Source organism: Panulirus ornatus, chromosome 16 (genome assembly GCF_036320965.1).
Source record: "Panulirus ornatus isolate Po-2019 chromosome 16, ASM3632096v1, whole genome shotgun sequence".
NCBI lineage: Eukaryota > Metazoa > Arthropoda > Malacostraca > Decapoda > Palinuridae > Panulirus > Panulirus ornatus.
In genome coordinates, this window is record NC_092239.1 from 6,439,237 (window position 1) to 6,727,594 (window position 288,358).

The following is a 288,358-nucleotide window of genomic DNA, read 5'->3' on the forward strand; positions in this document are numbered from 1 at the left end:
CACGTCTGGTACTGTTCCTGCTCATTTCTTTTAGGCCCGTTTTAGGGAAACCCTTGTGATTCGTCAGGCAAAGAGTCTACTGGATTCTTTATGGTAAACTGCGTATTGTCGGCCGTATGTATATCACTTACATATCTCCCTGAGCATTTCTTTGTTCGTGTCTCTGAAGACAGTTTTCACGTTGACCAAAATACTCTTTGCCTCCGTCACGATCCTCCCCCCCCCCCCTTCCCTTTTTTTTTTGTACGTGATGTTCTGGTGACAAGTTTTGGCATGATGTCAACCCCCCCTACTTTCGTCCTCCCCTCACGACTCATGTCATCTGTCTCCCCAAATTTGGTAGTCACGGTCTGGTGTGATTGTACTCACCTTTTCCTATCTCAGCGACTTTATGTTCCCTTCCGGTGAATTTCATTATCCCAAAGTCCGATTATTACCGCTCTTTGTCTAGGTCCCATTGAACATTTTGCAGTCCCTGTTGCTTTTGCACTTCTCCCATAACATGGGCATCATCAGCAAACATATTCAGATAGGAGTCTACCTCGTTTGGCAAATCATTTCGATGAATCAGAGAGAATAGTGGCCCATGCACTGAGCCCCTCGCCCAGCCTGAGGAGGTTCCTCTGACATGTTCTCTCTGTTCTCCTCGAGCTCTCAGTTCGTATACGTAGCCCCCGTATGACGTCAGCCTGAATGTTCAACATCATCATCAGTCTCTGACGGGAGATAGCCCCGAAAACCTTCCGGTAGTCCATGCATGTCGGATCCACTCGTCCAATCCCCCGCTTTTTTTTCTAAGGTGTTGCTGATTATTTCAACACAAATCCAACAGATTTGTCAGGCTGGATCTTTGCTTACTGAATCAGTGATGTCTTCCACTTGTGTGTGTGTGTGTGTGTGTGTGTGTGTGTGTCTGTGTCTCTCTGTGTGTGTATAAGTGTTTGTGAGTTTGGTAAACAGTTCTCGTATGGCTGAGCCCCAGTGACGGTCGAACCTTCCACCCTCTTCATGTTTGCCAAGGACGTTTCTCCTCGGGAAATTTTTTTCTACAGGTTATTTAATGACATGGAAACCCCTATTGCATCGTGTGAAACTGTAGACATTATTCAATGGTCCATTTTTTTCATAGGGGAAACATGAATCCTTATCAGAAACTTGATATACCGACTCGTATTCCGCAGACGTGTTATTAAGCATTTGAGGACGTGTTTTCTCCTCACCATGACGCGATATATTAACACAATACAAATTGATACAAAGGCATTCAAACAGCAACAGCAGCTGTGTATGATAGTGGAAGAGAAGAGAGACTCATAGATTAGTGTGGTAGGAGCAGAAAGACCAACAGATATTTTTATTTGAAAGACAGGAAAAAAAAAGAGAGTCTTTAGAATTGCTTCGGACTGAAGCGTCGTGTGTGACGCGGAACTTTGGAGTTTAGACTAAGCTTCGGAGATCTCGTGCGAGCATACCAGGGTGAGGAATCCAGCGCGTTGATCACTGGTTGTATATTCCATGATTCACCGCTGGTGTGGCCTGCCCTGCTTTGAATCCCTCAACACCCATCGGATTACCACTGAGGTCTGCTTCTCCCCCCGCCAGTCATGGCCCCTTTAGGACAATAGGCCTGCCACCACAGTCCCGACAGACAGAAGACCCCACTACAGCCCGACAGGCAGAAGACCCTACCACAGCCTGACAGGCAGAAAACCCCCGCCACAGCTCGATAGACAGAAAACCCTCACCACAACCCGACAGACAGAAGACCCCCCACCACAGCCTGACAGACAAAAGCCCCGCCACAGCCCGACAGACAGAAGACCCACCGTGTCCCGACAGACAGAAGAGCCAACCGCTGTCCAACAGACAGTAGACCACCCCCTAAGGACCAGCGGTAGGGATGTAGGTAGTAATAGCAGTAGAAGACCCAAGCAAAACACACGGTGGCAAGCAAACGCCTCTAAGGACGCCGTGATGTGGTGACTGCCTGCTTGGTGGTCATGAGGGAGACGCTGCCGTGGTGAGGAGCAGCATTCGCCCAAGAGACACGCTTCTTCAAATTTTTTCCTTTTTTTTTTCTCTCTCTCTAATTCGACTATTTTGGTGTTGGATGGCGGCCACATACATGACGAGTGACAAACGACGGCTTCTTCTTCTTCTTCTTCTTCTTCCTTCTTCTTCTTCTTCTTCTTCTTCTTCTTCTTCTTCCTTCTTCTTCTTCTTCCTTCTTCTTCTTCTTCTTCTTCTTCTTCTTCTTCTTCTTCTTCTTCTTCTTCTTCTTCCTTCTTTCTTCTTCTTCTTCTTCTTCTTTCTTCTTGTTCTTCTTCATCTTCCTTCTTCTTCTTCTTCTTCTTCTTCTTCTACTACTTCTTCATCTTCTTCTTCTTCTTCTTCTTCTTCTTCTTCTTCTTCTTCTTCTTCTTCTTCTTCTTCTTCCTTCTTTCTTCTTCTTCTTCTTCTTCTTTCTTCTTCTTCTTCTTCATCTTCCTTCTTCTTCTTCTTCTTCTTCTACTACTTCTTCATCTTCTTCTTCTTCTTCCTTCTTCTTCATCTTCTTCTTCTTCTTCTTCTTCTTCTTCTTCTTCTTCTTCTTCTTCTACTACTTCTTCATCTTCTTTACCCCCCCCCCGTCGTATGTGATGTATTTTTGTGCTTCGCGCCCCCTTCCCCCCCTGCCTTGGCTCAGTTATCGTGGGAAATTCCTCTGCAAATATTCCCCAGCGTCGCACATCTTGGTCTGCTGCAGCGACGCGTTCACTGGGATGGGTAGCAACCGAAATATCTGCGAAAAGGATTATATACTTGCTCCACACTCGTTGATGCTAGGATCGGCGCATCTGGTATAATGCTAGGATCGGCGCATCTGTAGTATAATGCTAGGAAAGATGCATTTCTTTTTTTTAATGTTAGTTGAGACAGCACGGATTGCTGAGGTCCTGATCAAGGCCATCCCATTAACGCTATATATATATATATATATATATATATATATATATATATATATATATATATATATATATACATATATGTATATATATCCCCTTTTAGTCGCCTTTTGTGACACGCAGGGAATACGTGGGAAGTATTCTTTCTCCCATATCCCCAGGGATAATATATATATATATATATATATATATATATATATATATATATATATATGTATATATATATATATATATATATATATAAGGTACCCATTTTATCGACCAACCTCTAGGGGTAGATGAACAGCTAAGTTTACTGTGGACCGACTGCCGCAACTAGGATTCGAACGTATGCGCTCGACCCCTGCGGCCGCCCGTGAATGCGTCACGGTCAGTGAATGCTAACCGCCACACCACCACGGGAGACCAAAATGCATGGAAACGTTGCCTCTAATGTAAGGAGGTGGATGTGTTAAATTATTTAGGGTGTTAGTCACAGCTTTGAACACCTTTGTATCGTGGGATTGAACGAGAAATCTTAGTCCGCTGTATCAGTCAAATTACTGATGGATCCCGTCCGCTGATAGTGTTACCACAGAGCGCGGTGGTGGCGCCGCTTCCCCCAAGCGCATCGCAGAGCCACTCCTCATCTGCTTACTACAGAGCGCTGTGGCGCCGCTTCCCCCCCAGCGCATCGCACAGCTACTCCTCATCTGCTTACTACAGAGCGCTGTGGCGCAGCTTCCCCCCCAGCGCATCGCAAGAGCCACTCCTCATCTGCTTACTACAGAGCGCTGTGGCGGAGCCGCTTCCCCCCCAGCGCATCGCAGAGCCACTCCTCATCTGCTTACTACAGAGCGCTGTGGCGCAGCTTCCCCCCCCAGCGCATCGCAGAGCCACTCCTCATCTGCTTACTACAGAGCGCTGTGGCGGAGCCGCTTCCCCCCCAGCGCATCGCAGAGCCACTCCTCATCAGCTTACTACAGAGCGCGGTGGCGCAGCTTCCCCCCCAGCGCATCGCAGAGCCACTCCTCATCTGCTTACTACAGAGCGCTGTGGCGCAGCTTCCCCCCCAGCACATCGCAAAGCCACTCCTCATCTGCTTACTACAGAGCGCTGTGGCGGAGCCGCTTCCCCCAGCGCATCGCAGAGCCACTCCTCATCTGCTTACACTTGCGCCCTAATTCACCACGTTAGACTTATTTACTAGAACGTCTCCACTACAGGAATAGGTCAGGTTGGCGACAGTGGCCAGGTTAGGTGGCTCTCTTGTTTCTTGACGTACTTTACAAGCGCAGATTTTTGGGTGTGAAGTGTTCCGCATACTTTCTGTACTTTTTGATTTCGTGAATATTTATCAGATGCACACAACACAGTGCACCTCGCTAGCCTCCCTCTCCCCACCACCACACTTCGCTGATCCTAACCTCCTCCACGTTTGAGGGGTGTATTCTGTAATCTCATATTTTCTCATCAGCCCCCTCCATTTCTCAATCATAGTGGGAAGCTTCGAGGGCGATATGTGGGGTCGATCGGTTTTAACTAAGATGTAAGGTAGTTTGAGAGGTGAGGGGGGGGGCATAGCGTCTGCATACAACGCCCCATATCGACAGCTCGTGTCCACAGCCTCCGAGTGGAGAGACACCCACAGAGAATGAGGTGAAGGTTTGTGAGGCATGTGAGGTTGTAGTGAGGGAGGGAGGGAGGGATGGGAAGAGAGAGAGAGAGAGAGAGAGAGAGAGAGAGAGAGAGAGAGAGAGAGAGAGAGAGAGAGATGTAGGTCATCCGCCAAAAATATATATATAGAGAGAGAGAGAGTCGGGGGGGAACAGGAGTGAACTTTGAAAGTGATGGATGTTAGGGATGAAAAGAAAGGAAAAATCGAGATCAAACGAATTATAACGGAGAGAGAGAGAGAGAGAGAGAGAGAGAGAGAGAGAGAGAGAGAGAGAGAGAGAGAGAGAGAGAGAGAGAGTAGAGAGGGGAGTCACTGGAGCCTGGCAGGTGTGGGCGAGGGCAGCCGCCGCCAAACCTGCTCCCGCGGGGCACGGCTCACTTGCCAAAGCTCTCAGTGTCAAGGGAAAAATCCCGAGTGTCGAGGGACGGGGAGCTGGCGACACTGGATGTAGGAAGTCTCTATTAATGCACGAGGAGAGAGAGAGAGAGAGAGAGAGAGAGAGAGAGAGAGAGAGAGAGAGAGAGAGAGAGAGAGAGATGATCACTGGCCCCAGACTGAGGACGAGGCAAGACCGTAGAGATGTGAGGGAAGGTTTATGGAGGTTGTATTTTCAGGTTGATGCTGGTGTTATGAGGAACGGTATTTACGGACTAGTTGTTTCGCTAGGTGAAATGAAAGGGAACGTATGTCGTCCGTCTGGTACAGATAATGAACTGGTTATCGTCCAGTTGGGACAGAGAAGAGATTGGTTAGCGTCCAACTGGTACAGATAATGAATTGGTTATCGTCCAACTGGTACAGAGAAGAGATTGGTTAGCGTCCAACTGGTACAGAGAAGGGATTGGTTAGCGTCCAACTGGTACAGAGAAGGGATTGGTTATCGTCTAGTTGGTACGGAGAAGGGGGAGCGCTTGTCGATCAGCCGGTACTTAGAAAGGAATTAGTAAATGGTCCAGCTGGTATAGAGAACGGAATGGATGTCTTTGAGCTAGTTCAGAGAAGGAACTGCCCGTTGTTGTTCAGCTGGTAAAAGGGAAAAGACTTTTAGTTACTCATCTGGTAGGAGAGAGGGGACTAGGTGTTGTCCAACTAGTGCAAAGAATTGGTTGTCGTCCAGATGAAACAAAGAAGGGACCAGTTGTCGACCAGGTGGAACAAAGGAGGGACCAGTTGTCCACCAGGTGGGAAAAAGAAAGGGACCACCTGTCGACCAGCTTGGATAAGTGAGTTACCACCTGTCGTCCAGCTTGGACAAGGGAAGGACTGCCTGGCGACCAGATAAAATGAGAAAAGGACCATCTGTCGACCACTTTGGATAAGGGAAGGAACATAAGGGGATGAAGGTTAGTAGAAGGACGGAGGACTCCATCCCAACCCAAATGAACTTCGCTATGTGGTCAGCACAGCTGGAGACACCCTGGCCAGCGAAGCAGTGCTGGCCTTAAGGAAAATCAGTGTGAAAACTATGCAGGCTATGCAAGGAAGTCCTGTTAATCCTTCCAAAGTGCCAAAGATGGCGTTTCGAGAGGAAACTAGGAGATGGACATTCCCAGTTTGAAAGGGCAGAGAGAGAAAGAGAGGAAAAAAAAAAGGTTTAACGCTCCATAGGGGATAGAAATAGTGTATCTATGGCCGGAGGGTTGAGGAAAAATAGGAGGTTCAAGTGTGCTTGAAGGGCGGTTTTGCGACGGTCAGGAACCGGTTTTAAGGTTATGATCAAGTCCTCTGTCATTGAGGAAGAGGATATATATACATATAAGGCCTCGCATACACTAGGATCCTCCCATGTTGAGCCAAGCCAATCTTTCGGGGACATAGTCCCGGCTCTGCCACCAGTTGTGAGACGCTGGGACGCACATAGTCCCCGCCTCACTATCTCTTGTCAGATGTTGGAATATATGCCTTCAGCCCCGTGCAGCAGGTGTCAGGTGCTCAGATATATACACCGGGCCCCAGCACCACGTCTTGCGGTACACCAGTTCCAGTACCAGTTTGTCACTGCCGGGACATACCTTGTTATCCCCAGTACCAGCTGCTACAGCTGGGACATACCTCCTTATCCCCAGTACCAGCTGTCAGTGTTGGGATGTCCCTCTTGATCCCCAGTACCGGTTGTCACTGTTGGGACATACCTCCCTCCGTGTCCCCAGCACCAGTTGTCAGTGTACAGGTTGTGGTGTCTGGTGCTGGGATACCCCCTCTGGGCCACACCACCAGTTGCCAAGTGGTTCGGGGGCCGTACCCTCCTCCCAAATACCAGTTGCCAGGTTTTGGAAGGTATGATCTCCCAGGTCCACCGCTCCTTTTAGTTCTGTTTTTTTCTTTTTCAGGTGTGTTTCGGTCACTTTTCGGCAACCTTCATCTATTTTTCATTCAGTGGCTGTGTCGCGCGCGCGTGTGTGTGTGTGCGCGTGTGTGTGTGTGTGTGTGTGTGTGTGTGTGGGGAGGGGAGGTTGGTGTCGGTGCCGGCGGCCGGTGCTGCTGGTTGACGAGGCTGGCTAATTGGGCGGCGGTGCGCGCGAGATAAAGTGTATCAGCAACAAACCTTCCTCCGTCGTAACTCACTACCGCACGACTTTCCCCGGGAAAATACTGAGTCTGGATGTTTCTTGCCCTGCCGTTGCCTCGGATGCTCCTCCGTTATAACCTGGATATATATATATATATATATATATATATATATATATATATATATATATATATATATATATATATATATATTCCTGTGAGTCCACGGGAAAAATGAAACACGAAAAGTTCCCAAGTGCACTTTCGTGTAATAATCACATCATCAGGGGAGACACAAGAGAGAAATATAAGTCAGTTGATATACATCGAAGAGACGAAGCTAGGACGCCATTTGGTAAACACACACACACACACACATACAGGCAGAAGGAGGGGTTGCCGGACTGCGCTGGGTTGTGGCTACGCCGCGAGTGAATGATTGCTTTCGGCAGTAGACGGGGACAATTACAGTCTTCTAAAGGACCTTTTCGCTTCAAATGGGTCCAATTTTCCCCCGCTCCTGAGTGGAATGGAGCCCCGTAAAATGGGTGTCGGAGTTGCATGATACTATTATTGTTATTTATTATTATTATTATTATTATTATTATTATTGTTATTATTATTATTATTATTATTATTATTATTATTATTATTATTATTATGCAGTCGCAGGACCCTCTTATCTTGGGACTTATACAGCTTCAAGGGTGCGCTCCACACAGTAGCAGGTACAGGATAGGCTGCTTTGAAGCATATATATATATATATATATATATATATATATATGTGTGTGTGTGTGTGTATATTATTTTTTTCCCTGTAGCCTCGTCAACTGATGATGATACAGCCTCGCCAAAGTGACTTTTTAGTGACTGTGTAACGTCGAGTAGGCGAAATCCGGCAACACACACACACACACACACACACACACACACACACACACACACACACACACACACATATGTATATGTATTTCAAGCATATCCATTCGAGATTAGGTGCGCTTTGATACTGCATTGCATGGGATGTTAATCTTGTCCACTGTTGAACATGAGCTGTGGTGTGATGCCGTGGTGGCGTCGTGTAGAAGAAGAGCATATTTATACCAGCAGGAGGAGGAGGAGGAGGAGGAGGAGGAGGTAGCACCGGGGGCCTGGCTGCTGGCGGGGCTTGGCACGGTGGCACCCCTGGCAGGATAAGGTGTAGCTCTCCCACCCACCCCGTCCTGACAGGCCATTCCCCCACCCCGTGCACTCCCCTTTGCTACTCTCTTTATACTGGCTTGTCAGCCACCTGCCGCACGCCCCCTTTCCCCACCCTGCTGCCACCCACCTCCCTAATAGTCAGACTCCGGAGGAGAACATCATGGTTATGTGACACCGTGGGCCGCTGTATCCATCGTCCGGAGATACGAGGGGTGGCCAGATGGTTTTCCAGAAAGTGTACGAAGGACTCGAGTGAACTCGATCCCTTTGCCCTTCAGGCTCGTCCGACTGCTGATGAAGCCAGGCTTCCGAAGCTCCGGACCATCGTCAGGGCGAAACCTTGCATGTAGCAGACATATATGACGGTCACTTAGGGGACTGGAGTGGGCTTTGGAAGGACAGTGGTTGTGTTGCTCAATAGCACGGACAGGGATAAAACGCGTGTCGTACGGGACTTGTGGACTGGCTCATTGTCACGGAGCAGAAACGCATCTTTGGTCAACATTCCTCACCTCCTCTCCATGATGGGCGTAGCAGAAGTTTCGAATCAGGCCCAGAATGATAGCCGCCCATGGTCGCTGTTTTACACACTACGTACTCAATCAGTAGAATCTCCTTGACGTCCCTGGAAACCGAGGCGTTGATTATACTGGCCAAGGGATGCGTTCGTAGAGCCTCGAGGACCAGAGAGGTGTCTGGATTCCAGCTTGGAGTTGAGGTCCCCGGTGATGGCTCCAGGTTTCATTCCCCCCCGCAACTAGACGAGAAGGAAAGCTGGCCAGACAGGATCCGCACTGTATGAACAACTCGCATCTCGAGACAACCCTCTGGTGTCGATCCTGAGCGCTGAGGTTTCTAGGCACCCATCTGGTCCAAGCTGTAGAAACAGCCAATTTCTTATGGACGACGCAAGTCTCAACAATGCTGCTTTTAACGATTTTGATGCACCGATCAAAACGCAATAAACAAGCCCTCGTTGTGGGCCACAATCGCCTCATCTGTGGCACCAGGAGGCCGACCTGGCTTCGGGTTATTGTCAAGACTCACACGATCGCAGCAAGGGTCGGGGTGCCACTCTGGCCCATCTTGTTACTGTGGTGTGTAAAAGGGACGACATCGCTACACACGACCAGCAGAAGTTGATGGATATCCGTCACACAGACACACACACACCTTCTGCCGATACAAACATAACCCAGCCACATTGTTTTGTACACTTACTGAAGTTTTTGTTATCCTTATCGAGAATACTCCATGTTTGTTGTCACTATTTGTGCATTACAGGTCGAGAATCTTAACGACAGAGCGCTCGCGTACTCGAGGTAACCCCGCGAAGGAAATGTCACCTTTGGCGAAGCTTTATGATCGGAAGTACAGTGTCGTCAGAGAGCTAGTGTGAGGTGAGGTGGAGTGAGGCAAGTTGTTGGTGTTGTGGTAAGGCGCGAGCGGGAGGGATGGTGGGGGATGCTGCTGCGGACCCGTTAGCATTAGGAGGGCGGTAGACTCGCCTCGTCTGGTTTAAGACGGAAAACAGAATATAAAGTAAGGTGGAGTCACAGGTGTTTTACGATAAAAGCAAACACCACCGGAGCAAAGTGCAGGTTAGAGTAAACACTTGGTGGTCTGGAGGGAAGGGCCGGGTTGGTGGAGAGGCGCCGTCACCCTATAGGAACGGGTTGGAGAGAGCTCTATTACCCCATATACTGTGGAGCGTCTCGTGTGTAGTTGTCCCATTCCCCCGGCCCCAACGTTGACCTTCTACCGGACACCTCCCGCGCGACACCATTGCAGCCCAGGATCCCAACACCTCCCGCCCGACACCATTGCAGCCCAGGATCCCAACACCTCCCGCCTTGCACCACACACCCAACACCTTTCCATCCATTCCGCCACAGGTCTCTCGCCTGCTCCTGCATGCCTCCCCACAGGCCAGCTTGGCACCGCGTTCACCGTCGCAACCGACCATCGCACCGCGGCCGTTGTTCTCACGGGCCACAGTCGACAAACATGAGGTTCCCTTGAAGGCGGTTGACTGAGGTACTAACGTTGACCCTGAGGGTCGTCAAGTGCTCGGAATGAGAGGATTCAAGGGTCTGTGTGGCCATCAAATATTCATTTTACGGATTACGTGGTTGGTCTCGCTGCCTGGACGAACCGAGCGTGTGGTGGAAGAGGATGGCGGTCAGGGAGATTGTATAAGTCAGATGTTGTGTTTGATGGTGCCTGTGTATGATGTGGTACACTGGGAACCGTGTGTGCCAGCCAACCCGTCCTGCTTATGGGAGGTATGGCCATTGATTTACATAGTGAATGAACTGACCCTTCTATACCGCGTGGGTGTTGGTTGCTGGAGGACGCTGGCTTGGTTGAAGCTACTTCGCCAGATTCTTCTCGGCTCACAGCTTTATACGAGAGCGTGTCCTTCCGAATCTACGTGTATCGTAGGGTTACGTACGTACGTGTGTGTGTGTGTGTGTGTGTCGTTCGCCAGGGATGTGGCATACTTTTCCCCTGAGATTTGGGGGAGGGGACCACCTGAGTTTTAAAAGTTGCTGTCGTAAATTTCGGTAAGGAAGCTAACGTTTTTCACCAGTGGCACGTCGCTTGTTTTTACCCTAATAAACCAGCCTCCGCTCCTCGCTGCCCTCTTAACCAGAGGGAGAGGGACGAGCGAGGAAACCTTTACTCCTCTCCGTCTCGCTCTCTTGTGAATGAGAATGAATGGAGCCATCCGAACAAACACGAGAGAGATGGTTGGGGACAGAGCTGGAGACGAGACGACACATGTCCCAGAATGAGTCACAAGAACAGATAAAGACATGAGAGGAAGGCGAAGGAGAAACGTGGGTGAAATATGTAGTAGCTGTTGATAACATCGACTGCATTTTTGTTGAAATGAAATATATGCTGCGTAAGAAAATGACATTAAGGCTAGTTTATTGGCCTCCCGCACCGACATCAGAGGTAGGCGAAGGATTTAATAATCAGTAAGTAGAAATATGTGCTGAACGGGATTTAATCGTAGTGGAAGATTTTAACATAATGGGATCTAAGTACGGGGGAATCCCTCTCCTGTAGCTCCGGGTGCTGACCAAATCCTGAGTTTGATAATGTCCAAAAGTAATTAGTCGTGAAACCTACTCGCATCGTGAACGTATTAGATATGGCTCTAGCCACAAACGAGGATTCTTTTAGAGTCTAAGAAAAGTTTGGAACGTGTGATCACTGACAAATTCATTTTGAAAGCAACTTTGAGCGTCGCATGTAACGTTGGTTAACATGAAAGCCGAAAAAGAATACTAGATTTTAAGCTAGCAAATGCTGATGATTTTCGCATTTGATCTTGACAGGCAAATCTGGGATGATATCAGTGAGAACGATGTGGACTTGGCGTGGAAGCGCTTCAGTAAAACTTTCAAAGCAGAAGGGGGAACATGTCTGTAATTGCGTATTAAACGGTCTTTTTCTCCAAAGCGAAGCCAAAATGGCAGAACGACGAAACTAAAGAAATGGCAATTTTCAAGAAAGCAACACAGAAGAAACTTAAACACACCAATATTCATGACTTAAAAAATTATGTAGATTTACCGCACTTTTAACACCACAGGTTTACCTGCCCCACAGTAACACAGCACCACCACTGGCCCTCCTGCCCCACAGTAGCAGAGCACCACCCCAGATCCTCCTGCCCTACTGTAACACAGCAGCAACCCAGGTCCTCCTGCCCTACAATAACACAGCAGCAACCCAGGTCCTCCTGCCCTACAATAACACAGCAGCAACCCAGGTCCTCCTGCCCTACAATAACACAGCAGCAACCCAGGTCCTCCTGCCCTACAATAACACAGCAGCAACCCAGGTCCTCCTGCCCTACAATAACACAGCAGCAACCCAGGTCCTCCTGCCCTACAATAACACAGCAGCAACCCAGGTCCTCCTGCCCTACAATAACACAGCACCACCCCAGGTCCTCCCGCCCTACTGTAACACAGCAGCAACCCAGGTCCTCCTGCCCTACAATAACACAGCACCACCCCAGGTCCTCCCGCCCTACTGTAACACAGCAGCAACCCAGGTCCTCCTGCCCTACAATAACACAGCAGCACCCAGGCTTCCCTACAATATCACCGGACATTCCTACCTCGGAAGGAGATGCAAGTCATCTCCTCCATAAAGACTGTCCAATTAGATAAGTGTCCCGAGAGTGTGTATGGCTGCCACGCTGAACTGCCAAATCACCTTAAGTTAGACTCACCTGTGACCGTCGGAATCTCACAGTTTAATACCTGTGTCCTTACAATGACTCCGTCGTGAACGTGAGGTTTTATTTCTGTCCGTCTTGTTATACTGTCATGGTGTGTGGGAACGCGTCCACGGGCTAGGAGCCTTCACACCGATTCAACGCCAAGGCCGAGTGTCTCTCTCTCTCTCTCTCTCTCTCTCTCTCTCTCTCTCTCTCTCTCTCTCTCTCTCTCTCTCTCTCTCTCTCCCCAGGAATTACTTAAAGGCATTAGTACCCTCTCCGGAGAGAATCAGCGAATCTTCAACCACAGGCGGAGCGGTGCGGCTTCGAATGGAGTGAGTCAATGGAGCTTCACCGTAGCCCAACCTCTCAGGCTTCGAACAGAAGCATAGCCTCTGAAGATTCACCATAGGCTGAGTTTGAAGCTTCGAACGAATTGAACCGCCGAGGCTTCAACATGGACCGAGTCTGAGGACCCGGGAGTGAGTGAACCGAACCAAGGCTCATCATCGGCTAATTGCCAAGGCTTCGAAGTAAGTGCAACAGCGAGGCTTATCACGGGCTTGAGTGCTTGAGGCTTCGAAATGAGTGACCCAGCGAGGCTTCGACACGTCTGGCCCACCATAACACAGCCCAGCAGTGTACAAAAGCTTGGCTTCACTAGACTCGTCGACACCTCGGTGGCCTTAGCAACACGACCCCTTCCTTCTGTATGTAGCATTCCTGGGCATTAATGAACGGCGGACGCCTCTGGCAAGGTCGCTTGATAGGGTGTAAAAATCTTGGGCCGTGTGTCTTGGACGGGGCCGGGGAGAGGGGAAGTGGGAGTGGAGGAGGAGGGTGCTGTCCGCTCCCTAGTGGGGTGGCGGGGCAGATATTCACCTCCCGGGTATTTCTGTTCCCCCGCCCCCCTTCCACACACACACACACACACACACACACACACACACACAGAACATCTATATTGCTCATGCTTTGGCATCTGGTCTGTCTCCCTTTCCTCTGTCTCAGTGTGTGTGTGTGTGTGTGTGTGTGTGTGTGTGTGTGTGTGTGTGTGTGTGTGTCCCCCTGCTCCCTCTTTGCATGATTCCTTGTCTGGGATCCCCATCTTAGCTTACCTACACCACACACACACACACACACCCACCCAAACCAGAATCTCTCTCTCTCTCTCTCTCTCTCTCTCTCTCTCTCTCTCTCTCTCTCTCTCTCTCTCTCTCTCTCTCTCTGACACACATGATATTGGATCCACCACCACTCAGACCTAACGTTCGTAATATAAGATTTGAAGACATTCAGACCAGGAAAGCATACCCTCAAGTATACTGCCGTTTAGCCTAGTCTTGGCCAGCATACCCTCCATCTCCCTCTGGGTATGTCCGGCCTCCTCGATTATAGTCGTCATACTCGACATACCACATCAGACTCTCTCCATACCGCCATGATACCTGCTCAGGGTCGTAAAACTTGTATCTTCTCTCGGCGTACTCTCTCTCTCTGGGCCTGCATCCTACGTAAAGCCTTCTACAGCGCTCCTTCAGTTATACTCGGGGGGGCGCGCGCCTCTCTCTCTCTCTCTCTCTCAGCATACTTCCAGCATGCAGCCTCCAACAGCATCCAAACCTATAGCTTTACTACCTTCGTCATGCTGTCAGCATTCTCCCATAACCTCTTGAGTGAGGTTTGAGCGTCCTACCAGCATACCACTGACTCCTCAGCATACATCCAGCCCACTGCTTGCCTCAGGTACTGACCTCCCACATCATCAGTGTGTCCCACCACACCCACTTATATTCATCCATCCCTTAGTCTACAGTCGTTGTCATTAAGTCGTCCGTGGAACCGTGCGTTGGATATTTGTTCGCTCAGCGTTCGCCACCGAGACACACTGGTCGCTCGATTTGTGTTTGACGTGTATATATATAAATTCTCAACAGAAATTTCGTTCTAACGTTTCAGTGATTTTGACAGCTTAAGTGTCATTTAAAGTCGAGGTTATTGCTCCTACATCATCTGCAAAACCTGCAGGCACTCACGCTGGTCATATACTCAAGTGTTGTGGATGGGGTACCAGTGTTCATTGTATAGTGTACACTCGGTGAGTTTCGTAGATGGGGTACTAGTGTACACTCGGTGAGTTTCGTAGGTGGGGTACTAGTGTACACTCGGTGAGTTTCGTAGATGGGGTACTAGTGTACACTCGGTGAGTTTCGTAGATGGGGTACTAGTGTACACTCGGTGAGTTTCGTAGATGGGGTACTAGTGTACACTCGGTGAGTTTCGTAGTTGGGGTACTAGTGTACACTCGGTGAGTTTCGTAGATGGGGTACTAGTGTAAACTGGATCAGATTCGTAAAACAAAAAAAAAAAAAAACGTGATTAATCTCTCCAGATCCATACATGTCCTCTTCAAAGTTATGGTCACTTATATTAACCGAAATGATCATTAATAATTTTAAAGGTGATTATCTTTTCATTATCGTGATGACGTAAATCAGAAGATAATGCTTCGTTTGAGGGATGTGGTCAGACTATTAGGTAGTCGTGGCTTGTGACACCAGTGGTGTAGGGTGGAGCGGGCAGGAAGGCAGCACAGTGGGAGGTGAGCTGGTGGGAGGTGGGATGACTTTCTGTACAACCATCAAGGGAAGAATTAGGAGAAATGGAGAAGAAAGAAGGGATTTTAGGACGTGTGTGTGTGTGTGTGTGTGTGTGTGTGTGTGTGTGTGTGTGTGTGTGTGGCGTTGGACAACGGTGCTGGATGACTCCGTGGCGTTGGACAACGATGCTGGATGACTCCGTGGCGTTGGACAACGGTGCCTGATGACTCCGTGGCGTTGGACAACGGTGCCTGATGACTCCGTGGCGTTGGACAACGGTGCTGGATGACTCCGTGGCGTTGGACAACGATGCTGGATGACTCCGTGGCGTTGGACAACGGTGCCTGATGACTCCGTGGCGTTGAACAACGGTGCTGGATGACTCCGTGGCGTTGGACAACGGTGCCTAATAACTCCGTGGGTCATGACTGTGTTGTACGGACGGTGTGATAAAGAAGAGGAGGATGGCATCACATGGTGGAGGAGATGAATTAATATCATACGTACAAGTCTGGAGGTTTGCCATCTTGCTTTGTACGCAGATGATGCAGTGCTGTTTGCTGAAGGTGAACAGATGTGGCAGAAAATGGATGGTGGAGAATATGACACTTGAAAGCGACTGAGGGAGGGAAAATTATGGTGATGGGTTGTTTTTCGGAGGAAAAGAGTATGACGAGATGAATCAGTATAAACAAAATGGAAAACGGGGTGAGTATTGTAAAATGAAAATAGAGGAGGTGTTAGAAGAAGTAGAAAAATAATTGGGGACAATGTGGTACGGTTGAAGTGGATATTGGTGAATAGGGTGATTGAGAATCCGAGTTTGAAAGAAATGAAAGACTTAAGGAACAGTGTCATCCTGGTCACATTGGCGCAGGGCAGTGAGTGAGCTGTGGGACGACGCGGATGGGTGTCTGTGTGTGTGTGTGTGTGTGTGTGTGTAAGGCACGAGCAGTGCGAGGTTGCCGTATTTGAGAGAGAGAGAGAGAGAGGTCTCAAGCATAGTAACTATTACGGGCAGAGAGAGAGAGAGAGAGAGAGAGAGAGAGAGAGAGAGAGAGAGAGAGAGAGAGAGAGAGAGAGAGATTCGAGGAGTTCGAGTGGTTGTGGGAAGGCAGTGTGGTGGAGCGGGTCGGGACGTGGGAGTTGGCTGTGTGAGCGAGTGTGGGCGAAATGAGTGTGTATCGTCGTAATACAGAACGTGTGTCTCCTATAGGTGTACATCTCTCACGTAATGTGTCCAGTATTACTGAATGTCTGGGTATATGTATATGCTTCCCTCAGTCTGTCTACCTACCTATCTATTTACCTATCTATCTATCTGTCTGTCTATCTATCTATCTATCCGTCTGGGATGGAGTGAGGTGAGCATCCCTGAAGTATTCATTCCTGGTTTATGTCCATCAAAGATCTGACCTCTGGCATGTATATAAAATACAATCTCTCTACCACGGTGGAGCTTCGCCCGCGCGCGCCTGTGTGTGTGCGTGTGTGTGTGTGTGTGTGTGTGTGTGTGTGTGCGAAGCTTTATCATGGGCAGGAGATATTTTATATACATACCTGGAGTCAGATCTTTGATGGACATAAGCCAGGGACGAATACCTCAGTGATGCTTAAGCTGAAGGAGCGTAGAGCCATAAGTAAGGCCAGGGAGGGGTTACTGACTGACTGACTGCCTGCCTCGCAGACTGTGGCCAGGGAGGGGTTACTGACTGACTGACTGCCTGCCTCGCAGACTGTGGCCGGGAAGGGGTTACTGATTGACTGACTGCCTCGCAGACTGTGGCCAGGGAGGGGTTACTGACTGACTGACTGCCTCGCAGACTGTGGCCAGGAAGGGGTTACTGACTGAGTGCCTCGCAGACTGTGGCCAGGGAGTGGTTACTGACTGACTGCCTCATAATGGACTGAGGCCAGGGAGGAGCCTCATACCCGTCCTCACATTGAACCACTAACCCTCCTCTCTGCCTACGAGCACACAAGTCTTTCTCTCTCCTGATAAGATACGCCTTGTTTGGATGGTAAACTGAAAGCCGTTATGATGGTAAACTGATAGTGGTTTGGATAGGAAAGTGATGGTGGTTTTATTGGGAAATTGAGAGTAATTTCATTTACCATGGTTCCTCTAGCACCGCCAGTGCGAGAGGTGGTGCCCTAACCCTCCTCCTTCCTTCTGCAGCATGACAGCGACGTGGGGAAGAGCCAGCGATACCGTGGACGTATCTCTTGGCCTTGAACTCCTTACGCGCGACTGCACGACCTCTTGGTATATAACCTTGACCCTTTAACTTGCGCCGTCCAGAGCCATGTCAGAGGGCCGGCCCGCCCAGGTCGCCGTCGCCTTACGCGGGGAGTCGCACCGGCGCGTCGTGCCTCAGGGGTCGTACACGCTCGCACTCGAGGTGTTGAGGTCACCTTGCTAAGTAGGAAGTAGCTGGCGCTTCTCTCTCTCTCTCTCTCTCTCTCTCTCTCTCTCTCTCTCTCTCTCTCTCTCTCTCTCTCTCTCTCTCTCTCTCTCTCTCTCTCGCCCCTACCCCGCGGCCGCCGACGCTAATTTAAATGTCGTATGACTAAAATTATAGCTTGAGTCATCTTTCAGCTGGAGTAGGGGGGGCGTCCTGGGGTTGAGGTGAGGGGGGGTTAAAATAAAAAAGAAGAAGAAAATAACGTCATTGCTTCAGGGTGTTATGGCCACGACACCTTCATAAATACCGGTCACCAAACATATCTCGTTAATGACCAGTTGTAAACAAATCACTCGTAATGATTTATAAATGATTAGAATAACAAGCCACTGACAAGGCCCGTAGGGGAGCTTCAGGAGATTTTTATTTAGAGAGCAAAGCAGAGCAGGGCAGGTTGGGAGGAGGTAGGGAGCAGAGCAGAGCGGGTTGGGAGGAGGTAGGGAGCAGGGCAGAGCGGGTTGGGAGGAGGTAGGGAGCAGGGCAGAGTGGGTTGGGAGGAGGTAGGGAGCAGGGCAGAGTGGGTTGGGAGGAGGTAGGGAGCAGGGCAGAGAGGGTTGGGAGGAGGTAGGGAGCAGGGCAGAGCGGATGGGAGGAGGTAGGGAGCAAAGCAGAGTAGTTGGGAGGAGATAAGGAGCAGCGCAGAGCAGTTGGGAGGAGATAGGGAGCAGGGCAGAGGACTTTGGGGATAGATAGAGAGCAGAGCAGGATAGAACGGGTTGAGGATAGTGGGGAGAGTATTACGGGCTGGGGACATATCCCCAGCTGCACGGGAACCTCCGCTACATATCGGCAACAACAGGACTTCCATCCTCGTTATTGGTCAACCCACTGAGCACGCAGGAACCCGCGGCACGTTCTTCTTGAAATACGAAGAGGAATGGCGGTGGTCCGTGAGCCTCCCTTATGGTCAGAAGGGAATTTTTTCTTTTTTTCTTGTATTTTTTGGGCCGTCCAGAAACGCAGGATAAGGCCCAGGATTAGTAAGAGGTGCGTCTAGGGTGGGGGAAATACCAGGCATTCATGGTGGTTTTAGAGGTGTAGGAGGAGGAGGAGGAGGAGGAGGAGGAGGAGGGAGAACCAAAAAGAGTTGCCATATCAAAGGGAGAGACAGCTATAGTGTAGTCCCAGTGGAAGAGCGAAACGAGAGGAGGTTCTTAAGAGGTGCTTTTGGCCGGCCAGAGAGCAAGAGACATCTCGTAGTGGAGGAATGAAGAAGGATTCTCTCGCTGCCTTTGGATCCAGGAGCGCTTTTTTTTAAGCCACATGAATGACATGTCAGAATTAATTCCTTTTTTGTCGAAGGGAGAATTCGATTTTTTCCTCGTCAGATGAATGCTTCAAGTCCCTTGCCCGGTGGCCTCAGAGCGGGTATGAATGAACGCTAGTTTCAAAGAGGAGATAACTTTTGGAAAGAGGGGGAGACAGGCCTCCATTCCTGGAAAGGATTAACCTCAGCTTTACTTACACTCAGCATCGCCGGAGGAGAGGCAGTAAACTTGCCGAGGTAAAGGAATTTTCATGGATTAATCCAGTCAGCCATATCAGCGGAGGTGCGGTGAGTGAAGGGGGACGTGAGGTCAGATGAACCAACTGCTGGTGGCGGCATTGTGAAGCAGTAAGCGCAAAGGATTCGAAGCGAGACACAAGAATTTGATGTGAGTATCTTAGCAGCGACTCCCTCCCTGTGGTGTACGGTCGCATCTCGTGAAGCAGAGGAGGAAAGGATGTCAAGGCCTCTTTTTAAGGGATATAGATGCCTGAAGAATGCTATTTACAGAGTTAGGAGGGCAGTAGGTGACAGAGAGAAACATTTTACCCGTTGCTCAGACAAATCTTCGGCCAGAAGACGTAAAATGTTTTGTGAGTCAAGGTCTCTGAGGTGGGCAACAGGTGCATTGCTTTTGGAGGTCTGATCGTGAGTGAAGGTTTATAGCTCCGGGCGTGAAGATGATTAAAGAAAACATCATCAGATCCTTAGGGTTTCCAAGGGTAGATATGTGGATGGTGCTGCGCAGAAGAAAGGGTGGTAGAGGGAAACGTGTGAATCTTTGGTGGAATCACTGGTGAAGAGAATGAGTCAGAGGGGCAAGAGACTTGGGAAGTGGCCGGGTCCTGCTAGTGCCCGAGTCCTCCCTCTCATTGGCAGCAGAGACAGGCAAGGTTTCGGGAGATTCTTCGCACCCCAAGATGCCTGGGCCTGGAGTCCATAGGTTTGTTAGACTCTCCTACGTTCGTAGTTTGTGGCATCAGTAAAGGAAAGGGAGGAGAAATAATGTAGAAGCAGAACGAGAAAGAAACAATGGAGAGTTGAACGGGTACCTGGAGGGAGAAGATGGTGAGACTTGTCTGGTAAGTTTGTTTTTATTAAGGTGAAAAGTATGACAAGCGGTCTTGACCCGGAGGGTGTCAAACGGCTCCAGACATCACTTCAACTCACCTAAGTCAGGAGGGTTGTACTTCCCTGGTCGGCCTATGACTACAGCCCGCTGACACGGAGGTTGTAAAATGGTTCTAGGCATCATTTCAACACCCATAATTCAGGGGGGTAAGTACTTACTTCCCTGGGCAGCTACTGTCTACAACCTACTTCAGCACTCTTAAGTCTGGAGGGTAAGTACTTCCCTGGGCAGCTACTGTCTGCAACCTACTTCAGCACTCCTATGTCAGGAGAGTAAGTACTTCCCTGGGCAGCTACTGTCTGCAACCTACTTTACCACTCCTATGTCAGGAGAGTAAGTACTTCCCTGGGCTGCGGCCGCTGCTGTCACCGTGGGCGTTTGCATTCGGCAACCCAACCCCCCCACATCCGACCTCCAACATTTGCTGGTACATTATGTCACCACACATTATTACACCGCTTCAAACACCAGCAAAGGACCCAGGGTCACACCTGGTGCCCTCGCTCTCAGCACCTGCCCTGTTTGTAGGGACACATTTATAGAGACTGTCGCCACCTGAGACCACACCTGCTGCTCCCACTCCCAGTACCAACCTGTCAGTGCACGGGACTCAGCCAGTTGGCCTCCCTTTGAGATTCTGCCAATACTAAAGGGATGACACGCGCCTGTCGCCCGTGCTAGCGACTACTGTCAACACACGGGGTTACACCTGTCTCTCTCTCTCTCTAGCTTCCCCTCCCAAACACTCGACAGGAGGACGCGTAGGTACGTCTGTCAGCAGTACCCGTATTCTGCATTACTGCACAATTACAAGGGGATTGAAGTCTAGGGAGAATTACCCTCACTCTTTAGAGTTCACTGGTGCGTCCCCATCTTGAACACTGGGTTCAGCTTTTGGTCATCCTGCTCGAGGAAGGACGTAACTCAGGATGGAGAGAGAGAGAGCACAGAGCGAGCTACGTTCATGATTCCCGCCCTGGGAAACGAATCGTCAAAAAAAAAACAAAAGCCGACCGAACATATGGGATTTATCTCGGTTAGAAAAGAGAGGGTTGAGAGATGATCTAAACACATAGGTATTCCAACCCCTTACAGGCTTTGGTGAACTCGATCTAACGAGGTACTTAAGGATAGATTCGTCGTCAGGTTACGTCCACAGTGATGGATATGAACTCGTGGGCAAACGTTTTACCTTGAATGAGGCAAAGTACTTTTTATTTTTTATCTTTTTTACAGGGTTGTTGACATGTGGAATGGTATACCAGTTGGAGTAGTTGGAAGCATTACCATAGACACGTTTAAGCATAGAGTCGATAAATGTTTCGCTTCAGATCCACGACTGATATTTGCGTCTCAGTTATATGAAAAGTACACACACACACACACACACACACACACACACACACACACACACACACACACTACAACCTTGTAATTACTCACTCTGCGGAGTCCGCTGAGCCGTCAAGTGAGACCCCTCTGTTACTCATCCACGATCCCCCTAGCCCTCACCGTGCAGCCAACTCGCCCTTCCCTGACCCCTCATTCTCTCTCTCTCTCTCTCTCTCTCTCTCTCTCTCTCTCTCTCTCTCTCTCTCTCTCTCTCTCTCTCTCTCTCTCTCTCTCCCTCTTCTTCAACCAAATCATCATACATATTCCCAATCTACCCCTTCCTCCTCCTCCTCCTCCTCCTCCTCCATATCAGCCATATACATCCATATCACACACGTATGAAATCATCAGTCGTATATTTTAATCAGAATTCATACAGTAATAATCATACAGTCTGAGAAGCTTCCCTCACTAATGTATATTCCTCAACACGTCTTTACACCACATTCGCTCTGTTTCGTTCTCATGTCTATCACACTACAGAAGTTATCTGTCCAGTGGAAACCTGTGTGTGTGTGTGTGTGTGTGTGTGTGTGTGTGTGTGTGTGTGTGTGTGTGTGCGTGTGCTGAGCGCTGCCCGCACCAGACATGGTGAGGGTATGTAGGATATGCCAAGTGGTGAGAATGGCAGCACTCGGTCCATCTCCCAGTGAATACGGGTGAGGGAATGTTTACGCTAAGGAGGAAGAAGAAGTCCTCCCTCTTTTAATGTGCCACTTGCGTAGAGATGCTTTTTCCTATTATATGGCTGGTGGCTTGACCTTTAGCCACCGTATATGTATATTAATACCACCGCCAGATAGTTGACATGGAAGGTCGCGCACCCCAAGCTGGTCCATTTATATGCCGAGTACACATTGACCACACCACCCACCACCCTCATAATGTATGCCCCTGTACGCCCCTTAGGGTACGTCAAGCACGACGCTCGAGCACGACAGTACGGCCTCGTGAAGTACGGTACCTCGGCCTTGGAACCTGACCCGTCGTGCTCAAGACGTAGGCAATTGAACTTGACAACGTCCTTTACCACAGCCGTGCGTGGTGAGGGGTTGTGGAATGGCCCTCTGTTAAGTTCGTCCAGCGATGCAGGTGTTGCCTCAAACCCACCCACCCACTCCCCCTCCTCTGTTCAGCGCAGGGCGTTTGATATCGACACTCCCGCGGACTCGCTAAGCCGGGAACTTCGATATATCAATCCCTCCCTACTCAACTCGCTAAGCGGAGAAGAACTGTTGATAGAACATTTTGCCACCCACGCGCTAAGACGAGGGGCTGTAACAGCGCACCCACCAGTGCGCTGAGTTAAAAGAGCGCAGTTAAACAAGGCTTGGGAACCGTCCGCTTCATATTGTATGCTGCCCAATTCACTCCCCGGCATAATTACTCGTTATAATCCGAGGTCACTGCCTCTGATCTGCGGCCCAGTGTATACACAACCTTACCAGAAGGAGGCCGCAAGGGCGTGTATGCTAACGGAACAGGAGGCCACAAGGGCGTGTATGCTAACCAACAAGAAGCCACAAGGGCGTGTATACTAACGGAACAGGAGGCTGCAAGGGCGTGTATATTGATCAACAGGAGGCCACAATGGTGTGTATACCAACCAACAGGAGGCCACAGGAGCGTGTATAGCAACCAACAGGAGGCCACAGTGGTGTTTATACCAACCGACAGGAGGCCACAGGAGCGTGTATACCAACCAAGGAGGCCACAAGATCGTGTATACCAACCAACAGGAAGCCACAGGAGCGTGTATACTAACCAACAGAAGGCCACAAGGGCGTGCGTATACTGATCAACAGGAGGCCACAGGAGCGTGTATACCATCCAACAGGAGGCTACAGGAGCGTGTATACTAACGAACATGAGGTCACAAGGGCGTATATACTGATCAGCAGGAGGACGCGGGGGGCTTGTATAATCAGTCTAATCCCCACATGAAAATAAGATTGAATTACAGTTTTCAAATCACCGCCAATTAATATCCCTCGTTATTTTCCTTTTTGACATAACCTCACCATTTTCATATATTTATTGTTTTGTTTTTTGTTTTTAGTGTCAACGGTAAACCTGGCTCGTTATCAGTTGTAAACCTGGCCTTGTGTCAGCAGTAAACCGTCGCACTCAAGGGGGTTGTACCGTCGCACTCAAGGGGGTTGTACCGTCGCACTCAAGGGGGTTGTACCGTCGCACTCAAGGGGGCTGTCCCGTCGTCCTCAAGGGGGCTGTCCCGTCGTCCTCAAGGGGGTTGTACCGTCGTCCTCAAGGGGGTTGTACCGTCGTACTCAAGGGGGTTGTACCGTCGTACTCAAGGGGGTTGTACCGTCGTACTCAAGGGGGTTGTATCGTCGTACTCAAGGGGGTTGTACCATCGCACTCAAGGGGGGCTGTCCCGTCGTACTCAAGGGGGTTGTATCGTCGTACTCAAGGGGGTTGTACCATCGCACTCAAGGGGGGTTGTACCGTCGTACTCAAGGACTGTACCGTCGCACTCAAGGGGGTTGTACCGTCGTACTCTAGGACTGTACCGTCGCATTCAAGGGGGCTGTACCGTCGCACTCAAGGGGGCTGTCCCGTCGCACTCAAGGGGGTTGTACCGTCGCACTCAAGGGGGTTGTACCGTCTTACTCTAGGACTGTACCGTCGCACTCAAGGGGGTTGTATCGTCGCACTCAAGGGGCTGTACCGTCGCACTCAAGGGGGCTGTCCCGTCGCACTCAAGGGGGGCTGTCCCGTCGTCCTCAAGGGGGTTGTACCGTCGTCCTCAAGGGGGTTGTACCGTCGTACTCAAGGGGGTTGTACCGTCGTACTCAAGGGGGTTGTATCGTCGTACTCAAGGGGGTTGTACCATCGCACTCAAGGGGGGTTGTACCGTCGTACTCAAGGACTGTACCGTCGCACTCAAGGGGGCTGTACCGTCGTACTCAAGGACTTTACCGTCGCACTCAAGGGGGTTGTATCGTCGCACTCAAGGGGGGGTGTACCGTCGCACTCAAGGGGGCTGTCCCGTCGCACTCAAGGGGGGCTGTACCGTCGCACTCAAGGGGGCTGTACCGTCGCACTCAAGGGGGTAGTACCGTCGTACTCAAGGGGGTTGTACCGTCGTCCTCAAGGGGGTTGTACCGTCGTACTCAAGGGGGTTGTACCGTCGTACTCAAGGGGGTTGTATCGTCGTACTCAAGGGGGTTGTACCATCGCACTCAAGGGGGGTTGTACCGTCGTACTCAAGGACTGTACCGTCGCACTCAAGGGGGACTGTCCCGTCGCACTCAAGGACTGTACCGTCGCACTCAAGGGGGGTTGTACCGTCGTGCTCAAGGACTGTACCATCGCACTCAAGGGGGCTGTCCCGTCGCACTCAAGGACTGTACCGTCGCACTCAAGGACTGTACCGTCGCCCGCATCATGCGGATGTTATCATCGTGCCCGAGTATTTATGAAGGGTGTTACCGCTGCCCTAAGCCCTGACAGGGGATCCAACCCACGTTCTCTCAAGTCTGGAAGTTGAAGGTGTATACACCGCCGTGCTGCTCCCACACCCGGCTCGTTCGTCATGTTCCTCACGTGTGGCAATGGAGAGGAGGAGGAGGAGGAGGGTCGCGGTGCCTCTGTGAATCTTACGTAACTTGGGGACTCGCCACACCTCAGGCGCCGGGATCATCTAGGGACAGACTATACCCCAGGCGCCGAGATCCCCTGGGGACAGACTATACCCCAGGCACCGGGATCCCCTGGGGGCAGACTATACCTCAGGCGCCGGGATCCCCTGGGGACAGACTATACCCCAGGCGCCGAGATCCCCTGGGGACAGACTATACCCCAGGCGCCGGGATCCCCTGGGGACAGACTATACCCCAGGCGCCGGGATCCCCTGGGGACAGACTATACCCCAGGCACCGGGATCCTCTGGGGACAGACTATACCCCAGGTTCCGGGGTTCAGTAGGGAGTCACTTCACTTCAAGTTCCGGGGTTCCCTTGAGACAGACTACACCCCAGGCTCCGGGGTCCCCTGGAGACATAGTACACCCCAGGCTGCGGGGTCCCCTGGAGACATAGTACACCCCAGGCTCCGGGGTCCCCTGGAGACATAGTACACCCCACGCTCCGGGGTCCCCTGGAGACATAGTACACCCCAGGCTCCGTGGTTCCCTGGAGACATAGTACACCCCACGCTCCGGGGTCCCCTGGAGACATAGTACACCCCACGCTCCGGGGTCCCCTGGAGACATAGTACACCCCAGGCTCCGGGGTCCCCTGGAGACATAGTACACCCCACGCTCCAGGGTTCCCCTGGGGACTCTAGGATCCTCTTCTGCTCTTCCTGTCCTGCCGTAGGGAGAGTGTCGGAGCTGTGTTCAGATCTGGACGACCTTACGATCCCTGGAACGTTACAGTATGAATCCCGAGAAACAGCGGTACGATCCCTCGAGCTTCACGGTACGATCCTTGAGTCCGACGGTACGATCCTTCGAGTCCGACGGTACGATCCTCGAGTCCGACGGTATGATCCTCGAGTCCGACGGTACGATCCTTCGAGCCCGACGGTACGATCCCTCGAGTACGACGATGCGATCCCTCGAGTACGACGATGCGATCCCTCGAGTCCGACGGTACAGTCCCTCGAGTCCGACGGTACGATACTGAAGCACGACGATACATGTTGCGCGTCAGTTAGAGGTTCCTGTGTGTTGCCATCTCGTGTCTAAACAGAACCCTCTGTTGGAGCTCTTCTGTGAAACTGAGTACGAGATGAGCACCAGGATCTCACGGTGTGTGTGTGTGTGTGTGTGTGGACACTGAAGGGCATTTAGCGTCGGCTTCCTCTTGCGTAGTGGTCACGTCCTCGACCCTCCTCTGACCTGTATTCCTCGCCATTGGAACTTGATCAAAGAGATGCACCTCTCTCACCCAAGCAGAACCTTTGGCCAGGAGGGTTTATTTTTTTCAGGCTAACTTGTCCCTTTTTTTCCGCTCATCTAGCGGGAAACAGGTGAAGCATTGCCAGTATTCCGTGCTTGACAAGGGAGGACATTCCAGTTTGTCGGGTCTTTTGTCCGTGCTCCTTTGATCATGTATGCCTCTGAAGACCTCCTCCATGCTGTCTCAGTGCCCTTGATTGACAAAGGGAGGTGGACGTCTGGCGCAGTGTCCTCGCCACGTCCTTTGATCGGCTGCGTCTGTTTGTGTGAGGATGTGTTTGATTTCTCTCTGTCAAGACGGGAGTGGGAGAGGATGAAGGACTAAAAATGGGTGTGGCATATTTGTGGATGTCCTCCAGTTATGGAGAAATTGATTGTACGAAGAGGTACAATAATCGTACGGAAATTGATAACTCACTCACATTGGGTAAAGATGATTGTAATTTGCGCTGTAGACAGTATATTTGTATTCAGAATTACGGAGTGAATCAATCACACTTATCATCTTTATCATCAAGGTTTGTAAAAGGAATGCTACTAGGGTTTCTGTAGTTCACGAGGGATATTATGTAAGTCAAAACTAGTTATAAAAGAGAAATGCACACCACTGGTTATGGAGGAATACCTCTGCTTTGCTAGGTCTGAAGAAACGCTCTTCTACGACAGGTAAGTGTGAAAATGACGAGGCGTTGTTTGGATAGGGTGATGGTGAATTCATAAATTTAACCGTTTAGTTAGCACCTGGACTAATTATAAAATTCAAATGCTAATTACTCGAGTAATTATTCGAATTTCTAGATTTTGACCACAGATTCATATTCAGCATACATAAAAGTAACTATGCTGAAAATTTCAAGAAAATCTATTTTTAAAAAAAAAAATCAAGAAAAATCCGAGCCTTACATTTTTTTTGCTCATTTTTTCAACTTCCTCAGATTTTAATGAAAATCTGTGTATAGATGTTATTTTATATGGTATTTAAGCATTTGGGGTCAAAAGACTGTAATTCATAAATTTAACCGTTTAATTAGCACCTGGACTAATTATGATAAAATTCAAATGCTAATTACTCGAGTAATTATTCGAATTTTTAGATTTTGATCAGATTCATATTCAGCATACATAAAAGTAACTATGCTGAAAATTTCAAAGAAATCTATTTTTTCAAAAAAATCAAGAAAACTCAGATTTTAATGAAAATCTGTGTATAGATGTTATTTTATATGGTATTTAAGCATTTAGGGTCAAAAGACCGTAATTCAAAAAATTTAACCGTTTAATTAGCACCTGGACTAATTGTGATAAAATTCAAATGTTAATTACTCTAGTAATTATTCGAATTTTTAGAGTTTGACCACAGATTCATATTCAGCATACATAAAAGTAACTATGCTGAAAATTTCAAGAAAATCTATTTTTTCAAAAACAAGAAAATCCAATATCGCCTTACATTTTTTTCCTCAGATTTTCAACTTCCACAGTTTTAATAAAAATCTGTGTATAGATGTTATTTTATATGGCATTTAAGTATTTGGAGTCAAAAGACTGTAATTCAAGAAAATTAACCGTTTAATTAGCACCTGGACTAATTATGATAAAATTCAAATGCTAATTACTCGAGTAATTTTTCGAATTTTTAGAGTTTGACCACAGATTCATATTCAGCATACATAAAAGTAACTATGCTGAAAATTTCAAGAAAATCTGTTTTTTCAAAAAAAAAAATCAAGAAAAATATATTTTTTTTCTCCTCAGATGTTCAACTTCCTCAGATTTTAATGAAAATCTGTGTATAGATGTTATTTTATATGGTATTTAAGCATTTGGGGTCAAAAGACTGTAATTCATAAATTTAACCGTTTAATTAGCACCTGGACTAATTATGATAAAATTAAAATGCTAATTACTCGAGTAATTATTCAAATGTTTAGGTTTTGACCACAGATTCATATTCAGCACACATAAAAGGAACTATGCTGAAGATTTCAAGAAAATCTATTTTTTCCAAAAAAATCAAGAAAAATCCAAGGCGATATAGCCTTACATTTTTTTTTTTTTTTTTGCTCAGATTTTCAACTTCCTCAGATTTTAATGAAAATCTGTGTATAGATGTTATTCTATATGGTATTTAAGCATTTGGGGTCAAAAGACTGTAATTCATAATTTTAACCGTTTAATTAGCACCTGGACTAATTATGATAAAATTCAAATGCTAATTACTCGAGTAATTATTCGAATTTTTAGATTTTGACCACAGATTTATATTCAGCATACATAAAAGTAACTGTGCTGAAAATTTCAAGAAAATCTATTTAAAAAAAAAAAATCAAGAACAATCCAAGGATTTTTCTTGATTTTTTGAGAAAATAGATTTTCTTGAAATTTTCAGCATAGTTACTTTTATGTATGCTGAATATGAATCTGCGGTCATAATCTAAAAATTCGAATAATTACTCGAGTAATTAGCATTTGAATTTTATCATAATTAGTCCAGGTGCTAATTAAACGGTTAAATTTTTTGAATTACACTCTTTTGACTCCAAATACTTAAGTACCATGTAAAATAACATCTATACACAGATTTTCATTAAAATCTGATGAAATTGAAAATCTGAGCAAAAAAAAATGTAAGGCCTTGGATTTTTCTTGAATTTTTTGAAAAAATAGTTTTTCTTGAAATTTTCAGAATAGTTACTTTTATGTATACTGAATATGAATCTGTGGTCAAAATCTAAAAATTCGAAAAATTACTCGAGTAATTAGCATTTGAATTTTATCATAATTATAATTAGTCCAGGTGCTAATTAAACGGTTAAATTTTTTGAATTACAGTTTTTTGACTCCAAATACTTAAATGCCATATAAAATAACATCTATACACAGATTTTCATTAAAATCTAAGAAAGTTGAAAATCTGAGGAAAAAAATGTAAGGCCTTGGATTTTTCTTGATTTTTTTGAAAAAATAGATTTTCTTGAAATTTTCAGCATAGTTACTTTTATGTATGCTGAATATGAATCTGTGGTGAAAATATAGAAATTCGAATAATTACTCGAGTAATTAGCATTTGAATTTTATCATAATTATAATTATTCCAGGTGCTAATTAAACGGGTAAATTTTTTGAATTACAGTTTTTTGACTCTAAATACTTAAATGCCATATAAAATAACATCTATACACAGATTTTCATTAAAATCTAAGAAAGTTGAAAATCTGAGCAAAAAAAAATGTAAGGCTATAGCCTTGGATTTTTCTTTTTTTTTTTTTTGGTCACGCTGTATATACCTTCCTTATCTCTCTTCATCTATCTATCGCTCGGAGTACCAGGCGTCCCTTCACCGTAGGGAATTCGGGATCGGCCTCTTCCATCATGCTGTCTACTGCCGTATGCTCCACACACGGCCTCTCTCACATCATAGCCTACAGAGCATTCCAGCTCCTCCTCCTCTCCTCCTCCTCCTCCTCCTCCTCCTCCTCCTCCTCCTCCTCCTCCTCCTCCTCCTCTTCTTCTTCTTCTTCTCCTCCTCCTCCTCCTCCTCCTCCTCCTCCTCCTCCTCCTCCTCTTCCTCCTCCTCTTCCTCCTCCTCTTCCTCCTCCTCCTCCGCTTCCTCTTCTTCATCCTCCTCCTCCTCCTCCTCCTCCTCCTCCTCCTCCTCCTCCTCCTCCTCCTCCTGCGCTTCTTCTTCTTCTTTATCCTTCTCCTCCTCGTCTCACAGTCTGGAGCATGTGTTTCAACAGCCATAAAGAAGCGTCTCAGTGCACTAATTGTGAAGTGGCCCTGGAAGCCTCTTGGGAGCTCTTATAGAAATTAGCTCGAGGCAAAACCTCCACTTAACTGTTTTTGTTCTTTCTCATAACGTTTGTGTGTGTGTGTGTGTGTGTGTGTGTTTATGTCTCATGTGTGTCCCTATGTTCATGCAATTACTTATTTTGAAATTACCCATTCATCCTGCACGGGGAAGGAGAGAGTTCTACACCCCCCTCTCTTGAACTGTATTTACCGTCATACAATTCTTATACATTTTCGTTCGCTGTCAACATTCACGTTCTCGTCACTTCCGTTTCCCCGGCCATTTCTGACAACGTAACAACACTTCCTTTACATCTCTTATGACACGTTTGTTGCGTATTTTTCCTCTCATGGCCTCTGATTGGTCTGTCCGTGTGAATCCCTACAGGAATTGGTCACTGCCGACATCATCTGACTGGTTTAAAACCCCGAGGGTTGTGATCAAGTCACCTCTTCCTCTCTCTCTCTCTCTCTTCCATGGTGGACAGATCTGCGGTGGATGTTTGGCTTGGTAGAACGTCGATGACACAACACAAGAAAGGAATCTGACCCGTTTTTAAGGCATTAGTTTATCCACACCTTTGAATATACAGTCCAGCTTTGGCTCTCAGACCACAAGAAGGATCAGGACCCCGAACTAGAACAAGTACATAGATGGTCGACAAAACTCATTCCACCCATGATAAATCGGACGTACGTATAGAAGTTAAAAAGATTATCTCTCCTCTTAAGAAGCAGTGGTCGAACAGATTTCAAAATCTTGAATTGATTTCGAGAACGGAAATCGTGAAAGATCTTTTTTTTTTTCCTTTGAAATACAAGAAATTACAGTTACACCACCAGTTTGGATGAAAAACTAAGGGGTAATATATGTCACGCTGATGTGGGACAAAGCCTTTATTTATTTATTTATTATTTATTTTTTTTTTTTTTTTGCAAATTAATGCATAAAACACTGACGTAAGTTTACGTCTTGCGTACGAACGTATGAACACCTTCTGAGACTGGTTAGGCAGACATGTCATCAGTTCTTATACGGTGGCCGTAGCGCGGGCGCTTACACACACACACACACACACACACACACACACACACACACACACACACACACCTCTGCGTCCGTCCTTGGATGTGTGTTTGCGTGTGCGATAGTTGCCGTGTATGTGTTGGAATGGTTCCCTTCCCCCCTTCTCTCTCTCTCTCTCTCTCTCTCTCTCTCTCTCTCTCTCTCAAGATTCTACAGTTGTGGTTGATGTCTGCGTCTTGGATGTCCTCCAAATTTATCTCCCCATGCTTTGCTAGCCGGCCAGGCCGCCAGAACCCGGCACCTGCATGACTGGTGGAGGTACCTGGCACCTGCATGACTGGTGGAGGTACCTGGCACCTGCATGACTGGAGGTACCCCTTAATATATATATATATATATATATATATATATATATATATATATATATATATATATATATATATATATATATATATATTCCTGGGGGTTAGGGGACAAAGAATACTTCCCACGTATTCCCAGAGTGTCAAAGAGGGCGACTGAAATGTGTGGGAGCGGGAGGGCTGGAAATCCCCCCCATCCTGTTTTATTTTTTCCAAAAGAAGGAACACAGAGTGGAGCCAAGTGAGGAGTTTTCTCTTTAAGGCTCAGTCATCTGTTCTTGAACGCTGCCTCGCTAACACGCGAAGTGGGGAATATGTATGAAAAAAGAAATATATATATATATATATATATATATATATATATATATATATATATATATGTCGGGTAGTCACTTGTTTACCAAATAGCATCCTAGATTCGTCTTCTCGTTGCGTATCAACTAACTGTTATATTTCTTTTTTTGTATCGTATCTCCCCTGATGATGTGATTACTACACGAAAGTACACTTGGGAACTGATCGTGTTCCATTTCCCCGTGGCACTCAAAGGAATATATATATATATCCCCGTTTTCTGAGAGTTTTTGTGAGGTGTTTTAATGCTTTGATAAATTCGGGTCATTTTTGAATGTATAAAGATGGCGTGCAGGAGAATTAGTCTGGTCGCCACATACAGACAGAGAGAGGGACGTCTGGCTCCCGGCCAGCCCCAGGCACGTGTGGCGTAGCTCTGCTTGTTGACCCGCAGCGCCCGAGGTCAAATACCTGTCCTCCTGCAGGTATAGAACTCTGGATTTGATAACTGATAAAAGTCGCTGCTCATAAACCCCGCGAGCGCTGGGGTTACTGAGGGTCAAGGAAATGTTTTTTGAAGCTTACCAGCGTGGCGAACTTAACCCAAACTGGGCAACTCCAACGTGCGTTCGTACGGACGTGGGGCAGTCAAATTTGCTAGCGGTTCAGTATGACGGGAGAACTTGTGGGAGATGTGGCTAATATAGTGTTAAACCTCTGGATACCAGCTTGAATTCATTTCACCGTTATGGTACGATGTCTTGTTTTGTACTGAGAACTTCAGTTTGGCAACCGCGAGACTTGTGGATAGTGACAGAGGTTATCCTCGCAGTGTTATGAAGTTCTCGTCCGCAGAAGTTGTCTTGTGTGTGACGGATATCCACCCAGCAGCGGCTGCTGGTCGTGTGGCGATGGCGTCCCTTCATACACCACAGTAACAGAGTGGACCCCTCCCCTCGCAGCGGCCGTGTGAGTCTTGACGTCAAGTTAATCCCAAGTCAGGAGGGCATCCTGGGTGCCGCAGATGAGGCTGCTGTGGCCCAAGACGAGGACTTTGTTCACTGCAGATTGGTACATCATAAAACCGACGAAAGTAACGGGAAAGTAGCGGTGAACAAGTAGGGATTTCTCACAGACGTCTTGTGCCTATCATCACCCATGGAGCATTCGTCCGAGACTTTAAAGTTTGGGCAGGATGGATACTGAGGATCAACTCCAGAGGGGGGTGTGTGTCTCCAGTCGCAAGGTACTGTGTGGAACCTTTGCTTGTCCAGCCGACTTTCCTCCTCGTCTGGTTACAGGGGCATGAGACCTACTGGATCTTCCTTACGACCTTGACTGACTTCAAGTTGGAAGCCAGGCAGTGGTGGATATTTAGCGGAACATCTCCAACTTCCTCGTGAAGTTGCGAGCGTAATCCTCGGCTGGCAAGATCATGACCTCATTTTTCGGGAAGGTCAAAGGGATTCTATTGATCGACCATATGCCACGTAATACAGCAATCACGGACGACTGTTTCGCGAGCGTGAGTTTCAAGAATGGCACAAGTAAATGACGGACGGAGGAGGAATGTAGATCCAGTGTGTAATACCGCTCCTTGACAACACGCCGGACCACAACGTCCGTGTTTTACAATCTGGCATTCGTGCCTGTGCTTTCAAGCAACGCAGTCACCCTCCTCGAAGCCCAGATCTGGCCCGAAGTGGATATTCTCCTCAGAAACCTGAAGTTCCCCTCCTCTCCTTGTAAGGTCGCAGCTCTTATTATAATATTAAGGAAGAGCTTACAGAGGCTACTTAACCCTGGTCTGATTAGCAGTGGAAAGCCTTCAGTCTCTCTGGCATCACCAGCTTCAAGGACGAGGATAGCAGGTGGATTGAGATCAGTGGAAAGCGAAGGATGAGTTATACATCTGCCTATTTATTTAATTGCTTGCCCTCCGACGGCTCCCCATAGTCGGGTCACCTCGTACTAACGCCTTACCGGCGTCTTTACGACTCTCTTTAGCCCGCTGCGCTCTACCGGTGGCTGGTGGCGTTGCCTGTCGCCTGTCCCACTCATCTCACGCCCTCACCGCCGAGCTGGGAGCATCCTTCCCCCGTCTTTTTGAGTTTGGAGGGGTGTCTTCGATTACGATTCTCGCGCAGTGCATGGAGAGAGGGATTCAGTCTCTTAGAAACAGTGGAGGTCGTTCTCTTGGTTTTGCTGAAGGCTTGATGTATGTGTTCGTGTGGTCGGTGGTGTCTGCTCATTCCTCATTTAGTTCACGATTTTCTTTATTCATGCAGTCCACGAGGAGTGCCTGGTCCTTGTCCATGCAGCCCAACAACGGTGTCCCCTCGACCCACGCAATCCATGAGAAGGCCTCCTTCCTCCTCCTCCTCCTCCTTCTTCCTCTTCTCCTTCTTCTTCTTCTTCTTCTTCTTTCTACTTCTTTTCTGATTCTTATTCTTTCTTCTTTTCCTTCTACTTCATTCATTTCACGAAGGTGTTTACTCTTCACTCGAGCATTTCACAATTTCAGTCAGTAGTCCACAACATCCCCTACAGTGCAGTTATTACAACCCATGACGGTCCTCATTGTACAGTTATACTGTTCATGTTGTGATCCTCAGCCTTGTACAAATAGACACAAGTCGGCAGCAATCCACATTGTGCAGGTGTACGGTCCACGACAATCCTGAGCGTACAGTCATGAGTCTGCGACGATCCTCAGTGTGCGAAATCGTAACTGTCCAGGACGATCCTTACTGCGTACATTGTACTCTTCGCTACGATCTCTATCGTACAGCTACACCGTCCACGACAGTCCGCACAGTGTAGCCATGACGGGTTATGGAAGGCTTTGGGGGGGATGCCTCACCTACGGAGAAGAAGGAGGAGGAGGAGGAGGCTGGGGTGTTGGTGTTAAGGTATGTGCTGAGTCTTAACCTTCACTGGTGTGCGTCCCGGGTGCCCCGTGCCAAGCGCAGGGCATCACCTGTGAGGCCCGCGGCCAGGACCGCGATACCGGAGAGGCCGCGGCAGGTGAATCTGGTGATTTTTTTTTCCTCCCCCCCAACTTCGTGTTTGTCAATGACCGCGCCCGAGGCTGCTTTGCATGTGGGGCATCGGGGAAGCGACGGGCGTGTCAGTCGCGGCGGTAGGACTTGGAGCAGGGAGCGTGGGGGCAGGTGGGCCGCCCTGATATGCTGGTAGTTAGGGGAGCGTGGAAAGATTGCCATAGAGGGAGAGAGAGTCGGGCAACACCGGCTCTTGGCAGAGCCCAAGCCGGCCCGCTGCCAGCACCTTCCGCCGCTAGAGGGCAGACCAGGCACCCAAGGTTTTAAAAAGAACAGGGGTAGGCTTAGAGTTCTCACTTGTTCCTGGGCGGGACAGGGCAAGGCGGGCGTTCCTTTTCCTTTTCTGTGTCTCTTTCCTGGGAGCCAGTCATTTGGGCCCAGGTGCGTGTCCTTAGGTAAGTGAACAGCAGGCAGGAGCAAGACGTGAGTGCCATTCTCATCCTTGTACCTCGAGTGTCTCTAGAAAGAAACAAAAAATAATAATAATAAGAAGAAGAATCAGTCTCATGTGTGAAATGTGAATTTAAACCGCTCGCAAAGGACGAGCCATCAGGACTTCATCATCGTAGACTGGGGGGGTGTCGTATCCCTCCCTCTCCCCCTCTCTCTCTCTCTCTCCCTCACGACACAGGACTAGTGCATTGCCGTGGTGAGGAGGAGCCTGTGTGAGCTTACCGGGCGCACACAGTGGGTGGCTGGTGCCTGCCCCCGTGCCCTACCTCCCTCAGCTCCTGCTACGCTCGGGCAGCAGCGCCAGTCGTGGACGCGGCCGCCCCCAACTGGATGGATATTAAGGATGTGATCAATACCCGGTGTGCTAGTCCGTCTTTGATCCCAAGTGAGACGGAAACGATCAGAGTCCTCTGCTGACGCTAGAGCAAAATGTTCTTGAGTGCGAAGGATTAAAGTGATGAAAATGACATCTGTGGCTTTTTCCCCCCTCCCCCGAGGCCTTGTGTGAGCGTGGGATGAGTGGATGGGAAGAGGCGAGTGAGTGCGTTCGAGGCACCGAGTGAGTGCGTGACAAAGGTGTCCAGTAAAAGGTGTGGCCGGTGTAGTCCGGGTCAGGCTATGGTTGCAACACACTGGGGAGGCTAGTTAATGTGGGGCAGGTCACTCCCAGCCAGAGTTAGTGTGGAACAACTCCCTCCCAGCCATAGAGTTAGTGTGGAGTAGGTCCCTCCTAGCCAGAGTTAGTTAGGTGTGGAGCAGGTAACCCCCTAGCCAGGGTTAGTGTGGCGTAGGTCACTCCTAGCTAGTGTTAGTTAGTGTGGAACAGGTCACTCCCAGCCAGAGTTAGTTAGTGTGGAGCAGGTCACCCCTTAGCCAGGGTTAGTGTAGCGTAGGTCACTCCTAGCTAGTGTTAGTTAGTATGGAACAGGTCACTCCCAGCCAGAGTCAGTGTGAAGCAGGTCACCTTCAGCCAAAGTTAGTGTGGAGCGGGTCACTCCCAGCCAGAGTTAGTGTGGAGCGGGTCACTCCCAGCCAGAGTTAGTGTGGAGCGGGTCACTCCCAGCCAGAGTTTGTGTGGAACAGGTCACCTTCAGCCAGAGTTAGTGTGAAGCAGGTCACCTTCAGCCAGAGTTAGTGTGGAGCGGGTCACTCCCAGCCAGAGTTAGTGTGCAGCTGGATAATACTTGTGTCTCATGTGGTGTGGAACAGGTCAATACTGGTGCCTCTTGTGGTGAGGAGCTGGTCAATACTGGCGCCTCATGTGGTGAGGAGCTGGTCAATACTGGTGCCTCATGTGGTGAGGAACAGGTCAATACTGGTGCCTCATGTGGTGAGGAGCTGGTCAATACTGGTGCCTCATGTGGTTAGGAACTGGTCAATACTGGTGCCTCATGTGGTGAGGAACAGGTCAATACTGGTGCCTCATGTGGTGAGGAGTTGGTCAATACTGGTGCCTCATGTGGTGAGGAACAGGTCAATACTGGTGCCTCATGTAGTGAGGAGCTGGTCAATACTGGTGCCTCATATGGTGAGGAGCTGGTCAATACTGGTGCCTCATGTGGTTAGGAACAAGTCAATACTGGTGCCTTATGTGGTAAGGAGCTGGTCAATGCTGGTGCCTCATGTGGTTAGGAACAGGTCAATACTAGTGCCTCATGTGGTGAGGAGCTGGTCAATATTGGTGCTTCATGTGGTGAGGAACAGGTCAATGCTGGTGCCTCATGTGGTGAGGAGCTGGTCAATATTGGTGCCTCATGTAGTGATGAGCTGGTCAATACTGGTGCTTCAAGTGATGTGGAACAGGTCAGTCATGGTGCGTCAAGTGGTGTGGAGCAGGTCAATACTGACTGCCTGAGGCAGTATGGAGCAGGTCAATACTGGCGCTACAACTGGTGTGGTTTGGGTCACTCATCCTCCAACGCCACAGGTGATCGAGAGAGAGAGAGAGAGAGAGAGAGAGAGAGAGAGAGAGAGAGAGAGAGAGAGAGAGAGAGAGAGAGAAGGGGGGTGGGGGAAGAATGTATTATCAATTTGTCCGGTCAGTTTTCATAACGAACAAGACTCTGGTCTATTAACTAATGGAAGGATCTTTGAGCAAGGTCCTTAGTGTCCATACGCACCTTCAATGTAGAGATAAGCGGCAGTCCTATAGCCGCTAAAGACTGAGCAAATAACAGGTCCCTAATGCCCATCTGATGTTCAGGGCGGCACGCGCGCTATACTGAAGGCACCAAGCGTATTCTAACCCTCCGAGGGAAGCAAGATCGAAACCCGTTCCAACCCTCTTCACAGGATGGATTCGGTCTTGCTATTGTTTCCCTCCCCATGAGCGAGGCATTCCCGCTCAGCGCTAGTCATCAGCTGCCATTGATGACGCCCTTACCCTTCGTCCACAACACGGCCTATCGCTGCTATCGGGGTAACGAGGACTTTGAACCTTCTCGCGTGGGTCCGGGGGAGTGGTGGGTGTGTGTTCTGGCCTCGAGATAACGGAAAGGCACCCAAACTTTATTTAGAACTTAGAGGACGTATGAGGCAGTTGGGTACAGTTTCAAGACATGATGATGTAAACTTTTTTTTTTTTTTACTTAATTTACAATGAAACGTGTATCCAATTAAATGGAAATTGGTATTACATGGCAATTTATATCATGAAAGAAATATGAGGTGTTCTTGTGCATGATTTGCATGAAATCAACGTATCAGTGACGTGTTTCTTACGTTTATTTTAGAAGTGCGCGAAAGAAATAGCAAATACTGCTCATTGTTCACTACATTTTTCCAGTAGTGTGAAATATTAAGAGAAAGTTGAATAATCCTCAGAGACTAGAGATGAATAATCTGTTGAAAAAATAATATAACCCACGGGACAACAACAGAATATGAATATTCAAAGCTTTTTTTTTAAACGAGTTATTTGAAGATCGCATTTTTTTTTCTGTATATTAGTTCAGTCCTCAGCTACATTGTTGTCACACTTTTCATTATTGTAGGAAATCGCGTTTTGTAGGTGGAATCGAATTTGAATTTTAGTAACTCCATATGAAAACAAGTCGCTATTCTTGGTTTTTATATTATCATCTTAAAAGCCACATATTATTCAGCCCATCAAAATATATCATTGTGATCTGTATGTGCTGGCACTTGTGCACTTATATATATATATATATATATATATATATATATATATATATATATATATATATATATATATATATATATATATCATACTGTATTTTAAAATGTATTCCTTCACAATCTTTGAACGATTTGCTAATGAGGAAAAATATATATATATATATATATATATATATATATACATTTTGCTAGTGTTCCATAAATAGATTCCAAGTCATATCATGTTACAGTGAGCCACTAGTGTGGTTGACTCACACACATTACGTAATGTGACGGTGTGTATATAAGCATGGCGTGCTGAATTTATATACGACAATGGTTCTTGACTTCTTCGTATTGTCAAGGTCGCCGCTGACTTTGGCAACTGGGAAGAAACCGCGCTGCTTGTTCGTTTAAGATATTTCTAAACACGCCGGCTATCCCAAGGTAGCTGGTACCATGTAGGCCAAAAATGAACTTCATTTGAACTTCGCGCACTGGGAAAGGGTTTATACTATTTTAAGCCCCCCGCGTGTGGACCAATGAGAGCTGCCTTGAGCATACGTCACACTCCACGAGCCAATCATAGCAATCCACATTGAGCATCACGTTTAAGCTGCTCGGCAACTCTGTAAAGCTTAATATACATGAATATTTACTGCAGTATTGTCTTACAGTTATCAGCTTGTGGTGTTTAATGTCCTTTTGCAGTTTGTATGTATAGTCACAGATAACTGCTCGCATGTTTTAGAGTCAACATACTGCCGAACATCCGGTATTTTGGTGAGCGAGGAATCAGCTGTAGCTGCGTCGTCTGCTTCTTGCATCATGAGTATTATTATATATTATCGGGAGAAGTGTGTGCGTTATCAGACACCTGGGTAGGATTAGGTTTCAATTGATTGCTTAGGAGTAGAATTGGAGACTTGTTTCTGCGGTTAGTTTCCCGTGGAGCACAGAATTGAGCGCACGGATCATAGTACGCAGCTCCTATTTCATCTGTTTTCCGTGGGACGCCCGTACGTGGCTGTAGTCCGCTCAGTGTTTTTCTTGAGGTTGTGGAGGGTGTGTCGCACGAACGTAAATGGAAAATCTCACTTGAGTAAAGTCGTGTGTCGATATTCAGTTGCGTCCGCCGCGTCAGATTGTCGTGGATATGGTGGTGCATTGTGTTAAAAACACTTTGACGTGCTAATTTTAGCCAAGGTATTAGTTGTTAAATAATTGTGTTTGTCGGGACGCTGTTAAGATCCAGTGCCGTTCCGTCATCATCAGCTGCGAGCCAGGAACTGCCCCAGCATCTGAGTCAGGTCTTTACCACTCAAGTGAGAATGATTGACATAGTTAATGAAAAGAGCAAATAAATATCGTCAGCTAATGACAAGGTAAGGGTGCTAAATCGGTACCTGACACGAATCCTACGGTAATTAATATTTCGAAGTTCGTATGTGTTAGAGCCATGTGTAGTATATATACTATAGTTAGTGCCATGTGTAGTATATATGCTATAAATAGAGGTATGTGTAGTAGATACTGTAGTTCGTAGTATATTAGAATAGTGTAACATTTGACATGTAAAGCTAAGTTAAGCGTATATTAAAAGAAAGGAAAGATAAAAGGGTTTTATTGAGTTTGATTTGGTGTTTATGATCATGCCTCTGTGAAGCATGTACGATTTATTCATATATATAAAAGATATATACACAGGTATCAAAACCAGTAAGAATGATATTTCCATATTTGTTACTTGTAAGAAAACCGTAATGACGTGGTTATATATATATATATATATATATATATATATATATATATATATATATATATATATATATATATACCATCAACTTTGTAAAAAAGTTATTTTTGTAAATTTTATGTTTATCTGTCAGCTTGAGAAGTGTATCAGTACTTTATATTTCGTAGATAATGATAAGATACTAATATTTTGTACAAAATTACTTGCAAAGAAAATAGAAGCGTCATTTAATGATTTGTACTAAGTTATTCTATGAGATAAAAACGGTGTATGCTTGCCATATTCTTGTTTTCCTCTTGGATATTAGTATTTCTACTTATATGAAGCATCATGGAGGAAAATGATGTTGGCATTATGAAAAGAGTAATTTGTTAGTTGATGAGCCAGACGTTTATCTTGGAGAGCAACCTTTGCTGCTCGCCAGGCAGCATAGTTTGACCTTGTTGAGGCAAAGTGTGGCAGTGTGCCATGTATGTTGTGTTTGACTGGTTGGTAAATGAGTCCTTCAGTGTCAACCAGTTGTGTGACTTCGTCCGAACTCTTGCCTTTATTCATCTCGTTTTGTAAATTAGGTTTTTCAAGGAGATAAGAAGTCGAATCACAAAGCGAAAGTTTGCAGTTTTAGTATATTATACAGCTGGTATGACTCATCCATTGATTAAACATTTTTAAGCTTCGCCCATAACGGATTCGATAAGTTTTCAGTAATTATTTTAATTGCTTTTAACAAATGTGAAAGTTAAGATGCTACATCATCAGAATGAGCAAGATCTCCATAGCTAAATGTAATTAATATACACTATTCATAAGGTACACGTAGAGACATCTTTTACGAGAGTTGTAACAAATGAGATACGATAAACATCTTTATATATATATATATATATATATATATATATATATATATATATATATATATATATATATATATATATATATAATTTACAGTATGTTTGTGCTTGTAAACGATCATATACAGCGTCTTACTTTGAAAGGGTAAAACTTCAACTTATTCCATGGTACAATGTTTATAGTGATAGTCTGTGGTATGGCTTCACCCAGAACCTCACCCATATGTTGAAACACAAACTTTATTTTTACAATTATGGTGATTTTAGTGATATAGAAAAACTTTAACCCCCTACTTCCTGTTGCGCCATAGAAATTATGGCTTTTCTTCAAGGATTGCTCAAAAATGATTAAGCTGAACCTTAGTCTGATGTGTTTCGCATTATTTGGATATTAAGAAATAAATCAGTTACTACTAAGGTTGTAATCAGAAGCCAAGCCACTAATGTTTATTATGTTTACACGTCACGTGCGATACGCCGTATCAGACAAGTCATTCAAATGACTTCCTCAACCACTTGGTGTTCATAGTAATGCCCCTTCATTGTACTTTGTACGTCTTCAAACCAGTGTTTTGCGCGAACCGGTGAGACTTCTCGTTAACGTGAAAGTCTGAAGAGACAGCCTCGTTAAGACTATGATGTTTGTATTGTTTTATCTCCCGAGAGATAGCACTACTAGGCCAAAGAGATCGGTGTAATGCGAGAGATAAGCAGAGCTACCCAGGTCGTTAAGATATGGAGTGTCCAGCGATGGAAGTACCTTGTACACGAATGATATTTAATCTTATTTTCGTTGATGACCAGCGCTCAGTTCGCTGAAGTATTAGGTGTTTTTGCCAGTAGGTGAATGACTTGATTTTTCTTTGTCTTGCAATGGCTCTCGAAGATCAAATTGATTATGAGTAATTTTATGTGGCTGAGCTTCTGCCATGTAGGAACGACGTAAGCTTCCATTTCTTCAAGTGCTTTATTCTTCTGTGATGATCCCATATATATTCGGTGTATGGAGGAGTTATGGTTTTGCTTATTGGTGACTGTACAGCGTGAGGGATCCATTCAGTGTCGTGATGATGTAAGAAGCGGATCATGTGATAAGATGGTAGACCAAAGCCAGCCTTCGCTTCATCCGTCAACCCACAATGTGACTTATAACAAAGGGAGAGGTCATCAGAAATTCATCCGTTGAGTTGAACACTTTTATTCAGTTTTGTTTTCTGAAGTCACTCGGTTCATTCCGCAAATATAGATGGCTAGGATAAAAAAAAAGAGAAGAAGGAAAGTTTGCTTTAATCGCGAGGGAGGAGGAAAACGAATGAGATGTGCGTGGGAGGAAGAGGTTGAGAAAAGACGCGAGGCACATTCTTTGGAAGAGGAAAATGTGTCGGCAGCGCAAGATATGGGTCAGAGGACAGGCGAAAATGGGGATGGAGACGAACAGGGAAAATTGAGCAATTGGAAATCGAGTTTTGAGGGAAAGTAGGTATGGGTTTGTCTAGTAGCAGGTGAGGGAAGTGTGGGAGGAAGAGGTTACTTGGGGGCCCCTCTACCTCCACAGCCGAGTTGGGTCCAAGGCTGCCAGGTTGAGTCGCTGATCGACCGAACTGTTGGACGCCGCGGCTCGCTGGTGTCGTACACACTCTGCTTGTATTTATCTAGGACCTTATACTTCTCCTTCTTACATCCCATGGTCTTCCTCATGATCGCAAGTTAATTTATTGAAGACTTGTACTCCTGATGTTTAAGGTGGTGTTTCTCTTTTTGTGCGGGATGGAAGGTACGTACACCGATCGTGTTGGCGTTGAGAGGTGGTTTGCCTTACGTAGAAGACTGTGACTGTTACCCTCGCATTTCGGTCTCTGACCTGCCTCCCCCATTCGATGGCTCGGTGTACCCGAATGACGGATGTCGCACCTCATGATTTTTTGTGCATGCCGTGCACCTGGTCTGGTCTGGAGCGACGTTTAAGAATGACTCCTACCTGGTTGGCAGGTGGAGGATGAGAGGGTTGTTAATGCTAATGTGAGGTCGGTAAACCTTGTTGTAGGCGGAGAGGGCTGGTATGTTGGTCTGGACGTGAAGTTTATAGTCTTTTTAGAAGTTATTTTAGTTTTCTTTCATGCGAATTGGTTGGCGTTTAAGATTTTCTTTTGTACTTGTGTGTGTGTTCTCTCGTGTACTCACGCACTTACCTGTGTACAAAAAATATGCTCAGTAAAACGCAAACACGGAACATATCAGTCACGTAGGGAGCACTGCAAGGATCAGTCCCAGACTCGCACCCCACACCGAGGTAATCCGGTGCTGGATTGACAGACTGGGAAGAACGTTTACGTTAGATCCTTAAGACGAGAGTTGATATTGGAAGTAAAATGAAAACCAGCGGAGTCTTCAGAGGTCCGCGCGTCGCGTTGACCTCACCAGCAATACGTGGAACCTCTTGAGAAGACCACTGGACTTCCTCAGAAATGATGTCTCCAATAAACAGACCTGTCAGGTCTGTTTATTGGAGGGAAGAGACGCAAGGCAGCAGCAGCAGCAGACGGCCAGTAGACCAGAAGGGCCTCACCTGCGGACCTTGTACACAGATGGAGCTGGGAGGGTAGCGGGTTGCATCCGAAATCAGCCTTGTATTCTTAAGCATATATGGTAGTATGGGTGGGCATGCACACGGCTGCTTTCCAAGTGTGTGTGTGTGTGTGTGTGTGTGTGTGTGTGTGTGTGTGTGTGTGTGTGTTGAAGGACATAGGTTACACAGATGCTAGCTAGGTGCTAGCTTCTTCAGCTGACCTTGAATCCATCTTGGATCATCTTACGGGGTCAGTTCAAAGGTCGCCCTCATTCACCACTCGTCTCCTCTGCGCCCTTATCTTTATTATACAACCTCATCTTCACTACGCATCATTCTACCCCTGAGTAAACAGAAGTAGCCAGTAAGAAGACATGAAAACATTTCCTTTGTTGGGAGAAAGATACACAAATCGTATACTCAATCAGTATATATATATATATATATATATATATATATATATATATATATATATATATATATATATATATATGCAGAGAATCACAACGAATACGTTACATCATAAATGCAGAATCACCACTAGGAAACGGTGACACAGACCCATCTTTGCCCATACAGACAGCGGCCAACTCTCCTTCCAACACACTCCTCAGTGATGTACCCAGGACCAGTGCCTCCTCCCTCACCCTGTGGTTCACTTCATCCTCCATGGTTCCATCCGCTGCCACTTCCACACTCACGGATATCTAGAGCGCCAAAACTTGCCTCTGGCTCTCCTCATTCAAACGCTCATTCTAACCAACCTGCCTCCCTCCCCCCGCCCACACACACACACACACACACACACACACCTCCTCATTACCTTACTTTTATTCACATAAACTATAAGGACTTCCTCCTCTCACGCTCTCACCCAGACTCGGACATCAGACCCTACAGTTGTCCATCAAGTCTTCCATCAGGGCCGTGTCATCTTCAAACAGCAACTGACGCTCCTTTCAGACGTCCCCACCCCATCTTGTTAAAGACCCCGCCCACTAGATCCTTGAACGCTGTCTCCTTGAATTCCTCCACAGTGTGGTTGTGTGTGATGTTTCTCATAGTAGAGGTAATGTTTTGAACATATTATTATTTTCTCATTGTTTATGACACTTTTTGATGTTCCTGGCGCTGTCTTGATAGTTTCATGTCGACGATATGGATAGACTGACCGTGACGCATTCACGGGTCGCCCAGGGTCGAGCGCGTAGGTTCGAATCCGGGTTGCGGCAGTCAATCCACAGTCAACCCAGCTGTTCATCCATCCCTAGGGGTTGGTTGATATATTGGGTACCCGGCTCAGGCTAAGTTATATATCTATAGCGTCAATGTGATGGCCTTGATTATGGCTTCAGCTGCCCGCGTCGTCTCAGCTAACATACGAAGAAACGGAGTTTTCAGTGCGTTTCTTGTACTTGTACGCCTGGATCTGCGCTTCAGGGAGGAGGTGAAGCGATTTCAGTCGTTCCCAGTAACCGTAGTTCCCACATCTCTGACGGGAGTCGTTGTGGGATGCGGTTCATGTAGCGTATTTTCGCCCTGATGGATAATATCTGCCACAACACTTGTAGTCTCGATATCGCAAAGAGTTGTGAAGACTCTCGTCACGGGGATTGCAGTTGCCTGGCTCGCGTGGAGGTCAACAGGAAGCTGACTGTCCACCACACTCCCGCCACACTCGCTGTCCACCACACTCCCGCCACACTCGCTCTCCACCACACTCCCACAACACTTGCTCTCCACCACACTCCCACAATACTCGCTCTCCACCACCTTGCACGACACTCGCTCTCCACCACACTCCCGCCACACCCGCTCTCCACCACACTCCCGTCGCACTCGCTGTCCACCGCACTCCCATTACATTCGCTCTCCACCGCACTCCCGCCACACTCGCTCTCCACCGCACTCCCACCACACTCCCACAACACTCGCTCTCCACCACACTTCCACAACACTCGCTTTCCACCACACTTCCACAACACTCGCTCTCCACCACACTTCCACAACACTCGCTCTCCTCCACACTCCCGCCACACTCGCTCTCCACCGCATTCCCGCCACACTCGCTCTCCACCGCACTCCCACCACACTCGCTCTCCACCACACTCGCTCTCCACCACACTCCCGCCACACTCGAGACTGCACAGATTTGCCTCGTTCCGTTGTCAGCCGACGGAAAGGTGAGCGCACACTACTAGATCTTCAGCTCGCAGACGTTATGTAATGACTTGTTTACGGACGTGTCCCGCACGGTCCAGGCGCGGAAATGTACTGAGCAGCGTTATTGAACCCATGATCTTCTTATGGGGTAATGGGGTGGTGGGATGGAGGTGGATTACATCAGTGATTATATGGATCTATCCTATGTCGGGAGGGAGTTCTAATGTGTGTGTGTGTGTGTGTGTGTGTGTGTGTGTGTGGCCAGCCTAGGTAGTAGCATGAGGGTTTACGCATAATATACGCTGTACAGGTATATCTACGCTACGCCGTGCTTAGGATCTTGATCGTGGTCTTCCTCCTCGCATGTTTACGCCTTTCGTCCAGGGCCCCGGGGATATCTCTAGGGCGACGCTGCCATTCCAGTCAACTTAAAAAACTCCTCCTTGGTAAACTGTCAAGTCTTTAAACGGATCCTAAACACGCCGCGCTCTCCCACCTCCACCCCAGTCAGGTTGAAACTCGTTATAACAAATTACAGGAGGACATTCGAGTGTATTTTTTTTTTTTTTTAACCCCGTTCAGATAATTACATCGCCAACACTCATTTTGCGGGCACAGGAATATATTATGGATATTTATAGTAACGGCCGTGACTACGGCAATATTCTTAGGGCTCCTGCCACTAGTGAGCACTATAGTGAGTTGATACAATCATAACGAAAGGCGAAATTTGTGAAAGATATAATTGTGCCTTATTGGTGAGGCCATGCGAAAAATAGCGACTAGGCTACGCTGGTTTCATTATATACCGTATGGTATGTGTGTGTATATATATATATATGTATGTATGTATGTATGTATTATGATATCGTGTATTTATGAATGTATGTGTATTGAATTAGATTACTAATATCGGTTCTTTCTGTTTGGGTTTCCAGAGTAGCAGATTGTGGAGGGAACAAGTGAGTGAATAGATCGCCCGCCATAACCTAGCCACCATGGAGGACGGACATTGCTTCCCCTACGAGGATGTGATCGCGAAGTTCGGGGTCAAGGCGGAGCATGGCCTTACCGACGCCCAGGTGAAGGAGTACCAAGAAAAATATGGCCCCAACGGTGAGTTGACTCTGGCCGGCTTAGGCCTGGGTGTGCCAACGTGTGGGTCTGGGTAGGATCACCCAGGACACTTGTGGGACGGTGTAGGAACAACCAGGGCACTCCTGGTACAGTGTAGGAACAACCAGGGCACTTGTCATACACTTATAGGAACATCCAGGACACTCCTGGTATAGTGTAGGAACAGCCAGGACACCCGTGGTACAGTGTAGGAACACCCAGGACACTTATGGTACTGTGTAGGAACACCCAGGACACTTCTGGTACAATGTAGGAACACCCAGGACACTTCTGGTCCAGTAGGAACACCCAGGACACTTCTGGTCCAGTAGGAACACCCAGGACACCCCTGGTACAGTGTAGGAACACCCAGGACACTTCTGGTACAATGTAAGAACGCACAGGACACCCCTGGTACAGTGTAGGAACACACAGGACACCCCTGGTACAGTGTAGGAACACCCAGGACACTTCTGGTACAGTGCCTATTAGGCAGAGACAGGGAGGTCTTAGGATTGTAGTGTCCACCTGGAATAGGAGGTCCTGACATTATTACAGGACGTAGACCCGAGAAAGTAGATTGGTCCTACGTGTCATGTGGGGATGTCTCTGACCCGGTAGTTCAGTATATGAAGGGGCACGCATGACGCCTGGGGGATGGGCTATATGATATACAGGAGGACCTGCATGACCCCTGGGGGAAGGACGTCGTAGGAGACCTGCATGACTCTGTGGGGACGGACGGTATACAGGGAACTGCTGCATGACACCTGGGGCAGCGACGGTGTAGAGGACCTGCATGACACCTGGGGGGACGGATAGTGTAGAGGGACCTGCATGACACGTGGGGGGGAACGGTCAGTTAGGACATCCAGAGCAACACTGTTCATAAGTGAAGATGGGTGAGGGGTGTCGTCATCACCGTGCCTCCATTTACAATATTGCCAGCAATGTTGGTCAGATGATACTGTAAAATGCCAGGACAGAAATACCGTAAAATGGGACCTGAAGGAGTCTTTTGTGTAAGTGGGACCTGAAAAGGTCTTTTGTGTAAATGGGATCTGAAAAGGTCTTGTGTACTTAGGATCTGAAAAGGCCTTTTGTGTAAATGGGACCTGAAAAGGCCTTTGTGTAAATGGGATCTGAAAAGGTCTTTTGTTGTAAATGGGATCTGAAAAGGTCTTTTGTGTAAATGGGATCTGAAAAGGCCTTTTGTTGTAAATGGGATCTGAAAAGGTCTTTTGTGTACATAGGACCTGAAAAGGCCTTTTGTGTAAATGGGACCTGAAAAGGCCTTTTGTGTAAATGGGATCTGAAAAGGTCTTTTGTGTAAATGGGATCTGAAAAGGCCTTTTGTGTAAATGGGATCTGAAAAAGTCCTGTGTAAATGGGACCTGAAAAGGTCTTTGTGTAAATGGGACCTGAAAAGGCCTTTTGTGTAAATGGGATCTGAAAAGGCCTTTTGTGTAAATGGGACCTGAAAAGGTCTTTTGTGTAAATGGGACCTGAAAAGGCCTTTTGTGTAAATGGGACCTGAAAAAGTCTTGTGTAAATGGGACCTGAAAAAGTCTTTGTGTAAATGGGCCTTAAAAAAGTCTCTGTGTATTATATACATACATAGTGTTTAGGTTAAGAGGTGCTAGTAGGTAAAGAAATAACAAAGATACTCGCGCAATCCAATTTGGCTAATGTGAATGGGAAAATGTTTGCTGAAAACGTGTGTGTTTGTGTGTGTTCATATGCATTTAGGGTTCATATTTTTTTTTCTTCATGAAATACAGCATAGTGCAATTATACGTATGTGTTTGGCCTGACAGACAGACAGTCTCTCTCTCTCTCTCTCTCTCTCTCTCTCTCTCTCTCTCTCTGACTACCAGTAGCCCGGGTTGATGACTGGAGGAGGAGCTGGGTGGGTTAAGGCGGGAGGGCGTGGTGATGTTCGACCCTCAAGATAGAGGAACCTGATCTTAGTAGCGTCCTTGGTGCCCGTCCGTAGATGATGCCACTAGGGAGGCGACTGTGCTATTTGGGCGGGAGGGCGTGGGCCGGGTCTTGGCCGGGGCACCACTGGCACTAGCATGCTGGGCACTCCACTCCTCCTCCTCACCCTTCCACCCTTTTCCCCCCTCCCCCCTTACTGCCGATGCTGGCCCCAGTATGGCGCGTTCCCCTCCACCCCTCCTTCCCTCCCTCTCGCCTCCACCACTCCCACAACCACCACCACCGCCACCACTCCTCTCCATTACCTTTAATTAGCCCCTTAAGTGAGAGGGTACGACGTTGGAGCAGAACGGTGTACATGATCCCCTAACACGACGGTACAGCCAAGGATCGCACCGTCGTACCCAAGGCTGGTATCGTGTGGCTCAAGGATCGCACCGTCGCACACACACACACACACACACACACACACACACACACACACACACACACATGTTATCAAGTATAATTCTTTATTTTCTTTCGTATCCCCCACCCCCCACACCCCGTCCAGTCAGCGCTGGAGATAATAATCTCTTCCTTCTTCATTCCTCCCACAGAATTACCGGCAGAGGAGGGAAAGTCTCTCCTGCAGCTGATCCTGGAACAGTTCGACGACTTGCTTGTGAAAATCCTGCTTCTGGCAGCCATCATTTCCTTCGTAAGTGTCTCAATTCTTGTGCCCTTTTTTAGCCTAAGTGTGGGATGGCAGCGGTCGTTTGGCTAAAACGCCCATTTGGGCTGTGGGTATAATCACATTTGCCCACTTAGATCTTATATATTTGTCAAGTTAATCAGGTTAAAAAGTGCCCCAGTTGGGGTTAATCTTGTATTTGTTAAGTTGATCATGTTAAGAGGTGCCCCTAGTTGGGGTTATACTAGATGACCGGGAGCAGTGTGTTTTGTCTCGCTGGCTTCGGGGTATCATTATGCCGTGCGTTGGTTTGTACGTGGCACTGGTGACGTCACGCTAATATGTTTTTTTTTTTTTGCACTTGGTCGGTCTCCGTGAGCGAGCGAGGCTCTGGCGTGAGTACCATCCGCGGAAGCTTTAGTAAGTCGTGTGACCGACGGAGGTGTGTGAGAGTGTATGCAGACCTAAGGCCTCAGCCCACCTCCCTCGTACAGCCTCCTGTCGTCAACATCACCGCAACTTGCCCCCACCCCCGGCGGGCAATGCCGACGGTGGAGGTGGCAGAGAGCTCTCATGCTAATATCGTCGTTCCATTTGTCCAGCAGGGAGTGGGAGGGGTTGGTTTTGGTGCATTGGGATGGGAACAACCTCATCCCCTGGCATTCCTCCGCACTGGGATGGCTCCCAGCTCATCCCTAGCACTGAGGGCTTGGGTTCGAACCTGAGGCCTGACGCTACAGATAAGTGTTCCTACGCTTTTTAACCCCTCACAGTCATCGTACATGCTGGGTCATAACAGCAATCGAACAGGCATCTCCGTCGTGAACGATTGCATCGAAAACCATACTGCGAATCGATGATTACATAATGGTTCTGTATATGATTTACAGCCTTGTCTCGAATGGTAATTTCCATACGGTAGACTACAGACGTCAAGCTAAATGTGAGAATGATTTCCGGATGGTGACTTCTTTCTTTTCTTGAATGTCGGTGTTGTGCCTTGGCAAACTACCAGTCCTAAGACCATCCCTGCAAGGAAAAAAACATGCAGGAAAAGGCAGTCAGGGGTTTAGATATATGTTATACCTCTCATTACTATCAAATAAACCTTGTCGGGGCCTGCCGTTTTATTTACTCTCATGCCGTATGATGTTAGTGGGATATCGTAGGCGTTTATGTTGCAGAAAATGCGGTCCTGTTAGCACTCGGGCTATACCTACATTATTTGTGAGATATTAGTGGTGGATATACTTGAAAAGAAAAAATATATATTTTATTGCTCCACCGCATTATGGTAACGGTACTCTGGCCATTCGCTTGTAACTGTACCATGGTTAACGGTACGGTGACCAATTGCTTGTTACTGCGCCATGGTAATGGCACGGTGACCATTTGCTTGTTAATGTACCATGGTAACGGTACGGTGACCAATTGCTTGTTACTGCGCCATGGTAATGGCATGGTGACCATTTGCTTGTTAATGTACCATGGTAACGGTACGGTGACCAGTTGCTTGTTACTGCGCCATGGTAATGGCACGGTGACCATTTGCTTGTTAATGTACCATGGTAACGGTACGGTGACCAATTGCTTGTTACGGCAACGGCACGGTTACCATTTAGCTCTTTCCCGGTACAGCCTTTCAGTGGCTGTTACGCTCACCATGGTAACGGTACGATGGCCTTGCAGGTGTCTTCTCTGCTAGTGACGTCGTACCCACGTAGGAGCCACATACAGTATATACTGGTATCACAGTCTACAGTGTATACTGGTATAAAAGCATCCCATGTGTATGCTGGTATAACGGTCTACATGTAATAACAATGTACATTGTTTCCTGGTATAGCAGTCTGCATCGTATATTGGTACAAGTCTACGGTGTATATATACTGGTATAACAGTCTGCAGTGTATGTAAGAGGTCTTCATAAAGTGATGATGATGTCATCACGAACAAGTCATACGTGTCTGGTGCAGATGGGGCTGGCCCTCTTATCTAGGGGGAGTCCCCCTCCGTTATCTTGCTGGTATGCCATTGATGACATACTTATCTTCCACACACAGCCTGATAAGGCCACTGGGGGGCGGCTGGAGTAGCAGTTAGTCACAGACCTAATTATGCCCTGAACGATTTGCAATGTGTCGAATGCATGTTGCACCTCCCTCAGGACGAGGCCAGGCAGTGTTAGGGCGTGCTGAAGGATGGTGGGTGGTGTGTTGTGAGAGCCTAACTTAAAACATGAGCTTTACGGGTCATGCGCGTCTTGGCGGGATGGCAGTACATGGGCGAAATTTTCAACGCACTGATTGTGTGTGTGTGTGTGTGTGTGCTGTACACGATGATTGGGTGTGGATGTACATAAGGCGTCAGGTGTTCCGTGTGTCAGGTGAAGGCCACACGCTGAGCCAGACACCTGTGCCACCACTGCGGGACCAAAGGGGACTTTGGAGTTTGATTATTCTTGACTGCCATCTCGCATCAGGCGTCCGGCGTCCTAGGCTCCGTTATGTTGGTGGGGTTACAATGTCATACTAGTCACCCAGCAGGAAGTTTGGATACTTCTTTTTTTTTTTACCGACACAAGGATAGCGAAGGGTTTGTAATATACACCCAGTACACCTTGGGAGTAATGACTCATATCCCTCACTGTATGCGAGCATCAGCCAGCAGACGACCACTGTGATCCTCGTCTTTAACGGTTACCAAAGGCTGTGGATGAAGCGGGTCTCGTCACTTCCATAACACCTGGTGTATAATAGTAAGATGAGGGTTATGAATGTCTGTTGGGTGGTTATAGGGGTATAGTTCTGACTCGTATATACAAACCGGAGATATACTGTTCTTTGTCGTACCGTTTGGGGGAAAAACGGATTTTTAATTCTTGTTTCCCGACACCGTTGTTGAGGTGGTGCGAGCGCGCGGGATATCGGTGGCGGAATTGAAAAATACATATATCACTTTTTGTCACAACGTGAGCAACAGACAAGCCGATGTTTATGACTAGGTTGGTGCAGAAAGCACTTGGCTCATTACACCCCCGCTATCTGTATTCTTGGCTGCTCCTCTGGAATACTTACGTTCGTTGAATCGGTTTCTTTGTCACGAAGTGCAATCCACGGAGCATGCGCCCACAAGCCCGCAATCTCTTAACCTCCTCAGCTTTTGAGGTACAGTCGATCATGGTAGACAAATAACACAGGGAGGATCCCTCACATGGACCTATGTGGGCTGAAATCCAGTGGCGTAGCGAGTGTTGTATGCACCACAGACCCGGTGCCTTAATTTGCATTTACTTCTCGTTTACATATGTGAATACGGACAACATATTGTTGTGTAATATATATATATATATATATATATATATATATATATATATATATATATATATATATATATATATATATGTGTGTGTGTGTGTGTGTGTGTGTGTAGGGGTGTGTATTGTATGCCTTCGTTTAAATCAAGCGTTAGTTTTTGTTTAGCGAAGACATGGATTACATGGTGATCCTACATACTCTTTGATGAATTTTATGTAAAGTTGAAGCACTAGGGGTAACAATCTTCAGTGTAACTTGCCGAGGTAAAGAGGCAGAAGAAACTGCGGTGGTTGAGTGTAGGGAAATGAAAGTCGTTGATTGCGTCGTTTAACGCGAGCGTTGCCAGATGTTGCCGGCTCATTGTACCGATTGGGTTATGAAAGTTTTCTCTAGCAACAAAAAAAAGAAAAAAGTTATGAATTGCGTCAAAGTTTAGATTAGAAAATGTAAGTGTTGCATGATCCAGTGATGGAGTACGGTTTTTCCCATTGACGAACATAGATTGTCGGGATCAAATCTCCAGTGGTGCTTCGTAGCGGGGGGGAAAAAAACTGACGTGGCGAGAGAGAGTCATCAGAATAGGAACTGACAAGCAGCATTGAGATTTTTTTTTTTTCCTGCTTGATACGGCCTTTGCTCCACTGTGTGTGTGTGTGTGTGAGTCGGCGCGTATGACGTCAGTAAGATATCTAGACGTGGCGGCGTGTCGCGCGAGCGGCCGAGTCCGGTGGGATTGGTCGGTACGGGGGAGGGGGATATGTTCTGGTTGGGCGGTAAGGTAGTGGGGAGGGAGGTGCTTGGTACACGTGGCGTGTGTGGGCCGCTCCACCACCCGGCTCCAGGCCCCGCCACGGTAGTACCTGGAACACTGGAAATGTCATACTTATTTCATTACTTCCAGTCTCATGACTCATGAGGAAGGTATTGATTTTTTTTCCTTTTTTTTTCGGCTTTCTGCGTTTGCCAGTATATCTCAGACCTAGCGAGTTTAGACGCTGGGATCAGAACGTTCACCTCCCGACGTCAAACCGTAGCATATGACGCAACAGTACTACTCGCTGAAGCCTCTAGATGATTGCACGGTACTGTACCGTCTTAACCGCAGAAGAACTCGCCATAGACTCATTGTTCCTCAGGCCCACTTGTCCCAGTGTGTTGGAAGGGTTCGGCCGTTGAGCCCAGCAGAGATCATTCCTCCATTCTTAAATGGTATGGCTCCTGCAGCTTTTTGAGCAACCCTAGCGTCCGTCACAGAATTTCCTTCTCTCGAAAATTGTTACAGCTTCGGAAATCTGGGGTTGGCTCTGACGTGTTGGTGGCGAAACAAGTGAGGTGTGTGTGCGTGTGTTAGCGCAGCGCTCTCTTAATCTGTTCGCGACGGTCCTACCCTTGGGTGTAATGGTGTGACCTCTGACCTGCCCTTTTACGGTCAGGTCACATTCAACGTCATCATACCCAGAGGTTCGGGGTTTTCGTGCTCAGGCCGCTCAAGTATCCTTGGCTTCGTAGACTCACGCGTGTCATGAGAGTAAACAAGGGTAGTATTTGGAAGGCACAAGTGCCTTGTATTGTTCCTGGGTTTGACGATGATGGCCCGTTGGCCTAGCCTCATTTCCATAATCGCCTCATATTAACCGGGACCGGTTCTCTTAAACTGACTACTTCTACTGTCATTCACAGACCGATTGTGTTCCGTGACCGGGACCAGTTTGTGCGAGCGAGTGGTTAGTGGTGACATGCAGCACGGAGGGAAGGTAGCATGGGGTTGGGCGGTGGGTGGCTGGTAGTGCACTGCAACTTTACCTCCCTCAAAGACCGCCACCAGACGTCGTGGGATAACCGGATCGACTTCCGAAGGAGAGGTGGGGCGAGAGGGGGAGGAGGAGGGAGGGAGGGAGGAGGGATATTGCTCTCACTGTACGGCTGTGGCATAGTAAGTGGCGGATGGAGGGGAGGGGGGAGGTGGTTGCTGCTGCTGCTGCTGCTCAGCCCAGAATGTCAATATGACCCCCGCCGCCCTCCCGGTACCTTCCAAACCACCCTTTTTCTCTTACATTCCTCCTCCCACCTGCCCGGGCCCTCAATTTCACTTGAAGGACCCCCGAGGGGAAGAATGTAATTTAGTGGGATTATTGGAGACCCCTTGAGTGAGGGAGGGAGGCAGTGGTGGTGGTGGTCGGGTGCTGGACTTGCCAGACGCTCTCGCCTGACGCTCCAGCGGTCCCGTTTCGTGGTTTTAATGGTCTTGTTGGCACGAGATGTAGTCGTAGTTCAGGGCCTGAGGATTATACCTAAGGGCCTGGTGATGTTTGGAGTTATGTTTCAGGTCGCTTATGCCTGGGTAAGGGGGCTATGGCCGTCCTGTACGGTCGGTTGATAACTAAATACGAGATCGCGTTGTTGGAAGAGGTTGATTGTTATGCATCAGGGAAGGGGGGGTCGTGTTCCTGCCTGAGGGTTGCTAGTTGCTTCACGGGGCTGTTGATACTCTTCCTGGACCTAAGGGGTGTTCCTCAGGGGCTAGAGGGGCTTTTTGTTACTTCATAGGCAATTGGTTGTTCCTTTAGATCAAAGTTAGTGCTATAGAGCTTGTGGTATCATCTAGGTAACTATATTTCGAGGGCCATTTGTTTTTGTTTTTTAGGGCCAGTGGTTAGTCATTATCTAGTCGTATTTCAGGGCTCGCAGCCCTGCACAGGCTTCCTGAACTGACCTTTAGGACGACCCAGATCTCAGACTAGGCATATTATACCCAGGGGTCGCTACCTTCGTGCTCAAGGCTCGTGCCATCCCATCCATGGGATTAAAAGTCAGCGGCCGGGGCTAGAAAGTAACAGTGTTGTTTCAAGAGACCAGGCAGTATCGTGGGTGTTACGAAGGGGGAGGATATGGTAGGTGCAGGGAGGATGGCTTACGCGCCCTGTGTGGTGGTGTGTCGGGGGTGAAGCAGAGCAAGTCAACACAGCTGGCTGGGGGCCCATCTGTGGACGGGTCCAGCTGCCGCACCAGGGAAGTCAGTGAGGGATGTCTTCCTCTTGGAAGGCCACTTGGTCGTGTGGAGTTTCCACGCTCTGTCATGGGTTGCCATGGGGAACTATGGGTAGATGACTCATCGCTAGGGTGCGCGTGTGTGTGATTAATATTTGGATGTTGCGGGGAGAGTTTTACACACACACACACACACACACACACACACACACACACACACACGAGGCTAAGCCAGGTACCCATTGATTGATCAGTGTCGATGGGAGGATGAAAAGCTGGGTATGTCTTTGGACTGACTCCCATGCCTAGGGATCGAACCCACGCCGGCCCTAACCCGGATGGGCTCGTGTTGATCACCGTCAGTTCACATCCTCAGCGCGGAGGAATGATTTGACTACCTGAAACAAACGTAGGCCCAGTTCGGGTGTTGGAGGGCTGTTCCAATAGCTGGTGCTCCTGCCTTGTCTTCAGCTGGTGCAGTCCTTCCCTTCAGCTGGTGCTCTGTCCCTCCCTTCAGCTGGTGCTCTGTCCCTCCCTTCAGCTGGTGCCCTGGCCGTGAAACCGCTAATACCTTTTGTTTATTGGAAATACAGAGTGGAAACTGAACATGCCCGCGTATCACGTGACGTGACGTCATTGTCTGACGTCAGCGTTTGCGTCATTCAAGGTTAGAGTGTAGCGCGATACCACACTTAAATGCAAGTTGCTGAGTGTGCTATTGGCGAGACTTTATTGTCGCTAGAGATGCGACACAGTTCCGTTCGTTTCGTCCAGTTACAGACCTGTTTTAATGACATAGATTGTGTGGGAACAGAGAGGGAGAGAATTCCCTGTTAACTGGTAAATCGGTTGTTGGTAACATCTAATGAGCAGCGTGACGAGGCAGATTGAATATGGACACCCGCGAGAGTCGCGCTCCCTTACCGTTTTCTGTTTCCTTAGGTTTATTAAGCCTAGTACAGTTATTATGATATTGGCAGATTGGTGTCTGGCACTGGGACCTCGTCTGAGGGCGGCCCGTTATCTGTGTGTGAGTGTGTAAGGAGTCGTGCGCTATCAGGGTGCAAGGTCGCATGTTGCTTTATCTGGTGCGCTGAGTGTGTGTGTGTGTAGAGCTGTGTGTGTACAGCGGGGGGGGGGGGGGGGCAGGGGTGAGGCGAGGCGGAGGCAGAGGCTGGTCGTCCCTGCTGGATATAGGGTATGGTGGGCCCGATATATCCTGTGTGTGTGTGTGTATTTCTTTGTATGGTGGGTGGGTACGCGCCTAGTGACTGCTGGCGTCCGAGTGCGTTTACAGAATAGTAATGCTGATGAGGGATGGATCGCTGACTTAAATGCGACCAAGGACTAGGCGTATACGTATGATATACAGAAATACATAGGGGGGTAGAGGGGGCTGAAAAAAGAGAGCGGGGCTGTTAAACAGTGAACAGAGGCAGGAAGAAGAGATGGTGGTTAACAGACAGTTAACTTGATTCGAGGTGATTTGGATGTGGCTGTCTCTATACCGGTCTGTAAGGGGTCGGTTGGGCTCGTTGTGGTGTCGAACTGCGGCTTTAGGAAGAGGGTTCTCGGGTGGCAGCAGGAGGTATCGGTGGCGGGAGTGGTGCAGAAGTAGTAGCAGCAGCAGCAGCCTCTTCCCGAACTTGTCGGATCAGGGTCCAGGTGGTGGTGGTCGGAGGCAGTCGGGAGGGACTGGTGTGTTTGGACATCTCTTGAGAAGATGGTGTAAGAGGACCATCTTGCACACCATTCTCAACGCCTTTCTCCGTCGATAAGCAGGATAGGAAGACCAATCGGGGGGAGTCACAGACGAGTTTAGTATGTATGAAAATTGCGTAGAGATTCTCGAGTCCATTTGCAGCGCGTATCAATGCCTTAGAGTCTATGAATGATGTAGAGACGATAGCCGGTGGGTGATGGTGCCGACGCGTTCCGTCCAGCTGTAGTTCATCTTCTAGAATGACACCCCCAGAAGCTTGGTGGACTGAGCAGCGTGGGAGTGGGCTGGGGGCCAAAGTGGAGACAGTAGGGTGTGGGACAGGGCTGGAGGAAAAGTAGATATGTATGATCACGGTCATAGAGTGGTTGTGTATGCGTGTACGTACCTCCCTGTCTAGACTTAAGGATTCAGTGAGGGGGGCTGGATAAGGGTTGTGTACCGTGTGTGTGTGTGTGTGTGTGTGTTTGATATTGGTGTGTTACGGGGAGAAGAGTTTTACACTAGTGTTGCTCCGTCTCTTAACCTTGTATATAAGTACAGCGTCTCATTGTCATATCCATGGTTATAGAAGCATATATCAGCGTGCACTAATTACCTGTTTATCGACCAAGCCCAAGGGGGAGGAACAGTGATGAACTAGTTTCCCTGTCGGAAACTCACACCAAGGCCCATTAGACAAGTAGGTCATAAAAAGCCTTCTAGTGTATTACGAAGGCTAGTGTGTGTGTGTGTGTGTGTGTGTGTGTGTGTGTGTGTGTGTGTGTGTGTGCGTGTTTATCGATCGTTACAGATTAACATTATGAATCTGTTTATCTTAACCTCATTGCCACCTCCGTGGTACAGATACATACGTAAAGTTACTTAAATCAATCGGGTACATACGTTCACCACCTGAAATCACTCACATCCGGTGCACTCACCTAGGCCCAGTGTGTTAAGTGGTCAAACGTTCATATCTTTAGGTATCCCGGCTGGACTAGCAAGGTAACTGGCAAGACTGGAGTGGTCTTGCACTTACCGTGTGTTTGTGTGTGTGTAACTAGGTGAGCACAGGTGTTGCGCTCAGGTGTTGGCACACTCGGCATGATGGACCCGCACCACCTTGCATTATTATACAGCAAGGCTGGTTGATGATGCCAGGGTCGTAATGGCACGGGTCTGGGACTCACGCTCCCGGCGTCTATACCCTCCTTAGACAGTATATATAGGTGTGGTCATCACCGTCACTTTGTCCCTTATCTCCAGACTCAAAAACATATATATATATATATATATATATATATATATATATATATATATATATATATATATATATAACAGTCAGTTGATATGCAACGAAGAGACGTAGCTAGGACGCCATTTGGTAAACAAGTTTCTTTCTTGTATCTCCCCTGATGATGTGAGTATTACACGAAAGTGCACCTGGAAACTTGTCGTGTTTCATTTTCCCATTGGACTCATAGGTGTTAACCTCGAGTAGGTGGAGTACGGTGACACCAGCGTATGAAATTATATATATATATATATATATATATATATATATATATATATATATATATATATATATATATATATATATATATACACACGTGTGTATGTGTGTATGTTTAATGAAATATTGATATCACTATATCGTGACAGAACTGGTATGTATGCATGCCAGTTGTGAATAGAACATGTCTTGCATCCCGACTAGGCTATAGTTCTCACTAGGTTAACTGGTTTATCGTATGCCAATGTAGTACCCTCTCATTCCTCGGATATTTACAGCCCCTGCCAAGCATCCAGCTGGGTCCGCCGTGTCCAGTGTGTTGGGATAACCCCAGGAGCAGGTTGTGCTCCCGTCTGTGTGAGGAGCGTTGTCCGTCCACCTCTCCGGTCATATCATTCTCATTATCCATTCAGCTTCCGTTTTCTTTCTAAGTAGAACGCGATTAATTGTTTCTCTTTTTCGTCTTCTTGCGCATCCCGGTGGTTTGTTATTGAATTGTAAGGCAGGGCGCCATCTTATTCATTTAAGTGAGCTAGTCTGTAATTAGGGTTATGGCGACGCTTCAAGGAGGTACAGGTCGTGGGATGTGTTTATTTGGTCGGACCTTCGTGCGCACAGGGTCGGTATTGTCGTGGTCGGGAGTTACACTGGCGTGCTCCAGGGTCGTACCTTCCTGCTTAGGAACGTACCGTCGTCTTGCAGGATCGTACCGTCTTGGTCGTCATGGGTCGCACCGTTCTAGTCAAGTGGTGAATGGCGTATGCAAAGGAACAGCACTGTAAATGTAAGTGGAAACGAGTGCCCGTTGTGGACGTAGAGGGAGGGAGGGAGTGCTGGGAGAGCCACAGGAAGCGGGAGGGTGGCACATTGTCAGGTTATCGGCGGGTATCTGGCGTGCATCCTTGCTGACGCCCTCTACTGCCATAACCTTTGGTCTATCACGCACCTGGTGAGCGTTATAGTGTCTTGTTTTTTCTTTTTTGCTGCACTTGCTGGCATACTGACAGAGCGTGTTTTACGATATATATATAAAAAAAACAAATCAGTTTATACCCCATACTCGAGCAGGGCTGAGATTAAACACTATTTTTTCTTGTGAGGAAGAAATTGGTGCCTGGGTTCGTTTTTTTTTTTTTTTTTCTTTCTTGGTTCCTCGGACGAATTTGGATATATTGATTCTTAGACACCTAAAGGGTTAGGGAAAGATGAGCCAGCAGATGTTAGATTTCATAGGAAATAAACGTGATTGTGGCTTATTCATCCAAAGTTTTAAACGACTATAGAAATAACGACGAGTTCGCACCCCGAACAGTTCTGTTGTACAGTGTTCAGTCAGGGCAGTTATTGCTTGCACCAGAGCCAATAGTGGTGGAGTGGTGGCTACTGAGTGTTTGACTAACGCGAGGCCGTGTGTGTGTGTGTGTGTGTGTGTGTGTGTGTGTGTGCACGCCACCACATATACAACCTCACCCTCCCATTCTCGTAGAAAATGAGAAACTCTTACTTTTTCTTCGGGGATACTATTGGAATTTAATTAGGCGTCTTCATCACTCTCGTAATTGTCTTGTGTTTTTTTTCTTTGTCTTTCCTCAGCGGCTCAGAACGTGCTGTTGTCTTTATGGTAGTTAAAGGCCCGAGATATCAACAAGTAGTTTTATACACTGACCGTGTTAGTATGGTGCTGCATGCAGCATCGGGGGGTAGGGGAGGGGATGAATTTATATGCAGTGATCGAGTGTATACCAGATGGTACAGTAAGATGATGCTGGAGTGTTATGTCCATAGCTTGGGGAAGGATTGATCCGTGGCATGGAAGAGACTAAAGCTGATATTGTCACTCACACACACTCACACTCCTACCCTCACGCGAACAAAGAACACATGCGGTTATTAATAATCCAAAAGTTGTTGTTCGTCGAAGTTGTTGCCACATCTGTGAAGGACAGATGTAGTTCGTTTGTGTGGATTCCAGCGGTCAGGAGGGTGCGTGTCGTGTGGACATTTGAACCTCTGGCTGGTAAACCGTGGAAGGTGTTTACAGAGGACTTATGGGCCGTATTAAATGTTAGGGGTGGAGGCTGCTGGAGGCGGGAAGGATCAACAGGTTGTTCGGTGTAGGTCAACGGTGGGAGACCGGGTGTTGAATGGCCGCCGACGATGTTTGATATAGATTTTTTTTTCTTTCGTATCGAAAGCAAGAGGTGCGTTCGTCACCTCCCGCGCTGCGCTTCCGTCGTTATGAGGACGGTGGTCTTGCCCCTAAGAGACCTGGATGCAGATTCTCAAGGCGCGCCACCTACTGCCCTAGTACCGACGAAGCTCTCACGATACGGTTGAAACGTCCTTCCGTGGCACGGTGGCCAACCCGGTATACTGTACGCCTCAGGTCCCGACTGATGCCACAAATCTCAAGTCTATCGTGTGACCCGGTTATGAGGAGGAAGTGTATCCTGGTGATGGTATAGGCAGCTGCCTCTCTCCAATAGACCATTCCCTTCTAGACATCCTCCCCTCCCCACTCGTAATCACTCTCTCTCTCTCTCTCTCTCTCTCTCTCTCTCTCTCTCTCTCTCTCTCTCTCTCTCTCTCTCTCCGGTTTGTATCCAGCTGGTAGATTCTTCTTTGGGTTATGAGGAACCATTAGTATAATTCTCGTCCTCCAGCCCCGTCCTTGCACAACTTGCCCCGCGCCAGCCAGCCAGCCCCTCCCTACCTCCAGGAAGTAGGCACCACCAGCAGGTGATGGGGGGGAGGGGGGAAAGTCTGCTTCATTGGAACGTCACGTCACCTTCCCCGACCCTCCTAGCTCGCCTCCTGTCACGAAGTTTCACTTTGACCGACCAAGGTCCCGCCTCGCTCATGTCTGCCCCCTCCTGGGCTCCCTTCCGCGTCCGACGTGTGTTAAAGTAACCTACGGAGGCGGGAAAATGCACACTCCAGGCGATTTCCAGTGGATGCTTCACTTTCGTCTGTTTCCAAAGAGGGGAGGATTTACTGATTGTGAGCACTGAGGTCTGTGCTCCTCCAGGCTTGAGGGTGGATGATGAATATCATAACTGGTACGTTGCTTTAAGGGTGGAGACAGTGAAGTGGTAGATTACAGTGGAGAGCTAAATAATTCGCGACGGGGGGAGGGGGTAACGAAGATAAACTCTTGAGCACAGAGGTACAGTCCTGGAGTTCTACGGTAGGTACGACCGTTGAACACGACGGTACGGCTCTGCTTTGTACTCGAGGAGTTAGTATATAGTGAATTTACCAAAGGCATGTATATATATATATATATATATATATATATATATATATATATATATATATATATATATATATATATATATATATATTCTGTGTGTGTAGTTTTATAAGACGGTCACATATTTTTCTACTCATGGCTAACCTGGCTTTGTCCCTGATCATCCACCAGGTCCTGGCTTGCTTTGAGGAGGGTGAGGAGACCGTCACCGCCTTCGTGGAGCCCTTCGTCATCTTGCTCATCCTGATCGCCAACGCCATCGTCGGTGTGTGGCAGGTAGGTTCTCTTGCCATGTAAAGTCTTCTTGTTTCCCCCTCACATTTAACCTGTTTAATGTTGATTATCGACCCGCGTCCTCCGTCGTTGGAGGACGCACTGCTACAGGCAGTGGACACAGTAGTGACTCTTCAGGAGTTACGACAGATGGTATACCTGGTGTAGACAAGGCTTGGAGACAGGAGACGTGCACAGTCGCCCGGTGCGGGTGTTGTTTGGAGAGGTGGGTAGGTGGGTTGATCGTCTGTCTTCTGGTGTAGTGGCAGCACACCTGGTGTAGTGGCAGCACACCTGGTGTAGTGCCAGCACACCTGGTGCAGTAGCAGCACACCTAGTGTAGTGGTACCACACCTTCCCTCCCCCTCTTGTGACTCGTCACAACATCTGACTTAACAGCCTTTTGCCACAGTACCTCCTCACCTGACCGACCACCTCCCCTCCCGCAGCTCTACCGCAGTACTTTCTCCCTCACCGTCGTCATCAAAAAACTGTACCTCACCAACTTGGAACATCGACATACACAACCACCACTAGAAATTTCCAGGTCGAATATTATTATTGCCTGGAAATGACAGTTAGACAAATAGTCTAACGATATTGATTATCAGGACATAATCGTGTTCCAAGAAGGGATGAATCATTTTTACTCATAATTTGACTATGAAACACATGTACGCTTCCTCGGTCACATTTACTATTACTGCTCAGCGCTGCCTTGTTCCCCAGAGATATCCCCACCAGCAATCCCTCCCTCCCTCCCTCTCACCACCACTGCTCCACCTCTCCCTCATTACTCTCCCCTCACGGCCTCCTCCGTACAGCTGTGTTCCCCCACCTTCCCACAGCTTTATCCACCACTTCCCCACCAACATCTGTTCTCCATCATGTGCCCCCCTTCCCCCAGAGCTGGACGCCTCCATTCCACCCACAGCTATGCCTGCTCCCCACACCATACACCACACACCGCTCCTGCCTCGCATCTTCACCTGGCTTTCGTAAGCTGCCGTTGCTCCATGGGGAACACAGCTTTCCACCTCCATTAATGCATCGTGATGTTAATCAGTCTCTCTGTAGGTCTTTCGAGACTAGCCGATGACGTGAATGTGTGTGTGTGGGTGTGGGTGTGTGTGTGTGAGGAGGGGTGGGTGCTGGAGAGCTCTTACGACGTAGGTCAGAGCGGTAGGCAATGGGAGCTCACAGAGTAGCGGGAGAACATGAGAATTGAATTATGAAACAGCGTCGTGAGAAGCCTTATGTATACCTCAGAATGTTGGGAAATGAGAGACGAAGGCCCCCCTCCATAAATGAAGAGGATGTGGTCCAAATTCATAACGTGACTCAAGATATATTTGTTATAGACTAATAGGCACCTCACCGTTCTGTGGTTGGGTCCATCACGTCTTTTCTCCTGTGAATAAACTTTTGGAATCTGAAATTGTAATAGGCCGGTGTACCGGACCAGCTGGTTTCACACAAGACACTGAAGTTTGTTAACTTTGATGGCAATAATGTTACACTGTGAAGGGAGTGATGAGGTTGTACCATGTTAAGGTAATGAGGTGACACCGTGATGGGGTGATATTGCACACTGTGAGGATGTAATGAGGTTCGGATTTTCAGGAGTTAATGAGGTTACACTGTCAGGAAGTGATGAGGTTACGCTGTAAAAAAAAAAAAAAAAGGGCAGAGGACGATTGGAGGTGATGCTCTGAGGAGGTGACATTACACTGTGAGTGGGCAGCGGACGTCGGCTGGTGTCTTGTTGTGTAGCAAGACCTTCCCTCTCACAGCCAGGTACAGGAGATATTGTCAAGGTGGACATATCTCCTTCCACGCAACAGACCTCCAACCATATTAGGTATCAAATGCGACACATGTGTGGCATTTACTCCCCGCGTCACACACACACACACACACACACACACACATCAACACAAAGGCCAGAAACAGACTGAACACCGCGAGAACACAATTGTCGGCACCAGCTTTGGGCACGTAAGAAAAGGTCCCTGAGCACCCTCCACAAATAGATCATCCACTCCACCCTAAACTACGCTGTAGCTGCCTGGTCATCCACCTAGTCGAAAGGAGAGACGGAACAGAACTGAAAAACCACAAAAAAAAAAAATATGACCATGGGAACAGTCGCTGGCTACCAAGCGACCACAGACTTTCAACACATGCTAACTGAAACAAAAGTACTTCCAGTACAGTCTCACTTCTATATGCTCGCCAACCAGTTCTCTGCAACTTTCCCTCTCACCCAAGCCACACCGCAACCAACCACCCACCCTCAAGAAGAAACAAAAAGAAGTTTACACCTGCTTCACAATTTAGAAATCTGTACGCACAAATTCCCCTCCCGCTATAAACACGACAGTGACGAAACACACACACACACACACAGGGTAATAACTTGACAGGCATTAAACAACTACCCTACCGACCCAGTCTGAATTCTGCCCCCCCCCACCAGACTTAAGCCTATCTGAAACGAAGTTCCCCAGGGATGTACGAGCGATACTTTCTCTCTTGCATCCTGGATACCATTGATATATACAACATTTGAGACCCCCAAAATCAACTTATAACAGGAGCCATCATGTGTAAGATATGAATTCCATCGTGAAGACACTGAGCATTTACTCCCTGACTTTACTGCGCTCTCCTCACACAGATAAACATACACCATCACCACACTTATTGACCCATCATGATCTCGACCGGCGGACGTAGCCAGCTCTCCATGCGCTGCGGGAGTATCCATAAAAGGGGGTTCCCTGAGGCGGGAAAGTACGTATGCAAGGTATTGTGTAGAGAAGGACCACGTTAGACAATGGACAAGATTGGAAAAGATTGAGGAGGAAAGCAATAAAGGCATGTTAGACAGGAGACGGATGAGGGAGCTTGAAGAACCTGGAGCAGCGAGGGCAGTGGGGTCACGCATGATGAGGGGCGTAGGGATGCAGTGAGCTGGCAGGTGAGGGAAGGAGGCATATGAGACGCGGGTAAAGACAAGGGACAGAGGATAGGCAAATGAATGGAAGGGAGTTCGGAGACGGCAAGAGAGAGGAAGGGAAATGGTAAAGGCTTAGACATGGGGAAAGCAGATGACGGGAATGTGCACGGTAGGGAAGGAGTCATTTGAAAAGCAGGTGAAGGGAGGAGGTAGAGAGTAGACGAGTGTGGGAGGAAAGGGGGGCATTGGGAAAGCAGGTGAGGAGATGAGGCGGGGAGGTTAAGGGAGGGGATGGGGGGTATTGGGCAGGTAGTTGAGGCGAGGGAGGGGAGGATGTTTGGAGTGGGTGGTGAGGTATGGTGTCAAGTGTGGCGGTGATGGAGAGACTCAAGGAGCTGTTCGCTCCAGTAGGGGCCCGCCATTTAACCTTCGATTTTATTTTGTAGAGGGTTTTGTCTTGTTACCCACGCCTGCTGCCGGAAGGATGCGATGCCCCGTGCACTTCCCCTGGCCGCACGGAGACGAATTTTATGCGATCATAAGTTTACGCATTTGAATCAGAATTAGCTCAGGCGGATTCCCAACGCGACTCATGATAAATACGCAAATGCGTCATAAAACATGACCATAATACGCTACTGTATTTGAAATACTCTCATGTATTACGGTGTACCTACACTGTCACTGATTTTAAAGTCTGTTTCTGCTTGACATGGTGATCAGGGGTTATTAGTTGTGACAGTAACGTGTTGTGAGGACGGAGGCTCCTCTCTTGCCTCCTAGGTAGCAGTGAGACTCGAAAGGGTTCGACCGAATCATAAAACCGAACCGGACGGGGGAGGTGTTGGGCCGTAGGCAGCGTGAGGGGGGTGTCATTCCTCTCTCGAGCGGCCCTTCACGAGATGTGTTTAGATTAGCCGCCTCGGAGGATGCGTTAGGGCAGCCGCTCTGCTGTAAAGGTAAAGGGGCAAATGGCCTCCTGAACCTGTGGTACAAGAGGTGCTCTCCTGAACCACTGGGGCAGGGGAGGGTATTCTCCTGAACCCGTAAGGCAATGGATTGCTCTTCTAAAACCACTGCAAGAAGAATGTTGTCCGTACCCCTTTTGTAGTGGACGTTTTCAAGGTCCTGGAACGTACTCTGGACTTCTGTCATGTTCGGTATGAAGCGAGGCTTCCATAACGCCAGAAATGCGACCCAGAAGACTGTAGGGCAGTCAGCACACAGCCCAGACGGGGGGATCTTGCACCCTAGAGGGATGAAACCCTATTATGAGCAGCTAACTTGGCGTTTGAGGGAAGTTGAGATATGATTGGAGGAGTAATTTGTTAGATAGGTTTTTGGAGGATCAAAGACGATAGTTGTAGTGAAGTCCAGTTCATTCCTGATATATATATATATATATATATATATATATATATATATATATATATATATATATATATATATCGGTGTTAATAGATGGCTTGGTGATGGTAGTAGTGGCGATAACGTGTGAGGAGGTTGATGATAGATGTGAGGATGGTGACTGCGGTGATGGAAGCAAATGAGATGCAGTGATGGGAATGGTAGCAGCAGCAGCAGCAGCGTAGGTGGTGGTGGAGTGGAGTGTGGTGTAAGGGGAGCCCCTCCGGGCTATTTCTAACCCATCCACCACACCAGCAACAAAAGCAACAAGAACAGTGCAATACTCCGGTGCCAGACTCCCACTCTAACCCACCACCACTCCGCCACCACCACCATCATATGTGGCACGACCTTTTGTCATGGGGGGGGCCTTGTTGGGGGTGGCACGACTTGGGGTGGTGAGCCCTTGCTGAGGTGGCACGACTTGTGGTGGTGAGCCCTTGCTGAGGTGGCACTATCTGTTGTGATGGGGGGGCCTTGCTGGGGGTAGCATCATTACCTGTTGTGGTGGGGGCCTTGTTAGTGTGGCACTACCTGTTGTGATGCGATGTTTCGGGTGGGGGAGGATGGGTGTGCCACACCCCAAACCCATTCACTCCTCCTCCTCCTCCTCCTCCTCCTCCTCCTCCTCCTCCTCAAGGAAGATATGAACGATCAATGATCCATACAGCATAGCAGAATATGACGTAGATATTCCCCCCTAAAACCAAAGTACAGACAAAACACCCTTAAATAGCGAACATAAAATGTGTACATCAGGCACAAAGAGTGAATCGGTATATGACTTCACAATATTTTTTTTCCTTTTTCTTTCTTGAAAAAACAAAATAGAGTTATCAACACTCCTGGGTTTCACATATAGTCCCTGGAGGAACAGGAACCCCAACTAGTTTTTATCTCTTGCTTTCGCAAGCACTTCGCCTGGTGCAGGCGATGAACGCCATTGTTACGATATCATTTGCTCGCTATTCCTTGTGTGTGTTGTGTGTGTGTGTGTGTGTGTGTGTGTGTGTGTGTGTGTATGTATGTGTGTGTGTGTGTGTGTGTGTGTGTGTGTGTGTGTGTGTTTTGAGAGTAACATCAACACTAGGCAGCTAACGTTCAGGTACGCAATCCAGCCCAATGTTGGAAATAGATAGAGGGAATAGAGTCGATCGGTTACTTCATCGTTAGTATGACAGTTTACTGATTACTGAGGATATGACAACCCCGCTACAGACATCCACCTTCTGACACTGTCGACCGTAATCGTCCCTTTGTATTGGCTGCGTCTGCCGCTTGTCATCTGGTCTCCTTAATCTGAAGAGAAAAAAAAGTGCACTTCTCTGCATCCTCGACTGGTGCTGTGCCCACCCGATGCGAGCTTGTTTTGACTCTTTCAGTTTCTCCCGTCATCTCTCACTACGTCACCACCAGCCACAGGTACTGGTGATCACGCCGGTGGCGGATGTCTTGATGGGTTGGGGGTTGTGGAGGGGAAGAAGAAGAAGAAGAAGAAGAAGAAGAAGAAGTCACTCGATCATCAGGTTAAGGACCACACACACACACACACACACACACACACACACACACACACACACACACTCGTCTTTAGCTCTCCCTAGGTCCCGCTAACTTGGTTCGGCTGCTTGAACTGTGACACGCACTCTCCATACATCATCATTTCGACTCGTCCGCTCTTTTTTTTTTTTTTTTGTATGTATTTTCAAACTGTTTTGAGAGGGAAATGATTAGGTCTCTTGGTGTTTTGTTTTGTTTTCGTATCATTTCAGTAGGTACTGCTTCGACACGGTACCCAAGAGGGTTGGACCGTTGGTTGACGAAGCCACGGCAAAAGGCAGGCTCGTGGACTTGGATGGATTGGGAGGAGAGGTTTGATGGTAGTGGACAGAACATGAGGAGAGTGAGGATAGCGGGTGGAGGTGGAGGTTGGGGGAGGAGGGATGTTGAGGTGAGGATAGGGAAGGGTAAGACCAGGCTGTGGTTGGTGGCGGGTGCACAGAACATGAGGACAGTGAGGAGGTGGAGGTTGGGGGAGGGATGTTGAGGTGAGGATAGGGAAGGGTAAGGCCAGACTGTGGTTGGTGGCGTGTGCACAGAACATGAGGAGAGTGAGGAGGTGGAGGTTGGGGGAGGGATGTTGAGGTGAGGATAGGGAAGGGTAAGGCCAGACTGTGGTTGGTGGCGGGTGGGTGTCTGGCTGATGTTCAAGAATCTGTTGACGATGGACCGTAGCTGTTCTGAAGCAAGTGTCAGGAATGGTACCACCCACCTTTCCCTCCACCCTCCTCCTCACTCTCCACCTACTCCTCTCTCTTCCCTGAGGAACTTGACAAATTGGTACTCGTGTTATCTGCCTTGTGGGGTGCCAACTATCCCCCAACCCCCCCATCTCACCCTCACGGCTAAACCTTCCACCCCTGGCGTGATGTTGCCTCCCCTGCAGCTCACCTCACTCCTCCTGCTTTACTCGCCTCACCTCACCTCACCTCACCTCGCCTCGCATCGCCTCGCCTCGTCTCCCATACGTGTCTTACCTGTGACTTGTTAAAGGGACAGCCTTGGCAGTTGAGCTGATGGGAATCACTATATCTAAAGAGATGAACGGTTTAATGTAAGGGAAGTGTGTGTGTGTGTGTGTGGTGGGGTTCAGTGTGGAAAGCTGGTGTATGGATGGTGAGTTCGTCGGTCAGAGGCGCTGCTGGTGTGTAGTGGTGGGTTGTGGAAAGACTCTGGGTGGGTGTGGGAAGATTTAGGAAGGAAGGAGATAATGGGTGGGTGTGGAAGAGATAAGGGTTAGGCAGTATGTATATATATATATATATGTATGTGTGTGTGTATATTTATGTATGTATGTATGTATATTATGAATGAACTGTGGCGGTGCTGTGGGCTTAATTAGAACGGAAGCGTCGGTGTTCATTCTCAACGGGAGCGCTGAGGCCACAGTGTGGTATAGACAGGCTGTGTACGTTGGCTGGTGGACGGTGGGGCAACGGAGCCAGACCCGCCTCGGCCGCCGCTCTAATTATAGTTCCGAGCGGATGACCCGACTGTGACCTGACCCACCCACCCATCGCATTGCCGTCCCCTGGTAGCCAGACAGTGAGTGGCCCACCTGCCCACCTCTGACTAGCAGTATCACTCAAACCCACCCCCACCAAGCAGTGTTTAGCGAGTAGAAGTCGTTTCTTTTTTTTTACCTCCGCGATGCTGGTGGTGAATGTCGTGGTGGATGGTGTCCGTCGTTGTGGCTAGGCTTCCACATCCCTGTGGTGGACTTTCAAACCGCTGTGAGAGCGGGCTTGCCAACCAGTGTTCCCTCCCGCGCCCCAAGCCGCGCAGCACTGCCACTGTTACCTTCCTGCGACTTCACCTCACACTGTCTAAAGGTCGTGTGCTACCTTACGCGAAAGTCTTATACTTTCCTACCCAGTCTTGTACTGCCTTAATCTAAGACCTTATACTTTCCTACCTAGTCTGAGGCCTTGTACTGCCTTAATCTAAGACCTTATACTTTCCTACATAGTCTGAGGCCGTGTACTACCTTAATCTAAGACCTTATACTTTCCTACCTAGTCTGAGGCCTTGTACTACCTTAATCTAAGACCTTATACTTTCCTACCTAGTCTGAGGCCTTGTACTACCTTAATCTAAGACCTTATGCTTTCCTACTTAGTCTGAGGCCTTGTACTACCTTAATCTAAGACCTTATACTTTCCTACCTAGTCTGAGGCCTTGTACTACCTTAATCTAAGACCTTATACTTTCCTACCTAGTCTGAGGCCTTGTACTACCTTAATCTAAGACCTTATACTTTCCTACCTAGTCTGAGGCCTTGTACTACCTTAATCTAAGACCTTATACTTTCCTACTTAGTCTGAGGCCTTGTACTACCTTAATCTAAGACCTTATACTTTCCTACCTAGTCTGAGGCCTTGTACTACCTTAATCTAAGACCTTATACTTTCCTACCTAGTCTGAGGCCTTGTACTACCTTAATCTAAGACCTTATACTTTCCTACCTAGTCTGAGGCCTTGTACTACCTTAATCTAAGACCTTATACTTTCCTACCTAGTCTGAGGCCTTGTGCTACCTTAATCTAAGACCTTATACTTTCCTACCTAGTCTGAGGCCTTGTACTACCTTAATCTAAGACCTTATACTTTCCTACTTAGTCTGAGGCCTTGTACTACCTTAATCTAAGACCTTATACTTTCCTACGTAGTTTGAGTCCTTATACTACCTTAATCTAAGGCCTTATGCCACCAGACACCTTTATATTTTTCAGCATTAACTTATATCGTACATTTCCTCAGCATGACGACCTTCCTGCAAAGTGAGGAAGAATATTGATTAAAGGCTCAAATGTGATAGAGGTGAAGGCTTTTGTTTCTGATACCAAAGTAGAATCTCGTAGAGCAAAAGGACTACGATGATATTTCATACGTTACCCGGAGAACTCATTGGTTTCCAGGCTTAATAAACTATACCAACCCGACGAAAGAGATGTACAGCGTAGTGGCATATAGCACTCCAGGCTGTATCACATTATGCTCCCCGTACGTCCCATGGCCCAGAAGAGCTACCAGGATTAGATTCTTTAGAATCCCTTCAGAGCTCGAGAGAGCCTATTGCATTTCTGCTTGTGGATGTCAGCGGTAATGAAATGTCTGTTGCTAAATCTACGACAGTAGCCATAGGGGAGTAACAAAGAGGATCCGCCAAAAATCCTGGGCCAGACGCTGACATGACGAGACTTGACGGTAGAACATAGTAACAGAATGATGGCAAAGGGTAAATCAGGCCTGGCTAACCTGAATATATATATTCTGGCACCTCCCGGAGGAGGCAAAAAGTACACCCACTCTGACTTGCTCCTTTGCGCCACCGCCCACAGTATGGGCAGGAGTGCCCGCCCGGTGTATCATCCGCTCGTGCGGCAGAAATCGAAAAATCAATCCTTTAGTGGCCACACATCTCGCCTCCATCTCACGCATGAGGCAGCTAAAGAGGGTAAAAGAAATTAAGGCTCCACGATTTCGTCACAAATGAAAGGAAGGAAAAAAAAAAAAAGAATATCCCAATGTTGAAAATAACGAAGAACAAGGTTTTAAGATAAAACCATCTTGGTACATGCTTAGCCTAGTCATTCACCGATCTACACAGCGAGCAGTTCTTGGCTTAACCTAGCCAGTGTTCTCCTAAAACCAGTGAACAACATTGCACACACACACACACACACACTCACCACACACACACACACGCACACACACACACATACACACTTCAGTAAAAACCTACACCATACATTTGTACACTCCCTAACCTTCTGTTTTCTGAGCTGTACCATCGCATGTCCAACCACTTCTCTCCTTTTTTTTCCCCTCCTAAACCACCCAGTGAAAGAAAAGGCCCGAGGTAGATGAGGTGTGGCCAGGGCACAGGTCGGAGGCACCGTGCTGGGCGAACACAACCCTCCAGTAGAGGAGGTGCGGCCAGGGCACAGGTCGGAGGCACCGTGCTGGGCGAACACAGCCCTCCCGTAGATGATGTGCGGCCAGGGCACAGGTCGGAGGCACCGTGCTGGGCGAACACAGCCCTCCAGTAGATGAGGTGCGGCCAGGGCACAGGTCGGAGGCACCGTGCTGGGCGAACACAGCCCTCCAGTAGAGGAGGTGCGGCCAGGGCACAGGTCGGAGGCACCGTGCTGGGCGAACACAGCCCTCCAGTAGATGAGGTGCGGCCAGGGCACAGGTCGGAGGCACCGTGCTGGGCGAACACAGCCCTCCAGTAGATGAGGTGCGGCCAGGGCACAGGTCGGAGGCACCGTGCTGGGCGAACACAGCCCTCCAGTAGATGATGTGCGGCCAGGGCACAGGTCGGAGGCACCGTGCTGGGCGAACACAGCCCTCCAGTAGATGAGGTGCGGCCAGGGCACAGGTCGGAGGCACCGTGCTGGGCGAACACAGCCCTCCAGTAGATGAGGTGCGGCCAGGGCACAGGTCGGAGGCTCCGTGGTTGGAATGTCGCCGCGGTTATTTACGGAGGCTGCCTTTGGCTCCCCTCTCCTACCAGTCTCACCCTCACCCTTAACACACACACCCCCCTCTAGCCCCTCACCTCCCCTCAACAACAACCCCAGCCTCTTCCCCTACTCAAAACATGTAACCAGGTAAACACAATCAACAATCCTCCGTTGTTTACACTGTTTATCGAAGTGATTTTTTTTTTACGGGGGCGTCGCTTAACCTTTTGCCGAGGTTAGTTAAGTGTGGGACGCATGGAGTCGGGTGTTTTGTGGGAGAGTGTTGGCAACGGTGTGTACGTACCTCGCTCTCTAGCCTAGCCTTCTATTCCAGATTTATGTGGTTCATAAAGGGTGCCCCCCCACCTGCTGCTGCTCCTCCTACCTCGTTTTGGCTATGTTAGGCTTCCCCCTTGAGTTAGCTCTGTTAGAAAACTCGTCAGGCTGTGTTGTGCTATATAGAAAACGAATCTTGCGTCGCCCCAGTGATGGCGATGATGTTCATGTCTGTTCCTCTTGGTCGTCCTTGCTGAATATCGTTTATTTACCATCTTTGTTTATTTGTAAGACACTCGGGGAAATGTCAAACATCGTTCATCGGAGGATGGGATTTTAATTTTGTTTTGGGGTGGTGGTTCCCTAAACGTTCTCTTGAATGTCTTCCTCTCCATTGTACTGCTTAAGGATCCTCTTGTGTTGGACGGGCCCCATGCTTTCGGGTTGTGCTCTTCCTTGGTATGGCCGTCTGTGTAAAAAGCTTCGGTGTACAAATTGGCTCGCTCCTTTTCCCTGTCCGCGCTGCCTGTGATAGGCTGATTGGATTTGGAGCAGCCTTGTACCACAACTTCTGTCAAAAAAGGTTCTGCCCTTCCGTATGGTTTTTTTTGAGGTCGAGGGTCAGAGGTCAAGTGAATTAAGATGCTACTAAGTACGTGTTTATGTGGGTGATTCATGACTGGTGATTGGGCATACGACCAGTTTTGCACCACACACACTGCTTACGAAACCCTGTATAGATAAGGTTTTCCGGTGTCAGGGGTCAAAGGTCAATGGGGTAAGTTTCGTATTTTACTCAGCGCTTACGTACTTAATATCCCGTGACTGGGTGGGTGTATATAAAGCAGATTTAAACTCAGATACACAGCATACAAAGCTCTTCGCGTAATGGAATCGTCAAAGCCATGGGGAGTCAGATGTGAAGGTCAGAAAGTCTTGTATTCTAAAATGATACTGAAATCCCGTGTACATTCTGTATCGTGGCTGGCTCATTAACTTTCAATGACATTTGTACCACGCCTACTGCATTAGAAAACCCTGCCCCTGATTAAATTATTACGAGGTCGGGGTCAAAGGTTAAGTTGACAAGACCTTGTGTACTGTACGGGATCAGAGGTTACGATCACAATAATATCTGAAGACTGAGGTAATGGATGTGGATCACATTTATGCTACAGTTGTTATGTACAAGATTTGGCAGCTTATCATGTCATTTATATCAGGGGGTCAGAGGTCGTTTGGTGTAGTCATATCACCAGCACCACCACCACCACTGAGTGCAAATGAGCACCGTTTCGTGTGGCATGGTGAATGGATGGTGAACAAAACCTCTGCCACTTTTACTACACACAGAGTTTACACCTAAATAATATTTGGACGTCTTGGCTTATAGATCAAGATGGTACGTCTGTGTGAACTGTGAGGCCACACCCCGCTTGTTCACACACTATCCTCCTGACTGGGGGATTGAGTATGACCCACACTCGTACCACAGACATTGAATACATACTTCTATACCTTAAAATGGTAATGAATGTTTTTTTTTCTTCTACAAAACACTCCAAGGCCTAGGTAATGGATGTTGTTGAAGTGTGTGTATATATCACAGGTTTGGTATACAAAGTCCGACGTCTGGTTGAGTGTGGGAAGCCTGGTTCGGAAGTCAGGCCCAGGTGACTTCCTCCCTTGAGGGGAGGTACAAAGCCATAACCAGGGGGATGCGCGTCTTTTGATATACGCTTTTTGGTTATTGGTTGTCAGCCGATTGCCTCGCCCGGGGATTCGAACCCGGGTGGGGCCAGTGGGTCGAGTGCTGGTCAGCGACGCGGACCACGACACGAGTTTACGTACAGTGGCCTGGTGCTGTTGTGAGGAGGTAGTGAGGGATGAGGATGAGTGTACAGGTGGAGGGGGCATGGTGAGTGGCGGGTGTTACGGATGAAGGGGGCGTGGTGAGAGGCAGGGGTGCAGGTGAAGAGGACATGTTGAGGGGCGGGTATACGGGCGGAGGGGGGCGTGGTGAGAGGTGGGTATACGGGCTGAGGGAGCGTGGTGGGAGGCGAGGTGTACGGGCGGAGGGGGCGTGGTGAGAGGCGGGTATACGGACAGAGGGGGCGTGGTGGGGGGCGGGTGTACGGGCTGGGGGCTGGAGGCTTGAGGGTGTGGAGAAGAACGGTGGGGACCAGCCAGCCTGTCGGAGGCCGTATTTGGCGGCAGGGAACCCCACACCGCCGCCGCTCCACCCTCCCAACCCCGGCTGTGCCACCTGCCGCCGCTCCGGGTGCCGCTTTTGTTGTGACTCAGGCACTGTGCCACCGAGATTCTCCACTTATTGTTGTCATCTTCCTCACAGTCTGGCGCGCACTGCCCTTGCTCTGTATACCACCACGCTGAGCACATTTCCTCGTAGCATTACTCCTACGTTAGGAGCATTTAACATAGTGAGCAGGGCGATACGAGCCTTGGACTAGGTGGCCTAAACTTCTAATATGACACACGAGAGGTCGGGTCATGTGGTGGGGACATCATTTCTACGGATTATACCGTCGTGGTCATCGGTTCGAACTCAAGGGCACCGGTGTTTCGTCTTCACGTCGGGAAGCACTGAGGACGACGACGGAGGAACGCTCCCGTCATCCACAGCACAGACCTTGCATACAGTAATGGGTCAGATTAAGTACTCAGGCTGGTTGGCTCGGCACTTCTGCTGTCATAGATTTCCTAACCCCTCCTGCTCCACTTGTATGAACCCTGATGCTTGTGCTCGCTCCTCCAGGTGTTGTGTTACTCTTTGAACTGTTTAGTAGACCTGTGTGCAAAAGGTATATTCTCTCTCCCCCACCTTGACCCTCCCCCACTCTCCATGTTCCCTGCAGCGGTGCAGTCGTCTCGTATCATCCCTGGCAGTATGGCGCGCAAGATCCGCCCTAGACCCCAAGAGGAAGAAGACAAGACGTTGCACGATCCTTGAGTGCCTTGATAACGACCCTTGACCCCGAGGATATGAATGCCGATCGAAGATCAGAGGCGTCATCCCTAACGATCCTACCATTATGTTCCATGGATTTTATCGTCTTACACATGGATCGCACCGTTATGTTCACGGATCGCACCGTCATGTTTCATGGATCGTACCGTCATGTTTCACGGATCGCACCGTCATGTTTCATGGATCGCACCGTCATGTTCACGGATCGCACCGTCATGTTTCATGGATCGTGCCGTCATGTTCCTGGATCGCACTGTCATGTTTCATAGATCGTACCGTCACGTTTCATAGATCGTACCGTCATGTTTCACGGATCGCACCGTCATGTTTCATGGATCGTAACGTCATGTTCGTGGATCCTACCACAATGCTCATAGATCGCACCGTCATGTTCACGGGGCTGTTTGGGCAGTGTCAGCATATTGTTTACCCTTCAGTAGGAGTGATGTGCCTCGTTCTCTTTACTAGTTTTTACCGAGATGTTTTGCTGAGGGTGGGGCGAGCAGGTGGCTCAGCTGTGGGCAGGTGGCCCTCCACTTATAAACATAGAAATGGGGGGCACGCAGGCTGGAAGCTGACATGTAAAATAAAATCAGTGATAGTTGCCGCTCAAGGTGGATGTTCACATAAGACACAGAACATAGTGGCTAACGCTAGCCAACGTTGGGTGGCTAACGCTAGCTAACGTTGGGTGGCTGGTGCCTCGCCCGTATAGGCGGTGTGCCGCGTATGGGTCGCTGTGGTAATTGATTTCAGTGGTGGCGATGGTGGTGCTGGTGTCTTGTGTGTTGCAGCGGCTGTAGCTAGCTACGCCAGGCCGGTGAGGCGAGGAGAGGAGGTGTATGGGGTCACGCTGGTGCTTTGGTGCCTGTGGGGGAGGATAGGTAATGCTGGCGTGGATTGTTAGGCCCCCATAGACCAGTTGGATGTTAAAGTCTTCTCCTACAATGAGTAGGGCCGCCCAGCCGAGCCCCTTACATGACCAGTTATGATCGGTCTGTAAATGGCAGACTGTGGGTATTGTTCCCACGTTGGAGGCGCTCCTCGCCATGCCTCATCCTCACCGCCAGGCTGCTGCTGGTCTCATGTGATCATCCTAGCTTGAAGGGCACTTGTGCGTTCCCTATTTGACGATGACGTGGAAGACTCGGTGTAAGTGACGTTTGTGTGGGCTGCTCAGGCCCACTGGTGACGTAGGTCATGTGTATGTATTTTGCTCGATCGTAATATCCACCACTTGTATACTTCGACCCCCATCATTCTTGGCCCTTTCTCCTCTTCCTTCTTTTCCACCTGTCACTTTTCCAGCCCGCTCTTCCGTCCCAGCTGTGTACAGCCCTCTTGTGACCCTTCCCCCTGGCTCATCCTTCATACTGCTGGATGTCGCATTCTCGGAACTGTCGTTCCAGGAGTGCTGGGACCTCAGCCAGCAGGATGAGAACCCACTTGGCATAGTTCTGGATTACCTCTCGCTTGCTCATCAGCGTGGCTCGCTGACATGAAGTGTCTTCGTTAATGAAAAGTACTTCCTGATGTTGATCTGTTTCTTTTAGTCTCAGATGAAGAATAAGATACCCATATGTCGACCATTCCCGATGGGTGAATGTACTCCTGGGTTGGCTGTGGGCCGACTGCTGCGGCAAGGATTCGAACCCATGTGGACCCAATGCCAAGCAGGCCCATGCTGACGCATGGATGGTCAGTGTGTGTGGGTGCGTGGCAGTGATGAGATGTACGACTGGTGGTGATCCAGACTGACAGGTTATGAGGTGTCTTACCTGGGGCTGGTGCGGCTGAACTAGCCGCCTCGCGCTGGGTAGTCATACCCACTGGACCAGACTTGTGTCTCCTGGCCGGTGCTTGCCTCCCCCCCACACACTCACTCACCCCTTTCTTCAATGTCTCTGGTCCCTCGTCAGACACACTTCCCCCTTCCTCCGTCCCTCTTTACCTCTCCATACTTCACTGCGTCTGCCCTACTGTCTTTCATATGATTTAGTCGTTGTTCACATCCACTTTCCAGTGGTGATCAGCTGGCGTCTCTTGCACCCTGCATATGCCAGCGCTGTCTAACTCTTGGATATGATGGGATGCAAATGGTGGCCCCTCATGAATCTTGTTTCTCGGGCCGGTATCTATGGACCCTTGGCAGCCCAGTCTTGCACCAACCAGCGGAGCTCGCTGGCTCGTATGTCCGACGCGATCCGGTTGGGGTGTGCTCAGAGATCACTTTCGGGAGTTCTTTCTTCTACAAGTTCTGGTATTGGTGGTAGAGTCTGGTGTTACCTGTCGCACTTGCAACATGATCATGGGGTACGCGGTGAGTGTAGCCCTCACCATGATGATGGCATTCTCTGGGGGTGTTGTCTTCAGTATGGTCATTGATAAGTGAGTGTTCGTGTGTCTGGCGGTGCCACCTACTCTCTGTCTCTCTCAAACCTTCTGCTGTAGGCAGTGTCTGCGAGTTCAGCAGGTGTGAGTGTCCACCAGAGGGGTCGTGGTCGCCTCCCATCAGATCTGGCAACAGTGCGGGTCATTACAGGTCCGGGTCATTGTGGGAGTGATGACCGACCTGTAGGATGGCTGGTGATGTAGTGTATTACCGGGGTATACGGCAGCTCTATACTGGGAACAGGGAGGGAATGTGTACAGAGGGACAGTGGGAATGTAGCAATCATGCCCGACGGACGCTGATGAGACAGACTGCTAATGTCTGTGTCTGCCGGAAAGCGAGGTAGTATGTTCGCCCTCACAGTGTCGCTGCTAACGTATTTTTTTTTTTTCCAGTAAGCCGTTCACCCGTGAAAAGTAGTTGCCGATGGCGATAAAAGCGTAAAGTATGATGCACACCAAAGGGGTTCCAGGCAGCCGTTACGTCAGTGGACGAGATTGCTTCTTATTCTTAAAATTTGTCGTTTTTCAGTATAGCAACAGTGAGGTAAATGAATCGAGAGAGAGAGAGAGAGAGAGAGAGAGAGAGAGAGAGAGAGAGAGAGAGAGAGAGAGAGAGAGAGAGAGAGAGAGAGCGTATTTCTTTTAATGGCAGGGACGCGTAATTTTGACGTCCCAGGAAAAGATTCCCAGAGGCTGGTAATTCTGAGTACTTGGTGATATTCTGGTTGCTTCCCCCATGCCCTCCGCCTACACACCCTCGAGGTATCGTCTTGTTCCAGTATCCTCTTCCTCCTCCTCCCTCCCCTCCCGCCGTCAGGCCAACTTGGGTGTCTCGTCAACCAGTGAGGTGGGGGGGCGGAAGGTTCCCTGCTTTATCACCACCCATGGTACAGAAGGCAGGACCGGCCTCCCACCTACCTCACCTCTCCCTCTCCCCTCATTACCGACGGTGTCCTCTCGTCCTCTCTCCCTCCTCACGCCAGAAGTTAATGATGACACTCTCCTCATCTCACACTTCCCGTGAATAGGTTTCGTTACTTGTGCTTGTCTTTAGCGTAGCACATGCACATTGGCTTGAAATCATGGGCAACAAAAATTTCGTAGTGTCTTTTAGAAGTCGTTTTCTTCCTTAGGAGTTGGGATGTTCCAGTGTGGATGGAAAGCGTCATTGTGTGAAGATATTCGTACCTACTGAGGCAGAAAGCAATATAAGTGCTGGAAGAGTTAGGTGGGAAACGTGGCGATGGAAAAATGGCCCAGTAATATCTGGGGAAGGGAAGAGGGGTCAGCGAACAGATAATAGGAAGAGACAAACCTGACGCACACCTGGTGAATAATGTAAAAGTGCCCATGAGTTCGTCGCAGTTCGCCCGTATTCTTAGCACGTTTAGTGTGAAGGACAAACAAAACATCTCTTGAGACAAAATGCACCGCTGAAGGCAGACACTCTAATGATGTTGGCGGGGTTAGAACACTTGGCTGAAAAGTCCAGTATTGGTTCGTGCGGGCCACAGTCGCAGCGGTCCTCACGCCATGTATCACGCGGCTAGGCTACGCCGATAACTGGCCGCTGCGAGATTTGTGCGTAACCTTACTTAGCCACAGACGCGCCGTCTCGTCTCACTTAAAAAGCTGAGGAGAGGGATGGGGGTCTTGTTCATTCAGCATCGTATATGACAGGCGGAGCGGTAACCGCCATACGATGTGAAGGCGGTATGATGGCTGTATCCTTGGAGTCTTGGTATTACGTAATGAGGGAGGAGCGGGGTAACACATGCAGTGGGGAGGCTAGTACTGGGTTGTTGATGGGCCGTACGCTTGTGTGTGTGTGTGTGTGTGTTGCGGTGGCGGCCGCTTGGCCTGGAGGCTCCCCTTTATCACAAGAGCCCAACATACCACATCTTGACCAGGTGCGCTTGTGTGTGTGTGTGTGTGTGCTGGCTGAGCCACGGCTCCGGGAGTTGCACCTTTTGTTACCAGGAGCCTGGCGGAAGGCTGCTCACACACACACACACACACACACACACACCGTTGTCAGCCCGAGCGCCTTTACAACAATGATGCCACATCCTTGAGGACGTTACGTTGCGGTCTTTGAGCGTAAGGTTACGACCCTTCAACTCGACGTTACGATGTTGAAGGATCAGTTCAAAGGTCATTGCATCATACCGTTGCGTTCGAGACGAAGCTTTTCATGAGGTAAATGTCTCTCCAATAAATCTGCATTTTGGAACGGAACTTTTAGAACTGCAGTTGATATTTTGTTATGATTTCACAAGATGATTATCCCTGGCGTGAGAGAATCACATAATTCCCATAGAAATGTATAATTGCGATAAATTTTTGTGCTGTTTGAGGGGAAACTGTGGGAGCACCGTCCTACCCACACGTGACACACGTGTAATACGTAAGAAGTAACATTAAACACCGTAAATTATGGAATGTTGTACTATACATATAACTTGCGTCCATACCGAAGCCTCGTCGGTAATTTACGTTCGCACACAAGCCTTGTTCAGTCCCCATAGCCAGGTCCGCAACCAAACTCCGTCGTTGCTTTTCTTACAATTCAGGCTGTTTTGAGGCCACGGTCCCGCAGCTCAGATCTACTGAGTGCTTATTTTTCCACTGGGTTCTTGAATTTCTCCGGTGGGCGGTCTATAGTGCTTGTAATATAGGTGCGGTAATAAGTGGACCAGTTCAGCTGGGACCAGTACGCGTCGTGCTCCTTTTGAATGCAAGGTTTGGTATCCGCGTCTTCCAAGAATTTCCAAGTCTGAATTTATGATACCTCTCGTGTGGCTACATATATTACATTCGTGAGTGATCCAGTTGTTCCCAGTGGATTTAGTAGCAGACACTGGTTGCGGCTGTGAATGATCATTACATTTTTGTAATCTGACAGATTTTCGCCCGCCTTGTGGGGTTAATACCAGCACGCAACATTGTTGTCGATTTGGAGAGTTTAAGCGTTCGGGAGATGTCACGAGTTGTTTTTTTCCTCGTGTTAAAGACATTTAAAATTTTGGTCCTATTTACAGTGCCTCTGCAGGTTTGTTGTACCCATTGAGCCTTAGAGAAAAGCATAATCTTCCTGCTCTCAAGACGTAGTTTCCCCCCGAGCTGCACGTGTACATTGCGCGACTCTTGTTTATTTGTTTACGCCTCGAAAGATTTGGATAAGTGACGTAACTTAGTACCAACCGTCTTCAGCTCAGCTCTGTAGAACTACATTAGTTCCTTTGGATTGCCCTTTTGTGAATCGGTTATAGACCTCCGTAAATATGCCTGAGTCCGGGCTCCCTCTGTATCCAGGAAGTCCATCGGCGTGTTAGCGAATTCATCCGCCCTCTAGGTAGGTTTTGCTGTTTAACATATAGGAATGAACGGAAGGCAATGATTCACCGTCTGCCGTTGCCTGACCGAGAGTGTGTATATGTGATATATAAATAAGCTTGTTAGTTCTTATACGTACCATTGATCTGGATGTTTTTGTCAGTCGAATTGTGCGTAAGGGAAACAGATGAGAATGTAATTGTTAAGCAAGAGACAACCCCCCAGTAGAAGTTAGCAGCGGCCGACAACCCCAGTTCATGGGTAATTACATAGTATGGCGGCCCTGCCCAGGGCGGTCAGGAATACCTGTACTTGGCCAATATCCAAAGGTTCCTTCATCCACACACTCTCGCCGCAAGTATTTGTACTCTCAAATATTATGGCTTATGAAATATCGCACCATTGTGGTGGCCGAACAAAATACATTTGTTCCTTGAGTCCGGTGGCTGGTGAGGCCTTAGACGTGCGTCAAGTGGCCGATGAGCCGATAAAATTGCGTGCTGAGAAAGTGCGAACAAGATAAAGAAAGTGAAGGGTAGATGCGTTCTGTGTGTAGAAAAAAAATGCTAAATCTAGTCTGGTTGCATGGATCCTACACGGATGGTGTCAGAAGGTTCCAGGCATCACATCCAAAGTCAGGACTCTAATATTTCCCCAAGCGGCTGCTGTTTACAACCTGCTGACTCGGAAATGATTGTAAGACGGTTTTGGGCATTACTACATCGCTCCTAAGTTAGGGGGGTAGTCCCTTCCTGGGCTGCTCCTGCTTATAATGGTAGGTTTCATAGACTTTCAGCGAAGATACTTCAGAATGTAGTGTGTATATAAATTGGCGGCACTAAAGGCCATTAGTGTTATTGGAGAAAGTCCCAGCTCCCACGATTCCTAGGCTACCACGAGCCTAGGTTAGACTACGTGTGTCTGCCTAGAACACCCTCAAGAGCTGAACCGCCTCAAAGGATCCCACTTTCCCCCGTTACTGCGCCGAGCGTAGCCTTGAGCTGTACGCAACGACTTTGCCGAATTATGGGTCGTCCAAACATTTCAGGATGCTGGGACAAGTCTTAAACTTCATTTGTACTTAGTGAGAGACTTAAAGAGGGGCATGAAAACGCGAGTAACAACAAGACAGCTTTATTGTCTTGTGTACAACGTTGATGTGGCCCGGAGCAAAATGCTACTAGAAATTCAGGTTTATGGTCAGAAAGTCAGGTCAGATGAGGTAGGGAGAGATCTAGGCAGGATTCCTATGATGCTGGCACAGGTGCTGAGATATATAGTAGGAGCTCTTTGGGATATGCTCGGTTGCCGAGTCTTCCTGTTGGGGAGCTCTTTAGAAGTGGGGATGGTGATGAGTGAATCCTTTGTGCTGCCGGTCCCATAATTCAAGCTGCTTCTCTAGATGGATGTCTGGCTGTGTCCCAAGTGACTACGGAGGGGCTTGCACCGAAACTGCTCTAAGAATCGCCCCACTTCCCACCCTCCCTGTTGTAAATACACAACACTAAGCTAACAAGGATGAAGAAGACTCGTAACACACTACACCATCTCAGCTCATGGACACCTATCATTGCACAAAACAAATCACAAACAAGGGTAATACTCTTGAAATTTTATCTTCCAGGAAGTAAGACCACTACACTAATTACTACAACATAATCATCACCTTAATACATTCCCCTGCCACTTGTCCTTCCAGACACACTCCCATCAACAGGACCTGATCAACGTGCCAGTCACTTGTCTTTGTGGATTTCCATGTCCACCATCACTTCTCACACCCACGATTTCTGAGGTGAACTACTCGTAAACCAACAGTATTCTCCCAACCTTCCAGCCCCAGCAGCCAACCTTACCAGACTTAACGTTTGTGCACCAGCATTGCCCCTAAGGACTGCCAGACATTTGGTTCTTTGTAACCACTTTATAACCAGCCGTCACCTTTCAAATAGAAATAAAAAGCCTACTCGTCCTTTTCAAATCAACGCATTGATTAGTCATATTCACAAGGTCCCCCATGCTCAGTATGTAGCTTTTCTAGTGTAGATACTGAAACACTTACTCTCCAGTTGTTCTTCACTCGCCCCACACAGACATAAGACACCATCGCATTTTTTGAGCTGTGGTCCCACCCATTGGACGTGGCTGGCTTCCTGGGCAGTGCAGGATCACTAGAGAAAGGGATCCTACGGCAAGGAGATTGAGAAGAAATAAAAACAGTATGAACTCATTCTATCTTTACGTATATACATATGCATTCGTCTGACTAAATAATATCTTGAAATTCTGTCGAGAATTACTGAAAATGATGGCATATTATTTGTAGACAATTATTCAGCGTAGTATCTAAGAGCTGAATAATGCCTTCTCATAATGTAAGTCAAGGAAACTCGGTTCGTTTATTTTCATTTACCACAATTACCGTAATTCCCAGTTATAGATAATTGTCTTGCACTGTTATTAGTATGAAACATTTCCCATGTTATTTGCAAAATTGACGTTCTTTTGTGAATGAAATCCTATGTATTGATTATATGATTTTGGATGTCCATATTTACAACAGCACACCATTATTTCTTACTGGCATGTACAAGATTAACACGTCTGTGCATTGATAGGCTACTGTGCAAGACCTGTAAACATTGATTAATGAGGCCGTTTGTGATTTCCCCAGGAGCGCAATGCTGAATCTGCCATCGAAGCGCTGAAGGAGTACGAGCCCGAGATGGGCAAGGTGGTCCGCTCCAACAAGGCGGGCGTGCAGAAGATTCGTGCCAGGGAGATCGTCCCTGGTGACATCGTTGAGATCTCGGGTACGTCCTGCGCCCTAAACACCCTCAGTTTTCATTATGCTGATACTGGTTCATCGATGGCCCTACATTACTATAATCCAATATGTGTCAAGAGAGAGAGAGAGAGAGAGAGTTGTCTGTCACTTCACTCTTCCTGCTTGAGGTTATACTAAGAGAAAAATCACCTTTGGTAAGAGTGTATCACCGGGAGTACATTCTTAAGAAAGAACTCTAGAAGTCTAAATTTCCTTGCCTTTATGAATGTCCTGGGTAACACCAGGTCTCTCATTGAAATTCTTCCTGGGGTATATATATATATATATAAATATATATATATATATATATATATATATATATATATATATATATATATATATATATATACATAGATCACAGAAGAACACGCCTAGGGTTAAGCGCATAGGTTTGAATCTTGGTAGCGGCAGTTGGTGCACAGTCAACCCGGCTGTTCATCCACACCATGAGAAATGTGTTTGTAAAAGACTTGCCTGAAAATCTAGATGATTATATCTGTATGTGATGCAGTAAAAAGGATCGCAATAAGTTTACTTAAGACAATTGAAAAGAACTGAAATTAAGAATAAAGCAGCATCAGTTCAGTGTTCCTGTTGAGACAAGAATCAAGTGCTGTGTTCCTGCACGTGCGAGAAGGGATTTTTTTTTTTTTTTTTTAGGTTAGGAATTCATTTTAGATCATTGACTGCTGTCAGTGATACAACAGCTGTTGTCTGGCTAAGCACAAAGTTAAGCTAAAGGCTTTTAACTTATGTTTTCAAAAAAGATCAGTACAATACACTTTAGTTTGGCTTAATTAAGCAAATATTTTAGACCACAACAATTTTTAGAATCCTTTCACCAACAGGTAACAGTGCCAACCACCTACTTTTACAATTATTTTATTGGTAGTTTATGCTCGATCTTGACAATAACAAAATTCTTTCAGTTCTGTTCCAATAGCATCTCTACAGTAAAAAGTCTGCTGTCTGTCATCTGTCTGTAGACCTGAGGAAATTGCTAGATTGACATTGAATGACAGCATACACAGTTGTCAGTAGTTTATCCATTTCCGTAATAGGATAGAAATTGCTGGTTGCTAATTTGATATATGTTTTTTTAAGTTGCCAAATGCACAAAAACTAACATCTATATGCAGATGCCAATAATTCATCTATTTCCTTGGCAAGATAAATGTAGTTGGCTGCTGGGATGGTGTATTTTTAGGAAAATATGATATTGTTCAGCAGGAAAGTTGCACCACCATTATGGGAGGTATGAAGAGGAAAACTGGAAGGGTTAAGTGGTTATGCCTCTGAAGAATGCTATTTCAATGTTCTTTGTAGCGACATAGCAGGGGTTTGTTGTTTATCGATGTTGGGATTAGCTGCAGGAGTGAGCAGGGCCATAATCTGCTAGTACATACAGAAAAATTGATGAATCTTTTATAATGCTTTACAAATCAGTTGACAGACAATTGCAAGCAGATTGAATATCACTTTTGAATCTTTAGGGTTGGGCTTCAGACTTTTAAAATAAGCTGTAACTATTTTACTAATAAAAGCATTGTAATGAGCAGTTTGGTAAAAAGTAGACTAATAACTGCATAGGAAAAGACAAAGTGCAAGAAATTGAGACAATAGAGTGAATGAATTGCCTGTCAGTGATACAGTTGACTTTTAGAGCATCTTCCAAAATAAAACAAATGCTAATATTTGACATTTCTTGGTCCATGTGTTGGTAGCTAATGGCCTGTGTATATATAACACGTCTTACCATAATCGATGTAGCTACTACAGTTCAAAATGATACTGTATCTTTAATATTTACATAAGGTTTTGCATTATAACAGCATATGTTCTGTGCATTATTATTGCTTACTGGCAGTAATATTTTAATGTGGGACATTTAAGTTCACTGTCTCTCCCTAGTGGAATGTTTTCATATCATCATAAAGTTTTGGGAGACAGCAGGACAGGTGGCTAGAAATTGGGACTGTCCCACCGAAATCAGGATGTTTGGTGACATTATTCAAAGCAAATAGTTAGCCTCTTCATTATTCTGTTGCATCTGGTTTTAGCTTGGCTGATGCATGGAAAGCTGTGTCATCATCGTTTTTGTTGCCATTGGTAATGATTGTATCAGCTGTAAGCACTTGTGTATATTTCATTATTCAAGGTTTATCAGCAAAGCACATGGAACACCTTGTTATTTTTACATAGCATTATTTTTACACTTCAAGTACAGTTAGATTGAATTAGTAAAATGCAAACCATTATTTATTAGCATCATTATCGTGCCTTGGAACATTATTTTTACTCTTCTGAGTACAGTTAGATTGAATGAGTAAACTGCAAACCAGTATTTATTAGCATCATAGTCAAGCCTTGGAACAGCATTCTTACTAGACCTGTCCCCTAAAGCAGGATCTCCTTTCATCTCATTACATATCTGAGCAACAGCGGATCCTTCTAGTACCTGAAGGTCCTTGAATGAGGAGTATCTCGTATGCCCACACTCAGTGGGCTTGTCCAACTTCCCTTTAGACAATGGAATGCAAGCCAGATATGCTGATAGTTCATTGCCCAAGTTCTTGGAGGTCTCCTTGCCTGTTACACCTATATTGACGTGGAATGCAAACTAAATATGCTAATAGTTCATTGCCCAAGTTCTTGGAGGTCTCCTTGCCTGTTACACCTATATTGATGATGTCTTGGTGACCAGCCTCTATTCCAGGGAACACATGCAGCATTTTTATCATTTTTTCACACAGCATTGGGACCATTTCATCCAGATGAATGAAAACAACTGTGCATTTAGTTCCCCAACCATTATTTCCATTAGACGCAAGTTGTCAGCTGCTGACACAACTGGTGGAAAAGGTGGTATCCATATCATAGTTTCCTTGCCCCACATCACTATGAAAACTGTAAGAATTCTTGAGTATCAGTATTTGTTTCCACTTCACTGCACACTGTATGGACATCAATCCTTTCCACACCATCTTCAAGGAATTGAAGACTGCCAGTCAAGTACAGTGGTGCTTCAGATGATGCCTTCACTGCTCTCAAGCTGGAGATTGCAAGACTCATTTAGATTACCCATGCTTCTCCTGATGTTCCTGTTCTTTATGTAGAAAAGCTGCATACTGCACTCACTGATTATTGCTCTGCCTCTCTTTGTCACCCCTTTGCAAGACCAACATGTAGCCTTTAGGTTCTCAGTTCAGCAAGCTATTCCATCCTCTGAATTGACACAGTTTCATACCTCATGAAGGACTTTTCGAGGGGGTTACTTGATACATGATGTGCTGGAAGGGTTGTGACAGGCTAAGGCTTAGAGCAGTTTGCCATAGGCAGCCCAATCAGACTGCTGGAAATCTGCAGACTCCAGCCAGCACATCCGCCAGATTGTTTTTAAGATTGTTTATAAGCAAAAGTCCATTGCCCAATGGCCATTTAGATCACACCATTCCTCTGCTCTACTTTTTCAAGGAACAGCAACATTAAAGGCTTCTACAACTTAATGGTCTAGCTACCATTAACATTCCATACTTTGTTTTTACATATCTTTATTGTAAATATAAAACTACAGTTTTTGTAGTGTTTCTGTATTCCCTCAGTTTGGCAATAAGTAAAAAGATTATATGACTGCCTCTGGGTATTAATTTTGAAAGATATATATGTATAAAGAGATAACTGAGATATAACTTAGCCACAGTATGCTCTTTACCACTCACCAACCATCTAAAGTTTGAAATTTTGAAAGAGACAAAAAAGGGTTCGTAGAATTTAGAGACAGCAAAGAGTTCCCAATGTGACATGGTATGAAACAAAATGCCAAGAAATTCTTGCATATATGTTATCCTTCTCTTTCTAAAAAGTCTGATCAGCCATTGTAGAGGAACATCGATTACTGATTGCAATTAATTTTTCTGTAACTTGCATGTTGATTATGCAGATTTAGTAATTTAACTCCTTTTTCAAAATGTAATGGGTTTTTACTTATGGATGGCAGTCTTTTCTCACTTGGCATCAGTCATTTGCTGAAGCCATATCTGGATCATTAATTGCCTTGCTGGAGAATGAATTTGTCTCATAGTGTGAACAAGAATTGAATCAGCAATTAAACCTTAAGATATCAAGAGCCTTCCTGTTAGGCAGATGTAAGCATTTTATGATGATGAACACATAAAATGGGTAGGTGGTAACAGTAGCACTCACAAACCATTGAATATTTGAACGTTGATTCAAATCATGCCTAAATATGGCTCACTTAACTTTAAGGAAAGATACTTCACTAGTAAAGGGGAGTAATTACAGACATGTAGTATCTAAAGGAAAATAAGAATCTTATTTTTCTGAGGAAAGCACAGTCAACATTAAGTATCTCTCTGCTCAAGGTTACACCTTGAGTGAAAAGTCACTCTTGGCAAGGCTGTATCATTGGGAATATAATCTCAAAAGAAAATCTCACTCCAAAGCTGTCTACATTTTCTTGTAGATGGAAGCAGCACTTCCTTGGGCTGCAAGGTAACACCAGGACTATTCGATAGAAATTGGTCTTGGGTTGATTATAAATGATATGTAGATGTCACTAGACTTTACCTGCTTGAGGTTACATATATATATAATACATATATATATATAGGGTTAAGGAGATGGGGCAACACATGTAAAACTCCGTCCCCAGAAAACACAAAATGTTATTACATTTGCTATGGATAAACTTACTTTGTCACTATGAATGAAACATGGTGACATATGCTGCTCAAGAGAACAGGAAAACCTTGTTTTTACATGACATAGTCCTTTTCCACAACTGGGGTACAAATTACCAACCATTTTCCATTTATTGTGAAATACATAAGATATCTTTACATACCCTCTTTAACCATTCTGTCATTAAAGGAAAAAGTACTGTACTAGATATTTTAGAGAAATTGAAAATATGACAAAACCTGACCAACATACCCAACTGTTATGTCTGTGAGAATTCAATCCTGCCATCCGAATTAATTCAACACTCACACTCAAGGTGAACTACTCATAAACCAACTACAACCTTTCAAAATCCCCAACCTGTGCAACTAGCCAACCAGACTCTTGACCCACAACCTCCAGCATTCAGCCTTGCTGGAAATCACATGCTCATCAATCCTACACACTTGGACCAACTGGAGCATGCTACACCAACTGTTGTCTGACCAGCTGCCAATCCTGATGGCAATCCACCTGGCCCACCTATTCCATACTCCCATTCTATAGACTTTAACTAGCTACAGGAAAGCAAACTGGCCAGCCTTCACACAGTGTGAGGAAAGATCCAAAACTTCAGTATAGATGATATCCCATCCCTAGATTATGCTGTGTCATATTTCAACAATTCCAACCAAGCCAACAAATGCAGATACCTCAAGGATAAGAAAAATACAACCCAAACTTCTCACAAATTATACATCTAAAACAAAGAAACCACCTCAGACAGATCTACTCACCATGAGTAGAAATCAGAGAACATATCCAAACTTTGAATAGAACCATCACTAACATAATCACAGAAAGACAAACTGGCACTCATTCCTCAACACAATGGACCACAAGACCCAACAAAACCAATCTGCACACATTAAAGAAGATCCAGACTTACCACACCAATTCAGCTCCCAATCATGAAGCACTCCTGACACATTCCAATGAAATCCTTTCCCCAAAGAACACACAAAATTATATATGAACACAAAGATACATATGAGACACTACTCTAAAATAAGAAACAAACTAACCACACCCCTGAACAGGAATCATGAAAAAACCTACACAAATTCTCTTGCATTAAGCATTTCTTTTGTTGCAAAATCCATGCTGATGGGCAGCCACCAACCAGGAACATATTACTTGTTTTGGGTATTGGGAAGGTTAGTGATGGCTGAGCATTAAACAAGCCCTTTAGTGTGTCAGGTTTCTTTCCCTTGACCAAGGTTGTTGTGTTTTCTTTCTGCCTCACCCAGACTGGCATTTAGCTCACTAAAATACACACTCTCCATCTCAGACTCAAGACTTGACAACATGTAACTCACATGACTTGTTCTTAGTAACCAACTTTTCCTCCCAGTGAAAGGTATGTGCTAGTCCCACCATTTTAGCAAAATCCTCTTGCATTTACTTGTATGTGGTACATTCTCTCTCTCTCTCAACAAGGAAGATACAGAGTTATTAAATCTTCAAGAATACTATGGAACATGCTAGAAATAAATCAGACGAATATAAACCAGATAGTTAGAACATCTATTCAGTATAGTACAAGGAGAAATAAAAACATGCATAGAATGAACATAAGCAAAATTTTAATACTGCTCTGTCGTATGGTCACCAACCATGCAAACAGGAATAGTTTGAGAATTCAGAAGTAGCTCACAAGCAGAATTGAGTGGATGGAATATGTGAATTATCATGAGAGGCAGAGAATTCATACTTTACAGCCTAGAAAGAAGAGACACATACATGATGATCTGTGCATGACAGTAAGGCTTAATACTTCAAGAAGAAATAGTTGCTAAGTGTGCAGAAGTGTCATGGGTTGTACAAAAAAAAATGTCAAGTAGATATAAATGAGGGTACAATAAAAAGTTAGAAAGACTTTTCAGTGTACCAACAGAAGAAATCAGAAACGTGCATGGAACAACTACATAGATATCTTGAGAAAATTTTAAAATATGGGGAAAGTCAGTTCCAGAAAAACCCAGGATTCATTATCAGGAAATGAGGATGTAGCCAAGAGAAAACCAGTATTCATCAACCAAAATGAGGGCAATGCAATATCTCTATCTTTTGCTTAAGTCTTTTGATAACTATTAAGCTAACTAATGTAGCTGGGTGCTATCTCTTTCACTTTCAAATTCAATAAAGATAGATTTGAACAAATAAGTCATGGGACATTTGAAAAGGCTTGATATGGAAAATGATATAAAATCAAACAAACATCGGAGTTCAAGGGGTCACCATAAACGAGAAACTAGAATTCAAAAAGCATATCGACAGGATGGTGCTGTCATGCCAAGTGATGAATGACAGTGAAAACTATCTCAGCATGAAATGGAAACTAAAGATGAAAATGTTAAAAGTATATAAAAGCAAAAGTGAATACTGCTGTGTTGTATTGTGACCATACAAACAAACTGAAGTAAGCAGGCTAGAAAAAATTCAGAAATACTCATGAGCAAAATTAAGGGGTTGGAACATATGAACTATCATGAGAAGTTGAAAGAACTGTAACCTTACAGCCTTGAAAGAAGAGAAAACTACACGATAATCTATGCATGACAAGATATTGAGGGGATGAAGGAATTTATTATGAGAGAAAAATCATCTCAGCAGACAGTATAGGTACTGTTATTTAGTTTCCAAAAACGTTGGTATGAATATACCAAAAATGTGTTAGAAATAAACAGAGCCCTGAAAGATGAAGAGATATGCATGCAGTGCAGTACATTATCTCAAAATTAAAAGCATTCTTGGAACAGTGACAAATATTCAAAAGTAAGCTTGTTATATTAAGCTAGGTGCTAGGTGTTCAGTGAGTGTTACATGTTAGCTCTGTCTTTTGGTAAAATCTCATCTTAGGTACTCTGTAGGTAGGCAGGTCCCTTCTCTCTTACATTTTCTTAAAAGTCACTCTTATCATGAAAATCCAGTTAGCATATTAATTTCCTTCTATGGCAGACTGCAAGTAAGCACCCATTAATTACCTTTTTTTTTGTATAAATTTTGGGGAAAGTCTTGTTGAACTTTGTTATTATAGTCAAGGCAGTATGTTTGGAATTATCAACATACTTATGTAGATATGCCTCAATAGCTCACCTTACCATACTTATAGCTTACTGCCTGATATCAGTATAGTTATTTGCCTATAGCCAATCAGTCTTTATTCTTTAAGTTCTGAAAGTAGTATTTGGTTCCTTGCAGGATTGTCATTATATACAGTTTTGCCTTCTTTTTTTGCAGAATTCAAATGTCGAAATTCTAAGTTGCTTTCCTTCTGCTTGTTTGATAAGATATTTGTAAAATCCTTTGTTTAAACTGATAATCACGTTTCTTCTTTGCAGTTGGTGACAAGATTCCAGCAGATCTTCGCCTGATCAAGATCTATTCAACAACTTTGCGCATTGATCAGTCTATCCTGACTGGCGAGTCAGTTTCTGTTATCAAGCATACTGATCCTATTCCTGATCCCAAGGCTGTCAACCAGGTTAGTCCCTTCCTTAGTCTCTTTCTCATTAATGAGACTTTTTTGACAATGATATTCTTTTATTTTGAGTGGCATAATCTTTTCACCAGGATCAGAGTTTTTGAGGCTTTAAAATATTTACTCCACTCAGGAGCGCTGATCTTGTCTCATGTTCTTGATGTAATTCCCCTCCAAGCTCTCTGTAATACTAGTCTTTATATTCCCAAAGTAACAGGGAATATTACCCCTTTGATGTTCTTTTGTTCTAGTGTTCAGTGTTTACTAACAATGAAATGCATTTCCTTATTAACAATAGTTTCTTTATCAAACCTTAGTGAGCAGACTTTGCCAAGTGATCATACACCATATTGAGATTAACATAAGAGGTTACCAGATGAATTCATGTCATAACAGAGTTAGATGGTAGTTTATATTTTTAGATTTAAGAATTAGCAAATAAGCTAAAGTAACTACCTGTGATTAAGCATTGGTGCAAACCTTATTCATTTTACAAGCACGCAGACATGGATGGGGCGAGTATAGCTCGTGCCATTATCCAGGTAAAGAGTTCAAAATCTACTTTTAGTCCCGTAGTCCTTTACTTGTAAATATTCAAATTGTGTGCTAGTAAGCCTACTGTCTGGTCACTACTACTTGCATTGTCATTCTACCTTTTTCACCACATCTGCAAACTTCGTGTTATATAATGTGTAAGGGATGAATTTTTATTATTCACTGAGAGGAAATTGGTGTACACAAGAGTCTGTACCATAGAAGAAATATGTTATAAGTGATACTGAGAGCTATTATTTCGTTTCAAAACTTGAGGTTGATGAATAAACAAAACATACAGTTCATATGATAGATTAGTTCCTATTATACTATCCATATTTTAGTGTATTCCTCCCTAATACATATTTGGCCATCTTAAACATGGATTCCACAAATGCTCTGTGCAACTTGCCAATAATTATATAACTTGCTAGATATTTAACCCTCTAACCACTCAGAATGTACTTTTACATCAGTCTATGCAACTGCTCCACACATACTTGAACACATTGAGATTTCCTGCAACAGTTTCAAGGCTTGAGTTTTGGATAGGGATAGGGGGTAGTGCCTATGGGTGCTGAAAACCTTCACAGGTCAGTCACTCTCAGTTACCGTGAGAGGGATATGCATTTTGTGTTGATGTGGCCGCTATTGCCAAGTTTTGTTGGTAGGTATTACTGATAAAGTACAATATATGTGATTTATATTAATCACAATAGTAAAAGCAATATGATAATTGTTCCATTAGTATATGAAGTAGAAAAAAGTAGATGTTAAAACATGTAGAAGCACTATTCATTGTTATGCTATATATGATGGCAGTAGTGCAGCTGCTTGTCCATGTTTTAGCTAGGCTAAATTTACTTTTATATCGTTTATCTCTCATTCAGTAAGGGGAAAATATTTTTCATGAGTAGAAAATGTAGCACAGGCATGGAAAGGAAACTTGATTGTGAGGTTAGAGGGTTAATACCCCAATATGCTTCTGCATTCTTTCATTAATTTTTATGCACTTCCCGGAATGCATGTAAAGTTGAATTTTATTTTTTTGTGGCACTGATGATTATTGTACCAGCCCATGTACTGTGAGCATGTTTTTAGAATCTAGTTTTTATCTGGTTTTGAATGTGTGTAATTTAATGCTCTCATAAGTACATCCATTGATTTGAGTAGACTTTTTTTCATGAGTCTGATTAGCTTTGTGTGTTTGCTTTGGTTGATTGGGAATGCTTCAACCATGGTGATGTTAGATAATTTTATTGTGTTCAGTTTAAGAAATGACAAATTAGAATTAGTTTATTACAGGAGTACATCACTGAACTTATTATTAATTAGGATGGTCCAAGAAAAGTATGTATTATGATATAATGAAGCTTTCGCCATAGCAGTATTAAAACTTTATTTTAGAATATTAGAATATGAAACACGTATCCTGCTCACTCAGTTAAAGATCAAATGGTTTACATATGAGCAAATGTTTGCAGCAGATTAGACAAAGCTTTGAGGTAATAAACTTAAGGAAAAAGTAGGGTTAGGTTACGTTATGTGTAGGATTCATTTCTTTACTTCAGATAGTCTTTCTATATCTCTCTTCAGTAGGTGTTAGGGAATTATCAACTAGAGATATTACCAGTATTACCTGTTAAATTATCAGGAGGATTAGTGATAGCTGTGCGGTGAAGCAGCACTTCAGTAGTTGTCAGGTTTCACTCTTTTTGGCTCAGGTTGCTGTCTTTTCTGTCTGCCTCACCCATATGTGGGCTGTTGGCATTTAGTTCACAAACAAACAATCTCCCATCTCACACATAACACTTGACTACACAGTCTCTCTCTCTCTCTCTCTCTCTCTCTCTCTCTCTCTCTCTCTCTCTCTCTCTCTCTCTCTCTCTCTCTCTCTCTCTCTCTCTCTCTCTCAGTGAGAAAGAAAGTTATTAGATCTCCAAGTGTACCAGAGAAAATATAGAAAATTAATTGAATATATATATGGGAGCTCAGCCAGGAAACTTGAACAGCAATTCAGTAAATTACCAAGAGAAATAAGAAACAAGTATTGAACATTTAAAACAGAACTTGATATGGTTGAAATGAATCCATATGAACCCAGTGTTGATAATTAAGTAATAATAATAATGTAATGCATGTGGCAGTAGAAAGGAATGGTTGTACTCATCAAGCAAGGCATGCCATTTTGGCAAAGCTTCATCATTAGAACACATAGGAAGATACACTCTCCTACTCTCTCTCTCTCTGTCTTATGAAGATGTACTTTTGGTTGTACCGCAAGGGGTGGTATTAGCTTCAATACTTTTTGTAATCATGATTTCAGACATAGATTGTATATGAAAGAAGACATCTTTAGGTATTCTGCAGATTGTATGAGAAGAAATAAGACTAAGTACAGAAAACCATGTGAAGTTGTCTACAGATGGGGAGAAGAGAACCTCATGGAATTTAATGAGGAGAAATTTGAGCAGATAAGTCATGGAGTGATTAACAATACAAATTTGCCTTCTTACACCCTACAAGTAAAGAAATAGCCAGAATATATCAGACTTAGGAGTGACGTTTAATGAAACGCTGGAATTCAAGGAACACATTGACAAAATAGTGCTTTCAAGCAGAAAAATAACAAGTGGGAAGATAATGAGACCTTTCACAAGAAGAGACAGAAAACTAATGATGAAAATGTCCTCTGACATTTACTCTCTTATATGGTCACCAGTGAAACGGATTGAAATACTTTAAACAAGTTAGAAGAGTGAAGACACCTACCACACACATCTAGAGTATATGCATTACCCCAAGAGTCTGAAAGAAATGAAATCACAAGCTTAGAGAAAAGAATAGATACATGATGATATACACATTATAGCAAATAAAAGGCATAAAGGTTGTGTTTTAAAAAGATACAGCAATGAAGATACAGAATTATCATGTAAAATGATTCCTGGGAACATGATAAAAGGACTCGAAAACAAAGAAAATATGAATGCCTTGTAAGAAAAGTTTTTTTTTTTTTTCTTCTTTTTTTTTTTTTTTTGTCGCTGTCTCCCGCGTTTGCGAGGTAGCGCAAGGAAACAGACGAAAGAAATGGCCCAACCCACCCCCATACACATGTATATACATATGTCCACACACGCAAATATACATACCTACACAGCTTTCCATGGTTTACCCCAAACACTTCACATGCCCTGATTCAATCCACTGACAGCACATCAAGCCCAGTATACCACATCGATCCAATTCACTCTCTTCCTTGCCGTCCTTTCACGCTCCTGCATGTTCAGGCCCCGATCACACAAAATCTTTTTCACTCCATCTTTCCACCTCCAATTTGGTCTCCCACTTCTCGTTCCCTCCACCTCCGACACATATATCCTCTTGGTCAATCTTTCCTCACTCATTCTCTCCATGTGCCCAAACCATTTCAAAATACCCTCTTCTGCTCTCTCAACCACGCTCTTTTTATTTCCACACATCTCTCTTACCCTTACGTTACTTACTCGATCAAACCACCTCACACCACACATTGTCCTCAAACATCTCATTTCCAGCACATCCATCCTCCTGCGCAGAACTCTATCCATAGCCCACGCCTCGCAACCATACAACATTGTTGAAACCACTATTCCTTCAAACATACCCATTTTTGCTTTCCGAGATAATGTTCTCGACTTCCACACATTTTTCAAGGCTCCCAGGATTTTCGCCCCCTCCCCCACCCTATGATCCACTTCCGCTTCCATGGTTCCATCCGCTGCCAGATCCACTCCCAGATATCTAAAACACTTTACTTCCTCCAGTTTTTCTCCATTCAAACTTACCTCCCAATTGACTTGACCCTCAACCCTACTGTACCTAATAACCTTGCTCTTATTCACATTTACCCTTAACTTTCTTCTTTCACACACTTTACCAAACTCAGTCACCAGCTTCTGCAGTTTCTCACATGAATCAGCCACCAGTGCTGTATCATCAACGAACAACAACTGACTCACTTCCCAAGCTCTCTCATCCCCAACAGACTTCATACTTGCCCCTCTTTCCAAAACTCTTGCATTCACCTCCCTAACAACCCCATCCATTAACAAATTAAACAACTATGGAGACATCACACTATCCTGCCGCAATCCTACATTCACTGAGAACCAATCACTTTCCTCTCTTCGTACACGTACACATGCCTTACATCCTCGATAAAAACTTTTCACTGTACAGTAGATATTATTCATTGCAATATCAGTGATGCTATATGCTCACCATTTCCTTCAACTTTGTCATTTTGTTTATGAAATATGAATAGCTTTTCATGCTCCTTTAGCAGTCACAATTTGAATAATTGCCAACATCACTTTGCATTTGTTTGTCATAATGCAAGTGATGTGCTGCCTTCATCTTGGCTTCATTTGAATTAAAGCCCTCAGAGTTTTCCCTTGCTTCCTTGCCATTAACCATAGTTACAGAACACAATTTTTGCCTTATGATTTTGCAAGGTCCCTTTGTGTTGCTGTCTCATTCAGTTGCCAGACACCATATAGCATTTTTGATACTGAAGGCCTTCTTTAGAGCAGCAACACCACCGTTACTAGAGCTTTTCACAAAATAGTGTAAAGAAACTGTTGCTGTTGTGGCATTTATTTGATGTAATAATGTAATAGCTCCCTGGTCTTTTAGCAGAATTGATGATGTGCAACTGTGGGTAGATAATTAGGGAAGAAATTGTCAGCCTCTAATTGTTTCATAGGGAAGCAAGCTGTACATTTGTCCAAAAGAAGCACTGTTTTGCAGTCCACAGCCAACCTAACTTTATGGCAGTATGCACAAGCCTCGGGGATAGATTGATTATGGAATCAATTACTTGTGATCTCCTGAATTATCCATGCACATTTGTTGGCTTCATGTAGAACCACCATGATTTTTATCCCTTTATAAATCATGGGGCTTTTCACTTATTCCAATAACCAAGAGTTATTCATATTTTTTTTTTTTTTATTATTATACTTTGTCGCTGTCTCCCGCGTTTGCGAAGGTAGCGCAAGGAAACAGACGAAAGAAATGGCCCAACCCCCCCCATACACATGTATATACATACGTCCACACACGCAAATATACATACCTACACAGCTTTCCATGGTTTACCCCAGACGCTTCACATGCCTTGATTCAATCCACTGACAGCACGTCAACCCCGGTATACCACATCGCTCCAATTCACTCTATTCCTTGCCCTCCTTTCACCCTCCTGCATGTTCAGGCCCCGATCACACAAAATCTTTTTCACTCCATCTTTCCACCTCCAATTTGGTCTCCCTCTTCTCCTCGTTCCCTCCACCTCCGACACATATATCCTCTTGGTCAATCTTTCCTCACTCATCCTCTCCATGTGCCCAAACCACTTCAAAACACCCTCTTCTGCTCTCTCAACCACGCTCTTTTTATTTCCACACATCTCTCTTACCCTTACGTTACTCACTCGATCAAACCACCTCACACCACACATTGTCCTCAAACATCTCATTTCCAGCACATCCATCCTCCTGCGCACAACTCTATCCATAGCCCACGCCTCGCAACCATACAACATTGTTGAAACCACTATTCCTTCAAACATACCCATTTTTGCTTTCCGAGATAATGTTCTCGACTTCCACACACACATATATATATATATATATATATATATATTAACGCAACCTCGCTAATGCGGGAGATGGCGAATAGTATGAAAAGAAAGAAAGATATATATATATATATATATATATATATATATATATATATATATATATATCCCTTGGGATAGGGGAGAAAGAATACTTCCCACGTATTCCCTGCGTGTCGTAGAAGGCGACTAAAAGGGAAGGGAGCGGGGGGCTGGAAATCCTCCCCTCTTGTTTTTTTTTGTTTTTCTCAAAGAGGGAACAGAGAAAGGGGCCAGATGAGGATATTCCCTCAAAGGCCCAGTCCTCTGTTCTTAACGCTACCTCGCTAACACGGGAAATGGCGAATAGTATGAAAGATATATTTATATATATATATATATATATATATATATATATATATATATATATATATATATATATATTTTTCCCCACCATGTGCCATTGTCTCCTCTATGCCAGCAAGTGTGTCATGGCAAACACTTCCAAAAGATACCCAACTCATCTGCATCATAAATCTGCCCAGGGCTAAGTTCCTCATCCTTCAGAAACTGCAAATTCATGTACATAATGTTCAGTAGCCTCTCTGTCAAAAAAGTTTTGTTCATCCGTAACTGTAGAAATGTGAATCCTATGCCTGTGTTTAAGCTTTTGCAGCCAACGTAGACAGCACTCACATGGAGAACTAATATTCAGATCAGAATGAAATTTTTTGGCTTTTTTGATAATGTGTCCCAGAAATAGGTGGACACCCTCCCCATGATTTTGCCAGAACCAATAATACAGCACATTATCTGTCATGGTCAGCAAACTTAGCACTCAGCAGTGTTATACACTCACTGATTCCTTTAACTTTGTTACTTTTTGCTTAGAATATGAATTGCTTTAAATGCTGCTTCTTGATAGTGTAAACTGTTTAGACTCCCATATCACCTCACAAAAACTTTTCAAAGCACCTATATCTTCTTTTTTCACCTTCACCACCTTTTCCAATATTGGAAGAGTAACATGTTTGTGGTTTGCTGCATTTCCCTCAATGGATGTATCATGAGGTCAAGATCTTTTCATAGATGTCATGTTTAGGGTTAAAAACAAATTTTACCTTGGGAATACCTGGGTTTGCTCAAAAGCACCTCTGCTGTTGGACTGAGTGTAAAATCTGGTAGGTGATGGGACCTGATGACCTGATAATATGGGAAAGCATAGTGTCTGAACATGCAAATAGCAAGTTCATAAGATATTTTCAACTCATTGTGATTCTAAGATTTTTCTTTTGGATGTAAGAGTCAACAAATCTTGAAAAATGTCTTTGGACTGATTTTGGACAGAGGGTGTTTCTAAACAATAAATTTATGAACTGGCCAAGTTACTATATATAGCATTCATTCCCACACCAGTAATATCAACACAAATACAACACAAACTAGAACACTAATTGGCACCAGATGTGCTCAAGAATGGGATTCCATAACATCTACAAGCAATATCTCTGCTCCTCTCTAAACTATGGCTTGCCTGTCTGATCTTCACCCACTCAAGGGCAAAAGTAACAAAGCTGCAAACACACTGAGTGGTACACATGGAACAGTCACTTGCTATCAAGCAACCACAGGTGCTCAACACCTGCACAGTGGAATAAAAATCTTCCCAGTACAGTCCCACCTCAGTGTGCTCTCCTCTCATTTTTATGATATCTGTGACAGGTTATGATGACTAACCACCCATCCTCAAGTAGAAATAGGAAGCTTGCCCTTCCCTCATACTTAAGCAACATCTGCTCACAGATCTCCCTACCCCCAGCAGATGTAGCACTGACAAAACACACATTTGGGGCCTGAACATACAGGAGAGTGAGAGGCGTGCAAGGAATAGAGTGAATTGGAATGATGTGGTATACCGGGGTTGACATGCTGTCAGTGGACTGAACCAGGGCATGTGAAACATCTGGGGTAAACCATGGAAAGGTCTGTGGGGCATGGATGTTGATAGGGAGCTGTGGTTTCAGTGCATTACACATGACAGCTAGAGACTGAGTGTGAACGAGTGTGGCCTTTTTTGTCTGTTTTTGTGGCGCTACTTTGCTGAAGCAGGGGATAGCGATGCTGTTTCCTGTGGGTTAGGGAAGTGCTGGGAATGGATGAAGGCAAGCAAATATGAATATATATGTGTGTGTGTATGTATATGTCTATGTATATATGTGTATATGTGCGTTTATGGGCATTTATGTATATATGTGTGTAAATGAGTGGATGGGCCATTCTTCGTCTGTTTCCTGGCACTACCTCGCTCATGTGGGAAACTGTGATCAAGGATATTAATGTACTCTGTTACCCCGAGACCTTTTTAAAGGCTCCTGCAGCCCAAGGCTGTGCTACTTCCCATCGCAGGGAAATGTAGACTTTGGAGTGAGAAGTTTTTTAACAAGGCTGTACTCCCATTAATACAACTTCGTCAAAGATGACTTTTCATATATTTTTAAGATCACTAGTTGACTCTGCAGCCTCTTGTCTTTTTCAACAGTCTCTTTGAAGTAATCATCACAGTACCATTCTTCTGGTTCTATTGTATTTTTTCTTACTCCATTAGTTGCAGCCTTTTTAACCATTCATTTGTCTCTGTGCGATATGTTTCACCTCTTTTACAGTATGATTATTACATGCATTCAGTAAGCATTCCTTTGTACAGAAGGTATTGCAACTATCCAGCCATCCAGTACTTTCTCTGAATACCTCTTTGCCATGCTGTCATATATATTGCATGAAAGCATAATAGACTTATATGAAATATATTGATATATAATGGTTCTTCATATAGGAACTAATAGATTCATATTTCGCTGTAGGACAAGAAGAACATCCTGTTCTCAGGGACAAATGTTGCTGCTGGAAAGGCTCGTGGTGTTGTCATTGGCACTGGTCTCGCAACTGCCATTGGTAAGTGTATACTTTTATGTGTGTTTTTCTGTTCTATTACTTTCTTTTGAATCTTTCAGAATAAGTCAGATGTCTTCCAAAAATTGATTTATTGGTCTTTTTTTTCCATTTTGGAATGTTTGGAACCATGCAGATTTTTTTTTATGTGCGTGTGAATAAAATCTTTATTCCCATTTTTTGTCCTACCCCAGCAAGTTAGTGCCAGGAGCATATGAACAACAGTCTCATTGGTATACATCAACTTATTAGCTATCTTGTATAATTTACTGAAACCAAAGCCTACCATCCACAGCCAGTCCCCACTGACTCTTCCATGGTTCACCTTAACCACATCATATGCTCCAGTTAACCAAATGACAGCACTTCACCCACCTGTATATCAAGTTGATCCACTTCGTTACATCCTATGTACGCCTGTCACCCTCATGAATTTTCACACTCCGATAACGCATAGCCTCTTTCTCACTACATCCTTCCATTTCTTTCATCTTTTCCTTTCTCTAACACTTTTGACTCCTAATTTCTCTTAGTCAGTCTTACTTCACTCATTGCACGCCCTGGCAGCTCTCTCAATCACACTATGCAAATTGCCGTACATTACATGTGAATTTCACACCTTATACAATCAACCTGTTTCACACCACATACCATTTTGTTCTCAGGCATTTCATTTCCAAAACATCCATTTTCTTCCATTCTTTTGTTGGGATTAGTATATCTTCTGACGTAGACATCTTTACTGTCATTCCCAAGTACCCAAAGCACTCCATTTTGCTTAAGTCCTCCCTATTTGAACCTACTAGAAACTACCTGTCTCATCCCCTTGCAGCACCTTATTCTATTACACCTTTCACATTCTCATAACATTCTCATTTCAGATACTCTCCCAAATCAAGAACTTTCTGCTTATTCATATACCTGACGTTCCCAGTAAAATCTCTGCTGCATTTAGTAACTTTCCATTTTCCCTATCTATAGGTAGCACTATCCAGAAAGCCTCTGTAAACCCTCTAAAGCTCTATACAGGTGCAGTTCTATTTATCTAAGTGTTATACAGTATTTCTCATGCAAATTCTTTGAAGTAAACACCTGGCTAACACATCCTTTATGTCTTCTCAAGTCACAATTATCTTCCCTAATTTGGTGTGCTATGCATGCCACAACCACCCTCTCATTTTTCCACACCTAACTAGGTTTACTAAACGCACTCTTTCTCTGGTTGTATGGTGTAGAGAGCCACTAAGCAGGGAAGTATTACTGGTTCTACCTACTTGGGTATTAATAGGATTAGTGATAACTCCATAATGAGCCAGCTTCAGTGGCCATTAGTTTTCACTCCTTTGGCTCATGTTGGTGTCTTTTTTTCTACTTCTTCTTTGCTGGTATTCAGTCAGCTGGCATACAATCTCTGTATTTCACACATAGCACATGAAACATGTAACTCACCCATGTTCTTCATAACTTGAGTAAGTCCTGGGTTAAGCGATACAAGCTAGTCCTGCCTTTTGTCAAAATCTTATCATTAGTACTCTTAAGTACTCTCTTTTTTCTTTTCCAATCTCTTTTTCTCTCCCTTTGCCAGCTATCTACAGCATTACCACATGTGTATAACTGCTCTGAGGAAGACTTAAAATCATGAAAAAAAAACATGTTTCATAAAGGTGAAGTGATCACTCTGAAAACAATAATTAAGTGCAGTGTCTCAGTGAAGTGTGAATATATGGAAAATTAAGTTAAAACTGTCTTAGCAAGTGTTCAATAGATCTCTAGGTTCTTGTTTCCAAATAGAAAAAACAGAACAGGAATTAAAGAGTACCATATTGCTTAAAAGTGTAGTGATCACACTGATACAAACAAATAAACAAAAGAAATCGCACCAAGTCACAGACACATCCCCTGAAAGTATTTAAATACAGCTGTGAAAAAAAATTCCTAGACTGTCTTAATATGTGACATACAGTATGATTTGCTTGAATAGAAAATATTTGTGTCGAAATTTGTCTTAGAATTAGTTAATGTAGAAAAATATGTAAACAACCCAAAAGTATATGAAGTAATAGAAAATAATCAAACACTTCAAATATGATAAACTAAGAAGGTCATCTCGTGATATACAATTTCATAATATCTAATCAGATGTTAATATTGATATAAACAAATATGACTGTGCTCCCTCTTGAAGAATGAAATGCATCAGTGATCAGCCATTTTAAAACAGTGTCTGAAATTGTGATAGTAAGTGTTTGATAAACAGACCTTGAAAGAATCATCAGATAAGTTCGTCTTTGAGAGATGCTTGTATAAAAGAGTATTGATTACTGAAATCAAGTTTGTGTGGCAGCTTGAAAAGAGAATGGAAAACTAGATTTGGTAAGAAAAAATAATATAGAAAGCATTTAATGTGATGTTAATTCGGCTTTACATACAGATGTAATGATGATATTGAAATGAGTAGGAAATGAATATGTGAATATTTGAAAACCTAAGTCAGTGATCATCCATTTTGAAAGTGTGTAGAGTGACATTAAGTATCAACTAATGATTTCATTCCTGAGAAGTGTGTCTAGAAAAGAATATTAACTGAAAATGATATAGAATGGCAATCATCAAGTGAGGGGATTTCAGTCGCAATTAGAACTGTGAGCAAAAAGGAATAACTTGGAAAGAGCTTATAGAAAGTGAACTTGTTGGTGCTCATAATACAGTTATTGGTACATTAGCAGTTTCAGGTAAAGATACTGAAATAGCAAACTGATAAGGTGTTGTGAATATGATTGCAGAGTCTAAACTGAAGATATATGAAGCAAAAGATCAATGCAAACAAGCTCAAGAAGCTGGTTTTTGCCAAAAAGCCAGTTATGTGTGTATATCTGAAGACTCGCATTCCATAAAAACAAACACAAACTTTGTGCAGGGCTAGTACAACAGATTGAGCATTTTCTTCCTAGCTTAAGTAGAAAACATGATTTATCCTTGACAGGGATATAACACCAGAAACAACATGTATAAACTGTGGAATAGGAAAACAAGACTCAGACTGAGGAAGTATATGACAAGAAAGGGTTATACATGGCACCATTTCCCATGCGAGCGAGTTTGCGACAAAAATATGACTGAACTTTAGAGAGAAAATTACTCCTTTGGCTTCGTGCTTTGTTCCTTCTCCTGGAAGGTAACACTGGAAGGGAGGATTTCCAGCCTACTGCTTCTGCCCCTGTGATTCGTCTTATACAACATACAGGGAATGCATGGGCAGTATTATTCCTCCCCTACCCCTAGAGATGAATATGATATATATATGAACATGAGTGGCCCAACCACTCATATACACATATATATGCATAAACACCCATACACACACATATACATATATACACATGTACATATTCGTACTTGCTGCCTTCATCCATTCCCATTGCCACCCCACCACTTAGGAAATAGTATCAACCCCCCTGGGGATAGGGGAGAAATAATACTTCCTGTGTATTCTATGCATGTTGTAGATGACTATAAGGGGAGGTAGTTGGGGGTTGGAAATCCTCCCCTCCCTTTTTTTTTAATTTACCAAAAGAAGGAACAGAGAAGGGGGGGCCAAGTGAGTATATTCTCTCTAAGACTCAGACCTCTGCTCTTAATGCTACCTCTTTTAACGTGGGAAATGGCAAATATGTATGAAAAAAAGATAAGTTTAAATGGAGAAAAACTGGAGGAGGTGAAGTTTTTAGATATCTGGGAGTGGATTTGGCAGCGGATGGAACCATGGAAGTGGAAGTGAATCATAGGGTGGGGGAGGGGGCGAAAGTTCTGGGAGCATTGAAAAATGTGTGGAAGGCGAGAACATTATCTCGGAAAGCAAAATTGGGTATGTTTGAAGGAATAGAGGTCCCGACAATGTTATATGGTTGTGAGGCATGAGCTATAGATAGAGTTGTGCGGAGGAGGGTGGATGTGCTGAAAATGAGACATTTGAGGATAATATGGAAAGCTGTGTAGGTATGTATATTTGTGTGTGTGGACGTGTGTATGTACATGTGTATGGGGGGGGTTGGGCCATTTCTTTCGTCTGTTTCCTTGCGCTACCTCGCAAACGCGGGAGACAGCGACAAAGTATAAAAAAAAAAAGAGTTGGTTTGACCGAGTAAGTAATGAAAGGGTAAGAGAGATGTGTGGTAATAAAAAGAGTGTGGTTGAGAGAGCAGAAGAGGGTGTTTTGAAGTGGTTTGGTCACATGGAGAGAATGAGTGAGGAAAGAATGACAAAAAGGATATATGTGTCAGAGTTGGAGGGGACAAGGAGAAGTGGGAGATCAAATTGGAGGTGGAAAATGGAGTGAAAAAGATTTTGAGCAATCGGGGCCTGAACATGCAGGAGGATGAAAGGCGTGCAAGGAATAGAGTGAACTGGAACGATGTGGTATACGGGGTAGACGTGCTGTCAGTGGATTGATCCAGGGCATGTGAAGTGTCTGGGGTAAACCATGGAACGTTTAGTGGAGCCTAGATGTGGAAAGGGAGCTGTGGTTTCGGTGCATTATACATGACATCTAGAGACTGAGTGTGAACGAATTTGGCCTTTGTTGTCTTTTCCTAGTGCTACCTCACACACATGCTGGGGGAGGGGGTTGTCATTTCATGTGTGGCGGGGTGGCGATGGAAATGAATAAGGACAGACAGTATGAATTATGTACATGTCTATATATGTATATGTCTGTGTGTGTATATATATGTATACGTTGAGATGTATAGGTATGTATATGTGCGTGTGTGAACGTGTATGTACATACATGTGTGTGGGTGGGTTGGGCCATTCTTTCGTCTGTTTTCTTGCACTACCTCACTAATGCGGGAGACAGCGACAAAGTATAATAAAAAAATGATAATAATATATATATATCATCACCCAGTGTAAACACCAGATGAACACATGATGTTTCAGATGTTTAGCCTTTGTAATGGCACCTCAGTGTTTAGGAGCTGACCTGTACTGCATATATGCATATATATGCCTAAATCAGTATTCTAGCTGACAAAGGTAAGGTCAGCCAATATCCCAGGCTAACTTATAGTCCACAATATACGGTAGATTTGGGGGCACATACTAGGATTTGAAGCACGTCTTAGGACTTCCTTATGAGACTGTATTTCCTCAGCCCCTTCCCTCAGCATCTCTCGTTACCTGATCCACTTGATACATGATTATTCTTCCTGAAGAATACAACTGGTAGGTCTTTTTTTTCCTCAAATCCTGTATTTTTCTCAAAACCCACAAGTAAAGTATGTTTCTATGGCTGCATCTTTTTCCACAGGTAAGATCCGAACCCAGATGGCTGAGACTGAAGAAATCAAGACACCCCTGCAACAGAAGCTTGATGAATTTGGTGAGCAACTGTCCAAAGTTATCTCCCTCATCTGTGTTGCTGTATGGGCTATCAACATTGGACATTTTAATGATCCTGCTCATGGTGGTTCCTGGATCAAGGGTGCTATCTACTATTTCAAGATTGCTGTTGCCTTGGCTGTAGCTGCCATCCCTGAAGGTCTTCCTGCTGTCATCACAACTTGTCTGGCCTTAGGTACCCGTCGTATGGCAAAGAAGAATGCCATCGTCAGGTCTCTTCCTTCAGTAGAGACTTTGGGTTGCACTTCTGTTATTTGCTCTGATAAGACTGGCACACTTACTACCAACCAGATGTCGGTCTCTCGTATGTTCATCATGGACAAGGTTGAGGGTAATGACTGCTCTCTTCTGGAGTTTGAAATCACTGGCTCCACATATGAACCTATTGGAGACATTTACTTGAAAGGTGCTAAAGTTAAGGGTTCTGATTTTGAGGGACTACAAGAATTGTCCACTATCTCCTTCATGTGTAATGACTCCTCCATTGATTTTAATGAATTCAAGAATCTGTTTGAGAAGGTTGGTGAAGCAACTGAGACTGCTCTTATTGTCCTTGGTGAGAAGATTAACCCTTACAGCATTTCCAAGGCTGGTCTGGATCGCCGTGCATCTGCTATTATTGCCAGGCAAGATATGGAGGGAAAGTGGAAGAAGGAATTTACCTTGGAGTTCTCTCGTGACCGCAAATCCATGTCATCATACTGTGTTCCTCTTAAACCTACTCGCTTGGGAACTGGACCAAAGATGTTCTGCAAGGGAGCTCCAGAGGGTGTTCTTGATCGTTGTACCCACGTCCGTGTTGGCACCCAGAAGGTTCCTCTTACTGCTGGTGTTAAGGATAAGATTCTTGCTGTAACCCGTGATTATGGTTGTGGTCGTGACACTCTTCGTTGCCTGGGTCTTGCTACCATTGATACTCCAATGAAGCCTGAGGACATGGACCTTGGAGATTCTACAAAGTTCTACACATATGAAGTTAACATGACCTTTGTCGGTGTGGTAGGTATGCTTGACCCACCTCGTAAGGAAGTTTTTGACTCTATCCAGAGGTGCCGTGCTGCTGGTATCCGTGTAATTGTCATTACTGGAGACAATAAGGCTACTGCTGAAGCTATTTGCCGTCGTATTGGAGTTTTTGGTGAAGAAGAAGACACAACTGGCATGTCTTATTCAGGCCGCGAGTTTGATGAACTTACTCCTCCAGATCAAAGGGTTGCTTGTATGCGTTCCCGTCTCTTCTCTCGCGTAGAGCCCTTCCACAAGTCAAAGATTGTTGAGTATCTTCAGGGTGAAAATGAGATCTCAGCCATGACTGGAGATGGTGTGAATGATGCGCCTGCCCTAAAGAAGGCTGAGATTGGCATTGCTATGGGCTCAGGCACAGCTGTAGCCAAATCAGCATCTGAAATGGTGCTGGCTGATGACAACTTCTCTTCTATTGTAGCTGCTGTTGAAGAAGGACGTGCTATTTACAACAACATGAAACAGTTTATCCGTTACCTCATCTCTTCCAACATTGGTGAAGTTGTGTCCATCTTCTTGACTGCTGCTCTTGGTCTTCCTGAGGCCCTTATCCCTGTTCAGCTTTTGTGGGTCAACTTAGTAACTGATGGGTTGCCCGCTACTGCACTGGGCTTTAACCCTCCTGATCTTGACATCATGAGCAAGCCCCCTCGTAAAGCTGATGAATCCCTCATCTCTGGTTGGCTCTTCTTCCGCTACATGGCCATTGGTGGTTATGTTGGAGCGGCCACTGTCTTTGCTGCATCTTGGTGGTTCATGTATGATCCTACTGGCCCTCAGTTGAACTATTACCAACTATCTCATCATCTGTCCTGCCTGGGTGATCCTGAAAACTTTGAGGGTCTAGACTGCAACATTTTCAGTCATCCTGCTCCCATGACAATGGCCCTGTCTGTGCTGGTCACCATCGAAATGCTGAACGCTCTTAACAGGTAATGAATTCTGTGTTTCTTTGTTTTTGATATCATAAGGTGTCACTTTTAAAATATCTGATAATCAAGACATTTACATACACCCTTCATTAGGAAATTTTGTATGTATGCATTATTTTTACCTGATTAGCATATTGAAAGATATAATACTCTAAGCTGAATGACTAATACAAACAATATGAAGAAAGTCATTGTGGATACAAAAGGCAGTAAGGCATATAAATCAGAAAACATACACTTTTTTAAATATACGTCCCAGCAAAAATATCTGAAAACAGATAAACTCTTTTCAGCACTAATACAACAAATTGAACATTGTCTTTTTAGCTTACGTAGGAAATGTAGAATGCAGTATGTAGTAAACAGGGATGTAAACTAGAAACAGTATGTGTTGACTGTGAAGTAGGAAAATATGACTAATAAGCTAAGAAAATATAAGGACAACTTTTATTTATGGCACTGGGGATATCTATAAAAAAGCAAAGGTATTCAAATTGTACAGAATAGGCAAGGAAAGAGAGAAAGATGTAGATTAAAAGGAGTTTGATATGGAGTAAGGAAGTGACAATTAAAACACAATGTGTAGTTGATGAATAGAGGCAACAGAACTGTGGAGAAAATGTAAATGATACAGATAGAACACAAAATAAAACTGCAGACGAGAGTGACAGTGGGAACACAGAAAGTAAAGACAAGGGACATTGTCACCAGGAATATGGAGAAAATGTGGATGAGTCTATTGACAGACAATACAGAGCCATTGACCACACTAAGTCTTATAATAATATTAACTGTAAATTAGCATGAAAATGATTTTATGAGGAATTTGTGCTGGAAACCTTTTTTTTCAGAATATTTTTTACACAAATCAGTATATGTTTCAGTGTTTGCTTCTCATTCCCAAGTTTAAAGTATTACAGTATGAATCAGATTTTTGTTTCACATTTAGTAGATATTGAGATTACAGCTTATTCATTATTTATTCTGTCTCATAGTAGTTTAAACAGTAGATGGATATGATCATAAATCTATGAAAGGAGTCACTGCAGGAATTATTTCTTCAGATTAATTGTTTTTTTTTTTATTGGTTTCTTAAGACAAAGCCATATATGTTTTTGTACTTGCTTCTCATTCCTAGGTTTTAAGTAGGATATGTAATAATCCATGTGTATCTCCATCATTCATAGTTATTAATTATATATTGTGTTTGTCAGCAAAAGCTCCTAATATTTTGTAGGTCCTCTTAGGGTCGAACTTCTTATCCCTTTGGGTTTACAGTCTAAAAGGAATCTTATTTTCAATAGTTCTGCAGTGGCTTCAGCTTCAGCCGTCATACCTTTTAATTTATTGGTTAGTTGGTGGAAATTAGAAAGCATTCAGATTCATCAGCTGTAATATGATATGATTATTTCCTGTTGCTATGCATAACTGTGTATGTACAGAATAATTAGTCAATTTTCAGTTTGTTTTGTCTCAGAAGTTAAGTAGACTAGCATGTTTACTTTCAGCAGTGGAGACTTAATTAAAAATTTTGAAGAAATGGGGAAATTTATTACTGCATTGTAGTATAGGATTATGGAGTGAAATGTGTTGTTTACACATGTTTCTTCATACTCATATGCCTTACTAATTGTTTGTGTTTCAGCTTGTCTGAGAACCAGTCGCTGCTGGTGATGCCTCCCTGGGTCAACTTCTGGCTGCTGGCGGCTATGGCCCTGTCCATGACCCTCCACTTCATCATCCTGTACATCGACATCCTCAGCGTACGTGCTCTCTCTCTCTCTGTCTCTCTCCCTTTCCCTCTCTCTCTCTCAGCATTGGAGACTCCAGTCATGGACAAAAGTCCACCTCAAGGCCAGGCCTTAATTGAAATACAGAAAGGTTAATGAAAGGTAAAAAGAAGAGGCAAGGGAAAATTTTGCATATGCCTTTGGAAGTGAAGATCCAAAAATTGAATACTTTTTTTTACCAGATATATTTTTACTGTATTCTGTATATACTATAGATGTCTTGGTCTCAGTTCTTTGAACAAGCACTACATAGGGAAAAGCCAAGCACTGTCAAGAGGATTGTTCTTCACAGTACCTCACTAAAGCAGGAATAGCATAATGGTATAAGAATTATAAAAAGAGTGTGGTTTGCAACTAGAAGGATCAGAGCTTTGTTTTTAGGAAACGTAGATATCTGAGATACTATACGCAGTATTGATTTTCATGTTGCAAATTGCTTTTTATGTAATGACGGGGGTTGGAAGTTAATGGGTTTTGCTGATTTGAAAGATTATAGGTCAGAGAGGTATGAGGATGTATTTTTAAAGAATATGGATCAGAGAGTAGCGAGGATCTATTTTCAAGAATGTCTACCTCCACATAAGACACAAAAATCTTGCATAGTGTAGTATTGTATTGTTTGATATAGTTATCATCAGTTTGAAACCACGAGTTAATTTCACATACTTGGGAGGTTGTTACGTTTTAGTACAGCAGTGGAAAAATGCATAAATAGATATAGATAGGGATGCATCATATACTTTTCACATCTTCCCAGTTCTTTTGCAATTTCATACATTTGTAATTACGTTACTAATGAACAACATTCTCGGATAAACCTTCTTAGAATGCTCTTGGACCTTCTTCATCAGAAAAAGTAGTTGTGTACAACAGTCACAGTAAATGGAAGGCTTTCTTCGTATTATCACTTTTACAAAATAGAAAAGTGTTTAACCATTTGAATTGAGCCAGCTGATTAATTTGTTTTATTATTACAATGTCCTTTTCTTGTGATTGCCAAGCAGGATAATCCCAGTGTGTTAGTAAGTGTAGCATATAATTATTTTTATATTTCTAATGTATATAGCTCTCTGCAAGTAACCATTACTTGATTACTCTTGCCTGAAGCTAGGTTCCCGAAGCCATTGCTTTTTGTCGCTGAACCCTTCTTAACTCAAATTCTATAGACTTAAGACCTTAAAACGGGATCGATATATACTAATTTTTATTCTTTATGTTCAGACTGTGTTCCAGGTGATGCCACTGTCTCTTGACCAGTGGATTGCTGTCATGAAGATTTCCCTCCCTGTATTGCTGATGGATGAGACTCTTAAGTTCATCGCCCGTAATTACACCGACGGTGAGAACCCACTCTTTTCCTGCCACTGGATTGTGCTAGCCTGGGCTATCTATTTTACCTACATCAAGATTTACTTCTTTTAACCTCAGTCACCACCCTAACAAAATGTATTGCAGGGAGTCAGACATGTGCCATTTGGGAAACTAAGGCTTCTTAATGGGAGCTCAAAAAAACATTGTGGTTTGACTCATGTAAAGTTTTCCCTTATGGGGTGGGTTGTTAAAACAGCCTTATCACTTGTGGAGACAATAAGATTTTTGCAATGTTTTTATGTGCTACTTTAGCACTTGTTCTACCCACTTTCACTGAAAGGTATAAGTGGGACTGAAAGACTCAGGGTGTGTGACTTGAGTTAATGAAAGACAGAGAAGTGTTGTTGCCCTTAATTACTCCATGTGAGTCAGCTGTTGCTACTGCTGTGGTTGCCAGCTGCCAGTGCTGTTTGCTGCAGTTGCCACTGCTGTTGCTTAGCTGGGGGCAGTGTGATTGTCAAGTATAGTGTACATATAATGAAGTGCTGAGAGTTGACACAAATTAAGAGACATCGCCACCTCTCACAAGAAGGTGGTTAACTGTCCAACCAAAGCTCCCTTTGAGCTGAAGGCAGACATTCTACATGACTTGATGACTGCCCATGCTCCATTTATTTTATGTTGTTGAGGGCAAGACCCTTGAGTTGGGATCAAGATATAAGATTTATATAGACTTTGAAAAGGGTCATTGGTAAAATTTATAAGGTAATAAATCTATATTGATGGGAAAGTGAATGCATGCTTGTGGGGATACATGATTTATGAGCATCTAAGACATTTTTTTAATGAAAAATAATGAAGTATTACCTGTAGGGTACACACAGTGAGATGTCTCATGTAGACAGTTCTTGAAATTTGTGCCTTCATTTTATTTGGTGGCATCTGGTCCCTGCCTGTCCCCTTCCCTCCTTTCCCCAAGCATGCCATTGTATCCTACAAGAACATTTGGATGGTTCACATCTTGTAGATGTAAATTAAAAGTATTTCCCTGTAGTGTGTAGTATAAGGTCATTGCAATTTGTAATAACACATAAATATGTGCAATGGATAATGTAATTTTTTAATATAACTTTCTTGGTGCATTTTTGGATTCTCTTTATGGGTATCCTGATCTATTCTCCCTTAAGTTGAATTCCTCAGTCATGATAGGGTGGGTAGTCACAGTTATGTTAGATACTTTGGTAGTAGCAAATAATGGTTGTTTTATCATTTTTGATGCCATGACCAGCATATCTTTGGAGCTATGGGAGTATTAGTAACTCAGTTTTATATATTTTGTATGCATATATCTTTAAAAAGATCATGCAAGTAATAGTAACAAATAGATAAAGAAGTTTACCATCATTACCCATTGCATACTTGGGACTTTTTACATTACGATCCTTATGAAGACACTTATTTATGGAATGTGTGGTTGTTTGCATGGCATAATTGGTTCTTTGACAGATTTTGGAATAAATTCATCATAGTTTCCCTATTTATTTATTTTACCAGACATCATAAAGCTATCCAAGACCCCTACTTTCCTCAAAGACCTATGAAGCTTTTTTATCCTTACCTTTTAAGTTTGTTCCTCTTAATTTTTACTCATTTTAGGTATCCAAGCAGGTGGATCAAATTCAAATGAAATATGTACAGAGGAGTTCTTGGGTGCTTTATACCAAACCAAGCTGGACTGTGCTTTTAAGTGTCAGATCTCCATCAGTATTATAATGTTAAACCTCTAAACACAGTTAACACTGTAACCAGATGGATCTTAATATATTAATGTCAGTGCCAATCATAGTTCACATTCATAAAGAAGCCAGTCATACAGTGGGGCTTTAGCATAATTCAAAACCCTTCAGTCCAGTGTGTGAGCCTACTTGCCTGAATTTTACCTGAGCTTGACCCCTTATCATTGCTTCTGCCATTGCTGTCATCATCACAGTCATAATTTCATCATCATCACAGTCATTAGCATCATCATCAAATTCCATCTGCTTCTAAGATGTAAAAGGTTCAGGCAATAATTGGATTACAGTCACCATTGCTACTCGTGAACTTTTACTCCCAACCAACCATCCCATCTTCATCACCTACAATTAAGGACATGAGACCACCAAGAACAGCCACCATTGGGTCAACCAAGTGAAGAGGAACTATAACTCTTTTTAACTTAAGCTTTCTTCCTCCTCCTGGAGTTCTCCTGCTTCCCTTTCCCTTCTCCTACCTATTCATGGTCTTTTTGTGATACTCTGCCAAGACTTACTCTGCTACTCTCCTGAGACTCACACCAACAGAACTGTTGTGAGTATTATTATTGTATAAATTTTTTTACCTCATTGCCCTCATTACCTCCAATTCATCTCTATTCATTTATTTTTTAAGGAAAGAGTTCATATTTTTTCTCCCTTTTCATGGCATTTATAATACTGTAAGATATCAGGCAAGATTATTAAAATATAACCTCTGATGGTAGTTTTTCACTGAACTTCATCAGTTTACATTGTCTTGTCATGGTAAATACAAAAATATTTTCATCCAATGTAGCTAGATGTTTTTACTTGAATTAAATGTAAGTGATATAATTCTTAATATTCATAACATTGTAATGAGTACCAAAGGTCTCGTTATCTTTGTGTGATGAGAATGCGGGTCATAAGTATCAGACTCCTTGCCTGCACCTCCCAGAAATTCAGTAATTAGGGATAGTATACCAGTGAAGTGCAAATTGTGTTTGACAAACTAATGTGTCATTCATCACATTGAGATTATTATGGCAGCTGCTTTGGAGCACTGTCCATGTTACTAGTGAACACGTGTTTATTGTCAGCCAAACTAACTGTCATGCAACTCCTTTTTCACTTGTTCAGTATTTTACTACCAATTTTACGACTTATAAGTGGAAAGGCACAAGTGAACAATAATAGTTATCCTGATCACAGAGAACACCTGTCACTCAGAATGATTTTCATCGCTGTCAACAGTATGACGTAAGGAAGGAGATTACAAATTTCATTTTAAGATCATTCAGCAATTTTGATTGTTAATAAGTTTATAATTATAACTAGACCTTAAAAGAATTCTTCCTTCTTTGCTGTTACAATACACAAATGTCATTTGAATAATATTGCTTGAATAACCTTTCCTGTTCACTGTGTCCATGCCATTTATGCTATTTCCTTTATAAGCTGTGATGTCATGAGTTTTGTTAAATAAACCATTGTTAAGAAATTATGAAAAGAGTTTTGTGTTTGTCTTGTCTTGCCCTTTTCTGTAGCTTGTTAGACCTTGTTCCCATTTTTAATGGCACAGCTATTAATGGCCCTTCTACAGTGGCCATATCCAGAATTTTGGCCATTTGTGTAGAGAGTGGAGTGTGACTAATTAATCCTCCAGCCTTACATAGGATGTTTAAGGTAAGAGACAGAATTTTCTGTTGTATGCATTTAATGAAAATGACGTAGTTTAGGATATTAAATCTAGGAAGTTTACTTTAAGATTATGAAAACTTTTTGCTTGGAAAGTAAATTAATCCCTGTCTGGGGTTAGGGTTTCTTGTTTAATATCTTTTTTTCAGAATTACTTGAATATAAAGTGTCTGAATTTTAAGCTGTGATATCTCTTAGTTTTTAAAAAAATGCAGACTTGTATTCTGAAATGCAAACTTGTATTCTGAGTGCTGACTTGTAAAATACTGTATACCCAATTGAGCAAAATTATTTGAACACTGAAATGAACTGTGAAAAGCAGTCTTGATTAGAGCGACAGAAATGATTGATGAGTGTCCTTTTGATTGTTATGTGGAAAAAGTCGTAATGTGTACATTTTTGTATGTGGTTATTGAATTAATTTGAATGATAGTGGACAATGAGTGAATGTGTTCATATAGTAGAATATTTAATGCTGATATAATGAAGGAAAATGTGGAAAGGAAGTAGTGTAAAGCAAAATTTAAGCATGGAAAGCACAGATTTCTATAATGGATTAAGAGCTGTGATATGATGAAACTCTTAATGATTTTTGTTATAGTTGTGGCATCTGAAGCAAGTTAGGAAAGGCAAACATGGAAAAGATGTTTCACTTTAACATAGTGGGAATAGGATGAGGATGTGGTCAGAGACGCTGTGTGAATCTGATCTCCCCAACTGAATCTGGAGCTGGTTTATTGTGACAGAGATAGATTTACATAAATGAAGTAAAGTTGAGTAACTCATTGAGATTCAATGCAGGAAATGGTATGAGAATTAGAAGAAAATAAGCAAGCACACGAGTGTATTGGTTTGAACTATAAGAAGAATACTTGTTAGAGAAAATATTATCTGGATGGATATGTAAAGATGTGAGATGATTAACATAAAGATAAATGAAGACTGAATGCTCTGGGAAAGTTTTGGGGGTTAGCCTTTTCATATACCATAGGAATGAATTACAAAGGAGATGTAATAGATTAATAGATTTATTGGATTGTGATATAGAAATGTAATCAGATTTCGAATTAAGGGTTTGAAAAATTTTCTCAGGAATTTAAAGTGTTTAGCTAAAGTCTACTGAAATTAGCAAGATTGCTATATATTTTAGAACAAAAAAAAATTCTCTTAATCCTTCATGTTTTAAAAAATTTTTCACTGAAATCCACTGTTCTAAAGAAGATAAGAGAAAAATGCAAATGGTACTTAAAGAAAAATTTAAAGGATGAAGTCTTTAATTCTTGCTATTGCCCTTAAAGGAGAAAATATTTGAGATCATACGGTATTTCTCACAAAATTATTTTTTTACCCATGCAACTGTATGATTATTATATAGATTTGGTTGAACTTTGGTATCATATTGATATTCTCATCAGAAAACAGAAGAAAGATTAATGTAAGTGGCTGGGAATGGCATTTCCCGTACATCGCTGTCAGATACTTAACATGGATTGATGTAATTCTCCCTACTCTTGGGTAGATGAACTGCAAATGTTAAGTGGACAGATTTCAAAGGTTCATCCTTCCAGTCTGTTTGAATTTCCAATACCTGTGATGGTTGTTTTCATGTCCTCACTTCCCACAGAACATTCCAAAAATATGTTACCACCATTAAAAGGATCTAATAAGTCCAATTGCTTCCACTTTCCACAGACTGGGCATGTGTTTATTTAATGGTTTACTCCCCATTATACTTTTTCTAACAGTCATTCCCACTTTAAGATGGTAATTTACAAGTCAGTAACATAATGTCAGGCTATTGACAAGATCTCATTGTTTTTTTTTAGAAAATGCATGAGAATTTAATATCCTAATCCTAGCCTTAATTTTATTAAAAGAACTTATCCCAGGATACCAAATAACAAGTGTATATCTGTTTTGTATCAGACCCTCCCATCCCTGATGATTTTTTCCCAAAGTGCTACCATAGCCCCATCCCTCCCCACTGCCCCCATGCTCACAGTGTACTCACCTTATCCCTTTGTTCCCTCAGTCCTGGAAGGCAGGAAATGAACTCTCACTGGCAGTTGTAGGCTTCTCTGGTTGCCGACAGTAAGTTATTAGTGATCAGATTCCTACAATTTTTGCCGACTTTGTCCGTGTTGAATGCAGATAGAACTGAAAAACTGATGATAGCCACTTCATCATCTTGAGAGTAATCAAATTTTGCAGTGTCTGCTCGCTTTATAGATGCTTCTAGCTTGATGATGCTATAGCCATACAGCCTTGTTTCTTGTAAGAATTATGTGAAAAGAAAATACATGATTTAAAGCCAACTCCCTTTTATAAAAGATAGTTTAATGAATGCTGCTATATAGAAATATGAGGTGATAATTAGCATTTACAGAACTGCATTTTTGTTTCATTATGATGTTTAACTCAGTGCTAAAGTGGTTGGAGTCTTGAGAGCAGAAGCATTAGAGTTGAAATATGCTATAACTATAGATGGCATTAGAGACTAATTTCATGCTTTGGAAAAGGATGATAGCATTCTAGTTACATATTTCCTGTGTCCGCAACTTAGCACCTAAACTAGAGTTTTCAAAATATTGTCTTCACGTCATTTAAATTCTTCACAGTATTCTGCACTCATCTGTCAATGTGATAAAACAAGAAATATTCCAGTAACTGATTGAAGATGCTCTTACATTATGAATGTTTATGTTAATTACAAAGTTTTTGTGATCCTTTTCAACTATTGTCATTTCCTCTCAGTCTGTATAAATGTACTGCATTTCAATCTTTCCAAAACAAATTTTTTTTTATCAAAAAATTGTAGAATTATTATGCATGTTTTCTTGAGATTAGATTCTTGTGATTTTTATTGAATATCAATGTTATTATTGTACACTCTATTGCTGAAAAAAATTTATTTATATTTTTATACTGTAACAGCAGAGCTTATACTCAGGGACTTACGTTAAATATATGAAAATTCTAAAATTTCATGTCAAAATGCAAAATAGTGAAAAACTGTTGTATAAAAATCACATGATGTTGTTAGTCATGAATTACCATATATCCCCATACTCTTGTGTAATATTTTGGTTCTTTCCTACAGTGCCTGACGCAGTTAAATAAGAGCAGTCATCAGGTAGAAGCATATCACGCCCATCACAGAGAATCCTCAGGCATCTGACTCCACTACTCTAGATGTAGATTTTTTATTATTTTAATATTTTCTAACACAACATTTTCTTTTCTTTTCTTTTATTTCTTTTCTTTCAGTTTTAGTTCTTAGAAATTGGTAGACGTAGCAGCAACTAGTAACCTAACAATTTATCTTTCCCCTTCAGTGATTAGTTTCTAATATGGATATGGCTGTTTATTACAGTACCCGAGGCGATTGAGAAGCAGTGGTAAAGGTTGCAAGTTAACAACTGCTCCAGCTTTCCAATGTCCTCACAGCCAGTAGTAATAGCTGTACTAACCTGCTAACTGTCAGTGCCATGTCTGTGATGAGCTCAGCACCACCCCGCCATGGCCACCGCCACAAGAGAACTTTTTCCAGCACCATGGGGGAACTTTCCATCCCTCAGGCTGATACCCATGGCTCTCAGGAGGCAGTGGCTGTGTGTCAATGGAGGGGCAGCAGCGTACGGTGGTGGTGTGCGAGGTCTTTCACCTCCACCAGAGATCTCAGCCTCCCCCTGCAATGCCTTGGCCCTCTGTATGTCTGGTGCACCACTCAACATAACCACACATGCAGGGGGAGGATTCAGCCAGTGGCCCATCACCTTGCCAACATTCTCCATCCAATGGATGATATAGAGGATGAATATGTTCATTTACTTGTGTTGTACTTTGATTTAGATACACTAGATCATTTTGATTCCCTTGTTGAAATAAACTGTTAGCTAAACTGCTCTTGGGCAAACATTGCCAAAAGTCACACCAAGTGTGTTGTGTCCTGTGTTTGTGCTCATGTCAAATGGCCCATCAGGGAGCAGTGTACAACCATACAAACATCCACTTGTTCAAGTACAAAGATGTGGTGCAATTTTGTACCCCATTTTGTACATGCCACTCATTTATTGTTGATGATAGAATAAATAATTAAAAGAATAGTTGTCTTTTCATCTTAACCATCAGTGATTCATTATTATAGTCTACTCTTTTTTCAACATTGGAGGCTACAGTCATAGACAAAAGTCCACATCAATGCCAAGCTTTAATTGGAATATAGAGAGGATTATGTAAGGGAAAAAGAAGAGACAAGGAAAAGTATTTATGAATTTTGTAGGAACTGGGAAACTTAGTCTTTTAAAATATGCCAGGTCAAAGGTATTGGGGAAGACATGAGACAGTAGAGAGTTCCAAAGCTTCAAGGTGTAGCGAAAGAAACAGTTGTCGAAATGGCCCATTGACATTCCCAAAGTTAGAGACCATCCGTTAGCCTAAATCTGATAATGCCATTTTCTTAAAGTAGAAAATTCTTCTAAATAGTCTTCACATACCTCAGTTATAGCAGATATTCCTCTATTCTTGTTACTTTTGGAAATTCAGTTTTCTCCACTTTTTTTTTTTTTCTTTTTTTTTGTCACCATATTATGGCAGACAGTCTGAGATCACTTACCATCTGTTTTCATCTACCTTCTGTCTCTTGTTGGAAGCCACATTTTCATCTGCTAAATATCCTTGGTCATACTTTCAAAAGCCTAAATTAGATACTCAAGAAGGTTTACAAATTTATTTCTGGAACTTAATGTGACATATAAAATATATAAAAATTTCAACTTTCTGATATACTTCTTTGCTATTTCCTGCTTGAGAAAGGTGGCATCCAGAAAGGATGACCGAGTCCTACAAGAGAAAGATCTTCCTTGGCTTCTTTTCTTTTGTTCCAACTATGGAAAGTAATGCAGGAAGGAAGGATTTCCAGCTCCTTGCTCCCACCTTTCTTAGTCTCCTATGACATGCAGGAAGATTTGTGGGAAGTATTCTTTCCCCTGATCCCCAGGAATGATATAAAGATGGGTTAACAATACCTATGGGATATGTTAAATCACACCTGGGAAACACTTATTATCACTGTATACTCTCATAGATAAGGAGGACAATATCCCATCTTTGCCCTCACAGGCTGTGACTTCTGTTTCCACATACTCGGGACCTTTTATCAGTTCACCCACAGTATGGTTTACCTCAGCCACCAAGTCCACACTCAGTTATTTAAAACACCTCACTTCCTCAAAGTTTTCTCCCTTCAAACTCACTCTCTGAATTACTCTCTCTCTCTCTCTCTCTCTCTCTCTCTCTCTCTCTCTCTATTACCTTATCTCTGGCTTTCTTACATTCTCCCCAACTCTGACACCAGCTTATCCAGTTTCCTACTTTAATCTGCTAGTACAGCTTTATCATCTGCATCCAGTTTATATCAAAAGACTGCACACCTAACCGCTCTCCAAAATTTTTGTTTAAATCCTCTCACAACCTCATCCATAAACAGGTTAAACAGCAATGGTGATATCACCTTCACCTGGAACCAATCAGTTATTTTCTTCCTACTTACATATAAAGTTTTTTCTCGATAAAAACTCACTGCTAGCAGCAGCTTTCCTCCCACACCAAAAATTTGTTGTGCACTTCATGTAGCATCTCTATTAACCCTATTATACACCTTCAGATCACATCCTTTTCTTTTGCTATTTCACAAATAGCAAACACCTAGTCCACGTATCCTTTACCACCCATGAAGCCACATTGTTCCTCTCCAGTCTGCTGCTCCATCATCATCCTCCTATACTACTTATCAGGTATACTCTGCAGACTTATACCTCTGTAATTTAAGCATTCTCTTTTGTTTCCCATTTCTTTATAAAACAGAACCATACAGACTTTTCTGCCAGTCCCCATGTACCTCACCTTGAGCTATATATACACTGAAAAAATTACCAACAAATCAACAACACTGTCACCCCCTTTCTTGAGAAACTCAACTTCAGTCCCATCCATTCAAGCTGCTTTGGCACACAACATCTAGTGCAAAACTTTCACCACCGCCTTTCTTGTCACCAAAACATTTGCCATGACTCTCTCACTTCACATAACTCATCATCCCAAACATTCCTCAATTGTAATCCTGTTATTAAACACATTCAACAGTCCTTTGAAATACTCCATCTTGTCACCTCTTCTTTGCATGGTACCTCTTCCCCAACAGCTCCCCGAACTGATACTTTTATTTGTTTGCCTGTTCTGTTCATGCCAAAACATTTTCCAGTTTTCCCTAAAGTTTGCCTATAACTTTTAAATCCCATCTCACATTTGTCCTCTTTCAGCCTGCACCTTTCACTAGAATGTAACTATTATCACGTTATTTTTCCTTAACTAGGCTTGGTTTGCTATGACATATTTTGACCCTCAATTTTTTTGTCCTTTTTCTCTTTCTTTTTGTTAGACTAGATTTTTTTTTTATATATATTTGATAAGCAAATAAGACTGAAAGCTGAAAATTATCATAGTGGAAATGCCCACAATTTTATATCCATTCAATAGGACCTAAGAACTATACACAAAAAAAATCTTGTATGAGAAACTATACTGCATGTAGAATAAATCTTTTAACGTTTCAGATGTTATCAGCTGTTATCATGTTGCTTTTTTTTTGTCAGCTTAAACTGAACGGGCAACTGAGGCCCTAGTCAAGGCCATCTCATTGTCCAGTACCCAATGATTATGGCCACATGTTCTGTCTACCCCACACATGCAATACTGTAGTTAAATATGACGTTATTAATATATCATTTTGCCAGCATGCTAACAATATTTCCCTCCATATAGCGTACTTGTGAGCATCTGAGAGAACACTTGTTCATCGAAGGTTAAGTTTAAACACCATTTTACCCCATAGGAGTGAGGCTTATCACCACCCACGATAATCATTGTGAACCACAGCTGCACATTCACAGGACTCAACCACCATACGAAGCAAACCGGTTCAGGGCCTTTCATGTCACGGTGTGAGTTTTAAGTGGGTAAATATATGCTTGCTAATGCCCTTGGGAACCTGCTTGATGTTGGTTTTGAAGTGGCTACATCTTTTTTTGTTTCTCGGTCTTCCGATGAGCAAGACGGATTAATTACTATCTTGTCACTAATGGGTTTACCGTGACCGGAATCGTAAGTGCTTCGTTTCATCTCGAGGCATCATGGCCGCCACATTAATGCTGTTACTTTAGATTTTCTTATAAAAGTCAACCTCATCCCTATTTCTCTGTGCGCTTTTCCCTTTTTTCGTTTTTTTTATGACTGATAAAAAGAAAATTTAAATTTGCTAGTTATAATGCCCGCAATGTTATGAGAAGCAGATAGAGAGTACGCGTTGGGAGGGTGAGAAGTGAGTGGTAATTGTTCATCATAGTTGTCAGTAAACTAAATCCTCGGTCTTAGTGTTGAAGTTGGTTTGATATCTGGGATTTGCACCCGTAACTGCAAGGGCCATCAATTTAGTGGTCAATTTCACGCTGCATCCACCAATTGGGGAAAACCTTTAATACCTTCTTCAGATGTTTTATAGATCATTCTACGACTGATGCATGTGGCATGGACTTAAGCTTAGCATTTCTTTTTTTCTCCTTAAATTTCCCTTAAACTATTTGTGACTGCGAAACCCAAAATCCTCGTAGTCACTCGTACTCACTTCCTCCATGTTACATGATACGCTACAAGCATTACAGCAGACCATCCACCGTGGCACAGGCGGAACGTTCCCTCAGTACACTGGTAAGAGTGAAAATCATGAAAATCGTTGGTCGATCTTGATTTAGCCATCAGAGGTATTCATATTCTGACCCCTTCAATGTAATCTTCACAGAACTTTCCGTATCGCTCGTCCATGCTCTTGTTCTGGAACCTCCTCACTTCCACGACTCTCAAAGAACTTATCACAATCCTCTTGAGTTACCATGTATGTAATTCCTCTTTGTTTCGGTGCCAACTCTTTCCCCGGTTAATAATTAAGCGTCGTCTGCCACCACATATCGAAAAAACAAAGAGGTCGTCGGTATTTGCGCCTGGGGCACTAAATAGCTAGCTCTTCCTTCCCTTAGACTGAAGGCGGGAGTGGCGTTTCCGACAGTGACCAAACATTCCTTTTTTTGTTTTTTAACCTTTTTCTCTTTCTCCTTGGATATATATTTCTCTATATGCCCTCGGTGTGTCACTCTTAAGATACAATCTTTTTGAGCTGCTTTCTTATAAGTATATATATATATATATATATATATATATATATATATATATATATATATATATATATATATATATATATATATATATGCCTATTTAATTTCTGCACTTGTTTCTCTAGATCCATCGCTTGCAGCACTTCCTGGACCTTTTGTCATTCTCTAGCTCCTCTTTCCTCCTTGTTTGGCAGGTGATTTTCATCCAGCCCAAAGACCATTACTAACCAACGACTTGTTGCTTCCCTGTGCACGGCTTCCCTTATCTGTATAGTGACCTATCTGTTATCTCCTGCAGTCTGGCAATATCCCCCTCTTTATCTCTCACCTTGTCTAATATTTTCATCGCCACGCAGCTGTCCTTGACAATATTTACCCCTCTAGTCTACCAAATGCTTCCATAACTGGCCAGTCTTTGGCTGCATCTATTGTTTCCTATACCCACAGCCGCACCCCAGATTCGAACCCATGGGGGCTTGACCACGGTGAGACAACTTCACGAACATGTCTTTAGCAGCACTGGCCAGACGGGTGTCCATGAGTGTGTGGACGATTTTTAGGTGAAAAATGAATGTTGTGTATGACGTCTGATGTCTGCCAGCCAGGCTCGGGTAACAGTGGTATCTGGTTACAACATGTGGTTGTACACTGAATTTGTCAAATCTACTTTAGTCTTATTTTGATGTGTACATCCTCTTCGTAGTGATATGTCATAATCTACATTTCCGGTGTATATTTCATTGAACCGTCAGCGGTTCTGAGAATGTCAAGCTGTCTTCCTTAACTTGGTTGAACACCTACGGGGCCCAGAAATTTCTTTCTGTGGGGTTGTACTTGGCGAAGGTAAGGGGGATTGGGGCTATCTTACGGCCATTATTTACACCTATAACGATTATTTATTTACCATAACATATTTTAAAAGTTTGCATAGGAATTACTTCTTTCACACTCTTTATTATGTATGCATGTTATGCCCGTCATGCAGTAAGGTTACATGTTCATTGGAAATGCCAGTACTTTGTTATTTAAGATTGTGAGCAAATATGTATTCCTGTTGTAATGACGTCAAACTGTTTTCAATATGTGACTGTAACAAGTACATATCTTCTTTGAGTAAACTTGGTGAATCGATGAAATAAAGTAAATTTAAAGGTTGGAAAAAAGACCCTGAAAGAACGCCGGTTGCATTTGCTTAAGACACGTATTTTATATTCCCAAGGAGGTACGGAGTTATCCTTGACTATTTTTTTTAATTACATACATTAGATTATTGAAAACACCCTAATTATCTACTAACCTGCTAAAAATGGGCTTAAAAATATATATTCCTATCATCTGTCCATAAAGAATTAATCCATTTAGAAATACCCACACAGCAATTTAACTCTGCTCTATCCATTCCCTTAAGCTGTAATCATTCATAGTTATAAAAAGTACAGCAATAACTATAAAAAGATTTCCTTTGTATGATATTTATTTTTTTCTCTCATATTGATTTATTAACCGTATACTTTAAAGCTGTTCGCGAGTCGTGACGTCAGGGAGTGTCAGTGGTTCGCGAGCCGTGCAGACGGATCCCAGGCTTCATCACCAATGAGTTCACATGTTTGTTTGTGTAAACGAGGATTACCACCAGTAGCTGAATGAAATAATCCCGTAGATTAACCCAGTGTAAGTCCTTTCGCCTGCTTTATACGTCCAGTTTTGTCCATAACGTCTTGCTGTAGGGTTTGAGAGGGTGAAATGGATGTTTGTGATGAGAGTAAGACGTGAAATATTGTATAACATGACTGCCGGGCATGGAGGTGTTATCACAGCTGGCTCCAACCACTGGCTCCTGCCACAGTGATTTGCATATAAAATCTGAAACTGTGGCTCTGCTTTCAGTAATATTGCTTGATTATCAAAAATATCGAGAACTGTCTCAGAGCTTGTGGGTTATGGTTACATATTTGGGAAATTATGGCTATTATACGTGTAAACGTAACAAATTTACTAAGGTTCCTAGTCCTTGAGACAAGGGAGAATTAACAGTGGATTGATTGGGTTAATTTGACTGGAATTCTTAGAAATATAATGTGTTGTATCAGCCGTAAGATTAGAGCATGAATAGTTTTCTTATTATTCGTAGTATTAGACTAAGGGAATATTAGTGAGGGTTATGAATATTGGGAAGATGTGGGATTAATGAATGTGCAGTATTCTTTCTTAAACAGACATTCAGAAATGTTTGTATGCTTACAACTCAGTACTGCATTCAGCCACTTTCTTCAATTCTGTTCCATCCTCTCTCACTCAACTGAATACATCTGAAGTTAAACACCAACTGACCACTGGATCTCAATGAGGCTGTTTGTGGTAATGAAAGAGATCATCAAGAAAGTCAATAATGTGGTAGGAGTAGAAAGACTCAGATTTTTCAAAGAGAAAGAGCTGTAAATGTATCGTAGATATACCATTGGTAGAGTTGAAATTATCACACATTATGAATCTTCACAATCAACTTGTAGTTATTGAATATGATAAATTGCATTTTATGAATATTTTATCTACACTTCTCTTTGGTAGCTCTGTTCCCTTAATGCTCAAATTAATGATAAGCTACATAATCAGGAAAATATAGGAGGAAATAGGTGAAAAATGGTGAATCATATTTTAGAAAATTATGAGACGATAGCTGAAGGAAATAGAATCCTGCCTAGTTCTTCCCACCTTTGTTTGAAAATATTTGGTTTATAATTAGTAGAATAATACTGTAAGTTGTGTTTCTCATATATTTTTTCTACACTGTTCTCTTCAGAAGGCTCTCAACCTAATGAATGAAACAGTTATCAACATAGAAGAATGTAAGAGAAAATAGCAAGAGGGAATCAGATGTGACGAAACCTTGAAATACGCCAAAATTATTCAAAAGATACGCCAGAGTAACATCCTAATTGTCTGTTTTATTTTTGAGTGAGCTAGTAATATTGATATAAAGTTTGGATAGATTTGAAGCCAAAGAAAAATGATTATTTTACCTTGGTGCTTTCACCAGATCGGTCTCCCAACAACCAAAATACATGTTATTTACCAAAATTGTAAAGTGAAAAATTATAAATAATAAAATGGCAAAGAAATAAGAGATGTATGTCTTATTTTATGATAGATGAATTTAACACTGAAGTGAGTGCATGCTAGTGATATATTTTATTTTATTTTATTATACTTTGTCGCTGTCTCCCGCGTTTGCGAGGTAGCGCAAGGAAACAGACGAAAGAAATGCCCCCCCCCCCATACACATGTATATACATACGTCCACACACGCAAATATACATACCTACACAGCTTTCCATGGTTTACCCCAGACGCTTCACATGCCTTGATTCAATCCACTGACAGCACGTCAACCCCAGTATACCACATCGCTCCAATTCACTCTATTCCTTGCCCTCCTTTCACCCTCCTGCATGTTCAGGCCCCGGTCACACAAAATCTTTTTCACTCCATCTTTCCACCTCCAATTTGGTCTCCCTCTTCTCCTCGTTCCCTCCACCTCCGACACATATATCCTCTTGGTCAATCTTTCCTCACTCATTCTCTCCATGTGCCCAAACCACTTCAAAACACCCTCTTCTGCTCTCTCAACCACGCCCTTTTTATTTCCACACATCTATCTTACCCTTACGTTACTCACTCGATCAAACCACCTCACACCACACATTGTCCTCAAACATCTCATTTCCAGCACATCCATCCTCCTGCGCACAACTCTATCCATAGCCCACGCCTCGCAACCATACAACATTGTTGGAACCACTATTCCTTCAAACATACCCATTTTTGCTTTCCGAGATAATGTTCTCGACTTCCACACATTCTTCAAGGCCCCCAGAATTTTCGCCCCCTAGTGATATATTTTATCAATACACTCTCACCACAAGTTTTTTATTTCTAAGTTGAGATTTATATCAGTTGGTTCTTGTTTTATTATTCTTGTATGATCTTTCATTTAATAAGAGAGAAAGGGTTTTTACACTTCACTGTATCATTATTTAAGATGTATTTCTGTAGTCGGGAGACCAATCCGATGATTAGCTGTGGATCTTTTCATATCTAACATCAGACTTCGTTTTACCAGCACATTTGAACCCAAATTAGAGAAATTTGGATGGCTTACACTCTTTTACTCAGGTATATTGTATTTCAGATATTTTCTGGGTTTTATTATGCAAAAGTTAAATCTCTGCGTAGCTCCCACCCAGTCCTTCATTTCAGTAATACAGTAAATTGTATTTTCACAAATTTTTACTACATTGTTTTCACAGATTTGTACTACACTTCTCCTCAGTAGGTTCTCACCTAATGCATGATCATCTTCTATGTAGTCTATACAAAAGAGTTAGGGAAAATTTATGGGCAGGAATGAAACCCCCTGCCTTGCCTCTGCCAGATTTTGATTTGCTTGGCTGTATTTCGAAATAGATTTTATTTATTTTTTGGAGAACAATGGCTGGTGGTTTAGGTATACGCTGAGAAGAGAAATTGAATAAAAGATTCCCATTAGGTGGGACATCAATATTCTTACAAATTCAAAGCAAGAATTGACGAATTTAAATTTTGACTACAACCTGGTGACAATGGATTGGAATTTTGTCTATCATATATTTTTACTTTTTGTTTCAGAGAATAGCACTGTTGTGCATGTGTGTGTTTGTGTTTCTGTGAACAGCAGTAGCCTTCCCTGTTACCATTAACAATCATGGAGGATGCACACACTTATTCTTATGAGGATGTTCTCACTCAGTTTGCTGTAGAAGCTGATATTGGGCTCACAGAAACCCAAGTGAAAAACAGTCAAGAGAAATATGGCCCCAATGGTAAGTATGGCTTAACTATTTAAAGTTTGTATTTGAATAGTGTCTCATAGTGATGGGCACTAAAAATTCTATTATGAATTTGCCATTTATGGCTATTGCTTCAACACCAGTTGTACATCAGGACTGATGTTTACCTGTGTTTTTCATGTCATTAGCGCTACTTCCTCCTTGCTCATTTTAAGATGGTTATGATACATTTTTAAACAAGAAAAAATTTAAAAATTTGCTGAGCTGTAACAATTTTCATTCACAGATTGAGCAAGTGGATATTTTCTGTCTATTTGTATTCATGAAATCTATCAAATTGAGCTGTTATTGATTGTGAGATAGATGTAATACAAATTCATGCTCTTGTAATGAACTTAGCCTGTTATTCAATAATTTTGCTCATTTTTACACTATTATACATTGAAAAACTCATTACAAATAGTGCATATTTTCATAATATAAACCAAAATTTTCATTGCTCATCACTGTTTTAGAGAAAATGTTATTAAGGAAATGTAGGGTCTTTTAAAGTCAGAAATAGAGAAAAACAATTAGATTCAAGCTTATTTTTCATGGGAAAAAAATAACATATGGGGAATGCCGTGAAATCTGACTGTTGATAAATGATGTTTATAGATTATGGTAGCATTCTTTTTAGTACTGTAATGCCAATTTATGTTTATATAGAGGGATAGAGATCAAAATAGGTGGACACTAATATTAATGAATACTTTATTGATTTGCTGGTTTCTTTCTTAGAGTTACCGGCAGATGAGGGCAAGTCTCTTCTGCAGTTGGTTTTAGAACAATTTGACGATCTTCTTGTTAAAATTTTGTTGATGGCTGCAATCATATCCTTTGTAAGTATAGCATTATATCTGATTACTAATGTTACATAGCAGTGGTTATTTTATGATAATGTGTGATGCAGTGTGAGACTATTGGAAGACTTTATGAAAAGTGAAGTGACAAGAATTTGGAGAGAAATTGTGTTTATACAAGCAGGGGATGCTTATATGCTTGCCTAGATATTTAGTTATCAATGGAATGTTGTTTAGACATCATTCTGGATATGGATTCATATTCCTTGAATGCTGGATGATTTCATAAAAATTGTTTGTTGTATGGACTGAGAATTGAGGTTTTGTTTCCCTAATAAAATGATATATGTCAAAGAAAATGGCCATAGAATAATGCTAAAGGTGATGCATAGAACCTCTGGTGAGGGCTGGTGGAGGGGGTGAGGTGGGGGAAAAGTGGGAGCGTGAGTCTGAACACAAGTTTAATAATGATTCTAATCACTCTGCCTATGAAAGAAGGATATATCAACATAAAGGATATGGAGAAACTAGTAGAAAACATAATTTATGTGGCCATGAAACAGCTCTAAAGATTGTGTAATCACCCATATTGAGGTAGTGGTAGAGGGGTTAAATCTCCTGACCCAGATGCAGTAAATGATGCTTCTCAACTACTTAATGTTACTCTTTGCACTTTTTTCATACTTGTTTGTCATTTTCTGCATTATTGGGGTAGCATCTGGAACAGACAAATGAAGGCCTTGTTTGCTCACATGCACTTTCTTGCTGTCATTTATAATGCATCAAGACCAGATGCCCCATCCGTAACCAGGCCTCACAGACCTTTCTGTGGCTTTCATATACCCTGGATCAACCCACTGACAGAACATTGTGGCAGTTCGCATTATCCTTTTATGCCTCACACTTCTGTGTGTTCAGGCCTTGATAATTCAAAACATCTTTCACTTCATCTTTGCAACTCCTTGGTTTCCCCTTTTCTTGTTTCCTTTACTTCTAACAGGTATACCATATTCAGAGACTCCTGAAGAATTCACCTGGTATTTTTTTATGTTACCAAAGAAACAACACCTCTAATATTTTCCATATACATCTCAGCCACTCTGTCTCCTCACATTTATATTTAGCATGAAAGGTGTGATGTTTCTATATATATTCATGTTATCCAAGAATAATGCTGTACCTGTGTATGGAATCGAGTATACAGGACATGAGTACTGTTTATGATATTAAGAAAAAGCTAATTCTTCCAAATCCTCCTGACACTTGAAAGCTCATCACCCTCACCCTGAATTTTAATGCAAAGGGTGTAATGCGTATGAATTTTTTATGTTATTTATCCCCAATACCGTGCCTTTGTATGAATTAGCAATACATTGAGAAAGCAGATTTGACAGAAAGTAAGAAATTTCTTTACCATGCTTTACTCTGTTTTTGGGAGCTGTCAAACTTATCATTCATATTCCTCAGGGCAGTCACATAACTCAGGATCAGGCCATTACACAGGTGATAATAGAACTTTCTGTGATTTTTTTTGACACCATGAAAGCTAATCTATCATTTCACGAGGGATTTTTTTTTTTCTAATTCTTATTCATTTGGACGCTCCCTAATGTAATTTGTGGACCATGTCCAAAGCTTAAGAGTTAAAAGGGATTGAGATGGTATGGTTGTAGATAAAAATGGTTTTGGAAAGAATGACAAAAAGTGTTTAGCTAAGTGTTTGGGAATAATAAAAGCCTGAAAGTTAGGTATACAGGGAAAGAATGGGGATAATTGTGAGTGGTTTTAAAAGAGAAATGCAGAGAGATGTTCCAAGGCTAGTGTGTTTAGAAAAGTTTTTAGATTACCTACCTTGATGTATAATGGGAAAAGGTACAATGATTAAAGACAGATAAGTTTGATTTTATGATTGATTTCTGATGATGTAAAGATTTTATGTGTTTCGTATGTTGATGTCACCCCTCTTTACTGCTGTTCCTAGTAACCTTTCAAATAATATTTTGTGTAAGCTTTTGATTTCTTTTTGCAGATTTTAGCGTGCTTTGAAGAAGGTGAAGAAACTGTCACTGCTTTTGTTGAACCTTTTGTTATCCTGCTCATTCTAATCGCTAATGCTATTGTTGGTGTATGGCAGGTGGGTACCTTTTTTTCAGTTATGCCTTTTTAAGTAGGTGATAATGAATGTAACATAATCTTTCATTTTAGGTAACATATTTCATTGACTTTTGACCTCACTTGTAGGTAGGTAAATTCTTTTTATCAAAACTATCATTTTTGTTTTCTTCACTCTATGTGGTATGAAAAGAATGCCATTTTTTATATGAATCCATTTTATATTTGAATCATAAGTGTAATTTTTATGTATGATTTTCTGATCGTATGATTTACAGCATCTAACTGTTCTTACTTTGGCTCCTTGTCTCTGTCTGATCCTATTATAAGTAGAAGTTTATGCTGTTCCCTGTGGCACACTTGATATCTTCTTTATTACAGTTCTATCCTCCACTAAAGATAATCCTTGTTTATATCAGTTTTAAAAGAAGCAGTATTGCTTTTAGGGGATTTACTTTTCGCTGCCCATATTTGTTTTCTGTTTTGTTAAAACTTGCACTTTTGCATGACCGACATACGTTTTAAATACATTTCAAAGGTAAACATATTTGTTTGAGAGCCTTAGAAAAATGGTAAAAGCTTGTTGAATTAGTAACGAGACAGTTGTGAGAAACAGCAGTAGAACTATGGTTATAGGGAGTGGCACCTACTTCCAAAGGCCTAAAATGTTTAATAGTATTGTACCTCGCTGAGTGACTTGGTTAATTTATATCAACATCTTTGATTAACCTGGTTATACTTTCAGCCATGATCTGAGTATTTTATTGATGCTGTTGAGTCTTTGACTGACCTTGTGATGCTTCCAGTATCTTTACCCATGATTGTAAACCATTTTTCACTGTACAGTAATTCAGCCTTTTCTCTTCTAAGGAACGCAATGCAGAGTCTGCTATTGAGGCCTTAAAGGAATATGAACCAGAGATGGGGAAAGTGATTCGTGCCAATAAGCCAGGTGTACAAAAGATTCGTGCTAGGGAGATTGTTCCAGGAGACATCATTGAAGTATCAGGTAGGCTATGTGCTGTCATACGACAATATGAGAATTTTTTCAGTAGGAGGACCAGTAGATAGAAGTTGTAGATAGGAAAATTAGACAGGCGCATTAAGTAGAAACAAGAAGTAGAATTAGTGGGTAGAAACAGTAGTTGGGAGTGTTAGGTAGAAGTAGTAGGTTGGAACATTTGAAACAAGCATCAGGTAGACACATTAGGTGGGAGGAATTTGCAGGAACACTGGGAAAGAGCCTTTGGAAACACTGCACAAGATTTGCCCTCTACCAATGGCTTGTTAAGAGTGAGGCTTTAAATGTTATGAAGCAGCACTGGAGTTCACCAGGTATGGCGACTGTTTTGCTGTGGCCACACCCTTGAGGGAGTTTCTGGAGGGAGCAGGCATTAGAGATATAGATATAATAGGTAATTGTATAGAAATACATTTGAAGAAAAAACAAGTGAAATTTGTATGCAGATGGATGTTATTGCTGTGTACAAATACATAAATCTTTTCTGTATAATAACTTTTGAAGGAAATTATACAAACACAAAATATTTACACAAGTTGGGCAACGCCTCTAGGTGGATGTATGAAGTTTTGTGCCCCTTTTTCTGAACTGAGTGCTGAGCCTAGGAGTGGCAGTGCATGATAATTCCATCCATATCAATGGATGCACATTTTTATGAGTTTTCTAGGTAGGAAATTGAATGGCTTTAAGCTAGATGTAGAGAATAAGGCAGAAGATTATATTGAATTATATGACAGTGATATGTCTTTGGATCTTGTGCATAATGATATTATAGGCATTAACACTTCCAGCATTGAAGATTAACCAAGGGAGGGGAGAAAATTTTCTAGCTAAAATGGAGGAAGTGTTACAAGCACTTGCCTGCATCTCACCATTGCAACTGGTGATTTTACAAGCCTTTATAGTGTTGCTGTTTTAAAGAATTATCATTGAATCACATTTATCATAACAAGAGAAGGTTTGTTGTGTAAAATATGATGCATTTAGTAAGAAATATTGCGGTAATATAAACTAAAATATGCACATTGGCAACTCAATGGCCTCTGAGTCCTGACTCACACATTATTAAGTGAATGAAAGTAGCAGTCAAAATATACTTGTGAAGTGATCTTTTTTTCTTTTTTGTATAGATAACTTTAATATTATATGGTTACATACATGTTTTGAACTTGAAAATTGTGAATTTTGAGATTAAGAAAGGAAAAGGTAGCGAGACTTGTATGGTATGGTGTGTTCATGAGAAAGGGAAAGTTTGAATAAAGTTAGTGGTAAATACACAAAAGAAGCTGTTATATTTAAGGGAAATACATGTGAAGATCAACATTCATCTCGAAGACTACAAGTTAGGCTTATCTCTTAGGGTCACTGATCTTGTGGAACATACCCCTGATAATGATAGTCATGCTTTTCTTTCGTGCTTATCTCATGTTTACTACCCTCAGAATTACATTTGTGACTATGGTATATCAATGAGAACTGCTTATTTATAATTGTATCTTGGCATTGATGCAGTTTTCCATAGCCTGCACGGCATCATTCATTCTTTATTGATTATTTATCATTACCATCTAATTATTTATTTATTTATTTTGCTTTGTCTCTGTCTCCCGCGTTAGCGAGGTAGCGCAAGGAAACAGACGAAAGAATGGCCCAACCCACCCCCATACACATGTATATACATACACGTCCACCCACGCAAATATACATACCTATACATCTCAACATATACATATATATACACACACAGACATATACATATATACACATGTACATAATTCATAGTCTGCCTTTATTAATTCCCATCGCCACCCCACTACACATGAAATAACAACCCCCTCCCCCCTCATGTGTGCAAGGTAGCGCTAGGAAAAGAGAGTAAAGGTCACATTCATTCACACTCAGTCTCTAGCTGTCATGTAATAATGCACCGAAACCACAGCTCCCTTTCCACATCCAGGCCCCACAGAACTTTCCATGGTTTACCCCAGACGCTTCACATGCCCTGGTTCAATCCATTGACAGCATGTCGACCCCGGTATACCACATCGTTCCAATTCACTCTATTCCTTGAACGCCTTTCACCCTCCTGCATGTTCAGGCCCCGATCACTCAAAACCTTTGCACTCCATCCTTCCACCTCCAATTTGGTCTCCCACTTCTCCTCGTTCCCTCCACCTCTGACACATATATCCTCTTTGTCAATCTCATTCTCCCCATGTGACCAAACCATTTCAAAACACCCTCTTCTGCTCTCTCAACCACACTCTTTTTATTACCGCACATCTCTCTTACCCTATTATTACTTACTCGATCAAACCACCTCACACCACATATTGTCCTCAAACATCTCATTTCCAGCACATCCACCCTCCTGGGCACAACTCTATCCATAGCCCATGCCTCGCAACCATACAACATTGTTGGAACCACTGAAAAGGTGTAAAAGTATGTGTGAGTAGGGTTGATTGAGTAAGCAGTGGTTGGAAAAGATACGGGTTTGGTAATAAGAAGAGTATGGTTGAGAGATCTGAAGAGCGTATGCTGAAATGGTTTGGACATATGGAGAGAATGACTGAGGAGAGGTTGACAGAGAGGATATATGTTTCAGAAGAGGAAGGTACAAGGATATGAGATTGGAGATGGAAGGATCAAGTTAAAAGATTTTGATTGCTTGGGGCCTGGGCTTGCAGGAGGGTCAAAGATGTGCATGGGATAGAGTGAATTGGAATGATGTGGTATATTGGGAGTGACATGCTATCAGTGGTCTGAACCAGGACCTATGGGGAGTTGTGGTTTCAGTGCATTGCACATCAGCCAGGAAAGGATAAGTGAATGAGGCCTTTTTTTAGTCTGTTTCTGGCACTGTCTTATTAATGTGGGCAACAGTGAACAGTGATGAAAAAATATATTTGCACACATAAATTCATGTAGATAGGCAATACTGGACTTTGCCTGCTTGTGGTCATGTGGTGAGTTAGAACTCGCCTTTGGTGAGGTTGCTACATTAGAGAATGATTTTGTCAAAAAACTTCTCATGCCATAGATGTCCATCATTTCCTTGCTGCTGATTGAAGTTTAGCCTTGAAGCTGGAGGAACTCCTGGAGAAGGGGTACTGGTTTTATATAATGATGATAATTATTGATATTGCTGAGTTCTACTCTTTGAAGCATTTGTTCCTCTCATGGTGAATTGGTTACAGCTGTCCCTTACAGGCAATAAAAACGTGGAAAAATTTTTTTTGTAATGTTTATCCTTCTTATTTAGTTGTCTGTTTATGCATAAGCTTTATTTCTATACTGTAGAATCATATGTTTATTTTTCAGTTGGTGACATGATTCCTGCAGATATATGTTTAATCAAGATATATTCTACTATTTTTCAGTTGGTGACAAGATTCCAGCAGATATGCGTTTAATCAAGATATATTCTACTACTTTACGTGTTGATCAATCCATCTTGACTGGCGAGTCTGTTTCGGTTATCAAACATACAGATATCGTTCCAGATACAAAGGCAGTCAATCAGGTGGGTGGTGGTTCTGCTATTTCCAGTTGATTTTTTCTTACAAATTTGCTAGAGATCAGTGTGTGAATATCTTGTCTCTGATTATATTTTATTTGGATCTAGAGAAAGGGGTTAGTGGAAATGTATCACATATATAAAAAATAAACGATATGAATGTTCTTCCTTTAAATAGTATTGGAGGGAGAGAAATGGTGGAAGAATGTGTGGAATGATGTATCTGATGGAGGCATGTAAGAACACTTTAGTGGAGGCTCTTTTGCTGTGGTCACCTCCTTGATGGGGGTTCCTGGGGGGAATGGGCATCAGAGATCTAGATAGATAGATGGCTCTATAGTTTCTTCCACTGCTAAAACAATTTGTTCATGATGATTGTATGGAAAAGTTTAGGAGTTTCTCCTGCTATGTCCTTAATATTCTTTTCAAAATTTCTTTGTTCCTTCTTTTTTATCCTGATATACTTAATCCTTGCTATCTTATATCAGGCAGAAGCCAGGGTTGGTAAGAGAGGAAGACCGTCTGTGATATGGGGAAATAGAGTGGAAGATTACTGGGAGGAAGAATGTATGGAATAATGTATGTGAGGGAGGCATGTATTGACAGGGATAAGTGGAGACTTGCCATGGCTACCCCCTTGATGGGAGTTCCCTGGGAACAGGAGTCAGAGATATACATAGAAAAATGCTGGTATGCTGGAGTGTTGCCTGTATCTTTGCCAATGCATGTCTTGTATCTCCTTTGCCTTTTTGACATCTTTTACTTTACACTTTTTTCCTCTTTAGTAACATCCTCTTCCATGTTCCAGTGTAAATTTCTCAGAGCCTCTTACCACAGTGCCTTAGTTCTTGGTTACTGAACTCCATTTCCCAGTCTGTGTCACCATAGAAATTTTTGAGGCCTTTGTAGTTCTCATAATTATATTTCCTCTTTTGGCTACTGAACTCCATTTCCCAGTCTGTTTTACCACAGACATTGAAGAGGTCTTCATAGTTCTCATGATTATATTTCCTGTTTAGTTGTTGTCACCTCTTTTCTTTTAAGTTTCTTACTTACCACTTAATTAAACTTAAGCATTACATGATCACTTTTCCCATTTGGTGTATCTCATATGATAATCTCAATATCCATGCTAGTATATATGAAAATAAGATCCAGTAATGATGGTGTACATAATTTTTTCATTTGTAATGTATGGAGAGGGAATTTTACACCTCTTGAATATTCTCTGATATATGCAACTTCTTAGATTTTTGTATACTTTCTGTATTGACCGTTTTCAGTCATTTCATTTCATTCATTCATCATTCTTATGCTGTAAAAGTAATTCTTCACTTTTTTCTTAAGTTTCTTGCTTCATTTTATGTTATGTCCTCAGGTTGTTCAGTCACTGCACATTTAAGAGAACTGTTCATTGTCAACATCATCATTATGTTTTTAGAACTTTGAGGTTGTGACGTAGTCACCGCCTCACTCTTCTCTAAAGTAGGCATATTTAAGGCTTTTAGCCTTTTCCTGTAACTCAGCTTTCTTAATTCTGGTGCCTTCTCTGTTCTTTAGGCTAACTTGACAAGAATATTTTAGTTTTGGCATTTCGTAGGATATGAACTGTTTACTAAATGCCTCTGTGTCAATATACTGTGCTCTAAAGCTATTCTAATGTTTGCCTGCATACAGTGTGTCTTCTTTAATATTCTTCAAATGTGGAACCCTGGTGACAGGTTAGAGATGATGTCAGCTCCGAAGTTCTCACAAGCAGAATCCTGTGTAAGAACATGTATGGCAACAGAAAAAGAAATACTGAAATTAAAGAATGTCGTACAGTTACAGGAGACCAGTTTGTGGGATTCTATGAGGACCTAATAAGGTGTTACAGGGTGGACATGATGAGGTAATTTTGGGTAGGATAACCTGGAGATTTCTGTGGAGGACAGTTCCCCTTAGAGAATAAAGCGCACAGATATGTATAGAATATTAGGCTTAGAATTGGCAGTTTGTATCTTTTCCTTTAGCATATCAAAGATGTTCTTTTCCTTGCAGGACAAGAAGAATATTCTTTTCTCTGGTACCAACATAACTACGGGCAAGGCCATAGGGATTGTTATTGGTACAGGGCTAGGAACTGCAATAGGTAAGTATTGTTTTGACTTGTAGAATCTTAAAGAAATAGTTGATTCAGATTGCCAGTTTTATCTCCCTTCTGTAGTGTATTTCTCTTCAGCCCATTTGATTGACAGTTTGGTAGTGTTACACACCATATCAGCATTTGTTTTGTGTCATTTAGATGCAGCATTTAACCTTTTATGTATGAAGTTTATGCATATATATCCATTACCCACACAGTGAAATAATTCTCATAATAAAATCCCTCCTCATTTTGCTTAAACCTTAGTTCTTTGCAACAACACTGTGCCCTTCCCTTCCAAACTACTTAATGAATAACCATCAACCCCCAAGTAGAAAATTTGTTTGCCTTTCCCTCTGCATCATATTTTAGCATCTCATACCTACAGATTCTCCCACTCTAAACCCCACACTGCATTGACAAAACCTGTACACAAGCACGAAAGTCACCTTTCTAACTCAAGCACGAAAGTCACCTTTCTAACTCAGTCTTTAGCTCTACTCTGTTAGTCATATGCCCATCTGAAACCATGCTTTCCAGACATGCATGCCCTTATTTATGTTCTGGACATCACCCATCCCTGCAGCACTACAAACACTGATTCAGCATATCAAGATTCTTCATGCTCATATTGCAACTACCACAATGAACACGCTGAACACTGCTTAGTTGTCCCATGTAGGCATACACACAGTCTGACATGTGGACCCACCCAGTGGATGTGGCTGACATTTAGAGTGAAGAATGAGTGAGGAAAGATTGACAAAGAGGATATATGTGTCAGAGGTGGAGGGAACAAGAAGTGGGAGACCAAATTGGAGGTGGAAGGATGGAGTGAAAAAGATTTTGAGCTATTGGGGCCTGAACATACAGGAGGATGAAAGGCTTGCAATGAATAGAGTGAATTAGAATGATGTGGTATACTGGGGTCGACGTGCTCAGTGGATTGAACCAGGGCATGTTAAGCGTGTAGGGTAAACCGTAGAAATTTTTGTGGGGCCTGAATGTGGAAAGGGAGCAGTGGTTTCGGTGCATTACACATGACACCTAGAGACTGAGTGCGAACAAATGTAGCCTTTGTTGTCTTTTCCTAGCACTACCTCGCACGCACGTAGGGGGAGGGGGTGCCATTTCATGTGTGGTGGGGTGGTGGTGGGAATGGATGAAGGCAGCATGTATGAATATGTACATGTGTATATATGTATATGTCTGTATGTATACATTGAAGTGTATAGGTATGTATATGTGCATGTGTGGTCATTTATGTATATACATATGTATGTGGGTGGGTTGGGCCGTTCTTTCGTCTGTTTCCTTACGCTACCTTGCTAATGTGGGAGACGGCGATTAAGTGTAATAAATAAATTTAAATATATTATATATTAATATTTTTTTTGTTACACATAAACGTTGTTTCCTGTATGAGCAAGGTAGTGCCAGGAAACAAAGAATGGCCCATCCACTCACATGCACCTATATATACATAAATGCCCATATACGCACATATACATTTATATACATACACATGCACAGACATACATATATACACATGTACATATTCATACTTGCCTTCTTTCATTCCTGTTGCTACCCCACTCCAAAGGATACAGCATCACTGCCCCCCACTTCAGTGAGGTAGCGCCAGGAAAACAGACAAAAAAGGCCACATTTGTTTACACTCATTCTCTAACTTTCATGTGTGATGCACTGAAACCATAGCCTTCAATTCACATCTAGACTCCACACACTTTTCCATGGTTTTCCTTAGATGTTTCACATGCCTTGATTCAGCCCATTACCAGCACTTTGACCCCAGTATACCACATCATTACAATTCACTCAGTTCTTCTTTCATACTTGACTCCCTTTTACTTCCAGGTACTGGCAAAGAAAGGCCACATCCATTTTCTAGCTGTCATATGTAATGCACTGAAACCACAGCTCTCTTATACTTTGAATATTTTGACCAGTTCAGTATAGTCTGGTATTTTTCATCAAATAATATGGAAATTTTGCAGATTTGTTTAAGATCGTGTTGTCTTCTTTTTACATATATTACATGGAAGACACGCTCTTTAATAGAGCAGACTTGTTCCGACTAGCCCATGTGTTTGAGAATCAGACATGCTACATTAATTCCCATTAAAGGTATATGCCTCTTTGCACATGATATATCCTTTGTAAGTGAAAAAGGAGTAAATGTTCATTGATAGATATCACTGACGTTTTTGTTCATATACTCGTAGAACTGTAATCATAGGAATAAACCTATACAAGTCAATTTTTTCGTCATAACCTTGTACAAGTAATGATTTTTTATTTTAGGTAAAATCCGTACCCAGATGGCAGAGACTGAGGATATCAAGACCCCTCTGCAACAGAAACTTGATGAATTTGGTCAGCAGTTATCCAAAGTTATAACAGTCATTTGTGTTGCTGTATGGGCTATCAACATTGGACATTTTAATGACCCTGTTCATGGTGGGTCTTGGATCAAGGGTGCTATCTACTACTTCAAGATTGCAGTTGCCTTGGCTGTGGCTGCCATTCCTGAGGGTCTTCCTGCTGTTATCACCACTTGTCTAGCTCTAGGTACTCGTCGTATGGCAAAGAAGAATGCCATTGTTAGGTCTCTTCCCTCTGTAGAAACTCTGGGTTGCACTTCTGTTATTTGTTCAGATAAGACTGGCACGCTCACGACCAACCAGATGTCTGTCTCCCGTATGTTTATCATTGACAAGATTGTAGAGAATGACTGTTCTTTACTTGAGTTTGAAATTTGTGGTTCCACATATGAACCAGTTGGAGACATATACTTGAATGGTACTAGAGTGAAGGGTTCTGACTTTGAAGGACTAAAAGAGTTAGCAGTCATCTCTTGCATGTGCAATGATTCATCTATTGATTATAATGAATTTAAAAATGCCTTTGAGAAAGTTGGTGAAGCAACTGAGACTGCTCTTATTGTCCTAACAGAAAAGATTAATCCTTACTCATTAGCAAAATTTGGCATGGATCGCCGCTCTGCTGCACTCATATGTAAGCAAGATATAGAATCAAAATGGAGAAAGGAATTTACCCTGGAATTCTCAAGAGATCGCAAATCCATGTCATCATACTGTGTCCCTGTCAAACCTACTCATCTGGGATCTGGGCCAAAGATGTTCTGCAAGGGAGCTCCTGAGGGACTACTTGACCGCTGTACCCATGTGCGTGTTGGTACTCAAAAGGTTCCCCTTACTCCGGGTGTGAAGGAAAAGATCTTGGCTGTTACACGTGCTTATGGTGGAGGACATGACACGTTACGTTGTTTAGCTTTAGCCACTGTTGATAGTCCAGCATCTCCTGAGCATATGGACCTTACTGACTCTAGCAAATTCCATATGTATGAAGTCAGTATGACATTTGTTGGTGTGGTAGGTATGCTTGACCCACCACGTAAAGAGGTTTGTGATTCCATAAAGAGGTGCCGTGCTGCTGGTATCCGTGTCATTGTCATTACTGGAGATAACAAGGCCACTGCTGAAGCCATCTGCCGTCGTATTGGAGTTTTTGGTGAGGATGAGAGTACAAATGGCCTTTCCTACTCTGGTCGAGAATTTGATGAATTGAGTATTGCAGAACAGAGAGCAGCCTGTATGTACGCTCGTCTTTTCTCACGTGTGGAACCCTTCCATAAGTCAAAGATTGTTGAATACCTTCAGGCTGAGAATGAGATCTCAGCCATGACTGGTGATGGTGTGAATGATGCTCCTGCCCTGAAGAAAGCTGAAATAGGCATTGCAATGGGCTCTGGTACAGCTGTAGCCAAGTCTGCTTCTGATATGGTGCTAGCTGATGATAACTTCTCCTCTATTGTGGCTGCTGTTGAGGAAGGCCGTGCTATTTACAACAACATGAAGCAATTCATCCGTTATTTAATCTCCTCCAACATTGGTGAGGTTGTTTCCATCTTCCTGACAGCTGCTCTTGGTCTTCCTGAAGCTCTTATCCCTGTTCAGCTTCTCTGGGTTAACTTGGTCACTGATGGCCCTCCTGCCACTGCCTTGGGCTTTAATCCACCTGATCTAGACATTATGGATAGACCCCCACGTAAGGGAGATGAATCCCTCATCTCTGGATGGCTATTTTTCCGTTACATGGCCATAGGTTGTTATGTCGGAGCTGCTACTGTCTTTGCAGCTTCATGGTGGTTCATGTATGATCCCACAGGCCCTCAAATCAACTACTATCAGATGTCACATCATCTTGCCTGTTCAAGTGATCCAGAAAACTTCAAAGAGATAGATTGCAGCATATTCAGCCACCCTGCTCCCATGACAATGGCCCTTTCTGTCCTTGTCACCATTGAGATGCTTAATGCTCTAAACAGGTAATCTTGAGGAATTTTGTTCTTAATATTTATATGTAACTTGATTTAGAAATAAGTCAGTTTAATCTCATGAATGATGGACCTTTTATATGTAAGCAGTTGATTCTATACACAACATATACTCATGCAGTTTCTTCAGTTTTTTGTCATACAGTAGTGTCCCATGCAAAATGCCTTCCAAATACCCCAATGATGTCATCTTTCAGTTAAAATGTGCATTTTATCTGCATGTAAACCTCATAATGTGGTCCTCTCAGATTGTTCTTGAGTATCTGATCACCTCCAAGACAGAGGGGATGTTACATTAATACCAAGTGTGTTCATTGAGTTAAGAGGTGGAATTACAGAGCCATCAAAGGAAAGAGAAAAGTTGTTAAGAATTTTCGATATAGATATGGGCAGAAACTGGGTCTTGGAGGCATTGAACATAGCTACATTTCTGACTAGAAAGTATTAGTAGATATGATTATATTTTTTGTATGTTATTGTGAATTTGAATGTTAGAAATGGAACAAATTGAGTCATTAAATCTTGAACTGTGGGTGATACTTTGTAGAAATGGGATTTTTGTAAGTTAGAATTTGCAAAGGCCATTAGTGTTGTCAAAGTTTTAGAAGTACTTGGCACTCATCACCCTCTCAAGAAATGTACATGAATGGAAATTATTTGCATATCAAAGTTTGATTACTTGAGTAACCCTCAAAAAGTGTACATCTATATTAATCATTGGTTCATTAAGTGTGAATGTTAGTAATAGGATATGTAAGTTAGTAAGTTATCAAAAAAAAATGGGTATGTTTGAAGGAATAGTGGCTCCAACAATGTTGTATGGTTGCGAGGCGTGGGCTATGGATAGAGTTGTGCGCAGGAGGGTGGATGTGCTGGAAATGAGATGTTTGAAGACAACATGTGGTGTGAGGTGGTTTGATCGAGTAAGTAATGTAAGGGTAAGAGAGAAGTGTGGAAATAAAAAGAGCATGGTTGAGAGAGCAGAAGAGGGTGTTTTGAAATGCTTTGGGCACATGGAGAGAATAAGTGAGGAAAGATTGACCAAGAGGATATATGTGTCGGAGGTGGAGGGAACGAGGAGAAGTGGGAGACCAAATTGGAGGTGGAAAGATGGAGTGAAAAAGATTTTGAGTGATAGGGGCCTGAACATGCAGGAGGGTGAAAGGCGGGCAAGGAATAGAGTGAATTGGATCGATGTGGTATACCGGGGTCGACGTGCTGTCAATGGATTGAATCAGGGCATGTGAAGCATCTGGGGTAAACCATGGAAAGTTGTGTGGGGCCTGGATGTGGAAAGGGAGCTGTGGTTTCGGGCATTATTACGTGACAGCTAGAGACTGAGTGCGAACGAATGGGGCCTTTTTGTCTTTTCCTAGCGCTACCTCGCACACATGAGGGGGGAGGGGGATGTGTGGCGAGGTGGCGATGGGAATAAATAAAGGCAGACAGTATGAATTATGTACATGTGTATATATGTATACGTCTGTGTGTGTATATATATGTGTACATTGAGATGTATAGGTATGTATGTTTGCGTGTGTGGACGCAATAATAAAATAATAAAAAATAAATAATAATAATAATAAAAATAATAAAAAAAATAATAAATAAAGTTAGTATGAATTTTCTTATTAGATCTTAGTATCGATGACACTGATTTGCATAGCATCAACCCATATATCATTGTTGTAACATTGGATGTATCAAAAATATGTAGCAGCTAAACATATATTTCAGTTCACTGTAGTAGCTGTAAACATGATTTGGAAGATTTCAGAAGTTTATCGCATTTCTTTTCTTTTTATCAGTTTGTCTGAAAACCAGTCTCTAATTGTGATGCCGCCTTGGTACAACTTATGGCTGTTAGCTGCGATGGCTTTATCCATGATGCTCCACTTCTTCATCTTGTACTTTGAGATTCTTGCGGTAAGTATTAAAATAGCATGATGAAAATAACTCAGATCATGTGTACAAGGGAGGCTAATCAGCTGGACCATGGTGCTAGAATATGAAGTTGAAGTAGATTTCCTAAAGATAATGATACATAGTAGACAGGACTGAGTGAGGAATGTAAGTGATTGGTTTAGGCAGACCGCAGATGAATTGTAAGGACAGAATGAAACCCCATAAAGACAAGCCACTTAGTACTACTTGGATGGTCAGTTTCCACTGTATCCTTTCTGAAGTCCATAACTGGTGGTCTCGTCAGAATAGCATTTTGGTAACAAATTACTTTTGTGTCGTGGCGGTGGACTTCTACATTGCGGAGAGACTTTACACCTGGGGATAGGGGAGAAAGAATACTTCTCACATACCCCCTGTATGTCGTAGAATGACTAAAAGGGATGGGATAGGGGGGCTAGAAATCCTCCCCTCCTGTTTTTACTTTTCCCAAAAGAAGGAACAAAGGCACCAGGTGAGGATTTTTCCCTCTATGGCTCAGTCATCTGTTCTTTACGCTACCTCGCTAATGCGAGAAATGGCCATTATGAATATGAATTAACAAAAGTAAGGTTTGTTACTTCAGGAAATATGAAAGCAGTTGTGATAATAAAAGTGCATATGTTTTTTATGGTATTTGCTATATTGAGGTCCCATGGCAATTCAGGTTAAGGTTAAACAGTGGCATAAACTCACCAGGCTTGTCTAACATTAGACAAGTGAATAACTAAGTTTAAACATGGCATTTAGTGGAACTCTGTTCTTATGGACTGATTGCAGGAAAAATTTGTCCTAGAAGTCAGATTCTGTTACATCTCAGATTTTTCTGTAGCAGTTCATGAGTTCATCATAATCATCATTTTCATTAAAATGTATGAGCACCTCACACAAGCACCAAATGATCCTCTAGGAGAATTTCGTGAAAAAACAACTGAGAAAGTATCTACCTGCAACAAGATTTAGCCAAAATGGCGGGGCTAACAGGATGAAGTCCTCATGAGGAGTCCTGTGGTTGTATAATGATATTTTTGTATATGTATGGTGTAACTGGACTCCACCTGTATTTGGTTACATGCGGGGGGAGGGGGTTGTTATTTCATGTGTGGTGGGGTGGCGATGGGAATGAATAAAGGCAGACAGTATGAATTATGTACATGTGTATATATGTATATGTGTGTGTGTATGTATATGTATACGTTGAGATGTATAGGTATGTATATTTGTGTGTGTGGACGTGTATGTATATACATGTGTATGTGGGTGGGTTAGGCCATTCTTTTGTCTGTTTCCTTGCGCTACCTTGCTAACGGGGGAGACAGTGACAAAGTAAAATAAGTGAAATGAAATACAAATGAAAAATCACCTTCTATGAGGTTATAATAATTCTTAGTTGACAAAGAGTTCAGTCTCAGTGAGAAACATTTGCTCTAAAGTAGTCCATAATTTCCATTCTACTTTTGAAATTGCAACCTAAAAGATGTAGAAGCCTCATTAAAGGTGGCCTTGGGGTTTTATAATTTATCAAAATTGCATGTGTACAGTATTCCTCGTAATAACTGTCTTTATATTTTTTTTCTCCTTTGTGTAGGTGGTGTTTCATTTGCAGCCCCTTAATGTGGCACAGTGGATGGCTGTTTTGAAAATTTCAATTCCTGTTATTATATTGGATGAAACATTCAAGTTTTTGTCGCGTAAGTATGCTGATGGAGAAAATCCACTTTATTCGTGCCACTGGATTGTGCTGGCCTGGGCTATATACATATCTTACATCAATGTGTATTTCTTTTAACCAAAGTCATCACTAAGTAAATTACCGATAGAATATACCCATGTTTTGTTGGGGAAAGAAAACTGTCAGGAACTTCAGAACATTATTTCAACCTGTAAATTTTCTATTTTAAAAGATGACTAAGCTTCAATGTTGTTACTGATATAATTCTGAATCTGTCAGGAATGGATGAATTTTATGTAAGACCATTATATATATAAAAAGTTTTTAAAATGATGGCAAGGATTAGTATTGTTACAGATTGAGGTTATGAAATGTTTGCAGTTTTGTATGCATATTGGCACTATTGTTCTCTCTTTTGCTACATTAAATTAGAAACTTATTTGTTAAAATTTTTGTGTGAAATGATTGATGTTGTAGGTCCATAATTATTCCAGTTGTGAACCTTTGCAATACTGTATTGACTCATGTTTAGGAGGTATGTGTTGTACTGAAAATACTAATGCATTTAAACTGTATCTATAATTGTGTTTCAGATGGAAAATTTCATTTACTGTATCTGTGGAAAATCTTAGGATAGGTCCCTAGCTGCTGATTATGGGTTTTAAAAGGAAGATACCTTATATCAGTGATAATTCTGAGGATAGATCCCAAGATTCTGATTAAATGTGGAGTTTGAAGCCAGAATGTAACAAACATTGAAAATTGCTTACATATGCTTTTAGAATGAAATTTCCCAATTCAAATATGGGTGTTAAATTATTAACTTTTCTTTCATTCCTCTTTGTATGTAAGTGTATAGACTGTTGAGCAGATCTGGAGATTAGAAGATTGCGAGGTAATTTTTCAAGTGCTGTTCTTTTGGATATATGCAGTGAATTGCATTGATTTTAGATATTTTTATATAAAAAAAATTATGATTATCCTTTCCACTGGCAGGATATTCCTAGCTGGCACAGGTGCATTATGCATTGTCCTGCAGTGTTGATGTGGTGGGCTTTTCCTTTAGAGTAGTGAGCACAAGTCAGCAATCACAGGCCATTTATCAATAAGTATATTCATCATTTATTGTTATGTAGTAATTTGACAGCCATATTCTTCAATTCTTTATTTGTTATACCGTAGAATTCATTAGCATGCCATTATATTCTTCATCTAGATGTACTGAAATTGGGTCATATTGATCTTTATTACTTCTGTATGTTATATGCATATGTTAGAAAGCTGATGCTAAATTCAGTAAATCCTGAAGGGAATGAAACCGTTTGTATGGAATACTTACTTTTTTAACTGAAATACTCAAAGTATAATGCAAAAATGGTTGTAAATAAACTCAAATTGTACCATCATATTGCGGTACATTACAATAAGTATTGATAATGAAAAATTAACCTTTCAACACAAAATAGGAAGAAACTAAGATAGATAGGCATTTTGGATGAGTATTGCATCTAGACGTGAAGAACTTTCAACCCAACTGATTCAGTACATAATACTTGTTTTAATATTCATTACCACCTTGTTATATTTACGTATTTATTTTTTGATTATGGTTTACTAAATTTCAATTGATTTCTTGAGGATTTACTGAAATTTTACTAACTCATTACCCTATTTAAGTATGTATTCATATAGTTTCCAGTTGAAATATAGATTAAGTTGGCCCATTGCAAGAAGTAGGACTCATTATGACTAATCCTGGGTAACTAAAAACCAGAAACCATTTTGATTTACTCATCTTCATTTGATGAATTAGACATAGAAGTTGAAGATGATTAACCCCCTCATCATGAGATGACAATGTACCATCAGCAGTGCTAAGGTGCAGTTTAAGGTTTTATTGCACTGTTTATGTTAATTTCAAATTTTCTTTCTGAACATGTTTGTTTTACTTAGTTTTCATTTACCTGGAATACATTTGATAATGTAGAAATAATAATAGCAGTATATCTTGTGCAATTCTGTAAATTTACACACCAAAACCCCACAAATCTAGACTTGTTGAATCTGGATTTTGCCTCAAGCTGGTCCACTCGTGGCTCACAGTAAAATCATTCAGAATGTGCAGCTGAGAATCCAGCCTCCATGGCCTTAAAATTGCTGAGGTCACTTCAGAACATCCTGAGACCGTCATAGATTCTTACTCTGATTAAGTCACTTTTGGCATGGTAAATGGGGAGTGGGCCCATGTATCATGGAGGCATCACCACACACACATCATTATCATCTCTACATATCTGGTGAGTACTGTAATTATTTGATTTAGCCAATTTCAATTTCTATGTTTTTAACTAAATCAGCATTATATGAAGAAATGTTTGTTCTTTCTAGATTTTTCATCATTTGGGACCATTCTGGGTTGAATATCTTGGCATTTGAAGGGTTTGTGTTATTTGAATAGCTCTTTGTTAAAGAGAAATGATTTTTTTGTTTAGCCATGTTAGTGGTAGTTTTACCAAAACTAATTACATCCTAAGTGCAGTAGTTCAGATAAAGCAAGATAGTGAAGTTAGATGATCTGACTAGATGTAATGTAACACTAGTATATCAGAATTATAACCAACTTTATACATTAGATATATTGAAATCCCAGATTATTTTTACGTTACATTTTGTACCAGAAGATTGCAGATAATATTTGTAAAAATGGAATATAAAGATTATAGGGTAAGATTGAAATATTCTGTGGAATTATCCCACATTATTGCCAAAGTTTGCGGGAAAAGATACAGCTACACAAGTTGAAGCTGGTAACAATGGGATTCAGAGGGAAGTCTTATAACCATTTAGCCACCCTTGGGGTGCTTCAGTACATGGTAGATTCATAGCACAATGAATATTCATCAGTAATGGATAGATCTCCACAAGCATCACAAGAGTGGAGTTAGACTTTTATATTTACGGACAAGAATGCATTCCAGTTATGCTTCATCGTACTTTAAGGTCCTTTTGCAAATATCATTTATGAAATGCTGCTAAGTGTTAAACAGTAGCTACTTATCATTTTTTTTTTATTGTGTGGTTAGTAGCATACATCACCTTCCTGTTAGGTTTAGAATTGCCAGGGGTAGGTAGTGTTTTGTCTTTTAGTAGGGTTATGTCCCCTTGAATGCTACAGTAGACTTTAAGAGGTGTTACCTAAAGGTGTCAGTTGTGGACCAAACAATGAAAGTTTTAACATAATTTTTTTAGATTAGATTTTTACTTGATATCAGATCTCTATATATCTGACAAAAAGTAAAAAAAAATTTTTTTCAAATTTTCATTTTCCTCAAGATGAAAATTTTTGAGAATATTTGATTATCAGTCTACAATTGTAGAAGAATTTTCAGAATAATGCATATATCTTAAAGGCATGGAATTTATAGTTGCCCTCGGCCTGTTAAGGGCGAGGCACTAAAGGCAGGGAAGTGGCACTGAAGTTCAGTAGTTATGGGGACTATTGCCATGGCCACCCTCTTGAGGGAGTTTTAAGTTGGGAAAGCAATAGAGATATAGATAGATATGTACATGAAGGGGGTGACTGTGTTCTTGACTGGTTGGTGAGGATATTCAATGTGTGTATGGCTCATGGTGAAGTGCCTGAGGATTGGCGGAATGCATGCATAGTGCCAGTGTACAAAGGCAAAGAGGATAAAGGTGAGTGTTCAAATTACAGAGGTATAAGTTTGTTGAGCATTCCTGGGAAATTATATGGGAGGGTAGTGATTGAGAGGCTGAAGGCATGCACATAGCATCTGATTGGGGAAGAGCATGTGGTTTCAGAAGTGGTAGAGGATGCGTGGATCAGGTGTTTGCTTTGAAGAATGTATGTGAAAAATACTTAGAAAAACAAATGGATTTGTATGTAGTATTTATGGATCTGGAGAAGGCTTATGATAGAGTCGATAGAGATGCTCTGTGGAAAATATTAAGAGTATATGTGTGGGAGGCAAGTTGTTAGAAGCAGTGAAAAGTTTTTATCAAGGATGTAAGGTATTTGTATGAGTAGGAAGAGAGGAAAGTGATTGGTTCCCAGTGAATGTCGGTTTGCGGAAGGAGTGCCTGATGTCTCCTTCGTTGTTTAATTTGTTCATGGATGGGGTTGTCAGGGAGGTGAATGCAAGAGTTTTGGAGAGTGGGGCAAGTATGCAGTCTGTTGAGGATGAGAGGGCTTGGGAAGTGAGTCAGCTGTTGTTCGCTGATGATACAGCGCTGGTAGCTGATTCAGATGAGAAACTGCAGAAGCTGGTGACTGAGTTTGGTAAAGTGTGTGAAAGAAGAAAGCTGAGAGTAAATGTGGAAAAGATTAAGGTTATTAGGTACAGTATGGTTGAGGGACAAGTCAATTGGGAGGTAAGTTTGAATGGAGAAAAACTGGAGGAAGTGAAGTGTTTTAGATATCTTTGAGTGGATTTGGCAGTGGATGGAACCATGGAAGCGGAAGTAAGTGGGGGTGAAGGTTCTGGGAGTGTTGAAGAATGTGTGGCAGGCGAGAACATTATCTCAGAAAGCAAAAATGGGTATGTTTGAAGGAGTAGTGGTTCCAACAATGTTATATGGTTGCGAGGCATGGGCTGTAGATAGAGTTGTGTGGAGGAGGGTGGATGTGTTAGAAATGAGATGTTTGAAGACATTATGTGGTGTGAGGTGGTTTGATCAAGTAAGTAATGAAAGGGTAAAAGAGATGCGTGGTAATAAAAAGAGTGTGGTTGAGAGAGCAGAAGAGGGTGTTTTGAAATGGTTTGGTCACATGTAGAGAATGAGTGACAAAGAGGATATATGTGTCAGAGGTGGAGGGAACAAGGAGAAGCAGGAGACCAAATTGGAGGTGGAAGGATGGCGTGAAAAAGATTTTGAGCGATCGTGGCCTGAACATGCAGGAGGGTGAAAGGCATACAAGGAATAGAGTGAATTGGAACGATGTGGTATCCCAGGGTCGACGTGCTGTCAATGGATTGAACCAGGGCATGTGAAGCATCTAGGGTAAATCATGTAAATTTCTGTGGGGCCTGGATGTGGAAAGGGAGCTGTGGTTTTGGTGCATTATACGTGACAGCTAGAGACTGAGTGTGAACGAATGTGACCTTTGTTGTCTTTTCCTAGTGCTACCTCACGCACATGTGGGGGGAAGGGGGTGTCATTTCATGTGTGGCTGGGTAGCGACGGGAATGAATAAGAGCAGACAGTATGAATTGTGTATATATGTATATGTATACGTTGAGATGTATAGGAATGTATATGTGCGTGTGTGGACGTGTATGTATATACATATGTATGTGGGTAGGTTGGGCCATTCTTTCATCTGTTTCCTTGTGCTACCTCGCTAATGCGGGAGACAGCGACAAAGTATAATGAATGAAATAACACTAATAATGAAGGATAATGAAATAGATAGAATGTAGAATCCCAGTCATGGCCTACACTACCTACCCAGCTGATATGTTGTTTACACTGTAGTTATCATAGTTGCCTGTAGAGCATTGAATGAAAAAATGGGTACACATTTCAATTCCCATTAAAGCTTGTTGAATATGGCCCTAGTCCAAGAGTATTTCTACTGCACTGGACTAAGATTGAAGAAGCTCCTAAGTGCACTGCATGCATTTTTCAACTTCAAAAAAGTTGGTCAAGGTATTGAAAGGGATATTCTTTTTTGACCATACTAGTTCACCATTTTCCAAGTTAGCAAGTTAGTGCCAAGAACAGATTAAGAAATGGCTGCATTTACTCGCATCCACTTGTCATTTATTATGCATCGAAACTGGAGCCCCTATCCACAGTTAGGACCAACAGACTTGTGGTCTCCTCAACTGCTTCATGTGCCCTAGATTCAGCCCATTGAGAGCATGTCACTCCTGTATACCACATCACTTTGTTCACTGTATCTGTTATATGCCTCACACCATGCATATTGAGGCCCCAGACTTTCAAGACATCTTTAACTCCATCCTTCCCTCTCTTCCATGGTTCCCCCTGCCGTTTTCTTGTTCATATTCTCCTTATCCATTTTCTCCACATGTTTAGACCATTTCAGCATACCCTCTTCACCTTCCTTGTACAGATTCTTCTGACTACCACTTTTCTCTCTTAATCTCTCATTTCTCATTCAATCAGTCCTCCTCAAATATTGTTCTAAAATATTTCATTTCCATCACAGCAACCTTCTGTATATTTTTCTCTAAGGTCCATGCCTTTCATCCATACAACACTGAAAGGACCATTATACCATCCAACATACCCTTCTCTGCACTGACAAATAGTGACCTCTCTTTCACATTACACACACACACATATATATAATTATTCATTTATGATTATCCCAGGACCAGTCTCAGTGAAAGAGTACTGGTGTTACACAGGACTTTTTTAAAGGCTCCTGCAGCCTAAGGCTGCACTACTTGCAGTAGTAGGGAAGTGTAGGTTCCTTTAGAGACAGAAGTTCTTTTACTGGATTGTAGTCAGTGACTTCACATGTGGTGTAACCTCTTGTTGGTGGAGCCCAGCAAGACGTGCACACATGTATGTGCATGCATACACACACAAATAAATTGTGATTGATGTGTGTACATCTTACTGCAGAGAGTGCAGGGAAATTGAGTAGCAAGTTCTTGGTGTCTCCTTTATGATAGCTGAATCTTTGGAATGAAAGGTATTATTATGTGTTGTAATGGTATTTGTAGTGTTCCAATGACAGGTGATATCCAGAGCATAGATAGAAGAATGATTTGTGTTTTTCTGGGGAATGTAGTTTCTGATGGTTTGGAGTTTAAGACTGAGTTGGGAGGTCGGTTAGTTTAATGCTTGTCAATTTAGTTCATTTTGTATATGTTTTGTCAGTGTTATATTTGTTGGGGGTGAAGTGATCTGTGAGTAACGCTTTTTATTTCTACTTGTGAGTTTTTGTTAGGTATGGAGTTGTTTGGATGGAATGGTTCTAGTACTGTTGCATAGAATTGATTGTCAGGCATGATGAGGTGGGATTGTATTATGAGGATCTTTTTTTCTTTGTGAAGATGTTTTATGTTTATGGTTGCTAGCCATTCAGAAAATGTTGTGAGTTCAGTTTATATTTTTATGGAGGGAAAGATGTGCATGGAATAGAGTAAATTTGAACAATGTGGTATACTGGAGTCAACATGCCGTCAGTGAACTGAACCAGGGCATGTGAAATGTTTAGGATAAACCATGATAAGTTCTGTGGGGCCTGGATGTGGACAGGGAGCTGTGGTTTCAATGCATTACACGTAACAGCATGTATATGGATGTGAGCGGATGTGGCCTTTCTTTGTCTCATTCCTGGTGCTACTTCACCATGCTGCTTCCTTTGGGGCAGGGTGGTGCCAGGAATGGATGAAAGCAATGTGAAGCGTCTGCGGTAAACCATTTAAAGTTTTGTGGGGCCTGGATGTGGAAAGGGAGCTGTGGTTTCGGTGCATTACACATAACAGCTAGAGACTGAGTGTGAACGATTGTGGCCTTTTGTCCTTTCCTAGCACTACCTCGTGGGGGGAGGGGGGATGCTATTTCATGTGTGGTGGGGTGGTGAACGGGAATGAATTAAGGCAGTAAGTATGAATTATGTACATGTGTATATATCTATATGTCTGTGTATATATATTTTTTTTTTTTTTTTTTTGCTGTCTCCCGCATTTGCGAGGTAGCGCAAGGAAACAGACGAAAGAAATGGCCCAACCCACCCCCATACACATGTATATACATACGTCCACACATGCAAATATACATACCTACACAGCTTTCCATGGTTTACCCCAGACGCTTCACATGCCCTGATTCAATCCACTGACAGCACGTCAACCCCGGTATACCACATTGATCCAATTCACTCTATTTCTTGCCCTCCTTTCACCCTCCTGCATGTTCAGGCCCCGATCACACAAAATCTTTTTCACTCCATCTTTCCACCTCCAATTTGGTCTCCCACTTCTCCTCGTTCCCGCCACCTCCGACACATATATCCTCTTGGTCAATCTTTCCTCACTCATTCTCTCCATGTGCCCAAACCATTTCTGGCAGTGGATGGAACCATGGAATCGGAAGTGAATCATAGGGTGGGGGAGGGGGTGAAAATCCTGGGAGCCTTGAAGAATGTGTGGAAGTCGAGAACATTATCTCCAAAAGCAAAATTGGCTATGTTTGAAGGAATAGTGGTTCCAACAATGTTGTATGGTTGCGAGGCGTGGGCTATGGATAGAGTTGTGCGCAGGAGGGTGGATGTGCTGGAAATGAGATGTTTGAGGACAATATGTGGTGTGAGGTGGTTTGATCGAGTAAGTAACATAAGGGTAAGAGAGATGTGTGGAAATAAGAAGAGTGTGGTTGAGAGAGCAGAAGAGGGTGTTTTGAAATGGTTTGGTCACATGGAGAGAATGAGTGAGGAAAGATTGACCAAGAGGATATATGTGTCAGAGGTGGAGGGAACGAGGAGAAGTGGGAGACCAAATTGGAGGTGGAAAGATGGCATGAAAAAGATTTTGAGTGATCGGGGCCTGAACATGCAGGAGGGTGAAAGGCGGGCAAGGAATAGAGTGAATTGGAATGATGTGGTATACCGGGGTCGACGTGCTGTCAGTGGATTGAACCAGAGCATGTGAAGAATCTGGGGTAAACCATGGAAAGTTGTGTGGGGCTGGATGTGGAAAGGGAGCTGTGGTTTTTGGTGCATTATTACATGACAGCTAGAGACTGAGTGTGAACGAATGGGGCCTTTGTTGTCTTTTCCTAGTGCTACCTCACTCACATGAAGGGGGGAGGGGGTTGTTATTCCATGTGTGGTGAGGTGGCAATGGGAAGGAATAAAGGCAGACAGTATGAATTATGTACATGCGTATATATGTATATGTCTGTGTGTGTATATATATGTATACATTGAGATGTATAGGTATGTATATATGCGTGTGTGGACGTGTATGTATATACATGTGTATTTGGGTGGGTTGGGCCATTCTTTTGTCTGTTTCCTTGTGCTACCTCGCTAACACGGGAGACAGCGACAAAGCAAATAAATAATACATATATATATCCTGGGGTCGACATGCTGTCAATGGATTGAACCAAGGCATGTGAAGCGTGTGAAGTAAACCATGGAAAGTTTTATGGGGTCTGGATGTGGAAAGGGAGCTGTGGTTTCAGTGCATTATACATGACAACTAGAGACTGAATGTGAATGAATGTGGCCTTTATTGTCCTTTCCTAGTGCTACCTCGTGCACATGCGGGGGGAGGGGGTTTTCATTTCATGTGTGGTGGGATGGCAGACTATGAATTATGTACACGTGTATATATGTATATGTCTGTGTGTATATATATATGTGTACCTTGAGATATATAGGTATGTATATGTGCGTGTGTGGACGTATATGTATATACATGTGTATGTGGGTGGATTGGGCCATTCCTTTGTCTCTTTCCTTGCGCCACCTCTCTAACGCGGGAGACAGCGACAAAGTTTAATAAATAAATAGATGAATATCCTGATAACCACAAGGAAAATGAAACACCATAAGTTTCCAAGTGCACTTCTTTGTAATGATTACATCAGGGGAGATACAGGAATGAGATAGGTGTAGAACAATCAGTTGATATACAAGGAAGAGATGTTGCTAAGATGCCATTGGTATACATGCATTATTGGATGCAAGGAATTCTGTAAACACAGCCCACAAAATTTTCTGGCTAGTTTTTGATTAAGATATTCTTTATAGTTATGTTATTGCTGAAGGCTACATTTACATTAAAGGATAGCAACCTGGAAAATAATGTAAAACTATCGCTAAAAGATTCATGGTATCAAGAAGCAGAGAAGTTTTTATCAAGGGTGTGAAGCGTGTGTACAAGTAGGAAGAGAGTAGAGTGAATGGTTCCAAGTGAAGGTTGGTCTGCAGTAGGGGTGATGTCATCATAGTTCAGTTTGTTTATGGATAGGGTAGAGGGAGATAAATGTGAGTCTTGGATGTAGGGAAGTGTCTGCAGTCAAAAATATTGATTAGGTTTCTTTAACTGTATGGAAAATGGCAGACATTAGCATTCTTCCAGTCGTCACGGACCTTCTTCATTAATAAAGATGATAGAAATAACTATGTCAGTGGTTCGCTTATTTATTTATATTCTATCTCCTCTAACATCCTTGGGTTGAGTCCATTAGGATATTGTGATTCATTGCATTCTTTTTGCCATGATATCTTATGTAATTGCAACTTGTTCTAAGAATTTTAAGACCTTAGACATCGACATCATAGGTATATCTTCGTAATTGAATACATGAGTAGAACTGTAGTGATGACTGCTTTTTTGTCGTCTGTACTGGCCAAGTTCTCACCTCTTTTTATAGCATTCTTATTTACAAATCTCCGAAATAATTTAATCTGTTTTGACTTTATTGTTTACTTTTCTTTCGTTATCTCTAAATTTTCCTTTTCAAAATGTTGATGTGGTGTCAGTCAGTCTCTTACATAGATATTTGTTTTCCTTTTGAGGCTTCATGTATCTTTACCAAGTTTTGGCCTTTTCATTCGGCCAGATTGAGCACTTTTATATAGAAATTATGGCACTGCATATTGAAACGGGTCTCTGAAAAGACCCTGTGGTTAGCAAAACTTTGGTTAAGAAGGTACAGTGCCTATGGGAAATTGAGTGTTCAGGGGATGGACCCTTAAGTTGTATAATGAACACTCCATAGTTAAAAATAAGTATGTTAGAATTCAAGAACAACATACTTATTCCATAATAGTACAAAGAAATGATGTACAAAACTGTGAGGTAATATATGATGGCAGTATGTCACAACGCTGCACAAAAGGACACTTTGAAGCTAGTTGTTGCAACACTCCCTGGTTATGACACTCCCCATGTCTCCACCTAAAAGTTGGTGCCAGACTGTGCAACATGACACTCACCCCATAAATGGATAAAAGTTTGGTGGTGCTCTGGAAAACCATGATCACTCAAAACTCGATGCCATGGTTGGCAAAATGGTATACATTTTTCTAAGAGTGCTCATTCAAAATGATTTTTTGCAAAACTGGCAGACAAAGGAATTATCTGTAGTACCATCTGAAAAGTGCCTTCTGGTGGCCTGCAGTGCCACCTAGCAGTCAAACTGATGTGACACTATGCCAGTGATTAGAGTTTTGGCCTGACCAATATATGTCTTATTACAGTCAGACCATGTTGGATGAATATAGTTCAAATGTAGATAATTAGAAGCTAATTATTCTTCAGTAATGCATTAAGATATGCATGAAGGGATTTGTCCAAAGATGGGGCATATAAAGAAATCGCAAATGTATTGCCAAACTGATTTTTGCATTTGTTCATGTTGTAGTACAGAGGTTCTTTGCCAATCATGGTGGCTGCATCACTGGAAAAACCCATGGGAAAACCTATGTGGGAAATAGGAGGTTGTGGGAGTGACCCTTAAACGGAATACCTAAGCCTTATGTTGCGCACTTTAAAATTAGAAACAAGCATGTTATACCTCAGAAACATTATGCTTATTTGACAAAAGTATAAAGAAATGAAGTACAAGACAGTGCAGAAAAGGAATGAAAATATGATGCTGTACAGAATGATTGCAGTATATCACCCCTTACACTTTCCTAAGCCTCTGTACTTCTACAAAGCAGCCACCCAACTGTGCCGCACAAAAAGGCTGCCCCATTTTTATGATTCACACAAGTCTTTAGCACCAAAATACCTCCCAACAGATGCTGCATATTCACTATGTGGAAGGATATTATATGTCCACTTTATGCAATAAGACATCCTGAGGTGAGGTGTCTGAGAGAAATGTCATTGGTCAACTTAAAAGACAAGTGGTGAACATAGTGTACTAACCTTGTCACCATGGCAAAATCTTGTGGATACTTATTGGTACTCCTTGGGGTAGCACAACTCGCATCACAAGTTTTATGCTTAGAAGCTCTATCTAAAGGCACAAAGCCTGAAACTAGTTAAACTTTTCAAAACTTTGGGATGCATTGATATCACTTTTGGAGTTTCCCATCCAGCAAGATTTTTAGTGCATAGAGCAAAACTGTCATAGCACAGGTGATAATGGTGACACGATTATCTTGTTTGCACGTTCATGCTACCACTGTGCTGAATCCTGCCAAGCTTGGCTAGAAATAGCCTGCAGCTGTTGTGATACTGACCCAAAAGGTTGAAAAAAATATCTCTAGCTGTCATGTGTAATGCATTGAAACCACAGCTCCCTATCTGCTTGATCCCCACTTGCTGCATCAGAGGTAGTGCCAGGAAACAGATGAAGAAAGACCCTTCTGCTCATGTACACATACATATACACAGACATGTACAAATGTCTACTTGTACATATTCATACTTGCTTGCTTTCATCCATCTCTGGCACCACCAGCCCTCAGGAAACAGCATTGCTACCCCTACATTAGCGAGGTAATGCGGGAAACACAAAAAAAAGGCCACTTCTCACACATCCTCTAGCTGTCATGTGTAATGTATCAAAACCACAGCTTTCTGTCCACATCCAGGACCCATGTACCTTTCCGTGGTTTACCCTAGATGCTTCACATGCCCTGGTTCAGTCCATTGACTTTGACATTTACGTATTCATTTCGTGCATTGATGAGGTAGCGTCAAGAACTGATGACCAAGCCTTAGAGGAAAAATCCTCTCTTGGCCCCCTTCTTAGTTCCTTCTTTTAGAGAAGTGAAGCAGGAGGGGAGAATTTCCAGCCCCCCTGGTCCCACTACTTTTAGTCAACTTCTACATGCAGGGAATTTATGGAAAGTATACTTTCTCCCCTATCCCGAAGGATATATATATTGTTACAAACTTGTGTGTGTGTGTGTTTATCATGTAAGTGATGTTTTATATTGTAGGATGGCAGAGGGGGCCAGGGCCTCCATTATCTCGGTTTGGGTTTCACTCTTTTGGCAGGGTCATCAATCCAGTTACCCTCAACACTTAGGCCTGTCGTCTTTCCCAAGCCCAAGATGCCAGACAGCTCAGGTTAGAAGCTGAGGTCATGTCAGGCCATCAATCCAGTTACCCTCAACACTTAGGCCTGTCGTCTTTCCCAAGCCCAAGATGCCAGACAGCTCAGGTTAGAAGCTGAGGTCATGTCAGGCCATCAATCCAGTTACCCTCAACACTTAGGCCTGTCGTCTTTCCCAAGCCCAAGATGCCAGACAGCTCAGGTTAGAAGCTGAGGTCATGTCAGGCCATCAATCCAGTTACCCTCAACACTTAGGCCTGTCGTCTTTCCCAAGCCCAAGATGCCAGACAGCTCAGGTTAGAAGCTGAGGTCATGTCAGGCCATCAATCCAGTTACCCGCAACACATGGACCTGTCATTTCTCCCCGTCCGAGGCATGAGACAGCTGAGGTCAAGAGAGAAGGTCATCTAGGAAATATGGCTTCCTGTATATTGTTGTTACCATCAGACAAGAGGTTGGGCCTTAGGCAAGATGAGGGCCAGACCTCCAAGACCCTCCAGCCAACTAGGAGTGGCACTGTGAGCCACCCTTCCAATCACAGCTGGACCTTAAGCTTCTAGCCAATCAAGAGTGGCACTCTGGATCACTCTTCTCCAATTCCACCTGAAACTAGGTTTTAATGGGATGGTCTTAAGGTCTCCAGTTTAGAAAGAAAAAAAAAAAAAAAAAAAAAAAAAAAAAAAAAAAAAAAAAAAAAAAAAAAAAAAAAAAAAAAAAAAAAAAAAAAAAAAAAAAAAAAAAAAAAAAAAAAAAAAAAAAAAAAAAAAAAAAAAAAAAAAAAAAAAAAAAAAAAAAAAAAAAAAAAAAAAAAAAAAAAAAAAAAAAAAAAAAAAAAAAAAAAAAAAAAAAAAAAAAAAAAAAAAAAAAAAAAAAAAAAAAAAAAAAAAAAAAAAAAAAAAAAAAAAAAAAAAAAAAAAAAAAAAAAAAAAAAAAAAAAAAAAAAAAAAAAAAAAAAAAAAAAAAAAAAAAAAAAAAAAAAAAAAAAAAAAAAAAAAAAAAAAAAAAAAAAAAAAAAAAAATTGCTCCCAAGGCACTTGCCTTTCATGATCTTACTCTCTTGGCCAGATGCATAAGCATTAATAATCACCCATCTCTCAACCATCCATTTTCAGTTTTACCCACATCTAAAATTTACTTGCAGTCTATCACATTCCATTAACTCCTGCTTCACAGGTAGTGCTACTCCTTCCTTTGCACTCCTCTCACTAACATCTAACTTTATTTCAAACCATTCTTCCCCCTTACTCTTGAGGTTTGTTTCACTCAAGAGACAGAACATCCAAGTTTCTGTCCTCATACATAATACTGAACTCTCTTTTTCATCTGTTACATCCACAATTAAATGCCTGAGCCTTAGAGAAGGATGAGCACTCCCTGCCTGGCTACTACTTCTGTTCCCTCTTCTAAGGATTTTAGTTGCCTTCTACAACACATAAGGAACAGAAGTGGAATTCTTTCTCCCTACCTGTGTGGGATAGGGGAGGAAGAATACTTCCCCCATATCCCCTGTGTGTCATAGAAGGTGACTAAAAGGGGTGGGAGTTGGGGGCTGGAAATCCTCCCTCTCGTTTTTTTTTTTTAATTTTCCAAAAGAAGGAACAGAGAAGAGGGCCAGGTGAGGATATTTCCTCAAAGGCCCAGTCCTCTGTTCTTAACGCTACCTCGCTGTCGCGGGAGATGGCGGATGGTATGAAAAAAAAAATATATATATATATATATATATATATATATATATATTATTTTTATTATTATTATTATTTTATACTCAATTGTTGTTTCCCACATCAGCGAGGTAGCACCAGACACAGACAAAAGAATGGCCTATTCACTCATATATATATATATATATATATATATATATATATATATATATATATATATATATATATATATATATATATATATGTGTGTCTGTGTGTGTATATATATGTGTACATTGAGATGTATAGGTATGTATATTTGCGTGTGTGTGTGTACATTGTGTATGGGGTGGGTTGTGCCATTTCTTTCGTCTGTTTCCTTGCGCTACCTCGCAAATGCGGGAGACAGCGACAAAGCAAAATAAATAAATATAAATATATATATCGCTACCTCGCTAACGCGGGAAATGGCAAATAGTTTGAAAAAATATATACATATACACACACATTAAAGCCCATACATATCAACATATATATACACAAGTACACATTCATGCTTGTTTGCCTTCATCCATTTCTAGCACTACCCCACCCCACAGGAAACAGTATCGCTACCCCTTGCTTCAGTGGGGTAGCGCCAAGAAAACAAAAAAAAAGCCACATTCATCTCTAGCTGTCATGTGTAATGCATTGAAACCACAGCTCCCTATCCATTTGATCCCCACTTGCTGCATCAGAGGTAGTGCCAGGAAACAGATGAAGAAAGACCCTTCTGCTCATGTACACATACATATACACAGACATGTACAAATGTCTACTTGTACATATTCATACTTGCTTGCTTTCATCCATCTCTGGCACCACCCAGCCCCTCAGGAAACAGCATTGCTACCCCCTACATTAGCGAGGTAATGCCGGGAAACAGACAAAAAAAAGGCCACTTCTCACACATCCTCTAGCTGTCATGTGTAATGTATCAAAACCACAGCTTTCTGTCCACATCCAGGCCCCATGTACCTTTCCGTGGTTTACCCTAGATGCTTCACATGCCCTGGTTCAGTCCATTGACTTTGACATTTACATATTCTTCATTTCGTGCATTGATGAGGTAGCGTCAAGAACTGATGACCAAGCCTTAGAGGAAAAATCCTCTCTTGGCCCCCTTCTTAGTTCCTTCTTTTAGAGAAGTGAAGCAGGAGGGGAGAATTTCCAGCCCCCCTGGTCCCACTACTTTTAGTCAACTTCTACATGCAGGGAATTTATGGAAAGTATACTTTCTCCCCTATCCCGAAGGATATATATATTGTTACGAACGTGTGTGTGTGTGTGTTTATCATGTAAGTGATGTTTTATATTGTGGGATGGCAGAGGGGGCCAGGGCCTCCATTATCTCGGTTTGGGTTTCACTCTTTTGGCAGGGTCATCACTCCAGTTACCCTCAACACTTAGGCCTGTCGTCTTTCCCAAGCCCAAGATGCCAGACAGCTCAGGTTAGAAGCTGAGGTCATGTCAGGCCATCAATCCAGTTACCCGCAACACATGGACCTGTCATCTCTCCCCGTCCGAGGCATGAGACAGCTGAGGTCAAGAGAGAAGGTCATCTAGGAAATATGGCTTCCTGTATATTGTTGTTACCATCAGGACAAGAGGTTGGGCCTTAGGCAAGATGAGGGCCAGACCTCCAAGACCCTCCAGCCAACTAGGAGTGGCACTATGAGCCACCCTCCTTCAGTGACAGCCGGACCTTAGGAATCCGGCCAACTAGGAGTGGCACTGTGAGCCACCCCTTCCAATCACAGCTGGACCTTAAGCTTCTAGCCAATCAAGAGTGGCACTCTGGATCACTCTTCTCCAATTCCACCTGAAACTAGGTTTTAATGGGATGGTCTTAAGGTCTCAGAAGAAAAAAAAAAAAATTGCTCCCAAGGCACTTGCCTTTCATGATCTTACTCTCTTGGCCAGATGCATAAGCATTAATAATCACCCATCTCTCAACCATCCATTTTCAGTTTTACCCACATCTAAAATTTACTTGCAGTCTATCACATTCCATTAACTCCTGCTTCACAGGTAGTGCTACTCCTTCCTTTGCACTCCTCTCACTAACATCTAACTTTATTTCAAACCATTCTTCCCCCTTACTCTTGAGGTTTGTTTCACTCAAGAGACAGAACATCCAAGTTTCTGTCCTCATACATAATACTGAACTCTCTTTTTTCATCTGTTACATCCACAATTTAAATGCCTGAGCCTTAGAGAAGGATGAGCACTCCCTGCCTGGCCACTACTTCTGTTCCCTCTTCTAAGGATTTTAGTTGCCTTCTACAACACATAAGGAACACAGAAGTGGAATTCTTTCTCCCCTACCTGTGTGGGATAGGGGAGGAAGAATACTTCCCCCATATCCCCTGTGTGTCATAGAAGGTGACTAAAAGGGGTGGGAGTTGGGGGCTGGAAATCCTCCCCTCCAGCTTTTACTTTTCCAAAAGAGGGAACAAGAGAAGGGGACCAAGTGAGGATTTTCCCTCTATGGCTAAGTCCTCTGTTTACGCTACTGTGCTGACACAGGAAATGGCAAGTGTGCATATATATATATATATATATATATATATATTTTTTTTATTTTATTTTGCTTTGTCGCTGTCTCCCACATTTGCAAGGTAGCGCAAGGAAACAGACGAAAGAAATGGCCCAACCCACCCCCATACACATGTATATACATACACATCCACACATGCAAATATACATACCTATACATCTCAATGTACACATATATATACACACACAGACATATACATATATACACATGTACATAATTCATACTGTCTGCTTTTATTTATTCCCATCGCCACCTTGCCACACATGGGATAACATCCCCCTCCCCCCCATGTGTGCGAGGTAGCGCTAGGAAAAGACAACAAAGGCCCCATTCGTTCACACTCACTCTCTAGCTGTCATGTAATAATGCCCGAAACCACAGCTCCCTTTCCACATCCAGGCCCCACAGAACTTTCCATGGTTTACCCCAGACGCTTCACATGCCCTGATTCAATCCATTGACAGCACGTTGACCCCAGTATACCAAATCGATCCAATTCACTCTATTCCTTGCACGCCTTTCACCCTCCTGCATGTTTAGGCCCCAATCACTCAAAATCTTTTTCACTCCATCTTTCCACCTCCAATTGGGTCTCCCACTTCTCCTCGTTCCCTCCACCTCCGACACATATATCCTCTTGGTCAGTCTTTCTTCACTCATTCTCTCCATTCACTCATTCTCTCCATGTGCCCAAACCATTTCATATATATATATATATATATATATATATATATATATATATATATATATATATATATATATATATGGCAGTTGAGGGAATAATTGGTATACATGGGGTGTTCAGTGTTGTAAATGGAAATGGTGAAGAGCTTGTAGATTTATGTGCTGAAAAAGGACTGGTGATTGGGAATACATGGTTTAAAAAGCGAGATATACATAAGTATAAGTATGTAAGTAGGAGAGATGGCCAGAGAGCGTTATTGGATTACATGTTAATTGACAGGCGCGCGAAAGAGAGACTTTTGGATGTTATTGTGCTGAGAGGTACAACTGGAGGGATGTCTGATCATTATCTTGTGGAGGTGAAGGTGAAGATTTGTATGGGTTTTCAGAAAAGAAAAGAGAATGTTGGGGGGAAGAGGATGGTGAGAGTAAGTGAGCTTGGGAAGGAGACTTGTGTGAGGAAGTACCAGGAGAGACTGAGTACAGAATGGAAAAAGGTGAGAAAAAGGAGGTAAGGGGAGTGGGGGAGGAATGGGATGTTTTTAGGGAAGCAGTGATGGCTTGCGCAAAAGATGCTTGTGGCATGAGAAGCGTGAGAGGTGGGTTGATTAGAAAGGGTAGTGAGTGGTTTGAAGAAATAAGATTATTACTGAAAGAGAAGAGAGGCATTTGGACAATTTTTGCAGGGAAAAAATGCAAATGAGTGGGAGATGTATAAAAGAAAGTGACAGGTGGTCAAGAGAAAGGTGCAAGAGGTGAAAAAGAGGGCAAATGAGAGTTGGGGTGAGAAAGTATCATTAAATTTTAGGGAGAATAAAAAGATGTTTTGGGAGGAGGTAAATAAAGTGCGTAAGACAAGGGAGCAAATGGGAACTTCAGTGAAGGGGGCTAATGGGGAGGTGATAACAAGTAGTGGTGATGTGAGAAGGAGATGGAGTGAGTATTTTGAAGGTTTGTTGAATGTGTTTGATGATAGAGTGGCAGATATAGGGTGTTTTGGTCGAGGTGGTGTGCAAAGTGAGGGTTAGGGAAAATGATTTGGTAAACAGAGAAGAGGTAGTAAAAGCTTTGCGGAAGATGAAAGCTGGCAAGGCAGCAGGTTTGGATGGTATTGCAGTGGAATTTATTAAAAAAGGGGGTGACTGTATTGTTGACTGGTTGGTAAGGTTATTTAATGTATGTATGATTCATGGTGAGGTGCCTGAGGACTGTCGGAATGCATGCATAGTGCCATTGTATAAAGGCAAAGTGGATAAGAGCGAGTGCTCAAATTACAGAGGTATAAGTTTGTTGAGTATTCCTGGTAAATTATATGGGAGGGTATTGATTGAGAGGGTGAAGGCATGTACAGAGCACCAGATTGGGGAAGAGCAGTGTGGTTTTAGAAGTGGTAGAGGATGTGTGGATCAGGTGTTTGCTTTGAAGAATGTATGTGAGAAATACTTAGAAAAGCAAATGGATTTGTATGTAGCATTTATGGATCTGGAGAAGGCATATGATAGAGTTGATAGAGATGCTCTGTGGAAGGTACTAAGAATATATGGTGTGGGAGGCAAGTTGTTAGAAGCAGTGAAAAGTTTTTATCGAGGCTGTAAGGCATGTGTACATGTAGGAAGTGAGGAAAGTGATTGGTTCTCAGTGAATGTAGGTTTGCGGCAGGGGTGTGTGATGTCTCCATGGTTGTTTAATTTGTTTATGGATGGGGTTGTTAGGGAGGTGAATGCAAGAGTTTTGGAAAGAGGGGCAAGTATGCAGTCTGTTGGGGATGAGAGAGCTTGGGAAGTGAGTCAGTTGTTGTTCGCTGATGATACAGCGCTGGTGGCTGATTCATGTGAGAAACTGCAGAAGCTGGTGACTGAGTTTGGTAAAGTGTGTGAAAGAAGAAAGTTAAGGGTAAATGTGAATAAGAGCAAGGTTATTAGTTCAGTAGGGTTGAGGGTCAAGTCAATTGGGAGGTAAGTTTGAATGGAGAAAAACTGGAGGAAGTAAAGTGTTTTAGATATCTGGGAGTGGATCTGGCAGCGGATGGAACCATGGAAGCGGAAGTGAATCATAGGGTGGGGGAGGGGGCGAAAATCCTGGGAGCCTTGAAGAATGTGTGGAAGTCGAGAACATTATCTCAGAAAGCAAAACTGGCTATGTTTGAAGGAATAGTGGTTCCAACAATGTTGTATGGTTGCGAGGCGTGGGCTATGGATAGAGTAGTGCGCAGGAGGGTGGATGTGCTGGAAATGAGATGTTTGAGGACAATATGTGGTGTGAGGTGGTTTGATCGGGTAAGTAATGTAAGGGTAAGAGAGATGTGTGGAAATAAAAAGAGTATGGTTGAGACAGCAGAAGAGGGTGTTTTGAAATGGTTTGGGCACATGTAGAGAATGAGTGAGGAAAGATTGACCAAGAGGATATATGTGTTGGAGGTGGAGGGAACGAAGAGAAGTGGTAGACCAAATTGGAGGTGGAAAGATGGAGTGAAAAAGATTTTGAGTGATCGGGACCTGAACATGCAGGAGGGTGAAAGGTGGGCAAGGAATAGAGTGAATTGGATCGATGTGGTATACCGGGGTCGATGTGCTGTCAATGGATTCAATCAGGGCATGTGAAGCGTCTGGGGTAAACCATGGAAAGTTCTGTGGCACCTGGTTGTGGAAAGGGAGCTGTGGTTTAGGGCATTATTTCATGAAAGCTAGAGAGCGAGTGTGAACGAATGGGGCCTTTGTTGTCTTTTCCTAGCGCTACCTCGCACACATGAGGGGGGAGTGGGATGTTATTCCATGCATGGCGAGGTGGCGATGGGAATGAATAAAGGCAGACAGTGTGAATTGTGTGCATGTGTATATATGTATATGTCTGTGTGTGTATGTATATGTGTACATTGAGATGTATGGGTATGTATATTTGCGTGTGGGGACGTGTATGTATTTACATGTGTATGGGGGTGGGTTGGGCCATTTCTTTCGTCTGTTTTCTTGCACTACCTCGCAAACACGGGAGACAGCGACATAGCAAAATAATAATATGTATATTATTCATTTACCATACTTAATCGCTGTCTTTATTTATTCATAAATACCTCAGGATCAGTAGCTGTGAAAGAGTCAGTGTTACTCAGGACCTCTTTCTCAAGGCTGCGATGCTTCCAGTAGCAGGAAAATGTAGACTCCTTTGGGGTGAGAAGTTAAGACTTTACTTCCAAAGACAGTGTATGTTCAGTGGGATGGAGTTTAAGTGAGTTAGGGAGGGCAGATGTTAAGTGCTTGATGGTCATATCAAAGTGCATGTGTTTTGTTAGTGGCACTACTGTGCAACATTACCAGACCCTCCCCACCCAAACAACTCTATGCTATCCAATCTCCCCCCCCCCAGTAAAAATATAATGCTTACCCCTGCCTCTCACATCAATAACCTCTACTAACAGATACCCTCAAACACAGACTTCAACCTGAGAAGCACTAAATAGCTGTGAATAAAGTTTCCATACCAAAACTGTCTTCATTTGAATCATATGATTCATTTTCTCATTTTTTTTCACCTACTACTCTATTCGAAGGGTTAAACCAATAAGATCGCTACAATAAGCGCATATGGCAAGACAATAAACGTGGTCTAATATGGTATGAAACAGAACAATAAACTGAGTGGAGTAATGGGCAAATAGAATTTATGACTGGTACACTGCCTGGCCAGTGTTCTGCTTGCTACATCTGGTCCCAAGGTTGAAGAGCCACCCCTTATGTGATGCCAGGATATAATTCGACTAATACTGCAACACCACATAATATTACTTAAGAAGCACTAAACTGTAAATAAAGTTTATGTACCAAAATTGTCTTTTGGAATGATTTGTTTCCAATTTTCTATATCTCCATTCAAATGGTTAAACCCAAAAAAATGAAGATCACCACAATAAGCACATTTGGTAAGATGCAATTAATGATATGGTACAGATGCCATTTGATACACTGGTTTTGCTAGCAAATCTAACAAATACTTATGAATCTATGAGATGACATACCAAATGTACTTTAACATTAGTCAAAAGTATCAAAATTTGTACCTACTACCAAAAGTGGCAGTCCTGGATATTCACATTTTAAGCCAATGGACAGGCAACACAAGTATAGAGTACACTAAACAACAGAATTGCATTTTTTAAGATTTTGCCCAAGTGCATCTTCAACAAAGGCCAGTTTACTGAGAATATGTATGCACTTGGGAATATGTCATTGTGTTACAAGCAAGAGCAAAAGATATACTAAATTCTTTCTAGGGCATTGCAAAATTGTGGTGGTGCTGTTTTGGAATAGATGTAAAATCATGTCCAAGTATATTTTGTTATTACATGAGAGTTAAGGACTTGTAACTGCTGGGCACAAGAGCTAGGACTGTTAGTATCTCTGCTAAGTATTGTTTCCAAAAGCTTGTAGAAAAGTATAGTTCAGGTTTGGTACTTTTCAACATATGAAATAATTTTTGTGGATTATTAAAACATTTGATTAGTATGTAGAAAATATTAATGGCATTAAAAAATGCCTATTTATAGATGTTGTACTCAATGAATCCATTCCATTTCATTCTTTTTATAAAATATGTCATGTTTTGTTACAAAATAAAGTATTGTTATGAAAACAGGCTTATCCAACCTTAAAATGTTTGTGGACAAGGTTTCCACGAGTCCAAATTACTGATTACACTTTTTTGTGGCTGGTTTGTCCTGTAAGACATGAGAGAAACCTCAAGACTTGTAACCAAGTTCTCCGAGTAGACTGAGTGGTTCCAACAATGTTGTATGGTTGCGAGGCATGGGCTATGGATAGAGTTGTGCGCAGGAGGGTGGATGTGCTGGAAATAAGATGTTTGAGGACAATATGTGGTGTGAGGTGATTTGATCGAGTAAGTAATAATAGGGTAAGAGAGATGTGCGGTAATAAAAAGAGTGTGGTTGAGAGAGCAGAAAAGGGTGTTTTGAAATGGTTTGGTCACATGGAGAGAATGAGTGAGGAGAGATTGACAAAGAGGATATATATGTTAGAGGTGGAGGGAACAAGGAGAAGTGGGAGACCAAATTGGAGGTGGAAGGATGGAGTGAAAAAGATTTTGAGCAATTGGGGCCTGAACATGTAGGAGGGTGAAAGGCTTGCAAGGAACAGATGTGGTATACCGGGTTAACATGCTGTTGATGGATTGAATCAGGCCATGTGAAACGTCTGGGTTAAACCATGTAAAGGTCTGTGGGGCCTGGATGTGGAAAGGGAGCTGTGGTTTCGGTGCATTACACATGACAGCTAGAGACAGTGTGTGAAAGAATGTGGTCTTTTTGTCTGTTTCTGGGGGGGGCGGGGATGCTATTTCACGTGTGGTGGGATTGGCGATGGGAATGAATGAAGGCAGCAAGTATGAATTATGTACATGTGTATATAATTATATGTCTGTATATGTATATGGTGAAATGTCTATGTATGTATAAGAGTGTGTGTGGGCGTTTATATATATACATGTGTATGTGGGTGGGTTGGGCCATTCCTCATCTGTTTCCTTGTGCTATCTCACAAACACGGGAGACTGCGGTTAAGTATAACATATATATATATATATATATATATATATATATATATATATATATATATATATATATATATATATATATATATATATATATTTATTATTATACTTTGTCGTTGTCTCCCGCATTAGCAAGGTAGTGCAAGGAAACGGACGAAATAATGGCACAACCTACCCACATGCACATGTATATACATACACGCCCATATACATACCTATATATTTCAACGTATACATACATATACATACAAAGACATATACATATATACACATTTACTTATTCATACTTGCTGCCTTCATCCATTCCCGTCGCAACCCCACCACACATGAAATAACATCCCATCTTCCCCTTGAGGTAAAGCTAGGAAAACACAACAAAGGTCACATTCGTTCACTCTCAGTCTCTAGCTGTCATGTGTTATGCACCAAAACCACAGCTCCCTTTCCACATCTAGGCCCCACAAAACTTTCTATGGTTTACCCCAGACACTTCACGTGCCCTGGTTCAATCCATTGACAGCATGGTGACCCTGATATACCACAATTCACTCTATTCCTTGCACGCCTTTCACCCTCCTGTATGTTCATGCCCTGATTGCTCAAAATCTTTTTCACTCCATCCTTCCACCTCCAATTTGGTCTCCCACTTCTCGTTCCCTCCACCTCTGACACATATACCCTCTGTCAATCTTTCCTCACTCATTCTCTCCATGTGACCAAACCACTTCAAAACACCCTCTTCTGCTCTCTCAACCACACTTTTTATTACCACACATCTCTCTTACCCTTTCATTACTTGCTCAATCAAACCACCTCACACCACGTCCTCAGACATCTCATTCCCAACAAATCCACCCTCCTCCGCACAACCCTATCTATAGCCCACATCTTCGCAACCACATAACATTGTTGGAACCACTATTTCTTCAAACATACCCATTTTTGCTTTCAGAGACAATGTTCTCACCTTCCACACATTCTTCAACACTTCCAGAGCCTTCGCCCCCTCCCCCACCCTGACTCACTTCCGCTTCCATAGTTCCATCCGTTGCTAAATCCACTCCCAGATATCTAAAACACTTCACTTCCTCCAGTTTTTCTCCATTCAAACTTACCTCCCAGTTTACTTGTCCCTCAACCCTACTGAACCTAATAACCTTGCTCTTATTCACATTTACTCTCAGCTCTGTTCTTTCACACACTTTAACAAACTCAGTCACCATATACATACATATATATATATATATATATATATATATATATATATATATATATATATATATATATATATTTATTTTATTTTGCTTTGTCGCTGTCTCCCGCATTTGCGAGGTAGTGCAAGGAAACAGACAAAAGAAATGGCCCAACCCACCCCCGTACACATGTATATACATACACGTCCACATACGCAAATATACATACCCATACATCTCAATGTACACATATATATACACACACAGACACATACATATATACACATGCACACAGTTCACACTGTCTGCCTTTATTCATTCCCATCGCCACCTCGCCACACATGGAATAACATCCCCCTCCCCCTTATGTGTGCGAGGTAGTGCAAGGAAAAGACAAGAAAGGCCCCATTCTTTCACACTCAGTCTCTAGCTGTCATGCAATAATGCCCGAAACCACAGCTCCCTTTCCACATTCAGGCCCCACAGAACTTTCCATGGTTTACCCCAGACGCTTCACATGCCCTGATTCAATCCATTGACAGCACGTCGACCCCGGTATACCACATCGATCCAATTCACTCTATTCCTTGCCCGCCTTTCACCCTCCTGCATGTTCAGGCCCTGATCACTCAAAATCTTTTTCACTCCATCTTTCCACCTCCAATTTGGTCTCCCACTTCTCCTCATTCCCTCCACCTCTGACACATATATCCTCTTGGTCAATCTTTCCTCACTCATTCTCTACATGTGCCTAAACCATTTCAAAACACCCTCTTCTGCTCTCTCAACCATACTCTTTTTATTTCCACACATCTCTCTTACCCTTACATTACTTACTCGATCAAACCACCTCACACCACATATTGTCCTCAAACATTTCATTTCCAGCACATCCACCCTCCTGGGCACAACTCTATCCATAGCCCACGCCTCGCAACCATACAACATTGTTAGAACCACTATTCCTTCAAACATACCCATTTTTGCTTTCTGAGATAATGTTCTCGACTTCCACACATTCTTCAAGGCTCCCAGGATTTTCGCCCCCTCCCCCACCCTATGATTCACTTCCGCTTCCATGGTTCCACCCGCTGCCAGATCCACGCCCAGATACCTAAAACACTTTACTTCCTCCAGTTTTTCTCCATTCAAACTTACCTCCCAATTGACTTGACCCTCAACCCTACTGAACTAATAACCTTGCTCTAATTCACATTTACCCTTAACTTTCTTCTTTCACACACTTTACCAAACTCAGTCACCAGCTTCTGCAGTTTCTCACATGAATCAGCCACCAGCGCTGTATCATCAGCGAACAACAACTGACTCACTTCCCAAGCTCTCTCATCCCCAACAGACTGCATACTTGCCCCTTTCCAAAACTCTTGCATTCACCTCCCTAACAACCCCATCCATAAACAAATTAAACAACCATGGAGACATCACACACCCCTGCCGCAAACCTACATTCACTGAGAACCAATCACTTTCCTCACTTCCAACACGTACACATGCCTTACAGCCTCGATAAAAACTTTTCACTGCTTCTAACAACTTGCCTCCCACACCATATATTCTTAGTACCTTCCACAGAGTATCTCTATCAACTCTATCATATGCCTTCTCCAGATCCATAAATGCTACATACAAATCCATTTGCTCTACTGGAGCAGTAGAGGGTGTTTTGAAATGGTTTGGTCACATGGAGAGAATGAGTGAGGAAAGATTGACAAAGAGAATATATGTGTCAGAGGTGGAGGGAACGAGAAGTGGGAGACCAAATTGGAGGTGGAAAGATGGAGTGAAAAAGATTTTGAGTGATCGGGGCCTGAACATGCAGGAGGGTGAAAGGTGTGCAAGGAAAAGAGTGAATTGGAGCGATGTGGTATACTGGGGTCGACATGCTGTCAATGGATTGAACCAGGGCATGTGAAGCGTCTGGGGTAAACCATGGAAAGTTCTGTGGGGCCTGGATGTGGGAAAGGGAGCTGTGGTTTCAGTGCATTATTACTTGACAGCTAGAGACTGAGTGTGAACGAATGTGGCCTTTATTATCTTTTCCTAGCGCTACCTTGCACACATGAGGGGGAAGGGGGTTGTTATTTCATGTGTGGTGGGGTGGCGATGGGAATTAATAAGGGCAGACAGTATGAATTATGTACATGTGTATATATGTATATGTCTGTGTGTGTATATATATGTATACGTTGAGATGTATAGGTATGTATATTTGCATGGGTGGACGTGTATGTATATACATGTGTATGTGGGTGGGATGGGCCATTCTTTCGTCTGTTTCCTTGCGCTACCTTGCAAACACAGGAGACAGCGACAAAGCAAAATAAATAAAAATATATATATATATATATATATATATATATATATATATTACATGATTATCCCTGGGGATAGGGGAGAATGAATACTACCCAAATGAGGATCTTTTATTCTCTAAGCCTCAGTCATTTGTTCTGGAGGCTACCTCACTCATGTGTGAAATGGTAATGTACAAAAATAACATATATTTATATACATATATGAGGGATTATGAGAGTGTAAATACTTAATTTACTGAACAGTAAGGGAGAACTACAGCAAAATCTCTTGTAATACCCAGCCATGCCCATAAATTGCAGAACTGACTTGTGATCAGTTGGAGGTGGAACTGTTGCATGGCTTCAACCTTCACTGCTACAAGAGCAACTTTATCCTGATCCATCAGGTGGCCAAGGAATATCATGATGGTTTGCCCAAACTTCTGTCAAACATGTGAACAGGGCCGTCAGTCTTGCTAGGTGCTCTTCCCATTTAGAGGAGATTGTATGTCCACTGACTTTAGTGTAATGGAGACTGTATGCCCAGTTTGCTCAGTGTTGTGGTAAGTGTACATCTAGTGAATTCAGTGTAGTGGCAATAATATTCAGTGGATTTGGTGTTGTGGAGACTGTACATCCAGTGGGTTCAATGTAGTAGAATATGTATGTCCGGTGGGTTCTGGGCAGTAATGAGTGCATGTCTAGTGTGTTTTATGTAGTGAAGGCTATGTAAGTAGGCCTGGATACCCTCCAAACCTGCTATGACACCAGTGAAAAGGCACTGGAACTTAGCTGGAGTGTTTCTTATAATGAATGGCATGACAACACTGGCACAGGCTGAGATCTTCATCCCTCTGAATAGGTATACTCAACAGTAACTCTTGAGGTCAAGTCTAGTCCCTATGGTAGTCAATGCATGATATCATCAAGGTTTAGGGATGAGCAGGCAAGGAGAGGCCCACCTGCTATTGCTGGGTACTGCAAGACCATTAGAGAGAAGACAGTTGACCTATTCCTGTAGTTTCTCTTTTTGGGACTTATCCTGTAGTGCACCTGCTTGACAGGAACTGCATTGTCCTCAAGGATAAGAATTTGTCCCTAACAAGGTCTTGGAAGATGTCTCTGAAGTCATCCAGGTCCCTCGACTGCTGCGCTGTCAGATGCTGTAATTTGAGTCCAAGATTAGTTAAAATGTTACAGTTACATAATTTGACAAGATTATCCAAAGCGTAGTCTTCACGTGATAGGACCTCAACTGAGGTGTTGTTTTGAATAAGTACTGGTTCTGCCTCTCTCATGTAGAAATTTATTTAGCATGATGTTAGCAAAGTGTTCTGTTGTGGTGTTTCTACCAAGTAAATTACAACACTAATCTTTTTTAAATCCATATGGACCAAAAATATTTTGACTGCAGACTGTCTTAAGGAAGAGGGAGAAGCAACAGCACCAAATCTCCAGATTTAAACACTCTCTTTAGCCTTCTTTCATCACCTCCTGTGCAAGTTTCAGATTTTCTTGTGCAAACTCATGAACGTATTTCAACCTTGATCTAAATTTCTGAACATCTTTCAACAAAGTCATACTCCCCTTTCTTGACACCCAACTCTCTTTTAGCAGTCTGAATGATCCTTTCACTTCATGACCAGTCACAAGTTTAAAGGACTAGTGACTCCTGTTTACTTTCCTTAATGGCAAACAAAAACACAGAACACCTTCCCTATCCTTATCCATTTCTATACAATATTTTTTCAACTATGACCTCAATGTCTGGTGAAATATTTCCAGAGCTCCTTGTGATTCACTAGAGAACTCCAGTGCTGCTTCTTAGCCTCTAGTGCCTTGCTCTTGACATGCCACTGGCAGAGGGCAACTCTAGTGCAGTGTTTGCAGAGGCTTTTACCTAATGTTCCTACTGACTACTTCTACCTAATGCTCCTACCTACTAGTTCTACCTAATGTGGCTAATTACTTTTTCAATGAAAACTCTTTCATAACTTTCTGAAACAGACCAGAAGCGAAATTCAAACTCTGATCAGACTGAAACCTACAAAGAATGCCACTCAAGGGAAGAGCTTTGACAATAACTTAGCATAACTACTTTTCAAGGGAATAGCTTCTGGGTAACAGGTGGTAGCACACATGATGGTGAATAGATTTCCAGTCTTATTTCTTGGCATGAGACCTACACATCCTATGGGGATGTGACTTAGAGGTTCTTTCACAACATGGATAGGTCTGTAGTGGAGTAGGTGGAATTACACAATTACGTTTTCCTGGTAGCTGACACTTAAGACATGTCTGACAATACCTTAAAACATACTTCCTTATCTTAGGCCAAAAGAAATGTTTCAAAATCTTGTTTTATATTTATTAACATCTAAATGTCCACCAGGAAAGTCACGAGCAAGACTAACCACTACATGCCTTTAAGTTGCTAAAACAACTATCTGATGCAATGCTAAACATTTATCAGCAGACACCTGAATGGGTATCAAGACCCTAACTAGCTTGGTAAATCATAACTATGTACCATCAAAAAGAAAGAAAATAGAAACAAACTTATAACATAAAATATTAATTTAAATCACTCACTCTGAGACTAAATGAGTAAGCGAGAGTCAGTAACTAGCAGCAGGGCACTTCAGACTGCTGCATCCTACCACAAAATGTACACATTTCCTTTATTGTACGTGGAGGATATTTTGTAGAAAATGGTATACAAATCAAGTGTGTACAAGTCATATCTATTACGAGAGCCAATTTGAGGAGATCTTCCCAGGTAAGAGAGTATCAGTGATCATTAAATATAATTGATTTTGCAAGGGCAACATCTTTTGCTACATATTTAGAGAGAAGCATGGTCTAAGCATGCCCAAATGACATTCAATGTTTAATGATGGCAAGAGTAAATGTTAAGTGCTTGTATGAGCTGAGGGATTTTTTTGTTGAGTATTTCCTTCTAAATTCAGGGTGAATTTTATATGGTGATGCATCTCATGTGCCAGAAAATGGTACTTTATATATATTTAATATTCTTTTTATTATACTTTGTCGCTGTCTCCCGCATTAACAAGGTAGCGCAAGGAAACACGAAAGAATGGCCCAACCCACCCACATACACATGTATATTCATACACATCCACACACGCACATATACATACCTATACATTTCAACGTATACATATATATACATACACAGACATATACATATATACACATGTACATAATTCATACTTATTGCCTCTATTCATTCCCATCATCACCCCGCCACACATGAAATGATAACCCCCTTCCCCCTGCATGTGCACAAGGTAGCGCTAGGAAAAGACAACAAAGGCCATATTCATTCACAATCAGTCTCTAGCTGTCATGTATAATGCACCGAAACCACAGCTCCCTTTCCACATCCAGGCCCCACAAAACTTTCCATGGTTTACCCCAGATGTTTCACGTGCCCTGGTTCAGTCCATTGAAGCACGTCGATCCTGGTATACCACATCATTCCAATTGACTCTATTCCTTGAACGCCTTTCACCCTCCTGCATGTTCAGGCCCCGATTGCTCAAAATCTTTTTCACTCCATCTTTCCAGCCTCCAATTTGGTCTCCCACTTCTCCTCGCTCCCTCCACCTCTGACACATATATCCTCTTTGTCAATCTTTCCTCACTCATTCTCTCCATGTGACCAAACCATTTCAAAACATCCTCTTCTGCTCTCTCAACCACATTCTTTTTATTACCACACATCTCTCTTACCCTTTCATTACTTACTCGATCAAACCACCTCACACCACATTTGACCTCAAACATCTCATTTCCAACACATCCACCCTTCTACGCACAACTCTATTTATAGCCCACGCCTCGCAACCATTTAACATTGTTGGAACCACTATTCCTTCAAACATACCCATTTTTGCTTTCAGAGATAATGTTCTCGTCTTCCACACATTTTTCAACGCTCCCAGAACTTTTACCCCCTCCCCCACCCTGCGACTCACTTCCACTTCCATGGTTCCATCCGCTGCCAAATCCACTCACAGATATCTAAAACACTTCACTTTCTCCAGTTTCTCTCCATTCAAACTTACCTCCCAATTGACTTGTCCCTCAACCCTACTGTACCTAATTACCTTGCTCTTATTCACATTTACTCTTAGCTTTCTTCTTTCACACACTTACCAAACTCAGTCACCAGCTTCTGCAGCTTGTCACCCAAACCAGCGCTGTATCATCAGTGACCAACAACTGACTCACTTCCCAAGCCCTCTCATCCACAAGACAGCATACTTGCCCCTCTCTCCAAAACTCTTGCATTCACCTCCCTAATGACCCTATCCATAAACAAATTAAACAACCATGGAGAAATCACATACATCTGCCAAAAACAGACATACATTGAAAACCAATTACTTTCCTCTCTTCCTACTCGTACACATGCCTCACATCCTCGATAAAAACTTTTCACTGCTTCTAGCAACTTGCCTCCCACACCATACATTCTTAATACCTTCCACAGAGCATCTCTATCAACTCTATCATATGCCTTCTCCAGATCAATAAATGCTACATACATATCCATTTGCTTTTCTAAGTATTTCTAACATACATTCTTTTCAAAGCAAACACCTGATCCACACATCCTCTACCACTTCTGAAACCACACTGCTCTTCCCCAATCTGATGCTCTGTTACATACTTTTACCCTCTCAATCAATACCCTCCCATATAATTTCCTAGGAATACTCAACAAACTTATACCACTGTAATTTGAGCACTCACCTTTATCCTCTTTGCCTTTGTACAATGGCAACTATACATGCATTCCGCCAATCCTCAGGCACTTCACCATGAGTCATACATACATTAAATATCACTACCAACCAGTCAACAACACAGTCACCCCCTTTTTTAATAAATTCCAGTGCAATACCATCCAAACCCACCGCCTTGCCGGCTTTCATCTTCCGCAAAGCTTTTACTTCCTCTTTTCTGTTTACCAAATCATTCTCCCTAACCCTCTCACTTCGCACACCACCTCGACCAAAACACCCTATATCTGCCACTCTATCATCTAACACATTCAACAAACCTTCAAAATACTCACTCTATCTCCTTCTCACATCACCACTACTTGTTTTCCCTCCCCGTTAGCCCCCTTCACCGATGGTCCCATTTGTTCTCTTGTCTTACGCACTTTATTTACCTCCTTCCAAAACATCTTTTTATTCTCCTTAAAATTTAATGATACTCTCTCACCCCAACTCTCATTTGCCCTCTTTTTCACCTCTTGCACCTTTCTCTTGACCTTCTGCCTCTTTCTTTCATACATCTCCCAGTCATTTGCACTATTTCCCTGCAAAAATCGTCCAAATGCTACTCTCTTATCTTTCACTAATAATCTTACTTCTTCATCCCACCACTCACTACCCTTTCTAATCTGCCTACCTCCTACACTTCTCATGCCACAAGTATCTTTTGCGCAACCCATCACTCCTTCCCTTAATACATCCCATTCCTCCCCCACTCCCCTTACATCCTTTGCTCTCACCTTTTTCCATTCTGCACTCAGTCTCTCCTGGTACTTCCTCACACAAGTCTCCTTCCCAAGCTCACTTACTCTCACCACTCTCTTCACCCCAACATTCTCTCTTCTTTTATGAAAATCCCTACAAATCTTCACCTTCGCCTCCACAAGATAATGATCAGACATCCCTCCAGTTACACCTCTCAACACATTAACATCCAAAACTCTCTTTTTCACGCACCTATCAATTAACACATAATCCAATAACGCTCTCTGGCCATCTCTCCTACTTACATACGTATACTTATGTATATCTCTCTTTTTAAACCAGGGATTCCCAATCACCAGTCCTTTTTCAGCACACAAATCTACAAGCTCTTCACCATTTCTATTTACAACACTGAGCACCCCATGTACCCCAATTATTCCCTCAGCTGCCACATTACTCACCTTTGCATTCAAATCGCCCATCTCTATAACCCGGTCTCGTGCATCAAAACCATCAACACACTCACTCAGCTGCTCCCAAAACACTTGCCTCTCATGATCTTTCTTCTCATGCCCAGGTGCATAGGCACCAATAACCACCCATCTCTCTCCATCCACTTTCAGTTTTACCCAAATCAATCTAGAGTTTACTTTCTTACACTCTATCACATACTCCCACCACTCCTGTTTCAGTAGTGCTTCTCCTTCCCTTACTCTTGTCCTCTCACCAACCCTTGAATTTACTCCCAAAACATTCCCAAATCACTCTTCCCGTTTACCCTTGAGCTTTGTTTCACGCAGAGCCAAAACATCCAGGACCCTTTCCTCAAACATACTGCCTATCTCTCCTTTTTTCTCATCTTGGTTACATCCACACACATTCAGACACCCCAATCTGAGTCTTCAAGGAGGATGAGCACTCCCCGTGTGACTCCTTCTTCTGTTTCCCCTTCTAGAAAGTTAAAGTTACTTTCCCAAAGAAGAAAGATTTTTCTTCCAAGGTTAATTATCTGTTCCTGACATTACATTGCTTGCATAGGAAATACCAATCAGGTATGAAAGAAAGATATTTATTTGTTTATAAATGTCCTTACCCCTGGGGTAGGGGAAAAAAGATTTGCACTTCCATATTCCTTGAGTGTCATAGAAGGCAACTAAAGGGAGAGGGAGCTGAAAACCTTCCCTTCTTGAATTTCAATTTCTAAAAGGAGCCAAAAGGGAGTTTTCATCTTCCTTGAAAGCTCAGGATGGGGTGTCCAAATGTGCTTGGATATAACCAAGATGAGAAGAGAGGTAGTATGTTTGTGGAAAGAAACCTGGATCTTCTACCTCTGAGTGAAACAAAGCTCAAGGATAAAGGAGAAGAATGGTTCAGAAATGTATTAAGAGTAAAGTCAGGGGTTGGTGAGAGGACAAGAGCTAAGGAAGGAGTAGCTCTATTCCTGAAGCAGTTGGTGTGGGTAAAAATGAAAGTGGATGGCAAAAGATGGGGATCATTAGTGCTTATGCACATGGCTAAGAGGAAAAAGACCATAAGAGACAAGTTTTTTGGGAGTAGCTGAGTGAGTGTGCCAGAAGTTTTAATGAAAGATTGGGTATTAGTGAGGGGTGATTTAAATGCGAAGGTGAGTAATGTGGCAGTTGATGGCATAATCAGGGAGCATGGGGTATTCAATATTATGAATGGAAATGATGATCGGCTTGTGGAGTTGTGTGCTGAAAAAGGACTGGTGATTGGGAATACAAGGTTTAAAAACTGGGACATACACAAAGTTATTAGGTTCAGCAGGGTTGAGGGACAGGTTAGTTGGGATGTGAGTTTGAACAGAGGAAAACTGAAGTGAAGTGTCTTAGATACCTGGGAGTGGACTTGGCAGCGAATGAAACCATGGAAGTGGAAGTTAGTTATAGGGTGGGTGAGGGGTGAAGGTTCTGGGAGCAATGAAGGATGCATGGACAGAGAAAAAATTCAGGAAGGGCAAAAATGGGTATGTGTGGAGGAATGGTAATCCCAAAATTATTATATGGATGTGAGGCATGGGTTATAGATAAGGCTGTATGGAGGAGGGTGGATGATGTGTTGGAAATGAAATGTTTGAGGACAATATGTGGTGTGAGGTGGTCTGATTGCTTATGTGATGAAAGGGTTACAAAGATTAGTGGTAATAAAAAGAGTGTGGTTTAGATAGCTGAAGAGGGTGTGCTGAAATGGTTTGGACATATAGAGGGAATAAGCGAGGATAAGATGACAAAGAGGATGTACGTGTCAGAAGTGTAGGGAATAGGAGAACAGGGAGGCCAAATTAGAGATGGAAGGATGGACTGAAATTTTTTTTGAGCAATCGGGGCCTGAATATATGTAGGAGGATGAAAGATGTGCACAGGATGGATGAATCGGAATGACTTGGTATACTAAGGTCGACTTGCTGTCGGTGGGCTAAACTAGGGCACCCAGGGTAAACCATGGAAAGGTCTATAGGGCTTGGTTTTGGATAGGGAGCTAGAGAATGGATATGATCAGATGCAGGTTTTCTTTATCAGTTCCTGGCATTACCTTCCTAATATTGGAAATAATAAAGTATAAAAAAGAAAAAAGAATTATCCTAGGACCTTAAATATCTATCTATATCTTTCACACCTGTTCCCAACTGGAAGTCCCTGAAAGGGGTGTCCACGGCAATAGAGTCTCCATAATTAGTGAACTCCAGTGCCACTTCTTAGCTTTTAGTGCCTCACCCTTAACAGGCCACTAGCAGAGGGCAACTCTAGCGCAGTGTGTGCAGGGAATCCTACTTGATGTTCCTACTGACAACTACTAGCTAATATTCCTACCTACTACTTCTACCTATGTTTCTACCTAATGCTCCTGCCTAAATATTCCTTCCAACTACTTCTATATATTGCTCCTACCATTTTCCCAAAAGGCAGGGCTTGAAGACAGTGCTCACCGCAGGAAAATATAGAGTTGTGTTAGTTAAGTGCTGTCGTGTTATGTGTGACAAGGAAAGATTGTATGTTTGTAGACAGAATACCAGTAGTTACTATGTGGGTAAGGCAGAAAAAAAAGACATCTACCTGGGTCAGAAGAGTGCACTTGACAACCAAAGAAGTGCAGGCTCACTATGCCAACCCTCTTTCTAGAGGCTTCCATCTGCTGGGAGATAATGGAATCTTCTGATGAGACTGTAATCCTAGTGACACAGCTTCTCCAAAGGTTACTTTTCATCTCTGGCATAATCCTATGCAAGGGGCATTCAGCAACACCTGAAAGAAATATATATATATAAATAAGAATGTATGAGAAAGGGGGTTACTGTGTTGTTGACTGGCTGGTAAGGATATTTAATATATGTATGACTCATGGTGAGGTGCCTGAGGATTGGTGGAATGCATGCATAGTGCCGTTGTACAAAGGCAAAGAGGATAAAGGTGAATACTCAAATTACAGTGGTATAAGTTTGTTGAGTATTCCTGGGATATTATATGGGAGGGTATTGATTGAGATGATGAAAGCATGTACAGAGCATCAGATTGAGGAAGAGCAGTGTGGTTTCAGAAGTGGTAGAGGATGTGTGGATCAGGTGTTTGCTTTGAAGAATGTATGTTAGAAATACTTGGAAAAAGCAACTGGATTTGTATGTAGCATTTATGGATCTGGAGAAGGCATATGATAGAGTTGATAGAGATGCTCTGTGTTAGGTATTAAGAATATATGGTGTGGGAAGCAAGTTGCTAGAAACGGAAAAGTTTTTATCGAGGATGTAAAGTATGTGTATGAGTAGGAAGAAAGTGATTGGTTTTCAGTGAATGTCGGTTTGCGACGGGTGCATGATGTCTCCATGGTTGTTTAATTTGTTTATGGATGGGGTTGTCATGGAGGTGAATGCAAGAGTTATGGAGAGAGGGGCAAGTATGCAGTCTGTTGTGGATGAGAGGGCTTGGGAAGTGAGTCAGTTAATGTTCGTTGATGATACAGCGCTGGTGGCTGATTCGGGTGAGAAACTGCAGAAGCTGGTGACTGAGTTTGGTAAAGTGTGTGAAAGAAGAAAGCTGAGAGTAAATGAGAATAGAATAAGAGCAAGGTTATCAGGTACAGAAGGGTTGAAGGACAAGTCAATTAGGAGGTAAGTTTGAATGGAGAAAAACTGTAGGAAGTGAAGTGTTTTAGATATCTGGGAGTGGATTTGGCAGCGGATGGAACCATAGAAGCGGAAGCGAGTCACAGGGTGGGGTAGGGGGCAAAAGTTCTGGGAGCACTGAAAAATGTGTGGAAGGCGAGAACATTATCTTGGAAAGCAAAAATTGGTATGTTTGAAGGAATAGTGGTTCCAACAATGTTATAAGGTTGCGAGGTGTGGGCTATAGATAGAGTTGTGCAGAGGAGGGTGGATGTGTTGGAAATGAGATGTTTGAGGACTATATGTGGTGTGAGGTACTTTGATCGAGTAAATAATGAAAGGGTAAGAGATTTGTGCGGTAATAAAAAGAGTGTGGTTGAGAGAGCAGAAGAGGGTGTTTTGAAATGGTTTGGTCACATGGAGAGAATGAGTGAGGAAAGATTGACCAAGAGGATATATGTGTCAGAGGTGGAGGGAACAAGGAGAAGTGGGAGACCAAATTGGAGGTGGAAGGATAGAGTGAAAAAGATTTTGAGCGATCAGGGCCTGAATATGCAGGAGGGTGAAAGGCGTGCAAGGAATAGAGTGAATTGGAACGATGTGGTATACCGGGGTCAACGTGCTGTCAATGGATTGAACCAGGGCATGTGAAGCGTCTGGGGTAAACCATGGAAAGTTTTGTGGGGCCTGGATGTGGAAAGGGAGCTGTGGTTTCGGTGCATTATACATGACAGCTAGAGACTGAGTGTGAACGAATGTGGCCTTTGTTGTCTTTTCCTAGTGCTACCTCGCATGCATGCAAGGGGAGGGGGTTGTTATTTCATGTGTGGCAGGGTGGCGACAGGAATGAATAAAGGCAGCAAGTATGAATTATGTACATGTGTATATATGTATATGTCTGTGTATGTATGTATATGTATATGTCTGTGTATGTATGTATATGTATACGTTGAAATGTATAGGTATGTATAAGTGCGTGTATGGACATATGTATATACATGTGTATGTGGATGGGTTGGGCCATTCTTTCGTCTGTTTCCTTGCGCTACCTCTCTAAAGTGGGAGACAGTGACAAAGTATAATAATATAAATATATTTATAAGAATTTGTAATTACCCACTTGTACTGTATGGTGAGCTTTACACTTGTGGGGACTCATTTGTTGAACATTCGTCCTTCTACAATTTCTTAAATTTCTGTATGCAGACTTCGTTAACTATGCTTTGGTCATTCTAATCCGTTCACCACTCCTATGCTACAGAAATACTTTCTTACATCCCTCATAACAAATTTCTTGCTTAATTTTGTGTTCTGTCCTCCAGTTGTTCTATCCGCACATCTCTTGAAATGTTCGTTGTCTGAATCTGGGTAAGATGATTCAATCCTTCATGCTTTTCATTCCCCTTATGATCTCTGCATTATCTGCAAACATATTCAGTAGGAGTCCATACCATTGGGTAGATCATTTACACAGATCAAAGAGAGTACTCATCTCAGAACATCGAAGGAATGTAGATGTCTCTTCTTTCTGCCTCACCCACTGGCATTGTCATGAGCCTTAAAAGATTATGAGTGATGACCTTAGTCCAAAGGACATCCTTGTCAACTCCCAGTGTTTTTCCCTGGGATGCTGAAAGCATCCACTGGCTTAGGCATCATCCAGAGGTATCTGCCATAAACCATGGAACAAATCTAAGGTCGAAAATACCTTATCATAACCTAATTATAAGGGGATTTTGCCAGGTACAGATATAGGGAAACTGCCTACGGTCTAACACAAGCCTCAAAGTTCTATCCTTTTTTGGTACTAATGTAAGTGGGGCATCCCACAAGGACCTCTTAGGATGAATTACACCCTGTTATACCTCTGTTTTACATTACACATTCATGCACTGTTTGTCATTGAGAATGAAGGAGTCTATAGGCAGGGACATAAATTGGGTGTGTACCAGGTTATAGGAGGTATGGAAGGAAATATTTAGTGAGTTAATCCTAATGGTTCCCCTTTTAAGGCAAAAGAGTTCCTGTAACCATTAAATAGTTCTATGAAATATGAGGTGCACTGAATCAACTCTACATTTACATCTTCAATTATATAATGCAGGGATGGCTACTTTGATGATATCAGAGTAGAATAATCTATATCTTCTCTAATGACCATTTTAACTTCCCTGATTGGTGCTTCAAATGTTGGAAAGTCAACCAGACACGTCCCTTTAGAAAAGATAAGGTCCTGTGTCAGTCTACTGGCCAAGCAGAAGGAGAATTTCCCATCTCGTGTCTCATGGGATATCAGTTCCACAAAGATTCCATTTAATCAGCTCAAATTTGGTTCTAAACACAACTCGGTGCAGTATCCTGTGTGTCTGTGAGTTTTGCACCTATGAGTTTCACTTTTACTCTTGATAAACTGTTTTTAAATATCCTTACATCATAGTTGGTAGGCTGCCACTGACCAGGTACTACCTGCCTAGGTATTAGGAATGTTAGTGACAGATGTGTAGTAAGTTAGTACTTCAGTTGTTGTCAAGTTGCACCCCTTGAGCCAGGTAGATACTTTTTTTTCTACCTCACCCACACATGAACTGTTGGTATTCTGTCAGCAAACATACAATCTCTCCTTGGCACACATATTACTTCACAAATGATTCTTTGTAACTAGATTTTTTGCAGTAAGCACTAAGCACTGGCCCTGCCTTTAGGCAAAATGGTAGGATCAATAGAAAAAAGTAGTATGTAGGAACATTAGTCAGAAGCATTATGTAGAAGTAGTTGGAAGGAACATTAGCTTGGAGCATTAGCTAGAAGTAGTAGGTTGGAACACTAAGCAAGAATATTAGATAAACACATAAGGTAGAAGCAGGTAATAGGAACATAAGGCAGAAGCCTCCGAAAACACTGCACTACAGTTGCCCTCTGCCAATGGCCTGTTAAAGGTGAGGCATTAAAGGCTAAGAAGTGACAATGGAGTTCAACAGTAATGGAGACTTTTTTTGCCATGGCCACACACTTAAGGGAGTTTCTAAAGGAAACAGGCATCAAGAGATATAAATAGACAGATTTACAACACGAGTTAAAATTCCCTTTATTTTTTCAGGATGATAAAAATTATCCGTATGTCTTAAGTCCCTCAACACATTTAAATTAATAGGTACATCATTCTCCGATAGTGAATGACCCAGATGTACTAAAGCACTCTCGGAGCATGAACATCCTTGATGTACTCTTTCTCTTGTGGGTTGTGTACTGGGTACTTGTAAGAATCTGTATGGTACTTCAATTCTTGGTAATTTACTGCATGAGTTATCATTAGTAACTTGCATCCTTGAACAACTATTGTTCATTCAGGAGCCTTATAGTCCAGCTTATTTTCTCACATACTAGCAGTGATACTTGTTACAATATCTCCTCTAGATTTTACCTGATGAACTATGTAGTACCCCAGTCTTAAGGTCTTATCTAAAACCTGTAAGCTATGTGACACTTTACCCAGTATCTCCAAAGGTATAATCTTGTTCTGATCCCTCTCACAATCTTTTAATGCAATTTGATTTAATCAAGTTAATTTCTGCACCAGTGTCTGGAAAGACTTTTACTATTATCCTATTTAGCTAAAATCAATAGCCCCACAGACCCTATAACAATCAGATTCTGATGTTCATCATTTGAACATTTATCCTCTACAACCTTATAGAGGTTAACCAAGTTTACTAAACTAAAAGAGCTCAGCGTCTCTTGCTAATTTGTTGTGGATTTAAGTCTGATGTTTGGAGTGAGGCTGATGTCAACCTACCATTTGAAGGCCTACATTGACAAGAAGATGCTTGAAGATGGAAGTGTTTATTCAATGAAATGGATAGTATTTCTGAGGTGTCTGTGTTCAATCTGGACAAACAGATCTGTAGTGTCCCATTTAATTAACAATAGTAACATTGTGGTGGAATAGGCTCATGAGTAAGTTGGTGGGATATGAGTGTGTGTGAATTTGAGGATCTGTTGACTGTTCCTCCCTTCAGCTTTCCTGTAAAATTTTGTGAATATGAGCGCGATGAGAGACCAGATGGAATCCTTACATGCGGTTTCACATATTTTAATTGGATCTTATTATTTGGATCTATGACTGGGGCTTAAATCCTCTATATTTACAAAGAGAATATGACAATTCTGATCCTTTAGTCTTCAATTCAACCGTTTCATTGTCCACAACCTATATTTAATTTCTGCGAGTGTGGTGTTCATCACTAACGCTCAAGACGCTATGACATGGGCTTTACTGATAGTGCCTTGCCACTGTCAGGTCCAACCATGTTGCATCCTTCAATGCCCATTTTATTAACTTTCCCAGACTGGTAGCTTTGTTTATATAAACAGTGTCATCTTTCTCGTTAATATGTATATATAATTCTAATATTTCTATTATCAGTCATTACATTATCTATCTACTCGCGCCTAGTTAATACTCTAAAATTTAAAGTATTCCAAATCTTCCCAATATTCGAGGTGTAGTATTTGGGAAATTTCCTTATATATTTAAAACCTACAAAACTTAAGGATTTCGTTATTCAAATCGTTATTTGAAGGAATCTTAACCCCGTCAGAGGCAGTTACATCGCGAAAAATAATTGTGCACAACTTGTTGAGTTACCCTTCTCATCACATTTTCCTTGGTGCTATACTTGAACAATAAAGAAAACGTAAGCACAAATTAATAATTTCTTGGTTGCTATGGCAACATCTCACGTAGACACAAGGACATCAACACAAGGTAGACTGCTCCACTGTTAGTGTTCTTCACAATAATAATATTGACATGCACCCTAGAGCATCAGTCACCTTCGACCTTACCTCAAAAGTAGTAGAACAGTCCTCACACATACATGAGAGAAAAAAACTACTTTATCGTAGCTTAAAATGTTTGTTCCAAAGACTTCACTTGTCCCGAAATGGGTCCGATTTTTTTGCTTCGATGTTTATGTGTTTAACTTAGAAAATAACGAGACAGGCAGAGCAGGGCAACGGCTGAAGTGGAATGCAAACCTGTCGAGTGGCTTATCATATTTTTACATATTATAACAACGCTTTTTATTACACGAATAATATTAACGCCACCTTCGGTTAAAAGTCCACTTATAACTTGAGAGAAATACAAGGACATTTAGAGTCATTCTGGGAACAAAAGGAAACCTGTTAGCAATCTTGCCTGGCAACATAAAGCACCAGCCTACTTAAATCATAACAAATAGTCAAGGAATATCCGCCACATGATGCATGGTGGTGGATATTTTGTACTGCAAATATGGTCCCATTCCTAAAGCCATCCCAGTAATCTCTTTCTTTGGTCCTACAAATACGTATGCTCGTCTCTGCTACTCACACTTAACCTTCTACTTAAAAATCGCATCATACATCGAACCTCGGCAATTGTTCAGCAACCACGACCTTCCTATAATCATCTTTAAGCTCCCTAATGAGTTCCTTATGCTCTTTTGACTTGCCTCGTACCTCCCTTGTTCGATCGTGCCTAAACAACAGCTACATTGTCCTCTGTAGCGTACCTAAATATATCCTGAAAAAAGGCAGTGTTCCTCGACTATATCCTGAAACTTTGTAGTGTCCCTAAATAATTTATATTCTGACACTACAGTGGGAAGGACTGTGCAGAATAAGGGCTAAATAGCGGGAAGGGCTTCACAACAGGAAGAAATGTCCAGTGGAAAGCGTTATACAGACTCCCCCTGTCAGCTGCACCTTGTCAAGCAAGTCCCTTCTCGCCTACCCCGTGGTCACATCACGATTTCCCCCTACGTACAGGTCACATACGACCCCCAGTCTCTCGTCTGCGTCCTGGCCACCTAATGCCACTGGTCAAGTCCCCCTTCTCTGGCAGTGGTTGACCAAAGGAATTAACAGATATTTGACTATGTTCCGTAGTTTGGGTAAGGAGATACAGCAAGGATTTTGTGGTTGTGTATGTCGAGTGGTGTGAGGAGTTCTTGACACCACAGTATAAATATGATAGAGGATGACTTTACTTCACCTGCGAAACCACAGTTCATTTTACTAATCCGATCTTTTTTTTTTTGTTGCAGGGAACCCATCATGTCTTCCACTTTCCCCGGCGGTATGTCGTGCTCAAAATCAAAGGTAAGAATAATCAGTAAGCAACACAAGTCATCCAGGCTTCGGCCAAGTATTAATTTTCAATGAGGGAAAGGAAGAAGGGTTGATCCACTGACAACTATGGAGACAGATGGGCCAGAGAGGAAGCTAGATATGAAGGAGCAAAGCGAGGGAGGGAAGCCAAAATAGGGTAGCTTTTGAAAACAAAATTAACATATTTCTGCTTTGACATTATATATATATATATATATATATATATATATATATATATATATATATATATATATATATATATATATATATATATTATACTTTGTCGCTGTCTCTTGCGTTAGCGAGGTAACGCAAGGAAACACGAAAAAATGGCCCAACCCACCCACATACACATGTATATACATACACGTCCACACACGCACATATACATACCTATACATCCCAACGTATACATATATATACACAGAGACATATACATAGATACACATGTACATAATTTATACTGTCTGCCCTTATTCTATCCACGTCGCCACCCCGCCACACATGAAATGATAATCCCCTCCCCCCGCATGTGCGCAAGGTAGCACTAGGAAAAGACAACAAGGGCCACATTCGTTCACACTCAGTCTCTAGCTGTCATGTACAATGTACCGAAACCACAGCTCCCTTTCCACATCCAGGCCCCACACAACTTTCCATGGTTTACCCCAGACGCTTCACATGCCCTGGTACAATCCACTGACAGCACGTCGACCCCGGTATGCCACATCGTTCCAATTCAATCTATACAAACATCGTTGAAATAAATATGCACGACTAAATTGGCTGCTGGAGGTAAGGTGGAGGCAGGTACAATGGGGTGGGAGTGTGTATGAGTGTAAGGTGCTTTGTACTACAATACACACAAGCAATATTACCTTCCGCTCTTCTCCAGTTCTGCGACACTCGGGCGTCTGTGAAGGAAAAAAATATGGCATTAATAAAATGTGGATATGTGTAGTGCGTTAGTATGGTACATTACCTGCAGAGCAAGTGTTAATACTTCAGAAGCCCATCACTGGTTACCATTTGATATGAAGCTGCTGAACGGTTACATTACATAATGAATTTCCTCAGATATTGATAATAACTTTAAAGGTTACATTCAACCTAATGAATTTCCTCAAATAATGATAATACCTTTAAAGGTTACATTTAACCTATATATTCTTGATCAATTTAGCATTTATGAAAATAAATACTACACCTAATTTCTCCTATCAATTACACATCAATTTCCTTACCAGATAATTTTTGCAGCTGACTCGAATGCCTCTTCCTCCCCGACAGGAGAAGATGCAGGAGACGGTTGAGCAGAGGCAGCGGGAGGTACGCTTGGCGCTAGACCGTCTCGAGCTGCTCTGAGTGACAGCGGTGAGCTACTGACGGAGGAGAGGCTGGCTATCCTCGCCCTGTCTCCCACAACACTCCTCCAGAGGCTCAGGGACGGACACCTAGCCCCAACACACGTCCTCAGCGCATTCCAGGCCAAGGTTGGGGCTCCCATCTAGTTCGAGAAAAACTGTAAACAAAGGTCGCCCGAAATTTTGTTGGTATATACATACATACAAACATATATACATCGACAAGTATATAATACAAACTAAAAGTCAAAATCGACGTGCTGATGAAAGATGACAAGTTTTGATACATAGCAGGAAACAGGAACAATTTCTTGACCCCAGTCTAGCTAGGGGTACGACAATACAATATTTATTCCTATGATCTCTGTTCTATCAGTTTGAAGAGAGTTTTATTCCCAGTAGGAGACAGCGTACTAGCATCACCTTATAAGTACACATGATGGGACGATCAGGTGTTCCAGAATACATATATCACCTTTTCATTATGAATATATGCACTATTTACTCCAACTGCAGACTCCCTGCGTTAAACTGTAATTAACATATATATACATTTCTTTTTTTTTTTTTTTACAGGCGATCGTGGTGACCTACAGAGTAAACTGCATCACAGAGTTCATCCCACAAGCTGAGGTAAGTGTGTACAAATCCTCATTGGTACTGGTAACATGGGTAAGGCTTTGCGTGTGGGTAGAGAGATCTGCTGAGTTCCTCTGTCAATGCTCCAGTTCGAAACAATTTACTGACTCCCCATACGACAGAAGTCTCAGAACCTGTTGTACCACTGTCCCGTACTGTGGTTGTGGTCTTCTGGGTCCTTGCAAAAATGCAACGATAGAGCAACGAGAGGTCACAAGAGGGAATTAAGTAAGTGTTATAGAGATAAATAGGCTAAAATTGTGTGACTTCGTATGCGAACTGTTACAGAAGTTTAAGTAGTAATGTAATATACTAAGGAAAGGTTAAAAGGTGAGGTGCCACAAGTGTAAAACTCTCTCCAAGTACTGTGCAAATAGGTAATCATAAACAGGTTATGTTTACTCATGACTGCACTCACTGACAGGTACATATGACTGCACTAACTGACAGGTACACATGACTGCACTGACTTAACTGACAGGTACACATGACTGCACTGACTTAACTGACAGGTACAAATGACTGCACTGACTTAACTGACAGGGACACATGACTGCACTGACTTAACTGACAGGTACAAATGACTGCACTGACTTAACTGACAGGGACATATGACTGCACTGACAACTGACAGGTACATATGACTGCACTGACTTATCTGACAGGTACATATGACTGCACTGACTTAACTGACAGGTACATATGACTGCACTGACTTAACTGACAGGTACAAATGACTGCACTGACTTAACTGACAGGTACACATGACTGCACTGACTTAACTGACAGGTACATATGACTGCACTGACTTAACTGACAGGTACATATGACTGCACTGACTTAACTGACAGGTACGCATGACTGCACTGACTTAACTGACACGTACAAATGACTGCACTGACTTAACTGACAGGTACGCATGACTGCACTGACTTAACTGACAGGTACGCATGACTGCACTGACTTAACTGACACGTACACATGACTGCAATGACTTAACTGACAGTTACACATGACTGCATTGACTTAACTGACAGGTACACATGACTGCACTGACTTAACTGACAGGTACATTTGACTGCATTGACTTAACTGACAGTTACACATGACTACAATGATTGACCTAACTAAGAGGTACACATGATGATCGTAACTACATAGAACCAAGTAGATCTGTAATTAACAGGTGTTTGTTCTTGACTGTACCAACAATATGTACCTGAATGCATTATACAGATGTACCTGACTGTATCATACAGATGTATCTAACGGCATCATACAGATGTGACCGACAGCTTCATACAGATGACCCTGACCTTCATACACATGTATCTTTCAGCATCATACAAATATTTGACCGCATCATACATATGTATCAGACGGCATCATACATATGTATCAGACGGCATCATACATATGTATCAGCATCGTATATGTCTGACAGCATCATACATATGTATCAGACGGCATCGTACATGTCTAACAGCATCATACATATGTATCAGATGTCATCATACATATCAGACGGCATCATACATATGTATCAGCATCGTACATGTCTGACAGCATCATACATATGTATCAGACGGCATCATACATATGTATCAGACGGCATCGTACATGTCTAACAGCATCATACATATGTATCAGATGTCATCATACATATCAGACGGCATCATACATATGTATCCGACAACATGAGTCCTCTGTGTGTGTGTGTTTGTGTGTAACGACCAAGTGTACCACAGGAGTGGGCGACGGCCCTGGAGGAAGCTCCACCGGAGACCCGTAACCTGCCGTTGTTTGGGCTACCGGTGAGTGTGAAGGACAGCTTCCAGGTGGCAGGGGTGGACTCGACCCTGGGCCTGGCCAAGAGGCTGTATAGCCCGGCGCCTCGCCACGCTGCCCTCGTCCAAGCCCTACGTTCCCAGGGCGCTGTGCCCTTCTGCAAGACCAACGTGCCGCAGACATGTCTCAGGTCAGACCACAAACACGGCTCTTACGTTCAAGTAGCCGGATACCTGCCGGGGGGAGAAATAAATGGCTAGGAATATTGGGGTATGCATTTCATCTTGCACTCGACACCAATGGTACCGATCACACACTCTTTTGTACTCAATCGGATAATGAATATTGATCGATTTGAGCGAAACTGAGTAAATATCACAAGGCATAACTAATGTTGACACCGTGTCTGGCGTCTTGCCCCTGTGTTATTCCGGACGTGTGTGTGTGTGTGTGTGTGTGTGTTGGGGGGTTTTCAGTTAGTGAGGGCAGTTGGAGGGGCGAGTTATTCCGTGGGACATGGAGGGAGGGAGGGAGGGAAGTTGGCCAGTCACACGGAGGGGACGGGTTGGTTCTACTCCCTGCTCGGTAAGGTGTAATTTGATCCATGCAAAAGAGGGTATGGCTAATTAGCTAAATGGGAACGATTGGTTAGTTTCGTCCTTAACGAGGAAGCACGCGTTTATTCTGGATAAATTAGTCTGTTTAACGAAGAGGTTCATTTCGTTTTGACAAGATTATCTTAAGGGCGTTAAGGGGGAGGGGGAACGGTTCATTCGGGCAAGAAATATTATAGTGAGAGCCAGGGTTGTGGGGGTCTTAAACTGGTCACAGACAGAGGGGAAGCCAGTCAATTGGTTCTGGGCAGGACTTACCCAAGTAGTTCAGTTGAAGGGGATTATTGCCAGGGACGTGGAGGGTCGTGGACTGGGGGAAACGGTAATGAAGCCCGATGAGAGACAATCCTCTCAAGGGGATTTATTTAATCTGTTCTTGTGAGAAAGTCGGGTTTACGGTAATTTTCTCAAGTCACGTCAGGAGGAGGACTCGTGTGTGAGTTGACGTAAAATCCTGATAGTTTAGCCTGGTAGTTACATACCCTTTATAACCTTTAAGAGGAAGTTACACCAGTTGCTCCAGGAATTATTTGATAAACGTCTCAACTTTGGAAACGAATCAGTCCATCCAACAGAAGGGGATAGAAAGCTGTGAAGTGGGTCTAGTTATTTCGTCCAAGTGAGTGAGAAAGTTGTATGGTCCTTGAGTATAAAGGGGATCCAGAAGGGAGGGAAGGGGGGGTTAGTGTGTTGCATATTTTTTTCTTTATATAAATACGGATGAGAAAGACCCGTCCAGATAGTATAGTGCTGCACGCGTTGGCCTGCCTGATCCATGCGAGACCTTGGGTTCGCATCCGCTGAAGTACTGAGTCACCCATGAGCTAAGGCCGTTGTATACATGTCACTCATCTTTATCTTCGACTCGCTATTTTATACATGCAGGGCTTCTATTCCCCCTAAGTATGGGGCACGGCTCTATATATCTGGGGGTGGCTTAACCACGGCCTCTCAGTAGACCTTCCCCAAGCATCACCTCTCTCCAACCATCCCCCTCAGAGGAGGTTAAGCTTAACCCAAGCGACGGGGGGTATATGAGTTGATTCAACCGGAGTTATTCGTTGGTCACGACAAAGAAAGGTTTACGTGACTGCTTCCCGGCGATGGTGGGGATGAGGAGGTCGGGGAGTAATTAGTTGATTCAGCTAAGGAGGGGGGGAAAATTATTGCCAGTCAGGGAGGGGAATTAAGTCTGGGGCCAGATTGGAGAGGGGGGGAGCGTCGTCGACGTAGCTCAAGCGAGTGAAGTAAAAAGGTGAGGACAGTGAGTGGAGTTCATGAGGACAGTGAGTTGGGTTCAATGAGGAGAGCGAATGGGGTTTCATGAGTGGGAGGGGAGAGAAGGGGCTCTCGTTAGTTTGTGTTAGTGGGTGTATTGCGAGGATCTGATACGGTGAAGGAGATGAAGGATAGTTTGGGTAAGAGGACTAGATGAGTTTTCGGCGAGAGGTATCCTAGTCTGAACGATATGGAGGGAGTCAGTCCTGCATATGTTTTTTTTTCTATGGTAGGTACTAAGTATTGTACGTATATCTGACACTCGGGCCTGGTAAAGACGTGTTTATGTCGTCCTAATCAACGGGACTGACTGACTGACTGGAAAAAAGGAGAGGTATGTCGTCTCCTCAGTGAGCGGGAGCTACGTATAGTTCCGTCATCAAGGGCGTTAGGTTAGGTCAGGTCTGTCGTAGGAGAGTGACTCGAAGTTCTGTCACCGAAATGATCTGATTGATCAGTTTCTGCAGGCCATATAGGAGGAGGGTCGACTCTTCCCTGCGAGGGGTAGATGATGATGAGGAGGAGGCGTGGGTGAGAGAGAGAGAGAGAGAGGGAGAGTTCAGTTATCTTGTTAGCCTGGGCGAGGGAGGATTTAGTACTAAGTTCAGGTGAGTTGGCCCCGTTGAATTACGCAGATTAAGGAGGGTCGCGCGGGTTAATGTGCTGGGAGGGGAGGGAGGGAGTTAGGGCATTCCATAAGAGGGGAATCATTCTGCATGAACTGGAAAACATAAGTCATACACGTGATTTAACCTCGGGTGAGGTGGGGTTAGACGGTGCCAGGGTCTGAGGGAGGGAAGGATGGGTCTTTCGACTCGGCCACTGTCACCTCACACACACACACCCACACACACACACCTCCCTTCTTCCATGCTGACAGCTAGGATCTCGTTGTATCCCAAGTCGTTACATACGACGAAGGATAAAATTAAGGCACCAATTTTATGTATCTTGGATTTGCCATCAGTTGACGTACTGTGGTACCGCTTGTGTACGACACATCGGTTAAGCTGTTCCATTAGAATACTTCTGTGAACTTTGTGATATTCCTCTCCATTTCACGTTCCGTAGGGGGTCTCGTCTGGCAGTGATTCTTGAAGGGAGAGTGGCTCAGGGAATGACCAGTTATAGATTATCGTCTCATGTTCAGAAATACCTTCGCTCTTTAGCGATATAGAAGGTGCTTTCTGAATTATCAAAACATCGGCCGTAGGATGCTATAAATGATATAGATATAGCGTAGTTAAGGAGACAGGGGGACCTAGGAGTGCGTTGCTCTCTCACCAAACGCCTCTATCATCTTTCCAGCTACGGGTGCAGCAATCCGGTGTGGGGCGAGACGCTCAACCCCGTCAACACGCAACGCACTTCTGGAGGATCTTCAGGTAAGCCTCACCCTCCTTCAGCAGTCCTTGTTCCTCCGGTAGGCTCCTCGTCATGCGGGTCAGATCTCTCGAACTCCATCCTCTCAAGGCTGTGGGTACCCACGCGCGCGCACCATATGACAGGCTAACGCACGCAAGTGGCAGTAAGTATTGTGCCTTTTGGGTGTGTAAGTCGCCTTAAACTACGTGGAATGCCGTATGGATTCTGGGAGCAAAATGTTTGCCACAAGGTTCTCGAACTAAGACGTGTGTGTGTGTGTGTCTGTGTTCCCTCAACTTCCCTAACTCGTTAGTTAGCCACCTCTCACCGTCTAACCCTCCTGCTGTAGCTAGTGACACAGTTTTCCATCATATGTACCGCCACTGGATTATGCACCTTTGAAATGGCATTTCCAGTGTACATAGTTCTGTTCTCTCACTTTGGATTATGTAGTTAACCTCCCTCCCGTCCTGACCACAGAACTTCCTCTTCCAGTCCGGACCACAAAACTTCCTCTTCCAGTCCGGACCACAGAACTTCCTCTTCCATAACTTGTTCTCTTTTCATTTCCTTCCCTCCCACACTCCCTGTTTATTTTTTTGTTTATTTTTTTATCTTTATTTTTTTTTTATTTTATTTTGAAGTTGCCACCACCACCCCAATTTTGTTTTTTTTTTTCACGCCTCTAACCTACATTCTCATGTGTACTGCCACGCCTCTAACCTACATTCTCATGTGTACTGCCACGCCTCTAACCTACATTCTCATGTGTACTGCCACGCCTCTAACCTACATTCTCATGTGTACTGCCACGCCTCTAACCTACATTCTCATGTGTACTGCCACGCCTCTAACCTACATTCTCATGTGTACTGCCACGCCTCTAACCTACATTCTCATGTGTACTGCCACGCCTCTAACCTACATTCTCATGTGTACTGCCACGCCTCTAACCTACATTCTCATGTGTACTGCCACGCCTCTAACCTACATTCTCATGTGTACTGCCACGCCTCTAACCTACATTCTCATGTGTACTGCCACGCCTCTAACCTACATTCTCATGTGTACTGCCACGCCTCTAACCTACATTCTCATGTGTACTGCCACGCCTCTAACCTACATTCTCATGTGTACTGCCACGCCTCTAACCTACATTCTCATGTGTACTGCCACGCCTCTAACCTACATTCTCATGTGTACTGCCACGCCTCTAACTTACATTCTCATGTGTACTGCCACGCCTCTAACTTACATTCTCATGTGTACTGCCACGCCTCTAACCTACATTCTCATGTGTACTGCCACGCCTCTAACTTACATTCTCATGTGTACTGCCACGCCTCTAACCTACATTCTCATGTGTACTGCCACGCCTCTAACCTACATTCTCATGTGTACTGCCACGCCTCTAACCTACATTCTCATGTGTACTGCCACGCCTCTAACTTACATTCTCATGTGTACTGCCACGCCTCTAACCTACATTCTCATGTGTACTGCCACGCCTCTAACTTACATTCTCATGTGTACTGCCACGCCTCTAACCTACATTCTCATGTGTACTGCCACGCCTCTAACCTACATTCTCATGTGTACTGCCACGCCTCTAACCTACATTCTCATGTGTACTGCCACGCCTCTAACCTACATTCTCATGTGTACTGCCACGCCTCTAACCTACATTCTCATGTGTACTGCCACGCCTCTAACCTACATTCTCATGTGTACTGCCACGCCTCTAACCTACATTCTCATGTGTACTGCCACGCCTCTAACCTACATTCTCATGTGTACTGCCACGCCTCTAACCTACATTCTCATGTGTACTGCCACGCCTCTAACCTACATTCTCATGTGTACTGCCACGCCTCTAACCTACATTCTCATGTGTACTGCCACGCCTCTAACTTACATTCTCATGTGTACTGCCACGCCTCTAACCTACATTCTCATGTGTACTGCCACGCCTCTAACTTACATTCTCATGTGTACTGCCACGCCTCTAACCTACATTCTCATGTGTACTGCCACGCCTCTAACTTACATTCTCATGTGTACTGCCACGCCTCTAACCTACATTCTCATGTGTACTGCCACGCCTCTAACCTACATTCTCATGTGTACTGCCACGCCTCTAACCTACATTCTCATGTGTACTGCCACGCCTCTAACCTACATTCTCATGTGTACTGCCACGCCTCTAACCTACATTCTCATGTGTACTGCCACGCCTCTAACCTACATTCTCATGTGTACTGCCACGCCTCTAACTTACATTCTCATGTGTACTGCCACGCCTCTAACCTACATTCTCATGTGTACTGCCACGCCTCTAACCTACATTCTCATGTGTACTGCCACGCCTCTAACCTACATTCTCATGTGTACTGCCACGCCTCTAACCTACATTCTCATGTGTACTGCCACGCCTCTAACTTACATTCTCATGTGTACTGCCACGCCTCTAACTTACATTCTCATGTGTACTGCCACGCCTCTAACTTACATTCTCATGTGTACTGCCACGCCTCTAACCTACATTCTCATGTGTACTGCCACGCCTCTAACTTACATTCTCATGTGTACTGCCACGCCTCTAACCTACATTCTCATGTGTACTGCCACGCCTCTAACCTACATTCTCATGTGTACTGCCACGCCTCTAACCTACATTCTCATGTGTACTGCCACGCCTCTAACTTACATTCTCATGTGTACTGCCACGCCTCTAACCTACATTCTCATGTGTACTGCCACGCCTCTAACCTACATTCTCATGTGTACTGCCACGCCTCTAACCTACATTCTCATGTGTACTGCCACGCCTCTAACCTACATTCTCATGTGTACTGCCACGCCTCTAACTTACATTCTCATGTGTACTGCCACGCCTCTAACCTACATTCTCATGTGTACTGCCACGCCTCTAACCTACATTCTCATGTGTACTGCCACGCCTCTAACCTACATTCTCATGTGTACTGCCACGCCTCTAACCTACATTCTCATGTGTACTGCCACGCCTCTAACTTACATTCTCATGTGTACTGCCACGCCTCTAACCTACATTCTCATGTGTACTGCCACGCCTCTAACCTACATTCTCATGTGTACTGCCACGCCTCTAACCTACATTCTCATGTGTACTGCCACGCCTCTAACTTACATTCTCATGTGTACTGCCACGCCTCTAACCTACATTCTCATGTGTACTGCCACGCCTCTAACCTACATTCTCATGTGTACTGCCACGCCTCTAACCTACATTCTCATGTGTACTGCCACGCCTCTAACCTACATTCTCATGTGTACTGCCACGCCTCTAACCTACATTCTCATGTGTACTGCCACGCCTCTAACCTACATTCTCATGTGTACTGCCACGCCTCTAACCTACATTCTCATGTGTACTGCCACGCCTCTAACTTACATTCTCATGTGTACTGCCACGCCTCTAACCTACATTCTCATGTGTACTGCCACGCCTCTAACCTACATTCTCATGTGTACTGCCACGCCTCTAACTTACATTCTCATGTGTACTGCCACGCCTCTAACTTACATTCTCATGTGTACTGCCACGCCTCTAACTTACATTCTCATGTGTACTGCCACGCCTCTAACCTACATTCTCATGTGTACTGCCACGCCTCTAACTTACATTCTCATGTGTACTGCCACGCCTCTAACCTACATTCTCATGTGTACTGCCACGCCTCTAACCTACATTCTCATGTGTACTGCCACGCCTCTAACCTACATTCTCATGTGTACTGCCACGCCTCTAACTTACATTCTCATGTGTACTGCCACGCCTCTAACCTACATTCTCATGTGTACTGCCACGCCTCTAACCTACATTCTCATGTGTACTGCCACGCCTCTAACCTACATTCTCATGTGTACTGCCACGCCTCTAACCTACATTCTCATGTGTACTGCCACGCCTCTAACCTACATTCTCATGTGTACTGCCACGCCTCTAACCTACATTCTCATGTGTACTGCCACGCCTCTAACCTACATTCTCATGTGTACTGCCACGCCTCTAACCTACATTCTCATGTGTACTGCCACGCCTCTAACCTACATTCTCATGTGTACTGCCACGCCTCTAACCTACATTCTCATGTGTACTGCCACGCCTCTACCCTACATTCTCATGTGTACTGCCACGCCTCTAACTTACATTCTCATGTGTACTGCCACGCCTCTAACCTACATTCTCATGTGTACTGCCACGCCTCTAACCTACATTCTCATGTGTACTGCCGCGCCTCTAACCTACATTCTCATGTGTACTGCCGCGCCTCCAACCTACCGTTACTTTTCACTGTTTTACCCTGACCTGTGTCTCACTGCACCAGTGGCACACTGCTACACTGTCGTATCGTCACTCACACGTCATCACTGCATCAACAAGCTCACCCTACGTATCACTGCACCTCTCACCCACCGTCACTGAAATCACCGTAACAGGGAGGCCAGCTGTTTATCACTGAATCACTTGACATACTCTGTATATCACCCACTAACCCTAATGTACGTCACCGATGTCACTGCATAAATACACTCCTCTTTCCCCCGTATGGTGTCACTGCTCTACTATGTTTTCACTGCCCTACTAAAGTAATTTTTCTTTAATTCCCCTGAGACACTCACCTCAATGTATGTCACCGATATCACTGCATAAATACGCTCCCCTTTCCCCCGTATGGTGTCACTGCTCACTGCTCCACTATGTTTTCACTGCTCCACTATGCTTTCACTGCTCTACTTTAATTTCTTTAATTACCCTGCGACACTAACCTCCAGCCTCTTCTGCTCAACGCAGGCGGTGAAGGAGCTTTGGTGAGCGCTGGTGGATCGGTGCTGGGGATCGGCTCGGACGTGGCCGGCAGCGTCCGCATCCCGGCCCACTTCTGCGGCGTCGTGGGCCTCAAGACGACCAGCGGCAGGCTTAGCTCCAAGGGCCTGGTCCAGGCCCTCAAAGGCGCCGTTGGACGTGAGTGCTAGCCCCCTCCGTCACCCAACCTGTTGGTGGTAGTAGTTCAGTGTTGTGAGACCCCGAGTTAACACATCCTCCCTCAGGGGGAGTAAATGATGAGCTGCTTTCTAGTGACGAGGCCTTACCTCGTCGAAAGCACCTTCAGGTGTTACATGAAAGGAATCTATAGGCAGTCAGCTGAGCGTCTTGTCAGTGAGAGTGAATAAATATAAACTCAGAATACTGCAGGGAAACCTGACTATACTTAAAAGTTTGAGGGAATATCAGCTAAACGTAGGTTCAAAGTAAGACACCGTACTATTCAGCGATCCATGTATCATGCATTGTATACACACACACATACACACACACACGGGGCCTCCATGGTGTAGCGGTTAGCCTTTCTGACCATGAGTCATCACGGGCGTGCATGGGTTCGAATCCTGGGTTGCGGCTCATTTTCAACCACTGACGATGATGATGTGCAGTCTTTCCGAAGGTGACTTCTCTCTCTCTCTCTCTCTCTCTCTCTCTCTCTCTCTCTCTCTCTCTCTCTCTCTCTCTCTCTGTCTCTAGCCGCACGCAGGCGGCATTCGTGAGTGAGTGAGAGAGAAGTCAGCATCGGCGGCGTTACGCCACCGTCAGTGGGGAAAAAAAGAAAGGAAAGTTCGCAATTTCATTTGTAGGGCGTTGTTGTCTCCGATCTACCCACACATTACTGATCTTGAGCGCACCATGAAAAGCCCCACCACAGAGGGAGAAGGAGTGAGTTAGTTTACGTCTCTTGTAAGACGGTTATGTGTAAGACCTGGTCCAGAACTTGGAATGCATGAGATCTGTTCTATTGAATTTTTAGTACGGATGCTCTGGACACTGAGCGAGCTGCTGTGTGTGTACAGTATGACACTGAGCGAGCTGCTGTGTGTGTACAGTATGACACTGAGCGAGCTGCTGTGTGTGTACAGAATGACACTGAACGAGCTGCTGTGTGTGTACAGTATGACACTGAGCGAGCTGCTGTGTGTGTACAGTATGACACTGAGCGAGCTGCTGTATGTGTGTACAGTATGACACTGAGCGAGCTGCTGTGTGTGTACAGCATGATACTGAGCGAGCTGCTGTGTGTGCACAGTATGACACTGAGCGTGCTGCTGTGTGTGTGTACAGTATGTATGTGGGGAAGGCCATGCCGAGTGTAAATGGACGAGGTGATGGAAGATGGATTGTATATATGGGTCTAAATCTTCATACTTTCCAATCACTTTCGTTTAGACTACACGGAAGAGGAGGACTGTTCACACCCGCGAGATAACAATGTTCCTCCTCCCCCCCAACTAGTTCTGTCCTCGCCCGGGCTGCTGGGTCGAGACGTAGACATCGTGGTAGCTGGCCTGAGGGCACTGCTGGAGGGCGGGCGCATGTTTGAGGTGGACGCTGGCCTAGCACCGCTCTCCTGGCGTCACCACCTCTACACCGACGACCGCTCGCTGCGCATCGGCTGGTACGACCACGATGAGGTCTTCCCGGTCACCCCCGGGTGCCGTCGGGCGGTGGCCGAGGCCCGAGAGGCCTTAGAAGCCGCGGGGCATCAGCTGGTGTCCTTCACGCCCCCAGATGTGCCGACGGGCCTGGAAGCTGATGACCGCCTGCTTCACGGCCGACCAGGGCCGCACCACGCAGGGGCTCCTGGACAACGAGCGAGTCGACCAGGTCGTCAGCACCAACAAGCAGTTCATGGCGGCGCCGAGGGTCATCCGCGCCGTCAACAAACACATCGTCCAGAGGAAGTCGCCGCTCATGGCCGACCTCTTGTCCAGTAAGCAAACCAGTTGCCGCACTCTCACCACTTTCTCTGTACCCTCCCCGATTTCACCAACCTAACCACACCCAACAAGCGAGTAGAAGGCGTACCGCACTGCACCCGTCCGCCCGTGTGTCTATCCTCCTTACTGAGGGTATGCAGTGTGTGTGTGTGTGTGTGTGTGTGTGTGTGTGTCAGCACCACAGACACTCGATGGAGCGATTAATTTGAGGGGTTATGTTATCTGTCATCTATCGGACCTATGTCTCCTCTGCAGAAATGTAATGGATGGCGAATTCATTTCGACCAACGGTATAAATACATAGCGACACAGAGGATATGAGACAGCTCCGGGGATCACATATATTGTATTTCCAGTTCGTGACGTGAGCTAACGGACAGTGACGAACATGGATCTCGTAACACTTGACCCCCGTTGTTTCAGGCAAGACGGCGTCGTCCTACCGGCTGTGGCGGGTGCTGGGGGAACGAAGGGACTACATCGAGGAGTTCCTGGAGGCCTGGACGCGCAACCGCCTGGACGTCCTCCTCTGCCCAGCCTTCCCCATGCCTGCTCCACCCCCATCCTATCCCACCAGAATTATAGGCAAGTCGAATTCACCTTGAGGAGCGTCTGCCCACTGTGTGCCTCTTTTTATCTTAGGAAGGCCTCTCGTGCTTTTCCCAGGGCTTTATCCCTATACTGCCCCTAGGCTTCTCAAAGTCCCTACCCTCAAGGGCAACCACGATTCAAAGGTCTGCGCTGGAGGTCTTTCCCACCCGTCTCAGAAGCTTTTCCTACACTCTAGAAGTCTCCGTACTGTATCTTATTACCCGGCCCCCAACCCCTCGTGGTCCTCTTCTACGGGAAGGTCTCTTTCTATCTCGGATAATCCCTACACTCAAGGTAGTCTTATATCTTCCATGAACCTCCTTTTCTTAATTATTGGAACCTCTTCAACCCAGATGGATTCTCTATTCTTCGTATAGGAGGCTCTCTCACTCACTTTTAAGAGGTTTCACGCACTCATAGCACCTTATACTCCTCCTTCCTTACTTGTTCGGGGAGACTATTTTCCTCCTCCTCGTCCCACACTCGTCCCACACTCGTCCCTCACGAGGGATGGTTCCCTTCCTCCCTCTATCTCCCTCTTTCCCTGTGCGACTGTCCTCTGCCTTTAATAAATCCTCATTCGATCTCAACTACTGAAAGATACAGATGACAATGAGAAGCCCTAACAACTGATACATATGTTTTGTCACAATCTACCTTACATTTTACACAGATGTAACAGATGGGTACTCATCAATTACCCTCCAACCATCATCATCATCATCATCATTATCAGGTGTTCGACAGCACCATTTCTGGCTCCAGATCACTAAATGACACACATGTTTCCTTAAATGCTGATGTTATTATTACTATCAACTCCCACGACGGTGTCGTGCATTTTTTCAGCCACATATATCCACACCTGTGTCAAATGGGTGTTGTTTTGGATAATCCTAAAAAAAAAGGGGCAAATCCAGGCTAATTCTCCCCCCAGACGATGGAAGGCTCGTGGAGTAGCCACAGTGTCAGATTATGGTGTGACTAAAAGGTCTGGCTTACGGGAATACCTGGAGGATACATAGCCTCGGTGTTTGAGATTAGATATCGTTACGTAAACGTCCGTGAAAACATTCTCGTAACGCAGTCACGTTTACTGCTCCAACCGTAGTCGCGCGCGCGCCCCCTTCCCTCCCTCCCTCTCTCCCTCTCTCTCTCCCTTTCCAAGAGTTACCTCGGCTGAAAACCTCCTCGGCTGGAGACAATGCGTCCTCATCACTCGGCCTAAGTGACACAACACAGGTTTGCTTCTTGCTGGCTTGGAGCCACGGCTCTCCTGGTCCCCTCCTTCACTCGGCTGCAACAAAACATCTCTCGGCCATCTTTTAACGCTGCTGCGTCCACTCCCTCCTCCTCCTCCTCCTCCTCCTCCAGCAGCCCTCGCCTACCTGCCTGGGCCCAGGCCCGGGGGAAAGCAGGGAGGTTGAAGAGCTTCATCACGGACCAGTTTCGAAAATGTACGATGGGCGCATTAACGTTTTTTCCTTTTCAGCCATACGAGAGAGAGAGAGAGAGAGAGAGAGAGAGAGAGAGAGAGAGAGAGAGAGAGAGAGAGAGAGTGGGTGGGAGAGAACGTTAGTTGAGAGAGCTTAAAGAAAATGAAATACAATTAAACGTTTCTCTCCTCTTTTTTTTTTTTTAAGGAATAGAATCGTTTAAAGTTTTGAGTGACGAAACATTGGAAATTCTGTTGTGTTGCTGTGTGCCTCGAACGTGCGCGGCGACGCTGTCATAAAACATCATCTCTTGACGACTGAGCATGAGATGGGAGATTTGCTGAAGGGACCAGAGGTTAGGTGGTGTACCAGTGTTTCTCGTCGTTCATATGTCTGTGTGTCGAGTTAGGTTTCCCCTCAAGGCGAAGCAATGGAACTTGATAAAAAAAAAAAAAAAACAGTAAACAAGGCCATAGAAAACGTCTCGGTACCGTAACTATTCTAATTAAGCTGTCGTGAAAAAATAAGGAGATCTCAAGTGATTCCTTCAACCGAGCAGCGTTAAGAACATTTTGTTGGAGGCCATTTTCTAATATATCTTAACCTAATAGTGACAGGCTAGGTCGGAAGTCGGTGATGCAATCATTTGTTTTGGTTCTCGAACGACGGAAACAACGGGCCGTTTGTAAACCCATGGCTGCACCGTATTTACGTACGAAAGCTCCCGACCCTAATAGTAGTTCTTTCTGGACGCAGCAGTTAGGGATAAATGGGGGAGGAGGAGGGAGGAGGGGAGATGGCAACCTCAAGCCTTCTCGTCTCGAGTTCTACTCATCCAACAGTCGAAAGAGTTTCAGTCCATTATGAGCCCAAAGTGAGAGAGAGAGAGAGAGAGAGAGAGAGAGAGAGAGAGAGAGAGAGAGAGAGAGAGAGAGAGAGAGAGAGAGAGAGAAGAATAGGAGGGAGGAGGGAGGGGTGTGTACTCAAGACGACAAAGGGCCCGTGTTAGACCTAAACATGTCAGTCATATCCAGATGAAGAACAATATATCTCAGTACTTTCACCATCAGCTTCCCACACGAATTTCCCCTGCCTGAGTTTAATTCAGTACGTTATTCCATCGAGTCGTTCCTCTACGTAGTGAACATCTGCACGGAAAAAGCCACAGGAGGTTTTCCTCCTCCGTCGTCTGTCAAACTTTCCCCTGTGGCACCCCTACTTCTATCCACCAACCTCCCGTCCCTTTCCCCTTGTCAATAACATCCCTCCAACGACTCGCCAACATCATCATCACCCCCAACCCCCTTCCCAATGACCCCCCTCCTTCACTAGTGCACCACCATTAAATGGCCCCAATCCCCAACCCGCCACCACCTCCCCATACCACTCCGTCCCCACCACCGCCCCATACCCACGGCAGGTGACAATGCACCACTCAGCTGCGACTTCCATTTCACCTCTGCTTGTCCTTCCTTCACCTCAGCTGCAGTGGTGACCACCGGCCTCTACAACCTGTGCGACTTCCCCGCGGGGGTCGTCCCCGTCACGCACGAGACCGAGGACGACCAGGCCAAGCTGGACGACTACCCGACCTCCGACCTCATGTTCCACCTGGTCAAGGAGGTCAGCAACCGAGTCAGTGGTGCATGAAACACCACCTGCACGCAATACCACTGCGTATAGTACCACTGCACATAATATCACTGCGTATAGTACCACGGCACATAATACCACTGCGTATAGTACCACTGCACATAATACCACTGCGTATAGTACCACTGCACATAATACCACTGCGTATAGAACCACTGCATAGAGTATACACAAGGTTCCGTTCTTGCAGGCGTCTGAGATTTCAATTTCTCACATTATTTCCAAAATTCGTGCATAACATATTTCAAGCAAAATTAGGCAGCGCTCTTATTTAGAAGACAATAGAAAACGAATTATGGCCGTGGTAGCAGACAGCAGGCTTGGCACCTCTGGCCATCGTATTATTTACATTTTCAATAAAAGCAGCGAGGATGCTAACCCAGCAGACGGCCAGGGTGCTGCTGACAGTACACACACACACACACACACACACACACACAAAGAGCTTAACCCAACCAACATTCTATGTGATACAAGGGATCAATTAGCCTCGCACATTCTACCAAAACATGGATGTACTCTCTCGTCAGCGTCGTTCAGTTCATGGTAAAGGTAGACACCAAATACTGTTTGCTCCCTGTCGCCTGCCAGAAATAGTTCCTTTAACATTACTTCATGGTTGGGGCAGCGTCGTACCCTGCTTGAAATATGCACGGTTAGTATAGAATCTGCTGAATTCGCAAGGCACAAATGATATCTTAAACTTACACAGCACCCGGACCTTCATGAGATAAAAAAGACTATGATATATATATATATATATATATATATATATATATATATATATATATATATATATATACATATATATATATATATATATATATATATATATATATATATATATATATATATATATATATATATATATCCCTGGGGATGGGGGAGAAAGAATACTTCCCATGTATTCCCTGCGTGCCGTAGAAGGCGACTAAAAGGGGAGGGAGCGGGGGGCTGGAAATCCTCCCCTCTCGTTTTTTTTTAATTTTCCAAAAGAAGGAACAGAGAATTGGGCCAGGTGAGGGTATTCCCTCAAAGGCCCAGTCCTCTGTTCTTAACGCTACCTCGCTGATGCGGGAAATGGCGAATAGTTTGAAAGATATATATATATATATATATATATATATATATATATATATATATATATATATACTCTCATTATTCACACACATTCATCCTTGGGGCCAAGCCTACCGAACTTTCAAGGTTACGGTTATCGATTCCTTAACTTTCCTAGTTCCCACTACCGCAGGAGCGTTATCCTATCCTCCTGTCGTTCCAGGCGACGAGAGGAGCGACGGGTCTTCCCATCGGCGTGCAGGTGGTGGGTCTGCCGTGGCAGGAAGAGGTGGTGTGTCGGGCCATGAGGGACCTGCAGCACCAACTCAGAGCAGCCCAGGCTGACTAGCCTACCACAAACACAGCCCTCCCCACACACCCCGCACCCTAAGTGACGCACAACTTGCCATATATCCAACACTTGATTTCGTAGTGTCTGTTCAATGTTTAAATTTGTGTGTGTGTGTGTGTGTGTGTGTGTGCGCGTGTGTGTGTGTGTGTGTGTGTGTGTGTAGTGCACATGACCGGTAATTACCGGTTGCCGCTGTTACAACGCCGTTATGCAAACTGACGAGCGACGGGTCGATGTGTCCGTTTTCATTTAGCAGCAGCGTGACAATCCGGAGGGAAAAAAAATGCTACTCTGTGTTAATCGTTTTAGTATATACGGTACTACGCTACGTACTTGTTTTTAACATTACGATGATTGTGCTATGCCTCAGCTGCTTTACTGTGTAGAATGATAATGGAGGTATGTGTAACGTAATATACTTGCAGTTGTTTAGCCTCATCCAGGGTGAAGATATACTAAACGAAAGATATTATATAATCAGCTCTCATATTTAATGTACCTTGTAGGTGATATCCTGTGTAAGGCAATGTCCACTGTTAGGCGACGTCCTCTGTTTAGTAATGTACCGTACACTGTATGGTAATGTTACATCATCGGAGTAATCTCTGGATATTCTGTCTATATCAACAACTCGTTTACAACACATTTAGTCAATCACCTTCACAAGTTGAGAACGAGCGATCTGTTAATCTGTGACGGCCCGGTAGGAGATAAACAACATTCAAACGAAAAATGACGAGTCTATAATACTCACAATAGTTCAGTGGAATAGTTCGAGGCTTTTCATGTATTATATCAACTTGGTTCCTCCTCCTTATTACGAATGTGTTTACACTGCGTCCTGGAATCGAATGCACTAAGTGAAACACCTCATACCAGCATCCTAACGCGGTGGCCGAGTGTGGCTGTGTTGACTGGCCAGTAGCAGATGGGTTTTACCATGACGTCACAACCTGGCCACCCGGTGTTTACCATAACAACGTACACGATTAGCGGGCACAAGTATGGTAATTGTACGTAACTGCCCATGGCTCCAGTCAACTGTTGTACCATCAGGAGACTCCTACAACCGTTGACACTTCCGAATTTCCATTTCTTTCTTTTTCTCTCTAGTTTTACATCCTTTATTACTGTAGTTTATATATCAACCGGAGTCGCCTCTTCTGTCTTGTTATTATAAGTATCGTTATCATACTCCATTGTGTAAACCGGCGGTAGTTTTGTGTTATTCGTGCCATACCTAGCAGCGTGCAATGTAGGCCATGCAGTGATCATTTCGAGCATTACTGCTCAAACGCTGTTGTGCTGTAACGAGGTGCGGTACGGCGGTCCGTTGCGCGCTGACTGCCTGCACCGGACGCACAAATATATCCTGTGTATAGAATATGTAAGTAGGTCATGTAGGTTTATGATCCTTGGCTGTAAAATTCCAAACGTTGGTAATGCTGTAAAGAACTGTATGCAAGTGTGACGCACTGAGCCTCTTATACGTGTCCATACATCTAGGCCTCTTATACCGTGTGTGTCACGGTGAACAGGTCGAATATTAACGCCTCTACTTATTCATGAGGCTTGAATGGCTTGCACATGATGCGAATGAATGAGAGAGCTTAATATGACACTTTTAGATAGCTGGGTTCCGTGTTCGGTGTGTGTGTGTGTGTGTGTGTGTGTGTGTGTGTGCTCGCGCCGGCGCTTCATGTAGAGAGAGAAATAATCTAAGCATGTCTAACAGAGTCTTAACATAATCTTTTAGGTTAGTTTATCCTGTATTAGTTTTAAGATGTCAAAATGCTATTGTGTAAGTAGCCAAGTCCCCGAAGTTACAAGTGTTGGCCCACAGTTTCAATCTAGACCCGAGACAACATCTGCACTCTACTGTACTTGCCATCTCCCCCACTCAAGACCACAAGACCAACATGTAGTAAGATGTTCGCCGGGTCTGTGCGTGGCACAAACCCTTGTTGAGTGACGATTATTCCCTCATCTTCAGCTAACCTATTTTTTAAGTACAGTAGCCTGATCTTTGTCCAGCCAAACGACTGGCTGAAGCCTAGCCTCGCACGAAGGACGAGATGCCATACCAAAAGACATTTCGCTGGCCTACTGGTACTGGCTCATCATTTCCTAGGTTAACATGTTCTAACTCTATACACTACTTTAATTATAAGTTTAATAAAAACTGCACCATTGGAGTGAGATTACTTTTCCTCATATCAAATTCCAATTTCAATAAAAAACATACAAAATAAAAATCTCTCGACTTCCATGTTCTGGGAAAGTGAACATATTTGTATTTATTTATCGGTGTAGCAAAAATACAAATGACTCTGATCGAAGAGACGTGATCTTATTGTATTTGACGAATGGGAAACTGCCTCACAGGTCTCCTAACAACTGCTCGACGTCTAACGATAGACAGCTACGGTAGAAGGAATGGACATACCGGGTACACAGACTTAATCTCACCCGGGGTTTTATTTACCATGATATTAAAGTTAATTTTCCACCCCACTCCAGCCGGTTGCACACAGGGAATGATCCAACAATTACCTGAGTTCCGTACTGGGGACACCACCAGGTAATGACCATCATTAACTGTAATGATCAAAACAGTTCTTTCTCTATGGAATGTACGCTAATTAAACCAACTTGGCGACGCAGCGACCCGAAAATACTGTAGTTAACGCCCAACTACCACGAAGATTTCTTTACATTTCTCAAACGTGGTGTGACCAAAGCTAGTCGTTGGCCTGAAAGTTAATCATCAAACACCCTTTAAACGTTTCAACGAGCCCCAGGACCATTTTCTAAGAAAAGGGGGTCGTAAACAAATTTCAGGTAGCCAATTAATCGCCGAGACACACCCCTCCACCCCTCAGGGGATGGAAGATGAACAGCTGGGTCGACTGTGTGCCACGGCAGCTACGATACGAACCAGTTTGGCGGGCCCGCGCGAGAACACAGCCACGCTTGATTCTCATTATCAGTGCTTTGCCGTCAGGAAGCAACGTGTATTGACACTCTCCCGCACGACTAACTTGTCTTATCTGTTCTTGTGTTACTCTGGTGGAGGGGGCAGAGTTAGCGAGGCAAACTATCAGCCACACCACACCGCACCACCATCGACAGATGGCGGGAGGGGTCCCGGCCCGCCGCTGCCCGCATACTGTCACCAAAATTAATAATTTTGGTAAAGGGAAGAGTGATGGTGTGTGCCGCTCCCACGGGGGCTTGTGGGGATGGGGTGTAGTACGGCGCGGGCTGACCAGGAACAATATTACGGTGCGTGTCTCCACGGTGGGGTAATACCAAGTGTTGTTGGTGTTGTACCAACCTCCACCACCGGTGCTGGTGATGCCAACCTCCACCTCTGGTGCTGGTTATACCAACCTCCACCACTGGTGCTGGTGATGCCAACCTCCACCTCTGGTGCTGGTTATACCAACCTCCACCACTGGTGCTGGTGATGCCAACCTCCACCTCTGGTGCTGGTTATACCAACCTCCACCTCTGGTGCTGGTTATGCCAACCTCCACCTCTGGTGCTGGTTATGCCAACCTCCACCACTGGTGCTGGTTATACCAACCTCCACCTCTGGTGCTGGTCATGCCAACCTCCACCACTGGTGCTAGTTATACCAACCCGCCAATTATACTGCATACCACCTCCGCCCCCACCCACTATATATACCTCCGCCCCCACACCCACTATACCTTTCTCATTATCTCCCATCTAATCCGGTCTTCATTATGAGGGATTAATGAGCACATCCATAATGAACCCTCGCATCGGGGAGAAGATGTTTACCCCTTACTTAAGTCGAGGAGGCCTCCCTCACACTCCTGTCAAACCTGCTGTGTACCCTCGTCATCCTCCCCCCGTCTCCTGTAAACCCTGGTGTACGTACACCCTGACACACCCTCTCTCCCTCGTCTCCCTCCAGTCCTGGCATCATGACTGCGGTATTAACACAGACGATGATATGGATGACGACGTGGCTTGTGGTGATCATAAAAGACGATGGCGACCATGGGTCTTCTAAAGGACTCTCGACGTCAGTGTCACATCCCCGTCGACGGGTTGAGATCGATTTTATTCCCGAAGTCCTGGTCACCATCAGGAGGTTCCTCGTCGAACACAGACGTATTTCCCAGTCCAGTGTCGAGCAGCGGCAGCTCTCCCCCCGTACCTTAAATCAAGTCTGGCCTAATGGAACTAATTGAAATTCAGCAGCAATTACCATACGCTCCTCATTTTTTCCCCACCCTCCTGAAGTGCGGTACTTGTTTATCAACACCTCATTACCGGCATCATTAATGGCCAGGATGTCAGGGAACCCACATGGACCCAGCGGATGCTGGGTTATTTTCAAGGGGAGGTGGATTTGGGGGGGGGGGGAGGTGAAGTCATTGCATACCCGCTTGAAGATGGGAAGGTTAAAGATGAAGTCTTGGGTATTCAGGGGAACTGCTGCTGGCTGCAGAAGGTGAAAGCTATATCTAGCGAGCTGGACGGAGAGGGAGGGAGTTCTTAGCACTCGTGATGCCTCACTCTCACGACTTCTCCTCCTCCAGCGTGTACGGTTGATGACTCGTGTCTGGTGCGTGGTGGCCGTTTTGAAGCAGTATATTATAAACGCTGGTCGTTGGTCCTCTTCTTCCAACCTGAGGATTATCTTTTTAAGGTCTCTGAGCCTGTCGGGTTTCGTAAATCGTGTGTGTGTGTCTCTCCCTCCAGCTTGTCTCTCAAAATTCTACTCTTGTGTATGTCGCTGTGTGGCGCGCTGGCCCCTTGATATTATAAGATGGCAAGGGAGCTACAGGCACAGCCCTGACTACTCCCTCCCTCACTCCCTCCTCAGCTATCACAATAACCTGAAAACGGAGGGAAGATCAAGCTGTGTTGAAAACCAATCCACGCGCGTCACTGATCCCACCTCCGAACCACACTGGGATCACGCCTATCAATGGGTACTCCCTGCCACCCTCTGGTCTATGGGCGGTCCTGTAGCAAGTCGCCAGGTGACCTCAGAAGGTCAGAGCACGCCGGCGAATAAGCGATCTCGCTGCCCATATTTCCGGCCGTCGCCACCAAACGTTAATTCCCATAACCTCGACCAAGGTAACTCATTTTCACGTACGTTGACTTTTTTTCTCTCCCCCTTTTTTTTCCCCTCCAAGCGTACCGACGACTCTACTGTCCGGGTATGTATAAATGGCGAATCCTGATAAGCGAAGTAAAATGCAGGACGATAATTAAGTCTAAATGGATCTTCCTGGGGAAAAAAAAAACCCGTAGGGATTCGGATAATTGAAATCCGAATGAGAGAGATTGACTGTACACTGTACGTCTCTCCTGATTTGTTTTCCATATATACGTTAATTTGACAAGACTTCTCAAGGCAAACTAATGCACGCAACCACTTCAGAATCCTAAGGGACTAAAAGAAAACGCCGGGAACAACAGAAAGCCGAATTCCCTACATTTTATCTCCCAGTTTTAAAGGAATGATGATATATCAAACACTGGGAATCAAAGGTGCCCTCACTTCCCGCTCCTTGCTCTCTTGTACCTTACAGATCCTGGGTGGCTGGAGGCACTTCTCTCTCAATACCTTCACCTCAGCACACGTCGATGCTTCTTTGTTATTCTGACAGCTTTGACTACACGATTCTTTCCTACGTAAATCTCGCCATAAAACCCTCTGGCTCCTGGCTGCTTGAACTCCACCACTCCCCCCCAGAAAAAAGCTGCACTACCACAGAAATGGTAACAGATGTATCGCACTCCATCGCCAACACCTAACATTCTACATACGAAGATGCCTCACTACAGCAACCCTTTTTCCCCCCTCGGACTTCTGAGCTAACTGGGGCGTCCTATACTTCGCTGGGATTTCCCTCCGACACACATCCTGAGCAACGGTGTTGATCCCAGACTTTTTTTGGAAAGCAACTTCACCGCCGTCTTCCTCAAGCCGTTTCCTTAACTTGAGGCGTCTGAGTGAGCGGGGTAGTTCCTCTCGTGCGTGTGTCTAAGTCGATTCCTGTGCATGATGCTACAGGAGATCCTGTCTGCGAGGATGAGGGGGGGTGTTTCTATGTAAAAGAAGACTGTGAGGGGAGGGAGGGGCTGCTGTGCATGAGGTGTGACGAGGATCCTATGTGTGTCTGTGAGGGAACTGTGGGGTTTCATAGGCATGGGATCTTAGCTAAGGGCTCCTTCGTGGAAGGGTGAGGGCGCTACGTCGGAAAGGCTGGCAGCACTGTGTGAGGGGCTGGCCCATCCTTGGTTTACGGATGGATTCGCTTTTGTGACACTGTAAGGATTCCTTTGTATCAAAGGATGGGGGTCTATGGGGGGGGGGGGGTCATGCGTGTGAGTGTGTGTGTGTGTGTGTGTGTGTGTGTGCGTGTGTGTAAAAAGCTCTATTATTTGTGTGTGTGGGAGGGGGATAGAGTCCCGTATGCTGGGGGTTTCGGGGGGACTTTTATAGACGACGGGAGTTCCTTCCCTCTAAACGGAAGAGAGGTCGAGTCTGGATCAAAGCGAGGGAGGCACACACACACACGCTCTCTCTCTCTCTCTCTCTCTTGCTGCCATAGGTCTGTGTGCCTTGCGCTGCAACACTGTACTTGCCAAAGGAATGGTTACGTTAATGTAAGGAGAGGGGGGAAGGAAGGGGTCGTGGTGGTTTGGGGCACGAGGGGTGTCAGTGTGGGTGTGGGCAGCAGCTCTCTCTCCTCTGTTAGTGTGTGGGGGAGTGGGTGGTTCAGGTTCCTTTATCCTGGTGGTGAGTGGTTGGGTCTGATAGCAGGAGGAGGGAGTGTGGTAGGTGATTCTTCAGGGTACGGCCTAATGACTTCCCGTCTCACCGGATGGGCCCAGGTGCCCAGGCATTGTCCGACCGTACAAAAGATATTCCATTTCACTTTTGTCTGAAATTGAAGTTTTTTATACTTGGCTGGGGACCGAAAACTGCCTGTATTACAGAATGCTGTATCGTGGCGAAGGGAAAGTTTCATCATCATTGAATACCTGATGTCTGAAAGGTTTAGGAATTCTTACATGTACTATCCATTTTCTTTTTTTCTACACGTCTTTTCATCTCTTATTTTCATGATAAAAACGAGAGTAGAACTTGTTGCGTTCAGTCAACCAAACGTTCAAAACACACACACACACACACACACACACACACACACACACACACACCAAAATGCATGAAACTACAGAACCAAAAGAGTGAGGGGAGGTGGCATGTATCAGAGGGGCCCAGTGAACACAGTGTTTCTTAACTGTATCATTAACTGCGACCAGGTGATTCATCCTATCTGTAATTCTCACCTGATCAAACCTCACTCAGTTCCAGGTTCAGTCATCCCCCACCATCACCAGTCATCGCCACTGTCAGTCATCCCCCACCATCACCAGTCATCGCCACTGTCAGTCATCCCCCACCATGACCAGTCATCGCCACTGTCAGTAATCCCCCACCATGACCAGTCAGTTCCAGGTTCAGTCATCCCCACCATCAACAGTCATCGCCACTGTCAGTAATCCCCCACCATGACCAGTCAGTTCCAGGTTCAGTCATCCCCCACCATCACCAGTCATCGCCACTGTCAGTAATCCCCCACCATGACCAGTCAGTTCCAGGTTCAGTCATCCCCACCATCAACAGTCATCGCCACTGTCAGTCATCCCCCACCATCAGTCAACTCCACCATTTAGTCATCCCTTCCATCCATCACCTAAATCCATCCCTACCATGAGTCATCCTCAGCGTCAGTCACTCAAGAAAGCTCATTCCGCCGATCAGTATATGAAGAAAAGAGATCTAGAATCATTACAAAAACGTACAGACTTACAGTTCGAATATATATATGTATATATATATATATATATATATATATATATATATATATATATATATATATATATATATATATATATATTTCCAAATACAGTACAATAAAAGTCTTCAAATTAGATTTTTAACAACGTGTCACAACGATTTCAAATTACTTCCAAAGTGGAAAGTAATGAAACAGCCACTTAGGGCTACGTTTTCTTTTTAAAGTTCAGCTGTGAAGTTAGAGGACACGGGAATGAATTACCACCAGGTGTTGTTTAAATACGGAGGCTAAGAACGCGTTCAAAGTCAAGGGTAAACAAATATTCAGATACCTAAACATATCATATATATATATATATATATATATATATATATATATATATATATATATATATATATATATATATATATACTGTCCGATTCAAGAAAGAAATCTGGAATTCGATTATTTATTGAGGGGGGTCACCATTTCAGATTTGAACCGTCCAACAGTCATGTTCTCTCCTCCCCTCCCACTCTCTCCTCCATGCCATTCCCTCCAACAGCCATCTCCACCGTCGGGGCACGTCCTCTCCCTCCCCCCAACATTCATCCCCTCCGTCAGCCTCCATCACCAGTCACCGACAACATCATACCGGCCGTTATATTTTTTTTCCCCCCGCCTCCCGCGCCTTTTGTCTTCTGACGCGCTCGCTTGCTGCCCACCCAACTCCGCGGAAGAATTTGTCGGCTGGAGGCCGACCGGGGGAAGGAGGGAGGAGGGGAAGTGCGAGTCGTCTTATCTAGTCCTTCTGGATGGGAGGGGAAGGAGTGAGGAGGGAGGAGGCGACAAAAAGGTCACTGCCCAGGAATAATTCGGGTTCGCGTTGCCTCGACGTCTCCCCGAACGCTCCAGGGGAGGAATATAATGGCGGCGGGAGCGTCTTCCCGAGCGGCGGTAGAGAGAGATAAGACCTCTGTTTAGCAGCGGGCGGGAGGGAGGGAGGGAAGGCCGGCGCACCTGTTGATGTCTGGCCCAGGTGGATCTCCCAAGCCCTAGCCTGTACAGGAGACAGACACCTCCCCAAGGGTTGGTGGTGGCTGGGTCTTTCTTTCTTCTATTTTTTCTTTTTTTTTTTTTTTGACGCCTCGGCTAAAAATGTCTCCCGTGTTCACTCCAGCGAAAAGGCAACCCCCCCCTCCTCAGTTTCCACACTACCATTTTCTCACAGCGTGGTGATGATGGCGGCGCCTCGACTCAAGCACGTCTTTGCTCAGACAAGCATTTCCTCACCTGTGCTCACACGTGTATATGTATATATATATATATATATATTTTTTCCCCCTCCCCCCCACGCCTCAAAAAGAAAAAAAAAGATACGATGCTGTCCTGAGCTTTTTAGAAAGATGCTGGTACCTCAGTAAAGGGGGGGGGAGGAAAATTATATATATATATATATATATATATATATATATATATATATATATATATATATATATATATATATATATATATATATGTGTGTGTGTGTGTGTGTGTGTGTGTGTACTGAAACATAAGATTAGAGTTTGGTACATAAACGAGGTTAAGAGATGGGACGATACAAGTGTAAAACTCTCTCTCCCACTAATATACATATAGAAACACACACACACACACACACACACACACACACACACACACACACACACACACACTGAAAACCTATTTAAGAAGCATAGAAAAACACTTCGGTCATACCCAATGGTGTCCAACAACTCTCCTAACACAACGTGAGTAATGAAAATTCCTCCAAGAAACAAATGACTTTTAAGGCGAAATATGAACGAATCTGACCTTGAAGAAAATGGAGCCGAGGGCACACTGTAGAAAATGTGATTAATCTCCAAGACAGAGCTGACAAGCAGGCTAAGTTGGGAACTTCTGGCGTTATATACTTCACGAATATAGAGCCAGGGGGAAAATTTTTGAAGGAAAAAAAAAAGAAAAACTTTAATAATCATATTGCCTCGTGTGCATTTACCAAGGTAGTGAACGCGCCTTCCAAGATGGAAGATATAATAGCATTAAGACTCGGGGTCCCCATCATCAGGCATGTGTAGGGTGGCCCCAAATCACCAGGCAGGTGTAGGGTGGCCCCCATCACCAGGCAGGTGTAGGGTGGCCCCCATCACCAGGCAGAGGTGGCCCCATCAGGGTAGGGGCCCCATCACCAGGCAGGTGTAGGGTGGCCCCCATCACCAGGCAGGTGTAGGGTGGCCCCCATCACCAGGCAGGTGTAGGGTGGCCCCCATCACCAGGCAGGTGTAGGGTGGCCCCAAATCACCAGGCAGGTGTAGGGTGGCCCCCATCACCAGGCGTGTGTAGGGTGGCCCCAAATCACCAGGCAGGTGTAGGGTGGCCCCCATCCCTAGGCAGGTGTAGGGTGGCCCCCATCACCAGGCAGGTGTAGGGTGGCCCCCATCACCAGGCAGGTGTAGGGTGGCCCCCATCATCAGGCAGGTGTAGGGTGGCCCCCATCACCAGGCAGGTGTAGGATGGCCCCCATCACCAGGCAGGTGTAGGGTGGCCCCCATCACCAGGCAGGTGTAGGGTGGCCCCCATCACCAGGCAGGTGTAGGGTGGCCCCCATCACCAGGCAGGTGTAGGGTGGCCCCCATCACCAGGCAGGTGTAGGGTGGCCCCCATCACCAGGCGTGTGTAGGGTGACACCATCACCAGGCAGGTGTAGGGTGGCCCTAACCACCAGGCAGTACACGCGCAGGGTGGCCCTAACATCAGGCAGGTGTAGGGTGGCCCCAAATCACCAGGCAGGTGTAGGGTGGCCCCAAATCACCAGGCAGGTGTAGGATGGACCCCATCATCAGGCACGTGTACGATGGCACCAAACCACCAGGCACGTGTAGGATGACCCCAATTACCAAGCACGTGAAGTGTGGCCCCAAATTACCAAGCACGTGAAGTGTGGCCCCAAATCACCAGGCAGGTGTGGGGTGGCCCCTAATCACCAGGCAGGTGTAGGGTGGCCCTAATCACCAAGCAAGGTAGGAGGTGGTCTTGCCTCTTGATCATTCTTTAATGGTAATTAGCTCCTGGACTTGTGTGGGAGAGATGTAAACTTGGACAAGAAAAATTTTTAGCGAGCAGTGGACGACGTCCATGAGGAGGATCAAGGGAGGGGAGAGATGATGGAGATGAGGAGAGGGATGGAGATGAGGGAATTGATGGAGAAGATGAGGGGGGAACGTAGGAGGTAATAGGAATGATGGAGATGAGGAGAGGGATGGAGATGAGGGAATTGATGGAGAAGATGAGGGGGGACGTAGGAGGTAATAGGAATGATGGAGATGAGGGAATTGATGGAGAAGATGAGGGGGAACGTAGGAGGTAATAGGAATGATGGAGATGAGGAGAGGGATGGAGATGAGGGAATTGATGGAGAAGATGAGGGGGGACGTAGGAGGCAATAGGAATGATGGAGATGAGGGAATCGATGGAGAAGATGAGGGGGGACGTAGGAGGTAATAGGAATGACAGAGATGACAGGAATGAGGGAGACGACAGGAATGATGGAAGTAATAGAAATGATGGAGATCATAGGAATGCTGGACATTACAGGAATGATGGAGTTTATGGGAATGTTGGAGATTACAGGAACGACGGAGATGACAGGAATGGTGAAGATGACGGGATTGATGGAGATAGGAGGAATGACGGGAATCACTGAGGCAAGCCACTGGGACAGTGGATCGGTCCCAGGGCCACAAGGCTACTGAAGCACACGTACACACGTAAGTTCGAAACACAACATCAATCGAATCACCTGCATAACGTAAGCAGCGGTTCGAAACCTACTGACACTCCAGTGTCTATCACTTGTATACCGTAGGCAGCGGTTCGAAATCTACTGAAGCTCCACTGACTATCACTTGTCTACAGTAGGCAGAGGTTCGAAACCTACTGACACTCCACTGACTATCACTTGTCTACCGTAGGCAGCGGTTCGAAATCTACTGACACTCCACTGACTATCAATTGTATACCGAAGGCAGTGGTTCGAAATCTACTAACACTCCACTGACTACAGCCATAGGTTGCTTTGTCTAATGTCTACAATATCAATAACAATTCTTGGCGGTCGTAAACCATAGGCTTGACTGAGGAGGGTTTTTTTTTTATTTTTTTTTTTTTTTTTAAGCCAGACAGATGCCTATGGTCATATTACACGTCCATACAGGCGAGGCTGGCTCCTCTCTCGCTCACTGGGCACTTCTGAAAACATATACCACTCCCATACATATAAGAGGATATTGAATTTCATATCTATCTCAACACAGCTCACTCGACACAATTTTCTATCCCCTCTGCTGGGACATCGGAGGCGCGAGGCAACGACTTCCACCAGCCGAGGGAGGGAGGGAGAGAGGAAGGAGGAGGAGGAGGAGGAGGAGGAGGAGGAGGAGGAATGCACAGGTGTACATGATATACAGTGCTGCCTCAAGCACTCTTGCCATCTACGTTCCTCGTCCTAGCACCACGCTGGTGATACTCCCAGCACCACGCCACCACTCCGGGTCCTCGGTGATACGTGGCTCTCACAACGCGTCGATCATACTGCTTCCGCGTCTCTCACTCTCAGCACCAGGTCACTCACACTCCCAGCATCCTTCTACCGCCCTCTCCACCTCTCCCAGCGCCACTCTCATCGCCCCCTCCTAGCGCCGTTCTCACCACCCTCCCAGGACCACCCTCACTACCCTTCCGGCACCCATTCCATCACCCATCCCAGCACCACTCTCACCCCCACACTCCTAGCGTCAACCCAACCCCCAGACACTCTCAGGGCAGGTCGTTAGCGCGGGTGTTCGCCCGTCCGGGTGGGCCCCAGGAGTGCCATCAGATCCTGCATGGACCCAGGCACCATTTGTAACGCTGTCGCCCTTGAGGGGTTGGCCACTGAGAGAGAGAGAGAGAGAGAGAGAGAGAGAGAGAGAGAGAGAGAGAGAGAGAGAGAGAGAGAGAGAGAGAGAGAGAGAGAGGAGTGTAGTGTCAGGAGAAGGCAGAATGAGTGGGGGTGGGTGATGTGTGGGGGGTGAACCTGGTTCTTCATTATATCAAAATAGATGTTCTGGGGGGGGGGGGGGATCTTTGCCACTCATTTTCCCCCCCTCACTCTAACTCTCCCCCCCACGTTTTCTGTGTGTGTGTGTCCTCACTCACCCACACTTTCCCTACTAATCGTCCTTTGGCTCACTCTTTCTCCCAATAACGTCCTCTCAATTCACCTATACCATTCCCTTCCCCCTTTCTAACTAAACGCGTTCAATAAACACACCATAAAACGCATGTATGTATCTATTTTTTTTCCTGTTCCACAGAGTACCCAGCGTCTGTAACCAAAGCAGAATATTTTTTTCCCCTCTACCCTCACTCACCCACTCTCCTCCATCGCGCGCGTCCAACACCCATTTAACCCCTCATCACTGATCTTCGACACCCTTTCCCTCCCTCACCACCTCTCCTACGATTCTACCCATCAACCTCCCTCGCCTCCAACCCAACCCATCCACCCCCTCACCATTGTCTTCATCCATCTTGTTAGGGAGATGCAAAAACAACATCGTCACAGCGCGCCACACTACAGACACATTCCTTTCATCTCCACCGAGAACGCAGATCACACCCGCCCCCGACTCCCTAAGGGCGTTTAAGCCAAGGGGCGGTGGGTTGAGTGATGTGGTTGGGGGGGAAGGAGGAAGAGGAAGGAAGAGCTGTGTGGTGGAGAGGTGTTGTCGTCTGTAACCGAGGAGAGAGAGAGAGAGAGAGAGAGAGAGAGAGAGAGAGAGAGAGAGAGAGAGAGAGAGAGAGAGAGGAAAAGAAGGCCATCTACCATATGTTACAGGCAACAATACACAGGTCTTATGAAGTTTCCCTCGTCTTCAATAAGGGACGAAACCCGTCCTCTTTTATTTTACCTCCCTCACCTTCAACTACTTCAGGCGAGACAGCTGACGGCCAGGAAGAGGAGGAGGAGAAGGACTGGGGCTGTGCCCTGAGCGAACATGACACACCACAAAGTCCGGAAAACATGACACAAATCCGCAGTTTCCGTCATCATCTCAAAACATCAACGGTCGACCTGCACGGCAGAGCAGGCGATCATCATCAATACCTAACATACCCCCAGACGTTGGCGAACCCGGGCCACAGATCCATCAAGAAGCCGAGCCAGCATCCACTTGTGCACAAGAAGCCCTTGAGCGCCGCCTCTGGCAGCGGGATGTCTTCGTGCACCTCAGCCCAAGGGAGCCATTAGACGTGACGACGACTCCCTAAACCTCTCTCCTCCTCCTCGTCGTATGACACCGTCATTCGCTGCTCCACACGCCAAAGACTGACACACACACACACACACACACACACACACACACACACACACACACACACACACACACATTCTGTTGCCGGGCGGTTTAAGTGAGAGTACGCGGTAGGTGTGACGTGGTCTGGGGCAGCGCCCCAGTCACGCTGGCTGTCGAAGAGTCAAGGTACTGGGATACGAGTGAGCGTCGGTGCAGACAGATTAGACTTGAATACGGGAAAGCAGGCGAGGACCCACGTGAGACTTAGGGGAATCAGGCGAAGCCCCTCCTCCCAACCCTAGGACCCAGGTAAGACTATGGGAAGCCAGTCGAGGTCCTCCTCCTCCTCCTTCTCCCGTCGCTAGGAACCAGCTCTTTAAGATGATGGGGAATTGGGCGAGGTGGTCTTCCCATACCCAGGACTCAGCTAAGACTATGGGGGTGACCAGGTGAGGTCATCCTACCACCCGAAGACCCAGCTGAGACTGTTCGGTCCAGGGTCTCCAATTACTCTACGAAAACAAATTCGCCAGGTGCACCAAGGATCTCTGGAGGCTCCGTGTGTCTGTGTGTGTGTGTGTGTGGACCCAATCTTCAGAAGTCTTATACTATCTGGCTGTAACGTAACGACACCAATGCTGTACTCACTTCATGATCGTCCGAGATGAGGAACGTAGCGAACGGCCGATTCACGTCTTGCATGAACGCCCCACGACTTAGGAGGGCGTTCCCGACAGGGTGTTGTGACGATTGACGGGAGGGGATGGGGGGAGGGGGAGCTCCAGTGCCGACACGTGAAACCTGGGGACGGAAGGTCCAAGGTGAACGTCCAAAACTGCTGACGGGTCTACAAGAACGACTTCATCACCATACCATTTCATCCTCCCCTAAGGGCCTGGTCGATAAGCTGTGTGTGTGTATGTACCTGGCTTAGGTACCCAATCTATCTTTAATGAGGTCACCTTGATTAGGCTATTCACTTGCCCGCGTCGCCTCAGCTAACATGATTTACAAAAAGGAAAAATCTCAAAGGATGGAAAAAGGTTAAATCCAAGTATATATTTTTTCTCTGTACTATCTCATCCGTTTATCACTGCATATCAAAGACTTTCACTACTGTGCTGTCCTATTTTTCTCTTATATATATATATATATATATATATATATATATATATATATATATATATATATATATATATATATATATATAATTACAACAATTTCTGACCCTGACGGAGAGAGAGAGAGAGAGAGAGAGAGAGAGAGAGAGAGAGGGGAAAGTGTCGGGAGCCGTGAATGTGGTGGCCTCTGTCTCACTCCGTAATCTTTTACAGTCTGGCAGCAACGGCGGACAAAAGATTTCCGGTGTTTTCGTGGTACCGAGCGAGCGCTGGTCCCCACTTTCCGAGAAAATGATGAAAAATGGGGGAGGGGGGGAGGGAAACTAAGGCACCTACCTACAAGCTACGTACTTTCCAAGACCTGCCACCAGATGGCCACGTCAGAGGGGGGACGCGATCATAAGAGGAATAAAAAAAGAGAAATAATTTTAAGACAAGATCTTGTCTGATCCTCCGGCAGGAGGGGAGGCTCATGAGGACGACCAGTAGGATATACACGCGCTATGTGACCTTGTATACTAACGGCCGTGCCATAGATTGCCCACGTCTTATCATACAGTCTCATATCTGTTAGTGCTGTCAGGGTACGTAGGCCGGCTTAAGACAAAGCTGGTGTCTTATTCTGTAATGTGACTGTGGTGTGTCTGTGTCTGTGTGTGTGTATGACAAGCTGTGTGCAGTGGTTGGATATGGTGTGTCTGTTACAGTGGATGGTTGTGGTGTGTCTGTGTCTGTTGCAGTGGCTGGATGTGGTGTGTGTGTTACAGTGGATGGTTGTGGTGTGTCTGTGTCTGTTGCAGTGGCTGGATGTGGTGTGTGTGTTACAGTGGATGGTTGTGGTGTGCCTGTGTCTGTTGGAGTGGCTGGATGTAGTGTGTCTGTGTCTGTTACAGTGGCTAGATGTGGTGTGTCTGTGTCTGTTACAGTGGATGGTTGTGGTGTGTGTGTGTGTGTGTGTGTGTGTGTGTGTGTGTGTGTGTGTGTTGATGTAGATGCTTCTGTTCCGCCCCACTCTCCCTCTTGACCACTCTATCCCACCTCACCTGCTCCGCTCTACTCTACTCTACTCCCCCTTCCCTTCTTTACCGCTATTCACCCCACTCCCTCCTCTCCACCCTACGTCACCTCAAACCTACTCTAACTTCTCCAGACTCTACTCTGCCCCTCTGCTATTCCTCCCTTCTAACTCTGCCACAGTTACCTCTCCCTACTCTTCTACCCCTTCTCCACCCCCTATACCCCTTCTTCCTCTCACCCCGTCAAGTAACCTACATCTTCCCCCGCTCTGCTTACCCCTTCCCCAATCTAACCATCTACTCTACTAATCTCCCCATTCAACTCCTCCCCATTTTTCCCCACCTGCTAGTCTACCTAACGCTCCGTCTACTACCCTCAACCCCGCCTCGTTCTTCATCATACTGCCTCTTCCCTAACCAATCCCCCTTTCCCCCACGCCTCCCCACAGCGGTTATCTGGGTGGTGTGTGTGTGTGTGGTGGCGGAGGGAGGGGGTAGAAAGAAGAGGCACATCTCTGCCATTGTTGAAATAGTTGGCGCAAAACTTTTCCCTTTGTGCTGGTATCTCCTTGTTTGTTGTTAGTGTCGACTTAGGCTGACGGGCACCGCGACCTGATAATTGTGGCGGTGGCAAGGAACCTCCAGCAACAACACAGGCCCACCACCACCCAACCCCGGGTCAACCCCCAGCCCAACACACTCCTCCTCCTTCCTACTGCCTCCTTTTTTCTCCTCCTCCTACTCCTTATATGTACACACACACACACACACACACACACACACACACACACAGCAGCAGCATCCTAAGCTAGGCATCCATTTGTCAACCAGCCCAAAAGGGCTGAGGAACAGCTGGGTTGGCTGCGGACTGACTGCCGCGCCCAGGACTCGAACCCAAGCAGGCCTTTGTATGAATCGTAATCAACGAAGCCACTACACCACGGAAGCCCTTATGTGTGCAGGGAGACTGGTTTTTCTTTGTCCCATAGGTGATCCAATGGTTTGCTGACCACCTGCTGTTCTCAGTAGTCTGGGTTCGACTCTTGGGCGCGCAATGGTAAAATTTACATATCTACCCACTACACACTCTTTTATGTTCAATAATTGTTTTTCGTACAGTACATTTCGAAACGAGAACCCTAAAAAGCCTAAATTCTCGCCATAATTGATTTAAATCTTTTTCTCCCATTAACGAAGAAAAAAAAATGAATAGCAAAAAATCTGCACACCACAAAAAAGAAAAGTTTCTCTCGTGTGGTGTCAGGATAAGACTTGAACAACCTGCTGTTTGCGAGATGCTGGCTGTGCAACCTTGACAACACCATAACACCGTTTCGTTTCAGTCGCAATCATGTCCTCCAAATCACTCACTACCAAAATACTTTAAAAAGAGATAGTCCAGCCCTTCAGAATTCTCGACGACAGAAACAAACACACCAGTTAGATCGTACTTACCTTCATTAAAAACAATTTGTGTTGGTGCGAAGCTGCCAACCTTTGCTTACGAGGCAAATGGCTGACGGGACAATGCGCCTCCCTATCCGAACACTATGGCCAGAATCACCTTCAGCCTCACCGTTGACAATATCACTCCCTTTCGTCTCCTGCCTTCGATATTCCACAAATATTCGTGAACCCTACGCGCGCTCGAGTCACTCACCCTCCGCTTAAGTGTCCAACTCAGGCGTATATGAATAAATCCACGTAATAATATTGGGTTTCTTGTGCCGTATGCACACTTCGGCAGTGTTGAGGTAACTGACCACTCGAGCAGAAAAAAAAAAACATATGGAGTATCTAGTTAAGAAATTACACTCGCAGGGTGTTTTTTTTCCTCCCCGAGTCCTCTATGGCGACATCTGACATCTGGTTTAGGTGGGATGCGCGATGACTGGATGGCGCCACTGTCGTTGCTATGACGTAAGCATATCGTCTACATGTTGAAATCCTTTTTAAGCTGCTTGTATGCTTGCTCGTAGTGTTACCTTCTCTCTCTCTCTCTCTCTCTCTCTCTCTCTCTCTCTCTCTCTCTCTCTCTCTCTTTAGTGGTGAGCACGCACCTCCCAGAACACACACACACACACACACACCCTCTCTACACTGACATGATCAACAAGTTGCCGCTGTCGGTGAGGGTGTGTGTGTGTGTGTGTCCCCCGCTAGGCGCTGCATGGTGTATGCCTGTTGATGGCCTCCTCTCGAAGTAATTACAAATATGCAAATAAGACAAGACGAGGGACATCAGAATATCATACTCAGTGTACACAATCCTTGCTTCCCCCCTCCAGGCAGGCAAGACCAGCGGTGCGCCGCTCCCAAACCGATTTAAAATAATATTTTCACGATCATTAATCACCAGCTTACTTGTAACGGTGAACGTGAGGCGCCGAGGGTATGTAAGGCTTGGAGAGAGAGAGAGAGAGTGGATGGGGGAAGGAGTGGTGATGTGTTGTGGGGAAGGAGTGGTGGGATGTTGGAGGGGAAAAAATGCTGTGATAAGAGTGTTGGAGGAGTAGGGGGTGGTTGAATGATGTGCTGGAGAAGAAGTGTGGCGTTGGAGCAGGTGTGGCGTGTTGGAGGTGAAGTAGGGGTATGCAAAATGGTGAGGGTGGTGGTACGATGGGGTGGGGGGAAATGATGTGGCAGTGTGACGGGGTTGAAAATGGTGAGGAGACGAGGAGTCACATCTAAATATTACATATATGTATGAGGTGTGGTACAGCGGCAGGTGTGGATGTGGGACTGTAGCTGAACATCTTAAAAAGAAGATGACTGTGTTGACTCTCACAGCCTATGTATGGTCCAGAGTGAAGTGCCTGAAAGGAGTGGCGGAAAGCATGTATAGTGCCACTGCATAATGGCAAGTGGGGGAGACAAAGGTGAGAAGTCGAATTACGGAGATAGGATAGGACTGGTGAACGTACCTGGTGAGCTGTGTGGAAGAGTGGTGATCGGGAGGGAGTGGCGGTGGTGGCAGGCACAGAGCACAAGACTAGACAGATATGTACACTGTGGTGTGTGGAGTGGTAGAGTAAGTAAGGAATCAGTGATGGGGAGAATACTTACGAGAAACAGGAAGTGGTCGTGTATGTGGCATTTATGAATATGAAGGAAGCGTATGATAGGGGATGATGTGAGAGATAAGTTGTAAAAAGGAGTTTTAGGTAGCTTTGGCATTCCCATCGCTATATATTTCATATCATGAAGGTGCAAAGGAGGCTTCCGAATATCTCCCTGATGAAGAAGAATATTTCCCTCTTGTTCTGGAGGGGGAGGGAAGTATTCTGGACGATCGGTGGACTGTTACCGGACCGGGGAGGGCCTAGGAGAATATCGAGAGGTGATTCATTAACGCGATCAAACTCGCCTTTGATTGGTTCGATACCGTTGCCTTATTACGCGACGCCCAGCCTCCCTAGAGCGGGTGGAAAACCAATCTAACTTCGAAGTTTTTTGTTTTTGAGCTGGAGAATTAATTTTGTCTTTGAAGAAATTGATGATCAACTGATTAATAAATGTTCCAACAGCAGGGAGAGAGAGAGAGAGAGAGAGAGAGAGAGAGAGAGAGAGAGAGAGAGAGAGAGAGAGAGAGAGAGAGAGAGAGAGAGAGAGAGAGAGACGAACTATTTGCAGCGACTGCAATATGCAAGTAGCAGCATTTTGGGGGAGGGAGGTGTTCCCTGGCGGGCAAGGTCGCCCATCCAAACACGAACCAGACCCCCAAGTTCTTTAACTTCTCTGATCGTGTGAGAAGGACGGACGAGAGACGATATATATCCACAAGGAGGTACATCCACAAGGAGGTACCATAGAACCATCTTATATTTATTATCCCTGGGGATAGGGGAGAAAGAATACTTCCCACGTATTTCCTGCGTCGTAAAAGGCGACTAAAAGGGGAGGGAGCGTGGGGGCTGGAAATCCTTCCCTCTCTTTTTCTAATTTTCCAAAAGAAGGAACAGAGAAGGGGGCCAAGGAGGATATTACCTTTAAGGCTCAGTCCTCTGTCCTTAGCGCTACCGCGTTGGCGCAGGAAATGGCGAATTTGTATGTATGTATATATATATATATATATATATATATATATATATATATATATATATCGCAGGGGTGAAGAGTCATATGATTAACTGAAGAGCTCGTGATCACGTGGATAGTGTGTGAGTGTGTGTGTGTGTGTGTGTGTGTGTGTGTGTGTGTGTGTGTGTGTGATAACGGATCTATGAAGGTAACGTTTTTTTTTTTTTTTTCTTTCGGGCGGTCTTATCGTTATATATGACTGCAATATGTAGTTATCTCCCTCCAGTTCCTCCCCTGGAGGACAAGCAAGGAGCAAATGGAGATCCAGGAAGCTGTGGGATGAGAGAATGATACGGTGGGTCCCTCATTGGACGACAAGTTGACGAAGGCGGACGAGAGTGTGTGAAATAAGACTGAAGTGATTTGACTGGCGTCTGGAGATCCCACTGGCTCAGGCTGCCGCAGATGTGGGTGTGTGTGTGTGTGTGTGTGTGTGTGTGTGTGTGTGTGTGTGTGTGTGTGTGTGTGTGTGTGTGTGTGTGACCAAAGGGAAATCTCGTTGGAAACAGCAGAGTACGTAATTGGGAGAGGAAGAGGAGGAGGGGAGGTTGGTGGACAGAGAAGAGAAGTGTGTGTTCTTGAATGAATAAAGAAAAAATAACAGTATCTATGACTAGAGAACAGGAGACAACACCTTTTTTTATATATGTAATGATGAGAGAGAGAGAGAGAGAGAGAGAGAGAGAGAGAGAGAGAGAGAGAGAGAGAGAGAGAGAGAGAGAGAGAGAGAGAGAGAGAGAGTTTGCGGTAACGTCATGAGACGACCCGAAGGCTCGTGCAATCAAAAGAGGGGGTTCTGTATAACATGGAACAGAGAAGTGGCGGCGAGAGAGGATCGAGTCCTTTAGCAGAGGAGGGAGTAACGAAAGGAAGTGTGAGTGGTTCTGTAATGGAAGCCATAGTTTGAGAGACGAAGGAAGGAAGGAAGGAAGAAAAGGAAGGAAAGTAAATATGTAAAAAGAATGGTTATGCGGAAAGCTTGGATAATGCCGTCAAGTCTCAGGTGATAGGAGGTGAAGACTATGAAAGGGCGTTTATTACAGGGAGTTTACATGTAGTCTGGACCGGAGCACTGATTGCTCCAGTGTCTGAAGATAAACGGATTCAAAAACTGATGGCAACAACTGCGTTGGTATGGAACGGCTGCGGGCGATGGGGGTTTACCTCGTCGCCTAGGAACAGTGAAGGCCCCGTGGGAAGGCAAGGAGGAGGAAGTATATAAGTCAGACTTTATCATCGACGTAAAGTTACGACAAAATCTTGACTGAAAGAAAGAAAGGAAAGAAGGAAAGAAAGGACTACAGCATTTTATGCATATATGAAAGCAAAGTAATTTTTAAGCAGTGAAGGATTTTAAGCAGTTGTGATTTTATGACGCGATCGTGGGAGAGTTTTAAGTGTAGCTACGACGCACTGCGAAGGAGGCACAGTACTCCTCTGCCATTAGATGAGGCTGTCTGAATGGTGTGACGTCAGTGACGGGGTGCGTCAGGGTCGTATACCGACACCAATGCTGTTTGGTGTTCCTCTGGCTGTGACAACGGGTGGGATAGGGCAAGTGTGGGAACGTGAAGGAACAGAAGGGGAAGCTGAGTGCAGGTGATGACCTTATACTACAACAAGCAGGAAACAGAGTCTGTACTGCTCGAGATTGTGTGAGGCTCCTGCTCCAGAGCGTAGAAAACTGCGAGACCCTGCTCTAACAATGAGGTGGTCAGCCAGTGAAGACTTGCTCCAAGTTCCTCCTGCCCCCTCACAAACTCATTTGTCATAAAATCCCACACACAACTCAATATCATCACTGATTGAACTGATGTGCACACTGACCTGACGTAGGTGTGTGCTTGAAAAATTCGTCTTCAGTATATGCCTCACACATCGTAACTGAAATTCGCCTCATATCGTAACTGAAATTCATTATGTTCTTGTACTATATTACCTTGTAATAAGTACCTCTCGGTCTGAACATATATCTTAAATTCCGGAATGTTCTGTAGACACAGGGAGTTAAAAGAAGTTTCCTTCTTTTGAACACCCAACTATTACCTAAATCAAGTTACAAAGTTCTAAATTAATGCACCTTATTCGCAGCAGGGAGAGAGAGAAAGAGAGAGAGAGAGAGAGAGAGAGAGAGAGAGAGAGAGAGAGAGAGAGAGAGAGAGAGAGTCCGCGCGCGCGCGCCTGATTCTGTTACCCATTTACAATAAAAGGTTGAGGGCCAGGCGACCCCCCAACCCCCCAAACGTCTCTCGATAACAAGGAGAAACTGAAGAATTCCTGGTGGAAAGTAGGGGGGGAGGAGAGGAAATGCCTCTACCCCGTCGGCCGAACCTGTTACAATTCTCCGTCAATCGTGAGCGCGGACGTGCTCCGGCTGCCGAGGAACTCCCCCCCCCCCCCTCACCTCTCGTAGATTTCTCACTTGCCGCCCAACCAAACTTCGTCGCTTTCTCTTTTTCCTCTCCCCCATTCCCTCTCTCTCTCTCTCTCTCTCTCTCTCTCTCTAACCCATGCAGCCACGCCGTCCGTCACTGCCAGGGCTGGGACACTGAGCGGGTTTGGTGAAGGAGGCGTTTGCGTGGCGGTCAGAAGGGGAGGATTTGAACGTTTTTGTTTTACACGAGAGATTGACTTCTCCTCCCCCCGGTTATTCCTTCCACCGTCATCAGCGCGCGCTCAACCTCCCTGACCACCACCAAAACGCTACGAAACCCGTGAGTAGTACGTACGGTGGCCTGGTCCCTAGGCAACGACCGGGTCAAATTCTGCAGCATTTATGCGTACATGAAAGCCATTAATGCCCTTGGGTGTGGTGGACTCGTGTCACCGCCGTGCTCAAAGGAATGGCTGATTGGACCCAGCCGAAAACGGCTGAAGCAAATACGCGGAAATCGGCCCATAGAACCACATCACAAAGTCGACTATATTTCTAGGGATGATTATATATATATATATATATATATATATATATATATATATATATATATATATATATATATATATATATATATCCTTCCATCCAGCACGATCCTCTCCTTTTCCCAACAGACGTAAGGACAGAAACTTCAATATCTTACCCTACGTCATCTAACCCCAAGACACGAGAATCAGCTAAGTAAGATGTACGACGGTGAAGGTCAGTTCGGATCGAAGCGTCTGTCGTGTTCCTTCCAGTTGTTTTCCGAAGCGTTCCGTGTCCCCCGGTAATGGCGCAACACCACGGATGTAGTACCCGGGGTGCTGGGAGGCCCCCGGAGTGCACTGACACACTTGGGTTATCCCTTCGACCCAGACAATTACTTATGAACAGACGGTTCTTCAAGTCTTGACCTCCGCCCTAATGAGAGAGGCGGAGGAGCTGGCCTCCCCCTCCGTGTAATACCACAGGCGTCAGGTTTGATAGGTGTGTGTGTGTGTGTGTGTGTGTGTGTGTGTGTGTGTGTGTGTGTTGTCGGGGCGAGCGAGCGCGCGTGCAGGGTACCTCGTTCTGACCGATATCTCTTGTGGTAAATGACACGCTGCCACACACACCCCCCAAGGTGTCAGTGTATTAACCAACCGGGGGAAAGCGGTGTCATTAAGATAATGCGGACTTGAGATATGCATGGTCTCCATCATCCACAATCACGCTGTTACGACATGTAAGGAAAAAGGACTAAAAATGACATACTCCAACGTTATAAGTACACGCACACACACACACACACACACACACACACACACACACACACATCACGACAGTATCATCCACACGGCGGTACCATCCTTGAGCTAGACATTGCCGCCCTTAGGTACAAGGGCCCTAGCGATCATACCCCTAAGGTCGTCCAGTCGTGCTCAAGGGTCGTACCGTAATACTCAAGGATCGTACCGTTATACTCAAGGATCGCACCGTTATACTCAATGATCGTACCGTTATACTCAAAGGTCGTACCGTAATACTCAAGGATCGTACAGTTATACTCAAGGGTCGTACCGTAATACTCAAGGATCGCACACAGAGGTTGTAGCGTCGTGCTCAAGGATCGTGCCGTTATACTCAAGGGTCGTACCGTAATACTCAAGGATCGTACACAAAGGTCGTACCGTCGTGCTCGAGGATCGTCCAAGGATCGTACCGTCATACTCGAGGTCGTATCATCGTGCTCAAGGATCGTCCCGTTATACTCCAGAGGCTAAGAAGCAACTCGCCTTGAGAACGTAGTCCACCGTACATAATCTTATCTCGCTCAATGTAAATTTCATCCGACAAATTTGCCTTTATAGTCTCGTAATCTGCACATCTCGAGAACTTCCTACAATCTCGAGGGACAAAGGAAATCGCGGGGATTCGCCGGGGGTGGAGAGGCGTCCAACACGCTCCCCCCTCGTCTTGCTGGCTTTTGTAGCACTCCCGGGCTCATGATACGCGCCGCCTCGTCTCTGTCACGGCAAGGTTGCATCTCGATATCTACGAGACGTCATTCGTTTTTCTCTCTCTCATATCGCTGTCGCAGTGCCTGACGTCCTCGCGAGGGATCTCGACGTCATCTTCTCAGACCACGGCGTTGCCTTTGCGCCATCCCCAGGACATGTTCCACTTTCCTCAGGTTTATATATATATATATACATATATATATATTCCAATGTTATCGGGCTTATATCCCCTAAATATCCACTTCCCCTCATCCTAACCCCACACGCACATACAGCTCTATCATCACGTCCGGCGTTTAACAGTCCCGCCTTCATCGTTTTGGCCTACTTCCCTACACCGTGGGTGTAAACCGCCAACCGTGTGGCTCCATCCCGCCGACCGTCTGTCTATATCCCGCTATGGTCTGTCTCTCCAGCCCGGCAGAGATCCCGGGGTTTGAATGGCCTGGCCGAGTTTCTTATTTCCTCCCGGCTGAGCGGTGAGTGACGGCGCCCCTGGCCGGATATGACCGACTGTGTTTGCAGCGCGCCGCTCGACCGCTGGAGGAACTTTTCCCCTACGACGAGAGAGAGAGAGAGAGAGAGAGAGAGAGAGAGAGAGAGAGAGAGAGAGAGAGAGAGAGAGAGAGACGAGAGCGATGTGTGTCCGTCCGTCTGTCTATCTGTCTGTCCCGCGAGCCGTATGAGAGGTCTGTTGTCACTCTGTTCGTCTGTTGGGAAGAGGCGTCTTTGAGGGATATGCGAGGCCCGTGAGTGTTTCTGAACTTTACTTGTTGCTGTGGCTAACAGTTTTGCCCAGAGGAAGCCGCGTGTGTGTGTGTGTGTGTGTGTGTGTGTGGATCCTTCAGGTCAGCGGCGTGTTTGTCTTTGAGGGGAAGACGTGTTAGTGAGGTTCATGTTAATGTCTCTTTGTCCTGGAGGAGGTGCAATGCCGGAGATCAATGCCACACATTTGGTTTCTGTCTGTCTGGCTGTATGTCCATGGAAGTGTCTGTGAGGGCTATTGCTACTGTCTGTACGTGTGGTTGCCCTTTGTCTGTCTGTCTGTCAAGGGCGGGAGGGTATCAGACACCGCTGTTGTAAAGCTGTCTGTGTCCGTGTCTGTCCAGGGAAAGTATCAGTGAGGGACGTATCCAAGCAGGAGGGAGGGAGGAGGAGGAGGTACGCAACGACGCCTCCAGCGTCCAGGCTCTGGCCCCATGGCTCCCTGTCTCTCAGCTGCCAGCAGTCGTAAGATAAAACAGACGAGGGACAGAAGGGAAAAATAAAAAGAGAAAAAAAATGATACAAGACTATACTTGCCCTCGTCATCAGTGTAGGTAGGTAGGTAACCAGGCAGCGTCCCTGCCTCAAAAAGTGGATGACACGCTTGTCAAGCCATACGGGGTCCTCCGTACCACCGCGGGAGGAGTAAATTTAATCAACTCGTTACCTCCTCAGTACGTGAAACACGGATACAAGACCGGTACACAGTGCTGCTCTACGTGTGTGTGTGTGTGTGTGTGTGTGTGTGTGTGTGTCCTAGACGTCAGAATAGTCAGTAGGGTTGGTTAACTAGGAGACAACTGCTCATATATCGGGTGAAAGACCCGTCGACTGCCAGCGTATTGTGGCGCGGGCGGGAGGAGAGATTCACAGAACGTGAAGAGTGATCTAGCGTTCCTCACCCTCGCTGTGTCAGTGACCGATCACATTTGTTAAGATCCTCAGCCTCTGTCGTCGAGCGCACCGCACCGCACCTCGAGAGGGTCTTTACAACGACCGTCCTGTGAATGGAAAGACAACAAAGACGGTGTGTGTGTGTGTGTGTGTGTGTGTGTGTGTGTGTGTGTGTGTGTGTGTGTGTGTGTACCTCACGTCAGTGTTGCGTCTGTTACACTATACGGTTTCCTTACGCATTTCAAATCACAGGACTGGAAAGAGACCGCGGAAGAGGCTCTGCACTGCAGAGGCCTGGTCTTAGTGACGATTGGTCTGGAAAAGACATTCAAAAAGTAAACAGACGACTTTCTAATGTCGGGACATTGTCTTCAAGTGAGAGACAACGTGGTTTTGGGGAGAGGAGGTCATGTGTAACAAACCCCCTTAGATTTCCACGAGAAAGTGAGCTCTGCACTGGACAAAAGGGAAAGCTGCCTGCGTGGTCTTGTGTCACCAGAGTAGTGGGTGAATGGAATACACTGAGATGAAACTGTGAATGCCGACAGTACAAGAAAAAAATAGAAATACGATGGTTTGTTTTCACTTTAAGGACATTTCAACAGATGGTACCTCATAAAACACCCTCGCCCTACCATACAAATACTGCAGGCGATTATGTACAGGTGATCGTACACCATATACACAAATAAACACATACACAGACGTGGGTAAACAAACTGGTCCAGTGAACCTTGCAAGTCGCTTCACTGCCAAGTGCAATTGTCCCTTTCACGCGGGCGGCATCAGAGCGCTGGCCAAACCCAAACACATTAGCCACGGGTAACATGCAACGTAGGAACAAGAAGACGCGGGCTCGAAACCAGAGAATGTGTTTATCGACCTGTAGGGAGAGCGGTCATGCCGATGTTCACGGGTGTCTGGATGTTGTGTCGATCCGTTGACAGAGTGCCTGGCATACCATCGGCCTGACATGAGTGGAGCCATTACCGCGTTTCTGGGAGGCGCCAAAACTATAATTTCATCAGATACGGCGTCAGGAATATAAAAGGCAGTTTCTCCATCTTTTTTTTTTATGACTAATGTTGCTGGTTGTACCGCGCGGCGGGGTGCACGGAAGGGCATAATGTTGCTATGTTGGGAGGATGCAACAGAAAATGATGAAAGAGATGAAAGATTCAGCCAAAAAAGAAAGAAAAATAACTTGCAACAAAAATATTCGTAAATTATTAAGGCTTGGTGTATTAAGAATCTCACATGAATATTTATAAAAGATCTATGAATCTTTCCTATGTAATGGGAACATTAGAAAGTGAAAAATAATGTCCCCAAATATAGTCTACGGAGGAAAACAAAAAAATTCAAATTACAAAATCTAAATCTAGCAATATCATCCATGTAACTGCTATGGTTTTTTAGAAGCTGCTCAATGACCGGTCCCTTGGTTGTTAAAATAATTCATATATTATATAGATGATACCAATGGACAAAACTAAATAATTACTATCACGAAAATTATTCACCAAATTATTTTTTTTTTCATATGCCATATTAATGAACTTGGCACGAGTTGGCAACTCTTGGAGCGCTCCGGGGACCCGCGTTGCTCGTCCGTCCGTTAACTTGGGTCCGTCTGTAAACTTTTTAAATTTCCGCCCAAAAGAAAAAAAATACTTTCCTTAAAACGAACGCACGAGAAGGAGTGGTTCACTACCACTAATATGAAATTTCGTTTGAAGATTTGGCGGTGGGCGAGCGTCGCTTCGCGCCACTAGCGTGATGACTGGAGCGTGAGTGATGAACGTCACTTCCGCTGTGCTGGCCAAGGCCCATTGTTGGAACCATCACAATGCTCTGATCACGAAGAATAAAAAACATGAAAAAAAAACCTATGTAGAACTGAAAGATTATAATGGGGAAAGAAATTTCCCGATATTTTCTTGTATACAGCATACATACACATTCATACATATACTTACACATACTAGTTCCCCCTAAGGAAGGGGTAGCACTGTTCCTCAAGAAGAGGTTATGGAAATGTGTGAAGGGGTGTATGGAAGCTAGCCCTAGGCTGGTGTGGGTAAAAATGAAAGTGGATTATGAAAGGTGGGTGATCATTGGAGATAATGCACCTGGAGACGAGATGAATAACGAAGGGAGACGATTTTTTTGAGAGAAGCTGCGTGACTGTCAGCAGTCTTGATGTGAGGGATCAAATATCAGTGATAGGTAATTCGAATGAGTGGTTTAATCATGTGGCAGATGAGGGTATAATTGGGGGGGGGGGGGGGGAAGGGCATGGGGTACGCGTGTTGTGAATAAAAATGAACACTCGTGGAGTTGCATGCTCAAAAAGCTTAGGGCCTGAACATGCAGGAGGGCGCGAGGCGCGCAAGGGATAGAGCAAATTGGAGCGTTGTGGTATAGAGGGGACGACGTGCTATCAGTGGTCTGAACCAAGGCATATTAGACGATCATGGGAAACCAGGGAAAGGTCCGTGATATCTGGTTGTTGATGAGGACTCTGGTTTCCGTGCAATATACATGACAGAGTATATGAAGCCGCTTCGTCTGTGCCTGGCGCTACCTCGTTTCCGCGGGATGCGAAGCCACTGATAGATAGCTACTAGTGACGGCATCACATTCCATCAAACACGCCACTGTCTTCTGATTCCTAGCTATGGTGTTTATATCACAGGCATGTCTGAAAACACTTGAACACGACGGTACGACCCTTTAACACGATGGTTCGATCCTTAAGTACGACGGTACGACCCTTCAACACGACGGCTCGATCCTCGAGCACAACGGCACGATCCTTCAACACGACGGTACGATCCTTGAGCACGACGGTACGACCCTTCAACACGACTGCTCGATCCTCGAGCACAACGGCACGATCCCTCAACACGACGGCTCGATCCTCGAGCACAATGGCACGATCCCTCAACACGACGGCTCGATCCTCGAGCACAATGGCACGATCCTTCACCACGACGGCTCGATCCTCAAGCACAACGGCACGATCCTTCAACACGACGGTACGATCCTTGAGCACGACGGTACGACCCTTCAACACGACGGTTCGATCCTCGAGCACGACGGTACGACCCTTCAACATGACGGCTCGATCCTCGAGCACAACGGCACGATCCTTCCACACGACGGTACGATCCTTGAGCACGACGGTACGACTCCTAGGCACGAGGGCTGGCCTTGACCCAACAGGTCGTCCCGTTGTCCTCATGGGTTGTATACTCTCTTGTCCAAGGGCCGTACCGTCGTTCTCAAGGGTATCTAAGAAAAAAAAAAAAAAGGAAGAAAAACTCGAGGCATAAATTGGAACGAACTTTTTTTTAAGCCTCTTCTCTAAGGAAGCTTGGGCGCCTCCTTGTTACTACTTCCTTCCAATAACTGGGGCTGGTACGACAACGTCTCTTTTCAAAGATTCGTAGCATTGTTAGTTTCATTCCCATTTCCGGACACACACACACACAAACACACGCCATCAGCCGACAGTAATTACATTCTTGGGAGTTCTTACGGAGTCTGGCGGGGTCTGTGCACTCCACTGGTAATAGAGGAAGAATACAAGCGTCTTTTAACAGGGGTAAGAATATTATTTTCCTGTGAGAGACGTAGATAGATAGCTCAACATATATATATATATATATATATATATATATATATATATATATATATATATATATATATATATATATATATATATATATATTCAGGTTTATAAAATCCTTTGTCAGGCGTATTGAAACAATTTTCTTCGCAGACACCATTTTCTATTTCCAAGAAATGTTTACATATTCCTAGATTATAAGAATAATCAGTTTCAGGGAACCGAAACTTTAATAAGTCACTATGTTAACTGTTAAGAAATGCGACAAATGTTTTAAATGGACAAGTCAGACAGACAGAAAGAAGATAAAGGAAGAGACAAAAAGAGAAGATAAAAACCGCTTAAGCATTATGACAACTCGGTGAGTACGATGACTTAAAACCCCTTTTAGACTACTAGCAACCCTTCGAGTACGATGACTTAGCCCCTTGAGCACAGTGACCACCTTCTGTGTACGATGACTTAACCCATTGAGTCCAGTGACTTTAATCACGGGACTCAAGGATCGAGACATCGTAGTCAAGGTATTAAGTCATCGTAATCAAAGGATTAAGTTGTCGTTTTCGACGGGTTATGTCATCATACTTGAAGGAGTCGACATGAGAATGTTTCATTTATCTTGAGGTTAGCGATCTTAATCTCGCATTTATTGAGACGTCGTATTATTACAAAAATAACAGTAATATTAATAATGATAATAATGATAATAATAATAATAATAATAATAATAATAATAGTTGTAGTAGTAGTAACAATAACAATAATAATAATAATGATAATAATAGTTGTAGTAGTAGTAACAATAACAATAATAATGATAATAATAATAATGATAATAATAATAATAATAATAATAATAATAATAATAATAATAATAATAAACGGGATTTAAATGATCAATTCCTCAATTTTTTTTAGAGTCCATCTCAGGTCTGTTCAACCTCTCACTCAACTCGTCCTAAACCACATGATTAACGGATTAGATTAATACTCTCTTCTGCATTATCAATGCGCTAATCTGCTCCTTTAATCCAAGCATCGATCGTTTCCGAACACATTTTTTTCCCCCTTCCAATCTCTCTCAATGCCATCATGTTTGTCCATTTCTGCCCGCCCTAATTTCTCAAATATATTTTTTTTCACTTTTTTTCTCTTAAACTCGTATTAAGTTCTGCTTGACCACAGCAACCGAAAGCACAGTTTTCCTGTGTATGTTGACATTATGTGTCCCATAAGGCACAACTATAAACCAAAAGGTACAGCCATGAACCATAAGGCAAAAGCTATAAGGCATAACTGAACACTAATGGCATAGCTATAAACCATAAGACAAAACTACAACCCATAAAACACAACTCTAAACCATAACTCTACAAACCATACAAATTAAAACGCTCGTGACCTTGTAAAAACCAGACGATACGCGTTGTGTTCATAATCTCGCTCTTTGGTGACGTTTTATACACACACACACACACACACACACGCATATATATATATATATATATATATATATATATATATATATATATATATAGATAGATAGATAGATAGATAGATAGATAGATAGATATACATCCAAGTTGACAGTCGGGCTCCCACCGTCTGCTGGGGCGCCCTAAGGCGTGGCGTGTCGACTCCACAACCTAATTCCGGCTTTACTGAGACTATTAGCACAAGCCGTAATCAATGGGACTTTACTGAGGGTGAGGCAGGGTCACGCCAACGAGGCGGGAGTCGGGGAATCTGGTCTATAATGCCTCTGGCCTCTAGGAAGAGCTATAGCTGAGGACGAAGCGTCTATATGAATAATAATCATCTACTGCTTGAGCCGGTTATTCAATCAATCGTAAATAATGAATTCCAGTGATAATTTTCTTTTTTTCTTTTCATCTGAACAAACCAAAATGTAATGACAGAATCGGAGATTGGGACATTTAAATTTGAATTTTACATAAACGACCGGTCCCATGAATGTATTTACGAAGGTAAAAACAGGATTATTACTAGAAAAATAAAAGACTTTTCTCTACAAAGACTTAAACTCCCTCCACATACAGTGGTGCTGCTGTGAGCGTTGCCGATCGTGGCGCATTCACGAGCCAGCCGGCCAGGGGGTCGTCGGTCGAGTCTGCTGCACAGGCCCGAATGGAGCGGCGAGGAGAAGCGAGCAATATTCTAACAAGATTCACAAACTGGCGAAATTAATGCAGAGACATAATGTATGAGGAGAGAGAGAGAGAGAGAGAGAGAGAGAGAGAGAGAGAGAGAGAGACTGAAGAGACAAAAGCCAGTCAGTGTCAGTTCTCGCCGCACCAGAGGGCCGGGGAATGATTACATTAAGACGAGGAGGGACGGAACAAAGGAAGCGCTAAAGATACACTCCTGACAAACCAAAGAACCACCCGGAACCATCGCACGGATTCATATGGGACTAATTATCGGTAAATGACCAGGTAATTACATCAAAGAACTCAAGAGGAAAAAGATAACAGACACCCCCACCCATATCAAGGAATATGTGAGAAAGTTGAATACAAACGTCCAGACCGAAGTCGACTTTTAAAAGACCGAGAACTTACGACGGGAGAGGACTGAGGGGCGGAGGGGAAAATCCCTAGAAGCGGACACCCCCCCACCGCACACACACACAAAAGGTTGATGGACATAATGACGTCTCACCCTTCGTACGTACAGAGAGCACACATGGGTCTCAGGGCGAGCCGGTGGAGAGGTGCCGTCTTGATGGAAAATATACCTGGAGACAGTTAAAGGTTCCGGTAGAATAGCGGAGAGCTAAAGCAGTATCGATATCTAATGAGGGAGACATGGGAAAGTAACCTGGGGAAACAGACTGAGGACTTAACGGTTTTAGGGAAATTCACGTAAGCGAGAGACAAGTGACGGTTAAATAACTCGACATCCCTTCACGAAGAGGAAGAAACATCTTAGAATACGAAAAACGAAGGATTGGATTGCTTGACTGTGAATTCTTAGGCTATTAGAAGGCCTTTGCCATTGTTCCCGACGGAAGATTCATAGAAAATCTAGATTTCCACTGGTGAGGATGTTATGCAAGAGTACGATAATTCCATACAAAGTTGTAGCAGAACGGCGAGGTTGCCAGACGAACGACAACTAACCCCCACATACAGTTATCAATAATTCAGCCTTTTCCATGGCAGCAGAAACTGCTAGCAGCCTGCTGGGATGAAATATCTTTTGGGGGTATATTTCGATGATGAGCGGGAAGGGTGTGTCGGCAATATGGAGAAGGTATGGAGAGGGAAAATGGCTTAGAACCAATGAACGAAGTTATTACGCTAAAAGCTGTACAGGATGTGGTTGCTATGGAGGAAGGAAGGAGTGGCGGCGGTGAGGGAGGGTTTGGTATTGCCAGTGAGAGAAGGATATTTGTTGATAACCAGTTTCCACGTCATGTTACCAATGCATCATCACCCATGTACCAACAACGTTCATCCCCGTTTTCTGTGAGTATCCCTCCACATCTGAGGCCTTCCCTGAATTTTTTTTTTTTCCACCGCGCTGCTCCCAACATTTTCCTCGTCGCTTCAGGCTTCAAAGCTAGGCTGCGTTACTCACCAGGTAAATGATGGATACCCTCTGGGGTGAGGACTGTTTACTGCCTCACATTCAACAGACAGTGACACAGCCTCGCCAGAGGTTACCTCTTGCCCGCAGCGTAATAGAAGAATAAATAAATTCTACCAACCGCAGGTTCTACTATAGGGGTCCGGGTGGTATACTTTGTTTCTAATTGTGATTTCAGACCCGATATGATCATGAATATGTGCTAGAGGTGGTCCGTAGATACAGCAGGTGTCTCTAAGTGGTCCACATATATATAAAAAGGTTCAGAATCCTTATTCTACAGTCATAAATGCCATACACATACGACAAAGACAGTTTTAAATATTTAGTAATTAAACCTCTGTCTCACACGACGAAGATTGGCATATAATCATTCGTCACACGTAGAAAACGTTATATTTCCCTATAGAAACACACACACACACACACACACACACACACGCACACAACAGAATACTAACACCAACCACTCGTTGCAACACCGTGGTCTGGGTTCTTGATCACTGGACACCAGGGGGGGGCGCGCGCGAGTTGACAAAACCGCGCCAAATCTCGACCGCCTTTTAAACTTTCCCTTACATTCTATTAGCCCGGCTTATGAACCCTGGAATTCGTTAGGTACGAGTGCGTCGAGTCGCGGTGTAATTACGGGACAGATGATTCCCTCAATCTGCCTAAGTCCCCGTGTTCCGGGTAGCTCTTTAATGAGTTTCGGGAATAATTAAAACCTAGGCATAATTGGCGGAGTGGCGAGCACTTGGCGATATCCTTCTTAGTATGTAAGAGGTGGAGCGGGGCACAGGAGAGAGAGAGAGAGAGAGAGAGAGAGAGAGAGAGAGAGAGAGAGAGAGAGAGAGAGAGAGAGAGAGAGAGAGAGAGAGGCAGGACGTCTTGTCGAGGTGTGTGGCTGTGGTAAGGCCGTACACGGGAAGGCTCTCCACTTTGGCTGGGGTTAATGAGAAGAAACTGGACGGCTGAGTTGTGGCTTGGTCTGGGGGCGAGGTGTTTGTGAGGGAGGGGGGTTTCGGGGGATTGGAATGCGTTGTATGGGTCTGAAAAGGGGGGATGTGGGATTCGGGGTTGAGGAGGGCTGGATTGGGGGGTTTCCTGAAGGCAGAGGGAGGGTTGTTGGGGGGGACTAAGGGTTCGTGGGTGTTCAGGAGCGGATATGAGCGTCTGGGGAGGAGTTGTAAGGAGCTGCAGAGCCGTTGTGGCGGCTTGCGAAGCAGACCTTAAACCTCCGTCTGGATGACTCGCGACTGGAAACAAGCAACGCCTTTACTACGTACGTGGCGCTGGAATCCACACTGTCTGGAAGGGCTAGCCTAGCTCTACGTGGAGGTGAATTCAACCTCGATGTCATCCCCTACAGCGAATGCTTTACATAACTCTGAGGATGATCCGTCCAGACCCACTTCTCCATGGATGGTTCGCAAACCAAGCAGATGGGACAAACCCACCGAGGTTAAACACACTGTCTGGGACATGCTGCACCAGGTACCATCATGCTCCACCAGACTAAGTGGTTCGCAAGTGGAAGGCCCCACCTACAAGTGGCAGAGGCTCTCACTAAGTGGGAGTCTTCTTAGCTGAATGTCTCAAAACTCCTTCCCCCTGGAGACTCGCCCGGTTCCCACTGGCTCTGAGCTGTGGTACAACCCTTTAGTATAAACAAAACAAAAAAAAAAGGTACATTTATGATATGAAAAGATAAAAAATGTAACAAATTAAGATGCAACTTAAGGAACAGAATAACATAGATTATCAACAGGCAATGAAAACCTTGAGAAAATCTGTTTACTTTTCCCACAAACTGCAGGTTGACCCGTAGCTTACTTCACAACTCCCATTCACGACCCCTCGCGTCTCGCAACCAATAAATTTCAGAAACACACTGAGCCCACAACTCACAAGAAAAACGTTTACACTTCAAGATCAGAATCTCGACTCAGTCACACGGCTATTCTCAACCTACATTCACAAGGCTATCTCCTCACGACACACAAAAGACCCACAAAGCGCACACATCACAACCCACAGAGCCCCGGACGGAACAAGCCTCACAATGCAAAAATACCGAGAACACAACCTTTACAACTTGAACACACCTAAGGATGTAAACGCTTCACAAGCCACAAAGACCTACAACTCACACTCCTCACAACTCGCATACTTCAACACACGCAAAGACCCAGAATGAACACACTTTTCTAATCTCTGATTCCCTCACACTCACAAACCATAAACCACACACACACACACAGACACACAGACACACACAGACACACACACACACACAACACACACACACACACACACACAAACCTTAGAACGCGCCAGTATCCTCAACTTACATAAGCCTTGAATAAGAAAGATACACAACTCACTCGTCTCTCCCAGGGAGGGAGGTTGAGGGCGGCTACAACCCGCTGGCTTTCACAACCCTCAAAAGACTGGTGGCAATTTACACGCCTCACTGTCAACACGTTACAATCCAGCAAACCGCGTTACTGAGACGCAGGCTCGTCCGCTCCTTTGCTAATACTGCCCGACCTGAAGCCTGGGGGAAAGTGAGCAAAGCAGAGGAGGAGGAAGAGGAGGAGGCGGAGGAAGAGGAAGAAGGAGGAGGGTTGCAGCAGACCACAGCTCCTGAGTACTGACGACGGAGGGCAGGGGGAAACCAGGTCGAGAGCGAGGTAATAAGAAAGAGAACAGCTTCAGAAGGAGAAGAAGACTTTTTTGAGGACGAATGAGAAGAGTTTAAGGGGAATGAATCCCCGGAGCGCGGAAGAGGGGGGACCACAGGTGAAGCTCGAAGTGGACCCCCCCCTCCCCACACACACACACACGGGAGAGTATAGATACGAAACATCGTTTCACTAGCATTCAAGCAAGCCTGCACGACCCTCTAGCTACTGGGTAAACAACATAACCCTCCTGCCAATGGGTAGACAACACGACCCTCTAGCTACTGGGTAGACAACACGACCCTTTAGCTACTGGGTAAACAACACGCCCCTCTAGCTACTGGGTAAACAACACGCCCCTCTAGCTACTGGGTAAACAACACGCCCCTCTAGCTACTAGGTAAACAACACGACCCTCTAGCTACTGGGTAAACAACACGCCCCTCTAGCTACTGGGTAAACAACACGCCCCTCTAGCTACTGGGTAAACAACACGCCCCTCTAGCTACTGGGTAAACAACATGACCCTCTAGCTACTGGGTAAACAACACGACCCTCTAGCCCCTGGGTGGAAACACATCCCTCTAGCTACTGGGTGGACACACGCCCTACATCCAACAGACCCTGGATGGTGAAGGTGAGGAAAGACCACAATCAATGGTGGGGAAAATACGGCCAAAGGTCCTGCCACAGTACTATAATGTACCACGAACATCCAAGGAAGGGGAGAGTTCCGGCCGCTACAGGAGAAACATCCGAGGCAACGCTTAATGACATGGCTTTGATTTCCATGTGTGAGATAATGTTCCTTTGTGTCGTATTGGGCAACACTAGAACCTCGTACACAACGATGTCTGCCATATCTTCTGAAGAAAGCTTCGTACTGAGCTGTACGACATTCTACCCCGGACTGAACCCCTGTCACTTGGCGTTCTCTGGCCAAAAGTCCCTCAAACGAGGCAACGGCGTTCTCCACGTAACAATTCTTCACTAATGCAGTTAAAGTGGCTGTGTTCTTTACCCGGAGCCGCTAAAAAAAAAAAAAAAAAAACACCTCGTATGAAATGTCTATTATTCAAATGCCCCCTGACTTGTCTCCCCAGCCCACGCGCCTCGCTGGAGTGGGTCTCGCTGCGTTTGTCAGCGTATCACTAAGTATCACTGTCTGGCCCTTGACGGCCAGGGCCGTGAGACGCTTGGCGGCAAATCCTCGCTTGATGAACACAAATAAAACTCCCGGGACAAAAACGTCAGCAAGGAAGAGAGTACACCGGGGGGGAAGGTTTAAATCCCCGACGGAGGATGGTTTTTACTTCCTTCCCCCCACCACACACACATACACACACGCGCGCGCGCGCACACACGCCTTGAACGACGCCACCAAAGTCTATCACATCTCTCGCACACGAGTGTCAGGCTTCATCACTTATTTACAGTAAACCCGTCGCCTACTGCAGTCCTCTCTCTCTCTCTCTCTCTCTCTCTCTCTCTCTCTCTCTCTCTCTCTCTCTCTCTCTCTCTCTCTCTCTCGCCTCTGCCCTGCCTGAGGCGGAGGCAAAGTGGGTCGGGGAATCAGCCAATCTGGTCAAAGGACGAGGGGGGGAGGAAACCAGCACTGGAAGCCGAGCACTTATACACCAACACCTCAACGAGGAGTGTGGTAGCACTGGTACCCAGCAGCTTCACGTGGAGTGGCAGAACCAGTACTGAGGTGGGTCACACTAATTACCAGGGAAGGTGATATTACCAACGCCGTACAGGTGGTCTGTGGTGGTGCCGGGGATAACACTCCAGCCATAACGTCCCGCTGGTGCTCACGTCGAACACTAGAGGAGAGAGAGAGAGAGAGAGAGAGAGAGAGAGAGAGAGAGAGAGAGAGAGAGAGAGAGAGAGAGAGAAATCGGAGGACCTGCTGGAGAAAAACACACCACCACCCCCCCTACATCGCCAGCCATACTCGACGACCTCTTCTGAGAGACGAACTGATTACGTTATATATTTCACGGGGGAAATTCACGTCTTCAAGACGACCTTCAGAGAGAATACGACTGAAAAGTCCTTTTCATGAACATCAGAACTCCCACGTCTGCCTTAACAAGCCAGGGTACCGTCGCAAGGGAAAATGCCACATTTCCACACCTTCACGAAACATCTAAAGCAAACTGTGAAAAGACAAGTCAAGCTCGAACTGCTCACCCCACAAAGCATGTATCTGTAGCACAGACTAATCTAAAGCAAACTGCGAAAGACAAGTCAAGCTTGAACTGCTCACCCCACTAAGCATGTATCTGTAGCACAGACCCTGAACTTGTTGAGCTGGTACAGCAGATTACAGCAACACTCGTACAAAGAGGGATGGTGGGTACTCATTTTCCTCGTGATGTGCGGAGTGTTGGTGTGAGATTCCCTCACTCTCACCGTCCTCCTTCCTCCTCCTCATCCAGCCCGGGTCGTCCTTCCTCTTTTGGTGGAATTCTTTCCCTCAAATTTATCTCGTTTTCCCTTTCAAGTTCTGTTTGAGGTGGGACAAATGAAAACACATCTATGCTGCCAAAGAAATGTCTTTGGTTTGTCTAATCCTCGGGGCTCTGCTCAACACTGACATATTAGCCCCCGTCATTCACGAAAAAAAAGAAAAAAAAAAGAAGGTCACTTTCGAAGGCCGTCTAGATTTCCGGGTCATGTTTGCACTTCCAGGATTTTCTGGATTACGTCTGGAAGCATCAGGCGCCAGAGTGATGGTGGCAGCGCTGAGCAACACTTACAGCAGTGCGGGCAATATCTTCTACATCTGCGTCTACATCTTCCGAGAACCTTCTCAATCACATCCATTTCCCCTTTTCTGAATTCTCTTTTAATTCGTACAACCTCTCTCTCTCTCTCTCTCTCTCTCTCTCTCTCTCTCTCTCTCTCTCTCTCTCTCTCTCAATCATATAATGCATTCGATCACCTTACTCACTGATTCTAAACACACCATTACGTTACACCCGTTACCATACGGGTACCGACCAAACCCACACATACGTGAATTATGTCAATACTGAGGAGGAGTGGTTTGAGGGCGGCGCCCCCCTCCCCCCCACCCCAACCCCTGAAGCAGGTCAGCGTTGAGGAACAGATCGTCAACGGCTGCTTCCCGCCCCAGGTCACTATCAAAACGTTTCCCCTCATCAACAAAACGTTCATTCGCCACCTGTGATCAGACCAATCGTTCATCTGCCACCTGTGATCCGATCAATCTCTCCTTACACTGATGTTTCTCGATTTGCTCCTTTAAACCGGGCGATGCCGTCGACGACCTCTGACCTTAATGCCATCGTAACGAACGAGGCCGTACGGCAAATGGTTCCTATACTGCTAGAGGGAGGGAGCGGGTGAGAGCACGCGCGCGCAGGTTGCACACACACACGCACACACACACGTTTCTCGCGTGCACCAAGAAAGAACCATTTAAATGCATGAGGCTGACATTGACTGCTAATGTGAGAGCCGCCTCAAGATAACCCGTAAAAGGGCGGCTAACAACTCGGAATTATCTCACCAGAACGTGAGCAGGAATATCTAACGGAACCCCCCACCGCGGGGCCCCCCAAAGCATCGCCAACGTTAAAAAGTACGGGGCACATTTTGGATCTCAGACATTTTCACATACAGGTGTAGGGTGGATATCTATAGGTGATGGCCTATGTAACCACGTGATCATATGCCTAAGAATACATAATATATATATATATATATATATATATATATATATATATATATATATATATATTTTTTTTTTTTTTTTTTCATACTATTCACTATTTCCCGCATTAGCAAGGTAGCGTTAAGAACAGAGGACTGGGCCTTAGAGGGAATATCCTCACCTGGCCCCCTTCTCTGTTCCTTCTTTTGGAAAAAAAAAAAAAAAAAATGAGAGGGGAGGATTTCCAGCCCCCCTCTCCCTTCCCTTTTAGTCGCCTTCTACGACAAGCAGGGAATACGTGGGAAGTATTCTTTCTCCCCTATCCCCAGAGATAATATATATATACATATATATATATATATATATATATATATATATATATATATATATATATATATATATATATATACATATATATATATATATATATATATATATATATATATATATATATATATATATATATATACATATATATATATATATATCGCACACTCCCAGGACCTGAGGGTTAAAACCCCCACAATCCTCCCTCCTCCATCTAAGACCTCCTGCAGCCTGCGTTACACCCAGGAGCAGGGACAGGGCGGACCCTTAATGGTAACAAAGAGATAAGACCCTCAACGGTGAGTGCCAGAGGTCAAGAATCCTTAATACTCAGTGGATGCTTAGAGTCCAAACCCCTTGTGTCCTTGCCATCAAGACCCCTTTCGAACATCCCCTCACGCTGTGGGTCCGTGGAAGGCGACTGATTGAGTCAGCATCGAACGAGCTGTCGCTTACCTATCTCTCTAGTATTCTATTTGATCGGGAAAGTTACTTTACGAGCAATACCGAAGCTCGAAATTAATCTTTAATTTTTTTTATGTGATCTAGCGAGTCTGGAAGTCCCAGTAAGTTGCATGATGTATATACCGTAAGAGACAACATTAACCGGAGGGTGGTGCGTCAAGACGAAGGGCGAAGGTTCGAGAATCATCAGACCAAAGGCACGAGGCCCCTCAAAGTCAGTCTGAAGTGGATCAATATTTGTTTTCCTAAAGTGCGACTATTTACCATCACTGAACACCGAAATTCTGGATTTCTTCGATAATATATATATATATATATATATATATATATATATATATATATATATATATATATATATATATATATATATGGTGATTAAGAAACTCAGGGTATATGTGGTATTCTATATGGTGATTAAGGATATTGAGTCAAAAGACTCGATATCCTTAATCACCATATAGAATACCACATATACCCTGAGTTTCATTAAAATCTGAAGAACTTGAAAATCTGAGCAAAATATTACCCAAGGATTTTTTTTTTATTTTTTTGAAAAAATAGAATTTCCTGAAAATTTCAGCATAGATCCTTGTACGTCTGTTGAATGACAATCTTTGGTTATAACCTTAAGATTCGTGAAATTAGTCAAGTAATCAGCATATTGATATAATTAATTGTAATTAATATTAAATATGTGGTTAAGCGCTGTATTTTACGAAATGCAGTCTTTTGACTCGATATCCTTAATCTCCATATAGAATACCACATATACCCTGAGTTTCATTAAAATCTGAAGAACTTGAAAATCTGAGCAAAATATTACCCAAGGATTTTTCTTGATTTTTTTGAAAAATAGATTTTCCTGAAAATTTCAGCATAGATCCTTGTACGTGTGTTGAATGACAATCTTTGGTTATAACCTTAAGATTCGTGTAATTAGTCGAGTGATTAGCATATTAATATAATTAATTATAATTAATATTAAATATGTGGTTAAGCGCTCAATTTTACGAAATGCAGTCTTTTGACTCGATATCCTTAATCACCATATAGAATACCACATATACCCTGAGTTTCATTAAAATCTGAAGAACTTGAAAATCTGATTTTTTTTGAAAAAATAGATTTTCCTAAAAATTTTAGCATAGATCCTTGTACGTGTGTTCAATGACAATCTTTGGTTATAACCTTAAGATTCGTGTAATTAGTCGAGTGATTAGCATATCAATATAATTATAATTAATATTAAATATGTGGTTTTACCCCTGGGGTTAGGGGAGAAAGAATACTTCCCACGTATTCCCTGCGTGTCGTAGAAGGCGACTTTAAAAGGGAAGGGAGCGGGGGGCTGGAAATCCTCCCCTCTCTCTCTTTTTTTTTTTTTTAATTTTCCAAAAGAAGGAACAGAGAAGGGGGCCAGGTGAGGATATTCCCTCAAAGGTCCAGTCCTCTGTTCTTAGCGCTACCTTGCTAATGCGGGAAATGGCGAATAGTACGAAAAAAAAAATATATATGTATATATATATATATATATATATATATATATATATATATATATATATATATATATATATATATATATATATGAGAGAGCTTGGGAAGTGAGTCAGTTGTTGTTCGCTGATGATACAGCGCTGGTGGCTGATTCATGTGAGAAACTGCAGAAGCTGGTGACTGAGTTTGGTAAAGTGTGTGGAAGAAGAAAGTTGAGAGTAAATGTGAATAAGAGCAAGGTTATTAGGTACAGTAGGGGTGAGGGTCAAGTCAATTGGGAGGTGAGTTTGAATGGAGAAAAACTGGAGGAAGTGAAGTGTTTTAGATATCTGGGAGTGGATCTGTCAGCGGATGGAACCATGGAAGCGGAAGTGGATCATAGGGTGGGGGAGGGGGCGAAAATTTTGGGAGCCTTGAAAAATGTGTGGAAGTCGAGAACATTATCTCGGAAAGCGAAAATGGGTATGTTTGAGGGAATAGTGGTTCCAACAATGTTGTATGGTTGCGAGGCGTGGGCTATGGATAGAGATGTGCGCAGGAGGATGGATGTGCTGGAAATGAGATGTTTGAGGACAATGTGTGGTGTGAGGTGGTTTGATCGAGTAAGTAACGTAAGGGTAAGAGAGATGTGTGGAAATAAAAAGAGCGTGGTTGAGAGAGCAGAAGAGGGTGTTTTGAAATGGTTTGGGCACATGGAGAGAATGAGTGAGGAGAGATTGACCAAGAGGATATATGTGTCGGAGGTGGAGGGAACGAGGAGAAGAGGGAGACCAAATTGGAGGTGGAAAGATGGAGTGAAAAAGATTTTGTGTGATCGGGGCCTGAACATGCAGGAGGGTGAAAGGAGGGCAAGGAATAGAGTGAATTGGAGTCATGTGGTATACAGGGGTTGACGTGCTGTCAGTGGATTGAATCAAGGCATGTGAAGCGTCTGGGGTAAACCATGGAAAGCTGTGTAGGTATGTATATTTGCGTGTGTGGACGTGTGTATGTACATGTGTATGGGGGGGGGGGGTTGGGCCATTTCTTTCGTCTGTTTCCTTGCGCTACCTCGCAAACGCGGGAGACAGCGACAAAGTATAAAAAAAAAAAAAAAAAAAAAAAAAAAAAAATATATATATATATATATATATATATATATATATATAATCCCTGGGGATAGGGGAGAAAGAATACTTCCTACGCATTCCTCATGTGTCGTAGAAGGCGACTAAAGGGGACGGGAGCGGGGGGCTAGAAACCCTCCCCTCCTTGTATTTTAACTTTCTAAAAGGGGAAAGTTTTGGCTCTGAGTGAAACGAAGCTCAAGGGTAAAGGGGAAGAGTGTTTTGGGAATGTCTTGGGAGTAAAGTCAGGGGTTAGTAAGAGGACAAGAGCAAGGGAAGGAGTAGCACTACTGCTGAAACAGGAGTGGTGGGAGTATGTGATAGTGTAAGAAAGTAAACTCTAGATTGATACATATATATATATATATATATATATATATATATATATATATATATATATATATATATATATGTGTGTGTGTGTGTGTGTGTGTGTGTGTGTGTGTGTGTGTGTGTGTAAGTGTGTGTGTGTAAGTTCTTAAATACTAAATATAATCATTTTAGAAAACGGCTTTAGGACGAGTGCTCTGATTTGCGTGTAACTTTATCGTATTTTACCGTCCATAAAAAAAAGAAAGTATCACGGATGATGAGGAAAAGATAAGTGAATGATTTGAGTGATGGATGGGATGGACGGCAAGCAGCCAAAGTTTCTGAGAAAGGTAAAGGTAACTACTTTTTTATATATTTTCTACTTTCAAAGTATTTCCCCCCCAAAAAAGCAGGTTCGCGGGCTGAAATTTACTGGCTTGTAAATTTCCTCTCAGCTGCTGCGATTAATTAAGGTCTTGAAAGGCTCGCCGTTGAGACTCAAACTCAAGCCTCGATCGGACGATGAATGCGGGAAGGCCTTTAACCAAGAGCTTCTCTCTCGATCGGAAACCCTTCAGTAAGAGCCTGTTTCGATCGGCAGCTCTTAACCAAGAGCCTATCTAAACCGCAAACCCTTAACCTAAACCTCATTCAGGAGTCTAAAATCAGAAACCTCACTTTGCAGTTTCGTCGAAGCTTCTCCGGGCGTGTTCCCCCGCGCCAAACCCTCGCCAGCGAGGTCACTCCGGCAGCTGACGAATTCGCCCAAGTCGACTCCAAAGCCAAACGTGAGGGCCGCAGACCTGATCGGGGAATCACGCTTTCTCCATAGGCGCTCCGAACTCGAGGACTTTTCTCACCACAGAGGACCTGACCTGGGAACCTCGTCAGGCAGCCTGGCTCAGAAATGTCCCTCAAGAGCTTTTCGCCTCTTTGGAAATCCCTCCTGACTCAGGTACTGACGAGCTATGATCAAAACACCAATAAATCTATATCAAAGAAAAATAAATTCTGTTAGAAGGCACGTCGTCCACCCCACTACCTGTGCTCAAGACGTCCAACACCATCAAACAAGCCACGGACCTCAGGTTTCGGGCTGGAATTCAGCTGATATAAGAAAGGGAAGTATTCACTTTTGCAAAATTTTCATTTTTTTTTTAATGTTATCTGAGACCTTGTAAGAGCTTAGATGGTTAACAGACTTAGCTTTGATTACCGAGACCTTGTAAGAGCTTACGATGGCTAATGGACTCGACTTTGATTACTTCGTGAAAGCTCTGGAAGGTTTAGCTGTTTTCGCTCACTCCAAGCGCGCTTGGGAAGGCTCGTCCACTTCAATCAAATCCGGTGATTTTGTCGTCAGGTTGGGAAACATTGGAGGGCTTGAGAAACAGTCATCCTTGGGATGGACTAGAAACCTTATTCATCTGATATCTTGAGAGAAAGATGGTCGCCTTGGTTACTGATACCGAGAGAAGGTCGACTGGCTGGGTGCAGACGCAAGATTAAGTGATACGATTTAAAAAGGTTGGTAGGTCTGATTAGATGATAATACGAGTGGGTTGGTAGCCTTGATTACCGAGTAAATTGGGATGGTTGGCAGCCTCGATCACCTCTTATGGTGGTACAAACACACACATACAGGTCCCACAGCAGCAGCCGGTCATTCTCGAACTGGTACACTATTCCCAGGTGGGACTGTGGAACGATTTCTAAAGCCTAGCTTTATCAGCATGAAGCAGAAGAGGAGGTGGCAGCAGCCAGCCTTTCCCGGCGCATGACACGAAATATCAACACTGCATCTAATGGCTGCTTCTGCTACGGCCATTTTTAAATGTTTGTTAACGATTATGACGTTGTTGATAATGATTAATGATTACAGTACTGTACCTTTAAAACACAGGCTTTTGAAAGAGCTGTTTCAGAGGAGTGTCAGCACTGTTGATGCCACTGTACTCGCTTGTGATGAGGATATGATCGGGTCTACACTATCACTAGTGAGGTGACCCCAGAATTATTCCGCCTAGTGAGTCTTAAGCAGCCAGCTATCGAAGCTGCCCTCAAGCACACGAACAGAAGAAAGATGTTATCTACATACGTGTCCAAATGAACGTACAAAAAAGATGATACTAGAACCGGGTAGAGATATTCCCGAGTGTAAAGTACATCCTCATCTAAAAAAGAGGCGTCAACATACGCACACACACATACACACACAGATACATAAACACACAGACACCTGACATGGGCGAGGGGTTGTATGTTGTACGTGTGATACATACGATACATACAAGATTGAGAGGGTAGAAACAAGAATGTACAACTCTCCCCGTAAGGCACAAATAGCAGAACAGTAATCACACACACACGCACAAACCCTCACAATACATAAACACACTCTACCTCATAACAATGAAGGAACAATCAGGATGATAGTACATAAAGCAATGATAACACGCATTTTTCAGGGATGATTCCGGTCTAACAATCGAGCTTCTCAACCGTAAAAAGATAAGTTCTTAAGAATGTATACAACAGGATGAGAGAGACGCACTGGAAGATGTGCATAGGATCCACTTAACAAACCGCTTGCCTCGGAATATCTTCCTATGTTCCCATTCCCCTAAGTCTCCGTCACGGCGACAATACTGTGGCATAACTTCACGTGTACCTTTACAGTAATTTAGCCTTACGGCGGCTTGCACAGTCAAGCCTGCCAACTGCTCCCATTGTATCAGAGATGCGTGTCAATGGTCTTCCCATCCTCCAGCAAATACACATACGAAAAGGAGGGAGGGTTGGTGTGCGCACTGAGTCATGGCTTGACTATGCGCTGCACAATGTTTAGATGTTAAGAGGTTATTTGCTACGAAACCATTTATGCTTCGAACTATATTACACATTTTACAGTTGTTACACGAATGTATTTTCAACGTAGTCATGTCTATGCATTAATATACTATAAAATGTATGATACAGAATACAACATACTATAATAATACTGCAAATGACTGTCGTATCATGACGCCCGCCATAACGGCTTGGAATCGAACCTCTGTCTCGTCATCTCGACACGAGAGAGAGAGAGAGACCCCCATCACGCCAGTAACAAGGTCGGTCCTCACGCTTCGTCGGTCGTCCTACAAATCAGAGGACGGTGGTTGGAGACTCGCCCCTGACAGGTCATTCCCCGGCAAGGTGTACATCCTCCAACAACTGTCGCACTCCGAGGGGGCAGAAATCTTTTGGAGAAACTCCAATAAACGAGAGAATCTTGAGGCTTCATGCTCTCCTGTGGCCCTCAGAATACAAGGGATGTACTTTTGTCTATTATCTATTTTATGATAGAGGAAACGATACGGAATTATTGGCTAATGGCAGTCAGCGCCTTGTGTGACAACATGAGTCTTGCAAACCAACAGTTGATGTTACTAACGGCTGCCGTTGCTATAAACCGATGTTGAGAGTTTGGTTACGGTTGTGATAAGACGAAATTGAATTAGGCTACGGTTTCCTATAAACCGATACTTAGACTGCGGTAGCTATCAAATCGAAACTGAATTAGGCTACGGTGGCTATAAATCGATATTCAATTAGGGATACGGTAGCTATAAGCCGAAACTGAATTAAGCTATGGTTGCTATAAACCGATACCGACTTAGGTTGCGGTAGCTATAAACCGAAATTGAATTAGGCTACGGTTGCTATAAATCGATATTGAGTTAGTCTACGGTAGCTACAAGCCGAAAATGAATACGCTACGGGTGCTATAAACCGATATTGAGTTAGGCTATGGTAGCTATAAACCGAAATTGACCTGGGCTACGGTGCTGTAAATCGATATTCAGTTAGGCTACGGTAGCTACAAACCGAAATTGAATTAGGATACGGTTGCTATGAACCGATACTGAGTTAGGCTGCGGTAGCTATTGACCGATACTTCTTTTTCTTTCCTTAATTACCTAAATCAACGGCTCGTACGTGTCCCTTTCAGTCCTCTCATTAAATTGGCTACTCGTCAAGTGACTACATCTTTAATTTCTGCCGGCATCAGCGGGTTAATATGTTGTGTACCTCACATGAGCTCATTCTGTAAGCGGCGGGGTAAAAAAAAAAGATTACAAAGGTCACAAAAGGTCTTCATCAGACGCCAGCGGGCAGATAATGACCCTGCCAGTACTGCTCCTTCATTACAATACAGACAAAAGCTTTTATATAATCGAGCTCCGCCCACAACTCTCTGGCCCCGGGACGAATATTGGATGGCGGCGAATAGTAATTTCTCCCTTTGCTTTGTGAGCCGTATACATCACAGAAATGCTGCTCCTGTATTGTTACATTGGCATTCTGCATGAAGAGAAATGTAAGTGTTAACTTGCATGAATTATCGCATTTGGAATTAGCAAAACGAATTGCCGGAGTCGAGTGTGTACACAAACGCGCGAGCTCTCCGTTAATGTAATAGTCTAACAGGAAGAAAATGCTATCGTTTTTCTCCCCGATAGACACGTGCACGGAACGCCATCCTGGACTAAAAAAAAAAAGGAATCGATTGGATTTGGGGAACAAGGTGGATTATATAGACCCGTCTTTACCGTCGACTGAAGGATTATAAGCCCGGCACCGTGACGACCTCTGTCGCTCTGGTCACTCCAACCCAAAGCCTGTGTGCGCCCGGCAACATCCACAAGCTGGCTGGGAACTGTATTCCTCAGTCAGACGCTGAATAAGATATACCACACACACACACACACACACACACACACATATATATATATATATATATATATATATATATATATATATATATATATATATATATATACCTTTTATGGAGGCTCTTGCAGCTCTAAGGTTGCGCTTCACGCGAGAGCTGGGTAGGGTGGGCGCCTTTTGTGAGGGAAGACCCTCGAAGACGGTGTCCCCTATATATATATATATATATATATATATATATATATATATATATATATATATATATATATTCTCGACCATCATCTTTGACTCATCTACATTCGTTTCCCTAATTTCTAAGCTCAAACTAATGCTCTCTCGTAACAGTCTCCTGCCCCTGTTCTCCACCTCTCACCACATCGCGTCTCTACAGCCATTACCACCTCACTCTCTTTAACGTCCAGATTTTTCCCCACAGTAAAGTCTGCCAGCCATTTTTCCCCCCGATTCTCCCATGCACCAGAACACAATCCAGAGGTGCCTTTATTTCGGCCATTTGCACTCCACTGCGCCGTTTCCGAAGTCATTTCACGGTAACAAATCACTTTCGTGATATAAATACTGTTATTGTTATTGACCCGGTATCAGCTGGTCCCAATAAACACGCAATACAATGAATCGTAATGGATCTGTCGGCCGATATAAAAAGTACAAATTAATTAACTTACTGGCAACCAATAAGAGACAAAGGTTGACATGTCGTTATAAAGCTTCAGCCAATTACTAACCTGTGTTTTCCATCGGGTGCTCCCCGTCAGCTAGCGGCTTTCATTAGCATCTTAAACAATTAGTAATTGGCCTCATGTGGCGGATCGGCTAACTGAGAAATTGGCGAACTTTTTCCATTTTTTTTTTTTTACACACTCAATCTTTCAGCATCATCGAGAGAGAGAGAGAGAGAGAGAGAGAGAGAGAGAGAGAGAGAGAGAGAGAGAGAGAGAGAGAGAGAGAGAATCTATCAGGACACAAAGCTAAAAATTGCCGGAGCTGAACTACGGAGGGCACTGTACGGATAGATGTTAAGGGTCAGGTCAAGTCACTATCATATCTAAGGGCTGCACCGTCTTGGTTAAGGGTAACTCCGTCCTTCTCAAAAGGCCCGTTAACGATCTAATGATTATAGTCTCTTACCAAAAGACAGTATGGAAAATAACTTACTCATTAAATAAGTATTTCGATCCAATGTGTACTATGGGAAAAATTGCTCAAATATACAAGAAAAAAAATATTCGGACAAATGACATTAAATATTCATGACATCCAACGTATGAAACATTAAATATCTAGAAGATTTAAATCAGACGGAGTCAAGTGATCTTAACACCAGAATGATAATGTCGTGAACAGATACCATGTTCTTTAAAAAGGTGATAGAAAACGCACGTCAGACTACCGTTCTACCATCTTTCCAATAGTGTTAGGGTAGACCATTAACGATTACTTTGAAGAAAATCCTTCAATCTACAAATTGTCATAAAGTAAACGACAAATCATCACCGTGGTCTTCGCCATAACAGATAATCGATTTCAACTACTCTTAACAGGATTCTCTGGTCATATATATCATAAATGGATAAAACTTTTAGACGTTACAGAAGATATTCTAAGAATCTTTCAACAAACTACCACATTAAAGATCGACAAGGAAAAATTGTAATGCCCAAGTGTGGGGACAGCAAGACTGGTTCACACAGATGCATCTGGGCAGCGACTGGTGCGCTGCCACAAGTGTCCGTCTTGGGACCCATTATTTAATTCATTATCACAAATATAAAAGAGCCGGTAGCACGACTCACTGGCTGAATTTCAAAATTTATAGTTAACACGAAAAAAAAAAAGGCAATAAGCTTCAGTCGAATGAAGGTTTACCAAGGGATTCAAAGTGATTTAGACAACTGATGTCAGCGGTCATGTATGGGAAATTGACGTCACTGATGACAAATGCAAAATGATGTAATTTTTCGGGAAAAAAATTATCATTAACAAAATAATGCATTTTGGCGAGTGAAATTATAGTAAACGAAATAATGCATTTTGGCAAGAAAAATGATAATCATTAACAAATGAATGCATTTTGGCGAGAAAATTATTTAATGATGAAAAATTAACAGTAAGCCATTATGTGGAGTCACGCAAGAGACTTTAAATAATAAACAGTGATGTAAAAATACACAATACAATGTCTAGTCACATACACTACAAACATAAACTACAGAAAAGGGAATACAGTACTCACTCTTTACAATGTCCTCGCCTGAATTCACCCTTGAGTACGCGGCTCAGGTTTGGTCACCAGATTTGATCAAGGACGAAGGAAAAAATCTAGAAGACAGAAAAGAACAACAAATTTGATACCTTCGCATAGAAATAAACTTTATGAACAAACATGGAGCTACGAAACGACAAAAAAAAAAAAAAAATGGTCTCATTCACTTACAACCACTCTACATACTAAATAATTTTCACAATGTAACACACGGTAATTTCATCTCATTAGGTAGAGTCACAATGATCCTAAATAAAGGTATGGACGTGTAATACCATTCTGAAGCTAAAAAAAAAAAAAAAACATACAACATATGAGTTGCAGAATATGGGAATCAACTGTCATTATGTGTTATCAATGAGGAAACTATTATGCACCCTCTGAACTCTAGCGGAAGTCAGTTTTTCAAATACCGCAGCTTACCAGAAAATGACATTGGGATGCTGTAGGTATCCCTTCTGATTGTTCACTATCTGCTTCTATCTAAAAGAAAATTGTATTTCTTACAACGTCTTTGGTCATTTTTTCTTTTCTATTTTTCTACATCAAAATTTTCCTAAACTTCAAAACCCTGGCCTTTTAAAGAAATATTAAAATCGATGCTACACTTACAATCTAAAACATTATATCACCTCTACAAATTATTACGATGCATTCCTGAAACACTTCACTTCCTCTAATTTTTCTCCATTCAAACTGACATCCCAACTAACGTGTTCCTCAACCCTACTGAGCCTAATAACCTTGCTTTTATTCCCATTTACTCTCAACTTTCTCCTTTCACATATTTTCCCAAACTCGAATCAGCCACCAATGCTTATCATCTGCGAACAACAACCAACTCACTTCCCAGGCCCTCTCATTCCCAACAGACTGCACACTAGCCCCTGTATCTAAGACTTTTGCATTGACCAACCTCGCCAACCCATCCATAAACAAATTAAACAACCATAGTGGCATCAAACACCCCTGCCACAAACCGACAGTCACTGGGAACCATTCACTCTCCCCTCTTCCTATTTGTACACATGCCTTACACCCTTGATAAAAACTTACTGCTTCTAGCAGCTTACCTCCCACAAAGCATCTCTATCAATCCTATCATACGCCTTCTCCAGATCCATAAATTCCGCATATAAATCCATACGTGCTTCTAATTATTTCTCACATACATTCTTCAAAGCAAACACCTGATCCACACACCCTCTACCACTTCTGAAACCACAGTGCTCCTCCCCAATCTGATGCTCTGTACATGCCTTCACCCTCTCAATCAATACCCTCCCATACAATTTACCAGGTGTACTCAACATACGCATACTTCTGTAGTTTGAACACTCGCCTTTATCCCCATTACCTTTATACAATGGCACAATACATGCATTCCGCTGATCCTCAAGCACTTCACCATGATCTATACATACAGTGAATAACCTTACCAAATAGTCAACGACAGTCACCCCATTTCTTAACAAATTCAACTGCAGTATCATCCACTCCCGCCGCTTTGCCGGATTTCATCTGCCGCAAGGCTTCCACGACCTCATCTCTTCACCAAACCGCTCTCCCTGACTCTCACTTCACACACCATCCCGACCGAAACAAACCTACATCTGCCAGTCTATCAGCAAACACATTCAATTGTCCTTCAAATTACTCACTCACTAATCTCAAAATGTATTAAAGTGCATAACATCACTAGAACGTACCTCAAGATTATGAGAGCTGTGCTTTTTCCCGTTAAATATGAAAGAGAATCGAACTCGTAATCACATGTAGAGTCCAAAATAAATAACAAACCTGGATCTCACTACGACACAATACTCTTGTAAAAATAAATTATTTTTCTTAATTTTTCGTGAGTAAACTTTTCGAAAGTAGAAAATAATATAGTTATGTAGTTTAAAAGAAGTCATTAATTTAAAACTATTGATGTCTTTTGAATATTAACGATTAATTACAAAAACATGAGGGATCCACGTTCCAATATTCCGCCACAGTTGTGTCCTCAGCCAATCAGCGTTGCCTTACCTTTAGCAAGGCGATGTGAGGTAGGGTGTCATGTTCATCGTCCCTAGCATCGTCTGAGGACGGCCCAGATAAAACAAGTGGAAACAGAAATACTACTTAACCGAAATTTACTACAAAGAGGTGTAAGGAAGAAATAAAAAAAAATTTGCAAGTATACTATCAGGAAACTCAGAATTTCATAGCGCCTGGAAAACATTTTAAATGAATATTCAATTCACAATAACTCGGTATATGAGAATTGTAAAAAAAAAAAAAAATCTTGTTGAACCAATACTTGAAATAATAAATCCTTTTCCAAGCTTTAACTTTATTCATCAAAATACATTCGTCCACTAAACTGACAACTTGCTCCACTGCAGAGCTGTAAACTTGGATTTCCCACAAGGGAAAGTGAAGGAGGGAGGGATTGAAGTTTTGTTCATATTTATCCTCCAAGTCTAGCAATCCAGACAATAATTAAGTTGTTTGTATTCAACTGATTTCATTCTTCTTGCCATTCGTTTGTCTTAAAGCTTATTAACTCAAAACTCAAGACCACTTTTTTACCCTCTATTTTGGTACCCTTACGATGGCGCTAAGTCCAGGGATTGTCGCCACTTGCAACCTGGACTTCTACCACTGTCACTCACACACACTTTGGAACATAAAGAAAAATATTATATGTCGAAATCCCCTAAATAAAGGCCCTCTCCCTTCCTCCTCCTCCTCGGTTCTTTTAATCTAAAAAAATAAAGGACTGTACGTTAAATTCCACTTTTGTTCATTCGATATGAAGGTAGGGACGGGGTTAGAATCCCTTTCCACCCATTCCCCTAATCCCCACACCATTCCCCATCCCGCCATGATCCCTTATCTCCCGTTCCCCCAAATCCCCATCCGCACTCCCGACGAAGTGGCACCTCCGCCCAGGAGACGTCACACTGTACTGTCTTTTGAAAACGCTCACCGCTACCCAATAAACACACTCCCTCCACATCATTTTTTTTTTTTAATTATTCTTGGTTAAATCAAGGGCTATAACACTTGTCTCTTGGCCGTCCAATTATTCGTATTTGTTTGGTGTTACCGGACCCCGCCTACTAGAGGTTATACAGCGAGTGAGTAGGTTCATAGGTCGGGTATGTAGTATAACTTGAGAGTATATCTTACGCAACCATAATGCTAATTTGGATTTTTTTTCTTCATTTTCGCAAGGAAAAGAGAGTACCTCCATCCCCTTCTTTCAAGTTAGGTAAAATACATCATATAAGGATTTACTTTAAAGTATTTTGCAGTAAAGGCAGTGCCTTCAGTTTTCTCTAATGTTACAAGACAGAATGATCACGCAAAGGTTTTTATTCTTAATTCCACATTCAAATTTCCATGTTTCTTAATTCACACCCTCGAAAATGGTTTGCAATAAAAAAGGTTTTCATTTTTGCACGACTCGTTAACCAATCTATTAAACAGTATTATAAAATGATCAAAATACAATAATGTCACGAGTATTTCCTCTCTCGTTACAAAGACAACATACTAGAGTTAGTGTAAAAATTTGTTAACCTTTCTCTGCATAATTCGACTTTGCATGATACTCTGTTTAGATTAGGTTCTCTTAATGCAATATTTGAGCAATATTAGGAAACTATTGGTTTTTAATTAAGTTTATCAGCCTTTTTATCAAGCAGTGATTAAAGTTTAGGTATTTTCTTTTTTTACTAGGATACAACTTTATGTTGCATTGCATAAATGCTCCTGGTTGTAAATAGGATTAAAGGTCTGAATAACTAAATAACTCGAAGTTATACTTTATTTAAAGTATATACACAGTATTAAAAGTAAGGGTCTTCAGCACTTACCGAAACCACTTTGGAGCAGTTTCATTAACTATTTTGAGATGAAAAATTCCACCTTGAAATTAGGGCCATTGATAAATTTCATCTTTTTTTTTATTGGTTGGCTATTGGTACACAATACACAATACAAACATTCAATACTGTTGTGTTTATAATAGCATGACAATTTATTCAGTCGTGATAACTAATTCTATTCAGCCGTTATAACCAAATAAAACAGCATGGCAAGAGCATTACCTTCGTGGGTCCTATCTCGAACTTTATAATACGACTTTTTAAACATGTACTGAAGTAATAAGCTTCCTAGGATACAAAAACTTGCAGGAATTTCTTCTCCTACGATGAATACAGATATACAATAACTGCTTCTCATATCTCTTGCACATTTGTCTTCTGATCGATCTAGAGAATATCCTGGAATAAAAATAACTTGTGCTCAGCAGCTCAGTATAACTTATGATACCAATTTGTTCATTCACCTCCAGCCCTGTTAAAGAAAATATTCCTCATTATAAAATCATACATTGCATTTCCTGTATACATACATACATATATATATATATATATATATATATATATATATATATATATATATATATATATATATATACATATATTTTTTTTTTTCATACTATTCGCTATTTCCCGCGATAGCGAGGTAGCGTTAAGAACAGAGGACTGGGCCTTTGAGGGAATATCCTCACCTGGCCCTCTTCTCTGTTCCTTCTTTTGGAAAATTAAAAAAAAAAAAAAAAAAAAAAAAAAAAAAAAAACGAGAGGGGAGGATTTCCAGCCCCCCGCTCCCTTCCCTTTTAGTCGCCTTCTACGACACGCAGGGAATACGTGGGAAGTATTCTTTCTCCCCTATCCCCAGGGATATATATATATATACATTTACTTCTAGACTTTTCTGTCCTGGAAGTTACGTAGGAACTATTGAGAGAATTTTGCAAGACAAGAAAACTAACAATACGATTTTGTGAGTGGAAATAAATTAGTTGCATGATTTGTTATACTATTGTAGCAGTTTCTGATAACTTCCTCTAAATGAAAAATACAATTCTCGTGGCGTATAGTAAATGATCTATACATACCCATCTACATAGTAATCTATTAAGCTTTTCAAGATTCGAGAATCTTATCACCTTCTTCGTAACTAGATCATGCGATCATTACTGATGACAAGTCTTACAAACATTTCAGTTTATCTTATTCTATACCACAAGACAAATATGAAAATTGAGTATATAGTGGCCCGAATAATACTGAAAACACTCCTTTAAGAACATAGATAAAAGAAAAAAAAAACGTACACCGTTATGAACTAACAGAACTTAAGTGCAGTCACGAGTTTGAATTCAGGCGAAGGTGAGGGTTGGCCTTGGAGTTCCTAGCTCTCCCGTTGTCTCCTCGAGATCACAACATTGGCCCATCACACGACCGACTGTCTGTCTGTCCAGCCCGCCCCAGTACACGGGGGGAAAATAAACAGAAGAGAAATAGCTGCTGTTGTAAGGGAATAACCTCAGTTTCTGTATTGGAAAGGTTAATGACTGCATTGTGCAGATGGTGTGTCTCATTAACAGTTTTAAGAATACATACACAATAATGCTACTTGCTTGATGATAATTACTACAAACACTGAGTAATTACTATCTATAGCACCATTGCAACTGCCTCGACCATGCAATATCTATTCACAGAATCCTGTACCGTTTCAACGATGCAAATATCTCATTAACATGATTTCTAACTCAGCGCATTGCAAATAACTAATGCAGGTTCTACAGTATAGAAAAAACAAATAGCTTTTTAGTAAAGCTTAATGAAAAAAAAACCTACATGCGTCACGGAATACTACAGGGGACTTCACAAATGCCGTATCCATTTAGATTTATTTTTAACGATTGTCCACAGATCTAACCGCCCTCATCCACCCATCCTCCACTTTCATCACAACATACGAGTTCGACATTGGCGGGAAGCCTGGCAAAACCACTGATCTAGGCTCATCACCCAGTCATACACTGAGCATAAAGTCTGCTCAAATCGCAAATCCTACGTATGATCCGTGATTACCTGAATAGAAAAGAAAATATCAGAGAATCCAAGACCACTTACCTCGGCAAGATCCCACTGGAAACTGTCATATATAATACTGCGTTGGCTCTGGCTTCACCTCCATTACAAAGTCCAGGCAGGAAGTCTCGTGAACCGGTCCGAACACATTGAATCATCCGCTCGGTGAAATACCCAGACATTTTTCGAAACTTTTTTTTTTATCCGGACAGTAAATTGGTAAATGAGAAATTTCATTTAAGTTCCCTTGAATATCAGTGATTGAGAAGATACATTCATCATTAATTTAGTAATAAAACAACATAAGCTCTCGTTATGTAACGACATCCGTCAATATAAATGTATATGAAATAGCCATACCGCCAAAGCTTCACCGCAACTTCGATACTGCTTCGGGCATATGTGTGTGTGTGTGTGTGTGTGTGTGACATCTGTTTTTATATAGTTTTAAAAGAAGACGTGAAACTTAGATCACGTAGCATATAACAATACTTGCGAAGACCAATATCATTATGTATTTGTCCTTTGTCCCGAAAGATATCAGGAAACAAACCGCCATCATTTCATCATCGGAGGGTCTCATGAAGTGTAATAGGATCAAGTCGTCTCTCCAACCCTATGCATGGGTTCACATGACATTGTCCACAACTTTGCACCTCAAGCCGTCTTTGTCCTGGCGTTAATTCTTTGGCTGGAGCCAAGCCAAGACAAAACACACGACTGGTGAGATATATATGAAAAGTGAAAACCTCCTGCGTGCCCGAGGAGCGTAATACACATTCAGCGCACAGTGGATGCAACTGGATGTTCTTCCACTCAAATAGAACCATTTATATATACACATTTTTTTCCTCGGATTCGTTTGGGTTAAGATAATGCAATTACCGTAAGACGTAAGACTGAAAATTATTTTAACACGTAGCTTACGTCCTGCAAGGCAGACAGCTGAGGAATCTATCATGAATTTTACTCCCAGCTGTGTGGTGAAGCTTGTCCTCAGCTTACATCAGCCATCTTACACAGAGTTCACAGTAATTGGATCACCACGTTAAAAGGACGAAGAAAGAATGAAGCACCAGTCACAGTGAACATGTCGAACAGATAGAGATCTTAAATAGAAATGCCAGTAAACTTTTCTATCTGTTGCTCGCAGTGGTTCTACTTAAAATCTCCTACAATTATCGCTTCTTCGTTCATATCCGGAGATTGAAAGCCAACGTACAAAGCAACATAGTTTCTGGCACATTGTCCAAGTTTTTTTTTTTCTATACTAACTCAAGGATCATTTTAGACATTTACTGGTGCGATGTACAGCGAGTGAATCCTATGTACCAAAATTAATCATATGTACCATAGTTACACTAACACTTTTACACAGAGTTTAACTCCTCGTTCTACCTCGTGTATTTCGTCTTAAAAAGATTTCTTCTGTCTTGGTATCGCAAATTCTGCTCGTTCTAACAATCTATGATGTCTACTCGTTTCATTTTTGGGTAAAGACTTTGACAGTTGGTTTAAAGAAAAAAAAAGTTATGTCTGTCTGAAAATCAAGGTGTTTGTGTCGCATGTCTCTGAGGTAAGACTTAAGTATTCAGATCCTCCGGGGCTGCACGAGAAACCTCACTTTGACCTGTCAGACTGCTGAATTCCTGAGTCGATATGACTTGTTCTTACCTCAGTCTTGGGAAAATACCTCCTCTAGTTTATCGTCTAGGATCCTACCTCGATGTGGAATGACGTCTGTCCATCTTATCTCGCAACATGTGAAGTCTTGTCATTAGGTTCTGATCCCACGTCATTTCTTCCCACCTCGGGATCTATACTGTTCCCGTGTGGAATTCTTCACCAGTATTTGAATTCGTCTCTGTGATGGGAGGGTCGTGGTGAGGAAGAGGGATCGACTGGGGTTCATGGTGTTGAGAGCGTCAATGCATGGAAAAGGGTAGTGATGATGATGGAAGGGCCATGGTAAGGAAAGTGAGTGATGGTGATCATGATGATGAAACGGTCATGGTAAGGATAGTGAGTGCTGTTCAAGGTGAACATGATGTTCATAAGGTTTCATTTAGGGAACAAAAAGTTTTGCATCTTCCTTTTTCATTCTAGGTCGCCTCCCACACCAGCAGTCAATCCTCCACTACCCTAATGCTGCACTATCCCTCTAGCCTGACTCCCTCACCATTATACGCATGCGCTCATATAATCCCCGAGTAATGGTCGAGTTGAGGAATATCTTTCAAACGACAGTGTCTTTCAGCCAATACTTCTCAAAGCTCACCAGAAGCTGCTTTTTACATTCTATTCAGTCAAATAGCGCGTGGATGAGGATCCCTCAAGTCTAACTTTGGCATGGGTTCTTGTCAATGACAACCTATTCTCGGGTGTGCCATTACTGGCACAGGTTGGACACGTGTGTACTCGTAGTAGCCTCAATGAGGTGGACGTGTGCGTTGTGTATAATGCGACGAACTGTCATCATTCGAAATAGATTCTATTCTTACCGTTTTTCATACACCAAACATCTATACAATCATTCTATATCTATTTAACTTTTCATACTGTATATAATCATTATTAATATTATCATTAACATTAAACTTAATCGCCGTTTCCCACGTCAGCAACAGATTTCGTCTTAGGGAACAAGTGCCAGTCATTTTACATAGTTTACCATTGACATTTCGAGACACGTTCTCATCAGAAACTGCAATTTCAATCATAGATAATTAAGCCGATTAATTATATCGAAGCAAATCATATGCACAATTTATACATCATGTATGTAACTATTCTGGAAATTATATAATGGATACCTCTAATACTTTCAAAGTATTATATATTTTAGTTAAAGTAAGAATTTACACTTACGAATCCTGGTAACGGAAAATTGTAGCGAACTTGACGCGGTTTCAAGAAAAAAAAATCTTAAAGTTCGAAAATTGATTCCCCCCAAAAAAAATTTTACTAGGGTGACGCCTCCTTTTGGTGATCAGAAACGAACCATACCAATCCTACATAGTACCACAACACGTACGTCACGTACCATACCAATCCTATGGTACCACAACACGTACGTCACGTACCATACCAATCCTATGGTACCACAACACGAACGTCACGTACCATACCAATCCTATGGTACCACAACACGTACGTCACGTACCATACCAATCCTATGGTACCACAACACGTACGTCACGTACCATACCAATCCTATGGTACCACAACACGTACGTCACGTACCATACCAATCCTATGGTACCACAACACGAACGTCAAGTTATTCCCTTGTTAGACATCAGCCATCACCCTGCTGAACACATTGCAGATCAACCCATCATACTCACCTGATGAAATAATTACACTGATGTAATTGAATCCTTCAAACACAGATGCTGCTCAATGCCTCCCACTCCCTCACGGGTCAAGCTGACGCGGCCGTGGGAGGTCGGCCAGGTCACACACGCAGTACTGGCCTTTGCCATGGGAGTGCTGAGAAATGGTCACATTCTTGACACACGGTAAGGAAAAGGGAAAAAGAATATAAACTAAAGACACTTCAATCCTCAGAATTCTTGACACTGAGACACACATACCGTTCAAGGACGCAAAGAGATCGAGAGGTTATTGAAAGACGTTTTAAAATCAGTATTTATTTCATGTACAAGTGACTGGTGGGAGGCAAGGGGCGAGCGGCAGCCCCACATTGCCAACACCATCCTAAAACTAGGGATATAACCGCGCTCTCGCGCGCCCTCACAACTACAAGAATTCCTCTTTATATCTTTTTTTTTTTCTCTCTCCTGTAAAAACTCATCAGATATGTTAATGATATGCACGTTGTGGTGTACACGGAAAGACTATGATAATGTAACGTAATGTTCAGCTGTACCTGGAGGCGTGCGTGTGTCTTGTACGAGGCGGATCAGGGCTCAACGGGGGTCAAGGTCGGGGGGGGGGGGGGGGGGGGGGGGGTTGTGTATACAAGAGAGCTCTGGGTCCCTCCTTGACCTCCTGCACCGTCTGTAAGCTGCAGGAGACGCGCCAGGAACTCCTTGAACTCGACTCTGGGATCCCGAAGGACGACAGGCACGATCCTTGGGTATGATGATCTCGCCTTTGATCTCCTCTCAAGGGTCAGGCCGAAGGTCAGGCTATCATACACTAAGGTCGTAGAGCACTGCTCAAAGGTAGTGCTATCGTGCACAAGGGGACAAACACACACACACACACACACACACGTAAATGAATGCTGACATATACGCACACACGTAAATGAATGCTGACTTATATACACACACACACATCTAAATGAATGCTCACTTATATACACACACGCATGCATATATGATGTCACAGACAAATACCTTAACGTAATCATATATATATATATGCATACATATGCACACTCACACACACACGAGACTGAGCCCCGAGTAAAACTCCATCCCCGTAAAGTACAAATTGTTAATCAAAGATATGAAGAACAAGGAAATGAGTCCAGCAAGATAAGGAGGGAATGAGCAGAGAATCTCTGGAGAGTGTATAGTGGACACGGCTAAAGAGAATCCAAAGTTTTGCCACAAAATCATCAGGAGCAGAAATACAGGCGGAGGTTCACTAAGGGAGAACTACAATAACTCCTTCACTGGTTAGATTGCCACGGTGGCAGGCAGCAAAAGACGCATGTCAGAGGAGTATTCTTCGGCTGAGGTCACTAATGGCGTGCCCTGGGGCTCGGTCTTGGGCCCAATGCGGTTCCTGGTCTATGTAATAGCTTGCCTGACGGACTCGACTCTTGCCTAAACATGTTTGCCGATGATGCCAAGGTCATGAAAGAAGTAGAGAATGATAGAAATTGCACCCGTTTACAAGGGGACCCTAGACAAGGTTCCAAAGGTAGTCTAATACGTGGCTGACGAAATCCAATCTAAGGCAAAGTGTTGACGATGGGATGAAGGATGGCCTCGGTGACATTATTACCAAACGGAAAATAAGGTACAGAATTTAATGCATGAAAGAGAACTAGGAATCGAAGCTCTATCTGGCCTGTACCCAGACCACATGAGGAAAACTGGAAAAGACTAACCTTTTTGCTCTGCTATCACACATCAAAACGGCATTCAAGAACATAGATAAGGATTGACTTGGTAAGCCATCACGGTATACCTCAGACCAAAACTAGATTATGCCTCTGAAGAAAAATAAAGATCTAAACGAGAAGGTTGCCACAGGAAAGAGAAACGATGACGATACTGGAGCCAAGAAACCCGAGCTACAATCAAAAGACTTGAGCTGGAATGAGAAGCTGAATTACACAATTGAGAAGTCGAGAGCCACAATTCTGTCAACCACTGAGAGAGCGGGAGAGGAGTGATCTGATTACAGCCTTCAAGTTCCTACATCATTTGGACATCGTCAGTGGAGGACAGTTCTTCACGAGATGCAACACAAAGAGCAACTCGAGGCCAAGGAAGGAAGGAAGGAAGGTAAGTATATAGCATAACGGAAAGATCGTAATTCACTGTAAGGCTGGTGGATGGTTAGAATATGCTAAACGTGTAAACTATAAATGCCGGAAGTATGAAACTGTTTAAAAGTATAACTAATCGTATAGAAAACTCAGGAGATGGGGCTCAACATGTATAGAAATACCAATGTAGTTACACACACACACACACACACACAAACACACAGGGGTTCGAATCTAGGCTGCAGCAATCGGCCCACCTCCAATCCAGGAGTTCATCCTCTCCTTGGGGCTGGTCTTGAAACGGATACCTGGCTTAAGTTTACGGTTCGTGTACCCATGTGTACACGCACACACACTGGAGTAAAGACATGGTACGTACATAAACAAGATTAAGAAACAGGGAAACGGATGGGGCGACTCTCTCCAACTAAGACATAAGTGGTATTCGCACCTTCGTTCTGGCGTCACGACGCAGGACGGACGCTACGAGACATCCCTCACCTTGACTGCACTATACCAACAACGGAAACAGCAGACAACGTCAGAGGTTCTGGGGGATACAATATATTTATGACCTTCATCCATTTTTGCCACAACTGTTCCTGGCGCTGGCCCCGCCACCCACCGGGACACGCGCAGTGGATGAAGCTCAATAAATATTCAGAGCTTAATGCTGGGTGTCTGTTCTGACAGTGATCAATTAGCAGTTTACTGAATTTAAAATCCGCGCGGACGCGCTGTTATCTTTTTTCTTTTTCAATGCTCAGCCCATTGAGCAAGACTGTAAAATCCTTGGGCATGATGGTACGATCCTTGAGCACGACGGTACGACCCTTGAGCACGACGGTACGATCCTTGAGCACGACGGTACGATCCTTGAGCACGACGGCACGATCCTTGGGTACGATGGCCAAGTCCTTCTTCCAACTGTAGAGGGTCAGGTCAATTGTCATCCAACCACACGCAAAGGCCGTGCTCAAGGTCGTACTGCCGCGATCAAGGGCGATATCCACTGTGCTTAAATGTCGTGCCGTCGTGCTCAAGGATCGTACCAGCGAGCTTATGAGTCGTAAAGTTGTTCTCAAGCAGTTAAAACGGAAAATATTAGCTTTTTCTTCAAGAAAAAAAAAAGTTACAAAACGAAGTTGGTTTCATGGAAGCAACCCTGGCGCGTTTACATAGTCATAATGACGATCCTGCACTGTCAACTTGAGTTGGAAAATGCGTATGTGTTTAGATAATGACTTCCACATCTCGAGGGAATAACCCCTTGTCCCCTTGTCCCCTTGCCCTCGGAGGTGCCCGGACCCGCCACTCCCAAGACACTCTGCCTCAACAAGATGACAACTACATATCCTGACTACCACACTGTTAGGCACAGCTCCTACAATCGTATTATAAAACTATTTACACACACACACACACATCCTTTACGTACATACAGAACGCTTCCACTCACACATACACTGGGAAAACAGCGCCGTACACCGATAATGAAGATATTCAACAAAGGTGAAAAATGCAAATACAACTTCAGGGTAATACTTCCTCAGTGGCTTGATGGCGTTCTGCAGGGTAGGTCCCTGGCAGCTCCTACCCAAGCTGTTCGTCTCTACATCATTACAGGATCGAGATGAACTGAAATCCCATCAAGCAGGACGCTACGACCCTCGAACATCATTGCACGACCCTTGAGCAGGACGGTACGACCCTTGGGTATGATGAGACAGCCTCTGGACTTGGGTCACATCACTATAACCCAACGGTCGTACTCAAGGGTCTCACAAAGTCTTGCTTAAGGGGTCGTAAAGTTGTGCTCCAGATGTTAGTTAGATTCTAATGAATATCGTTCTAGGCGGCAGTGAGTTCCCTACACGTGAATGAATTTCTAGAAAGCAATTGAACAATTTCGCCTCAGATTAAGAAAAAAAAATATATAATGACAATACGTTACTGAAGATATTGACTTCAATGGCGTTAATCACTTTCTAGAGAGTAATGAACGTCTTTTTTAAATGGCAAGTGGCCTTTTTCTTGATGATATTCAACATCATAAATATATTTCCCTTACATCATTCATGGAGGTTTATCTTATCAGCTGAGGTAATTCTCAACATAGGAAAGAAACATCTCGACACAAAAAAAAAAATCCCACAATTCATCAAAAGAATTCTGGCCTCTATGACATTTACCTTGCTTGGGAGACAATTAAGTATTCATCACACAGTGTAACAGAGCCATCTCACTTCAACATCCGCAAAATCTGCATAACAACTAATTAGTATTTTACAAATGATTTATCCAAACCTTGAAAACTGCATTAGTATCATGGAAGATTATACAAAGGGTTGTGGGAGGGAGTGAGGGGATGTTATTCTCAGGTCTCAGCTGTACTGGAGATGCTGTGGGCTGAGAGGTAAGGGGGAATTGCTCAGGGTTTGGGCATAGAATTTGGCTCAGGGTCGACTGAGGGTCTTAGGGTGGTGAGGGAATATACTGAGGGCTCTATGCTCAGGCGTGGGGAGGGAGTGTATACCATGGGCAAGGAAGAAAGGACTGTATTGAGAACAGTGCGAGTGTTTATGCTCTGAAGTGGTGAGTACGATACTAAGGTGAGTATCTGAGCTTGATAGTGAGCTGGAAGGTTTTACTATGAGACGAAGAGGAGGGACTGGCATTAGGGAGAAGCTGTGTTTTGTAAAGGGAAGGTTCTCATGGGCTGGTGAGGTCCAGCCACCACCAAGGGGTGAGTGGCAGGGAGACACTCCGTGTGGTCGCTGCGTCACTCGGGCGATGAACCAATGGAAGGGCAGCTCAGTAGTCATGGGTCAAAGTGAGGCATGGTTAAGGTAAGAGTGAGGCGGCAGTGAGGGGCCAGGGGCCAAGAGGTTAGGTAAGGGAGGAGCCAGACTGGCGCACGAAGGAACAAAGTTATTGAAGGTAAAATTGTGAAACAACGAGAAGTCAGAAGGGAGGTCAGGAAACAGGAGCGAAAGTGAGTAATGTCAAAAGACAAGGGTGAGGAAAGAGAAGGCAAAGAGTGAGAAAGGGGAGGGACAATAGGTAAGGGCATGACTGAATAAGTTAATGTACGAGGAAAGAAAAGGGCAGGGTTACGACTAAGGCAGGAACGAGGTTAGGTAAGGGTGAAAGCAAAGTGTGGGGAAAGGGCAAAAAATGAGGAAGGGAAACGTAAGAGTTAGCAGTACAATGGAGGACGACTGGGTAAGAATGAGCTATGAGGGGAGCAAGAGTGAAGCAGAACTGAGCGAAGAGAACTATATACACACGGGCTAAAGTGTTGTTGTTCAAGGCAAGGAGACGGAGTGAGTTACAGACGTGCCTCAGTGAGGAGTACCGGGAGGGAGCGGGGAGCTCAGCTTCACTAAACCTTCACCAGAGGTCTGGTTGAAAGTCCGGTCAAAGCTTCAGCCTAACGTGGCTTCGAACAGTACTCGAATAGGTACTTCGAGATTCATTCGGCTTCGAACAGTGCCAAAGGCGGAGAAGACGGTGAGGGTAAAAAAGGCTGGTGTCCAAATTACCAGAGTAAATGTATGGCAGATGGTCAGTGGAAATGTTTGGTGAAGGCCATTGTTTTGATGGAAACACTACGAGGAAACCATGAGGCTTCAGCTGAACGGAGGAGTGATGGAGTTAATTTACGGCGGAGCTTAAAGTTCAGACAGGTTTGGGGTTGGTAACGTCAGGATGCTAGCTGGACTACAGCAGATCTGCAGACGGGAATATGGATGTGGTGCTCTGCGGGCGTTGAGACTCGGGCGTTGTGAAGAACTGGATCCGAAGTGGGTCTGGACTTCAGGTAGTCGAGGGACTTCTACGGAACAGCAGCAGCAGCGGCAGGAGGAGGATGAGGAAGAGCAGTAGCAGTAGCAGTAGCAGCGACGAGGACGGTGATCTTGTCGTGGGCTGTAACGACAGAAAGAGACAAGTTACAAAACCATTATATCATATTCGCATTCAAGTCACCTACGTCGATATTCCTACAGTCAAAAGAGGTCAGGGAAAAATCATATATTGCCCCCTACGAGGCCTGAGAGAGAGAGAGAGAGAGAGAGAGAGAGAGAGAGAGAGAGAGAGAGAGAGAGAGAGAGAGAGAGAGAGAGAGAGAGAGAGAGAGAGAGAGACTTGAATCTCACCATAAAAAGTGTGTACCAGCAGATCGAGACATGAGTGGATTCCATACAATCTCCGACCACCGCGCGAGGCCCAGGCAGGACTCACGGTCAACGACGGTACATCAACACAAACGTACGAGCGAGGAAGATCCAGTCGACGTCACAGATAAAATAGTCGAGTGTCACTCACGTCCTAATCCAAGACACAGGTGGCATTGTTCGTCCCATCTCTGCACGTATCGTTTCGAACTTGAACCAGCTTGAAATCAATGAATTTCTCTGACGAGGTATCGTGTCTCGATCGATCCTTGATGGTCAGTAGCTTTAATTACCTCACAAGTCACGAAACATTTATGAAATTGTAGCTTAGACTGACAACCGAGCAAGTGACGGGTACATGTTTGGGAACGACCTCAGTCTACTGTAGGGGTCCAGTCACAGTCCTGAGTTACACATCCACCCACAGTCTACAGTGGGGGTTCATCAGTCACAGTCCTGAGTGACACGTCCACCCACAGTCTACAGTAAGGATACATTCAAAGTTCCGGGTGCTGGTAAACTCGTACGAGAAGTTATAAATTCGGGAAGGGTTCTATCTCTACCATAGTTGTGTGGGAGTTATGGTATAGTGGTCTGTCACAATACAGGAGTTATGGGAAAGTTATAGGAATGATACTGCTTTACAATACTTATGAGAAAAGTTGTACTGGCAAAACTCAGAAAGCTATGGGAGACTCACTGCTCACGATGCAAGGGTTATGTGAGAGTTATAGAAAGGCATTATCTATAATGCTACAGTTATGTGAAAGCTATGGGACAGATAATGCTTAGAATCCTACATCTCGGACAAAACTGTGAGCGAGTTATAACTTAAAAAGTTACAGTGACTCGATAGTTATGGAAGGGTTAGTACTCTACAGCACAACAATCATGTGAAAGTTACGTGGCAGTTGTTCAAACATCAGAGGTACATGGAAGTTGTAGAACAAGAATGACGTGGAACTTATTAACATATAAGTTGTTTGATATCAGTAATTCTATGGTAACTCTCGAAATGAGGAAGAATTTAGACACTCCGTATTCTCGTTTACGTTGTTAAAAACAAAATAAGAATTAAAAAAATAAGATATTTTAGGTGAGACACAGAATCTCTTTTCCGTGATCGCGAATTCCCGCCCGAATGGCTACAAATTTTCTAAAGGAAAAAATCTTCTTTTTTAAGTTACGAATCTGCTGAAGGAAATTACAGTCTCTCGAGACGAAGGCAGTAAATTGCCCCAATAGGCGGGAAGGCCCTCCGTCTTTCTCAAGGTCGACGGGAAACAGAAAAATCAAACGGTTGACGAACTAAACTCCCAAGAGACAAGATGCTATTCTTGTGGGAATGGGGATGTAATTAAGAATTCTAAGGAAACTTATAATTACATTTATTCATTGTTCTGAATTACTTTCGAGATTTACGTCCCTGAGAATAGTTGTGGTTTACTGGGGAGATGATAAAAAAAAACTCGAGTCATTTAGTTACTAAAAGATTAATTAAACCAGCTAATTAGCTCTTGTTAAACCAGTTAGTTAGCTCTTGTTAAACCAGCTCTTCAAGACAGTCAGGCGTGCTGCATGAAGGCGTTTACGGGAAATCACAAATCCTAGCTACATCCTCAGTTGTCCAGAGGAAAGAATCCGATGAAGGATTTGTCGAAACGTTGCAACTCCAGGGTCGAAGTCGGATGCAACACGGCGAACGAACGAATCCTCAAGTATCAATGAGTCATACTTCATGACCTTCACTCACACTGAAGAACTTCATCATCTTGTTATCACTAGTTTTGTCCTTTGTTCTTCCGATCTACAACGAAATAATGGCGACGCAGACGTGGAACCGTCCGAGCCAGTGAGTAAACCATCTGAATCGGTGATTGGAACGTCTGAACCATTTGAATCGGTGAGCGGATCGTCTGAATCATTTGAATCGGTGATTGGAACGTCTGAATCATTTGAATCGGTGAGCGGAACGTCTGAATCATTTGAATCGGTGAGCGGATCGTCTGAATCATTTGAATCGGTGAGCGGAACGTCTGAATCATTTGAATCGGTGAGCGGAACGTCTGAATCATTTGAATCGGTGAGCGGATCGTCTGAATCAGTAAGCGAACTCGTGCACATCACGGGCGAATCTTATTTTTTTTTTTTTTTTTGCCCTAATACAAACGCTGTTGATTCACGCCCTAGTAATGCCCATGTCTGTATTTGAGAGAGAGAGAGAGAGAGAGAGAGAGAGAGAGAGAGAGAGAGAGAGAGAGAGAGAGAGAGAGAGAGAGAGAGAGAGAGCAGTCTATAAAGTCAAATGGTCATAACCGTTCGAAGCAAACCTTTCCCCATACACCAACAGGAAAATATAATGACTCCAATAAAAAAAAGAAAAAAAAAGTGTGGTAATGGTTAAACACTGATAAATAAATGAATAAATAAGAGATGATAGCCAGTGAGACGTGATGATTTTTTTTATTTTTTATTTCCTAAAACCGACATAAACACCGGCGCTTCTCAAGTCCTTCTTAACCTCACTGACGAGAGGGACTGAAGAAAAGCCGACACTGACTGAACTGGTTGGCTTAGAAAATATACCATCATCATGTCTCCATGAAGAACGTGACTTTAACCTTCAAACTTCTTCATGAACCTGTGTTGTTGTACTTCACGAATGACATAAAAGAACAAAACACCAAAGAAGAAAAAAGGAGACGGACAAAAGAGGATGCAAGCAGGCAGAGAGACAGACGGATGTAGACAGGTATTACAGAGGTAGACAGATGGACGGAGACATCTGGAAAGAGACACAGAGAAACGCGTGAGAGATACACAGCAACACAGGCATAGACTGATGAGCGTCATTAGACAGACAAGAGTAGAGACTAGTGGACAGACAACGATAGAACTGAGACAGAACAACGCAAGGACAGAGAGAAAAAAGCGTAGCGATAGACAGAGGCAGAACACGTAAGGATTGACAGAAACAGAACAGAGTTAGGTTAGACAGGGACAGAACAGCGTAGGGATATAGACAGGGATAAAACAGCTTTGGGAAAGATAAAGCTGGACAGGTCTCGAGCAACGTAGAATAGACAGAGGTAAAAAGAAAGATACAGAAGACGTTCAAACACACAAATATGCTAAAAAAAAAAAATTATGAGACAGACGGACAAAAAGAAACGCTAAGAAGTCTGCGAAACAAACACACAAGCAAGGAAACACAGACTGTAATAATACAAAGAAAAAAGAAACAATAAGATTAACTTACGAGAGAAATGGGCAGCTGGAGAGGCACTGGTAAGGCAGAGGGAGGAGGGAGTAGCTCTGTACACTCACCTGAGCTGAGGGGGGAACCTAGCAGCCTGGGGAGTGACCGGACAGTCATCATGACCCGAACCAGGAACCAGCTGTGGGAGGAGGAGACACATACGAATATCATCATCATCATCATCACCAACACCAACACCATCACCATCACCATCACCAACACCAACATCATCACCAAGAACTAGAGTTAATAATCTACGGTATGCGACACACCCACTCACACCGCTTCTCGCTTGCGGTAAACGAGACATCCACTCACACCGCTTCTCGATTGAGGTAAGCGACACATCCACTCACACCGCTTCTCGCTTGCGGGAAGCAACACACTCACACCGCTTCTCGCTTGAGGTAAGCAACACATCCACTCACACAGCTTCTCGCTTGCGGTAAGCAACACATTCACTCACACCGCTTTTCGCAAACCTAGACCCATTATATACTTTATCTTTCTCCACTCTGAGACCTTCCCCTGCTCAATCCATTCTCCTTTTTCGTCCCCCCTTCTCTCATAACCACCCAGCTGAACATGGCAAAAAAGAAAAAAGAAAAAAAAAATTCGTAATGTCGTCTCCCAGAACTACAACGACATTTCTTATACACGTTATAAATACATTTACGTCCTGACGTATAGCGAGGTTCTGTACGTGACAATGCGGTCTCCCCGTCGTCGTAATATCATGATTACCATACGTGCATGTCGTATGAAGTTCATCCCTCTGGCTAGACGGTGCGGGGCCGGATGCCACATGCCCGAGATGCGCCTGTGTGTAATGCTCTCTCTCTCTCTCTCTCTCTCTCTCTCTCTCTCTCTCTCTCTGCACCTGTGTGAGTGTGAACTAACGCGTACACAACACGCATCTGACCCTTCGAGTCACTGTACATACATCTGTCTCATAGATGTACGCGAGGCATTTACCTACGTCTAAGCGCACGCCAGTGAGGCACTGAATGCAAATTAGTCACGTACTTTTAACAAAATCATTCGTACCCTTTCAGGACAGCGACGGTACACACTTCAAAGAAGGACGGTACAATCCTGGAGCAGGACGGTACTTGACCCCTTGAGCTCGACGGTACGACAACGCACCCACCTACCCTCCCTCTTGGCTGTGAGGGCAAGCCATCACAGCCAGAGTCGTTCCATTTTATGCTCAAGGGCGTAAAACATCCACTCGAGCGTCTACAACATAATTTCAACGTTTGGACGACCGATTCTCCGATCAGTTGCAGGTCCTCGGAGGCATCGTAATATTCAAAGGACCTTCTTGATGGCAGGCAAAACTCCTGAGGCTTCCAGTCTGTCGTGTGGTACAGCTAACACTGGCTACCAACATCTCTGGTTCAGTGGCTACCAACACCTCTGGTTAACTAATACCAACACCTCTGGTTCACTGGCTACCAACACCTCTGGTTAACTAATACCAACACCTCTGGTTCACTGGCTTCCTACACCTCTGGTTCACTGGCTTCCTACACCTCTGGTCCACTGGCTACCAACACCTCTGGTCCACTGGCTACCAACGTCTCTGGTTCACTGGTTATCAACACCTCAGCTTCACTGATTGTTGGTCTCAAGCAAGGTACAACCGTCCGGTATCTGTTCTCTTTTTTTTCCGATACCGATATATGACGTTTTCTATCTCCTCAAGTCTTGGGACACTGGTAGATGCCACACTTATATGTCTGTTGGCGGGAGGACTCCATTCTAAATTACCGCGTTTCATTCGTAAATGATACTGCAAAGGCTGTAGGTTTTCGAATCCCTTCCGACAGTTTTAAGACAAAAGGTATCATGGAAGGTTATTCTCCACTCTCCTTGTAACGCATTTAATCTTCTTTTGTAGGTTTGATTCTCGACTCTTTTTTTTCTTTTTTTTCTGCCGAGGAAAAATTGTTGTGGTTATCGAGCGCGACATTCTCATTTGTGGCGGGAGTTGACATAACACGGGCTAGCGGAGGTCGCAGGAGGAGGAGGAGCAGGAGGAGGAGGAGGGAGCGCTGTTGCGTCTCCTCCTGTCACTTTGGGGAAACTGTCGGGGAGAATTAATGATCGCTGAAGAAATATTTATGGAATACATTTGTGAATATCGGGGACCTTGCTGCTCCAGCCAGTCGCAGGGGGAAAGACAGTCCGACGGTCAAAACTGGCATGTAACAGTGGCTGATGACTGTTCCTCCTCTTCCCTCGTCCTGCGTCAGTACGTCGGACATAATATTCTACGATTCTTCCTCTCACTAATGCCAGTCTTCGTGTCTACGACCAAGACCACACACCCCCGCCCCTACTGTATGGCCTCAGACCGCATCTACCACAGTACACCATCCATTACGATCTTCTGACATGCAAAATTACGCCTTAACACCTTCTACACATATACACCTGCCACACTACCTTCACCGCGCGAACCATCCATACCTCGAATACCACCTGCCTCTAAGTTCACACCACCAGCGCTGTCACTACACACACACACACACACACACACACACACACACGACCCACTACCCCCATCAATATCACACATTCCGCCCACAATGCCAACCCACGTAGCACACACACACACACACACACACACACAGATACTGTTTCTCATCCCTACCACACTCACCACCTCCGCCTACTCACCCCTATGATATGGTACCCCACACCTCACCTCAGCTACCCACCACCCTACCAAACATCACTCCTCACCCCTCACACACTACCCATCCTTCCAAACCCACGTCATACGAAACCACCCGCGCCTCTCGGACATCTTACCTTTGTATATCATCCTTGGGTCTGATATTCTGCACCGCTCGTCCTGGGGAAAGAAAGAGAGAAAAAAAAAGATGGATTTAGTGGCACAGATCCCGTAGTTTCTTGGTTGGTTATCTCGGCTTTAAGCCTGTCGCCTGGCGCGTTCGTCTTCGGCCCTCACCATCGCCTGATCACCACTCGAAAAGGCAGAAACACCAGACCAACCTCCTCCTCCAGGTGTTCGTGGCCGTGCTAAGACTGGTAGGGTCGTTGGGCAGTGGCTGTACGGTGGGTAATCTTTCCCCTGTGGCTCCGGGGGAGGAGGAGGGAAGGAAGGAGGGTAGCCGCTCGTCTCTACATACCACTGTAGTTGTGATGATGGTGAGGACTTGAGCTGAAAGTCTAACCGGTTGTCTGTATAACTGTGCAAGATGGAGGATGTATGCGTGAATATCACATGTATATATACAGGGACACCAGGTGTATAGGACCCGAAGTGTAGCTTTGAAAAACATGTATTACATACACATATATGTATGTTACACACACACACACACACACACACACACACACACACACACACACATACACATAGGTTACTGGGAAATGTTATACAGGCTTTAAAATCTGCCCACCTTGGAAGAGAGAAGAGTGAGGGGGTGACTTCAAAAACAAAAATTGATGACGTGGACAATGAACAGCTGTTCGAGAGATGTAGAGACAGAGTGACCAGCGGACAGAACATGAAAACAAGAAATGAACATGCTAGAAAAAAAATGGTGTAAAAATGTACATTTACAGTATAAGAGTAGTGTAACTCCTAGGGAAAAAAAAAAGTTGAAGGTTATACTCAGTTGATGCGACGAACAGGAGACATTTTACAACACACAACAGAAGACAGTCTACAACACACAACAGGAGACATTTTACAACACACAACAGAAGACAGTCTACAACACACAACAGGAGACAGACTACAACACACAACAGGAGACAGCCTACAACACACAACAGAAGACAGACTACAACACACAACAGGAGACAGACTACAACACACAACAAGAGACAGCCTACAACACACAACAGAAGACAGACTACAACACACAACAGGAGACAGCTTACAACACACAACAGGAGACAGACTACAACACACAACAGGAGACAGTCTACAACACACAACAGAAGACAGCCTACAACACACAACAGAAGACAGACTACAACACACAACAGGAGACAGTCTACAACACACAACAGAAGACAGACTACAACACACAACAGAAGACAGTCTACAACACACAACAGAAGACAGCCTACAACACACAACAGGAGACAGTCTACAACACACAACAGAAGACAGTCTACAACACACAACAGAAGACAGACTACAACACACAACAGGAGACAGTCTACAACACACAACAGGAGACAGTCTACAACACACAACAGAAGACAGACTACAACACACAACAGGAGACAGTCTACAACACACAACAGGAGACAGTCTACAACACACAACAGAAGACAGTCTACAACACACAACAGAAGACAGCCTACAACACACAACAGGAGACAGTCTACAACACACAACAGAAGACAGCCTACAACACACAACAGGAGACAGTCTACAACACACAACAGGAGACAGTCTACAACACACAACAGGAGACAGTCTACAACACACAACAGAAGACAGTCTACAACACACAACAGAAGACAGTCTACAACACACAACAGAAGACAGTCTACAACACACAACAGAAGACAGACTACAACACACAACAGAAGACAGCCTACAACACACAACAGGAGACAGTCTACAACACACAACAGGAGACAGTCTACAACACACAACAGGAGACAGCCTACAACACACAACAGGAGACACACTACAACACACAACAGGAGACAGACTACAACACACAACAGGAGACACACTACAACACACAACAGGAGACAGACTACAACACACAACAGGAGACAGCCTACAACACACAACAGGAGACAGTCTACAACACACAACAGGAGACAGCCTACAACACACAACAGAAGACAGACTACAACACACAACAGGAGACAGTCTACAACACACAACAGGAGACACACTACAACACACAACAGGAGACAGTCTACAACACACAACAGGAGACAGCCTACAACACACAACAGGAGACACACTACAACACACAACAGGAGACAGACTACAACACACAACAGGAGACACACTACAACACACAACAGGAGACAGACTACAACACACAACAGGAGACAGCCTACAACACACAACAGGAGACAGTCTACAACACACAACAGGAGACAGCCTACAACACACAACAGAAGACAGACTACAACACACAACAGGAGACAGCCTACAACACACAACAGGAGACAGCCTACAACACACAACAGAAGACAGACTACAACACACGACAGGAGACACACTACAACACACGACAGGAGACACACTACAACACACGACTGAACCCTTAAAAAAAAAAAAGGTAGCAGAAAATGCTATAAGCAGCAGACTCCCGTAAAGCTTGACAATAAGCACCGCTGAACTCCCCCCAAAGTTTAAGAAGTTTAATTAGAAGAAAAAGTTTCAGTCGGGAGAGAGAGAGAGAGAGAGAGAGAGAGAGAGAGAGAGAGAGAGAGAGAGAGAGAGAGAGAGAGAGAGAGACCAGGGACTCTCTTCTCTCCAACATTTAGGCCTCCCCCCAAAACACATGTGACCCTTAATGCACCGAAGGCAATGGAGAGGACAAATCCCGACCAACGACTGACCCAGTTCCTCTCCCTCCTTCAGGATGAGACTATCGTGTGTTGAGTCTCCCTCCTTCAGGAAGACAAACTATCGTGCATTGCGTCTCCCTCCTTCAGTATGAAAGACTGTCGTGTGTTGCGTCTCCCTCCTTCAGTATGAAAGACTGTCGTGTGTTGCGTCTCCCTCCTTCGGTACGACAGACTATCGTGTGTTAAGAAGGGCGTTCGCGTACAGTTGGTCTCCGCCTCAAGACCCAGGCCTATATATATATATATATATATATATATATATATATATATATATATATACTCCTGGCTCACCCTGATGCTGGCTGACTGCTGTGAGGCACAGCCTTGCCTGGGTGTGCCCTGCCACTGATAACACCACCAGCATCCAATCCTTCCTATAATGGATTACCTCAAGTCCTGCGAAATCCCGATAGGCAAAACGTTCATCCACAGACCTCAAGCATCTGTTCGCTAAATAACCGTTCGCTGGCACCCACAAGTCGCGTTTTACTTCATTATATGTATACCAATTTTTACTCTCGTCTCCTCATATACTGGTACATTTGCCGTGCTGGCTTTATAAGCCTTGCAAGTCTGGCTATTTACTGAGGTATCGTTCAAGGCTTCTATCTCTCTCCAACCCCTAAGACACAAGCCTTCCTTCCTCTGTCCCTCCCTCCTCCTCCTCCCTTACTTTCAAGGCTGCTATCTCCCTACGACCCATTCCCAAGCCTCAAGCCTCCCTGCCTCCTCCTCCTCCTCCCTTACTTCCAGAGGAAAGCTAATCTGAACTTTGTCCTATAACTGTCCTACGTTTGCTGACGGTAATTAAACAATTGCCGTTTAACTTCCAAAAGGAAGGAAGGGGGTTGTACTCCCCTTAACCCCCAGGCTACAGTGACGGTACTGCCCCAGGGAAAGTACCGACCTCGTAAGTCGAAAGAGACTTTCGAATGGCAAAGTATTTTTTTTTTTCAATTTTGATTTTTTTGTTTTTTTGAAGACACAAAATGCGATGATGCGTTACCGACCCAGGCACGAACATCTGTTTACACTGACGCTACTCCTCCCATGAGAGCCTCCTTGTTTACAATTTACAGCCCTTTCCTCTCCTCTCGTTTCCAATTTACATTCATCTTCTCCTCCCACTTCCCTTTTCCCATCCGACTTCGACCTTTTCATCGGGTCTCTCTCTCTCTCTCTCTCTCTCTCTCTCTCTCTCTCTCTCTCTCTCTCTCTCTCTCTCTCTCTCTCATGCTCCCCCAGTGCCTTATTTTTTGCTTTCCACCTGAAAGTCCGCTCAGCCAGGGGCACCTCTCGCTACCTTGAGCCTCGGATGGCTGACCCCCCAACACCCGGTCTAACAACTCATCTTGCCTTCCTGAGGAGGACGTGTTGCCATGCTGTCAAAACATACATATGAATACCAAGTCTTCATCTACGAAGTTCCTTAATTCAACAAGCAGGATGCCACAGGATGCCATACCAGAAAAAAAGGGGACTTTCTAGTCCACACGTCCTCGCCTCATGATGTGGACAGACCCTCCTCCCTTATACATCACAGGGGAATAACAAAATGTCAAAAAAGAGGAGTTTCAAAACCCTTGCCAAACACTGAGATCCCTTTCCTCATAAAGCCTAGGCCAAGGACGGCCATCCAAACTTCAAGAAAAATTACGTTTCCGTGGAAGAGATCGACGAGGCTCATCTGTGTACCAAACTCTGACGAAGACAAACACCACAAACTCCCCTCTACTCCTCCTCTTCCTATCTTGTGGGGGGAACACGAATCAAAATATTGAAGCAACGAGCAACGCGAGGGCGAAAGCCTTTGGGTGGGGGAAAAAAGGTAAAAAAAATATATAACAAAAACCCAGCTCCTCTTCCGCATAAGAGTGTGTGGTATAACACTTCGAGGACGTCGGTACGACTCGGGCGCGCGATGGCGTGGCATTAAACTTGACCCTCCAGGGGTCAAGTTTCGTGCCCGAGTGTCATTCCGTCGTGCTCGAGGGTCGTAACGGTCGATCTCAGTGAGGAAGGTGGTGGTGGTGGTGGTGGTTTAAAAGAGCCACCAGCTGGGTGGGTCAGGATCATCAAACACAGCCAATACTTCAAGACTTACAAGTGGGACAGTGAGAGCTATGAGTGGCACCAGACAGCCACACAGCTCTATAGGAGACTAATGTCTGGTGGTTGGTATAGCCCCCGTGGCACACACTGGGTAGCTGGGAAGCTGGCATAGCCGCCGTGGCACAGACTGGGCAGCTGGCATAGCCCCTGTGGCACAGACTGGGTAGTTAGACAGCTGGCATAGCCGCCTTGGCACAGACTGGGTGCTAGCTGGACAGCTGGCATTGCCCCAAGTGGCACTGACTGAGTAGCTGGACGGCGGGCACAGAGCATCAGTTACAGGTGAGAGAGAGAGAGAGAGAGAGAGAGAGAGAGAGAGAGAGAGAGAGAGAGAGAGAGAGAGAGAGAGAGAGAGAGAGGAAAATAAAATCTCACTCCAGTCGCTCGGAAGGGCACGTCGGGCGAGGGATCCGCTGCTGCAGGCAGGCCAGGCAACCAAAGAAGACAATTAAAGGCACCTCCATCTCTCCCCCACTCCCTCCACCTTTGCCATCAGAGAGGCGAAGATAATTACACGACGAAGAACCAGCAGGTGAGGCGGACGCATTGTGGGGGGAGGGGGTCTTCTTCCCCTCCTCCCCCAGCAGGAGCAAGAAGGCAGGCTGGCTGGCAGGCTGGCGGGGGAGGGAGGGAGGAAGAAGTTAACACTGGTGAGAAGGCGGGATTTCAAGAGGCCCGGGACGCCACCGAAGGAGAGTATTTCAAGGAAGTGGAGATGAGGAGTGTGTGTGGTGGTGTGGCGAGTGTGTGTGGTGGTGTGGCGAGTGTGTGGGGGGTGTGTTAAAAACACTTACAACGAGGGAGAGGTCAGATCGAGAGATATTCCGGTGGGAGAGCGAAACGGTGAGAGCTGGGAGAGGTGGGTGAGAGCTGGGAGAGGTAGGTGAGAGCTGGGAGATGTGGGTGAGAGCTGGGAGAGGTGGGTGAGGGCTGGGAGAGGTGGGTGAGAGCTGGGAGAGGTGGGTGAGGGCTGGGAGAGGTAGGTGAGAGCTGGGAGAGGTGGGCGAGAGCTGGGAGAGGTGGGCGAGATCTGGTAGAGAGTGAGAGATGGGGGAGAAAGTGTTCTTCTGAGGCCAACAGGAATAATATGGTAGCAGACTCGTCATGGTGAGGCTGCACGCAAACACACAGCTTTCAGATCTCATTTTCCACATCTCTCTTCGTACCATGTGAAGCACTAGATGAGGGTACGTACACAAACTGCCTCATTATACTCATGGAGTAATGATTTTACCGACAGAATTGAATCGTGAGGTCAATGAGAACATGTATTCTTAAATGAACGTGGATTATATGAGAAGGTAGTGAGGAAGGGCTCAAGCCTGGAGGTGTGTGTATGAGTTTGCTAATCAAGCAGCTTCCTCATTAATACCTCATGGAGACGCACGAACTTTTAGGACGCGCTCAAAAATACTCTATCATTAAAACAGACAAATGATTAAGCAAAACAAAAGTCGTAAATTCTTCCCAGTTGGTGAAGTGCCTCGCTTCTAACTAGAGCTGCCCGTAACACACAGACACACAGACACACGTAAACCTTAATGGTTTTTAGTTCATCACCGGAGATCCGTCTCCAAGAAACCGGTAGGGAGATATCAAACCTAAAACCTAAAATACTTTTTTCCACCTTTAGATAAAGGCGCTAAATATAGGCGCTAGATAAAGGCGATAGATACAGGCGCTAGATAAAGGCGCGAGATATAAGCGCTTGATACAGGCGCTAGATATCGGCGCTAGATAAAAGCGCTAGATACAGGCGCGTCGATTATAACCATCTCACCAAAAAAAAAAGTTGAGCCTCAGCTTTCCTGTCGGTATTACGTGTCATGATGATTTTCTCTGCTTTTTGGCTTGACTGGACTAAGTCTCCGCTCGGTGATTAAGGACCAGCGAGCGACATGTGTAGTCGGGGTGGCATTAACACGACGTCAGGGAGGTGGAGGAGGTGGGTGTGTGTGTGTTGAGCGGCAGGTATTAGCATGGTATTAACATGACCAGTGGGAGGTGGTGGAGCGGCCAGCCCCACTTACTGGCTGGCATGTCATTAACACACACACACACACACGAGCCAACGCCAGCCACACTGGAGGCTGACACTTGTTGTTACCAAAGCATTTTCATAACCACAGAGATAGATTATATATACATACATATATACATTATATATATGTATATATAAATTACCATACACCACGGCAACAGTCCACCCCCAACACTAGAACGAAATACAGTCAAAAATGTAATGAAAAACACTTAAAAAAAAAAAAAAAATAGGGCATTGTCTTAGCCCTACTCCCGCCACAAGACACCCCCCAATGACCACCATACGACGACGCTTATTCATGTGTGATGTGGTCTTCCCATACACACACGTGGGCTTCACTTCCTTCTGCAGGAACCGCCAACCTCCAACAAACACCCGCCTCCTCCTCCTCCTCCTCACCGCTCGCTGAGCGGGCCGCCCACCGCCGCCTACGCTTCATCTGTAATTCCTTCTCTCCATAATACA

General features: G+C 44.0%; 4 protein-coding genes and 1 long non-coding RNA gene across 15 annotated transcripts in view; 3 read left to right on the forward strand and 2 right to left on the reverse strand.

Moving 5' to 3' along the window:
• The first annotated feature begins 33,459 nt into the window (after window positions 1-33,459).
• LOC139754093 (calcium-transporting ATPase sarcoplasmic/endoplasmic reticulum type-like) lies at window positions 33,460-120,158 on the forward strand. 8 transcript variants are annotated; one of them, XM_071671169.1, is made up of 12 exons: window positions 35,132-35,270; window positions 46,720-46,897; window positions 49,438-49,538; window positions 62,456-62,560; window positions 84,625-84,763; window positions 92,862-93,004; window positions 102,038-102,128; window positions 107,434-109,480; window positions 111,126-111,243; window positions 112,492-112,609; window positions 118,087-118,145; window positions 119,155-120,158. In XM_071671169.1, the coding sequence occupies exons 2-11, from the start codon at window positions 46,780-46,782 to the stop codon at window positions 118,104-118,106; spliced, it is 3,000 nt and encodes a 999-aa protein (XP_071527270.1). In that variant the 5' UTR covers window positions 35,132-35,270; window positions 46,720-46,779; the 3' UTR covers window positions 118,107-118,145; window positions 119,155-120,158. The 8 variants fall into 8 exon arrangements, with proteins under 8 accessions (XP_071527268.1, XP_071527270.1, XP_071527269.1 ...); XM_071671170.1 differs by lacking the exon at window positions 35,132-35,270 and adding an exon at window positions 39,486-39,830; XM_071671167.1 differs by lacking the exons at window positions 35,132-35,270; window positions 118,087-118,145 and adding an exon at window positions 33,460-33,558 and having other exon boundaries at window positions 119,428-120,158.
• A 5,653-nt stretch (window positions 120,159-125,811) lies between these two features.
• LOC139754095 (calcium-transporting ATPase sarcoplasmic/endoplasmic reticulum type-like) lies at window positions 125,812-148,730 on the forward strand. Its single transcript, XM_071671171.1, has 10 exons — window positions 125,812-125,950; window positions 128,945-129,138; window positions 129,886-129,986; window positions 131,977-132,081; window positions 132,930-133,068; window positions 136,464-136,606; window positions 138,641-138,731; window positions 141,051-143,097; window positions 144,915-145,032; window positions 146,636-148,730. The coding sequence occupies exons 2-10, from the start codon at window positions 129,021-129,023 to the stop codon at window positions 146,834-146,836; spliced, it is 3,063 nt and encodes a 1,020-aa protein (XP_071527272.1). The 5' UTR covers window positions 125,812-125,950; window positions 128,945-129,020; the 3' UTR covers window positions 146,837-148,730.
• A 25,817-nt stretch (window positions 148,731-174,547) lies between these two features.
• Window positions 174,548-210,668, forward strand: LOC139753891 (fatty acid amide hydrolase 1-like). The gene is given in 13 exon segments (XM_071670846.1): window positions 174,548-174,600; window positions 189,461-189,515; window positions 190,815-190,878; window positions 190,881-191,017; window positions 191,465-191,521; window positions 193,276-193,505; window positions 196,516-196,592; window positions 201,410-201,580; window positions 202,901-203,217; window positions 203,219-203,378; window positions 203,809-203,970; window positions 206,896-207,035; window positions 208,348-210,668. Coding segments are annotated over 13 exon segments (1,749 nt in total). The 3' UTR covers window positions 208,474-210,668.
• A 52,431-nt stretch (window positions 210,669-263,099) lies between these two features.
• On the reverse strand, window positions 263,100-265,447 carry LOC139753951 (uncharacterized). Of its 2 annotated transcripts, none has more exons than XR_011713791.1 (3): window positions 265,281-265,447; window positions 264,489-264,607; window positions 263,100-263,646 (listed from the first exon to the last, which is right to left on the reverse strand). It is a non-coding gene; the product is annotated as an uncharacterized lncRNA (long non-coding RNA). The 2 variants fall into 2 exon arrangements; XR_011713790.1 differs by having other exon boundaries at window positions 264,489-264,611; window positions 265,281-265,435.
• A 3,747-nt stretch (window positions 265,448-269,194) lies between these two features.
• Window positions 269,195-288,358, reverse strand: part of LOC139754096 (carbonic anhydrase-related protein 10-like) — a 300,369-nt gene continuing 281,205 nt past the window's right edge. For all 3 annotated transcript variants that reach the window (XM_071671174.1, XM_071671173.1, XM_071671172.1), the window contains 3 exons: window positions 280,969-281,011; window positions 278,217-278,287; window positions 269,195-274,641 (listed from right to left, as the gene is read on the reverse strand). In XM_071671174.1, coding sequence (XP_071527275.1) covers window positions 278,265-278,287; window positions 280,969-281,011 — 66 coding nt within the window. In that variant the 3' untranslated portion in view covers window positions 269,195-274,641; window positions 278,217-278,264. The remainder of the gene's footprint in view (window positions 274,642-278,216; window positions 278,288-280,968; window positions 281,012-288,358) is intronic.

Bases quoted from the DNA above. Each gene is read 5' to 3' on its own strand.
- LOC139754093 (XM_071671163.1), top strand. From the start codon at position 46,780: ATGGAGGACGGACATTGCTTCCCCTACGAGGATGTGATCGCGAAGTTC. The intron at 46,898-49,437 runs GTGAGTTGACTC...TTCCTCCCACAG, and splicing joins AGAAAAATATGGCCCCAACG to AATTACCGGCAGAGGAGGGA. The intron at 93,005-102,037 runs GTTAGTCCCTTC...ATTTCGCTGTAG, and splicing joins ATCCCAAGGCTGTCAACCAG to GACAAGAAGAACATCCTGTT.
- LOC139754095 (XM_071671171.1), top strand. From the start codon at position 129,021: ATGGAGGATGCACACACTTATTCTTATGAGGATGTTCTCACTCAGTTT. The intron at 138,732-141,050 runs GTAAGTATTGTT...TTTTTATTTTAG, and splicing joins AGGGCTAGGAACTGCAATAG to GTAAAATCCGTACCCAGATG. The intron at 145,033-146,635 runs GTAAGTATTAAA...TCCTTTGTGTAG, and splicing joins TGTACTTTGAGATTCTTGCG to GTGGTGTTTCATTTGCAGCC.